At 45.7% G+C, this 288,358-nt stretch overlaps 8 protein-coding genes across 11 annotated transcripts; 4 read left to right on the forward strand and 4 right to left on the reverse strand.

Moving 5' to 3' along the window:
- Nucleotides 1-5,897: 5,897 nt before the first annotated feature.
- lic (dual specificity mitogen-activated protein kinase kinase lic) lies at nt 5,898-49,349 on the reverse strand. Its single transcript, XM_084603653.1, has 9 exons — nt 48,265-49,349; nt 45,148-45,211; nt 42,508-42,673; nt 38,800-38,919; nt 37,101-37,217; nt 24,953-25,132; nt 23,099-23,176; nt 10,778-10,917; nt 5,898-7,907 (listed from the first exon to the last, which is right to left on the reverse strand). Exons 1-9 carry the CDS (start codon nt 48,278-48,280, stop codon nt 7,748-7,750), a joined length of 1,041 nt encoding a protein of 346 aa, XP_084459779.1. The 5' UTR covers nt 48,281-49,349; the 3' UTR covers nt 5,898-7,747.
- Nucleotides 49,350-49,617: 268 nt separating this feature from the next.
- On the forward strand, nt 49,618-76,909 carry LOC146188128 (rac GTPase-activating protein 1-like). Of its 3 annotated transcripts, none has more exons than XM_084603654.1 (15): nt 49,618-49,680; nt 49,747-49,822; nt 50,033-50,139; nt 50,911-51,055; nt 52,712-52,772; nt 52,861-52,985; nt 54,238-54,406; nt 63,859-64,060; nt 66,146-66,384; nt 69,124-69,275; nt 70,349-70,421; nt 72,122-72,230; nt 74,364-74,657; nt 75,343-75,441; nt 75,940-76,909. In XM_084603654.1, exons 3-15 carry the CDS (start codon nt 50,040-50,042, stop codon nt 75,960-75,962), a joined length of 1,791 nt encoding a protein of 596 aa, XP_084459780.1. In that variant the 5' UTR covers nt 49,618-49,680; nt 49,747-49,822; nt 50,033-50,039; the 3' UTR covers nt 75,963-76,909. The 3 variants fall into 3 exon arrangements, with proteins under 3 accessions (XP_084459780.1, XP_084459782.1, XP_084459781.1); XM_084603656.1 differs by adding an exon at nt 50,219-50,337 and having other exon boundaries at nt 49,632-49,822; XM_084603655.1 differs by having other exon boundaries at nt 49,634-49,822; nt 74,364-74,602.
- Nucleotides 76,910-79,883: 2,974 nt separating this feature from the next.
- LOC146188129 (target of rapamycin complex subunit lst8-like) lies at nt 79,884-92,199 on the reverse strand. The gene is made up of 8 exons (XM_084603658.1): nt 91,938-92,199; nt 91,608-91,659; nt 89,758-89,920; nt 88,036-88,186; nt 87,261-87,338; nt 85,410-85,534; nt 82,540-82,781; nt 79,884-80,181 (listed from the first exon to the last, which is right to left on the reverse strand). Exons 1-8 carry the CDS (start codon nt 92,064-92,066, stop codon nt 80,069-80,071), a joined length of 1,053 nt encoding a protein of 350 aa, XP_084459784.1. The 5' UTR covers nt 92,067-92,199; the 3' UTR covers nt 79,884-80,068.
- A 41-nt stretch (nt 92,200-92,240) lies between these two features.
- Nucleotides 92,241-133,998, forward strand: LOC146188130 (cytosolic Fe-S cluster assembly factor narfl). Its single transcript, XM_084603657.1, has 11 exons — nt 92,241-92,360; nt 92,545-92,637; nt 92,720-92,869; nt 97,074-97,200; nt 100,649-100,783; nt 102,128-102,264; nt 104,356-104,467; nt 105,040-105,112; nt 112,679-112,816; nt 119,162-119,319; nt 133,161-133,998. The coding sequence occupies exons 1-11, from the start codon at nt 92,295-92,297 to the stop codon at nt 133,412-133,414; spliced, it is 1,443 nt and encodes a 480-aa protein (XP_084459783.1). The 5' UTR covers nt 92,241-92,294; the 3' UTR covers nt 133,415-133,998.
- A 33,181-nt stretch (nt 133,999-167,179) lies between these two features.
- LOC146188131 (UPF0739 protein C1orf74 homolog) lies at nt 167,180-170,806 on the forward strand. Its single transcript, XM_084603659.1, has one exon. The coding sequence runs from the start codon at nt 167,396-167,398 to the stop codon at nt 168,116-168,118; it is 723 nt and encodes a 240-aa protein (XP_084459785.1). The 5' UTR covers nt 167,180-167,395; the 3' UTR covers nt 168,119-170,806.
- Nucleotides 170,807-177,075: 6,269 nt separating this feature from the next.
- LOC146188132 (ankyrin repeat domain-containing protein 40-like) lies at nt 177,076-196,141 on the reverse strand. Its single transcript, XM_084603662.1, has 5 exons — nt 195,800-196,141; nt 193,949-194,097; nt 192,082-192,279; nt 188,778-188,920; nt 177,076-183,030 (listed from the first exon to the last, which is right to left on the reverse strand). The coding sequence occupies exons 1-5, from the start codon at nt 195,928-195,930 to the stop codon at nt 182,707-182,709; spliced, it is 945 nt and encodes a 314-aa protein (XP_084459788.1). The 5' UTR covers nt 195,931-196,141; the 3' UTR covers nt 177,076-182,706.
- A 109-nt stretch (nt 196,142-196,250) lies between these two features.
- Nucleotides 196,251-218,294, forward strand: Nprl3 (GATOR complex protein Nprl3). Of its 2 annotated transcripts, XM_084603660.1 has the most exons (14): nt 196,251-196,496; nt 196,609-196,666; nt 196,774-196,815; nt 197,245-197,413; nt 198,569-198,722; nt 199,593-199,668; nt 200,393-200,501; nt 202,097-202,131; nt 202,422-202,578; nt 203,251-203,357; nt 208,202-208,331; nt 212,421-212,604; nt 215,535-215,718; nt 216,878-218,294. In XM_084603660.1, the coding sequence occupies exons 1-14, from the start codon at nt 196,382-196,384 to the stop codon at nt 217,032-217,034; spliced, it is 1,677 nt and encodes a 558-aa protein (XP_084459786.1). In that variant the 5' UTR covers nt 196,251-196,381; the 3' UTR covers nt 217,035-218,294. The 2 variants fall into 2 exon arrangements, with proteins under 2 accessions (XP_084459786.1, XP_084459787.1); XM_084603661.1 differs by lacking the exon at nt 196,774-196,815.
- A 13,850-nt stretch (nt 218,295-232,144) lies between these two features.
- On the reverse strand, nt 232,145-260,863 carry LOC146188134 (alpha-crystallin A chain-like). The gene is made up of 4 exons (XM_084603663.1): nt 260,507-260,863; nt 252,983-253,180; nt 251,304-251,429; nt 232,145-232,468 (listed from the first exon to the last, which is right to left on the reverse strand). Exons 2-4 carry the CDS (start codon nt 253,169-253,171, stop codon nt 232,211-232,213), a joined length of 573 nt encoding a protein of 190 aa, XP_084459789.1. The 5' UTR covers nt 253,172-253,180; nt 260,507-260,863; the 3' UTR covers nt 232,145-232,210.
- Between the last annotated feature and the right edge of the window lie 27,495 nt (nt 260,864-288,358).

The following is a 288,358-nucleotide window of genomic DNA, read 5'->3' on the forward strand; positions in this document are numbered from 1 at the left end:
TGTCGTCCGACTCACGCTACCGGCGCGTCCATCAACGTCTCTGAGGTCAGCAGCTTCCGTGGAGCTCCCATCTTGTCACAGCACCTTTCCGCCACCGTTTTCTCCCAATACAGACACAGAACTCAGCCTAAATTTATCGGGTCGGCAGCGTCGATTCGATGTTTTATCTTCGCACCGCTAGAAACCGCCACTGCCGCCACCAGTGGTTGCCAGCAGAGATAAGATTCTTGCGCTAAATTGAAAAGAACGCTATCCTCCACGTTGGCTCAACGCGCTTTTAGATTGGCAGAACGTAGCTTTTGACTGTGGTGTTGCCGCTGCGGATGCTGCTCATCCGTATAATTCATCACAACCAAGATCATTTCACCGCTCATACATATCAAAGATCTGCCTTCCACAACCATTTCTTACGCGTCAAAAGTGAAGCGCTTTTACTGATTTTACCTTCCACTGCTTCTATTACGTTCTCTTGGGTTTCAGCAACAATTGATCTGACGATTCACTTAATTTAACCTCTCGGGGTCTGGAATGAGAACTTGAAATAACAATTTCTTCTTGACGATATACTGCATATCAGTTTGCATATGCGCTAGATGTTACGCCACACGTGCACATGTTGATCGATGAGCACGTGAGCGCGTGGCTGTATCGCTCTTTGAAGCGAGCGCATCCAGTGATCGAAGTAAGCGCCAAGCCTATATCACTCGCAGTTTCTTCAATGCGAGCCATGCAGGGACGCTGCGCCTGCAATTGATCACCATATACAGGGTCTTGAAAATTTGGGGGCGGGGATTTAAAAAATTCCTATGCAAAATCTGCTACCCCATTCGAGCCGAAATAACGTTCACAAAGTAGCGAAATATAGTCTACGTTATCTGATAAGTGATTCAACACCGGTACTTGCCTAGATTTTTCGAAATCGAGGAAAAACTGCTCTCGGCGGCGTGCACAATTTTCGCAGAAAAGAGTCGAAAATTGCTTTGACATGGTGCGTCATCTATCGAGCAGTGAGGCAGTTATAAAAAAAGAAAACTGTAAAAACTGCAGTTTTTATATATAACCTCCTTGGTGCGGTGGGCGACTCAGTTGCTCTTGTGCGTCCGTATGTTGGAAGCCAGAAGATCACTCAGTCCAAGGACACAGCTCATTACAAGCGGCTGGTTTAAAGATCCGTGGCTGATGCAGACGAACCCGCGCTTCTCCTGTATATACTGCTGACTCCTTGAAGATGAAATTTCGCATAGAAATGACATTTTGATTTTTATACATAACTTGTTTGGGATGCTTGCCTGATTCGATCAGACGAAGTCGGATATTGCATCGTCGGCAACGAAGCAAAAGCTGCTGCTGCTGGCCACAGCAATGGCACCGGTGTCGCCACCTTGTTGTATTGCCATACAGTTCGTTGTTGCGGGCTCGAAATTTTTTTTTTTTTTTCTTTCGCGATGCACAAACAAAACCACGGTGAACAAAACTTCAAATTTAGTGTAGTTCTGGCCAAACTAAGTTTCGCTTGTTATAATAGTGATAAAGACGTTTATAGAGCTCTTCAAACATTCCGCAAAACAACAATGCCCGTCTACGCTTCTTCACAGAATCATGTGCGTTCTTGTTCCTATAAAGAACAAGAGATGACGCCACAGATGCCATCGCTGAGACAGCGGCCTGCTTTGCTTCGCAGCCGACACAGACGATGCAAATATTCGACATCGTTTGATCGAATGGGGCAAGTACCCCAAACAAATTTTGGGCATGAAAAAGTTTTGTCTCCCAGCTGCCATTTCTTCGCGAAATTTGAGCTGAAAGAAGCACAACACGCGTTACAAGGTTCTAAAACTTTAACGTACCCCTTTTGAAAAATTCTCCCGCCTCAACCGGAAGCTCAATTGCGCTGAAACTGCGCACAAAGCTTGCGTGTTGTTGTCCCCTTCTATACGAGGTAAGTTTGACCATGGTGCTTACTTGGTTTGGTCGTGCATGATGAGAAAACAGCCGTCTGCGACGAGAGACTGAGGAGCAAAAATAATAATAATTGGGGCACAGGAATTAGGAAAGGCGCAGTATCTGTCACACTTGTTTCGGTGGACACCTGAACCGCGCCGTAAGGGAATTGGGATGAAGGTGGGAGTTAAAGAGGAAAGGCAGAAAGAGGAGCCGTAGTGGAGGGCTACGGAGTAATTTCGACCACCTGGGGATCTTTAACGTGCGCTGACATCGCACAGCACATAGACGCCTCTTCGTTCCGCCTCCATCGAAACGCAACCGCCGCGGTCGGGTTCGAACCCGGGTACTCCGTGCGTCTTACCACTGCACCACCCCGGAGGAGCAGAAGAGCGAGGAAGGGCGGCTGATCCTAGCCCTGATGTGGCTGGGACAGGCTAGGTCACCGTCGCTTGCGGCGGGGGCTAGCAGCTGCCACTGAATTTTATATGTTGTAGGCTGTCATATTGCACCCGCCACCGCTTCGGTGGTGAACGCGTCGGCCGTCGCGAAGCGCATCTTTCTCTCCCTCTTCTTTTTCTTCCCTATTTTCTCTTCTGTCCGCACGAGGCAGCGGAGGTGGCTCGGCCCGCCGGGTTGGTGCAGTGGTAAGACGCCCGACTAGTGTGCCGGAGTACCCGGATTAGAACCCGACCTCGGGGTTTGCTTTTCGATGGAGGCGAAACGAAGAGGCGTCCGCGTGCTGTGCGATGTCAGCGCACGTTAAAGATCCCCAGGTGGTCGAAATTACTCCGTAGCCCTCCACTACGGCTCCTCTTTCTCTCCCACCTTTCTTTACGGCGCGGTTGAGGTGTCCACAGAAAACAAGTGAGACAGTTACCGCGCCTTCCCTTCCTTTCAATCAATCAATCAGCGGAGGTGGCTCAGCTACAGAGCCAGTAGCAGGCCCATGCATGTTCTTTTCCTTCTTCCTACAGCCACAAAAAACGCCAGCGCAGTTTTCAACAAAAGGCAGCTGTGGTGTCATCTGGCGTCGCTGGAGGAATGCACTGCTAATAGTGTACACTCTAGCGCTGCGCGGTTCAAAAGCGCCGACGCAAGCATAACACTTTATATGGTGCTGTTGTTGTAGTTGTGGCTGTAGGAAGAAGGAAAAGAAAATGCACGGCCTGCTATTGGGTCTGTAGCTGAGCCACCTCCGCTGCCTAGTGCGGACAGAAGAGAAAATAAAGAAAAGGAAAAAGAAGAGGGAGAGAAAGACTGCGCCGCAACAACAGCCGTCATCCACCACCGAAGCAGTGGCAGGTGCAGTGACGGCCTACAGCAGCTGTGGCGTCATCTGGCGTCGTTGGAGGAATGCGCTGCTAACAGTGTACATTCTAGTCACTGGAAAATTTTTCAGAGTACCACAAAGGTGCCCGCGGGCGCCATTTCCCTTCCAGACCGCCTGGCCCGGCCGCTGTCTGAACGGCGAGTGACCGCATCCGTAGGCTTGGAACGTGTTTTTAAGCTCAGCAAAACGGGAAGGCTCTGGCACGTTTATTCAGACAGTGCCAACACTGATTGTGCGGTCGCTAACTTTAATACCGTAGTCAGCAATCGAGGGAAAAAAATAAATGTGTGGGTGGACCGGCAAAAACTGCAGGTCGCCTGCTATTGCGAATCCCTCTAGCGCTGCGTGGTTCAAAAGCGCCGACGCAAGCATGGCACGTTATATGGTGCTGCAGATGACGCAATCGCTGCCCTTCGGCAGAAAATTGGCGCTTGCGTCTTTTGCTCCTCAGTCTCGTCGCAGAGGGTTCTGTTGTCTCATCATGCGTGGCCAAACCAACTAAGCACCATGGTCAAACTTTCCTCGTATAGAAAGGGACAACAACGCGCAAGCTTTCTGCGCAGTTTCAGCTCAAATGAGCCTCCGGCCGAGGCGGGAGAATTTTTCAAAACGGGTACGATAGAGTTGCAGAACACTGTATATTCTTATGGGGCGGCAAGCTGCCCAATATATATCAGGTGTAACAATATATATGGATCAGTGAAAAGCACTGCTAGTTAACGTTACTGCACATGCAAGTCAATCACCCTCATTGTTTGTCGAGCCCTCCTTTCAAAGATTCCGTTGCCGCAAAACACGACGCAAACTGCACATGTGCATAGCTGGAAACGATGAAGCATATTGTCAAGTACGTTGCCCAGAAAGAGGCCTCACAAAATACTGTTGTTTAAATAGATCATAGCGCAAAAGAGAAGTGGATGTATGGAACGCCCCGCATACGCAGAAAATGACTATTCGGACCTTTGGCAGTAAACATATGACGTTTAGGCTCGCAGCAATTTGGAGCAGGATTTTACGGAGAAATTTTAGCCACCTGGGGGCCTTAACATGCACTGACGCTGCATAACACAGGGCTGCCTCTTTTTGGGAAAGTAAGGTGAGGTATACCTTCGGGTGCACACTGCGGAATCATGGACACCCCCCGCTTAATTAGGTCAAGGTCACTGAAGGTTAAATTTAATGCCAGGTGAAGACGAGCTCTATCTGGAATAGTGAAGCTTTTGCTTCAATTGTAAATTCGTTTATAAAAAAGGAAAGGCACAGTATCTGCCAAGTTCACTTGAAAGTCAAATTATCAGACTCGAAGCACGGCTCTACCTAGCATAGTGAAGGTTTCACTTCAAAATGGATGACATCAAGCAGCCATGACTACAGAGTTCTAAGGAAATAACGCACGCGCGAATATTCGAGGCTTTGTGTATACATAAGATCGGCGACGAATGTGTCAGCACGTCTATCAGGCTGCACAAGAACGAACTCATCTACCTCGTCGACCATTTTAATCTGCAATTTCTCGGTTTCCATTCCTTTCGTCACATTTGATGCCCACTGCTATGTGCCAGTTTTTTCAAATAAGGAATTGCTGTTTTGTATGCATATCACACATGCTTATTCTGTGTTAAGGAGTCCCATTCTTACTTTTTATCAGACTGATAGCAGCTTAAATCGTTCTGTTTGATTTTTGAGGCTATAAATCTCTTCTGTTTGTCAATAAACATCAGTTGCTAGTCAGCACCTGTAATTGTGTTGTCACATCCTTGTTTTTGTGCTGTTTCTATCCCCATTCTTCCTGCACCAACTAGCCCGCCAAAATGCTCTCTTGAATCTCATTACTTTTCATTTGTCTATACATACCACTGACCAACCGCCATATGGCACTAGTTTTCCAGACTTGTGTATCAAAATTATGATGTAATGGTTTGTTGCACAGCATTCCAGATTGTCATAAGATTTCTCGTTGCATGTAGCACACATAAAAAAGAGAGAGAGAAATTTGGTTTGTAGGGTTTAACGTCCCAAAGTGACTCAGGCTATAAAAGATGCCGTAGTGGAGGACTCTGTAAATTGCAACCACCAGGGGTTCTGTAACGTGTACTGATATCGCACAGTACACATGCGCCTTTCTTTTCGCCTCTAGTGAGAAGTGGCCGCAACAGCTGGGATTCGATCCCACATCCTTGGGTTGAGTAGCTAAGCACCCTAACCACTGAATGACCACAATGGTGCCGAAGCGATGGCTGTCACTAATAACCAGCTACAAATTTTTTATTGCAGCAACACATTCAACTTAATAGTAAAAAGGTTTTATTTGGAATTAGTTAGGCAACATTCTAATATTAAATTAGCCAGTTTTTCACCATTTCTGAAGAAAAAGGTGGTAGACGTGAGACAAATTTATTGCCCACTAACCTGCTCCTAAACCTGAAAAGCATCGAAATCTATTTGGTTCAAAAAATTGTCGGCCACGTGGAAAGCAGGCTTGGCAAGCCTTACTTGTGGCACTGGAAAAAATGCGGCAGAGCTTTTGACTGTCAATACACCAACACGCTGGTCCTTTTTGACAAGTGCTGTCACTTTCATGTTTTATTGCTGCAAAGCAAGTCAATGGCAGAAGTCACTAGAGATAGTTTCTAATAAAAAAACGTCGAAAAAAAAAAAAAGAAAAGTAAATTTACAGGCACTTTTCACGGAGGCTGCGAGTAAGCATCTAGCGTGGTATATGCAAATGGCAAGCTCCCAGAAGACATGCACGGTAAAACTTCTCGCTTAAAAAGCGCGAGTAAATTTTCCATATTCCGTTTGTCAAGATCATGCCACAGGTGTAAGAATAGCTGTCACACATTGTCAACCACTCCCCAGCAGCCAAGTGTGAAACATGCAAGGGACCTAGCGCTGAGACGCCTGTGTCTCGCTGATATTCGCTCTGTCCTGCCAATCAAACGTGCTAGCACCATTAGGAAAAGCGCTTAGTAATGGTATTAGCTGTGCTAGGCAGGTAACTTTTCCATTTCCAACAAAGCTAGCAAGACACCTCTCCTGTGTCTCAACACCCGCACACGAATTACGAATACCAACTCCTCGAGAAGGGAAGAAACTGGGAGCTGCTAACACCCACACTGTCTTTATCTGCATCCTTCTGCGATGCCACAGAAAGGCGTCCCAATTGCTTGGCCTGTTCAGTTATTTCAATGCTATAACAAAGGCCAAAAATAAAAGTTGTAGGGCCAGCCAGCATGGAGTACACCATCAACAATGCACAAAAAGTAAAGCACCTGCAATCAGTTCTGCTAACCTCATTAGCTCTTGTATGTCCGAAAAGATCACTCCGAAATGTAAGGTAACTATTTTCCCTGACCACGAAAACAAGTGACAAGTTCTCAACCAACTATGCCAACTACACCTGCTGCTCCACACAGCTTAGGGTGCTAGAAACAGTCTGCACGTCTTGGTGAATCTGCAGCAGCAATGTAATGCCCCCTCCCCCCCCCATCAGATCTATCCTTACATGGCACAGTTCTTGGCTGGGTAGGGCAAAGTTCGGACAGTATTGTTCCAACAACAAGGAGGGCTTGAAAAAGAGGCCTGCAGCAGGTAGGCATGATGGTGCGCTCAAGTATGTCACATTTGAACTATGTTGGGCCAGTAGCGGCTGAACATTGGCAGCTTGGCATACAAAGAAGGTGCAGAGAGAGAGACTAGTCTCAAAAGCTTGGTGCCTTGATTTGCTTGAGTGCTTCTTCATCGAGGATGCTCTCCATTTCGCCTTGTTCATGCAGTTTGAAGGCTCCACAGTAAGCCAACCAGCATGGTGACACAAGATCGCTGTTAGCACCGTTCCCAGCGCCACTTTCCAACGAAACAAAGCTTACAGTGCCGTCGGACAACTCGCTACTGGGCAGCCCAAGCCATCACAATGAAGATCCGCTTATAGATGGCATTCATGTCAGAACGCTTTTTCTTTCTGCTATATTTTCATGCTGGTCAGGCATTGAGCTGAGGTCACAGACACACCTTCAGTGTTCTAGAGACAGTATGAAGGCAGTGAACAATGCACACCTACTGACATGAACTGATTCAAATCAGTTGGAAACTGCAAGACACTTCCAAGCATGAGCGAGATATACCACAGTGTCACACAGCCTGATTCCTTCTCAAGCTCCGTGCAGACTGTTCTGCAATCGTGACTATGCCTTTGTAGTGACCTCTATAAAGCGTTCTTGGCCGGAAGGATGGCCATCCACATCAGATTGCAGAGGCTGCCAGACTGTGCACCAATGCACAGTGCCACACACGCAGTTCTGTAATGCGGTCGGCCAAATCGGAGGACTGCCTTTGAGTCGCTCTGTCACAGTGGGATCATGGCGCGTCAAGTTGCATGTGGCGGTGCGATATGTCAGGGAAGTCCCTGTGCAACCGGGATCCCTGGCGCACAGTCACTGAGTGTCTCTCTCCAGTCTACCCGAGAGGCTGCTGCTATATGGCGGGCGAGGACTCCTTCTTGGGGCTGTCCGTACCGTCCAGAATCTCGGCAATGAACTCGGACATCTCCACCGAGTCATCAGAGTGGCGCTGGAGGAATGGCGTGTTGAGTAGCTGCGGGTAGGTGAGCCTTTTTGCCGGCTGCTTTTGAAGGCTGGAAGCAAGAAAAGACAAAAGAAAAGTCAGTAGAGCATTCACATAGTCCGAAAACCAAGACTGAAAGTGTCTCAGTAACCAACGTTTGGAAGTCAACGATCATGGAGCTTGGGTGCAGGCTTTCCCTCTCGACTTCACCATAGCTTGCTCACAAAAATGGCTGGTCCTGGTGGCATCCACATTTTGTTTAAATTTTATTAGCTTCTAATAGCCAACTGCCAGTTTCCCCTTAGAACATCTCTTCAAGAGGCAAACCATGTAACGGGTTGGAGGGCTCATAACCAATGACCTTTTCTTTAACTGGCAGTCATGTGACCTATCGGCATGTAAGTGGTGAACATGGGTCATGTGACCTCCTCATGTGGTGGTGTCACCTCATGGAGACGACAGTCACGTGGCATTGCTAAATGTGCAACTCATTACACAGGTGTTTTCTTTCTCTTAAATCTGGGGTACTCCCAAATGCGATGAAAAAGTCCTGTGTGTCAGCTGCATACAAAGGTGGGAATAAAAATTTACAAAAAAAAAAAAAAAAAAACACTGTCCAACTTGTAATACCTATGTTTGTCAAAGGATTTGAAAAGATATTATATGACCATTTTAAGAAATCCTTCGAAAAATTCCACCTGATTTCTAATGCACAGTTCTGATTCAGAAAAAAGCACTCCACTGCATTAGCATTATTATAACTGAAAGAATACATACTGCAAAGTTTTGAATGTAAACAAATAGCTCTTAGCCTATTCATAGATTTCAGTAAAGCTTTTGATTTCATATTTTAACACATAAGATTCCAGTTTATGGCATCTAGGGTAAGCCCTTATCCTTATTATCATATTTAGCTGGTAGCCAGCAATGTGTATATCTTGCCAACCATCAATCGTCATCATTACCAGTCCTCCGAGATATACCGCAGGGAAGCGTTCTGGGATCCTTATTATTCAATGTGTACATAAATAGTACTGTAAACTAGAGCTGTGCACTCCGGGCCAAAATATATTTGTCTTGGGCGGGTCGGGCCGGACAAATACAACTATTGAGAAATTGCAAATACGGCCACAGTGTGATAAGCAGAATGCACAGCATTTTCCCGCGTTCTCCCCACACGAGAGCTTCCAAGTTCTTCCCCGGCATTGACCCGCCTTTCGTCCTCGCCGAGAATGTATCCTTGATAGCAGTCGGAGACCGAGTTGAGGGAGCACCGCAAATGCCTCAGTTCAAAATGCATAACTTGTTTTTACACAACCAGTTAATTCTATGTATGAGCTCTTCCTCTATATATTCAGCAAATTTTTCATTTCAGAATGTGAGAACTCAACATTTCAAGATCCTGGATAAAATCATCATCCTGAAGTTATTTCCTTCTGTATCATCGCTTCAACTGCAAATATGGCATGACGGGCTAGCCGGGCCCGGGCCTTAAATCTGAGCGCCGGGCCGGGCTCAGGCCCTTTCAGAGTCGGGTCAGGCCGAGCTCAGGTCTATAGCGTGGGGCCCGGGCTGGGCTTGGGCTCAAAATTTTGGCCCGTGCACACCGCTATTGCAAACATAGATAAGGCAGTAAAATTCACTATACTATATGCAGGTGACTGTACAATACTACTCTGTGATATGGACTAGTGATCAAATGTAATGAATTACTTGTTGCCTTTCATCAATGGTGTAGTACCACTATATTAAAATCAATCCTACAAAATCAAAAGTTACGGCAATTCGACCAAAAAGCAAGGCTATCGAGTTGGAAGATGCTATTACATGTGCTGGTGAAGATATTTAAGTTGTTCATGAACGCACCATTTTCGAGGTAACATTTTCCTCTAACCTTACCTGAGATTCACATGTTCAGAAGTTAACTAGTAATCTCTCATCAGTGACAGGTGCAATTTCTTGCTGCCGTACTTCTCTTCCTTTTAAAACACGGTTTAAGATATATTATAACACATCATTCACCACACATATCAATCACTGTTCTTTTGTTTGGCTGATAACATCTAAAATAAACATAGAAAAAATTTCTCTTCTTCAAAAGAAAGCTGTTGGTCATATTGCAAATCTTGGTTACTTAGACCATACTTGAAAAGTTCTCCACAAGTGCAATGTAGTAAGGATTCAAAATACTATATATGAATTTCGGGTTCTGTTGTCATATGATTTCCCTTCCAGATTCAGATCAGTGGTAGAAGATACTATGCTGCTGAAAGAAAATTGATATCTAATGGACACGCATAACACAGACAAGTGGCTAGCACCATTTTTTTGCATGGACTATAAGCTGTAGACATTATAGTATAGTATATTCTTCCCACAATTTTAAACAAATACAAAATACAAAGATCTAGATAAATCAGCTAAAGCTGCACTGCGTCAGTATTTTTGTAATTACGTAACCTGGTGTTACTTTTCACAGTTACTATTATTTTATTGCGACCTGTGTCATAATTTTCTCAAATAAAGTATGCTGAAGTATGCTGTTATTTTTCAGTTGATTGTATGCACATATTTCCTAGCAGTGTGTTCACTTGCTGAATTGATATTTTGATGTTGTCGTGGTACAACTACATTTGCTTTGCATTACTTCAATTAGTGACTCTGCTCTGTTGTGTTGCAAAAATATATTTGCTTCTTCGTGTGTGTGAATATTCTTTTATTGCATGCTGTCCTGTCTTGTAACGGCTGCCTAGGCCTCTTCAAGCTGTTTATGCACAGTGTTTAGCCCAGGCAGCACACCATACCATGTTCGCATGTTGAGGTCAGGCTCTATCAATGATGATGCATGATGTAATGGGAAGAACATCTCAGCAAAACAGGCCAATGGTTTCAGTTCACAGGCTGCAAAAAGGACTCCAACATGGTTTCATCACCACTCACCAGGCATTAATGAAGTCTTCATATTCCGGTGAGAACTGTCCCATGGGAAGTCTAGGAGGGTCGTCTTCGACCACGTGCTTGAGCTGCTCGAATGGAGTTCGGAAGTTGGGGTATGGGAACCTCCCTATTGACAATTCGATCTGTGAAGGCAGAACAAAGAATAGCTCTGCATTATGCAAGTAGTGCAAGCCACTAAAACCTGGAGAGCTACAGAACCTCGCACGATTCATTATCAACATCCCAACTGTACTGACTGTAAGGCAAAACCTTGCTGTCTACAGTGGTCAATTCTACTATAATTTTGTTAAACACCGCAGAAAAATTTTACCAGAAAAAATTTTCTATCAGCGCATGCGCCTGTTTTTATGTAGGACAATGCTTAAAGCATTAAGCAGCGACCATGATGACATTTGGGTGTCAGCAAAAGTGATGCAACGAAAACTATTATAAATCTCACCCACCAGGCAGCAATGATACATTTTTAGTTTAAAGCAGCCGCATTCAAGGCTGTTATGGCCTCGGAATGCATGCCCTGCTGATTGAAGTTTTAGGGGATACCGCCTCATCCAAGAAATTCCGAACACTATGGCCCCTGTTAGTGAAAAACGCTAAATATACATCACTGGCGACATGAAAGGAGCATTGCTACTTATTGAAGAGCGCAAAATACATTAAGGCATGATGAGCTACCCTGAAAGAAAAATTACCGATGTCCACTTTAAAAATATTAGTGATATTTTTCCAACATGCGGTCACATGGTGTAACACAGTGATAACGACAGTGTTTCGCCACAAGATGTCACTTCATAGTTTGTTTTATGCAATCTTGCCAAATTAAAGTAATAAATTCTTTAACCCACCTTTTAATTACCACAATGAGTTTTGGTCAGTTCAATGTACTATTTACTTGATTCTGGGATGCCCACGATTGCAAGGCACACCAGTTTCTCCCAGCCAGAAGGAAGAAAAAAAAAAAAAAAAAAAAAAAAAAAAAAAAAAAAGAGGGGAGGAGGGCCATGCCTTTGATTGTAACGTACAGAAGATTTTCATGCTTCAACAAAAAATTGATCTTCTTCCTTGGAATGAACCTTTATTGCAATCGCTCTAATGTGATGGTTGATCTAATGTGATCATGATTGTGAGGCTTCCCGTATCCCTACCAGATCTGTGACAATGGTGGATGGGATTAGAGTTACTGATGCACCAAAGCTTCCAGGCTGGCATTTTCTGATGCCAAAGAAAACTTGGTGTTGCTGGCATTGTTTTCTTTCATATTTGATTCTAACACATACGTCTTTTTTTAGGTGTCTCCTTTTTTTTTTCCTTCAGGAGAAAGGCGCGCATTACAAATAAGTCACAGGTCAATGCGTTTGTTCATGAGTGCACTTATTCCACCTCATCCATAGTCACGAGTACTCATGTTCATGTCTGTCAGTGTGTGAATGAGCGGTTGTCAGTGGTAGTGGGCGATTGTAAATGGCTGCGAGTAGATGATTTGTGTGGTGGGTGCATGTGTTAGAGTGAACAGTGTGAACAGATAAAAATAAACAAAAATAAAAGTGCCCAGCATGCACCGCCAAGTGGCACAATGAGATGTGACGATGAAGTCTGCTCAGTGCATTTAATGACGACACTATCTGTTTAGACTTGGGGCTCTTATCAAAGTGGCAGCAGCTGATAGTGCTTTGGGAAAAGCAAACGCAAATCATAAAAACTTGCAGGTGGCTTCGCCTTTTCATTCTCTTCCTCTCTTGTAAGCCACTGGAGTACCCATACACATACCACTGTCACACACGCCGCAACGCACTCTCTAGGCTCTCTAACATGCTTGGACCAACGAGCTTTCGTGTATAGCATGCTCGTTTGGCACGCGAAAGTTCAGGAAATTGCGCCATTTTACTTTGTTCAATTAGTTATTCCCTGAAGTGCCCCTCTACAGGAACCTCATCGCAAAGTTTCATGTCCCTTGGTCCCTCCCCCGATTTGCTGGTTTCATTTTCAGTCTTGAATGTTATTTCCGACGGACGCTGCCAGGTTTCGAGTGACAGGGACTTAATGCTCTGTGTTAAAAGGTCCAATGATGTTCCTGTTACCCTATGGATACACTGCCATCTCAATTAAAATGAGGGCACAGATGTTCTGTATTGCCCACTAAATCCTTGCAGCGGCCAAGTGAGAGCCACTGCAAGGATTTAGAGCATGACAGCTGTGCTGCGCTTAAAGCAAGCACACAGACCGACAGAAGTTTTTCAAGTGGACCCAACGTTCACCTCATTAAGCAGTTTTACAGCAGTGGTGCTGCCATGCAAACATGGTTTGATTTGGTTAATGTGGGTTAACGTCCCAAAGCGATTCAGGCTATGAGAGACGCCGTAGCGGAAGACTCCGGAAATTTCCACCACCCGCCAGCCCATGTAGGCATGCCCGGAAACAAGCGGACCCAACGTTCACCTCAGTAAGCAGTTTTACAGTAGTGGCGCTGCCATGTAAACATGGTTTGATTTGGTTTATGTGGGTTAACGTCCCAAAGCGACTCAGGCTATGAGAGACGCCGTAGCGGAAGACTCCGGAAATTTCCACCACCCGCCAAACCATGCAGGCGTGCCCGAAAACGAGGCAGCACACAAACTAGCCCGAGATCTCACACACTGGGCTGGAGGAGTGCCACCGGACCAAGGTAAACAAGAGGACCTGATTAACTACAGCGAAATAACAACGCACTACAGACTGAGCACGAGAGTCCTACCACCACCGGACTCCACGTTAGGCAAAGAGGAAGCAGTAGCATGGAGAAAGCTACAGACAAATGCATACCCGAACCCAGTTCTAATAGCTGTAAATACGATCAGACCTATGCTCATTATGTAAGGAAAGGGGATCACTAGATCACATAATGGGAATGTGCGAAGTCACCAGGCAGGGCTAAAAATATAACTAAAGACACCTGGGAGGCCCTTCTGTGAAGCTGAGACCCAAGAGCCCAAAGAGATATTGTTCGACTGGCCAAAGATGCCGCTGGAGTCCAAGAACTACTGGCCTCCAACTAAGGCGACTGTCCCACCTTCCAGGTCTAACCCCTGAAGAGCGGAATAGTCACTCTGTTGGACAACTAAAAGTTCTCTCTCTCTCTTTAACGTGCACTGATATCGCACAGCATACGGACTACGGACGCCTTCATGCACACGTGGTGACTGCAGAATCACTAATGGTGTGCTTGCGGGGCACGGCACGTAGTTCGATACAGTGAAACCTTGTTAATATGTACCCGCTTACCAAGTAGTTGCGGTTAAAACGTAGTTGTGAAGATTCCCCGGCTGAGCCGCGATTGAAACCCATGTATTGGTTGACTGCTTAAAGCGTAGTGGATCGTGAAGTGCCTACCTGTTAATACGCACTTCTCGTTGCAGCTCGGCTCACGCCGTGCTGCGACGCAAAACGTTTTCACCTTTCCAAAAAGCGTTATAAACATGCGGACTGCCGGTTATACAATTATAGTGTACTAGAAAGTATTCTAGAGAAAGTACGCAGTTTTTTTTACCATGTTCCAACGAACGCTGTTCCTGGCTGTTCGCCGCGGTGACGTCCATGTCAATAGGCCGCCCGGGAATCGTTGGCAGCCCTATCGCAGTAACCATCACAGTCACCCTAACCCGCCCATGTGGCCGCGTTACGCGTGCAGTTGCGACGTAGCGGACGTAGCCTATCTTCCTTTCTTTGCTTTGTGGATGTGGTGCGCAACCGCCGATTGCATCGTCTGTATTGAGCTCTGGTGCTTTGCGAAGCGGTTGTTGCGTGAGTGTGTGTGTGAACGAGCAGCACTATGCCCCGCCCCAGAGCGATGAGGATATCGAGAATGAGGACAGCGGCGATGACTTGGAAAGAGAAGATTCAGGCCCTACTGTGATGGAAACTGCTTAGACATTAACTGTTATGAGAGCGTTCGCTAAGAAGATGGGCCTTATGGAGAAGCTTGCTCGCGGTTTCGCTAATCTTGAGACAGCTGTTGTCGCCGCGAGACCACCACGGCGGCAGCTGAAAATGACCGACTTCTGGTCGGCAAGACGGGAATAAAGTGCACGTATGTGTATTCACAGGAAGTTTACAGTGCCTGGTTTTTATTGCGAAAGCAATACTACTTTCACTTTCAAGCCTTTGTGGTGCGACGGCGGTGCACATGAAATGACCTTTCGCGTGACCTCTGTGTGACGTCACGCCTCAAAGCTGGGCGACCAACTCGTGCCGTCCGTGAGAGACGGCGGTGCGCATGAACGGCGGCCTAAACTCCCGCTCTCTCCGCCAGGAGCGCCACAGGTGTTATGACCCAACTCGCTCCGTCGGCTCGCGAGGCGGTAGCTACCAGCCGTGGTCTAACTCCCGCTCCCTCCGTGAGGGAGCGCTACAGCCGGATTGACGTCATCCCTGAGACTGTTGTGAGACCGTTTAGAACGACATTTGGGGCGCCAGTTCAGGTACGCCCTTACACACCGAGAGTTAAGCCCAACGTTGATCTACGGCCGGGCGGAGCTGCATTCGTGCCATATGCTCCTAAAGCTAAGGAGAATTATGGGGCTGCAGCCGCAGCTACCGCCGGGGGTGCAACGTTGGATACTATAGGAGGTGGCCAAGCGGCAGGTGGAAGTAGAACCGATAGAGGGCATAGGAAGGGATTGGCGCGCAATTTGAAAGTACCAAAGGCTAAAATGAGCCAACAAGAAGGAAATTAAGCTACTAGAAGCAACCAGAAGCAACCAACAGCAGCATCCGTCTTTCACATTACTCCAATGTAAATTCTGCATTGCTGTTTAATTTTTTTTTTTCACATTTAGAGAGTGAGGAGTGGCAAATGTGTTGTAATCGGTTTTAAGGTGTACTGCCAGATAGTACGTACTTTTGCCGCGTCCCCTACAACTACATATTAACGGGGTTTTACTGTATATTGAATCTTCCACTGAATGGAAGTTTGATAAATGCAAACAGTTTTGACATACTTTTGCATGGAATTTCCAAGGGAACATTCTGAGTTTGATATAGGCAAAATTTAATACACCTGGGTACAGCTCCATTTTAGTCCGATTTAGAATGCTCGTTTCATAGCAATGTTGTTCAAGTGTTGCAACAGTTTTCAGCAGTGTATTTCAAGAAGCGGCAATTAAATTGGCCCTTATCAATAAGTTTGAACCTAGTTACATACTACAGTCGAGCCCGCTTATAACGAACCTGAGCGTCACGCGGCGTCCGTTCGTTATATCCCGAAGTTCATAGTAACTGGACCACAAACTAAAAAAGAGAGAAAAAAAAAAAAGTTGGCGGTCAAAACACGAAATTTATTTCTTAGCAAAAAAGTCTGTGATGCTCATCTGTTTCTGCAGTGCAGATGCGATGAGGGCGGTCTCCAGTTTATTTAAAGCACTAGCGTGCTCTTCGCCGAGTCCCTTGGCATAGACAAGTTGTCTAAGGCCCTCTATATAGCCCATTGCTACAGATGTGCTTACGGGTATTGGCTCAGACGTTTCATCTTCATCTGATTCTTCCGCGTCGCTCTCGGCCCGCACTTCAGAAACGATGCCTTCGTCCGTGCACGGTTCCGCAATATCCGCGTCTTCATCCGCAGAAATAAAATCCTGCCAACCAATGCCAGGGCCTCCCATGTCGGAGTCGACGACGCGCTGCCACAAATCGCCACCGGAATCATCATCATCGGAGGCATCAGGCCAGACGTCCGGTACTGCGTCGACGAAGCCGGCCTTGCGGAAACAGTTTCACATGCAAGCGGTCGTCACCTCCGCCCAGGCCGCCTTCACCATCTCAAGGGCTGAATACAATGAAACTCGGAGCGGCAAGTTAACGGCCGGACGGTCAACGGCGATGAGCAAGCGCTGCACAATGCGGCGCCTATACGATGCCTTAAAGGAGCGTATTATGCTCAAATCAAGAGGCTGCACTTTAGAAGTGGTATTGGGCGGCAGGAAAAGTACAGTCACTGCCGTCAGAGACGTTTGCACGTGGTGCGCTGAGCAATTGTCGAGCAACAGCAGCACGCGCCTGCTTTGCCTCTGCATGCCGCGGTCAAACTCGCCCAGCCACTCTGCGAATAAATCCCGTGTCATCCAGGACTTAGTATTGTGCCTGTAGCGCACGGGTACATGGTTCCGAAAGCAACGTGGCTTCTTGGATTTTCCTATTACAAACGGCATGCGCCGGTCGCTGCCATTCATATTAGTGCACAGAAGAACTGTAACGCGCACTTTACTGTGTTTACCGCCAGCGCATGACTCCCCTTTCATGGAGTGCGTCTTGTCTGGAAGCATCTGATAAAATAATGCAGTTTCATCTGCGTTATACACATCCTGCTTCGCGTAGCTTGCAATAATGGCTCGGTTTGTTGCAAGCCAATTGGCAACGTCCTGGTCACTTACCGAACGCGCCTCACCGACAATCGATCTAAAAACAATCCCATGCCGCACTTTGAACCGATGTAGCCAGCCATTGCCTGGGCAGAAGTCGGGAAAATCTAGTAGGAATGCGAAGTCTTTGGCTTTGCCCAGCATCATTGGTCCACTTATCGGAATGTTGCGAGCCCATGCGTCGACGAACCACTTCAGCAGCGCATCCTCTACGTCTGCATAGGTGGCCTTCCGCAGGCGCTTTCTGTCCGCTGTGTTGACGTCGGAGCTGGCGATCTTTTCCTTATTCTTCAGAATTGTCGAGATGGTTGATTTCGACACGTTGTACTTCTTCACCAGCTCGCAATTTTTAGCACCTTGAGACAGTTCCGTCACAATTGCTCGCTTCGTTGCCATGTCCAGCGCTTTCCGTTTCGTGACCGCTGGAGGCAGGCAATTCCCGTCCGCCATCCCGAATTATACGACTCAGGCCCGACAGACGAAGCGCTCACACCACACACACGAAAATGACAACAAAGCGCCGCAACTGACGGAGCACCTGCGCACGTGCGACAATCACGCGAGGCAAGCGAGGAAGTGCCTAAGCAATGGAACGGAACGGACACACAGCGGGGCATGGTATGCAGCGGGGAGACCAATGAGAGGCATCCCTGAGCGTCAGTGCTGCCACCTGTTGGCTCCTACCGTAGTTGCTTTCAACCGCCCATGGCCTCAGAGATTACCTCTGCAAATCTCGGAGGCCACGAACCGTCACCGCCGTACTGAATGCAGCGGCGCCGCTGCGCATTCAGTGCGCCCGTGCAAACAGTACAACCGCTAGCGTATGGAGCGGCCTGCCTCCTGGCGCCCCGCGCCCCTGGCACGGCCGCTCAATGGAACAGCCAGGAAACGAAACGACGAAACTTCGAAGACTATGCTGGCGGCCGGCGCCGTGGAGACAGGCGAAGACGAGGGAATGGCGAGAGGAGAGGGGAGCGGAGTTGCGAGGAGGGGCGGCAGCGTGGCCTTGGAGGCCACACCACGCGCCGACACTTGTAGGCAGCGCGCGTTGGCGAGCAAAGGGTAGCTCGCTTGCGAGGGGGATTGCAAAAACAGACCAAAAGGGATGGGAGCCCATCGCTATCTCGTATCGGGGGCGCCGGGTTTACGCCGTCCGTTCGCTGTAACCGATCGGCAGCGCTCATGGACGTTCGTTATACGTGCAATCTTGTGCCATTGAAGTAATGTATACTTTGGTGGTCGCTCCGGTCTCGTTCGTTATAAGCGAAAGTTCGTCTTAAGGGCGGACATGGGTCTTGAGCAAAATTTTCTTAATATTTGTCCTGTCAGTATGAAATTTGCAGGGTTTATGTAAATTCTTGTGCTGGTTTCAAATATGTTGTTAGTTTTCTTCTACATAAATTTGCTGAGTAGTTACAGCAACTTTGCTGTTCCAGACTTGCGGGAAGCTTGTAAAAATATCTACTGAAGGGAAATTGCTAAAATGCACATGGATCTGTTCCTGAATGTCTAAGGAACACAATAAAACAAGTTTTGTGCTCCTGCCTTACTACAAGCCAAAGTTATGGAAGTTTTAAGTTTCAGCTTCACAAGTGCAACCACCCCCTTTCTACATCTTCTTATGTTTAAAAATTTTTCATGCAGTTGAGACCTTGTATAATAGCTTTATTGTGTTCCTTTAACATTCACGAGCCAGTAAAAAAAAAAAATCATCACAATCTAACGAGTAGGAGAGCCACAATGCCACCCGCAAAATAGAAGGGTAGGCAAAATTTTCATTTTGAGAAAAATGGAAGAAAGGAATTGCAATGTCAAACACTAATTTAATCAAACAAAAACTGTAGAAATGCAGGCCACTGTGGCTTAGAAGGCTCCTGGACAGTAATCTGCATTGGGTTTGCCCTTCTGCTTTCGTTTTGCTGCAGTCTGAAAAGCTGCAGAGGAAACATGCTTCCTCTCTGCTCTCAGACATTCACTGGTGCAATGCACACGTTTACAATTTAAAATGGCTATAAACCTCCAGGAATGTAGTCTCTTTGCTTTCCAACGTCCAAGTGTCGCCTCTTTCATTTTGATTTGCAGTTGCAGCACATTCAGTTGTCACTTTTTTTTTTTTTTTTTACGTACGTCGTTTTGCTACGTCCTCGCATCAAGACCGCGGTGAGGAACGTTTATTGCGGAAAAGAAATGTAATTTGGAGCTGTTTGCTGCTTCCCAGCGCTCTGCATTGCACTGGAAGCAAGTGAATTCCCTAAGGACTATGAAGAGGTCCGATCGACGCAAACGCGCGGCGAGCTCTACGAAGACTACGTGTCCCGCAGTTTACGCATTGGAGAATAAGTTTGACGGCGATTCCTTATCCCCGTTCACTTTTTTAAATGCCAATATCGCCGCCGTATGTTTTACGCTTCGCCAATCTCTGCAAACTGTTTAGATCTGACGATCGTGAACTCCGCATCGCCAAGCGGACTGTCCGCCGCGCTGCCGTCATCGTTACGAACACAATCCGTCTACCGCTTCGTTGCTGGAGTTGGCGCGAGTTCAAGCTTTTCCTGTTTTGAGCTCATCTTTCTGCTCATCTGCGGCCTGCGTTATCACTGTCGCGGCGGGTGCGACCGCTGGCAGTAGCAGTCCTCCGTGCTGGGGAACACGCTAGGCCTACTTCAGGCTCGTACACACGATCGTTCGGCGCACGATTTCCGTCGGCCTGAGCGCGCACAGCCGGGGCAGGGCATCACTTGAGATGATTATTCAACTATTTTTTTCACTTTTTTCACAAATTCTTGCCATGAACGCACCTCGCGGTTCGGAACCAAGCACGGCCGGCGTCACGTCTCCGCTGTCTCCCCGCGGCTCGGGCGCGCCGAGCAGACGCCGTCAGCCAGCTCCACCAATGCGGGGACGCCTTATCGTCACGTACACCCCGAAAGCCAATGGGATTGCAAATGCCACGTTTTCTTTTTTGCTATTTTTTATGTGACCGATGGGCGAATGTAAACAGCAGAGGCGGCAATTTGAAGACGAAAGGCGGCTCTTTCGAATGAGACCAAGATGGCTACGGTGCCGCGCACAAAATGGGAGCTACGCCTCGCGGAAAATGGTTGTTTCGGGGGTCGTTTTCGGCCCAAATTTGGGCGACATCGATTATATAAATTGGCATTGTAACTAAAATACCGACCCTAGAGATGAAAAACTTAGCAGATAGGTAGATAAAGAGCTACTGATTTCGCAAATCACATTTTCTAAAAAGTGATTTTTTCGCGATTTTTTGGTCCTCAAGACCCGTGTCCCCCCTTAAGTGGGGCCGTTATAAGTGGGCTCGACTGTACAGTCGAACCCGGATATATCGAACTCGAAGGGGATCACAAAATAGTTTGATATATCGATAATTCGATATACAAAAATCGGCTTGTGACGGCACTTACGATGCGAAAAAACAATACCATATTTGTCGCGTAATCAACCCACTCCCATAATGAACCCACCCTCTACTTTTGCACCCGACAATTTGAAAAAAAAAAAGAAAAAAAAAAGTTAAGTGCAGCTCGCTAACATGCAAGCGATTGAGCGATCTCAGCGACGAGCGGCACTGACAGAGCGAAAAGTTTCCAACTTGATGGAACTGCGTCCCTCTCGCCGCTCGAGCCACCGCGGCAGCTCAAAACAAGGTTTCTGTGTCGCCGCGGCAGAAATCGCGAGCGTTTTCGCTTGCATCTCGATGGCGTGCGCCACTCCGTTTCGGTCGTCTCATCCACAGCTCATTTCTTGGCAGCGTGCCAAGATGCTGCGCAGCGATAACGTCACGACACATTTATCTTTTGATAGCTCCTGCGGTGGCCGGGAGCGAACTTGGCAGAGTGCCTGTGACGGTTTGATTGCACAAGCCTGCTTCTATTTATCACGCCGCGCTTGGGGTGGGCGTAGTCCACTGCCACAAAATCATTGGAAAGCGTGATAGCTAAATGCTGTTTGAAGCGAAAAATGCTAAAAGCCAGTGTCATGGTCGCAGCTAACTGCGTGCTTTCGTTGATTCATACATGCAAGAATAAACGACTCCCGGAAAAAAAAAAAAAAAAGAAAAAAAAAAAACACACTGCCGTTTCTTAACGTCCGCAGCCGATATTTTACGCTACGCCGCGCGTACAGCACAATGATCAGAATGGACGACTCTCGCAAAGAAAAGAAAAGAGAGAGAGGGAGATCTGCCGCTTCTTAACGTCCGCAGGCGCCATAGTCACGTCAGCCACCGTGTGCAGAGGGTTCTCAACACACGCTGGAGAAAGCGTCCGATGTTCTGTCTGAAAACGAGCCGAGCTGGCTTGAGCATGCGTAGCGCGTGCTACTGCGAACGAAGGCCGGGAGAGAGGTAAGAGAGAGATAGCTCGGCAAAAAAATGGGCACACCCTTGCGCTTTGCTCTATCGCGTTTTCTCCTCTCGTCTCCACCGGTTCTCTCTGGTTCATTCATGCACATGGCTTGCAAACGTCACATGCTGGCGAGCGGGAAACGATAACCGCAGATGCGCGCGCCTTTGGGGAATGGGCGCGGCGCTGCCCTAGACCAGCCATCGCCGAACTGTCCCCTCTCATTCCTTCCGCATGTGGCTTGAAAACGTCACGTGGCAAACGGCCGAGGGTGATGCGATCGCCTTTGGGGAAGGCACACTTTCCAGTGCGTGGTGCGGAGTTCGATATATCGAACGACCGGTGAAATTGAGTTCTTGTAATTGAGTTCTTGTAACCTAGCTGGCCTCGTTGTGTGCACGCGCTACCAGGCGGCGATAGCGTGCTCGGGTATATCATCATGTTATACTTTTTTTTTTTACCTCCATGATGCTCATAGTCGCTATTTTGTGAGGTGTCTTCGTGTCTCGTTGTCATTGTTCCTTCGTTCCGTCCATGTTACTTGGTTTGTTCCACCGTCTACCGTGTTCTTGGTGCCGCATCGCGGTGGGGCGGTACGCAAGTGATACAGCTGCTTTTAAGCTGAAAGCTTCCGAGTACGGGCTACAGCATAGCAACCGTGCTGCTAGCTGGCACTTCAGCGTCAACGAGTTCTGCGTAGTATGCTACTGGAGACAGCGATTGCAGTGTCGATATGAACTCGGATCAAGTCTCTGATCGAGTAGAACTGTATGGTCTGCTGGGAGCATTATACCATGGAACGCGGGGAGTGATGATGAGGCTGCATGCGGTAAATAAATTGCTTTAGCAATTTGCACTTTTGGTGACCCTGTACTTTAATAACAAGGGTAAGTTCTGTTTGAAAGTAATGTTTTGGTTATATTTACAATAGCTGACCTAAGAATCCCGATTCGCACCTATTTAAATTTGCTTTTAGCGCTCCCAAACATTTGCTCGAAATTTTCCCCGCATAATTATTGCACCCCCCAACTTCGCATCAATTTTGCGTGAAAAGAAGTGCGATCATTATGCGAGTAAATACGGTAATATCCAAGCGTCCATCCGCATTTGGCAGCTCAACAGTTACTTTGTAGGATCGCAAAGTGATGTAAACAAACAAAAAAAAAAAAAAAAAAAAAAAAAGAAAACTGACTGGAAAACAAAGTTTAATCTGATTTCTTGCAAATGTGGCAGCAAGACCTCAGTCTAATGACACCCTGTACATCCTACAAAGACAAGTTTGCAGCAACTGTAGACAGCAGCAACACAGGAAAGCAAAGTGGGAAAAACCTCAATGTCATATTGCGAAAGTTAAGAACACACGAGAGACAATGAGAAGCACGGAGGCCCCAGAAGGTGACAATTCTCACATGGAAGCACGTCAACGAGAAAGCTTCCAGAAAGCCATTCCTGCAGCCATTCTTACCAAGCTCGTTGTGCTTTTGGTAGTGCGAGCTACACAACATCATTTTCATTCCTTTTCAATTGCCAACACTAACTTCAGCCTTTCTTACCATGGTAATGCCCAAGCTCCACACATCGGACCTGACATCGTAGCCCACGTCCGAGCTCTCAGGGTTGATCCGTTCAGGCTGCAAAGGTTGGAAAAAGCACAGATACAGGCATGAGGCACTGCCTCTTGCCACTGCACAAAGAAGGGACAAAAAAAGAACTGCACCACACGTATGTTCCTAAATTTACAGGATGCTGCAGGTAGGTCCACCAACTCTTTCATTCATAGATTCCTGCAACCTATTCAATCTAACCTCACCAACCTCAACTCTGCTGCTGTGTCCATAAATAAGATGGTGTGTGCCTCTGCAAACCTTACAAACACTATGCCACTGCTAGGCTGTTTAGTACACTGTTTTTGCAAGCAAACAGAACGAAGCACAGTCCTCTGAGCACCATCTAAGACAGCGGTTCTCAAAATAACTCCATGGCAACCTTGGGTTTCTTGAAGTGCTTTCTCGATTACTGACCACCGCAGTCCACATGTTAGGACTGACTTTACAGTAACTGTTGGTAGCAGATTGCTTAACTTTCACGGGCAGTCATTCTTTAAGCTTACGTGTGTCTGTGTGATCTTTCTTGCATGCACGTAAAGCAAGAAGAGACAGAATCCAAGATCCATGAGTTTCCGCAGCCTTTTTTTTTTTTTAAACACGCTAGGGTTCTCCAATGCTAATAGATGCAAGGACCCCTCATCCAGGGAGAATACTACTTTTTCAATCTGGTTCCACTCCCCACTGTCCTGAGGATAAAAATCACACAAATAAGAGTTAAAACAAGAAGATACGCAGTGTCAAAATGTGGATTATTTGTGCATCCCTTTCCTCAGTGGTAGAAATACACGAGTAATTAAGCACTCTTTCTTTCGATGTCCTTATCATCTTTAGTAACTCCAGCAGCAACACAAAACACAACACAGTACTAGCAGAGGACTGACTGCATGACCAAGAAAAGGCTGTTGAGGTCAGCATTTCTGAACACTCAGAGTACTAGGAATAACTTTGTCCTCTGCACAACTGCTGGAATATTCAAGCTATTGTGGAAGGAATACAACAGGGGTCCTACTGCATTTGTTGCCCCTCCTACCTCTATGACCTATACATCAAGACTACTCCCAACAATGGTGAGAACTGCCGGATATACAGACTGGCATGACCACTTGTTATAATATTAAAATACTTCCTCTACTTCGTTTCGTTATGAGGCTCTCTGTGCTATAGCTACATCTATAGCACAAAGAATATGCAGCCTCATTAGTTCCCTCTGTGTGCGCACATTGCATTGCAGGCCCTTATTACAGGCCTGTAATAAAGTCAAAGTTTTTCTGCAGCTCTCAGAGTCAGCATATTTTCAAAACCAGGAGCACATCTTTGCGAAATTGACTTTCAACTTCAAAGAATTTCAAAGCACACCAAGAGAGCACCCCAAACCCCTGACAACAACTGTTCATGTTTAGAGGTCATATGAAAGAGTCCTTGTATGTGAACTTTTCATGCACACTTACACATAGGTGTCCTTTGCATCTGGCTGCATTTCAAGAAAGATGAAACGTGCTGTGTGACGCCAGTGCCAGCAATGCTCAAAATTATTCAGCAGCCCTCGGTAATAGTGCCTTCTCTACTTTCTCCTGCGTCCATCCCCTCACGGGACATTTGAGGTTACAAGAGACAGTGACAGACAGCTACGCACTTTTCTCGTTACCATAACCAGCTGCAGCCAACAACATTGTTTTGCGAAAGACCTCCTCATAGCCAAGCCCTGTCCCAATGACAAGCGTTTTCACACATAGGCCTCATGTGACGAGTTGATGTCACAAGTAGCCACCAATCACATCCTTGCCTACCACAGCCACTCACCGCCATGTATGGCTTGCAGCCGGCGTTGACTGTCTTGGCCACCGAGTCGACCAGGTATCCCGATATGCCAAAGTCACACATCTTGACCTCTCCCCGCCGATTGAGCAGGATGTTGGATGGCTTCACGTCCCGGTGGATCACGTGCAGCTGGCTCTGGAGGTAGTGCAGGGCACTCACCACCTGAACAGAGCAACAAGGAGGCCCGTAAGTGACTAAAAGAAACAGTGCACATGCAGACACAGTCTCACTAAGCAAAGTTAGTTAGAGGGACACTGAGGAGAAAATGAGGTTGGCCTGCATTGACAGGATGCCAGCTCCAAATCACGGGAAAAGACTCTTCTTAGTGAAAGCAGAACTTTCGTAAGGAAGAAAAGAGCGAGAATTAAAATGCAGGCACTGCATTCATTGCCCATTAATGCAAGTACAAGCGCTACAATTTTCAAGGAATCTCGGGGCTTGCGATGCACACATTACGGTTGCACGTCTGAATTGTGAAGTAGGTTTTATTTTTAAACTGCAAGTACACCTTTATCGTGCCAAGCAGGCAGAAAAAACAAAAACAAATTAAGTAGCAATTTAGCTTGGCTAAGCACAGATGTACATGCAGGAGCATTATTTAGCACTTGCTTAGCCAAGTTTTGCCTTGTCCATCTTTGCTCAGCCACGTCTTATCATATTTATGGGGTGTCTAGCAAACCACTATTTTCCAAAATCCGACGTTTCCAGGTTTTCCCTGATTATTTCATTTCAGATTCTCTGACCAGTAAAGAGGATCAAAAACGTAGCTGCAGATGACAATGACAAAAGAAAAAAGCATATTCAGCAATTTTCAAAAGTGAAAAGGCTGTCATTAGTGTTAATGGCCGTTAAAAATGTCAAAAGTTTACTGAAAATTAAAAGCGCGCTGATGGTAGTCTTAGAGCACACGCAAGGGCATGCGCACCCTGCAAACATCTAAGCCAATCCAATCCAATATGGCTGCGCACACGCACTTGGCATTTTTCGGTACCACAGCAGCACAGCTCGCCGATCGCTTTCAAGTTGGCCGCTGCCGGCATGGTTATTCCTGCTTTTTGTCGCATACTACTCTAAGCAGTGCTTCCGCATCTCAAGGACGCATTAGTTCTTCTATAGAGGCTTTACAAAAGTTAGTGCCATCTAGTGAAAGAAACCCAAACTGTGTGCGGCAGCCATGTTTTGATCCGTCCGCCCGCGCCTCCCACAGAGTGCTGCTAACGTGCGCCTTCGTGGAAGCCGTGCATGTACCGCAAGCTGTGTTGGAATGCTCACAAGCGAATGTTTCATTTTTTAACATCTCAGTATAGTCGATGCTAGCACCAAGCTCTATTCGGAATGCCAGCATGCTGCTGCGTGCCGTCCCTTAAGCATTACTGCATGTCCGTCTGACTGGGAGTAGCTCACAAAACTCAATAATCACCTAAATCAGCAAGGTTGTTTTGTGTGCTATGGTGCCTTGTGAACTTGAAAGATTACACCACAGCTGCTCGATGGAAGCGCACTGGGTGCGGCCTGCTGCGTCGCGCCGCCGTCAATGGGCAAGTGCGTCCTTGGGGAGTTTACAGTTGCGCCCGCTATTTCTGCTGAGGGCGCCACTGTTCGGGGACACGTCGCCGCCGGGGTCGCCGAGGTCGCCGGCTCTGAGCGCGCGGTTTGCTTCCTTTCTGGGCGCGTTCGCCTCGCGTCTGCGTGGTAAATGCAAACGTTTTTGTGTGCGCGTGTGCAAGCACGTTAACGCTGAGACGGGATGCGTTTGTTTTTTAAGGCGAAAGCCGTTCTAGGCTCATGGAGCGAAAATCTGTGCGCAAAAGCTGTGCCTGTAATCTGTGCGTCGCCTCTATGCACTGGTGTGTCAGTCGCAAAAGCGACGTGCAAGGAGGGAGATTAAGAATGAAAATGATTGATGGTGATAAGTAATCAATAAAAGTTATAAATAGATATTGATATAGAGGTAATAACTAATAATGGTTAATAATGACTAAAATGATTTGTAATGACCAGTATATCAAACTTGACATGTAATGACCGCAATTGGTTAGAAATGAGTAAAAGTGCTTAGCGATGTGTGGTAATGAGTATAATAGCTAGACATGACTCATCAATACTGTTAATGACTACGAAATGACCAATATCTTGATGAAGCACACGTTCCAGATGACTGGAAAATTGCCTACGTAGTTCCCGTGTATAAGACAGGTCATAGGAATAATAAAACTAATTATAGGCCCATATCTCTTACATCTATAGCATGCAAATTACTTGAGCATATTCTATCTTCCCAAATGATAAATTTTCTCATCAGTGAGGACATACGTTTTGCTAACCAGCATGGTTTTCAGCGTGGGCGGTCGTGTGAAACCAAGCTCTTTGAGCTAACCACAGACATCCACTACAGTGTGCACAATTTAGAACAGATAGATGCCATATTTATTGATTTCAAAAAAGCCTTTGATCGCGTAGCACATAAACGATTATTACCTAAAATGAGGCACATTAAAATTAATAACACAGTGGTTAATTGGGTTGAGGAATATTTAAGCAACAGACGACAGGCCGTTAAAGTAGAAGATACCCTATCTTCATTTCAGGTAATAAAATCCGGTGGACCCCAGGGTGCCGTCTTGGGGCCCACATTATTCCTGATCTACATAAATGATATCTCTCTTAACATTACTTCTTCGCTCAGATTGTTTGCAGATGATTGCGTTATTTATCGCTCTGTGACTAACCTCACCGAATGTTTACAACTAGAAAATGACCTAAAACGCCTAACCAAATGGTGCTCTGAATGGCAGATGACTATTAATATTTAAAAAACTAAACTTGTTCGTTTAACAACACGTAATCAAGCAATTTACTACACATATACGACTGATAATCTAGCCATTGAGAATACACCCAGTCACAAGTACTTAGGAGTATACCTGTCAGCCAACCTGTCTTGGAACACGCACATTGACTACATATTAGGGAACTCTTACAAAACCCTGGGTTTCATGCGACGGTCATTACGTCATTGCAACAAAGACACTAAACTTCTTGTTTATAACACAATCATGCGGCCGAAACTCGAATATGCCTCGATTACCTGGAACCCTCATCAATCATACCTAATAGCTAAACTTGAATCTCTGCAAAACAAAGCTGCGCGTTTTATTGCATGCAATTATTCCTCGTATTCTAGCATTTCTTTAATCAAGCGAGAGTTAGGTCTCCGGCTTTTAGAGATTAGGCGAAAAATTAATCGCCTAATATTTTTTCCACAAGCTTTACTATAACCCTTCTAATTACAGCACCAAGAAATAAAACCGGCTACTCAAATCTTTCCTCGCCGCGACCATGATCACAAAGTGGAACCTTCTTTTGCGTGAACAAATTTGTTACAGTTTTCATTCCTTCATCTCTCAATTAGTGAATGGAACGATCTAAATAAAAATATTGTTTGCCTCACGAACCCTGAAAAATTTAGAAAAGCCTTGGAAACGATGCTCCCTGCTTAGTCGAAAATGCTTAATAAACTGAGAAGTGTGCCTGTTTTAAGTTTTTACTCTCGTTTACTTTTTTTTTCTCTGATTTGTGCTCGTGTTGCCATTAATCTACGTATATAATATTGTTTGTAATTGTTTGTTAGCTCTGTATATCACTTTTTTCTCATTTTTTCCTTGTTAACATGTGATGCAACTATATAACGTTTTAACAAAGTATTTATGACTTCTCCCCCCCATGTAATGCCCACTTGGGCCTTTAGGGTAATAAAATATAATGAAATGAAATGAAATAAGCGTACTCGGCTCCTCGCTGAATCTCGGCTGCAGTTGCGCTCTGAAGCGTGAACATTCTTGTGATCGCAGCTAAGAGTTTCACAACAGGAATATTCGATGCGCGTTCTTCTATTGAAAATTACGAACCAGAAAAAATGTATGGGTTTGCGAGCAGCCAATAAAATAGTAATAAAAACTTTCGGCGCATATACGTAGCACCTTGAGGCAGACCGGCTCTATCAAGCGCGCTTACTTTGTCCGGTCATGCAAAATGCGGGAAGCCATGACGGATAGCGTTCTGGCGTACAAAGTTTAAGGTCTCCAACTGAGTCGAAGATCCCAGGTTATCATCTAGATTTAACCTAATAAACATCTTCATATTTCCACCGTAGCATTTGTCAGAATGAGATAGAAAGGTTGGTTACATGTCGCATTTTCACAGAGGCTGCTCATAGTAGGACATTTTTTTATTGGATAGCACTGGCAGCTTAGAACAGGTTGACATCAATTTGTGTATAAAAGCTGTATGCAGGAATGAGTAAATGGTATGAAAATGACACACGGAATTCGCGACATAGTTAATTAGGTGGTTATGCGTTAGGCTACCATGGCAGCTGAACAACTTCGAATTGTTCACAGCCGGGTCACAGTTTCATGTGACAAACAACTGGATCCGAATGCAACATCACGTTAATGTGAGCTCTCCAATCGAGTGGCCTTGAACCACCGTCACTATAAGTGTTTCGGGGTACACTCCAATATACATCCTTGCCGAGCAAGCGCTAAGTGCTGACATGGTCCCACTAGACATGACAGTATATACTAATTCGTGTTGCCAAATTGTGTGAAGCGGAGCTCTTATATTCTTAAAATAAAAGGCTTCTACCACGCCGACGCCTCCCTCAAAGCGCAGCCAGGCGCAGCTCTCCGCGTGCGGCTGTCCCCGAACGGTGGCGCCGCGGCGGTGGCGACTGGAAGTAGGAGCCTCCCGCCGGTTTCGGGCGACGTAGCAGGCCGCACCTAGTGCGCTTCCATCGAGCGGCCGTGGATAAACTTATGCTGTGATGGAGGACACGGGAGAAGGAGCAATGCTTCTATAACGAATGTATAGTGCAAATAGGTTCGTTTTAAACCTTTTGTACGTAGTTTGCATTCGCCATTCTGTATTTGACTTATGACAAGGGCATGATTACCGAAGCTACTTTTCACCATCGTATGAAATGGTAGTGCTTGGTGCAGAGATAAAAACGGTTGTCTAGGGTGCCCGAGCTGCGTATTACACGCTGCAAAACCCGCCGCATCTTGTAAAGCAGGAAAAGATGACATCTCACTAGTGTGCTGTAATATGCTCATTTCCAGCCCGTTTCGAAAAGTGTTATCACCTGATGATGCGTGCGAAATCCGGTATGCGTCCAGAGCGTGCAGCTCAGGTTTGTATTCTGTGCCTATAAATACTTGCCAGCGAGGCCGATAAAATAATGAAGCTTGAGTTTCTCTTTTGTGTCTTTTATCGAGTCGCCCAATGGTTCTCTAATTGACAGCCACCTGAAATTCAGTAGATTTTGTAAATATGCCGATTTCTTATTAATTTCTTCTGTCAGATAGTAGACATCTGAAGCCTTAACCTCATATGCAAGCACTGACATGGGAAGATTCGGTAAAGAGGAGCTCGGCTGAAACGAAAAAAAATTATTTTTTATTTCATTTAATATTTTACATTTTTATACACCAATACTCAACATCAGCAAACATTGCCTTTCCATTCTGAGCCATTTAACACCTTTGAACGCCTTCTTCAATTATTTCAATTAATCAATTACACAGAAGGCAACTTCAGTTCATCAGAGTTTAGCACGGACAGTCAAAGAGCGCCAAATCGACCCGGAAAGCCAGCAGGCATCCACTGATAAGTTTCGCTTTCTTCCCCAAAGCGACGGTGATGCGCAAACCAAGCAAACAGACTTACGATCATCTCTCATAGGCTTCCAAGTAAATAGCAAATGCAAAAAAAAAAATAAAAAAAGAAAGCTCTCCACATTATAAAACTTTGGATACTGTATCTGGATAGGAATGACGCTACGCGGATCAACGAGGGGTTGTTACGACTCGCAGAGCAGTTTGTAACTGCACTCAGCAGCCCGTCCGGTGGACCCCGCCGCGCCTCAGCTGTCAAAATACGCGTCTAGGCGTCGCTGACAGAAACTGCCAGGGACAGAGGAGAGGTACCTTGACCAGGTAGTGTCTTCTCTTGACATCGAAAGGTCTGTCCAAGCACAGCACGCTAGGTTAAAACGTGACAAACGCGGAGAGAACGGCGGGCACTGACGGACAGACACGGAGCTGACGGATGAAGCGTTCAAAATACGGCCGCCAGCGTGGGATCAGCGTGCCGCTCACAGTTGCCAGACTTACTTTTGTAAACCCTCTATTATGGCAGCTCAGCCAAGCACTGGCATCAAAGTAATATATCGCGCCTCGCTTTGCAGCACGGCGGCCGCGTGATGGCGAGACAGCACAAAAGAAAAAAATTTGCACGAATAACATACTTGCTGTGCACCAGCTTAAAATGAAAATGCACTTCAGAATACATCGTGCAATTTTTCCTGACTTGGTGAAACTTTTGATGGTTTCCCTGACATTTCCCTGATCTTTCCTGGTGCATAAAATTTTCCTGACAATTCCCGGTTTTCCTGGTTGCTAGACACCCTGATTTAGTTAAGTATTTAATGGATGCTTATGCTTTATTAGATCGAGGGAGGCCAAACAATAGAGACTTTTAGTACAGCGTACACAGACACACGCAAAGGAATAGCGCACGCCAAAAATATCGTGACAGGCACTGCGCATGCGCTATACGATAGCCGAGACCGAACTCTTTCGTACGATAGGCCAGCGTACGCTGAAACTTGAGTTTATCGTACGCAGCCCTCACGTACGATGGGAGATCAGCGTTGACAAGATGGCGGCGTCCAGGCCGCCCACTTCAGAGTGAATTTGTCTTCGTTACCACGTTTTTGTGCGCGCTGGCGCCTATAAATGGCACACGGGGTTTTCGCTTTGCCTCGTGTAGCATTTAGCACAAATAATTAGCGAATAATTACCTCTATTTTTTATTTTGCACTGCGGCAGCGCAGTCCTTAAGCCTGACGAGTAGCGTTGCTTTGTTGGTATGGCAACGCCATGAAGTGAATCGTCTTGGCTTGACTGCTTACACGCGTGTATCCGTAAAAATATGCTTGGCAGTACGGGGCTGAAAGGAGGCCGTTATGCACCATGATGGCAATACAAGGTAAAAGTCGTCAGCGCAGGAATACCAGCGTTAGGGAGTACAACAAAACTGCCACAGCAAAGAAACTGGCTCCGGTGCGACTTGGCTAGGTTTGGCTTGCGAGTAAAAAAAAAAAGCCCGAATATGTTTTTTTATTCTAAACCTAGATGTCGCCACTGTAGTTTGCGTTCGCGCTTTCGTACGGCCAACTAAAAGCGCCGATGCCACACACGGAATAGCGTCCCATAATTTTCTAGCGTTTATCGTACGAAAGCATCCATACGCTATACTAAAAGTCTCTAATGTCTTTAGAGCACCTTTGTCAGGGTATACGAAGACGACAACATCCGAAGCACAGCACAGCTAATATTTTTGCCTTGGCCTGGATTTGAAACCCACTGATGGTGAATTTTCTTCCTGTTTCTTTTTAGCAGTTACTCAAAAAAAAGCTCCACAGCCACCCCGGCGAAACCCAAGGACACAGGTATTGATGCTTGTGCATTAAAAGAAAACCTAAATGCTGGAAATCAAAGAAAAGCTATAACTGGCAGTACCACAGGTAGCCAGTTATGTTTCGGTCTCACTGTTAGCGGCTAAGAGCTTTGCATGTCCACGCTATCAGAGACTCAGTTATATGTTTATCATATAAGAACGATCTACATAAATCGAGTGGAGCTGCCATACAGGCATGTTCCTGGCTGTTGGGAAAGAAAAAGAAGGTTGGAAAAAGTCAAATTCTGTCAAACATCATGGCTGACAGAAAAAAAAGCATGGCATCTGCCACGAAATCGGGGCACATTTTTATCAAGCCGGTGCGGCCTGAGGCGGCACTGCATCGAAGGATCTACAAGTTCGAGAAAAGTGTCCTGCCCCACGCGTGAGAGCGCGTAGCTTTGTATGCGTCAGCGTCACCCTCTTTCTCCTCACCCAGCGAGGACGGTGATTCATCACTCCGGAAGATGTCAGCTGTCTCTAGAACGTTCGAGGGCATCTGACCAATGATGACGCGCGGTTCAACAGGAGGAAAAGGGAACGCTTCAACAAGTGAAGCTAAGTGTGTGTGCGCGCTAGCCTTGGCGTGTCTTAGCAGACAGACGTGGCAAGCTCTATTTCAGGAGGGCGCAGCGCTTTTGTAAGTCAGTCAGTCAGTGATTGCGGCGTGTTCACAAGTGCTACAGCTAGATTCCCGGGAATCACCCGCTGCTGGCAAGCCATAGACCTGCGAGAAAGCAGTGCTCGTCTTGCATGGTGGCCACATCGTGATTCTCGAGGCGTTGGACTGCAACAGTGCCCGGTAAACAATTTGGTGTTTGTTTATTTGACTCACTCGTGTATTGTTCTGTATTGCAAGTCTCTGTGTTATTGAATACGTCTTTATTGCATGCTTAGCGTTGTTTTGCTGTGAACCTCTCGTCTGTACATTTTAAGTTATCGTGTGTATTCCTCTGTATCGTCTCTTGCTGTGTATAAAGTGTGTTTTGTTCGTTACTTCTGATACTGACCCTTACTCAGGCTTGAACCGGCGAAAGCTGGGCACCAAACGGCCGCCCCCTTCTGCCTCTACAAGGTAGTTGCATTCCAGCTGAGCTTGCCACGCAAGTCGAGGGCATCTCCTTTGCAACCGGAACGGCTACCCCCACTCACTCTAACGGTGTCTGGGTGTGTGCGCACCGTTAAGGCCGCATCGTTAACAATCCTTCTATTATTAACGGGTGACAGCATCTCACAGTATTCAAACCATGGAAATACAGAGCATCGCCCAATTGCTTAAAAGTTCCATGTCATGCCAAACTCTAGCACTGCTTGCATTATTTTTACCTGTGTTACGCAGCTGCCCCTTTTCACAGTTCAATATTTTTTCAAATGTTGAGAATGTGGACACTGCCTGTGAGCGCGCTCAATCTTTTCCTCACCATTAGGACATCTTTCATCGATATCCTGCATCTTTAATAATTATCAGAGTTTGCAGAGAAACCTCAAAATATCCCAAATTTCCAATCTTCACTGTTCAGCGACCCATCTCAGAATGCACTCAATTCTTGCTGCACACACAGCTACCTTGCACATCAATTTGTGGCACAGTGAGAAAGAGGGAAAAACTTTATTTTCGCCAGTTTAATAACATTCTTAAGCTGCTGCTCCTTGGCTACATATGGCGGACAGGAAGAGTCCCCAACCTTTGGTGACACCTCCAAAGTTCAGATAATGATGTGCAGCTGTACCACGGAGTCTGAGCTGGACACCACAACTTCCCAGTTCCCAAAAAGCTGTTTAGGTGTTCAATTTAGCTTCAAGTGTGCCCAGAGAACAGCAACTCCAAGAATTCACTTTTGAGTAAGCCTTTTACAGGCGCTAACGCTCAAGGAGACTTTGAGCAAACATCAACTCTGTTGACAACTACAACTGCCAAGGAAACGGAAGAAACTGCCCATAACAAACCCCATACTATTAGTATTTTTTTCAGCCAAACTGAACTGTTTCACCCTTTGCAGGCTTTGAAAATGCCTGTACTAAGCAGTTTCTACTCATCAATTGTGACGGTGGCTCATCAGTTGCTGCTCCGGTAACTTCACACACTGCCAACACTCTGCCTTATAGCAATACTATACCAAGATGCTTATTGGCGTCAGTAAAAGTTCTTGTTGGGCTAGTTGGCTTGAATCTTGTAATGTCATGGCAGGTTATGTGCAAAAGAGGACGATACAAAGACTGAAGACACGACAGGACGAGTGCTCCTGTCGTCGTGCCATCCTTCTTTTGTGCATAACCTGTCATGGCATGCTTACTGGCGCTTGAACATTGTTGCTATTCTGCCATCCCAGTTGCCTCAGCCCTCAAAAGCATTGCGCGCTCCCCTGTGCTGTGGTTTTATTGCAATAGCAATACTGCGCCAGGTTTCGAGCCGTCGCGTATCCCCAGCGGACACCCGAGCCGAGCAATCGCTTCTGCCGAGCTCCGCCAGGCGGCACCGTCGGCGCGCCACGTTAAAGCCCCGCTGCTGCCTCGAACAGATCGTTCGCCGTTGCTTCGGCCTCCCCATGACTGCTTTGCTATGCAGGCTGCTAAAGAGAGGTGTTGACGACAAGCTGCGGCAAGGAAGCGACAACGTGCACAAGAGATAGTGGAAGAACGTGAAGGATGTCGTGCTAAGCGTCGTGCACAAGATGAAGCTCGGCGACTACATTCTAGTTCTCCGAGTGCTTCCACCTCGTCGGCTACTGATGAACACATGACTGCTCAGGAACGCCGCAATGCCACCAAGCGAAGACAGCGGGCTGAAGAATCGCCGGAAGAACAGTCGTAACCATTGTGTGTCATGTGTTACTCTATAGCCAAACTATCGAACCACACATGCTACGCCCCAAGCGAACACACAAGCGTAGCCATACGGCAACTGCCAACGCAATTCACCAGGCTTAACCAGAGCTAAGCCACGGCCAATTTCTTTTTTTAGGTGCAGGCCAGCGTTAACCATGCAAACTATGCTATCAAGCTCGGGAAAGGCACCTATGGCTGGTGGAAACAAAACGATGATGCGGCCAGCAGTAGCTTCAATTTCAGCTGCCATCAGAAGTCACTGTTCACTGTTTGAGAGCAATCACGGAGCCTGCGCTTATGTCATTGCTTGTGGCATTTTTCACTCATGGCATCATGGCGAGAATCTGAATTGCAGTAACGGGTAAAAAAAAACCTCTTCAACTTCGAATCAAATTACCTCAGCAATAAATGGGTTTTTTTCTGCCAACAAGCTGCAACAATGGCACGAATGGGTTGCTACCAAATTTTGCTGCAATAAAAATTTAGATACAGCTGTCCTCAGTGCCCCTTTAAGTGGCGAAAAACTGAGAGATGTTCAAAACATATGGGTGACTACCAGTGGTGCTTTAGACCACAAGTACAACGTATTCAAACAACAAAAACGCCTGTAGCCATTCATAAAGGCAGGCATCTCAATGACCATGGATGAAAACATCTAGGGTCACTGACCGCTTGTCAAAAATAGTCAGTTGCCGTTTCGGAACCCCTACGGGTTCCTTGTTCACAAACAATGTCCGATACGTCAACTGTTTTTGACAAGTGGTCAGTGACCCTAGATTTTTTTTCAACCATTCTACTACCTGACCAGACGGCGTTCTGTCAAACCTTGGATTGCATCTCAAAGACCAGTTCAGAGTGGAGATGTCTCTAACCTATGACAATGTGTCCAAGCCACCATTGACTGGTCCGCTGCCAATATGTTGCAGCAGACCTAGGGCCAAATTTTAGAAGTCTCCTTACCTCAGAGAGGAGCAGCTTCCTAAGGTCCATTTTAAATATGCCCAAATGAAGTGGCGCTCTGTGAGGCACATTTAAAAGTTCACCGAAGGACGGATTACCGCTCTGAAGGCACCCTCATTTGAGGTAAGGAGCCTTCTAAAATTTGGCCCTTATATCTTACAATGAGCCAATATTCTCCCTTCGGAAAACAAGGAGCTCCAAAACCATCTTTGTAGTGTTTGCCCAGTTAGTTTTATTTTTGTTCTCTTCTTAAGAAGTTCCCTTTGTTATCAGCAGTTCTCTTAGAATGTTCGCATGAATTGCTCACTAGATTATCAGCAGTTCTCTTAGAATGTTCACATGAACTGCTCACTAGCTTGAACCCATGCACTGCAATGGCATGGCCACCCTTGATGAATGACGCTGAGATTCTGACATACAGTAAGAGCTAGCTAGTTCAAACAGCATAGGGGCAATGGCGCAGTTCAAATTAGCTAATGAACTATGGTAACTAATGAAAGAGAACAGAAGAGGCAGTACACTTTGTGCCTAGGCTATGCGCCCAGGCCACCAAGGTACAATAGTAAATTGTTCGAATTATCAATGGTGAAACCCAACTCCGTTTGGATTGACGAGCTGCTCTATATACTTGTGATTCAGTGCAGCATCAACAGCCCAATGTTGCAGGGTTTGAACAGCCTGAAAATTCAATTTAAGCAAGTTCAAATTACACAGCCTCTAACGCATTCCAGAATACTTGTGCACGCCAATTCAGGACTTTAAAACTAGCGCCAGGGGAAAAAGAAAAGGGGCAGGAGAAAAAGAGGGAGCAATGAGTGCTCACCGAGAAGGCGATCTTTCCCAGGATGCTCTCAGGGATGGTCTTTCCCAGGCTGAACACCTTGTGGTAGAACTTGTCCAGGGAAGTGTCCATCACCTCCATGCAGATCCACACATCACCCTGCATATGTGACGGACATGTTTCGTCTTCTCACTGCAAGGGCCACGGGGGTGCATAGCTGTTCACTTCTCAGAACAGTGCCACATCCACTGGTGTGCATGGAGACACTGAGGTCCATCAATGCTCTATGTCTCATGCTGCAAAATTACATTTACTGTTCACGCCGTGTGTTTTAATGCAGCAGAGTTCTTCACTTGGTGAACAGCTCGTCAGGAGGTCACAAGAATGACAATGCACTTGAAGTCATAGTTAGACCTAACAGAAATTACAATGCTACACCTGGTCATAACATCTAATCACAGTGTCCTAGCCAAGTATGGCAGATGAAAACTGCCTTGCCCGCTATTAACGAACATGTGTTGTATAACATATGTTAAGAAATTCCAATGTATTTGTAATATTACTACCATTTTGCAAACATACCATGCTCTTTTCAGGGAGATCCTCTCCCTCTTTATTTCTACAACAATATTAAGACCTGCACAAAATCCAGCGAGCCTTTTCACTTGTTCTCCCTTTGACCGGCACAAAGTAACAAACAGCACTCGCTTCTACTTAAAGCATGCAGTCCAGTCACTGTGCATTACAGAGAACTGAGAAAATGCCAACAAGTGGCCATGAATCTTATACAGTCAAGCCCACATATAACAACACCAGTTAGAACATTGTGCCTGATATAACAGCTAGAGCGACACCACCAGCTTAACCGTGTTTTCTACGGTAAAATAAACAGGCTTTAACAGTGAATTATAGGCGTGGTTTAGCAACTGTGATTTAAGCGTCCATGCTTTTTGTTTACTTTAGAATTGGATCTCATTGACCATGTTTAACTGTTTTAACAGGTTATGCGCTGTACCAATTGAAGCGCACATATGTGGAGCTGGCAGAGCCAACCGATGGCTCAAGCCAGTGTCGCAAACATGAAAATACCCTATGACCATGTACACGTAGAAATGTCCGAGGAGACAGGGATGTTTACTTGCTGTGGCATCACAGAAGAGGAGATGGAAATTTTCTAGCTTTCCCTTGTGTAAAAGCAGAGCAGAAAGATAGAGGAAGTCTCTTTTGCTGGAACAGAGCACTATTAAAGTTTCTAAGGGTGGGTTGCATGTACAGAGTGTTGATGCATCGCTGCGCAGGGCACGTCCATCAGTCAGTGATGTGTGCGCACTTTGTGAGCATGTTTTTCTTTTTTTCCCCTTCTCTGCCGTCTCTGATCCTTCTGTCCTGTAAACTCATCAGATCATCAAGAACTGCTTCTTAAAAGCGGACTTTGTTTGGGATGCAAGTGACAGGAACGTACATAAACCTCCCGCCGATGTAATGACAGCAGTGCCCTGGTCAACGGTGAACGGTTATGAAGACAATGTATTGGGACTCGAAATTTATGCGTGTTCTTGCAAGCTGCCTTCCTGTCATTAAATTCTCTGAAGTTAGTCATGTTCTTTTTTTTTTTTTGCATAACCCTATTACAGCAATTACACTTCCGTGGTACTTCAATATTGTTATAAGAGAGTTTGACTGCATTTCATGGCATCTCTTCTTACTGGAGAGGCCAACAGAAGGGACCAGGAATGCGTACCTCTCGGAACAGCGCCCCATAGAACTGCACCGTGTTGGGGTAGTCACTGGTGCGCATGGAGACGTCAAGGTCCATCAACAGGCGTTTCTGCTCCTGGTTGCACTCGGTGAAGGTGATCCTCTGCGCAAAGGCAATGAAAGGAATAAAAAGGAAGGAAGTGTGACTCACTGCTCACAAGCACATATTCACACAGACACGCAGCCATTGTGAAGCAGCACTCGAGCCTTGGTATTTCCCACGGTAGATGCCGAGGCTCTCTGACCCTCCTTACACTCCCTATAGTACACTCCCTATAAAAATCCAGAAGCAGATGCACACCGATCACAATGTGTTTGTTGAAGCACACCACTCACCCAGCGTGACTCCTTGAAAAGCAGGCACCTGCAGATCATGCACTCACACTACGTCAAACTTCATTCTGGTATAGTGTTACAAAGTATAACCCCTCTATATACAGAAGTTGCCGAGATGAGCATAAATCTGTACTGCGTCTGCCGACAGTGATAGCATGGCTGCTTGCTTAGCACGTGAACTTTAATTTGGAAAGGAAAAGCATAAAATACCCTCTTTTCCTAGCTTTAATTATCCCAATTTGTACTAATGGTTTATTTCCAGCTACCACATTTTAGATTTCATCTGGGTCTTCTAGAGTCCAGTAACTGCACGAATGTAATGAGAGGCAAAAACGCATTTGAAAATGCAAGCTTTGTGTGAATATGCCGTCTTCCACAGGCTCATTGTGATTTACAAAACAAGTGCGACATAACTGAGCATAGCAAAGCTTCATGTTGTGACAATTTGCCCTTTTCCCCGCCTTCCGTACAATTCTCTCCCCTTTTGCTGCCTTCCCTTCCTCAGTGGCCCATGCTGCCTTCTTTCCGCCTTCATGGCCGTCTTTTCTTTGCCCCCATCACGTATGCACACCATACCTTTCCTTAAAACGTTTAGGCTCCAAAGGCTTTGAGAAGTTAGTTACTTCACCATAAATGGTCTGTTGCACATACGTGAGTGCCACGATGTCAGCATTCTATGGGGAAGTACATATACTGTCTTTGCCACACAATTTTTATTATAGCCATCGCTTGAACACTTGACACTCAGTTTCAAGTGGGCCTTCAGATGGACAACACATTGGACAACACATTGGCCTTTAAGAAATGAAACAATCAATCCTTCACTGGTTTCCACCGAATCAGCGTGGCAGGACACTGTGAGCTTTCGGTCAGCTTGCAATACACATGTAGTTGTCTCTTGTAGAGAAAAGAAAAAAATGAAAGTAGACAGAGCTTCACAAATTAACAGGAACTAAAGTGAAACGCAACTATGCACAAAGCCCTACCAGTAATAGCCTCCAGCAAAGCAAGTTAAATGACTACCAGTTCAGTTCCACAGTACAGTGATTTCAGCCAGCATGCTCACAAATTTAGGATAACTGCTTAGAAAAAGGCCTATACCAATAACTGATTTGATCAGCTTTTTACAAGTGCTTAGTTGAGCGGAAAAAAGAGATAAAGGCTGTCCTTCTCACTGTAACATTAAAACAGGATTCGAAGATACTTTAGCAAGTCAAATAAGCAGTTCCGACAACTATATGACATCATAGCCAAGGATAGTTGTTTTATGTTCACTACACCCAAAATGTTTATTCACAATATTGGAGCAGGGCTCAAAACAAAGCCTGGTGAGCCTTGTGCCTAAGTTTGCACTTACCAGTTTACAAATTAAAAAAAAAAAAAAACAATAAACATAGATACTGTCAAATTCTCATTATTTGAACTCAAAGGAGATTAATACCTATATGATCAAATTATGTGTAGTTAAATTAGGAGAGATTTCTATAGCACTAGATGCTGAAAAGAGCAAATTACCAGTTTAAAGAAACTGGCAGCTTGAATTACCTTAGTCAAAGAAATTTGAATCTACTACATAAAACTTGACCTTTGGAACGCACTCGATCAAAAAAAGAAAACAGAAGGCACAAAAATATAAATACAGGATTCTGACCTCACAATCCTAGCTGCAGATGGTTGCAGGCTAGTTTTCACATCTTATAACTAATACAGTGCAAGCACACTTATAATGGCTGCAGTTATACTAAAAACTCCCTTATTATGAATGAGTGTGGTGCTATCATCAAAATATGTATTACAGTTATGGCACTGCGTCTTAGATAAAATGAACAACAGTGGCTGCACCACTCAGTTATGATGAATTGGGTGGACCCGTAGACTCACCACCACAGTCGAAAGACACGTGCTTGCTTGCCACCAATGTGGGAACCAAAGAGCACTTCCGAACTCCCGTACCCCCCCTCCCCCCACCCCCTTTCCAAACAAAGTGCCGACCCTCACGTACTAGCTACAAGGTTAATAAAGCGCATAGTCAGGAAGCAAAAAGAGTGGTAAGCATAAGAAAGGGGCAGCATTGAAAGGGGAAGAGGGTCGCACAGCAGGTTACCAGTCAGTACCACTCACCTGAGTCTGAATACTAGTCATGAGGTATGCATAGAAAGCAGACAAGTAGGCAGTGCACTCTGAACACAGGTGGGCTGTGGTAGCTTTGCCACTGCTTCGTGACCGAAAACCTGAAGCGGCGGATGGCGACCTACCATCACATACTGCGAATGCCTCAATTGTTGTTGCTATTATTGTGCTCGTAAATCGGCTGATCCCCAGAAAGTGTCCCGGGCATATGATATTACTGGAGAGCTTAGAAAGAGGCTTGGCAGTGTCTGCCTTGAAGTAACAGACGTCCATATGCAACTTTTCAAAGCAATAAATGTCACTTCTGTCGAACTTATAACTGTTTTTTTTTTTGGCTGAAGTAGGACCAGTTCACTTACTACGAACCAACGAATGGAATTCATGCTATCGTCAATTTCATTATAAGTAGGCTCTACTGTATTTATCTTATATTCGTAAATAAAAGACAAAGATGACCTTATCTGCAGGGCCTTTAGAACTATTGGTTCGGTTCCCAATTCCTCTTCCAAACTCTAAGGAGCTGTCCCATTGGCAGCTCCTGCCAGCTCGCCCATGTCACGTGGTGTCACACAACCCACCAACCAATCAGTGCATCGCCGTGTCAAGTGCCAACTACAACTGCCCGTGATCTTTTGCTCACAGCACCAACAACGCTGGCGCTGGAATTTTTGCTGAATGGGAGCATTACTACCTCTGTAATGCTAAAAGAGCCCTGCCAGAAAGCTGAGCTATCAGTATAAATTCTGCTGTGAGGCAATATCTGGCACATAACAAGCCTGAGAAATAGTTGTTGAGCATCCAATGGCAAAAGGTTACAACCACAAGTTCTCGTTTTCTACAACCAAGGTCAGCTTAGGAGCAGAACCGACCTTCACCTGACATGTTTGCTGCAAGTGGCCAGGGTAGCCAGAATTCACACCACTGCAGCATTCCTAAAACTGCTGAAAGCAGCTATGCTCATTACTAAATCTCTAATTGCAACCTGAATTTCAGCTGCAATAGCTAAAAAGCTATTAGAAATTAACCAGGAAACTAATTACATCAATCTTGCTTTCTGACATCTGCCATTACAATATTAAGTGCAATGACATCTTTACACTGCAGCAACCCATTTAAAAAAAAATTACTGGAGGGCTCACCTGAAACACCCAGCACATTTCTCTTTCCGATTGAACGAAGCGTCTAAGGCAGGACGGGAATTTCATCGCTGCCCGACGATTCTCACCTTGACAGCCATGATGGTGTTGCTCGGTATATGGAGCATCTTCTCAACAACACCGTATGCGCCACGCCCCAGTTCTTGGATGACCTGGAGGTCATCTGTGGACACCTCAATCTCCTGACCTTCAACAACGAGCTTGGCATGGGAATCCAGGTTGCGTGGAGGGGTCCTGCGCACAATGTAAAGGCGTCACACGAGGCACACGTGTCCCAACGGAAGACTCCGATTTAAAAACGATTACAGTCCGATACAACTGCGCTTGCGAGAGTGCCTGCTCTGACAGACGGCCTTGGAGTAGGTGCTACTCTTAGGCGTAATGAAGTGAACGGCAGCACAAAGATAATAGGTCTGCGCAACTGGCTAGAGGGATTCCCTTGAGGAATATCTGCTGCTCCATTCTGCAGCTGTTTCCAACTATAGCTTTTGCAGTTGACACACGATCTAGTGCCTGAATGCTGGGCAAGGCATTCAGTATTAGCACGTGACGTGACATCCAAAGCAGTGCCTCACTGCTGCATAAGGCATCTGATGACATTGCTGCATCACTGCCGGTTCTATACCAAATGCAAAAAGTAGAGTGTGTTTTACAATACTTCATGTCATGGCAGTGAGTGTTGTTACTATCATTTTCAACTGCAGTAACGATAGTATCTGTCCTGTCAAAATATTGTTAGAAGCTTCATCTTTCCTGCCTGTGGGTCCTTGCCACCCAATGTATATCAAAGGTCAGCAATAATTTGAGAAACTGAATTGAAAGTACTCTGTGATGTTTTACACATTTTACACATTTGCTTCATAGTAACCTGAAGAACAGTTCACAATATTATCAAGTAAGCAAATAACATAGAGGGGCCAACAAGAGAGGGCAGAGTAGGAAGGTAGCTATGAGAAATTTGTGGCAGCATATCCATTTCTGCACTCAGAACACTGACCATGACAGGGGCTTTTGCACAGATTTTTCCAACTGTGCCCAACTTCATCTCTTCAGCCAACCAATCACTGCTGAAGGTAGCGTGCTTGGTTATGATCATCTCAAAATTTCTTCTAGAACTGTACTTGAATGGGCTTATTTTTCCCAATGAAAGTTTTAGTCAGGCTAGCATGATACTAGTTAGTTCATCATAGTGAACACAGTAAAACAGTGCAAAACAAGTGAACAGGTGAAGAAAGCGCTTAAAACAAGGTGGCCTGCATTTTTTAATGCAGAGGCATGATGAACCACATTCTTAAATTTCGCCGGGATGGCCGTGAAACCTCATTCCTGCAAATGCTCAGAAGAAACCTACCACTAATGGGTTTCAAACCCCGGCCAAGGCAAAGAGATCAACTTCATTGGACACTGTGTTCGACCACTTCACCACCTTGGTAACCAGTTTCTTCATTTTTTCATGTGTAAAGCAGCCAATGTTTCATGCTGCACTTCAAATGTGGTCTGCATCTCCTCTAACAATGTTCTTCCGTGCTGCACTTAAGATGTTATCATCTTCGTCTCCTCGGACAAAGTCGCCCTAAAGGCTTCCTACAGCCTAATAAAAGCGTAACGCATCCGTTAAATACTTGCCTATACATGGCAAGATGTTACAAAACAAAGCCAAACAAGGAAAATATTAGCTAAAGAAGTGCAAAAATTTTGCCTTGAGACACGTATCCATGCTTATCCAAGCTAAATCAGCCCTTAACATATATTTTTCTCTCTTTTTTTTTTTTTGCATTTTCTTCCCTTGCTTGTCTCTGGCCCCACTTTAATGCCTTATGGGGAAAAGAAAGGCACCCGTGTGCTGTGCGATGTCAGTGCACGTTAAAGAACTCGAGGTGGTCGAAATTTCCGGAGTCCTCCACTACGGCGCCTCTCATAGCCTGAGTTGCTTTGGGACGTTAAACCCTACAAACCAACCAACCAATTTTAATGCCTTAATCCTCCTCACCGAAGTGGCACCAAGCTGGAAACACATGTACGCTTTTTGTTGCAGCAGAAGCACAGAACCCTTTTAATAAGCAAACAGTTCCAGTTCAAGCAGCATGTTTTTGTTGTTGTAGTCTCACGCTTGTGTTGCACAAAGTTATGCAAGTTAATACGGCACCCAAGGGAGGGGGGTCACCGTGGAGAAGGGAGTAAGTTGCGGGGAGCAGACATCTGAGGGGTCGACAGTCTAAGAAAATGAGGTCACAAAGTTTTGCAAGGACAGGGTGAGCTGAGCCTGTTGCAGGAGAGGACTAAGTGGAGGGGAAAGGGAGAGGCCTCCGTCATGCAGAGGGCCTGGCTGGGCTGATGATAAACGTGCAATAGTGCTGCCTGAAGCAAGAGAAAGTGCAAGGCTTAAAGGTGTCTTTGCAGGCAAACTAACTGGATGACAATTGGCAAACAGCACTACTAGCTACCCTGATATGCCCTGCACTACCCTGATAATGCATGCAGTCACAAGCAAAGCTGCACCCTGGCCTTGAACCTTGGAACCATGTGCAGCAGTGATGTAGAAAAGAGGAGGACGACATGAAGAATGGCCATACTGTTCGAGCTATACTCGAGCCCAAGGCGTAGGATGACATGCTGGCACACTGATTCATACCGTTATGATTCGTGACTAGCTATGAAAAAAAGAACACCGTGCACAAAAGTCAGAAAGGTAAAGCATTCCACCTCACCCTCTGTTCTGATGATTTTGGTTGGGTTCAGGCATGATGATCTTCCCCAATGTCTTCTTTCCAGCTGGAAGACAGACAGAAAAAAATGAGAAACAGCACTTCAATAATACACGCTTACATTAAGCATATCTGCACTCGTCCCCAAACAAATTTAGAGCAAAAAGAAAGGCTGCAGCGGCTCACATGCATGATAGGTGTACAGATGGCTAGGAGACCTTAAAAGTCTCGTCAATGCAAACAACCAATGCATTTTCCGAACAAAAGCAAACACAAATGGCCCACCTCTGTGGTCATTCCCTCCGACAACCTGCCCATGTGCACCGAATAAAACGCACACCTCAATCAAGCAAAGCACAATGTTATCTGTGTCTGACAAATGCAGTAAAACGCAACAGCTTTTCACACTAGCCGAGAACTTCGTAGTTGTCATGCGGCAGTCGAGTGATATGACGCCTCAACCCAGGCTTCGAACCGATGCCAATTAAGGCTGTTATTCTGCCTCATTATCCAAAGCAAACAGACGCAGAGCAAACATATGTGCACCCACAGCCAACAGAAGATGTGCTAACAGGTGACACAAGGGGATCAAAAAAAGAAAGCAAACAAATGTCAACCCAGATAACGATATCAGCCACAAGGGAACCTCTGGCTCCACTATCTATGGGTGAGCCAACAGCCAAACATTCTTGTCGCACCTTTACAGCCTCCTAAAGACCCCCTCTGGACAATAAAACACCCCACAGCATGAGCTTATAAAACTAAAGTGATTGTTGCTAAGTTCAAATGATACGCAAGGAGAGTGTTAAAAAAAAACTTGTAAACCTGCAAACTGGGAAAAAAAAAACTTTCTCACAATGCAGAACCAAACAGAAACTGTTGACAAGATTGTCTGTGTAGAGCCTCTGAATTCCAGGCAGGGTGCTTTCCTCAAGAATATTTCACCAAGTTTATAGATGCTGCAAGACCCTATGGACTGTTTAGAGAAACTTCTGGAAGGGCTAGGCCATAGAAGTACCGATTACATCTGCAGTTCATGGGGTCTTTAATTTTTGTCAACAGGAAAGTACAAAAACCCACTTCCTCGCCTCAGTAAAGAACAGTGAACTAGCTCAAGACCTAAGACTCAAGATATCATAGCAGCTAGTTTGAGATTATACGTGGTGCTTCACAGTTACAGCAAGATGCCAAGTTATGCACTTTTGAATGCCTGGGAGCCAGACACCTCAATGAAATAAGAGAACGCTAAGCTGGTCATGAGCCTTCATGGCAAATTCATGTTTCAGAAAGCCCCTGCTAACAGCAACCACCTAGAAAAACAAGCAGAAAACCAAATACTTACTAGAAGTTTTACACAGACAGGTTCTTGTCACCATGTTACAAGAAACGCCATGTTCTAGTTAGATGCACGCACAGTCCAATAATAAATCAGCCAGTGTAGCTAAACAACCTCATGGGAGTCTGCTTCTTTTTAATTCCTTTAACCAGTGTGTGTCTCAGCATGGTATTTTTTTCATCCTTTTAAACAGTAAAAAAAAAAGCCCCCCTCACACTTACTTCCGCATGTTTTGTGTGAAATAACTGTCAATGAGGCCGAGAAAATTGTCACTGAATGAACTAATTCCTGTTTCGTGCTATAATGGTGGAATATGCACTGCGAGGCATCACATCATAAAATAAGTCACCAGAAGTGAGCCACACTGCAGCCTTGACTCGGCTATTTCGACACTTCTCATATTTATCGTACTGCTACTCACTGGCCACTCTAAGAATATTTAGGATGCCAAGTATGCATGTTACCCAAAGACAATAAACAAGGTGCAGTCCATGAGCTCGCTTGTCCCAAAATTGCCAACTGTCATATTGCAAAAAAGAAAACTGTGATCTTGCTGAACAGACTGTTCTAGGAGAAATCTACACATACAGTACATTTATATTCTCCGTATCAGGTATGCATTCTGTATATATATGGTACTTAATATGTATGGCAGCAGGCAAAGAACTCCAGAGCCCCAGCACTTTCCTTAACCACTATCATAGCCAGAAAGCTCAGCCTTCAAAGAGTGGGATAGCTGCTCTTGCACAATTGCAAATGAGACAAAGCGGCATCTGTAATCGCTCTGCAGCTCACTATCAACACCACTTAAACATGTTGTCAAAGCTACTTATGAATCATACAAAATTAGCAATGAAACATGTGCAGCTGATGCTATTCTAGGCTCCAGAGGCAGTTACAAAATGGCACAGAGTGGAAATCTGAATGGAGGAAGACCATGGTGGCACTGCACACCCCAACAATGCATCATGTGTTACAAATGGTACAAAGTTTAGAGAAGAATTAAAAAAGATTCTGGTTAAGTGCCCGTGTGGCTGCAAGCATTTCAGCATGATTCGTGTCTATTGTAAGTGCACTTATTGACAAGGCACTTTTCATCCGTTAAGTGGATTTGCTAACAGGATTTGGCTGTTTGTGTTGCTTAACGTTTAGTGACTGCCAGGAAAGAACCCCGTCGGGGATGAAATAAGCATTTCATGTGTACATGTCACCTGCAACTTTAGAGCATTATACAAGACTTTCCATAAACATAAAATAAACCCCAATCACTCACTTCTGTTCCTTTGTGCCCTCACGGCATGGCAGTGTGATAGATGACGGAGAATGTGCTGAGCAATACGCGTCACAAAAGAAAAGGCGAATGGCATTCGCCCACGGAGGGTTCATTGTAAGTGACAAATGAGCTGCTGCAAGATTTTAACAAGGCACTCTCCCGACACACCCCTTATGTGGCTTGAGAACTTCACTGACTCGTCTCACTTTTGTTGCTAATTATGATTTGGCGCTTGACAAAGAAGCGATGGTTACTTTTTTTTTTTTTTCTTTTTCAGCGCAGAATTGTTTATGCATTGAGTAGAGTCTAATCAACTTGAGCCTACCAGCAATAGCGACAATGGATAAGTGAACGCTTGTATTAAAGGTGAGCGATCTCAGATACCCTTTTCGCGGCTCAGGGCAGCGACTTCAAACAGTCGCCGCAGTACAAGCCGCGCAAGTCTCGGCTTGCGTTCAGATATCGTGATTACGGTACGGCCGCCCTCGCGCAGCACTATCGAGAGACCCACCTAATCTCTTCGACATAGTGTTGAATTTTCGGCGGGGAACGCGAGAAAGGCGTTCCTTGCAGATACCGATGATGGGGAGGTGAGGATACCGCAGTTCCCCTTCTACGACGACGTCCCAGGAAGGAGAACGAATGGACACTGCACACGACGTTGGACGAGAAGCACACGTCGTCACAGCGTTAATACTATTCAGGGCACGTAAGGAAGCGCTCTCGCACTCACGGGCGGCTCGTTTCAGAACGGACGAGGCGCGCACAAGGAATGCGCGACGGCTCACACGCTACCGCTAGCACGGCACACGCGCGCGTTTTGGAGTCCACGATCGACACGTTTTTGTATTTGTTCTCTCTCCCTCTCTCCACCAGTTTACGGTGGGAACGATCCGCACCAACGACCTCCACAACTTCTTTCGTACTCCCACCGACGAAATACGTACGACGAGATGGAGCACCAGGCCACAGCGCCAAAAGCTCGCCGACTGAAATCACACGCAGAATCGAAGCCGATCTACCTCTCTAATTAGGCTTAAAAATCCGGTGCACCACCTCCACTTCTTCCACCACTCGTGCCGAAAACTGCCCGCTGCAGCGGCGGCGCCGTCAGCTATGCGACAAGCCCGGTTCCGTCAGTGCTTCGTGGTCAGCTGTCCCGTCGAGTATTCCGCGGCGCGAAGAGAGTCGGCGACCGAGTTACGACCAGCGATCCTCCGATGGCCATTTCTTCTTTCGGGGAGCGTCGGGAGAGCGAGCGCTACGGCGCAGCACTCTGGCTCTCCATTCCCACCACTGCCGTCACCACAGGCTGCAGCGCTACTACGCTAGGGCACACACACACACGCACACCGTCGTAGTTGCGAAGGGCGCGACGTTGGGTTGAGTTGTGAAGTGCCGGCACGTCTCGGGATCACGGACAGTTGCCGCTCGCCGCCTCCGGCTGCCTACTCGTTTTGAGCTTTTCCTCGTTCTTATCCGATGCTCTGCGCCGGCGCTTCAGCGGTTAGTCAGTCAGCATGATTCACGCACGGACCACAGCAGCCGGCGAAACGCGACCGCAAAACCGTGACGGAAAGAGAAGATCCGACGACGCATTTGGCCCTCACACGAGGGCAGCACGTGTTCAAAATTGGTCCTTTGTTTCGGTAGTTTCGTTTTCGAAAAATTGATGAGTTATTTTATATTCCTGTAAATTACGCCCGATTACTCGCTTGAATTGTAGAAATTGCTTAAACTAAACCCAATATTTGCAGCAAAACACTCAAAACAACTTTATCAAAATATGTCAGTTGCAAAAAAATAAAAAGAAATTAAGTTTGGTCCTGCCGCGCCGCGGCAAAAATGCCCAGTATTGGCCAATGAGGGCTCTCGGCGCTGTCGGTTGCGGCGGGCCGTACAAAACCTACGAAGCTCGAGCGCGCGGGTATGGTGGCGCAGTTTTGATCGCGCTCCGACATCGGAATCTTCTGTAATCCTTTTGTAATTGTAGGATATTGCAAGATATTCCGCTTTTCAAACTCCTTCCTTTGCTACAAGACGTTCTCATACGCGACCGAGTAAGTTCGGTGAGTGTCAATCGCTTCGCCGCAATCTCGTTCTTGTGTTTACTGGCTTTCGGCACGCATGATTGGGGAAAAGTAGTTCTGTAGGTAGCAGGGGTGGCACTGTCAGAAGATTCACCACCAGTTAAACAGGGCCAAGCTAGTTTTTCTTTGTAACGCTTGGCTACACACGTTCATGGGTGTCTCATTTCTTACCTCCATGCCTCTTTTCAGAGTCGTCATGGCGCCAGACGAACCAAAGGGCCCGAAACTTTCTTTGGTCGCCCAAATCGACGATATCTGCCGACGCCTGTTGACGAACACAGGCACGGCAGACGAAGGTGAGAGCTAATTTTCGAATTTGTGCCCAAAATTGTTCACATTGGACCCTGACTCATAGGACAATGCGCCTTTTTCCAGTATCGCACCCCTCTTGCGGCCGCCTGGCGAACGGAGTTTGACTGGACGGGCTGCCGAAAAATGTTTATTTTCAAAGCAGTAGTTGAGTGCAGTGTCTCGCCTATCCTGGGCAGAGACGCGTAAGTCATCTGTGGACACACCGTGACACTCCCCTCTCTGCCCCCTTTTAACCAAAGACAACAGGACGCTGGCGAACCTGGCCCTGTCTTCTCGCTTGAGGCGAGCTAGGGGAGGCGGGGACAATTCAGCGCGTGCATTCCTAAGACCTAGAAAATGCTGCTACTGCACGCGATTATTGTGCAGCAGTTAGTCGCATCGATGAAGCGAGGGATGTTTCCTGGAAAAGCACGTGCAGCGAACTCCTCCCCCTATTTTCGGGCAGCATCCCGGAAAAATGACGGCGGAGGAGGCTTCGCGCATGCGCAGCAAAGCTACTTGAAAAAGATCCGATCTGTGTGCTAGCTGTCACATGCATATTCATTTTCGTTTGGGGCGGCTTAAGAAAAGTAGCGCATAGTTTCGAGAACTATCATGTGATTTTTTTTTCTTTTTTTTTAATTGCGGCAAAATTATGTGTCGGGTCATGAATCTCTCTGATCTGTAGTAGTAGTAGTAATTTTGTCATGATATGCGGTGACTGAATCATTCAACTGCTATGGAGCTCTAAAGGTCATTTTGTGTGCATTTTTCAGAACTACTTGTGGAGTTTGTGCGCAATCAGGAAGAATGTCGCAGGCGTTGGCATGCCACTGTCATTGAGAAAGTGAAGTTGGAAGAGTTGGTCTCATCTCTGACTGCAGCCAACACTGAGCTGGAGCGGAAGCTGGCTGACACCAAGTAAGTTCTGCTATGGTCTAGCTATTCTTGGTGAGTCTGTCTTCAGTTGCTCTAGCTGCAGGCCCAGTGAAAGCTGTCGTGTACTCCAGTCGATTCTACGACTATTCTTGTAGTTCATCAGAAACACTGATCTTGATGACTTAATTAGTACCTGATATGTTGCTGGTAATTTTGGAAAGCAGTCTTGATCTGGGTTACACCAACTGTGTTTCAGAAAAAGGGCTGCATATATAGCTACCTTAAAGTCTAGATATGACTATATGTGATTATAATGAGTACGCTCTGTATTTATATATATATATGTCCCATTGGTTTAGATTATGCGTATTATGCTCGGTCAACTCATGGCAACTTGGTATAGACTTCTAGTTGAGTTCCAAAAAACACAACATACACACAAGCGAAGAAAACGGGCCCATGTGTGTGTGTGTGCGGTTTTTGGCGCCTTTAAGTTTACCAAATAGCAATGAGAAGTTTTCTTACTGAGTAATATGGGAGTTCAGGCAAGTTGATGTCACGGCTTCAATACATTTTTTGGTGTAGGTTAGTCTCTGTATCTTTACCCTGAATTGTGCTGTACATGATTTCAAACCCTAGAATTAGGTTTGAGACAAAGCCTTCATTGATTTGCAGGTCTTGTTTTCTTGCATTCTGAAGTTGTCACTTGCCCGCCCAGTATGCTTATTTGAAGCCATGCCTTTTTCCTTTGGTTGCATATCCTATAGCGCAAATTTTTCTTGGAGCCGATTAGATGCGTGCATCAAGAATTGAGGCTGCCACACCAAAGCAACCATCAGTTGTTTGAATTGTCAGCGGAAAGAGTGGGACAGATGTAAGACACACCACACTGGACAGTGCCTACAAGTTGACTGATGGAGGCTGGAACTTTCAATACATACTGCAGAAAATATCCAGGGGAAAAAAAATCCATTGCTATCACTGATTTGTTTTTATTGGTCTTATCGTTCGTCGCTGTGTGCCGTGTCCGTGGTCCCTCGTAAAAAAAAAATCTGCCTGCCATGACGTTTGAATTCATGTTACCCCTATGCCACGGGCAGGAGCTGCCAACTCTGGTCGCTCTTTTCATACGGGAGGGTAATATCAGAATCAGCCTGCCTGAACTGTTTGCATTTTCTTTACCCCTACGACACGCAGGCACATAGGGGAATAATGTAGCAGGCAAAAGAAGCTACTGCCGTTGCTTTCGCAATTGAACTAGGGTTGACCAGAGCTCAACCACAACTAATTTTTTCATTGTGCTGCGGAGGAGCAGATTTGGTTTTTTAAAGGTATAAAAACCACAGCACGCCATGAATAGAAGTGCAATATAACTGATGCATAGCTCTAGTTTTTATTTCAGGAAACAAGGAGACTCATACACCATGATAACTTCCAAAATTTTTTTTTGCACCACAAACTACAGCAAATGAGCATTGTACCTAAAACCCACCCAACACTGTCGTATACAGTTCGCCTAGTAGCATCCAGAGTGTGCTGTGTACTGGACTTCTGTGCCTTAAAGCCACAAAGCTAGCCCTACATCATGCTAGTAATTTCATCACTTGCCCCTTTCAGATATCAAACTGCTTGTACTATATTTTTTAAGGGCTCATCTGCGTGCGAAGCCTTCTAATCGTGCCTGCATTCCCTCTCCAGGGAGATTTTGCGGAGAGAGATACACCGCCGAGAAACCTGTGAAGAAGAGGCACGAAAGCAGGTAAAAAATTCTTGCTTTCTTGCATTTGCACGAGTGTGTGTGCACATTTGTCTGCATTCTTACTGAATTCTCCACTCTTCCCTTTCAGCGACTGCACATGCGGCAGATTCGAGACTTCCTTACAAACACGGCGGAACTGCCAAATGAGACAGCCGAGAAACTTTCGATCCTTGTGCCTGCCGATAAAGGGAAGCGGCAAAGCCATGACAACAGGTTGGCTACAAAATTGTTCACACATGCTGTTTTTAAGGGCCTTAACTACTATTTGTTTTCTCGACCTGATGAGAGGCATTTTTTTATAGTTTCACTTACTCTTGTGAGCATGACTTGGTTGTACATGCTGTTTCCAAGAGCAACAGCCTCTGTTTCTGCACACAGCACAAGGGTGAAAGACCTGGAGGCAACATTCTGCATATATATATATATTTTTTTTACTATTGCAGATAAAGCGCGTGCGCACACACTCTAGTCCATACTCCTCAGAGGTTCTTGTGATGTCACCATTACCAATATACATTAGCAGCATACAGAGTGGCAAATAGATGTGTTGTGCAGTTCAGGTTTTAAAGGAATGCACCTGTGGGAAATTCAGTTTGAACATACCAGTCACCGGTTTCATGCTGAGTCCTTATTGAGTGATTGATTGATGCTATATAGTTGCCGACTGCAAGCTTTATTGCTCTGCTTGATGTATTTCTTTAATAGTACATTATTTATATTGTAGAAGGTCTAATTTATGCTGTCGAGATCGAACAGCAGGGCAATCTAGACCAGAGAGGCTCTGCACGATAGCAATGCGACAGACTGTCTTCTTCGTCAGCATCCAGCAAAGGGTTCATCTTCTTCAAAATATATTTATCCTGCAGCTTAGACCCCTGGTGCAGCAAGAATGCAAGCACAATGCGTGAAATATCAGGTGGTGTTAAAGAGCACAAGGAAACATACTGTGCTGTATTGAATGCCCTGTCTAGAAGCAAATATACTATGTTGGTAGAGATTTGCAGTAGGAGACAGATTGGAATAGGAGGCAGCAAAGCTTGGGGTTAAGGAAATGTATTGTACTGTATCGAATTTCCCGTCTAGAAGCAAATACTATGTAGTTACAGATTTGCAGAAGTAGAAGGTAATAGGAGACGACAAAGGGTGACCTCAGACATAATAAATTTTAAACTTATTATTAGTCCTTGTGAAATCTATCCAACATAGAATGCCATTTCTAATTTTTACTGGTTCCAGCATGCGGCATTTTCAGCAGAGGCTTTTATGGCCCCTTGGATAAGTGTCTGGTCTGAAAGATTTAGTAGTGGTTGGCGGATAGGGATTAGTGGTCACAGTTGTGCCTCCGATGACTCTATCACACTGCAATAAGTTATGTGTTTCCAGCACCTGCAGTGAATGTTGTATTGACCAGCTTGTGAAGCTGGTCAGTGCACGGCTGGGTTTTTATATAGCTCGTGCATTTTAGGCTGCGCACCATTGACGAATCCGTGGGCTCGGTGCTGTCGCCTTCTGGAGACAGCTTGGACTGCAGCGATGATGGCGACTCTGACGCCAACAGTCCCTTCAGCTTGCCGGGAAAGCGTCGGTACAGCAATGTCTTGAAGGGCACGTCACCAGAAGCCAAAAAACCTAAGGCGAGTTTTTCTTTTTCAAGCATCTCAAATGCTGGCTCATCAATAGGACTTTGTTGGGCTTATATATCTGCAGTTCCTTATATTAGCAGCAAACTTACACTCTGCTGTATGTACATTTTTTTCTTGTGCACTTTCTTGTGCAGTCGTTTTTGCAGCTATGGCTATGTTGTGCAAGAGGGGAGCTTTCCAAAGTTTGCAGTGCAGTAGTAGTAGTTGTATAGTAGGGCTGGGCTAAAGGATGTAGGATGTAGTGTGTTGGTTAGTAAAGTCGGTAGTATGCAAGCACTCCCAGAGAGCATGGCCCCCTTCTGACCTGCTCATTTTCTGGATAATCAACCTGTTCCTTCTGTGTTAATATGTAATGTTTGCCATATTAACGCAGAATGATTACCGTTGGAACTGAGCTGAAGGAGAAAGGGTGCATTAATGTGATGCTGCTTGATTTTACCTCGAGAGGCTCCACTGTCAGTCGAATACATCGCAAGAGCAAAGCGGCAGGTGCGACCTCTCAAAGGAAGCCCCTCACAAAGCCAGTGGAGTTGACCGACTGTGGTGACATCACGGTTACTGCCCTTGTGGGCGATTCCTCTGCCCGAGGGATGCGCACGACAAACACACAGTGGGCCGTATAACAAGCATCTTTTATCTCACAGGGATCGTCGAAGTCGGTGCTAGGTCGTCGTCCGGGTGGCTGCGGGTCGTTTCCGTGGAGAGCGCCAGGAGCGAAGCAGGAACGAGGAGCCAGGGACCAAGCGCGGATGACGGCGGCGCGAGGCTTCCTTTATAGCCCCCTCGCGCGGGACCGGTTATCCCCGAACGAGCGGGGAGAGGGAAGGAGGCACCGCGCAGGGGACATTGGGATAGTGGCGCGGCCTTCGAATGTGCGGCGCGCACGGGCCTTACGGATACGTGGTGTAGGGCCCCACATCTTCCTCCCCCCTCAGCGTCCGACCCGGGCTACGCCAACAGCCGGGCCATGTCCATGTCCGAGCCCGGGTCGGCGTAAAATAGGGAGGCTTGTCGCCTGGCTCTGGCGGGATGCCCTCTCAGCTGGTTCGTGTGACGGGAGAAGCAGCAGGCATGGCGGGACCGTTCCGACTGGTCCCTCTCCGGCAGCGGCCACATCCTCGGGGTCACAGCGCAGCTGGGCTCGGCCACGGATACGCCTGGCAGCGGCCCTGAGCTACTGCTCTACATCGTTGACCCCTTTCCACGTGGCGCCGTGCTGGATGCACATTGCAGCAGGCGTTTCCGCCCCGGGCACACCTGGCTTCCTGAGGCCCGTACTCCAGGCCTGGGCAGCGGGCTCCAATCAAGACTCGTTGATGACAGCCAGCATGGCCGCGCTGGTCACAATGATGGGCCACAAACCACTACAAACTAGGGGGGTACCCCCTGTTTATGTGGCCCCTCCTGGAACCATGTGCTGGGTGCGGTTTCCCGCCCCAGCGACGGTGGTTCATCTGACTGCTGCAAAATCTTATCAGAATGCATTCTGAAAGAAGCAAAGACGTTAGACAAAGTAGTTCACTACCTTGGCCTTAGGTTATAGCGTCGGTTGCGAACCGGGTTGCTACCTGTACGCCTTACTTTTGGGGAGATCGCTGCATCGCTTTGAGCTTCCCCCGCTTCGCAGTTATCGTCCTTGCGAAGGTGGTAAGCTTTCAAGTCTGCGACGTGCACCGGACCAGCGGTTTCACCGCTCTCCAACAACCGCAGCTGGTAGGTGAGTGGCGTAGTCCGTGCCGTAAGTTCGAACGGTCCAACCCACTTGTGTGCTAGCGACGCGGCGAAACCACGTGCTGAGTTACTAAGCGGGTGCGTTCTTTTCAGTACCAAGTCGCCCGTGTTGAAAACGACGTGACGACGACCTTTGTTGTACTGATCCGCCTGCTCCATGCGCGCGACATCGAGGTTTTCACGAGCCGCGCGCTGCGCTGCCTCAAGGCGCTCGCGGAGCTTTGCCGCGTACTGTGTAAGCGGAGGGGGCGCGGGCCCCACCGCGTCAAGTAGGGCGTTCTCTAGCGGAAAAGCGATCTTTCCCAAAATTCAAGTAAGCAGGTGTCATACCCACCGACCTGTTCATGGTTGTTCTAGTGGCGAAAGCCAGTTCGGACAGCCGTGCGTCCCAATCTCTGTGCTGCTCGGTCGTCGCGACCAGCATACTCTTAACATTCCAATTCACTCTCTCGGTAATGTTGCTCTGAGCGTGGTAGGGACTCGTTTTCCTGTGGCGGATTTGAATCGCCCGACAGGAATCAACAAAGACTTTGCTTGTGAAATACGAGGCATTGTCTGTAATCAGGTCGGAAGGGAAACCGAAACGAGTGAATGTCTCCAACAGTTTCTCCCAAATCCGTTCTGACACAAGCTTCCTAAGGGGGAAAACCTCAACCCACTTGTAATAGTGGTCCGTTATTACCAGGATATATTGGTGCCCGCGCGCGGAGCGAGGGAGGGGTCCCATGATATCGCACGCGACCACTTGCCACAGATAGTTGCTAACTACCGGCTTCATCATGCCAGCGGGTTTCCCCGCCCGAGGCTTGGCTACCTGGCAAACAGGACATGTACGGGCGTAACCCAGCACATCCTTTCTCATACCTGGCCAGGTCGCGACACGGCATAACTTATTGTAAGTCTTACTGCCGCTGCCATGGCCTGCCAGCGCTGAGTCATGGAAGTACTGGAGGAATCGTTTCCGCAACTTCCTCGGGACCACGACTCGGAAGGGGGATGCAATCGCCTCTTCCTCATCAAGTTGGGGGATGTAGCGGAGCAGTAAGCCGTCATCGCCCAGCAGATACGCGTCGTACTTGCCCTCAGCGTTCCCGGTGCAAGCTGCACTACTCGCAAGCTCTGTCAGCACCCGCTGGCATAGACCGTCTGCTTTCTGGGCCTTAATTAGCTCTTCCCTACTGACCGCTACTCCCCATGACAGATTTCTCTCTGCCTCGCTTCTTGGCAGGCGAGTAGTCGCCGCCACCAGCTGCTGCGCCTTCTCTCTCTCGCAGCACCGCGCGGCAACTTTGTCCGCCTCCTTTCTCTCCTTAACTACGCAGGGCGCGACACTCGCGTCCGCCCTCTCCTCCTCTCCACTAGCGGCGACGCCGCTTTCAGCAAAGCTGGTCTGCGCCTCTTCTGCGCTTCTGCCAGCCTTCAACGGTGCGCGCGATAACGCATCGGCCACCTTATTCATGCTGCCCCGGCGGTACTCAATGGCGTACGCGTAACGTTGCAACGTCAGCGCCCATCTCGCGAGTCTGCCTGCGGGGTTTTTCAGCCTCTTTAACCACGAAAGTGCCTGGTGATCTGTCTGCACGGTGAAAACCGCTCCGTCTAGGTACATGTCGAACTTTGATAATGCAAACATTATCGCCAGGCATTCCTTTTCGGTCACGGAGTAATTCCGCTCCGCCGATGTGAGCGTGCGGCTAGCGAACGCGACAGGGCGCAGCTTGCCCTCGTGTTCCTGCAACAAAACAGCTCCTACACTGGCATCACTAGCATCTGTCTGCAAGACAAACGGCTTGTTCAGGTCGGGGAGGCGCAAACTAGCGGTGTTCGCTATCGCACGAGCCAAGGCAACAAAAGCGTCGTTCTGTTCCTTGCCCCAGACCCACTTCGAGCCTTTCCGCAACAGCTGGTTCAATGGCCTAGCGAGCTCTGAACAACTAGGGATGAATTGTCTGTAGAAGGCAACCATTCCCAAAAGCCTCTGCAAGCTTTTCACGTCCGTCGGGCAGGGGTAGTTCAGAATTGCCTGCAGTTTGTCATCGTTCGGTCTGAAAGTGCCATCATCATCCACAAATCCCAAGAGGTTCACTCTCTTCGATGCCAACTGCACTTTCTTTGGGTTGAGCGTTATACCTGCACGTCTCATTCTTTCAAGAACGGAATTCAAGTGAATGAGATGCTCTTCGAACGACTGTGAGAATATCACGACGTCGTCGAGGTACGCCATCGCATAGTTGAACCTTGCATCACCCAGCACGATGTCCATCAATCGCATGAACGTGCTCGGTGCATTAGACAAACCAAACGGGAGTCGAGTAAATTCGAAGAGCCCGCGGTGACAGGTGAATGCGGTTTTCTGAATGTCACCTTCCGCCACCTCAATCTGCAGGTACCCTCTGCTTGCATCCAGGACTGTGAAGAACCTTGCGTTCCCTAACGCGTACATTACAGCCTCGATCGGCTGGAAAGGGTACGCAACCGTAGGCGTCAGTGAGTTGAGCTTTCGATGATCAACACACAGCCTGACCGAACCATCTTTTTTTGGCGCTAGAACCACTGGGGACGCCCAGGGACTTTGTGAGGGTCTCACCGCGCCGGTATCTATCATCTCGTCAAGGGCGCTGTCGAGAAGCTGTCTCTTATGCGCGCTTAACGACCGCGGGTTACATCTGAAAGGGCGCGCATCACCCGTTTCGATCTCGTGCTGAAGCAAGTCGGTTCTGCCTGGTTTCTCTGTGAAGCAATCCGAAAACGGGAGTAAAGTTTCCACGAGCCTTCGGCGCTGACTACCGGTTCCTGAGAAGGACGCGATAATTGCTTCTAATGGGCTACCATTCAGTGTCGCAGGGGGAGCTGTCTGCCACAAAAGCATGAACGCTCGCTCGCTGAGCGACGCATTCCTGTTTGGGCGCGCTAACAAAGGGAATGAGGGGGGTGAAGGGGCTGTAGCGATAGCCGTTCTCCCCCATGTCAAGCACAATGCCTTCGCTCGAAAGAAAATCTCTTCCCAGAATAACTGGTATGACTAAGCCGGGCAGATAGACGAAGCGATGCCTCCGCTTCCTGCCGTCAAAACGCAGGACCAGACGTACCGCTCCCTCCGCTTTGGTCTTCCCTGCTGCTAAGCTCAAAGGGGTTTCGGCTGGCCTGACACGGATGTTACATCTACGGCAGGCCTCGAAAACATCATCACCGACCAATGACAGAGTTGAGCCCGTGTCAACGAGTGCCGAGTAACTTTGACCAACTAACCGCACTAGCATAAAAGGGCTCGAGCGCGACAACATTCCTTGCGCTCTACAGGCGAGGGGGACAAAAGCCTCTGCGCCCCCGGGGCGGTCGCCCGGTGACGCGGCGTGGGAGTACATTTCCCATTTTTCGCCGTGGCTACCACAAAATTCTCCCGCCGACGGCGACAGGCTGGTGTTACCAATTATGGCCGCCGGCGGTCCGCGTTTCCCTGCATACGCCTTGCTTGACACTCTCGTGCCACGTGGCCCGGCTGGTTGCAATTCCAGCAAAGCCGATCGTTCACCTGCCGCGCGGTCGGGGGATGCCGCGTTCCACGAAGCGGCTGGGGACGTCTTTCGCCTCTCTCCGCGCCTGTGCGGACGTCGCTGGCGAGCCCACCTCGACGCCGCTGCTCGAACGCGTACGGGTCAAGAGCGCGAGGAATCGCGGAGCCTTCTGCTGGCCTTTCCTGCCCTACCGTCATTACGTCTGTGCCTCTGGCGCGCCGCACGGAGTCTTGGCCTCCGGCCCAGGCGCATCGCGGCTCTAGCGATTCGGCTGGCCTGGGGGGTGGCTGGTAGCGCAATTCAGCGAGTAAATCCGCCTGTACTACCTTCGCTTCCTGTGCTAGGGCCTCAAGGTTTGCAAAACCACGTCCCCGCAAATACGGCTTGAAGCGCGGATGGCATTGCCTCATCACGCGCGTGACCTGTTCTAGATCGGTTGCCGTGGGATCTGCTCTCTTGTAGAGCTCCTGCATAGCGCGTACGTACTCGAGGAGGCTCTCCTCTGGGTGCTGTGTGCGCAACGCTAGCTCCTCAAGCATCCGGCGTTCGTAATCGGGCGGCAAGAACTCGGCGCGGAAGCGATCTGTGAAGTCTGCCATCGACTGGAAGGCCGGCTGGCAGCGTCTCCACCGCGCCGCGCTCTCAACAAGTGCCACGGGGATTACCTGCGCTAGCACCACATCGTCTGGGGAACCCAGTGCCGTCTGATAATCCTCGAGCTCTTGCAAGAACTCGTGAATTGACTTCACGTCCGTATAGCCGGAAATGGAGGGAACCTCTACATTTATCCGCGGACGCAAGACTGTCGCCGCAGCTGTGGCTTGGTTGGCGCTAGCCACCGAACCGAGCTGACGGGTGAACACCGATAACACTTCGTTCATCTGCCTCATCAGGGCGGCCGCATCTGTAACCTGCGCAGACTCTACCGCGTCCTTTACCTCACTTCCGGACGCACTGGCATCCGAAGCGGCGGCCCTATCTGGCACGTCTTTTCTCGGAGGCATTGCACTCAACAACTAAGGCCGCCCGGGAGCCTACGCGCACAAGACTACCACCTAGCCTGCATCAAGAGGCTAGTCACAAAGGCTAAACACTTCATAAAACTAACATATGCACAAAAAAAATTAAAACACAGACCGCCCGACACTAAAAAACACACACATAACCCAAAACAAAATTAAAACACTGTACAAACACTACTATATTACACTCCGCGTCATCTGCACACACGATAGCCCTAAACTCAAAATGGAGTCGCGCCTAACATACAAAGGACCGGCCCGTCGTGTTGCCATGCGCTGCCACGTTGGCAGAGAAATCGTCCACATGGGTGCTAATTCAGCCCCACGTTGGGCGCCTGTTGTGGGCGATTCCTCTGCCCGAGGGATGCGCACGACAAGCACACAGTGGGCCGTATAACAAACATCTTTTATCTCACAGGGATCGTCGAAGTCGGTGCTAGGTCGTCGTCCGGGTGGCTGCGGGTCGTTTCCGGGGAGAGCGCCAGGAGCGAAGCAGGAACGAGGAGCCAGGGACCAAGCGCGGGCGACGGCGGCGCGAGGCTTCCTTTATAGCCCCCTCGCGCGGGACCGGTTATCCCCGAACGAGCAGGGAGAGGGAAAGAGGCACCGCGCAGGGGGCATTGGGATAGTGGCGCGGCCTTCGAATGTGCGGCGCGCACGGGCCTTACGAATACGTGGTGTAGGGCCCCACACCCTTCACCTGTGATTTCACACTATCATCACTGCATAAGAAGTAGTTGTCGTGACAGCCTGGAAAGTCTCCTTTGAGGGGTATTCACAGCTCCATTCTTGAGTTCTGCCCGAGTACAAGACACAAGTTTGCCAAGAGAGAAATATTTAGGGGCGACCAATCAGATTAACGCGGAGGAAATGCAGTGGCATCCTTCTATTGCTCTCCAGTGCAGAGCATGTACTGCACCACCACGACCACTGGCTCTACTTGTGGCTTCACTTAGCCACCATCACTGCTATCCCCTCTCACTGAACTGTCATTGCCAAGTTCCTACAGCTGGCATTTTAAGATTGCCTCGCAGCTTTACACAGGTGCCAATGCCAGAAAGTTTTTGCTGCTCTTAATGCTCTTGCATTAGAGCAGGCTGCAAGCCGGACTAGTTAGCAGCAGTCTAGTACAAAAAATTTAGCAGCACACATCCAGTGCCACTACGCTCCAGTAAATTAAGCAACCACAGAAGAAAGTTCCTCGGTTTGGTTCATGGGGTCAGCATCCCAAAGGGACTTGGCTAGGACTACGAAGGATGCTGTAGTAGAGGGCTGCGGGCAATTTCAACAACCTGGGGTTCTGTAAGGCGCACTTACATTGCATAGTACAGATCCGATCATGGCCATGTTCGAACCCAGCTCATCGGTAAAGGACCCTAACCACTGAGCCAGTGTAGCGAGGGTTGGAAAACAGTTTTTCAAGAGGAAAGTTTCAAGCCCTGAGGGCATCACACCACAGCATTCATTTATTGATTTAGACATGTTAAAGAGTGGTTGTGGTTGTTACATAAAGGTTTTGCATGCAGTAATAGCTGGTCATACGATGGCAGTGAATATAAAAAAAAATTGTGGGCTTACCAGACATCTGGTTCAACAATTCTGCGAAAGCGATTACTTACCCTACACGATTACTTCATTCTTTTAGTCTTAACTAGATGCTTCACGCATGTGACATAGTTTTACTGAAGGCGAAGGTGGCCAGATTTAGATCATGGATTGCGAGCGGGTGTGTAGCCCCCTAGCTAGGGGTTGGCATGGGGAGGTGGCTGGAAGGGTGAAGGACCACTGGCTTTCTTTTTGAGCTTTGAATTCAATATCTCTTTTTCGTTCATGGGATGTAATTGTGTAGTAAGTGGAGGCCTTGTAAAGGTAGATGGGTGGTACAGTACACCACCTCTGGAGGGTGGAGTTGATGGGGTGGGTACTTTAGGGCACCTCTGTGGAGTAGTGCTAGGTGGTGGTTGGGGAAAGGAATGCAAGTTTAGATTGAAGTCTCATCGCTTCAGCTGGTGACCCTGCCTCAACAGACACTAGATTCTCAGAGGAAGTGAAAGGGGGGGGGGGGGACAAAAGGCAGTGCTTTTACAGTAAAAGTTAACTTCTGAATACCTGTTATGCCTTTGTATTGACAATCAGTTGGTTTAATTCTGCTGGATTATTTAACTGGAATTTGTGCCTACAAAAATTTCTTTTCCAGCTGAAATCTCTTCCACTTCCATCCCACTCATGTTCGACGCCGTAACTGAAAATTCCCCAAGTCCTATAATATCCAATTTCAGGCCCCCTTTTTTTTTCCTGCAGTAGCTTGAAAACCTCATCATTAAAAAAAAAAAAAAAAGTTGAGGGTTTCGAAGTTTCCCCGAATCTCTTTAAATTTATTATTTTTTTGTTGTTGCTGATTCTACTCTTTAAATGTTCGGAGAAAGGGAGATTGCCCCAATGTTACATTGTTGTTCCGGCATGCAGCCACTTCAAATGGAAACTTTTCCTACTGCAGTTATTGCTTTTGTTTTTGGGCGTTCTAGCTGTCTGCGAGCCAAAATGCCTGCCTTTGAAAATTTATACTGCTTCATTATTAGTTTGATATGCATAGCAGAATTTGCTCTCCTTTCACCTGATGCAACAATATTATCACTTGCTGTAAGCATGGCAGCTCAGGAAACTAACGCAACATTTTAGAAATCTCTTACTAGCATGAACCCCTGAATTTCTTCAGATTCTGCACTTTAATTGTATTCCATAGTTGTCTTGATTTCAAATGTAACCATAGATGCAAGAGTTTTGTGCTGTGCAGTTCTTATCCTACGTGAAATGAAATATCTGTTTAGCTTTACTGCAATAATAATAATAATAATAATTATTATTATTATTATTATTAATTGGTTCACAGGAAAGGAACTGCGCAGTATCTATCACACTTGTTCTGGGACACCTGAACCATGCCGTAGGGGAAGGAAGGTGGGAGTGAAAATGGAAATAGAGAAAGGTGCCATAGTGGAGGGCTGCTGAGTATATTCCACCACCTGGGGATCTTTAACGTGCACTGATATCTCACACACAGACGCCTTTTCGGTTCGCCTCCATCGAAACGCAGCTTCTTTTTTTTTTCTTTGTTAAGCTATTTACAATCTAAAGTCTCAAGTGAAGCGGGACATTGCATGCATCCTCTGTGCAGGCCCAAGATCAAGATGAAGCGCAGCCAAGTGGTGCAGGTGCAATTCACACCACCGTGCAGATTTCGAACGGAAAAGAATTTGTAGCAACTACCCGAGTGGTCAAGCAGCCGGAGATGTCAACCGCACCACCCCCGCCGGCAGTGGCGACGACTCCAGCTCCGCAACCGCCATGTGTGCCCACGGCACCCAAGTTCACAAGTGGTTAGGGAGGGTTCACAAGTGGTTAGGGAGTGGGGTTTAGAAAATTACATACACAAATAGCAAGTGACAAAACAAACTTAATTAACATGTAAATGCACATGTTTACATCTTAATTAACTGCATAATCCTTTTAATGGCATAAGGATTAGGATATGTACTCAATGAAAATCACACATGCCTACAGTGCCTCAATGCTGGTCTCATGCATTATTGATGTTCATTGCTGCCTTCCTGGCTCCATATAGGTTTTTGAGGTATGAGAAGGAAAGCATGATCTGGTTATTGTGCATGCTTGTTAAGCCCTAGGCATTTGAAGCATTATGCTAGTGCTCTCCGCAATGCACTTGAATAGTGCATTGGGGAGTGTGGATGTCAAATCAAATCTGTTTATGCACCACAATAGCAAAAAACATGCATTCAAGTTATCTCTGCCCTTTGCCTTGGCTAGACATGGGCTCATGCAGGAAGTTCAAAAAGCAATAGCAGGACAGCACTAAATTGTACATTAGTTTCATGCACCATGAAAATGTATAATAATTACAAAAATGAAAAATGAAACTTTCAAGGAATTGTACTATAGTTACAGAGATGATACTAGTAACTGTAGGCAAGCCCAATAATAATTATTAATCGAGTCTCATAATGTTCAGACTTTTTTTTTATTTTGGCTATCGAAAAATGACCTGTCTAGGTTCGCAGGCATTTTGTTCCAAATTATGGCAGCAGCATACACAATAGTTTTTTCACCATTATTATTGGAAGGTTAAATAGACAGCTGTAAAAATTTTATTCTACAAAGTAGATGGACAAAGCCAGATGAAGGTAGTGGGGTGTTTATATTACCACACAAGCCAGTTTGTCATCCTTCATAGCAATAAAAGAAAAAAAAAATGGTGCAATATTTAGATCACGAAACAGTGGGGCGGTTCTGTGATTTGCTCTGTGTGATTATATGAAGACCATTTTTTCTAATACTCTATTCAGATATATATCATGTTAGTTCCCAAGACTCTATAAAATCACATGGCTGTAGAAAATGCAACAGAGTGTAGAAAATGCAACTGCATACATTATAGTATTGTCATAATCCAGAGCATGTGGGAGATCATTTATCTGCAAGGAAAACAGCAGCGGTCCCAATACTGAGCCCTTGGTGCACCATACAGGGCAGAATGAACACCAAATACAGATTTTTTGATTTAGCGTATTGTTTAGAGCAAGAAGGATAACTGGAGAGAAATTGCTTAGATGGACCTCCAAATCTTTATGGGTCAAGTTTTGAAAGCTCTATATCATGGCTCACAGTGTCAAACGCTTTATTAATGGCAATAAAATATGCCAACTACATACTCTTTGTTATTTAAGACTTCGTTAAATTCAGTTTAACCTTGTACAGCTGGGGAAGCTGATCTATGTTTGCGAAACCCATGATGGTTACCTAATACGACATTGCAGTTACCTATCTAGAAAGCGAGTGAATCGCTTAACCACTAATTTCTTAAATATTGTATTAAGGGCACTAATTATTGATGTTGGGTGTTAGCTTTAGATGTCATCTTTACCACCTGATTTGTATATAGAAGTGACTTAAGCTATTTTGAAGGCGTCTGGATAAGTTGATGCGTAGAAGGATGTATTAAATAATTTTGAATAGTGCTCTCTGAGCTCCTCTGCTAATTAATGACGAAAAGGGGGATGTTATCTCTACCCGGTGATCTTCCTCCATCCATTGTTTTGACAGTGGAAATTATTTTGTCACGAGTAATGTTGTTATAAACGAGTGAGTGAGGGATGGGATCTGGGTGCTCAGGGACTAATGTCTGTATAGCCTCTGCTGAAAGTGAGGAGCCCTAAAGCGCATAATGAGGTTCCTACAATGTCTCTAGAAGTCCCGAATTTTGAGAGTGGACATAGTTGATCTTATCTTCACAAGATCTGCAATGCTGGCATTGTGTAACAAGCCATGCAGCATGTGTCAAGAAGCAAAACCCCATGTCATACTCTAAACTTTGAAAACAGTTGTACCTTGTAGAGAATGAATGCTGGAATTGTCTCCTCCATCAATAAAAAACTGTGCCAAACCAGGATCAGCGCCCAGCACTCCGGTGGCCCAGCGGCGGGCGCATGTGGCCGTGGGTGCCGCCATGTTCAAGCGCAGCAACTCTGCCGAGAGGCTAGCAACGCGGCAGCATACCTTTGTCACCAAGACGGCGATCATGAGGGATGCCACCTGTGGCCAGTGCAGCAAGCGCATTGGCTTCTACAAGACCATGTTCAAGTGCAGTCGCTGTCATTCGGTGTGCCACCCGCAGTGCAAGGACCAGGTGGGTGCACATGGCTCAATGGGGGCCACCCTGGTGCTGCACCAGGGGAGCTTGCGTCAGCTGGGTCTTTGTTAAGCTTGCTTAATATTTTTACAATTTCCCTTCACTAATTCTTCTTTTCCTGTCTTTTTCCCTCCTCTGCATGTGTAGGTAGCCAACTGGTTAGCCTGGTTAACATCCTTATTTTGCACAGCTCTCCTCCTTGTGCTACAAAAAATATTTAATTGTTCGCATTGATTTATCTGCGACATTCTAGTAGAAATTAAGAAGAAGAAATGGACATGGGCAGGACATGTAGTGCGAAGAGAGGATAACCGATGGTCGCTGAGGGTAACAAACTGGATTCCAAGGGAAGGAAAGCGTAGCAGGGGGTGGCAGAAAGTTAGGTGGGCGGATGAGATTAAGAAGTTCGCAAGGGTCAAGTGGATGCAGCTAGCACAGAACCGGGGAGAAATATGGGAGAGGCCTTCGCCCTGCAGTGGGTATAATCAGGCTGATGATGATGATGATTGATGTGCACAACATGGTTATGAGAGGAATGCATGCTATGTCCTGCCAAGTTACGATCGGTGCCACACCGTCACAAATGAGCTGTTTTTGCAGTCTTCGTACAGGTTGCCTTTTGCTTGATCATGTTACAGGGCCACGAGTGCAAGTGCCTTTTGATGCATGGGAACTTTAAAGTGCATGCGCTTGCTTTCTATTTATTGGTTTCTACAATTTGCACGATTGGAGAGTGCGTGGCACAGTTAAGGTTTTTGGCTCATCGTCTGGGGCTGTTTTATGTATACCTATATAGCCGGTGCATTTTCCGTGCACAGTTGTCATGAAGCATAGTGGTCAGACTGCTCACATCTCATTGCTACATGACATCATAAAGATGCACCCGGGCATTCCTTTGATGCCCAGGTACTGATGTACTGCTACGTGTGATGCACCTGTTTGTCTCATCTCGCATTTTTGTGCAGTGTACTACAGTTAAATCACTTTACAAGAGACACTCGGTTATAAGAGACACTTGAAAATGGTTTGGTTGGTTTTCCTATGTCTGCCACGTTAACAACATTGCATACAAGAGACATGGCTACAAGAGACACTCGGTTACTAAGGACAACTTTTTCATGTCCCTGGAGTAAACTCTTCACTATTTAGAAGAGACATAACCCAAGTGTGCTCATGCAATGCAGCTGATGTGTACCGACTCGTACATGATGCACTTCAGATTCCCTTAGCTAAATTCTGTTCCATGTTAACATCCTTTTTGTTGTATATGTCAGGAACTGAGAAGGAGTGCTTCCTCATGATTGGAAAGTCAAAACGACCCTGTTATTTCAGCCACTGGCATCGCATTAGTGCCACTTACGAAGCAAATCGAAATGCATGAATGACATCCAGCATTTTTAACTCCTCGCTGTTAAAATTTGATCATAAGATGAAAGCTCAGAATCCTGATGTTTTTCTCTTTGTGGACAATGCTTCTTGCAGCACTAAAGTTCTCGTGCTCAAAGCCACTTAAGTTATTTTTTCCCTCTAAACTCCACACCCTACCTTCAACCAATAGACAAAGGGATTATGCACTCTGTCAAGTTGCTGTACAAAACAAGGTTCGTAGAATGCCTGTTGCTCGACAGGCAGCAAGACTGAACAATAGTAATTGATGCAAAGTTTGCTGTTCAGGTGATTTTAGGTGTCTGGAATGGTCTGAGAAGTGAAGCTGTAAAAAACTGTTTCAGACAAGCAGGATGCAGTGGCATGATGTAAGAGGGCCCACATATGGATACTGCGGAAAGCTTCCTTGAAGATGAAGCTTGGGCAAGCATCCAAGAGACTGCTGAGGTAGCAGAATCTCTTGAGGAATTCGTATCTGCTCATGCAAATCTTGTGTGCTCCCAAAGAGCTTACAGACTGTACAATTCTCGTGCAAGTAAATGGCACACGTGTCATAGAGGATGACTACGAGGACATTTCAGAGAAAACGTGTCAGCACCTGAGGGTGACGAGCATGTAAGAGTGCTTCAAAGGTATTAGAGCAACAGGAAGGCTTGCAAAGTGAAGTGCTTCACCTGCAGAATTTGGGGGAAGGAATACACTCTGCACTCACAAAAATACATTCTAGTATGAATAACTTCTTTAAGCTTTCCTGAACAATTTCCTGTTAATGCATGTGAATGCATTTATATGCTGATGTGCGGTAAACTGATCAACACAGTGCTTTTAGAATTTTTGGTTACAAGAGACCTTGCTTAGAAGAGACATCTTTTTCGGGTTCCTTGAGTGTCTCTTGTAACGAGATTTTAAGTCTTCACACTTAAACCTTCTCTTCTCCCAGGTTTTCTATAATTGTTCATTTTAAATTAAGACGGTGCATATTAGTATACTAAATTAATTCACTGCTGTAAGTCTCAGCGCTGCTGTTTCATGAGGGGTTCTTAAACTGGGTTTCGTGGAATGCTTTGGCTTCTTGGAAGCCTTTTCAGTCATTATTGCTGCATCTGACCATTGACATAAGTCAAGAAATGCAAAGCGTCTGAGCACCTTTAGCAAAGTCTATGCTGCCCTGATGCCAGTTTGTGACTGGCTCAGCTGCATGTTCTTACTTGATTGATTTATTTTCCTTTTCTGCTGTGCTTAAGTACAAGTGAGATTGGCAGGAAAACAAATCTGTTTGCATGGTTTGCCATGAGTTGTGCATGTTTATTTGTCAACATGTGTGTGTGTTGGGCAACCCACTTGAACCAGGTACCATTGCCCTGCATTCCACCGTGTGACACGCCCAAGCGCCACCTCATCTCTGACTATGCACCCCGCGATTCGCCCATGGTGCCTGCTCTGGTGATCCACTGCATCCAGGAGGTGGAGCGCAGGGGTTTGAACTCTGTGGGCCTCTACCGGTGGGTGTTCACCAACGCACTTGTATGCTTGGCAGTAATGCCTGCTTTCAGTTAAGAGCTGTGATTCGCGTAGAGCTTGAGAACGCATTGCCAAAAGCCCCTTGGAGGAGGTTCTTTAACAAAGCACATTAACCTGTGGCGACGACTAGGCATTCACTTGCCCTTCATCTGATGGCCATCTGCAGTGAATCACTATAAGTGCAAGGAAGTAGACGTGAACATTGTGACAATGCCAGGTAGACAGTATTTGGTTGGGTGGCCTTCCCTGGGGGCCATTTGCCATGCTATTCTGAAGCAGTACACACCTGTGGGGATTTTGCGAACTGCAAGAGTTTCAGTTCTTAGTTGTTGCTTTTTCTGAAGGCTCCCATGTTCACACATAGACACCCTATTTGCTCATAAGTAGCATGAGATATCAAGGGCTTCAAAGAACATAAGGAAATTTTTTTCATTTGCACTTTTTTTTAGATCTGTGCCAAGATTAGCGTTGATTAGAATACAGTCCATGCTGAGGCTAACGGTGATAATCCCTCTCCTGATATTTATATATTTTCACCTGCTACTCTTGTACAAAGCAGACCTCTGACAAGTATTAAGAATCTTGGCGAGTCCCGGATCGAATTGATTTGCTATACTACTTTTGTATTGCGGTAACTATACTATCGCGAACCATTCACGTTAGTAATTGCCATTTCTAAGCTACTGCAGCACTGTTCAAGGTATGTTTGAGATGTGGGCCGTTGTCTGTTGAAATTGTGTTGAAAGGCTGCATGGGCTACGGCATCAAAGTTTTGTTCTTTGTACAAATTGTGTTCGCTTTTTTTTTTTTTTTTTTTTTTTTTCCAGGTGTAAAGACTAAGTGAAGAAATGGCATTTTATTTTTTTCTGCCACCCAGCTTCTACTTTTTTTCAGATTTGACAATTGCTTTTGAGAATGAATGCAGTACAGCCTAGCCTCGAGGACCTGCATATAATTAAAAAACCTTGATGCCATCACTACCATGTGTTGCTGATTACTGATCAGAGTGAAGGCTAATTACTAATGATCAAGCATGCCTTCTTCTGACACCCAGGGTGCCTGGTGCAGAGAGAGAAGTTCGTGAGATAAGGGAAAAGTTCCACTCGGGCAAAGGGCTTCCGAATTTGGTAAGTGTAATGCTTGCCGAATAGAAATGGAGCAGCTGGTTGCCGTATAATTATCTGCATTTAAACTGTTTTCTTTAAGGGTTTTAACCACGAAAGGCAACTTTTAAAAGGAGTGTGAAGTTTGCAAACATCTTCCTTTGCAGTTACCACTGTTGCCTCAGATAAAAAAAGAATAACTCTGAGAGTTCTGCAGAGTGTTCTTGTTTCTGTCTCTGTCGGCATCTCGAATACCTACATTGCTCTTTTTTCTTTAGTTTGCCTTGGTTTCCACCTCTGTCGATATTAGAGTCCTAATATGGGCGTGTAACCCTTAACAGGTGTGTCTTGCCTTCTGGAACTTGGTACGAATTTGGTTGCTCCTTCTTTTTAATGATGGGAAATGTAAATCGTTGCATTCAAGTAACCAGTGGCAAAGACTTAGACTTGCACTCATGGTCACGTGCAGAATTTAAAAAATATGGCAGACGCTTAAGCTCTTATGCTTAAATATGACGCTTAACAGGTGTGTCTTGCCTTCTGGAACTTGGTACGAATTTGGTTGCTCCTTCTTTTTAATGATGGAAAATGTAAATCGTTGCATTCAAGTAACCAGTGGCAAAGACTTAGACTCGCACTCATGGTCACGTGCAGAATTTAAAAAATATGGCAGACGCTTAAGCTCTTAAGCTTAAGGATATGACGCGATAGCGTTATTGACTCCCATCTCTGGCTCCCCTTTGCAGTTCTTTGTTCCCGTATGTATGGTAGTTCCTTTAATCTCTTCATACTAATACCTTAATCTGTGCCTCTGATATATCACATATAGCATACAGTTCTAAGCTAGCACATTTTCCAGCTCTTAAGTAGATATACTAGCCTGTCTGCATGACCCAGGAGCAGCGTGGCATCGAGGAGTCGTGGAAGGTTGATTCCTATCCTATCTCAAATGAGCAGCGTCAACTTTGTGACATCATGTGGTCTCATTGCATCATACAACTTATCAACTAACTATGTTAACTACCACCTGCCCGAGCAATGCACGATTCTTCACTCACAACAATGCCGGATCTTCTGCAGAACAATGTCGCATTAAAACTACTATATTAAAGAATTTTGCGCTCGCTTATCGCCATTCACCTCTTTAGCAGGCTGATGTACAAAATTGGAGTGAAATAAGTTAAGCAGTAGTTTATATCTCATTTTGCATTTGTGAGTGTACCACAGGGGACATGCAATTCAGTTTGGTGTTGCTTACCATTTGACTGCTGAAACAAAGATTGTGTGAGGGAAAGAATTGGATTATAAGTTACTTGGGAAGGTGAACTACACGTGGTGATACATGTATACTGGTGTCTTGTACACTATTCCAAAAGGAAAAAGCCCCACCACGGTGGCACGTTGGTTAGGGCACTCGACTCTGAACCTGAGGTCACGGTATCGAATCCTGGCCGCAGTGGTCGCTTTTCAATGGAGGCAAAAAGCAAGTTGCCTGCTTACTGTGCGATGTCACATTAAAAAAAAAACCAGGTGATTTAAATTATACGAGCCCTCCACTACGGTATCTCTTGTAGCCTGAATCGCTTTGGGACGTTAACCCACATAAACCGAACTAAACTATTCTCGCTGACATCTGCCCTTCTTGAAATGCAGAACTAGCATCACTCCAGTTTGCACTGTGTGCCTAGGGATACATGGACTACTGTCATTGTTATTTTTTCCAGTCGAAGGCTGACATCTATGCTGTGTGCGGCGTCATCAAGGACTTCCTGCATTCCCTGAGTGAGACTCTCATCACCAAGTCCCTTTGGAAGACCTTCGTTGAGGCAACAAGTAAGATAATGCTTTGTTGCATTGTTAGGTTTGGTTCTTGAATTTGCTGAATAAGCCACGAAATTTCTAATTGTGCAGATAAATTTTTTCTCTCGATCGAGTTTCTGTGACAGCTTAATCACTTTCCTTTGTAGCCATGGGTTGTGCACGGGCAGGCTGTGTATTGTAGCTGTGAAATGCTTACTGCATTTTGAAAAACATCAGGTATCGCTCGAATCAATGCCAACTGGCTACTTATGGTCTTTGAGTTTTTTTTGTTGCATCAGACTTAAAACTGTGTTTGGAAAGTTTAATAGTCCCGCATAAATAGCCTTCTGGCAGCCGTGATCGTGAGGGGGTATGTAAAGGTGTATACACTGCCACCATGGCAATTTCACACAGGCATGACCAGTTAGTGGCAACTGGAACCTAGAGTAAAGTTTGACTGGTTACAGTGGATATGAGAACTTATCGCACTCCTACCACTGTGTTACGCTTCTTCAAATCATTCAGATTATGGGACAGTTTGACTCTAACACAGTCAAACATCAGTGGCGAGTATGGGCATGGCTGTTTGGTCACAGCAGATACCAACCTCTCCACTAACCCTGCATTTCCATTGTCTTTTGTGCTCGGCTATACTAACTGCTACAAACTAGTCAATATTTGCACATGCTTCCCTTAGTTTGATTTTTTTCTGCATATGTAACTGAATTTCTGAAAGATTGGGTGCCTCAAAGAGCTCAGTTTGCTTTTACACAATGTAAACCTGATGTCGGCTTCATTGTGAATCCTTTACACACACACTAAAGGCTTTCTACCTCCACAAGATGGCCAGAACTATTGGTAGCACCCATACAAGTTGGGGAAGCATGTGTAGAGTTGCTGAATGGTCCTCCATAATTGTGGAGTGCAGTACTGCTTGCATGAGTATACGATCTACAGGGAGTTTATTTAGGACGCAGAAGTATTGGAATGCTTCTACAAAGGACAAGGCCATGTGGACAGTGGTTATATATAGTACACAAGTAAAGCAGCAGAATGCAACTGGACTTTGAAGTGCACTCTTTTCCAGCACCTCCTCGGCACAGCCCATAGCTGCTACACCGCTGCGAAAAAAGAGCTGTATTACTTGCACTTTTGGTGTGCTTTAGCAGATGGCTTATGAATTTAAAATTTAATTACAATTTCAACTTAAACTTAAAAGAAATAGGATTGAACAGGTAGATGCGTATGGTAACGAAAAGCGTTCAAATTAAGTTGAGGACAACACAGCGAGGTATGAAATGCAAAATGATAGGTATAACATTAAGAGAGAGGAAGCGTGTAGAGTGGGTCAGAGAAGTAACTCAAGCTACTGACATTCTGATGGAAATCAAGAAGAAATGGGCGGGACATATAGCGCGAAGAGAGGATAACCGATGGTCGCTTAGGGTAACAATTGCGAGTCCAAGGGAAGGAAAGCGTAGCAGGGGCCAGCAGAAAGTTAGGTGGGTGGATGAGGTCAAGAAGTTTGCAGTGGTCAAGTGGATGCAGCTAGCATAGGACCAGGTTAGTTGGAGGAATATGGAAGAAGCCTTTGCCCTGCAGTGGATATAATCTGGCTGATAACGACAATGACTTAGATTTGAATCAAGTCTAAATTTTTATGCTTATATTTGCCAAAGCCCTGCCCACTGTTATGGATTATGGATCCTGCTTTATCGGTGGTGGATGATGGTGTTGCATATTCACGCATGCGTCTACAAGCAAAACAGCCAGGGGTTAAAAGACTACTATTAGAGACTGCCTGGTGCCTGCTGTCCTTCTGTAGATGGCTCTTTCTGCTAGATGTACATGGAGAAGGAAGTGGTGGTGGGGGGAGGTGGTATGTTAGATCCCCCACTCCATCAGAGTACTTGGGGGGGGGGGGGAGGGGGGGGGGGCTTCTTTGGCCCTCCAAAGACCCTCATTTTGCCTGGCTTTAGCATTCAGGCAAGCTCTGCAATGGATGGTCCCTTGGGGTAATGAAATGGATTTCCCAAGAAGGAAGCATACCAGAGGGCGGCATAGTTAGGTGGGCGGACAAGATTAAAAAGTTTGCAAGGGTAGGCTGGCCGTAACTGGCATAGGAAGGGCCGTTTGTCCAGTCACAGGTGCAGCTGGGCCATGCAGGGCTGGAGGGCGAGGACCGGATTTGGTCCACCTGGCAAGCGGTGAGCCAGCTTCCACAGGCCAACCGGGACACCCTGGCCGCGCTCGTGCTGCACCTGCAGACGGTGGCCGCCCACCCCGAGACCAAGATGCCTATTGCCAACCTGGCACGCATCTTTGCCCCCACTGTGGTGGGCTTCTCTTTGGGCAAGGGCGCCCCAGCACCCAGCATGCTTGGCGATGTGGAGCACCAGAACCGGGTGAGGAGGGCAGCAATTTTCGAAGCCAGCATGTGGTCCAGAGTAGCAGTGAGAGGTGTGTGTTAAAAACTTGGAGTAAGGTGTGTTGGTTTTGGTTGCATAGTTCACTGTAATGCAGCAAGTTATGAAGTTAAAGATCGGTTTTTACTATATAACTATACTTGGCGTGGCAACTTGTAAGGCAGGGTAGTGAGGAAACATTGAGCCAATACTGTTATGCCAACAGATAAAGTTGTAGCCGCTTGTGCCTCGCCTGGTGAAAACTGCACAAGGAAAAGGCGCTGTTGGCTGGGGGCATTGAAACTTCCCTAGAAGTCCTGCGGAAATCCATACGAGTTTTGAATGCCCACTGGATGCAGTCACATGCAAATTCCAGGACGTGACAATGTTTTGTCAATGGAATGCATGAAATAAGTTTGAACACTGAAGTGCGCTCTGCATTAATATTTCGACAACACCTGTATGTTTTACCGCAACTGCCATTAGTCGCAGACCTCGTTCAGTTCTGTTAGACTAGGTGAGGAAATGACATATAGCTTTCAGAATTGCCTTCCTTCTATCAGTCTGAAAATAGTCTTATAAACAGAATTATAAACAATGGCGATTACCTATGCTCTGCTGTTAAAAGTATGCATATATAGTGCTGCAAATAACGAGAATCAATTGCTATTCACTTTGTTTTCTCTGCTTTGGAGTGTGCGTGATTAAGACATCTCCAAATTGGTCTTGTTCATTTTCAGGTGATGGAGACACTGCTGTCCATGCCAACAGAGTACTGGACCAGTGTGGTGGATTCATGAAGCAGTGGATGCTTCAACACTGCTTAGGAGGCATGCCCGGTTAGTTCTATCTAGCAGACTCTGGGTAAAAGTACCATCACATTTTTCTCCCAGGTCAGATCTCCATGGTACTGCTATGCATCACCTAGGCTCTTCTGTGGTGTTTGAACGTGATCGCCATGTGCTGACTTACTTTCACCAAGAGTGTTGCAGAGAGACTAGCAGCTGTTGAACTCAGTGGAAAAATGGTTGCTTGCATACTGGTATTTCTTTTCCCCGGATCATTGGTCCTATTGTGCGGTATACTGTGTTACGCATACATAGTATGAGAGACAAGAGTTTGTTGAGATGTTTTTTGCATTTACTTTTTGTAACATTGGCAGTTCTCAGTGCCACTGATGTTGTTTGCAAGTTTTTCTTGCAGTGGTATTTGCTTCTTCTGTTTCATAATGACCCACCTGAACAGAATTGCTTTTAGAAAACCCTCTACAACAAGTTTGAGTGTGAAGTGCCACTTTTGAATGCTCACTACTAGTTGTTTGCTTCTGCAACTTGCAGGTGCTGTCCTGGCCTGCAGATGACCTGCTTTGGCTTTTATTTTATTTTATTATTTTAAAAAGAAAATATTTTTTTACGGCGCATTTTTTATCCTTGACACCTTGTGTGTATGCAGTGCAAGATTTTAACCTCTGTGCGTAGCACAATGTTCTGATGATCTAGTCCAAAGACCTCTCTGTGTTGCTCACTTAACAGCCACAAAAGATGATGCATCTGTTCTTTGCCTCACTGTGAGCATCTGTGAGCACATGATGCACCTGTTGCCCCGATTAGTCACGGCTCTCGACTGCTGAACTCAAGGATATGGGGTCACATCCCTTTTTTAATAGAAGAGAAAAGCAAGATGTCCATGTACTCTTCAGTGTCAGTGCGTATTCAAGAGCCCCAGGTTGCCAAAATATCCGGAGCCCTCCACTAAGACATCCTTCACAGCCCGAGTCACTGTATGGTAAAAGGTTTTAGCAAACTAGTCAGAACCTCTGTATATTGGCGCGAACTACTCCAACCTTTATTTCTTTCTACTAACAGCTGTCAGCGTGCGGCTTTCTCACTCTGCTGGTAATGTGCATGACGACCTAGGTAATGCCACAAAGATTCTGTGCTCTTTGTTCACAGTGTCACTTGGACATGACATTGTCACATTGTAATGCAAAATGCACCAGGATTTATCTAGAAGGATCGCAGCCACACGCAACTGCCTCCACATTGTTCCGGGCTGTTCTAGTTGCCTTAGGTGGCTTTATCTCTGCATTTCCTTGGCGACGTTGAATTCAGCACTGCCAGGAGCAGCAGCCGTTCTTTAGTTTGTTGATTGGTGAGCACGTTTGCTGATATCACCACTATGTTGCTTAGTTCCTTGTGGGTGCAAGTCAACCTAATAAAGAGTCCATTTCAGTGCTGCACCAGTCTGTTAATTTTTTGCCTAATACCACGTGACAGTGTAGTGAAAATTTTAATAAACTAGTCTGAATACTGCACTGTTCACTCACTGACTGCCAAGAATGATACATCTGTTCTTGGCAGCAATTCTTTCCCTTCTGCTGTGTGTTTTTACTGCAATTTCTTTACTGCTTTCAGTGCAATTCTGTAAGCAACACCCTTATCCTTTTCTGGGATGTGTGATACTAAGAGTTTTCGATTCAGGTGAATTTAGCAATCTTTTTGTTCAATTTGTTATGCCATATAGTGAACTCAAAAATATTAGCTTTACATTTTTTACTTGGCAAGTCCTGCATGTTGATGTTGCTGTTTTAATCAGTTTCCACACTACACAAATGTTTTTTAATGCCTGTCACAGATGACCCCCAATATTTAGTGCTAAAATACAATTTTTTCTTCAGTCTTAGATGGAAAACTGTTTTTGGTGCAGAAAAATGCTGCTTGAAAGAGTAGATTGAAAAGCAGGCTAAAGAAACTGCCCTTCTGTAATAGAGGAAGTTGCAGTGGCACTTGTTGCCAGCCAATCCCACTGTGTGCAAATCCTCGACCGCAGCTGGCTCATCACCATGTCGGCCATGACTGGTCAGCTGGTGCACGTGGCAGCGTTTTTTGTAGAAAAGAAACATCTTACCATGGTGATTTGTGGTTCTGGTGATGATTGATAGGTGAGGATGAGTTAATAAAATTGTAATTTGTTAATTACTGAATTAAAGAAATGAAAAAAATTGGCAAAGAGGTTTCAAAGGTGTCAGAATCCTCAGAATGAAAAGTCAATGCCTGATGATGCTAATTGCAGATATCAACGGCGGAAGCTTCTTTTGCCTGCTACATTATTCCCCTATCACGCCCTATCAGTGTAAGGTGCTACATTATTGGAGACACTTAAGCTCATCCTTTAGGGTATGACGTGAGAGCGTAAGCTACCAGCCCACATATAAAGTCATGCTTTAACCAAGCCGTATGGACGTGCCTGTGTGTGCTAGTTGTAACATAAATGCAAAGGGTTCTGGCAGGCTGATATCACCCTCCCATATGAAAAGAGCGACCAGAGTTGGCAGCTCCTGCCCGTGGCGTAGGGGTAACGTGGATTCAAATGTTATGGCAGGCTGATTCCACCAAGACAAAGCGCACTTATATCCGTGAAGCGTCACCTCCTCTCCTCTGCCCGCAGAGGACACATCCCCACCGCCGCGGGGGCTGGTGGTTGCTCCTGGCCCTATGAGGCTGGGACTGGTAGGTCACTGTCGCTTGCGGCGGGGGCTAGCCTGCCACCATATCTTTATCTGTTGTAGGCCGTCATTGCACCCGCCACCGCTTCGGTGGTGGACGATGGCTGTTGCGACGCGCATCTTTCTCTCCTTTTTCTTCTTTTTTCTTTTCTATTTGCTCTTCTGTCCGCACAAGGTAGCGAAGGTGGCTCAGCTACAGAGCCAGTAGCAGGCCCGTGCATTTTCTTTTCATTCTTCCTTCAGTTGCAACAACAACAACCGCCGCGGAGCGAGCGCAAGGGCGAGAGAGGAGAGCGAGCGAACATCGCGTTGTTATGGCAACGGCATTGCGATGGCGAAGGCACACCATCTGTTAAGCGCGGTGGTGGCTCAAGGTCAAATAGCGCAACGGGCCACGGGCTACCGTGAAGAACGGTTCTACCTAACATAGTATTGCTTTCACAATGAAACAGATTTCTACATCTAATGCTTGATAATCGGTCACTGCCTCCGCGCAAACTCATTTCTTCTTTGACTCTGGGGTCAAACTTAGTACCATCTGCACATAAGTTAGATGTCCTACCACTTGACCATCTCTGGCTACATACAGTAAAATCTCATTGGTTCCGAAATTCACTAGAAGTGCAATCCCAGCCATCGCCCCATGCAAGTCCACAATGTCTAATTAATTTAGACTAGGACTGGCTCACACCGTTCAATTTAAATGGGAGGGTCCGGTCGAGTTACGACCAGTGCAGCCAGCGATTGCTGAAATAGTGGTCCTGAAACTAGTCTTACATGGAACAGTGCCGCCACGCACTATGGCAACTGAAATGATGTTTGAAAGTGCCCCATTTCTGAAATGTAGCTGTCTCACAGTTTCAAGTCACTTCCCTTAACTTTCACACCATCCCATGGCTGTGATTAGGCATGTGCATCCACCAGATGAACTGTTCTGGACACTGGGATGTCAGTGGTCTCTTAACCTGGGATGGCACTGCGCTTTTCTTACACGTATGTGTATTTCCCTCACTTGCATCCAATCCACATATGCTTCTTCCAGTACGCCGAATCCGCACACTGGTCAAGCACTGTTCAAAATTAGTGCTGCAAAGCATCCTCAAAATGAGATGAGCCCATTATCCGTAAAGAGACTCCATTCCTAGTATGTTGCACTGCGGAAAGGGTGGCGGAGGCCTCTGCGATTTTGCAGCAATTAATTTCCGACAGTGTGCACAAAGCAGGGCACTTGAAGAAACCAGCAAGAACAGTTGTTTTCTATTGGCTTTCATCTAAAATGCCGACAACCATCGTGCAGGTGCTCATTAAATAAAATTACCGTGATGCAAATGGTTTTCAGCAGTGGTTTTAGAGCCACCCAACTGGCACACCTTGCAGGAACTTGTGGTGGTGGACACAAAAGGTTGAACATACATTAAAAAATGTGCCTGCTGAAAAACTGCCAGTCAGAAACCATCTGAAACCTTCCAAATTCCAGCTGTGTTGAGAAGTTCAAATTGGTCTTTTTAAGGATTGCTGTGTTTCGCATTCAGCTTTTTAAAGTTGCTAAGAGTACCCAAGCAGTCTGAAATGAAACTTAAGTAATATGCAATATCCAGTTATATTAACGTTACGAAAAACATACGGTCACGGCAAGTAACTCGCAAGAATACCTACTTATAAAATTTGCAATTTTTACATAGTGGTGTACATCTATACACCGCATTTTTCCTGGCAATACTTCGCAATGTTCAATTAGGCTCGTACTTCCGACATAAGAGTGCTGGCAGTCCTCAATATAATATAGAACATTTTTTTTTATTTGCTTAATTCTCAATGAATACAAAACATTTGCAAAATTCTGCTGGGCCAACAGCCGAAGCTAGGTTTTTAATATGAAACCAGGCAGCTAATGTGAGTCTCGTTTATTGTTACTCTCACTGACTCCTGTTAGTCCAGGCAGCGTTCCATGCAGGTGCTTGTCAAGCACTGTCTCTGAATGCCAGTGCCGTCAGTGCCTTTTGGTGGCCGCTGTACTCCCTCTTCACTTCCACAGGGGAGACGCCCCACAGCCTCGCCACAGTGTCCGAAGAGGCTGCACACACACACATTGCAGACATATGAACAGAGCATTGGACTCAAGCCTGGGCAGGACGGGAAAGATGACAAAGAAGCGATTAGAATGTTCCCGTTCAGTACAGTATTCTGCACAGCTACAAGGGAAAGCTTTTACATAAGTTTCGTAATTGAGTAAAAAATTCAGCAGTGGCTTAGCTCAGCTAGGCCAGAATATAAGTAGTGTAATGAGCTTTATTGTAGGGTGAGCTCATTAACTAGGGCTAGGCTACAGAACCACTAGCAGGTCCAGGCGCGTTCGCGTCTCGTGCCGGTGCGCTGGCATCAGGTCACCTTCTTTACAGTAGCAAAAGCTCGGCGCGACATCTCTTTTACTCCGCATTTCGACGCCACCGCTTGTTGAGATGTTATTCCTGTGTCTCGGACGCACGGTTAACCTTTGATGTTTAATTTGTACGCTGTCGGGCGTCCTCACGCCAAGCATTGATTACCGGATCGTCCGACGCAGCTTTACGTGCGCTCACTGTCCACTTCTTCACACAGGGTGCATCTGACTAGCTAGCACACACGCTCAGGCTTAAATGTTCAGCTGCACGGTTAGTCACGTGATGACATGGAGTCAAACGCGACGAATGAGACCAGCAAACTGTTTGCGCACGTGCAGTGAGGCTGCATAACCAGGCATGTGATGACACAAGTCAGTGGAACACCCGTGGAACAGCGCAGCTGGTTGCCATGGTTACGGTGCCTGCACAGTCGTAGCCTATTACAGGCACAGCGCAACTCGCTTCTACTAGCTTAATGTAGCTTTCACTACAAAACCTTAACTGCTCACCAATTTGCAACTGGGCCCAATTGCCTGCCCGAGGCAGTTGCTCAACCAGCTGCGAAGCTTCTGTGAAAAGCGTGTAGCTTCCTCCATAGCTGTATGGCTGTAGTTGGGTGGATGCTCAGTAAGTGGCCCCTTATTACAAATCTACACCACCCTGGGGGATTCCCTTAAACAGTGCATCAGTACAGCAATGCCTAAATGTGCTATCACGCTCATCATCATCATCCTCTGCCTGACTATATTCACTGCAGGGTGAAGGCCTCTCCCTTACTCCTACAATTAACCCGGTTTTGTGCGAGCTGCATCCACTTCAACCCTGCGAACTTCGATGACCCCTGCGATATTTCGATGTTCCGGCATCCGTAAATGTTAATTTTGACAGTCTTGGGCTGCGCTGCGGTGTTATGGTATTGAAAATCTGACTGCTGCGCGTTTCCCGGCATGCCGACCCCCCCCCCCCCTTTTCCAGAACAAAATTCACTTGTACTACCTCAAATTATATTATCATCAACAGAAGCCATAACTGATGCATCTCTTACACAATCTGACGACGGGAAAGTGAGTCTTGAGTCTATCGATGAGACCGCATAAAAATAACCTTGCTGCACATGAATGCCCAACAAAATACATAAAACTTTCAAAAACCACATAAAAAAACTATTGTATACATCAATTAAAAGCTTGAGGTGCTTAAAACAAAGCATGGAATTATTGCTCCAAATTAAGAAATACTACCACGGCCCTTTTCGCAGTACGATGCAGTAGCAGTGGTGCCTCGTTACAAATGGCCCCTTTTCATTAAAAGGATGCTTCCCTGCACGAATCGTGACCAGTGCGCTGAAGCATCCTCAAACCGCAACGATTCAGCCTACCCAGAGTGGAGGAAGCACGTGAATGCTAAGGAGGAAAATATAAGTAGGGGTTAGAACGGCGTGACGCCATCTCAAAATAAAAATAAAAGGCCAGTGACGCGCACTGGAGGATCTGAAGCGTCGCGACTGATCCAGAAAGTTGTCCTTGAGCATGGCAAACTTTTGCGGTTGTTCGGCACACTTTGGCGCAAATTCAAGAAATTTTGCACTTGTGGCGCAGAAATATGCCGCTGTATCAAAATGGTGCAATTGGCGCAGCTGTTGCACCCCTGTAGATGGTGCCACCGCTGCCCTTTGCCGAAAAATTGGCATTCGCGTCTTTTGTTTTTGGTTTCTCGTCATACGAGGCCAAAACGGGTAAGCACCATTGTAAGACTTATACACAACAAAAGGGTCAACAACGCGGAAGCTTTTTGCACGGTTTCATCGCAAATGTGCCTCCGGATGGGCTGGGAGAATTTTCCAACATGGTTCTGATAAGGTTGTGGAACATTGGATATTATATTGCCTTACCATTCATGAAAGAAAAATAGGGTGCTTTAGTACAAAGAATGAGATGTGGGAGTTTTACAAGGGTCTAACCATCTTTTTTTACGTCAAAACACCTGCAAGTTCTTTTGCATCTCTGAATGATAGGACACTGCTAGGAGGCAGGCCTTCCTTGGGTGCTCACCCGTGATGAGGAACTGTGCATCGTAGCTGAAGGCAATGTCCCAGACCCAGCGCTGGTTGGTATTGGTCATCTTGGACATGGGCAGGATGTCGGCCACATTCCAGGCCCGGGTGCTTGTCGATGACTGCGAAGAACTCCGCCGGACCACACGCTCAGGGGGCCCGCTGTCCTCGCCAGAGGCCAGCAGATCCGACACCTTCCAGACGCACGCCGTGGTGTCGGCCGACGAAGTTGCCAGCAGCCTGCCGTCAACAAAGTTATTTGCTTTCACTCTTCACAGATGGCCCTAAATATGAAGTCATATGGCACCGGAAAATGCAACAAACACTAAATATGTACTAAAGCCATAAAGAAACATGATGGCCTTGACATACTATCAACTTGGAGAACAACGAGGTGGTTCCTTGGCAATATGCAATATGATGAAGCTTTAGCAGAAAATTTACGAGCTGCCGAGTCTACTTCTGGGAAGTTGAGGTGAACAATGACCATTTGACGTTAGGTGCCACCCAGCAGGAAGCTTTTGTTGTGTTGTGTTGAGTTTTATGGCACATAGGCGACTCAGGCCATCATGCGCCAAGAGCAAGGTTTGAAATTAAACAGTTAGAGATTTTACAGTTGGTTTAAAAGCTTTGGTTTTTTAAGGAATGAAAAAACGTGGAAAATATCAATGAATGACTTTTCTCCTATTAGTAAGCTTGGGTGCAGTGGGATGTGTTTTTTATAAATTTGTGGGAAGTGTTTCTGCCTTAGTTGTTCAAGTTCTGTACATGTTATTAAAATGCAGTAAGTGGTGACAACTTCTCCACAGAGTTCGCATGTAGGTACATCTCGTTTTGTGAGTATGAAATTGTGTGTTAAATGAATGTGACCGATTCAGAGGGGACATAAAACTACTTTGATGCAACGCTCTTGGTGAGTACATGATTTCCATTCCTTTATCTCTGGCTTCACTAAGTGTAATTATTTGCTTACTTCCTTGTCCCATGAATCCTGTCATTTGTCTTTCAGTTTTCGTTGTATAAATTTTAGAACATCTTTATGCGGTATGCTTACTTTTCCTATGTTAGCGTTCCGAGCGACTGAGCTCTGTGCCCCGTGCATCTTTGACAAAAGCTGAACGTTGCTCACAGAACCACCACCCCTGCATTTCCAGTCCATTAATGCCAGCGAACAAACAAAGAAAATGAATACAAATTAACAGATACAAATCAGGTACCGCACATTTTGCACAACTGCACCTGACCACTGCTCTCTGTAATAAAGATTTGTTTTCTGGTGCCTATTTGAAAAAGGCATTTGTCGCCGAGAAAATTTAATTTAAAAAAATTTCACTCCGCTAATTCTTAAATGTCCAAAAAAGACTGGTTGTCACAATCCTGCAGTGAACAGCAATGAAGCATAACCTCCAGGACCTGCATCAAAATATCAGTATTGACACTCATATTTCATTTTCCAGTCTCTTCTACCTCACAAAAGCTCCATTTTCAGTGAAGGTGCTCTCTTTGTGGTTAGAGTGTACTGCACCATAGATACAGGCAGGCTTCAGTTTATCCTTGACATCCCCTTAACCTGCCCAGTTGCACTTGTACGTAACACAAGAAGTTTCCAAACAATACATAAAGCTAATTAAGTTCCACATTAAACCACTTTATTCACTGTGCCCATATGTCTACTTGTTCTCAGCTCATATTACTTCACAGATTATATAAGCTTCCATATCAAAACAAAGTAAGTAAACTTAGCCATAAAATGAACAACAGCAGAAAGTAAGTCCCACCAAAGACTAGCATCAGCTGCAATCATGAACAGTTGATACTAGGTTTCTGAAAGCACTACAATCCCAAAATCCTCACACTGCTAATAAAAAAATGCTCTCTACCATGATCACACAAAAAGAACTGCGTCATACAACATCCACCTCAGTTCGGTTCATCCAACTACATGATGTAAAATTATATTAAAATGTGCAAGAAATGACTGTGATTAACACAGCTTTATATGTACACTCAGCGCCAAAAGCTTTTTAATATAACTTTGGTGAACTCTGACTAGATTGTATCAAGAGCTCATTGTTTAGGACTCATTGCTCATTGCTGCAATGTGCAAGCTGCATTGCCAGATGCAGGCTGCACGTATATCTATTACACATTGTATGCACCGGTGGCATTAACACTGATTGTTACCTCTAACTACATTCCAAGGACCTTGATTAAGGGCAGACACAGCTGTGGCGACTTCCTGTCACATGGAGCAGGCTGCATTAGTATATTGCTCTATAGTTTTTCTAGTATAAACTCAAAGCAGAAAAATTAATAATTTCCCCGACAGTCCAGAAAATTTCCAATTAGCTTGCTCACAGCCCGGGTCAGCATAATATAGCATTCTTTCCCAAATCGACTCTGTGCTTGAAGTTCTTGCCCTTCTCCGTTTGCTGAACTGGTGCCATGCCCTAGGCTTCAGACAATAACAAAGAGCACGTGCAGGGCAAAACAGCACTCCAGCCAATGACAAAGAGTTGGAAATTCAAATGTGGTATAAGTTGGTTGAGGAACTATCGAATCATACCACCCAAGGTCTCTTACGGCAGTACTTTGTGCTCACATCTGTAAAGTAACGCGCATTTCAGCAAAGCCATTGATTCACTTTGAAGTTTTGAGATAACATCAAACAAGTCACAACAGAAAACCTCAATCTCTGCAGATGGCACAACTGTCAGTTGTAACACGCGCCTCACCGATAGCTCCCCCTAGCCCTTTTTTTTCCCAAACACACGGATGTCCCCGTCTGTAAACTCCAATTAACCTTGAAATATTTGGCACAGCATCTCGTTGACTGCCGGTGCGGTGCCCTGTTGGGGCACAACTCACTCAGAGTCGTAGCTGAAGCGGCACTTGAGGCCATAGCGCTTGTGTGCCGCAAACTTGAGCAGCCGCTCAGGGCTTGACATCTGGGTGTCACTGCCACTGCCCAGCAGGAACAGGTAGCACATGCCCTGGTGCAGAGAAATGGGAAGCAGGAAAAGCGTGGTGTGAACAGTTGTGACGTCTCAAAATTAAATGTGATATAAAACACAATACACTGCCAGTCAAGGAAGCAGATAAATCTGGCTCTTAATTATTAAAAGCACTGACTGTCATTTGTGCTAATGGAATGCATAACCACTGTGCCTTTCAATGAAATGCACCGCATTTTCTAGTGTATAAGACGCGGTTCCTTTAGAAAATTTTCGGTAGTGCGTACTATACAACGGTGCGTCTTATGTGCATTTTTTTTTCTGTTTCACACAAGCGAACTTTATCGTGAAACGATAATCGTATCGATGCCTGCGATTAGAATATTTACAGTCGTTATAGTGTTCTAGAATTGTACAGCTGTCTGACTGGCAGAATGCCAAAAGGTGGCTACGTCTATGCTCCTCGCCTTTTCCACGCTGCCTAGACAAGACAGACTGAGCTGACTCTCTTTTCCATTTACGATTTACAATACTGTTCCTGCATGTGCTTTGCCGCGTGTGTCAGAGCGCCCGTGTGCAGCGACAATCAGCGCCGTTATTATGAGCGCAAAGAGGACACCTGAGCGTTGTCACGGGAAATTGACGACCATGTACCAAGGTGAAGCCTTTCAAGGCTTTAAATAATAATATAAAGTGTTTTTGCTCTTACTGAGCAAGAGTCATTTCATGTATAAGTGTTGCTTCTTTTTTTTTTTTTCTATCATTTGCAGACTCACATGACAAATTTTCTTTCAGGCACATAACACGCGATGGTCCTATTGCCTTAACCTGAATAAATTGAGGTGCGTCTGATACTAGGAAGCGTCTTACATGCACATTTTTTTTGTTGAAAGCATAAGGTGTGTGTATCTTATACAAAGGTGCGTCTTGTAAACTGAAAAATATGGTATTCATTTACCTTCAGGGCCATAGTGCATTACATAGGGGGAGTGGGCACACACGTTTTGATTTACTGCAAAGGGGTAGGCTCACTGTGGATATCGAAAGCATACTTAGAATTCAGCAAAATCAAAACAGTATTTAATTTTTATTATTATAAGCAGCTGTTGTCAAACGGTAGCCCCAAGTGGCAAGAAGCTGAAAGAGCTGTCTCGAACTGCACCTGTATGCTATAAGATGGCAGTGTTTTCACCTTTGGTGTGAGACACTTGTCAATAAAGCAAGTCAGATTAGCATGCATATTTTAATACGAAGAATTTGACATCCACTTCACAACAAAAATAGACACAACATTGCTTTCTGTGTTCGGCACACACATTTGGACCTAAACAGCATCTATAGCCAGATAAATTTAGGTCTGCATTAACTGGCAGACACAATTCCTCTGTGACAGAAAGTAGTCCGTTGTTAGCGCTTTTATGGTTATCCAAATAAAAAGCTAACAGTCAGACCAAATTAAAATAAAAGAATTCCAATGCCTCTGGCTTGTTTGGCATAGTCAAGAACCAAAAATACATTCTGTTTATTGTTTAGTGAAGTAATACACAAGCTGCGTACCACTGCCCATAGTTAGAAACTGCTGTTCATATATCCTGCTATAGCATGTCTCATGCACAACTTCTCCTATAAATGATTGCCCCGTAGATGTGGTATATGTTTTTGCTCCACTGTAACTGCAAACACTGTACACATCAACATGGTATTCCCTGAGCTCGTTTACACTGACACTGGAAAAGCTAATAAAGAGGAACAAAGGGGAGCCTACCTTGTTATCGATGGCAGCCATGTACTGTCCACTGGAGTCAACGTCCAAGTGCTGCACCGACACATCCAGGTCCAGCGTCTGTTTGGATGTGAAGAAGAAAGAAAAAACAATGCAATCTTGTAAAAACCACTCAGATTCATGGTGCATGATCTGTTGTGAGACATAATGCATGAAAGTTCACATGCCTGCCCTGGAAAGGGGGGCACATGACTGCATGTGGCTAATACTGAATGCTGCACGAGGTGCAACAGAATGAACAACAGACCAGTATAAGGGCTCCAAAGTCCTGCCTGCTCTCGCTAGAAAAGAAACAAACACTTCTTCTCCCTAAGCTGGTGCCTAGTTTGGTGTTTGCATCTTATTTAGTGGTGCACTGTTGTATGCAATGCTGAGCTAGCTGGCAATAACACCCTGCCAAAATACCTGGTGAGGATTGCAGTATTGACAAACAATTTTTTAAAATATTCAGCCGATTAGTTTGCAGAGACAAGCAGCACACACCATCACATGCGACATTTAACAAAACTGCTTTATGAAACAAATCACTTCTTGGTGCAGAAGTTAGGCATGTGCAAGATCGCAGTTTCTGTGAAAGCAGCATGTGTACCATGTCACCGGTGATGCTGGCAGCACTCTGAAAGTGATAATTTCCACTAAGAGATGCTTTCACAGGAGAAGCCACTTAGCATAGCAGCTATCTTTAAAAATGGCAACTCCCTACCAGTTGACAAGCATGCCTCCACATGAAACCAGCCCAAGAATGACTGCAACATACCAGCTGCTCATTGTGGTTAGTCCTCAGGTCCCAGACATATATGCTGCCGCTCTGGTCACCGATAAACAGCTCACACTGGTTGGGGTGGAGGCAGGCGCAGTTGACGGGCGCATTGGTCTCGAACACACGTTGGCATGTCTGCGCCCTCGCCCTAATGTGAAGAACACACAATGTTGCCTTCAGAACTGATGACACCCTGGCCTAGACTTCTAACTGTGCTGTGCCAGTACAGGCTAAGCTCTTATTCTGATTGTACTATAGTTTTCTTTTTTTATATTTCATCATTGGCTCAAGTGACACTTCGCCTCCGCTATCAGCGAATTTTGGCCACTGACCAGGAAAAGTGAACATACAATGGAATCGTAACAAAATATTCATCTTATGCTGGGCTTGGGAAGTGTACAGTGGCTCAATGTCCAAGCCGCTGCCTCCTTGCTATTTGCATAGAAATTATGTTAGGCCCTTTCTATTTTCAAAGAACGCACGGTGGCCAAGTGGTTTGAGCATCCACCTCACATGCAGGAGGTGTAGTGGTGTTCGATCCTTAGTGTTAATAATGGGTAGCTAACGGTTTCCAAAGCTTTCCTCTGGACAGGCATTCTGCTTCTGTGGGGTCACGTGTGCTTGAAAAATGGATCTTGAGACCCCATCTAGACCTTGGTTCCAATTACGATGTTTTTAAAGCGCTTTCATTGCCAGATTCTGATGAGCTTCTGTTGAAAACTGCCATCCTTAAATATTTCTGGAATAATAAATACAAGACCCTGTATCTTCCGACGTGGCCCCTTCGACCTAAGCAAAGATTTCTTTAACAGGTTAATATCTAGCATTTTTCGGGCTAAAACAAAATATAAACTGAAAAAGATGTTCAAATACGCGATTGAATAATATGTTAATGGCTTTTGTACAATTTTAAGAGTTTTCCACATAACATCTTAGCGATTCATGTCATACAGTGATACGAATGCGAAGAAATGCATTCGCAGCACCAGTTGATATGTTACAGAGGTTTTGATATGTTGGAAGATATGTTTCATGAGTACCACTTCATGTTTCATTTATATGCATGTATTACGATCTGTGATTTTCTTGCGCGCATTAGTATGTAAAAAGCACTTGCTCAAGAATGTAGTTTTCTACAATTTGTGTATCTCTTTGTTTTGCTTATACATATTTTACCCTTTTATTTAATCATGCCTTGCTTATAAGTGTGTGTTTCCACTGCCTGTCAGGTACTGCCGCTCAATCCCTAAGAGGCTTTGACAGGCCAATTATCTGCACTCACTCAATGTTGATGAAGTAAATTATTATTATTACTATAATTATTATCTTGTGTCAGCAAAAGCACCTCAAAAACACCACAGCACTCTTTGGCAAAAACAATCCTAATGTCAATAAAACATCATCACCACCACCTCTTTCTGATCAATCACTAAGCTATGACATTTACTAGCTCCATATCATTTGCCCACCTTTACAAACCCTCATTGAACATTCCGCCATACACCTTGTCAGCCATCACATTGCCATTGTTATGATTGTACTTATCAAGAATGCATCCCTCTATGAGCTGGTGCAGACAAGAGAAAGCAAGCTTCCAATGCATTCCCACAAGGCTGCATACAGCAAACAGGAGCAGTAGCAGCCATTTCAGGATTCTGGCACACGTGCTGCTGCTCGACTTCACAAAAAAATTCTAGATTTGTTCAACTGCTGCCTTACCTTGAGTCCCAAATTCGGGCTGAAAAGTCTTCCCCGCCAGAGTACATCCACAGGCCATCCTCGTGGAAGCCCAGGGCAGTCACATTCTTGCCCAGCCCTTCGTAGTTGATCACTGGATTTGTGTTTGTTGAGTTGATGTCATAGGTGCGAATGTGCTGGTAGCCTGGAAAAACCACAAAACACAAGAAAGGATGTCTTTACTGGCGCATTTTATATTTTGTGGGGACTAAACTGATGACCGTGTATTATTATAGCCCAATGCACCTTAATGTTGACATTACTCTTAACATGTCTAGTCTCTTCCAGAATACACATTTTCAAGTTTATGAGTTATCAGGCGCACTAGAGTCTGCACTGTGTGACCAGTATGTAAACATCATCAATGTTGGAATAGAAAAGGCCACAAACAGAGCCGTCGTGGCCGGGATTGGACCCATAGCCTGAGTTGCTTTGGGATGTTAAACCCCACAAACCAACAAACCACACAAAGAAAATTTTGCCTGCTATCATCACTAGCTGTTAAGTACTGCACATAGGGTCTTTATGGTAATAAGTGATATGATGTGGTGTGATGTATCATATCTCCTTCAAATGAATACAAGGCATTAACCAGTTACAGTCCTTTCTTTTTTTTCCTGTATTCAAGCACAGAAGCTGGTTTGTCATGATATGGAGACAAAAAAAGCACTTGGAGATTGATTATAAAATTAGCTCACAAAGTACTTCATACGCGAAATAAATGTTAAATTGAGCAGATGGGAAGCTTTCTAAAAATAAATAGTTAAGACGGCATGAATATAATATGAAATGAATATTCAAAAGCAGGGCACTCCGACTTTCACTGATACAAAGATCGCATCTGCTTTTCAGGAGCAAAATCCGGACGACACGACAAATCATATAAGCAAGGAAAATAATATGTGACAGCAAAAGATCTGTAAGAGTTTTTTCAATAATGCACTAATGAAAAATAACATTCTCTCAGTTCAGGGGTGCTTGACAAAAACAACTTCCCATTACTCTTTTCCCACTACTCGAGTATCCCCGTGTATGCACACACACAGAAATAGCAGGAGTATAAATATGGCACTGCATGACAAGCAAACAGCTCCAAAATGATCACACTCAACATCTGTTTTAGTCTTTATTTAGTGCTTTCAGAGTTTCCTCTGAAGGGAGAGTTAAACAAGCTTTTAGCTAGGAAGCATAATGGCAATGGCCAATAAAGTTATGTGACTAAAAATGTGCAGCTAGATCTAGACGATCGATTTAAGACAGCAAAGTTCCACAAATTCATCCTACATTCCATAAATTACTGCCAGAAGATAAATGTCATCATACGTAGAGAAGCGAGAAGTGGGTTTTGTGATTCCCGATTATGCCTGATCTGCACTGTTTGAGCACACACAACTGCGAAATTAAATGATGGATTCAAGATCCTTCAGTACTCCCATCAGGGTTAGTGAAGGACTAGTCAAGCAGTTGTAAAGCAAAGATGACACACTGCAGTCTGCAGAGACCCTAAACTAAGGTTCCCAATTTACTAAATGCGATCTCTTAGTTTCCTGACCTAACACCACAGGCTAAAGTATCAGCAAAACAACTTTAATTGCAGTCTGCTTACGGACAAGCTGTGGAAAAAAGTTCAGAGGAGGGCAGTGAACGTGCCACCCGACAAGAAACAAAGAAGCATCAATTTGAACTCAAAACACAAGTGGAATCAAATGGAACTGCGCCGATTTCAAATGGTTTGCACTGGCTCCACTAGCGTTTGTGGAAGTTTAAAACTGTAATTTTTGACTGTGCTAACCCACCAAAATTTATACAGAAGTCATGTTTGGTAAACCTACCTCCAGCAGCTATATGCTGGCGATCAGGCGTTATTTCAAGCACGTTGACTTGCTGAGAATGAAAAATGATTCAAGGACGACACAGAGCAACAATATGGAGCAAAACAAAACGTTAACACACGTGCGCACTCGTACGCAAGGAGCCTAAATTTGTCACTATGCATACGAGTATCGTGCTTTGAGTAAGCAGATCTATCATTTATCATTCATACACATATAGATCCAAATTCGAAGCTGGCGGTCAATGACCGCTGAATGGTACAGCATACAAAAGATAGCTGAAAAGGACGACATAAAAGAAACAAAATGCGTTACAAAACATGAGGATACAGAGTCAGCGTGTTGAAGCGTCCGCTGGCACAAGCCACTGTGCGCTTGCCACAGGCGAATACTGTGGTCATAGCCACCCGTCGCCAGGATAACCTGGTCGCTGGTGGCGTCCGCAAGCACATCCTTCATCTTCGCAAATTGGCTACAACATATTCACGGTCATAAAGAAATAAACTCAAGCTTCTGGGCTGCCTAAGCTAAAAAAGTACTCAAGTTTCGTCTGCCTCCCGAGGGCTACTAGACTCGCAATGAATGCAGTACGAATTTCTGATTGGTTGATTTGAGTGTGATGCCGCAACGAACTATTTTCTTTTTTGCGATTGGCCGAGCTCGGTTGTTTTTCTCGATCCGGCAAGAATGGCAGATGGCTTCAGTGGCGTGCTAAGGATCACAGACCTTAATGATTTCATAGGGCCCTCTCAAGTAAGTGTGGTTGCGTACAGAAAGCGATCTGCAGTTTAAGATGTTAGGACAACAAAGCTGCAGGTTAATCGCGTGATGACACTGCGTACAAGCGTCAGTTCTTGGGCATCAACCGTGGCTTCTAGCCGCCTTGCCATACAATGCGATCGCACCGCAACTAATAAGTTCTCGCTGCTCTTTCCAGGAGTGCATCAAGCCAGTGGTGGTAGAGAAACGTGTCGGAAAACTAGGTTCGATCAAAATAGGGGATGATGGCTCCTACCTGCAAGTTGACGAGGTGAGAACTACTCAACGTTGTGCGTCTGGTTACGTGCAGTGGTACTATTTCGAAAGTAACCTGTGTCGCCGTTCTGTTGCAGTTGGGTCAGACTTCTAAGCTGGAGAAGGCGCAGATAACGCTTACTGACTGCCTGGCATGCAGCGGCTGCGTCACATCAGCTGAAACTGTGCTGATCACTGAACAGAGCTCCGAGCAGCTCTACAATGTGCTCGCGGACAACGCTAAACTGGTAAACTTCGCTTTCATATTTCATTTACTTTTGAGCGCTCAGTGGCGAAGCATAGCGCATGTGTAGACGAAAAAAAAAAAAAAAAAATACAGCATCATTCATGCTTTGTGCAGTCTGCGTCATTAGTAAACACGGTCATTATATGTTGCGCCTCTATATGAGAAGGAAACTCCACTTTGTTGGCGGTTTTTAGTGTTGCAACGCATTTATCGCAGCACCGCTTTTCGTCAATGTGGGATAATTGTGCTCTAGAATTAAAAATGTGAACGTCAACTCGGCTGACGTTCACATTTCCAGCTTCTCCATGCCGCGTGCTCACACAGTGCGATGATTTTATCTTCACAGTGGCTGTGCTATGAAGATCATTCTGTATGTATGGTAGTTTAATAACGCAATTTATGCATAGCTGATGTGCGAATCACACAAATTGTGTGCATGGTATGAAACAATTATTTATGTGCTTCTCGCACATTTTCCACAACAGTTTGCTAACTTTGGATCGATTGTCATTACCCTGGTCAATGATTTAGGGGAAATCCCCAAGGTGGAGTAGATTTCTAAAAAGGGAGTAATTACTCACTGACATCCACCCAAGCGCAGCCATACGGCTACAAAGGAAAGCTATACAGCTTTCTCAGAAACTTCAGGACAAATTTTTCTTTAACTACGAAGTTTCTGAGAAAGCTGCCAGCTTTCCTTTATAGCCGTATGGCTGCGCTTGGGTGGATGTCAATGAGTAATTACTCCCTTCTTAGTCATTACCCTGATTCCACGGCCTCAGCAGTGCGTCCAGTTCGCAATACTGCCCTTAAAGACTCCTGTTCAAGGGCATTACTTGAAAAGTGCAGTTACATATAGTTTATTTTAAAATAATTTGTGCTACTTTTCACGAAAATCTTGATAGGCAGGGGGTGGTTGTCACTTGATGGAGAAAGCTATTCTATTGAAGTGCCATTTGGAATAAGAAATGAGGCTGAGAATGTGGTTGTATGGATGCAGGGAGGGAAAACGAAGTCAATTATTGACAGGTTGAGATGTGTGTGTGTGTGTGTAAAAGACAGAGAGAGATACACAGTGTAAAGCACTTGGTGCAGTGTGCCATTGAAAAGTTTTGGGGAAACTTAAGCTTTGCCTTTAAAGGTATGACATGATATGACAGTGGCAGTGGCTACCGTCTGCAGGTCCTCTTGCTGATCCTTGTTTGCGTACATGCATTCGTGATACTGGAAACCATGAAGGCAACATAAAACTATGCAGGGGACAAGACACAGAAAAGAAGTAGACAGGATGAGCGTAGACTAGCAACTGGTTTATTGGAAGGATGACTCTTTCCTTCAAGAGCCTAATGCATGCACAACAGTAATATACAACAATAATAATATTGTTACATGGTAGCATGACAAGCGATGGAACACGGCGGCCAATAGAAACAGAACGACGTGATGACATGACGATGAAATATGCTTTAATGGCCAGCGGGCCTAGCGCGAGCACTCCGCCTCGCGCCACTGCCCGCTTCGTCATCTTCGTAGCACTACCCGGGGCCACCGAGCGATCGTCCCAATCGGTTGCTAGAAATCCAATCCATGAAGTGACGATGAACACAGACAAAGGATTAGGACATGAAATGCTGGACACCTGAATGAATGCGAAAATGTAATGAATGCTTGCCCTGGAGCATCAGGTCGAATCTTCACCGTTTGCCGAAGGCCAAGGCTCATGGAGACGCCGAATGGCTTGGGTGGGGGTGCTGTCTTCGCTCAAGTGGTCGTGAGGTCGCTTCATCATGGGGTCGGTCGGGTCGGCTTTGGGCTCTTCGTGGTCGTCGTGTGTTGTGGTCAGGGCTGGGGACGGGGCTGGGGAGAGCAGCTGGTCAGATCTGAGCAAAAAGGGCTGGAACAGAGCTGGGCGGCCATCTCCACGGGCTCTCGGCCGATGGACCCGGCGTAGGGTTGTCTTCGACGGTGCAAGGCGATGATGGGGATGAACCGCACCTCCAACCAAATGTTACATGGTGGCATGACAAGCGATGGAACACGGCGGCATAATAGAAACAGAACGACCGACGTGATGACATGACGAAATATGCTTTAATGGCCAGCGGGCCTAGCGCGAGCACTCCGCCCCGTGCCACTGCCCGCTTCGTCATCTTCGTAGCAATATATTTGTATGCTTGAAAAGCAGAAATTATAGGCCACATAAAGAACAGGAAGCCGTATGATATCATTGAAGCCTTGCACATTGCAAAATGTGGGCTTGAAAAGTGTGTTAGTGAGGCATCAATTCACTTGTACAAGAAAGAACTTGCCTTCTTGGGTCGATAAGATGAGATCGTTGGATGTACTGCTATGAGTGTTGTTGTGCATGCGTTAGGCTCTTGAAGGAATGAGGCATTGTTCCAATAAATCAGTTTCTAGTCTACGCTCGTCCTGTCTACTTCTTCTCTGTGTCTTGTCCTCTGCGTAGCTTTATGCTTTCGAAATCATGTCTTACCAACTAGCCCCTCATTGCTCACTCCATGAGCTTCAACTGGGATGGTGATTGGACGTCAACAAAAATGATGTGCTGAAACATAATATAAAGCTTGCCTACCTGACAGTAATTAGACATTTTTAGTGTAGAGTAGTAAAGTAGCATCCATCTTAGTTGATACACTCTATGCTTTTATGGCACAGGAACATACATTTTGCCAACAAAAGATTTAGTGGACTGTAATCACCTCTCAACCCATGAAATTCATAACACTGTGGTGCCACCTGGTGTCACATGCTTAAAGCATATTACAGCTGCAAAGAGGAGAGTTTTCTTTTTCTTTTTGAAGGGCACACTGGAGGGAGCGCAAAATGTAATTAAACATGACGAGCACTCATGAATGAAAAAAGAAACACAGTGCACTTAAGAAAATCGATGACATTTTCCAGAGGTGTGGTCCCGAGGGGTACTACATTGATAACGACAGCGTTTAACCGCAAGAGGTCCCTTCAGTTTGTTTTATTCGATTTTAAATATGAAATTAAAATTATACAACCTCGTTTCTTGGATATTGGAGTGCTCATTTTTTACATTATTAGGCAAGACCTTTTCATTACTACTATAAGCTCATGACACATTTCAGCCCCTTTAATCATTAATTCCTTAATTTAGCCTTTGTTATCTCACACTTATTCATTAACATCTCATCGTAAGCTATCACATTATATGAAACACCACTTGACATAGATAGTATCAAGCCCCACTTTTTAACCAAGCTTTACAAATGTTCCTATTGTGGCCTAAGGGTAGCGTGTCTGGCTAGTGACTCTAGGGTACTGGGCTTGATTCTCATCTCATCCTCCCACCTTACAGGTGCTAGTACCAAAGTCTAGGGTAGTGCCTACCAACTAAGCCATGTCATAAGGTCTAGTAACATCGCACAACCCGCCAACCAATTAGTGAGCCATGTCACTTGGCAGAAGCGTGCTAGTGATTTTTTGCTTATGATTTATTGCTTTTGTGTCAAAACTTGTTAAGCAGACAGAGGCTAGCAATGTGGTGGCAATGAGAAGAAAAAAGAGAATTTAATTTGTTCTTTCATGGCGGCTTACTAATATCATACAGGCTTGCAGCATGATTTTGAAGACATTTGTGGTTAGCCTTCACATAGCCTTTTTGACAAGGATTTGTTTGTGATACATATTCGAGTTGAATTCTGAGGAGTAACTTCTATGCAAGTAACCATCTTTCGGTGTATGACAGATGTGGTGTCTGAGGAATCCCAGCCTTTTTTTTTAGCGGACTGCCTCTCAATTTTCAGTTAAGCAGATACACCTGGCCACAAATAAGCAAACTTCTATAGAATAGGCACGAGTGCAGTTAAGAGCACTGGTTCCTGTCAGGTCTGAGGCACAGCAGATCTGTACTGTTTTTTAGACACCAAAGACAGCAGTTCGAATCTTCTTGTTCACCAAAGCTTGCTTCTCTTCTTTCTTCAGTGCCAGGAGTTACCAGCATGCACCTCATTTACCGTCTCCTGTGAGCTACCCTTACCTTGTGGGTTGCATTTTGAGATGCTTTTAAATCGAAAATGCTCTCAGGCTAGTTGGTAGGGAAGTCTCATAATTGCGGCATTGCAGCTTTTAAAGTATGAATTACATTCCGGGTGAGGCAATGGAGTGACTTATGTCATCTGGCAAACTTGTGTCTTAATTTAGTGCCTCTGTTGCAGCCAGAGGAAAAGCGAAAGCTGGTCGTTGTCACCGTAGCTCCACAAGTGCCCGCTTCATTCGCTGGCAAGTACGGCGTCAGCTATGAGCAATCCTTGGCAAGGCTGTCTGGCTTCTTCAATGCACTTGGTATGTCATTGGTGCCTCTCTTTTTTTTCCCCTTTTGCGGCTTGGATTGTGCTTACCTGTTGTCACATTGAGAAGACAAATATAGCAAAATCAGTGCACTGATACGATAGCAGTACTTGACAGAAAGTGTGCGATCATTTTGGGGGGGCATTTTGATAAGCAGCTTTTGGTTTATGGATACAAAATACATTGTCCTAAAGAATGTAGTGCAGAAGTGACGAAGACAGAAAGATTATTCCTTGAGATGAATACCATCATTTTTTCCGCATATAATGGTGCATTACTGAGAAAACAGGAAGCAAAAGTCCTGGAACCCTGCATAAGTCATTTCTGGGACGCATTTTCAGTGGAGCTTCCCGACAGTTGGAGGCACCTCTTTGAAATACAGGAAATGCAGCCAGAAAATGAAAACTGAAAGCCAGAAAATCGGTTGTCATGGCAGCCAGGGGAAAATGCAGGTCATTTCAGCCACCTCAGCCTCCATCTCCACCCCATATAGCTGTGTCTTATTGCAACGCATGCATTCTGTAGAAATAGATTCCATGGGTGTGAAAGAAACTACTGAGAGCTATCGAGGGCAGCTGCAGACTGTTTGCCATGGTTACACACCTATATATTGGCTCCGCGAGCTTGTGCCTTTTGGTGCATTGGGAGCTGTATTGAAGTGCTTCGAAGGGTCCTCAAAAGCGTGCAAGCTGCAGTTGCCCTCTGACATATTTCATTCAGCGCCTCTTTGAATTGAGAATCGCATGTGCATTTCTGATCAGAAGTCATGCTGTGCTGCCGATTATCATAGATTTGTTGTCTAACTGTGCAGTATGATCCCAAGTGACCCTTATGATTGGCTTTGCTGTAGTGTTTGTGGATTACTTCACGAGGGTCACAGGCAAAAATATATTTGAGTTACGCTGGTTTTGGAATGCGCGCATATCTTGACGAGCACACATCAGCTGGCTGAATTTCTTTCTCACAGAAGCACATGTATCAGGAATACTAGTTTAGCTGCGTGTCACAGCATTGCTGTAGAGAAGGAGCGCTGAAATGAAAGGTGCTAAAATCTGGCTTTACATACCGTTGCTCCAAGTACTGTACGTGTGATGTCGCACGCTGGGGAACTTTCTTAAAGCCTGATGAGGGGCGTGAGCAGGAAGTGATGGCAAAAATATCACATGATCTCGTATCAAAATTGTTATGCAATCGTTTTTTGTGCAGTGTTCATGATGGTGCCATACAATATTGCTTCCCAATTAGCATCCATCTGCTAACAAAGCTGGGGACTAGTTTGCAAACTGATAACATACCGTATTTGCAGGATTCTAATGCGCCCCTGATTGTAACGTGCATTAATATTTAAGGCCCGGAAACCACAAAAATAACTTGGCACCGATTCTACCGCGCACACTGAATGATGCAGTTAGCAAGCGTTTGAAAGTTGCCTAAAACATTTAATCGAACTCAAGAACACAAATCGGAACACACGAACACAACCACGTGATGGGAACATCATAGTCTACTCGCCGTCAAGGTCGAAAGACAGCTCTTTTTCACTGTCCACCGACCACAAATGGTCATCGCAAACGCATGTCTCCGGGACATCTAATGCACGGGACACTGCCCGGTTCCCGTTTTTTTCTGCTAACAGGATTACTTTCCGCTTAAATGACGCCTCGTAATGAAAGCGTCGTTGCCTTTCCATTTGTCACTGTGCTGTGGGTAAATGCACAAATCCAACGCAGCTTCTGGGTACACCAGTGAAACAGAATGTTTGTGAAAAATGGCGATCGAAATGCTGAATCCGCTCATGGATAGATTCAGCTCAAAACGGCTTGCTGATACCGATGGCAATGCGACTGGCTATCGTTCATTGAGCTGCTTCGTTTCGGTTTTTGAGATGTTGGTTTCGGTTTGGAGTTTTTTTTGCGTTTTGAATCCGATTGCATGTATTTTTTAATGCTTATTTTCGGAAAAAAAGGTGCACATTAGAATCGTGCAAATACGGTATGTAGTACTTCCATTTGTGAGCCGTTAATTGTAAGAGATGTCCACTGAGAAGTGAGACAGACAATGGGCCGTTCCTTTCTTCAAGATCAACAGATATTTTCATTTGGGGCAGGCACACCTTTCCAAAATTTGTGCCACTCTCTCAATGCTTAAACCACCAAGCAAATTAAATCAGTCCGAACAGTGCTTTCACACATCTCAATCGGTTTAACCAGAGTTAAACAGCCATTAATTTTTTTAATTTTTCGATGCAAATGAAAGGGGACGGTGAAGGCGTGCATTAGTCGTCAGGTAATTTTCAGTATGAAGGCATGTCCACCTTTCCACTGTCCAGGAATTATGGAAGACTATGTGCTTGCATCAGGCTTCACTTTTTTACGACATGCGTCCATGAACTCGTCTGCATTAGTGCTTACTTGAAGAATGGAAAAGAAATAGACGTTGCAATTTCAGAACACCCAAAGCCTGCGCAAAGTAAGTGATTTGGTGGCTGAAGTGAGGGTGAAACTGCTTCACTGACCGCCTAGCAAGCCCAACAGAGTGTGTATGTGCTTAAAGCTTGCAGTTCTGAGCTTACTGTGTGCAATGGTTGCACCAGGAGTGGGCGCACAGAATGTGAAGTAGAAGGTAGAGCGTTTGTGTTTGTATCTAACCTTTCTCTCCATCTACTGTTTTGCACCATTTTATTTATGAGACTTAAATTATTGGTTATGCTCGCCGTGCAGCTTTCCTTGCATTTCAGCTATAGTTGCCAATTGACGGGGAAGCAGCATTCTTTGAGAAGGCTCACCAACCGCTGTTGCATAAAGCCGCAAATGATAGTGCCATGCAATCTTTCATGCAATCTTCTGGCTTATGGCAAAAATTGTGTATTTACTATTGCACGACGCTAATTTACCAGCCCAGCTTGACTATCTGCCTTTGAAGTCCCTTTTGGACAAAACAAGAACCTGGTTTTCTTCATTCAATGAATAGGCTGCCTCTTGATTCAGGTATTGTTCAGTCATCATCCACTAGTCTCAATTGGCTTCTTAAAGAACTGCAAAAGGGTCAAAAACTGGGAGAGTGGGGCTTGTTCTGTCTGTCTTCATCTCGGTCCTCGTTCTTGTGGTGCCACAACAAAATGGGTTTTTAAAAAACATTGTGCAATCTTAAGGTGCGCTGATTTCCCTGCCCATTACCCGTGGTCCTCCTTCTATAATGTGACCTTTGACGGGATGTAAAAGCACTTCTCTTATGTCTCACACTGAAAACTGAGCTAACCCGAGATTACAGAGCCAATACAGCTGTGGTTTTGCTTCGGACAAGAAAAACTGAAAGCTGTCATGGTACACATGAGGGAAATCATGCACCTCATAATGCCAAGTGTTGTGCTACTGTTACAGCTACAAATTGGATGTCTCACCACTGAATGTCACGCATTAAGGCAGCTTCTTTGGCATTCCAGGTGCCCACTACGTTCTGGACGCAACATTTGGCCGAGAGTTCGCGCTTGTCGAGACACTGCGGGACTTCCTTGAGCGGTGGGCACGCAGGGGCAGTGACCCAGCTGCCCTCCCCCTGTTGGCATCATCGTGTCCAGGTATGGGCCTAATTACTCTCTTGCTTATATGCACTGAGGCGTACTAAACCAAGCTTGGCTCCACCAGTTTGAGCAGTTTAAACCTGCCAAAAGGAAATGTTACTGCACAAAGCCTGTTGGACAGCCCCTCCTTGTGCAGGGGTCAGAAGTGCACCAGGAGTGACACCAGTTGATCGCTACCACCATCTCTCGGTCTGGTGGTCCTGGTGACTTGGTATTGACTGCTGTACGTTTGCCACACAGCTTCCAGGTGTCCCGTGCACAGCACAACTTTTCGTTTGCCTTTTCGGCAGTGTTTGATGCAGTAGTAGGTATGAGATTCAACTCTCTGCTTAAGGCCAAAAACACTCTAACTTAGCAGAAAGCCTGGTGGGGCATTGCACCCAGCAGTACCCGAAAAACGGCATGTGATTGTAACTCATTTCATTAAACAGGTCACTGATCTAGAGGCTACTTGAATGGGCGCGATTCCCTGCAGCATATTGTAACATAGTAGATAGTTGAGCAAGTTTTAATACTTAAATATCACACTGCTGTAGGAACAGAAACCGTCAATTACAAGTGAGTGAATAGGACAAGCTGCACTTACGGCATGGGGGTTATTCTCGTAAAAATGTGCCACGAAGGTCGCCTTCTAGCCCTGACGTGCAGCCCTAACAGATTGAGCTGTGACCCCCAACTTGCGGTGCGAGAAGTCGCTACTGCGGTGGGTTCGAGCCAGAGGGGACAGACACCAAGTTACGTAATCGAACAGTTTATTATGTTTGAGGAACGGCAAGAAAAATGCACTCAAGAACAACCACCGTGTAGCGAGCAAACGCCGCGTACGGGGGTGAAATCAAACCACCTAAAGGGGGAAGCACGCGCAAGGAGTGAGAGGTAGTCTGCTCACCTGGCGTGGCTTCGTGCTCACGGCCCGCGGCGGTAAGTGCTGCACCGGGAGCAGAGGATGAAGGCGGCAGTCTCCCAGATCCCAGACGGAAAATGCTGAACCGTGCGGGTGCACGCTCAACCGCCGAAAGACCCCGAGAGAGTTGTGACAGACGCACTTCTCACCTCTGGTCGGGGAGAGGAGGTTTCCTGGGTAGGCCGGGAGGAGAGAAGGAAATCCGCGCGCTGTCGCTGCAGGAGGTTGGGAGGTGTGGCCAGTATGCCCTCTCCTCACGGTCCTTCCTACCACCACATGTAATCACGCTTGTTAATTATGCGCGGCCCTTTATAATAGGGCAGGGGATTATGAATCCCCACAACAGATGCTTGTTGACATCTTTCTTATAATTGGTAGGATTGGTAAAGTGTCAAGATAGAGTGCCGCTGCGTATGCCTGCATCTGTTTTCTCCCAGGATTCGTATGCTATGCTGAGAAGACACATGGCAACGTGCTTCTGCCACACATCAGCCGAGCTCGCTCACCACAGCAGGTCATGGGCTCGCTGGTCAAAAAGTTTCTGGCTGGAAAGCTGGGCAAAAAACCTGACCAGGTGAGTGAGAGACTTTGATGCTGATCTTTAGAAACCTTTGCCCCTGAACCCAGGTAGAGAGCCTTGGTTAAAGGGACTCTGGGAACAAATTGAAGTTAGCCTGTTTCAACAGATAAGGGATCTAATTTTCTGCAGTGGAAGATTTGAAATTCCCCACACTAAGAATGAAGAAATGGCTCCTCTCTTGTTGTTGCATGCAGCCCTTTGCGCAGCAGCGACTAACATGCCGCTGCTTCTTTCCTGGCTGCTTCACGTGTTGTGCTGCATACTTCGATTCCCATTTTGCCTTTTTTCCCCTCTCTGCTCTTTACAGCTCATCAACTACCTTGCCTTCTTTAACAGTGGCATGATGTGGCATTTGTTCCACACCTGTAGCCACTCTTTCTCACTTATGTTTACTGCATGGTTAGCCGTAGTGGCCAGGGTCTTTAAAATGTGAGCCTAATGTTCTGATTCATGAGCCTAGTAGGTGACGTCACTGTGGGCATCATTAAGAACAGCAGAAAACAAAAATGGCACTGTATTCATTGCTTTGGTCCTAGATATAATGCAAGGTACTTTCTGAGGTGGTTTGTTCAAGGAAAATAACTAGTAGTTTTATATTATTGCAAATGTGATAGTATATTGCTTTTGACAGGTGCAACCATTCAGGCCAATTCCACAGAAGCGTGCAGGCATGCTGTTTCCAGAGCCACAACATTTGACACACTAGTAGAACTTTATTCATTACCGGATTCTATGTTTCAAGAGAATCTAGATGATAAATGATAATATCTCATTCTGATTCTTCTAGTATTACCATTCTAATCAATGAATGCATAGTTCCACATAGAAAAAAGATTTCTAAAATCGGTAATGTTTCAAGTATGTACTCGTAGGGCTTTAGGCACTGCCTGTGGGCCTTATCAATAGACATATCCTAATGACAGGGATGCTAACTTTTAGTGAAAGTGGAGGTCATGGTGATGTTATAACTAGGGGCCAAATTGTGTGCTTTATATTTCTTTTAAGTTCATCCTGGTTTGATAGTCTATTCTATATTGCTTTTGTCCCGTGCCTCTCATAAGCATGCTTTACAGTGGAACCCTGCCTGTTACATTCCCCCAGCTGCTATGTTTTATCATGCCAGTTTCTCTTCAGCAGCTCTCATTCTTGAAGGCCAGGATATACAGTCTCGGCTGTTGCGTCGCATTTCTGGTAGCATTGCTATATGGTGCCTTGCAGGTATTGTCACCTCACAACAGTGGTTTATACCCCGTGCTGGCGTGTTGACAGCTTGTATTTAGTAGTACTTGCAGAGAGGCAATGACACAGCTTGTCAAAACGGAGCTTAAAGAACTGCAACAGCACTTGCCTGTTGCTGGGTTCAGCAGCTTCCCATGCTTTGTGCCAACTCCACACACACTTTCTGTACAAGCCAACGGTAGGTTGTGTGGCGGTTCATTAGTTATCGGTAGTCTAAGTGCACCATGCATAGTGCCGTTTGCTTTAATTGAGGAGTCACTTCTTTGTAGACAGAACCTGCTGCTGCTTCTCTTGGAAATCTAGAGTATATTTTCACAAACTGATATTTTTGAGGCCTTCGAGGCCACCATTGCCATGCAGTATCCTGCTGTGGAAAATGAGGAAGACTGTGCAGATGTCACTATTTTAACACGAAAGTGCTAAAAGCCTCATTACCCAAGAAGTCTGGCACTCGCATTATCGGCACTGGCGTTGCGAGTGAAGAGTCACTGGCATGGCACTGGCAGGTGGTAGCTGGCAACTGATATGACTGAGCACTGATTCTGTCATGGTTTGTATGACTTAACATGATATCAGAAAGTTGGAAGGAGTTGATTGAGATTGCTTACTTGAGATAAGAAGGTGAAATAAGCCTTCGTCTTTCAGTACTTTTGGATGCCAAGTCACGCACGGTGTTCCTAAGCTGTACAGGCACATTTATACGGCTTGGCTAAAGCAGGGATTTACATTTTGACTACTTGCTTGCGCCATCATGTCATTTAAAGGCGGAGCTTACAAGTCCCTGAAGATTTTTTGGGGCTGGTTGAGTGCCTCACAGTGTAAGTTCATTCCTTGCCCTGTCTCCAGATATACCACGTCAGCGTCATGCCCTGCTATGACAAGAAACTCGAAGCATCACGAGCTGACTTCTACGATGAGATATACAGCACTAGAGACGTGGACTGCGTCATCACATCCGGTACAGCATTCAACTTTCATGCATTCTCTTGCTGTTTTTCTTTAGTTCGGTGACTGGTTCATGGTGTGTGAAACAAACAAGAAGCGAGTTTATCCCTGTAAAAGTTTATGCTGTCAGATATTCCAGTGCCTGCATAGGTGCAGCAATTGTGCTTCATTTTAATTGTCGCCACTTTGTTGTGGGCAGTAGACCACGGGCTGTAAACTGCATTGCATCTCAGTAGACAAGAAGCGTTGCAGTGCGCTTCGTGAAGTTTTTTGCCTCTTTTTGTCAACGTCTACGCATTGGGGTGGGAATCGTTTAAATTGTTAACAGTTGTCCTTTTGACTGTTATTGTGGGCGCTTATGTTACAAGCGCCCTCCCCCCATTTTTAAATCAACTTTCTAATTTTTTGGGCAGCATTCATCATACAAGGTGTAGTGTATGTTAGCAAAAAATGTTCTGCTTTGGCAACCACAATAGCAGCTGTATTCATTGTGCAAGTAAGCATGGAAGGTTCTTCACACGCTGCAAATATTAGAGGCAGTGTCCCTATGGTTTCAAAGTCTTCTGTGCTTCTGTTCCCTTTCAGTCGAAGTGGAAAGTATGTTAACAAAAGAAGGCAAAGCATTTGGCGAGCTCCCCTCCACTGCATCGGATTCCCCGTGAGTAGGAACTCACTGCTTCTAAATAGCCAAACTCTGCCATTTGTTGCCTTCAGATTTGGATTGACTTGTATTGTATTATGGACAGATTCTTATGTAGTTTGATTCCCTGATGGATTCTTTTTTTTTTTTTTTACTTGTCAAGGATGGGCATGCTTCTGAGAGACGTTGTAGTGGAAGGCTCTGAGTCAGTTCCAGCCCTGTAAGGTCACCTAACCAGCAGCAGAATTTCAGTACAGGAGTGTTTTTGCATTTTGCTTTCATTGCAATGTGGATGTGATGAGTCACAGGTTCATACCTCGACTGTGTACTCAGCGTCTGCCAAAGCCTAGTGCCATATGCCAAAGCCACTGTAGCACACAAGGTTCTTGCATTGTACAGTAGAACCTCAATGATACGAATCTTACGGGGTCGGAAAAAAATTCCTATCATCCAAACACTTGTATCAGCAAAACGAACGAAAATAAGTATGCAGAAGCATAGGAAAAGCAGTCGCGCTTATCTGTTTACGTCTGAGAAGTTTTATTATGGTCGTGCGGTCACAGCTCGCCACTCGCGGCGCACACAGCGTGACAGTTGATTGCGACGGCGGCGGCGCGCGGGCCGTGTGCCTCCGCGAACTTCTTGCGACTCGTACAGCACAAGAGACGCCGACATGCCAGCCGCGCGGCGCTGCAGAATGCTCGCGATGTGTACAGTGCGACTAGCGGTCGCGAAGTTTACGATGTGCGGCCCGTGTGCGCCGCCGACTACTACTCACGGCTGCGCGCCGCTGTAAACATTTCGCGCCGTGGAAAACAATCGCGGTGATGGCGATGTGCGGCCCGCCCACCTCTGCGTACTTCTCGCAGCGCGTACAGAATGAATGGGAATGGCGATGTGCGGGCCGTGAGGAGGCGCGAACTGCTCGCGGATCGCGATCGCAGAGCCAGCGATCTCCGGTCCGTGCGCACCCTCCTTGTACACCGCCGCTAGCTAAGGCGGTTGCAACGTCTGTGATTTCTGGGCCATGCGCTGCTGAAAGCTTTTCGCAGCGAAAAGAAAATCGCGACGTCTGCGGGGTGCAGGCCATGCGTCACCGCGAACTGCTCGTGAAGGGTACATACAGCGCGGCTGGCAATCGCGGAGTCAACGATGTGCGGGCGATGCGTAATGCTCAAGGTTGTGATCGCAGTCCGTGCGTTCGTATGATCCGTTGTGGCGTGGAAGAGTGTTAGGACCATTCGAAATTTTTCACATTGTACATAATTTCGCCAATTCGTATCATCCCGAAATTTGTATCAACCGGATTCATATCACCGAGATTTTACTGTACAAAGCAGTCGAGGGCCTTGTAAGGTTCTGAAAGCATACGCTGTTCTTTCAGTTACTGCTTGTATTTTATTTGAGCATTTTTAAATAGCGCTACCTGCAATCTGCTACCATGATCCACTGCTGTGGGGCATCATTGCGCACATGCACCCAGAGGGCAGCAGATGGCGCTTCACCCTGATTGTCAGCGCACGGACCGCGTTTCGAAAAGAGCAAGCTGACCTTGATCACCCAGATACCACTGATTACGCTTCCTGGGCATCGGACCTTAGGCACCTGTCCTCCAAGTACACCCGAACCCTGAAAACATCTTTAAGACCGCCCTGCTATAGACTCCCATCTCCTGCACCTGTGGGACGCCCGCAGAGGCCTGGTGAAACGTTGGCTCCACCAGCGCCACAACAGAACGCTCAAACGCTGCATCGCAACCCTAACGCAAGCTGCAGAGGACTATGCATGAAACCTTGCTCAATCAAATTGGCTGACAAGATGTGATTCCCTGAGTGGTAACCTTAGCTCGAAAGAAACTTGGAGCTTACTCAGATGCCTCATTGACCCCAACAACTCCAAAAGCGACCAACGCAAGAACCTTGCTAGGGCTCTACATGGTTACCGCGGCTCCAATAGAGATCTCGTACAAACCATCAAACAAAAGTACTTCTGCACCACAGTTGACACGGACCCCCTCCCTCCCTATAATGGGCAGCCAAACGAGAAACTAGATGCGGAATTCATCAAAGAAATACAGGCCGCCATCCTAGCCATGCGCGAGGCACAGCTCCTGGGAAAAACAAGATCACGGTGGGACTCCTCGCCAATCTCCACGACGCAGCCCTCACGCAGCTCGCGAATTACATTAACAACTGTTGGCGCATGGGCCGGCTGCCAAACGAGTGGAAGACAGCGGAGGTGCACTTCATCCCCAAACCGGGCAAACCCATAAATATTAACAATCTACGGCCCATCTCTCTCACCTCCTGCGTAGGGAAAGTTATGGAGAAGGCAGTACACATCAGGCTCACCCGATATCTTGAAGAAAACGACTTGTACCCACACACCATGTTCGGATTCCGGCCTGGCCTATCCACCCAAGATATACTCCTCCAGCTTAAGGAAGAAGTCATAAACCCCCCTAACAAGCCTTTCTTCAGGACAATTCTCGCTCTTGACCTCAAGGGGGCGTTTGATAACGTAAAGCACCACTCTATTTTGGAAAATATGAGCCACATCAATTGCGGTGCAAGGACCTATGCATATGTTAAAGATTTCCTTCACGGTCGTACCGTCTACGCCGACCTCGGTCTGGCAGAACCCAGCCAAATACAGCTAGGCACACGCGGCACGCCCCAGGGAGCTGTTCTATCACCCTTACTTTTCAATATTGCTTTAATCAAACTCCCAGCCCAGCTAAATCAGGTATCGCATCTACGGTACGCCTTCTACGCGGATGACATCACTATTTGGACCACGGCCTATTCTACCGCGGAAATCGAAGACCGCCATCAAGAGGCCGTAACCATCGTGCAAGCCTACGCCGCTAACTGCGGCCTTACTTGCTCCCCCGAAAAGTCTGAGTTGCTGGTACTACACAGCTCCCACCAATGCAGACCCACTGTTGAAGTCAACCTCAATGGAAACCCAATACCACAGAAGGACACCATCAGGGTTCTAGGGCTTTACATCAACGATAAGGGCAGAAATGTGTACGCCCTCACTCGGCTCAAAAACACCAGTCTGCAGGTTGCGCGTATGATAGCCAGGGTCACTACCAACGACAGGGGTATGCTCGAACAAGACACCCTGCGCCTGGTTCAAGCATTCATCATTAATAGAATTGTGTATTCGACACCGTATCTGCACCTCAAAACGGGAGACTACAAGCAAATCGACTTCATTATACGAAACGCAGTTAAAAAGGCGCTGGGCCTGCCCCAAAGCACTTCCACAGAACGTCTTTTGCAATTAGGGGTGCACAATACAGCCGAAGAACTCCTTGCCGCCCAACGCGCCACCCAGATAAATCGACTAGCAGCAACCCGCACGGACCAGACCGTTCTTATGGACCTTAACCTGACTAGCCCGCAAGGTCTCGTACAAAAACAGGCTATACCGCCCGGGTGGTCAGACTCGTTCATAGCCAATCCCCTACCCCGCAATATGCATCCTCTGTTCCACCAAGGGCGCCAGAAGGCGCGGGCCAAATAGATCCAGGAAAAGTACGGGACGGACACTGAATCCTACTACGTAGACGCAGCAAAGTCAGAAGCGGGGTACACGGTAGCAGTTGTGATTCACCAACAACAACTGGTTGATGCCCTCACCATCTGCGATGACAATATAGAAATGGCGGAGGAGGTGGCCATTGCTTTAGCCGCCACGCATACCACCTGCGCCTATATAATAACAGACTCTATGGCTGCCTACCGCAACTACATCAAAGGGCGAATATGTCCCCAGGCTGCCAGAATATTGAAAAATTATGGACACCCCGAACAAGACAAATGCCTCGTCTGGACACCGGGACATCAAGGCGTGGAAGGGAACGAGTGCGCCCATGCCGCTGCCCGAGCTCTCCTCCCCCGGGACTCGACCCCTCCATCCTCCACACCGCCCTATCCCGGCCCTCTGGCGACGTATGCGGAGAGGTTACAGCACTGCAGACTCTCTCGCAGAAAATATCCACCCCCAGCCAAGGGGCTCTCCAAAGCGGAGGAAGTTAGATGGCGACGCCTACAGACAGGTACATATAACACACCAGCCCGTTTAAACACAATACACCCCGGGTTCTGCGACCCCAAATGCAAATATTGCGGGGAAAAGGCAGGCCTGCACCACATGGTGTGGACCTGCCCACACAATCCTCCAGATGATCCGAATGCAGTGCCAACAATTGAGGGGTGGGAGGCTGCCCTATCCGGCTCTGGACTAGAGGCCCAACGGGCCCTCGTGACACGTGCACGGGTAGCAGCGGCAGCCGCTGGAGTCCCGGACTAGGGACCCCACCTGCACATCCCCCTCCCTTAAATATACTTAATAAAGTTTTTCACTCACTCACTCACTCACTCACTCACTCACTCACTCACGTTTGCCGAGTTTGGACCAGTCAGCATGGGCACACCGGCAATGCATGGTAGTGGATTATGGTACTAGAGGGTCGTAGTTGTGCTATGCTATAAGTCTCTGTTAGGGGACAACAGCGGCTAGATTTTAGTGCTAGATTTTTGTGACCTGTCTGCTAGAAATGAAACAGATGATTATTTGCAGTCTATGCCAACACAATTCAGTTAGCTTAGTGGGTTTGCAGTGGTGGAGCAGGTGGCAGTACCAGATAAAGCTTTAGATTCTGGTGCTGACTCTTCTCAACCAAAAACTTATAGCACCTTGCCTCGTTAATGATGTAGTAGCCAAAATGCAGGAGCCATGAAATGTTTTGCCTGCATCGTGTCCGCCTGCTCAGAAGCTTTTTCTTGGCTCTTTCCTTACTGTGAGAAAAAGTGATTTTTTGAGAGTTATGGAGGCAGAATATTTTACGGTGAATGAGATTTAAGGTGAATTAATCCGCGCCACGCCTAGATTATTCCACTGCAGGCATGCATGCTGGCCCATGTTCTGTTCATCATTATCATCGTCATTTATTATTCCCTTAAGAATCCCTATCAGGGACATTACAAAAGGGGGGGGGGGGAGACAACGGTGAGAAAGGGTCATACATTAGCATAAAAACAAAGGAAAAGAATACAAAAATGCACAACATTGACAAATTGGGAAAAAAAACGTTAAGGAAAGAAGAAAAGTCAGGCAATCGATACAGTGCACACAAAATACGGATAACCATGTAGCAAAGCATAACAAAAAACGATATGTAGTAAAATCAACCATATAGTGAACAAAAGTGGCAAAAGGATGAAATACAGAAAAATAGACGTTGACACAACAGTGCACGCAAATTAGATTGCTAATAATGGAGTGCAAGGAAAAGTGTCTATGGCAGGTCAAAATAATCAGTTAGTAGCTGCCTAAATTTGGAGGGACTACACTCGGTAACTACGCTTTCGGGAAGTATGTTCCATTCGTCTATGGCGTAAACAAAGTGTAGATTGTGAGTCGTGCAGGGCAGCGAGTAGCGGCATGTGATAACTGAGGTCACACATGATCAGTTCATGCCGGTTACATTGACGTGTTGTGCAAAGATGTAGTCAATACAAGATCCACTTCTTGTAGGGGCTTGAAGTGGGCTATTAACAATAACCGTTGCTCATAGCGTTTTTAGCAACATAAGGGGCAGTTGATGAGTGGGATATGCAAAAGGAAAAAATGGTTGTTCAAGCATAAGGACTTAATTAGTGGTGTAAACAGCTACTTTTTTTGGACAAGTAGTGCTATCTGGTGCCATTAACACTATTCAAACAAAACTTGGTGCACAATGGCTGCACCAGATGGCACCACTAGTCCAATATGTAGCAATTTTTGGCACAGGGCTAGATTTCCCAGGCTAACAACCTTGTACCTTCACAGTATAATTATTAAAAAGAACATTCACAGTTAATGCTCCTTCACCTGACATCATTTTAAAGTAAAACTTACTTACAACAAACGTGATCCATGACATGAGAGTGTAGCTCAAAAGGACAAAAGACACAGAAAGGGTACACAACACAGGCGCCTGTGTTGTGTACCCTTTCTGTGTCTTTGCGCCTGTGTTGTGTACCCTTTCTGTGTCTTTCGTCCTTTTGCGCTACACTCTCCAGTCATGGATCACCGTTACCGACTAGCCCAAGTTTCCACTCTTGTGAAACACGCTTGAATTGCTGAAAATCCTCTGATAGTAACCGTGCCTCGTCGTGACGTTCGTCTGCCTGTGACGAACAATAGGAGCTGGAAGTGTAGCCATTAAATGCATTCCTGCATTAAAAACTCAAAAATACATAAAAATGATCGAGATAGATTGTGAGATTTAAGGACATTTATTTCAGCGCAATTACTTGGCATAAATATTGCAGAACTAATCTCCAAACACACACAAAAAAAGTTGAAGATTAGAAAATGTTGATATTGACAAGATATCATACTTGCCAAGAAACTACTGAAAGGATTCTGGTACATACAGAAGGCTAAAATTTTTTCGAAAACAAGCCATTAAATATTTGAATCTAGCTAAAAAACTTTTAGAGGCATAAATTATTATACCTCTATACCTAGTTTATTATATCTAGGCTTGACTGTGTTTTCCATAACATTTATGATACATTACTTGCATGGAAACTTTAAAACTGTGATAAAATATTTTTAAACGCTGCAAAATACTCTGATTTTACACCATCCTGTCAAAATATATGTGCAAGAGCTTTTTGAAAGAGAAAAACTAGTTCACTTTTTTTTCGACATGCTCTGGGCTTTTATAGATTGTCAAGCCTAGGTTCATGCCCCAATTTCTACTGGTCTGAAACTTGATCCATCTTTTGGCTTGTAGAAAGAAATCTTTCTGATATGATATTATATTCAGACACTACCAATAACAGAAATATAATTCATGACGTCAGTGTGTTAAGTGACTGGAAAACGAGGCTTGTGGGTGGACAGCTGCCATTGTTCTGTTCTGAGGTTGCACAGTTTCATGTCCGAATCAAAATCCCATATTGCAGCATCATTGTCAGAGTTACTGCTGCTTAAGGTGCTGAGAAATTCGGCAGCAGAGTCTCGTTAAACAGCCTTCCCCGAGGCTGATGCCATTCCTGGAGCGTACTTTGCCGGAACTTCACCTTCACGGGAATTTTAAAAATTGCTTTTTTGCTGGAAAATAAAAAATGTGCAGGAAACAAATATAATGTGTAGCTAAAGAGATCACTAGATGACGTATACCAATAGAGCAGAGTGGAGAGCTGGGTCAGTTGATACGTAGGGTGCATACACTGAGAGGTGCACAGGACAATGCTGGACTAACAATGAGTTTATTTCTAAGGGGTTCACACTCATATATACTCTCCAGCTAAGAAGCAACACATGCGCACATGCCATGAAAAAAATAACGAGGAAAATGAAATGCCTGTATACCACATATACCAAAACGTATAGACGTGTAGCAAGTTCGTGGCAGCCTCTGTGTCACTGAAACTGTGCTCAGAATTCATCAAAGACCAGTGATCGATGCAGATTGGCATGACAAGGAAAGAGTTGAAAAAAAAAGAACAATGTGAAACACGGGTGAAGGTTTTTGGTTGGCCTTGTTATCATCTTAATTTGGGCGTGCCTTTCTAGGTTTCGCTGTGAAGTGGATGGTGCCCCCTACAGGCACCAGGGTTCTGGATCTGGTGGCTACTGCGAGTACGTCTTCACGGAGGCGGCAAGGCTACTGTTTGGCCAGAGGCCGGAGGAAGTTGCCTTCAGGACCCTCAGGTGACAAAATTTGGATGCACTGGAATTTTGCGCATGGCTGGTTTGCCTTTCTTAGTGAATAACCAAGATGGGTGCACCTTCCCAGCGCTCAAGACCCGCCTGCTTGCATTTGCGGGCTTTCTCAGGTTGACTTTAAATCCGTACTTGCTGGTTGATTTTGTATCGCAAAGGAGTCTTGCCACAAAGGTGTTCCTAACTGAGACAGTTGTTTAGTATTTTGATTACCATTTTCTCTGCCACCATCGTCATCATCAGCCAGGTGTTATAAATACCCATACCCATGCAGTGGTTGCTGCCACCATATCATACTTTGCACAATTCTAATGCGCATCCCCCCCCCCCCCCCCCCCCCCCGAAAATAAGCGTTTAGAAATTGTGCGCATTACAGTCTGACTCAAAACTGAAAAATGTCAAAACCGAAACCGAAAATCTCAAAACCCGACATGAAGCAGGTCAATAAACGATAGCCAGCAATACTGCCATTGGCATCAGCTAGCCGGTGACCTTCCTGTCTTCCGGTGAGCTGCCTGTGTTTTTTGGTTGAGTGCACGATGGAAGAAAGAGAGGTACTCCGACGTCGCGACCGCTCTGCGGCGAGAGAGCTACTGCTTAGTGTGACCGGACGAGAGGGCAGCCACCAGGGGCAGCACATGTTCTGAGGGTCATCCTGTCCCTCAATTCTGCTGGCGTGCCTATGGAGCAGCGGCGCTCACGCTGATAATTTTCCACTTTAACCAGCGCTAAAAGATCATGACCTCGAGGCATTTTTGTTCTTGTTTTTATATATCAATTTCTGAGCAGGCATAAGATTTCTTACCGCTTACTGATCAAATAACTCAACTTTCAAGAGAGGAGAGAAAAGCTCCTTGCGCTTGAACGTGCTTCTAACGGATTGCTGCTTCGTATGGCCAAAAAAGAGCAGCGTCATGCCATCATGCCACCGATAGCAATGCCTCACAGGTGATGGGCAGCTCAGCTGACGTGTGTACAACGATGTACGAGACTATTTCGCAGTCTTTAGATTGCGACTGCAGAGACGCATGCGCTCTGACCCGATGTCTACCTTTCGAGCATTTCGCTACCGGAAGCTGCTCTTGTTCACCTCAAGCGAGAAGGCCAGCTGCTCGACCTGACTGCTCATATTTTTCAAATGCTAGTGAGGGTAGAAACACTTTTTATAAAATAGGCTGTAAATTAATGCTTACAGATACAAAGTAAAGCTGCACGAATGAAACAGGGTTTGAGAGGAAGGAGCAAATAACGGCAGTACAGGCACAGACTTCCAACTGGTAAATAATTTTTTAACCTGTTTTTACCTTTTATCACATCCTATATGTATGATAGCAGTGGTTGCGCGCCTCGGTTCCTCACGTATACTATGGCATGTTTGTTTATGATTAAACAGTTGGAAGTATGCACCCATGTTGCCGTTATTTGTACCTTCCTCTCTTGTCCTGTTTCATTTGTGCAGTTTTACCTTCTATCTACAATGAACCAACTAGCCCGCAAAAACATTCTACTTACTGCTTACCTTACTATCGACGAATCGCATTGCATTTGCATGCACTGAGCATAAAGTAAATATGACAGCGCATCCCTTAAATTACTATGTTGCAGTGAGATTGTGACAGTTCAGCAGACAAAGACAGTAGAAAAAAAAACAAGTTGCGCAATTTGAAAAACGCCTTTAAGCAACTACATATTTGCTTTTGTGGTAGCTGAAAAAAAACGAGCTGTTGCAAACAACTAGCTGGCTATAGAACAAACGAATGACGGCATATGTACCATTGTTACTGCGAGGTTTTATATGTCCAGCGGTGCTCGGTAACGCAAAGCCAAACAGCTGCGGAGTAACTTTGAGCTGATGGAGTGTGCTCTCCAATATTTGATACGCCCAGAGCGGTAGGCGCCACATGCGTCTGCCGGTGCTGGTTGTGCTTCTTTGTTTTGATACTAGTTTTTATGCACTTTAAATTTTGTTTCAGCATTCAAGTAAAATGGTGCCAGTTGCCTTAAACGATATCAGCTACCTCCTATATGCCTCTCATGTCTTTTCTTGTAAATAAAAAAATAAGAAAAAAGAACTGTGAACTACGAAGCTTTCTCCGGTTACACATCCCATATATACAAGTAAAACAATCTACTGTAGCATCCAAGCTTGAAGTTGTGCCACAATGTTTTACTACGTAATAAAAAAATGTTGTGCGAACACTTCGGCACACCTACCGGCTCTGCTGTTTTGATATCTTGCCGTTATGTTTATGTCTGGGTGGCAGCAAAAAAACCACTAGAATCGTTCATATTAACTGACATGGTTAGCATTTTACTCAAACAGCGTGCTTTGCTATTCGAATTTCTTCTCATCGTGCTTCTATCAGTGTGGTAGAAGTGCGATCAGGAGAAATCCAAATAGCGAAGCATCTAGGCACTCCACGGTGTCCGCATTCCTTTTCTCTCCCTATAGCATCGAACAGCTTGTGCTCGTTGACATCTGTGGAAGCTAATCTAGTTCTTTTACAGAGCAGTCACTCGAGTGCTTTTAGCAAATATTACAATACCGATATCTATATCAGCGTGATGTCCTGTCTGCAAATCAGAAAATATTGAGGCAGATATTCGCCACTTGTTGTGGGTTTGCCCGGCACTGAAGCCGACGAGAATTCATTACCTGACGGCAGAGGGCCTTTTAACCAACAACCCATCTTCAGACATTGCTTGGACGCAAGGGCCTTATCATCGGTCTCTCTTGAACTTTATTGGAACAGCCAACCTTTTTTCTTTCATTTAATACCCCCTTTAATTTTCTTTTGCATATTCCTTTATGCCCTGAGGCAATAAACAATGTTACTAAAAATATATATATATATATATTACTATACCCGACTATTGCATACACCTCAAGGTTGCATATCAGTTGAGAAATTATTCATGCTGCCCAGAGTCGAATTATAACCCAGAAAATGGGCACAAATATAAATGTACAAACCTCCGAACAAAAAAAAAATTGTTTCGAGCAGGTGAACGTCTGTATGTGTCAAAATAAAATGCCTGTCCCAGGCATGCGCATAGAGCCACGAGCGAAAGGAGTGGCGAGACAGGCCTCTAGTAACGGTGTTGCCCCCGGTGGCTGCGTCATGCATAACAGTGACACTAAGCGGCCGCTTCTTGCGGCACCGTCGGATCACCTTTCTTCCACCATGGTTGAGCGTTTGTCCAGCCACTCGATGTTTGCTTAAATATAAGCCCGTAAAGGATCGTGTACACGCCGTGCACGCAGCATGCAGCGACTGGCTCTGTGAGCAGGCCTTCACACAGTCCCAAGAAACCAACACTCGGGGACATTGTGAGGCTCTGTGAGCAGGCCTTCACACAGTCCCAAGAAAGCAACACTCGGGGACATTTTGAGATGGATTCACGATGCGTGGAAAGCCCTCCCACTGGTAATGGTCACGCATGCGCTTAAAAAATGTCACCTCCTTAGATGGCACTGAAGATGACCTTTTGTGATCGGTGGATAGCGAGAAAGAGGTGTCGTCCGACTCGGCGAGTAGCCTATGACATCCACATCTCGTGATTGTGTGTGCCGATTTTATTCCACTAAACGTTTTAAACAATTTTTTGACGCTTGTCCGCTGCATTATTTCTTGTGCACGGTAAAATCGGCGCCAAGTTATTTTCATGGTTCCCAAGCCTTAAAGGCCCACTGTCCAGGGAATGACCTTTTAAACAAAGGAGCCCAGAACTTGGATCAGGTACCGGAGATAGTCTGTGCAAAATGCTACAGCAATGTGTGTGCCGCAAAGCAGCAAAAATACAAATCAAAGCTCCCTCATCCTCCCCGTCGGGAAACCAGCTTCCCCGTTCTCTACAAGCCACAAGGATGACGTCGTAGTCGCAAACGACATCCATTGGTCCGTCTCGTTGACTGACGGGCGAAGGATGGGCGTACACCACTAATTGTGTCCACCGCTTTCTGCGCGCTTTTCCCTCGCCACGGTCAGACTGAATGCAGCGGGGTGCGCTCTCGCACCCATTTTTATTTTTTATTTTTTTCGCGCACGCAGAGACCACGCCCTACCTCCCGCCAAACTCTGAGAAGGAAGGCGAATTCGGCTTGCAGAGGCTAGACGACCGGGTAGGAGAGTAAAAAAACCTTTGCGAGGGAACGGGAGGAGAGAAACACGACAGAATTGGGTGATTGCGGTGGCTTTAACTGCATTATTAATTACTCTTTTCAAAAACATTTTGCGGCCTTGCCTCTTGGCGGCGAAGTCTCATAATCACCGGGGAAGAAAATATTTTCGACCGGAGGATGGACAGTGGGCCTATTACTGCGCGTTGCAATCGGGAGCGCATTAGAATCATGCAAGTACGGTATCTCCACATCATTCCTAATGCCTTGCATCAACCTTGGTTTTAGTTGGCCTCAACTATAGTCACCTTCTCTCGGAATAGATCCGCTGTCCCTAGTGGACATTAGTTATCTGCTGTTTAGATCAGTGTTTCTCAAACGGGGTCCACGGACCGCAGGGAATCTATGAAGCGATTTTTGGGGTCTGCGACCGACGCATATAAAAAAGAAAGAGCTGTGGTCTGGCTAGACACAGTATTGCATGGTTAAAACCACTGAGGTTCAAAGCTGACTTTAGTTTTTTAAAGCAAAAGAAATGCGGGAGAAGTGTGGAAATGGAGAGCTTTCACAAAAGGAAAGAGTCTGTGGAGTTTGTTGATGCTGGCATCGGTCTCTGGCTGCACTGCTGGATGGAGCAATGCAAAGCAACTCAAGTGTCCGTCATGTTTGCGACGCGGTGTTGGGTCACAATATAACTCGTGCTATGGTCTTTCCAGTTGTGATGTATGGATGCGAGAGTTGGACTGTGAAGAAGGCTGACCGCCGAAGAATTGACGCATTTGAATTGTGGTGCTGGTGGAGACTCTTCAGAGTTCCTTGGACTGCCAGAAGATCAAATCAGTCGATATTGTTGGCCATAAACCTTGACTGCTCATTGGAGGGTCAAATTCTAAAGTTAAAGCTCAGCTACTTTGGTCATCTGATGAGAAGAGAGGAGTTGCTGGAGAAGAATTTGATGTTGGGAAAGGTTGAGGGTCGCCGGAGAAGGGGTAGGCAGCGAACACGATGGTTAGATGGCATCCTCGAGGCGCTGCAGATGAAGTTATGTGATGTTAGGAAGATAGTGAGAGACCGGAAAGCGTGGCGTGACAGGGTCCATAGGGTCACGAAGAGTTGGACACGACTGAACGACTGAACTGTTGGGTAGATTTAGAGCTCTTCTAGCGGCATAAGGCCATGGCACGGTGGCTTATCAAGAGGCCAGTTTAGCCTCCTTGCCTCGGTCCTAATTCCGTGATATACTTCCGGAACTGTGGCAGTAGTCCGCACAAGTTCTCTCCCCTACCACTGGTCTCAGTGGATCCCCCACCACTTCCAAGGGGTCCCAGACATATCCATGACTGAGAACCACTGGTTTAACTACAGTGTTGAATAAAAGCTAGACTGGTGAGGTGGCACTATGTCATGTTTCTCGAAGTACTGTGAGAGCTCGTTAATTAGACTTTTTGGATAATCCAAACTGCACCACTTAGTCTGGCCAAGCTGCTAGGAGTCTATGTGTAAAAAACAAATAATTTGAACATTTATTGGTTCTGCCACGGGTAATTATAAGTGCGCTCAGCCACATCTGGGATGTTTGGCACCCGGCACATGACCAAAGAAACACCCCCATGATGGGTTGGCATAGTCATAAGTCTGCGCACCTCCAAAACGGAGAAAGACAATAAAACACAGGGGAACCCATGGAAGAATATGTAAAGCTAAAAAGGCACTATGACTGTCAGACCTGCGGTAGTGCCAGAAAGTAGGGGTGGGCGGCCATAGCAGTGTAGTTTAGCAAACACGCTACATGCCGAGACAGAGATGGGTTTGCATCATTTGGTTGTGGCAGAACCATATATATCACAGGAAGGCCCACAGAAATTTTCTTAAGCATGAAACTGCAAACCGAAGTTTGTGCTCTGCACTTCCCTGCAAGGCCGTTCCAGTGCACTCCTCTATGCCGCATAGCACGGGGCACAGCCTTGTCATGGTTTCAGTGTTCCTAAGATTTTTGTGGTCGCCCCTGCTTCTCTATGCAAGAGAATGTCATGCACGCTGGCTTGAAGCGCAGCAAAAAGAGAGACTAAAGAAAAAGACAAGTGCTCGTGAAGGTGCCAATGGATGTTTATTCTCCTTATTTTACTTTGTTCGTTTTACTGGGGTGGCACTGCTTCCTTGTGAGAGTAAATCCATCTGTTTGCTCGTGAGGTGACTGGGTTGTTTCTCTGCAGGAACCAGGATTTCCGGGAGGTGACGTTAGAGGTCGGTGGAGAGCCGGTGTTACGCTTTGCCATTGCCAATGGCTTCCGTAACATCCAGAACGTGGTGCAGAAGATGAAGCGAGCAAAGTGCCCGTACCACTTCATTGAGATTATGGCTTGCCCAGCAGGTGAGACTAGGCCCAAGAGTTGGCCCAGTTGAAACAGATGTCACGCTCATCTTGAAGCAGCCAGTGGATGTAGACATGCGAGCAACATTTTTCAGATAACAAATGTTTCATAAATTCAGAAAGTGGAGGAGATTCCCCTGAAACTTTATGCACGCGGGAATGGCACAGTGCTTGCCTTGGTGGTGAGAGAATTACCCACTCATCCAGCGTCTGTTGCATGGAGGATTTCACATGCAAGCGCGCACGCAGAACTTCAGTCAGGAAGTTGCCAGGTTTCAGGAAGAGCTTTTGAACAGCGTAATTTTGAAGTGGTGGCTTTGTATCAGTGATACTGTTTCTGTTTCATCTCTGTAAATGAGGTCTAGGAAACCCACTGAGATGAGGTGTGATATGATAGTGAGTGTAACTGTGCAAAACTTGAATGCACTGAGGCAATAGCTAGCAGGTGTTCTGTGCCACCAAAGGTACAGTAGTGCCTTTGCCACTTGTGTACGGGTATGCTTCTAGTGCAGCTTGTTTTTACCACATTTCTTTGTGGTGTAGATAGAAAAAAAAAAAAATTATTAGGAGATTATTAGTGAAAGGCAACTGACCTAGGGAGACTCTCTTGATGCCTTGAAACTTTCTAATTGAAGCCTTCTCTGTGCTGTCGGTTGTTAAAAGTCTAAAAAGTGTAGAAGCCAAAGACAGTTCCATTTGCAGAAATTGGTGTACAGCAGTTCTGTGGTTTCTTCATTCCAGCACGGTGGTGAACTTTTTCGTTAGAGCTTTTGTGCAACCTTACGAGATGCCGTCTATACGCCTGATTTTTTAGTATATAGACCAGGCATAACTCTGAAGCCAGGGTAAAGAGCTGAGTGATGGAAGGGAAGTAAGGAAATTTAGTTGAAGGAAAGTCAGAACGTCGGACATGCTTGCCGATATTTCAGACACACAGAGTCGTCACCATCCAGTCAGGGCCGCCTTATTGTCATTGACTGGTCGTACTCACATATGGACATTTCGAAGGCCTTTCAAATCAGCTTGATTTGTTAGCCTGTTGATGTAACACAACCTCAAAGCACACCACCCTGTAAGCTACAGAAAGTGCTTTGGAAATTTTATAGCACCTTACAGGCAATGTTGTTCTAAAAGAATTTTTTTTTTTTTTTTCCTTTTTTTTACCGACTTGCAATCTCTGTGTGACTTGCATGGTTCATAGCAGTTCCAGTTGTCCATGGCAGCGCCAATTCCACCACTGTGTTGAATAATGGCGAGGGCTAACATCGGCGCTGAGCTTGCGACACGTGTGGCATTTATTACGTCGCCATGGCCTGATAGAAATGTAAGCAAGGAAGGAAATCTTAGCTTCACATGTCACTTGGGAAAGAGCAGTTTGGCTAAAATGCTGCTCCCATGTGCACCTGCTCAGCAATTGTGAAAACTCGCCTTGCTCAAGGGCTCCTTCAGTGACTTGTTTTCTCATTCCCACTGCATGACAAAGTTCTCACGTACTGATACGCAATTAGCTCTTAGTTGCCTATAGACATCTAACTTGCAAATGCTGTGTGATGTCGGTACACGTTAAAGAACCCCGGGTGGTTGAAATTTCCATAGCCCTCCACTACGGCATCTCTCATAGCCTGAGTTTCTTTGAGACATTGAACCCGACAGACCGAACCAGAACCTGAAATAGAGATCACTTGGACATGTTTCTAGACCGGGCTGGCTGGTCCATGCTTCTCTTCGCTGTGTCATATCTGTTCATCATGTTTTCGGCGCTTCTCATTCGCTGGTCATCACATATCGTTCGCTGCTCAAGATGGGGAAAAAAACAAATCGAAGTTTTGAAGGGCCTTGCTTTGGGAGCACCAAGTATGGTTGAGTTGAGTTCGCATGGCCACACACATACTGAAAAACACCAAAAATTAGTATAATGGGAGTAATTAACTCAAAAGGGAAAGCAACTCATTGCGCAAAGACAGTAGCGTAATTGTAAAAACAGGTTTTGTGATTTACCAGAGCTATACAGAAAGCCACAGCTGGGCACACACATCACATACAATTACAGCTTGAAAAGAAAGAAGTTTGGGGGAAGCAGCTATTAATTTTATGACATGAAAGTATTTTTCACAGTTTATCTTTTCAATGCAACATTATCAGTGACAGTGGTGCCATGGCCAGCTCCCTGCTTGATTTAATACTTTGTGATAAGGTCTTGCTTGTTTGTCAGTCGTGGCAACTTTTGTGACTCAATCATTCATTGCTCGAGGATCTAAAATGATTAAGGGGAGACACTGGTCTTAAAGCCATTTTCTTTATTTTTTGAACTAAAGTGATGAAACTTGACACACTTGTGCAGTTCTTGGTGCTGATTCCAAAAATGTAATTATTTTTTCTGTGAACCAATTAGGTGATAAGATAATTAAGAACAATGCTGCATTGGCTGTGAGAACAATAGGGAAAATCCACTTCACAAAAACTTCTTATTAGCATATTACTAGTATATACAAGAATGAATAAGGAACACATTGTTGCAAGCAGAGTTTTGATTGACGGATTATTTGTCATTTTATTGCATATTGAAGTTCAGTATAGTCATAATATGGAAACGCAGTGGTCACAGAAAGTGCCATTTAAAAAATTTCAAACCAATGTATTAAGAAATCTGCTTGCAACATTGTGTGCTCCACATATTTGACTTAATGCTGAAAAAAGAAATCATTGCTGTATCTACAATAAGTGTTGAGATATCGCATTCACTAACTTGACAGGAGACCAAAATTCACATCTTGAGAAAATGAGAAAAACAAACGGAAGTCATTTTTATTCACTAAAAGTAAAAAATAATGTACATGTTCACTACCAGCCATTGTTAATATGCCCCAGGGGCATAGTCATTTTGAGCACTACCTTTGTGGCGCTTTTTCAGAGCATGCTGCACATTTTCTGCCCGTGCGCGCTTGCTTGTAGATGTAACCGAGCGACGCTTGTCCTTTTCTGCCATACGCCGCATGCTTCTCTGGCCAGGATTCAAGCTCAGCTCATACAAAATTCCTGCCGAGGTCCTTTGGTAGCCTATATTAAACTTCAGGACTGCTTCCGCTACTGCAGCCTCGACACTGAAGAGGGATGCGTGCCTTTCTTTTGGTGCCAGTGCCCATATGAGAGAGTGCATGCTCTCATTATTTTGGGCATTATTTCCTCCTTGCACATCGCTCTAGGAGTTTCTTGTCAGAGAGGCGCTCATGAATTGGTAGCAACGCCTTGCATACAGGACCAGGAAGGCTGTAGCGGTGCATTGGGGCTGGCTCTCCTTTGGCACTCGCAGCATTTTGCTGGCACCAGGAACATAAACCTGTTAGGCAAAGGCTGTGGTCTGACTCCTGATCATTTAATGTCACATGATAATAGGTAGCCATCACAGCTTTTGCCATTTCCTCTATGTTGCCACTGTGGGACTTGAGTGCCCAGCCCTAGTATGAACTCAGCTTGTTGACCAGATCACCGGTTAGTCTTCCTTTACCACCAAGCGGTTGTGAGCCTGACCCTTTTTGTTTTGACAGCAGATTGCGGAGAGCTATCTCCATTCGCTTTTGCACATGGTTGATGCAATCTTCTTTGGTGGCCTCAATGTAGCCATACACTTGGTCATCTTTTAGGGCGAGAAAGGACCGGCTGTCGCAGTCTGACAGCACCGTTGTGTATCTGAGGTTGTGGTTCTGGAGTGATCATCTGAATAGGATTAGGGCTGCTTCTACTTCCATCTCACCAGCCTTTTTATCAGTATTTTTCTGGCAGACATGGCTTGCTCTCTATTCTTGGTACATGGAGTCGTCCACTTTCGGTCCCCGCTCACAACCTGCACAAAAATTACTCAGCACAACATAGTCTAGGACAAGCCCCGTAAAAAGCTCAATGACAGTGCCGACTCCAATGTGGGAAGAATACCCACGAGTCATCCAAGTCCCAGTAGGACACGGCTACGTTGCCAGGATTGTCAACGCTGAGTTATCGTACAGCTGCCAGACTGACTCCGCGCAATCAACGGTCTGCTTTTCTTTTACATAGCTCTGCCACGTTTTCGTGTGCAGTCCAGATGGGAAATATTCATCACGGCAAAGATGTCGTTGAATGCAGTCCGCCGGTTGCCAGTACTTTGCATCGCGCACACAGCCAGAATGTTCACAGCAAAAGGATTTACCGTTTGTTTTCCGTCCACATGCGGCGAACTCCACGCCACTGAGATGCTGTCGCACCGTCAGGAATGACCTCGTAGTCCGGTTGTCCTACTTGGTAAAGCACCTTGTATGGGCCGAAGTGTCGGCGTAAAAGCTTTTCATCGAGTTCACGGCGACGAATCAGCGTCCAAATCAGACCTGATTTCCCGGCTTGTACTCAGCATCGCGTCAGAAGTTGTGACATCGGGCATTGGTTCATCGTTCATCTTTAATGCGTATTCGGGCGAGTCTTCGGGCTTTCTCTGCACATTGAAGGTAGGCGGCGATGTCGATGTTTTCCTTGTCTGTGATGTGCGGTAGCATAGCATCAAGTGTTGTTGTGGTCTCCCTGCCATGCACAAGGCTGAACGGAGTCGCCCTGGTCATTTCCTGGGCAGCGGTGTTATATGCGAAAATTACGTAAGGCAGGATGGAGTCCCATGTTTTATGTTAGGCATCGACCTACATGGCAATCATGTCTGCAGTCGTTTTGTTGAGATGCTCCGTAAGCCCATTTGTCTGAGGATGGTATACAGTTGTTCGTTGGTGGCTTCTATGGCTGTATTCCAGAAAGGCATGTGTCAGCTCCGCCATAAATGCTGTTCCCTTCTCCATGATGAGCACTTCTGGGGCACATGTCGCACGAAAATTTGTTCGACAAAAAACTTGGTGACTTCTGCCGCGGTACCATTGGGCAGTGCTTTTGCTTCGGCATAGCGGGTAAGGCAGTTGGTGACCACGGTAATCCACTTGTTACCCATATATGAAGTCAGAAAGGGGCTGAGCGGATCCATCCGAATTTGTTGAAAGGGTTTGGTTGAGGGCAGTACAGGAGGTGTAGTAGCCCATCTGGTCTGATCGGGGGTGTCTTACGTCGCTGGCACACACGACACGTTTTCACGTAATGGCTACGTCGGCAGATAACCATGGCCAGTAATGCCTCTCTTAGATCCGATGCAGGGTTTGCGCCATCCTGAGATCCCCCGCTGTTGGCTCATCGTGAAAAGCCTGCAAAATTTCCTTTCAGAGTTTCTTAGGCACGACGAGAAGGTATGGGTCCGGTTTCGCATGAAGTTCTTCACGAGGATGCCATTGCACGACGTGAAGGACTATTACTGATGTCTGAACACAGCAGGAGGGGAAGCGGTCTTTCCTTCTAAGTAGTCCACTAGGTCTTTCAAATCAAGGTCTAAGTGCTGTTGTTGAGCGAAAGAGCTGGCGTTTACTGGTCCCAAGAAGGCGGCGTCGTCTTGTGGGGATGCATCCATAGGAATCCGGGATAAGCAGTCTGATTCGAAATGCTTGCGACCAGGCTTGTAGACCACTGTAGTATTGAATTCTTGGAGACATAAGCTCCATCGAGCAAGGCGGCTGGAAGGATCGTTCAGGTTAACGAGCCAGCAGAGCGCATGATCACTTACTGCCTTGAATGGTTGACCGTATAGGTATGGACGGAACTTCGACGTGGCCCAAATGATTCCGAAGCACTCCTCAGTCGTAGAGTAATTGGCTTCGGCTTTTGAGAGTGAATGACTAGCATATGTAATAACGTTTCCTGTCCGACAATTCTCTGAACGAGAACTGCACCTAGGCCAACGCTGTTTGCATCAGTATGAATTTCTGCATTTTCGTAGAAGTGCCCAAGGACAGGAGGGGACTGTAACTGACATTTGAGTTCCTCGAAGGCTTCCGCTTGCAGTGCCTTCCACTCAGATGGCATGTCTGCCTTTGTAAGCAGCGTCAAAGGTTCGGCGAGGCGTGAAAAGTTTTTTACGAATTGTTAGTAATATGTGCACAGTCCGAGGAATCGGTGCACAGCTTTCTTGTCACCTGCCTGTGGAAACTGTCTGATCGCAGCTAGCTGTTTTGTTTGGGTCTGGTCAAACACCGTTCTTGCTTACAATGTGGCCCAGGAACAACAGCTCCTCGTAAGCAAAGTGGCTCTTCTCTGCTTTCAGCGTTAGCCCCTGACAGCTTGATTGCAACGAGCATTGTGCGAAGCCTTTGTAGTTGGTCTTTAAGAGAAGACAACAGCGTCGTCTAAGTACACCAGACAAATATGCCACTTCAAATCAGCCGGCTCAGTATCCATTACTCACTGTAACGTCGCGAGTGTGGAGCAGAGGCTGAATTGCATTACCTTAAATTCGAAGAGGCCGTCTGGTGTGATGAATGTGGTCTTCTCACGATCTCTTTCGTTGACCTCAGTTTGTCAGTAGCCGCTCTTTAAGAGCCGGTCCAGTGTGTCGTCAATGCGAGGGAGAGGGTAAACATCCTTGTGCGGTTCAAGCAGCGATAATCGATGCAGAAACGAAATGTCCCGTCTTCTTTACCAGAACGACTGGTGCCTCCCAGAGGCTCTTTGGTGTTGGATGACGTCACGAAGCATTTCATTTACTCACTTGCGGATGGCTTGTCGTTCTCGCAGCGATATGCGGTAGGGGCTTTGGCGCAGAGGTCGGGCGTGTTCATCCGTGATAGTGCGATGCTTTGCCAATGGAGGTTGCACCTTCGACGCTGATGAAAAGCACTCGCTGTAGCTTTCAAGAAGAGTGCGAATCTGGTCTTGTCTTCTCTGGGGTTGTGCTGGGTTTATGTCGAACATGAGCTGACCTCGGGTGTTTGAATCGTCTTTAGGCTGGTCGGAGAGGGCGAAGACTTCTCGTATATCCGCTAATTCATTGAGAAAAGCGATCGTCATACCCTTGTTAAGATGCCAGTATTCTTCTGTGAAGTTGTTACCAGCACCTCAGCTTGTCCTCTCCAGAAATTGCCGATGCCTCTTGCAATGCCAAGGTCTCACTCTAAGAGCAACTGGGTGCTTCCTTCAACGACGCCTTCGGCTGTTTCAGTGTCTGCTCTACCCACGCATACTACAACACTTAATTGGGGGCGGCACGGTCAATTTTTCGTCGAGGACGTTTAGAGCTGCATGTTGCGTCGAAGTCATTGTAGTAGGCATGGCATTGTCTGTCCAAAGCTTAAGGAGATTTGATCGAAGGTTGATGATTGCCTTATGTTCGTCTAGAAAATCCATGCCCAAAATCACATCTCACGAGCAGTTCTGTAAGACCATGAAGCAGGTAGGTTAAGTGCAGCCACTTACTGTCTCTCTTGCAGTGCATCGCCCGGATGGAGCAATGGGAGTAATGAGGTTCCACCAGCGATGTGGATTAGCGGGCCATCCCAAGTGGTCGTCACTTCCTTGAACTGAGCGGTGAACAGTCCGCTGATGACAGAATAGTCAGCTTCGGTGTCCACTAACGCGGTAACCATCCTGCTGTCGATAGCCACTTCCAGGTCACTTGTTCGTGTCCTTGTATTATGTGTTTGCCTCGGTGTTCGATCTCGGCTCCGTCGTGTACTGTGGTATCGGCCTGGGCACACTGTTGACACTTGGCTGGGCGGTGGTGTCAGCTCGGAGTCTGGCTGCATCATCATCGATGCTGTCGTCGTGCGTAGCGGGGATGTAAATTCTACACCGTCGTCACCTGTCGGCGGAGGATGATCGTTTTTTCGCAATTAAGCAACCTCACCTCTAAAGGTTGCTATCTTCAGTTTCGCCTACGGGGACTGGGGGACCTTCCTTGCACAGTGTCATCGTAGTTGCAGCCCGGCAACACAGAGCGGACGCTGTACGACAATGGGGACCTGAACTGACTTCGTAATGGCCCAAACTTTCCACTTTGCAGATAGTTCTCGTTGCCATTCACCAGGGCAGGGTAGTAGGGCGTCGATTGCAAATCCGCGGAAGCCGATTCATCGGTGTGGGCAGTGCCGAAGGACGTGTGCAGCCTCACCACCGTGGAAGCATATTGGGAGGTTGTTCGATGTCCTCCTGGGGCTGGAGGGTCTCATAAGCTTTGCAGACGAAGGCCAAGGGGCGGCGTTCAGGAGCAGCCTGCTCGTCTGGAGGGGGGCTTGGAGGGTCTCGTTGGAAAGCAGGTTGTCGCCACATAGCAGCATAGTTCATTGCTGTTGGTTCTTGCGTTGGAGCTGTCAGAGCCGTCGTACGCCGTTATTAACATTTCAAGAGTTTCTGTTCCATTTTTTCCGAGCAGAAAGCAGAATTTCACCGTCGCACGCTGTTCGAGAAAATCAGCTATTGCAAGAACTACACTCACAGAAAACAGTTGTCGCTGTAAACTCTGCCAAAGCTAGTACGTCTGACCTTCAGCAACACCGCTTGGCTGACAGAGTCTGGAATGTTCACTCTATGCGCTCCTGGCGGGAAAACATGGTACTATGAAAGTGCTGCCCAACAAAAAATTAGTGCGGTTTCTTTTGGGTACCCCCTCGTACATCTCTACGTATCTTGCACAACAAAGAAAATTATAAGGCTGCATCTCGCGACAAAGAGCATGAACAAAGAATACAGAATCGACTCGTGTGCTGGAATCACAGTGATAAGGCCGCACGCCGGTGGCTGTCGAAAAAGAACATACAGTCGAACCCGGTTATATCGAACCCGGATATATCGAATTTTGGTTATATCGAACTCACGGAATATCCCCTCGAAAATCCCATGTAAAAGTGTAGGAAAGCCGCGTCATATATCGAACTCAATTTCACCGGTCGTTCGATATATCGAACTCCGCACCACGCACTGGAAAGTGTGCCTTCCCCAAAGACAATCGCATCACCCTTGGCCGTTTGCCGCGTGACGTTTTCAAGCCACGCGCGGAGGGAATGAGAGGGGACAGTTCTGGACAGCGCCGTGCCCATTCCCCAAAGGCGCTCGCATCTGCAGTTATCGTTTCCCGCGCGCCAACACATGACGTTTGCAAGCCATGTGCGTGGGTCTGTCCATTCTTTTGCCGAGCTATCTCTCTCCTTCAGCATGCGCTACGCATGCGCCAAGCCAGTTCAGCCTGTTTTCAAATAGACGTCGGACGCTTTCTCCAGCGTGTGTTGCGAACCCTCTGCCCGCGGCGGCTGACGTGGCTATGGCGCCTGCGAACGTTAAGAAGCGGCAGCTCTCTCTGTATTTTTTTTTTTTTTTTTTTTTTTGCGAGAGTCTTCTTTTCTTATCGTTGTGCTGTACGCGCGACGTAGCGTAAGATATGGTGGCTGCGGACGTTAAGAAGCGGCAGGCTTTTTTTTATTATTATTTTTGGCGGGAACCGTTTATCTTTGCAAGTATGAATCAACGGAAGCACGCGGTCTGCTGCTGCGATCATGACGCCCGCTCCAAACGCGGCGTGATAAATTGAACCAGGCTTGTGCAATCAAGCCATCACGGGCACTCTGAAAGAACAACAAGGTTTCGAGTTTGAAATGTTTTGCCGTATCGAGGCCGGTTCTGGCGAAATTCGCTTACTTGCCTGTGAGCTAGACGTTGCTGACTTGCTGCATTGGAAGAGGAAGCACTTATTATTTCTCTTGTGAACGAACAGTAGATCAATGTGCGCAACAGATGTGAGATGACATGGTATAAGTGATCAAAGTTTTGAAGATCAATATTATAGTGGCTGCACAGCAACCATAGTTCTGCATAAAGAAAGTAACAAAATTCCCATAAAGAAAGGTGTTAGGCAAGGAGACACGATCTCCCCAATACTATTCACAGCTTGCTTAGAGGAAGTATTCAGAGACTTGGAATGGGAGCAGTTAGGGATAAGGGTAGATGGAGAATACCTCAGTAATCTGCGATTTGCTGGTGACATTGCCTTGCTAAGCAACTCAGGGGATGAATTGCAAAGAATGACTGTTGACCTAGACAGGAAAAGTACAAAGGTAGGCTTGAAAATTAATATGCAGAAGACTAAGGTAATGTTCAATAGCCTAGGGAAGGAACAGCAGTTTACATTAGGTAGCAAAATACTGGAAATAGTAGGCGAATATGTCTACTTAGGACAGGTAGTAACCGCAGATCCGGACCATGAAAAGGAAATAACAAGAAGAATAAGATTGAGATGAAGCGCATTTGACAAGCACTCGCAGATTATGACTAGCAGCTTACCGACATCGCTCAAGAGGAAAGTATACAACAGTTGCATCTTACCTGTGCTCACCTATGGGGCTGAAACGTGGAGGCTAACCAAGAAAGTTCTACTTAAGTTGAGGACAACTCAGAGGGCTATGGAACGCAAAATGGTAGGGGTAACATTAAGGGATAGGAAGCGTGCGGAGTGGGTCAGAGAAAGTTACTGACATTCTAGTGGAAATTAAGAAGAAATGGGCATGGGCAGGACATGTAGTGCGAAGAGAGGATAACCGATGGTCGCTTAGGGTAACAAACTTTATTCCAAGGGAAGAAAAGCATAGCAGGGGTTGGCAGAAAGTTAGGTGGGCAGATGAGGTAAAGAAGTTCACAGGGATCAAGTGGATGCAGCTAGCACACAACCGGGTTAATTGGAGAAATATGGGAGAGGCCTTCGCCCTGCAGTGGGTATAGTCCGGCTGATGATGATGATTATTATTATCAGAAACGACAGATGAAATTCTTACCACTCGGTCAGCGCTGCTTTGTGCATGATGTCAAGCTAGAAATTTCGCAGAGTTGTTATTAAACATTTTCTCTACTTTTTTCTCATTCTCTATTTTTGCCGAACATGATTGATTGTGACAATATAAAAGGGCAAAAGGAAGGTGTTACTCACAAATAGGATCTTGCAAGTCGGGTTTCTGAGGTGCGCTGGAGCTGTCACGACGTGACAAATGTGGCTTTTGCTCCTGCAGACTACGAACTTCATATATGCTGAGTTGAATTATGCAACCATGAACCTTGCTGGAAGATGCACTGATGACATGAGAACGTGCTCGTTAGCACAAAGAAAACTAACTTTTGAATTACAAAAGCGGCGGTTGGTCAGAGACACGACATGGACGTCTTCTTTCTGTCTAAAACCTAACTGTTCGAGGAACCGAGGAGGGCCTCTGCATTTTGGCGCACAAATCCATTTCCGTTTCTCTCTAGCCCTGCAGGCAGCGACAAACAAGCCCAATCTCGGGTCAACAGCAGGAGCAGAGGCATAGGTCCTGACACCCCGTTCAGTTTCCCAGCGGCCTCTCAAGTTGTGCACACATGCCAAGGAAACCTGTCGACACGAGGGGAGGAGAGATGGGGGGGGGGCAAACAGACAACGAACACACTGCGTGCTGTAAGCACCATGCTGACCCAAAATTCACAAAGCCATTATCTTCCCCCACCCCCATCTCGCTGGAATGAAAAAAAAAAAGCATACGCAACATAAACGGAGGAGGGTGAATGCGCGCGGAGCGGTGCGCAGTTGGGCGAGAGAGAAAGAAAGGTTTCAGTATGTAAACTCACAAAAGTAACATTGTGCCTCTGAAGGTTGAAGCTGGAACTCTTCTGAGCAAGGAGACCGGCAGAAAGATGGGGGAAGAAATGGGATTGTTCCATCAGATGCACCTCGTACGCAGTGGACACCTTTCCCCCACCCTCCTGCCAGTGCCGGCATCTTCACGGCGGCGAGAAAACTCGGATACTGCGCTTTTGGGGCCTACTTGCACTGATGAGTGGTACATTAAAATTGCGGGGGGGGTCGCGCTTATGTACAGACATTGTTATTATTAATTTTACCCAGGCTATGGCTTGCACTGACCCCCTATTATTCCTCTCTTATTTTCTCTTCCTGTCCTTGCGCTCACTCTTTCTGTCAGCTGCGGATCTCGTGCTTGAGGCAGCATCTCGCACAAATCTTTTCCTTCTTCTTTGTCTTATTTTTAATTATATAACCTCTTGCTGCAACTACTTTGCAGCGAAAAACGTGCAGCTCAGCCACCTTTTTCTCCAAAACAGCTCCAAATACTCGCTTAATATATGCAGCTGTGGTTCATGGTGCAGTTGGTTCATGGTGGAATAAAAAGACTACTCAGAGATAACTTATTGAAAAGGACTAAAATAATAACTCAGATGTAAGCTTTCTGATAAACTAGGATGTCGCACAGTAAAAATACTGTCGTCAAGCTATTCACTTTCTTGCAGGTCGAAGAAATTCTACCCTTTTTTATGCAAAAATTTTGGCAGGTCGTCCAAACTGCGGACGACCATTGGCGATCTAGGCTAGCTAGAAATAAATACAAGCATTGCTTCTAAACGTGCTGCAACATCACGCAAGAATAAGCCAAAACAAACGAAAATGATCAGAATTATAACTGATGACTTTTTCACATTCTTTATTCAACAAATACCATGTTTACAAAAAAGAATAAAAATTCCGCAAGGAAGCAATGATTTACACAGAAAACAAGATTTACTACATCATCGTCGGCAGGGAAGGAAGGAAATACCTCATCAAGGAATGCAGGAATATGCATTATTACATACTGTGTAGTCTTGAATTTTTTCACTTCACTGATCCGACGCACCATTCTCTATGCCTGTACGCATATTGCATGAATGTCGGCAGTAAATATAACTCCCTCTGTGGCTTGAGAAAAGTAGAATTCTAAATTAAGTAGCTATCAACCGACAGACTGCTCATGTCATGTATGGTGTCCGCAGTGTGCATTGTTCCATACGTCAACTCATTTATCGATCATACGTCATTAGGATATAGACCACTAGGAGCGCCAAATTACAGTCCCATATGTATTTCAGTTCAGTTTAATAGTCTTGTAGATCAGAAATTGTAATATAAATTTTGCTGGCCACCAGTGTGCAAACAACACACCTTAATTATAGCATGTTTTAAAATTATATTTTTGCTATTTGGTATACGGATGACTTCACACTTTGTTCAGGAACCAAAGTGTAATATATTAAGGAAGCATGTGAATACCAGCTGTACAGCAAATTAGCAGATGGCAGAAATGAAGCGCAGCGGCTACAGCAATGCTGTGAAGGCATTTGTATGCCATTCACCTCCAATACCATTTGTCACAAATGTTGTGAAATGACTTTTAGGTGCATGTTTACATGGTACCCTGTTTTGATTTGAATGGTCATTGCACGATATTAATTTGGTAATCACCCATAGCAAGGTTTTTAACGTGGTACTTACAATATCGGGAGACAACTTGGTCCATCGTTTGATGTTTTTTAATACAGCATAGCTGGTATCAGAACATGAGATGAACTGTTTCAATTAGCCCATTTTAGAAACGGCACAGCCAATAGTGGGAAGGCGGTAAACTGATTGAATGAAGCACATTGTCAGAAACAACATGGCCAATATTGGGATAACACGAGATTAGTTGGTCCAATATCGCCAGTTTCTAAATGCAGCTCTTCTCACATCGGGAGAACAAGGCAAACTGGTATGGTGTTGTCAGTTTCTAAATCTTGCTTCTCCAGTATTGGGAGGGCACAGGTCAAACTGGTCGAATGGTGCCAGTTTCCAAATACGGCATTTAGGACAAAAAAATTGGTCCGCTGTTGCCCGTATTTTAGAATGGCAGTGCCACCATTGGAAGAACATCTGAAGCTTGGCCCATCATTGGATGTACTCTGGCAGAACCTATAGTGTGAACCAGTCTGATCCTGGACCAATGCCCGACCACCATTGTCAATGTATTTCCAGTATTGGACCATTGTCTTGTGTTGACTGGGAATGGTCTTATATGTGCCCTAATGGTAGCTGTCAAAAATTGCCTACTCAGGGCGACTTTCCTTGGCATTCCATCTGTAGACGTGGAGGAGCCAAGAGAAATTCATGTACTCAAACTGACATGCAGGCTGCCTGAATGGTGGAGCACAGCTGCGAGCAGACGATGGCGACTCCAAGGCCCTGCTGAAGCGTGTCGAGGAAGCCTACAGTGCCATCAAGTCTCAGATGCCTACAGCCAGTCCAGCTGTGCTGGATGTTTACCGAGATTGGCTGGGTGCCGAGGATCCTCTCGCTGAGGTTGGCAATGCCGACCGAGCACCATTGTGGACCACCTACCGTGCCCTAGAGAAGACTACAAATGCTCTGAACATTCGGTGGTGACGACACTCACTAGTATATTTTTTCTTATCTAGTTTCTTTCATACACTCAAAAGTTTCTTTTTTTGTTAGTACCCTATTCATTTTTATTTGAATTGGCTTTATCCTCCCGGTATACTTGATGGCATGGGCTGTGGAACTTTTTTGTTTTTGTTTAACAGTCCCCACAACATTGTTCCACATTCCATTGTTGAGAACGCAGCTGCGGCACTGTTGTGCCACTTTCTGTGAATGGACATGAGTGACAAGCTGTGTTTTCGAGACATTCATTCTCGGACATCTTGAAAGCACAGCAGTTATCGAACGGATCAAAACTTATAAGAATGTCTGTGGACAGAGACTGCACAGCAGCCATTCCACGCCGTTCTTCAGCTCGGCACCTGTTTCCCAATAAGGTGAGTGCTCTAGTGTGAGACCAGAGTTCTGGTCAGTCCATCTCATACATTGTTATCAGCTCCATGCAAATCTGGTAAATGTAGGTATATTACGTAATTAAACAGTGGCTTTCACAGTGTGTCAAAGTTGCAGGTGATAGCTTATAGCTATTCTGCCTAGAAAGATAAAAATAAATGCCTCTTAAAAATGGATCCCTTGGCTTTCCTTTATTGTGATGTTATCTTAGAGATGAGATTCTTTTGGCAGGCATGTGTGTATGCATGCAGATGGCTTCCAGAAGTCTAGAAGACAGCTTCCTTGTGAGACAAGAGCCCTTTACCATGGCAGTGGGCCTCTTCCAGTGGGCAGAAGTTTGGTACATGCTAAAGATTTCTATGGCAAGCAGCAGCTTGGCACAGGTGCACTTCATTCCGCCTTGTGGTTTTATGCACAGCAGGTGTGTTGCACCTACTGAGCAAGGGCTTGGGAGAGCACCGACCACAGCACAATGCAGAAGAAGGCAGAACTGCTGATCTCTCCAGCGCCGCACCTAATTTCTTCCCCAAGATCCAGTCTGGAAGCCATGGTGTAGGGGTTTTCGTGCTCAGAGAAGCAGACTTGAGGATTTCTCTAACCTGTCTGTGATGAACAAATAGAGCGTTGGACATCTGTCTTAGACTCCACTCGCAACTCAGCCCTCCTAGTGTCTCCTATGAGCTGCATCCACTCTATTGAGGGTCACACGCTCGCATATGTGCCACTTCCCGAGCTTTGGAACCAGTAAATAACAAAAAGAAAAGAATTATGAAACAAGCAAGTGCATTTTTCATGGACAAATTTTCTTGCTCGGCACTCTCCCTGGGTACCTGCGTGTTGCTTTCATCGTCTTCTAGCCTGCACTTTTGGCAGCCCTGTGAAGCAGGTTAAAAATGCCACTTTGTGCGAGGGCTGCATTGTAGAAATATTGTGATAAAAGAAAGTGCGGCCTTTTGTCCCGTTAATGCAGGGCCCACATACACACCGAGCTAAATGTAATCAAGGTTTCAAAAAAGGTGATGTGTCCTATCCCATTTAAACCAACTGAGGGCCATTGTGAGTCACGGGTTCTAGTCTGCAATATTTTTTTGTTCTGCAAACTTCAATAATTAGTAAACACTCATTGGCTAACTTTACAGGTATCAGCTTCAGGAACGAAGTTTCAATACTAAAATTGTTGATTGTCTTGAAAAGCAGCTGGCTGAAGTGTCTGCATCAAGTTTTAATTTATACAAAGTAGGTTTTTTACTGGTCTTAAATGCTAAATTATGCAATAAATGAAGCTTTTGCATGACAGCAGTCCCATTACAGCATCCAGTCTCATACCAGAGAACAAATTCCACTTTTCTCTGGAGCGTTCTTCTCCAGTACTGCTTTGTGCACTAAGACAGAGTCAACACCTGCTAACATGATAGCTTTCTCCGGAAAGCAGTAAATAAGGCTGCATAAGTCCTACCTTGATGTAAAAATCGCAGCTAGCTGTTTTTTTAGATGATCTACAACTTTTTAATTGATGCTTTGTTCCTGAAGTCAGTACGTAAAAGTTAGCTCATTAGTCTTCACTAATTAATTATTGTGGATGAAAAAAGATACTGCAGGCTAGGCCAGGCAACTGTCAACAGTTTTCAAGTGCTTTCACTGGGAGGCTGTGCCCTGTGTTCTTTAAAAACCTGGTTACGTTTCGATGGAACACTTCGAGTGTGTAAAATATGTACAGGGTGTCCAAGCTAATTTGTGCCAAGGGTTAAAAGGTAAAATATTTTAGCTAGACCAGGGAAATCAGTTGCGTACAGCTGCAGCCATCTTGCTTCCCATAGGCAAATTTTTATTTCAAAAATAACTAGTTAATTAGTTAAATTTTTCTATTTTCCTAAATATTGACTTTAGACAATAAATGTGATTAAAAATGTTGGAGAGCACCTTCAGAAATCCCCATTCTATGATTTTTGATAAAGAAATCCATACTTGTATTCTTTTTTCAAAGCTGAAAGAAAGCCCAAGAAATACAAAACAAAACAAAAAAGTCACGTGACTAGCGCATTCACGCGCTGCTACTGTGCTGTCTCAACTGCGGGCCGTGTGAAAAAGTCAGCTGTTAAAGTGGCGCAGCGGTCCCATTTCTCTGGCAGGCTGGTATGTAGATGGTGGTTGCGACACCCACATGCATTCCGCCGCAAATTGCAGCTAGCACACTGAGCATTCTGAGCACGATAAAAATGCCAAAGGTGGCAAAACACAAATACGGCAAGTTTTATTCGCCACTGAGAAGCAGAACTAGATAAGCAACATACATCATTCTGTTAGTGGAGGTGCAGGCGGCACCGTTGTTTTTCTAGGAGAATTCACTGCCAATGATAGATTAATAGTGGTCCAAATGGCTGCGGAGAGTTGCACTTTTTTCCCAACATGCACTTTCAGAGCACGTGCTCGAACAGGTCACCTTTTGCTGCGATGCAGTACTGGCATCTTCTCAGAAGACTTCTTGTCACTCACTGCCTTGAGCACAATCGTGAAATGCTGAGGAAAATTTCAGTTATGTTCCTCTGTAAGGCCTCTGGAATTGACATTTGCATTGTGTATATGCGATTCTTAATACGTCTCCACAGAAAAGGACAGGAGGGTTAAGGTCTGGTGACCTTGCCGGCCAGTTGGGCCCATTCCTCCCTATCCACTACTATGGGAAGGCAATACCAAGCCATTCTCGTGCTTCACGACAGCTATGGCTGGAGCGCCATCATGCTGAAACCACATTGTGCCAACCTGTGCCAGTGGCATGTCGCGAAACTTTTCCACCGGCCCCTTGAGGATCTCACTCGCATACAGGAAAAAGCAGACATGATCTAGCCCTAGGAGCTGCAGGTGAACAGAGACGCCAGGCTGCAAGAATATTTCAAAGCTGGCGCCCTGGAAAGCGACCTAGCCCATAACAATAATTCATCACTATGAGACGTTGAAACAAACCAGCAGCTTCACAAGAAGAAGACAAAGGTTCAGCCACAAGCGATGAGGTACGCTCAGACGTTTTGTCCTTCATGGCAGCTAATCCACACGCTAGCGTGCATGACGTGAGTTCAGAGACCGGAGTGCCAAAATCAACTCTCTAGGATATTGTGGAAACGGCTGGACAGCATCCCTATCATCTGCAGTTGCATCAGTGCCTTGAGTCTAGAGATCTTCAAAACAGACTCAATTTCATAAACTGGATTTTGATTCAGGAGGAGCAGGATTGTTACTTTCTTGGCAAGGTACTGTGGTCTGACGAGGCAAACTTCCTGAAATTGCCAAGTAAATGTCCATAATGCACACTACTGGAAAGAGCAAAACCTGCACTGGCTAGGAAGATCCCGCCTACCAGTATCAATGATCCTTTAATGTTTGGTGTGGAATGTACGGGAGTGCCATCATTGGCCCACTATTTTTTAACAACACTCTGACCGGCAAGAAGTATGTGAGATCCTCAAGGGGCCGGTTGAAGACTTCTGCAACAATATGCCGCTGGCACAGGTTGGCACGATGTGGTGTCAGCATGATGGCGCTCCAGCCACAGCTGTTGTGAAGCACGACAAGGGCTTGGTATTGCCTTCCCATAGTAGTGGATAGGGAGGAATGGGCCCAACTGACCGGCAAGGTCATCCGACCTTAACCCTCTCGACCTTTTCTGTGGAGCCGTATTAAGGATCGCGTATACACAATGCAAATGACAACTCCAGAGCCTTACAGGAGAAGATAACTGAAATCTGCTGCAGCATTTCACCGACGGTGCTCAAGACAGCGACAGGAAGTCTTCTGACTAGATACCAGTACTGCATCGCAGCAGAAGGTGACCTGTTCGGGCACGTGCTCTGAAAGTGCATGTTGGGAAAAAAGCGCAACTCTCCGCTGCCATTTGGGCCACTATTAATCTATCACTGGCAGTGCATTCTCCTAGCAAAACAATGGCGCTGCCTGCTCCTCCACTAACTGAGTGATTTATTTTACTTATCTTGTTTTACTTCTCAGTGGTGAATAAAACATGTCGTATATGGGGTTTGCCACCTTTGGCATTCTTATCGCGCTCAGAATGCCAAGTGTGCTCGCTGCAACTTTCACTGTCATGCATGTGGCATTGCAACCACCATCTGCATATCGGCCTGCTGGAGCAATGGGGCCGTTGCGCCACTTTAACAGCTGACTTTGTTCATAGGGCCTCTTTGCAGCTCTGAAAAAAGGATACATGTAAAGCTTTCATTGTCGGAAATCATGGAATGGGAATTTCTGAATGTGCTATCCAACATTTTAAATCACATTTATTGTCTAAAGTCAATATTTAGGAAAACAGAAAAATTCGCCTAATTAACTAGTTAATTATTTTCAAAACAATAAATTGCCTATGGTGTGCAAGACGGCATGCAGCTGCATATAAATGGTTCCCCTGGTCTAGCTCAAATATTTCATTTTTATAACACTTTGCTAAAGTTAGCTTGGACACCCTGCATACAGGGTGTTTCAGGGAAGTCTTTGGGTAGTTTTAAAGATATTGAGCCCAAAATGGAAAAAAAAATTATTGAAAGACAAACTCTCTGCCGCAGAGGGCACAATATGCTGCAGAACTACTCTAATACAGCTGATTATTAACTGAAACACTAATTAACCTCTTAATTATAACAACTAGGTGGTTAGTCTTAATGGGGAATTCGAAGTCATGATCAAGACGATGCTATATCAGTTTCTGAAACAAAGAAAAACTCATTTTCTAAAGCCCTGCAGCAAAAGGAAATCGGACACTTTGTTCGTGAAACTGGCTAAAAGATGTGCAAGAAACTCGGTATAGAAGCAACGTCCAGTGATGACGTGAGCAGCATCAGTGGCGCCAAATTCAAACTGCCTCCTCTACTGTGACGTGTCGGGTATTTCATTTGGCTTCATCATTCTTAAAAATAATGACCACACTATTGGAAATGACTGGCCTTTTCTTTGGACCCAAGCTGCGAGGGAAAAACATGTACGTGATGTGGTGCAATACCCTTTGCAGTTCTAAATGAGCACCGTTGCCACTGTTCACATCATCTCCTGACGTCACATCTGTACCAAGCTTCCTGCACACCCCTCGCAGTCAGTTTCAGTTTCTTATGAAAAAATTGTCAGATTTCCTCGTGCTGCAGGGCTTTCAAAAATGGTTTTATTTGTTTCAAAGACTGATATGGCATCGTTTTGTTCAAACTCCACATTGGAACTAACCGCTCAGTAGACCACTTTTAATGATTCATTAAGTTGCCTTTCCCACATTGCGTGCTGCTAAAATTGCATGTTACTGCTCCACATATACATGTAGTGCTGCTATGGGAACTATGTGAACATGTGCTGCGTAAATCACATGAATAATGGCTATAATGTGAAGTTCCAAAAAAGTCACTGTTAGTGGGGAATGTGGAATAGACATGAAGCTGACTTAACATTTATGAAATTAGTCTTGCAATAATTAAGTGTTAATTAGTGGCATTAATTAATTAGCTCTATAATTTGAGTAGTTTTTGCAGCATATTGTGTCTGCCATGGCAGAGACTGTGTCCCTTTAAATATTTTTTTTTTCTATTGGATCTTTCTTTTTTAAAAATTGCTTCCTTGAAACACCCTGAATGTAGACTATTTCACGAACCTCAGAGAAACCGGTTTGATTGAGCTGTTAAGGGGGGGCAGTCATCAACTCTTCCTTGTGCTATGAGAGCGGCCCAGCGCCCTTCATCCCTTTGTAGAATCCTGTATATTTAGTTGTCCTACCTCATGCATGCTTCCAAATGCATGTAAATATAGACCTTTTGCAGCCAACAGTTTGTGTACAGTAGGTGACACTACTAGGACTACCACTGGTTGCAGCTGCTGATCAATAAACCGCCACTCCGCAGTTGTATCTAAAGTGTGATATGCACAATCTGTTGTTAATGGCGAGGTATTTGGTAATCTTATCGTTCTTTGGAATGTGGCATGGCTTTGGCATATTTAATAACAGAAAAATAATTGTGTCTGGGCTAGTGTACATCACAGGCTTGCGGCCATGGCATTGAAAAAAGAAGAAATGGTGTCTCTTTAGGGTTGCAGTTGTGTGTGCCAGAAAAAAAAGACAAACAAAACAAACTTCACTCGGTACATGTTGGTGTTTCATGCTCTTCCTGTGTTTCAGAAAAGCTCGCTGTTCAGTTATATTTGAAAGATAAATTCTGGCATATCTGGTGCGGCCTTTGGGCTGTCAATGAGTTCAGAGGATTCTCAGTAATGCTGTGATGAGTGCAACCGAAAACATAATCGGTGACTTTGTCATGGGCTCGGGGAGTGTGTTCATAAAGCCAGCAAAGCACAATGGAGACAGGGCCTTTATCCTATCAGGGAAACTGAGACAAAACAGAAGCACTGACAGGACCTTCATTTTCTTGTTTGAAACTGGAGCTTCTCGAGAAAGACGTGAGACTCACAATGGCTCCCGTGAATGTGCTTCAGTGTCAGGTCAATAACAAACCCTAAGACCATTTGTGACTAACTTGGTTTGTGAAAGACTGGTTGTTTCTATATCGCTGGTAGGATGTATATCATAATTATCATCATGGATAACTATAACAGCCAGCACTGAAACACCTAGTCAAGTTTGGTAGCCTGTGAAATTTCGACTGTTGCATCTGTTCATATGCAAACTCCTTTTCTTAACCCACTCACTTCTATGCCGTTCCTTCAACAACACATCACCTGGGTTGCTGGAAAAAGTAAGTGATAAATTGCGCTTAAAACATTGAATGAAATTTTTAAAATTTTATTCAGCTCTCAAGAAAGTCGGAAATCGAGCAACTATTTTTATTTTTTTGTGTGTGTGTGAATAATCTTGAAGCAATCAAGTGTGAGAAGTGCAAAGTGGCACCTCTCACATCCTCGACAACTTTCACTGTTTTTTCTTGCACTTTACACACTAAACTCTTGTGTAATGCATTCTGTTATATCATCAATAGGAGGTATTTGCTTATGAAAATGATGCCATTAACAACCCGCTAGATGCATTTCGGAAAAAAGTGCAGCAGCACCAACTGCTGTTGTTTCAGAGCAACATATTTGCAGTTTGTTAAAAGTTTGAAGCTCAGAAGGTTTGCTTTCGAGCCGTACCATGTGGTTCATAATGCATCCCCGGTTTTGGAAACCTCCGAAAGGTGAGAAGTTTTTTTTATCTTGCCCCCTGCAGTGGGTAAGATTTCCACGAATGGAAGAGAACTCCACTACATGGCTTAGAAGAAAACCTCCTGGGTTCCAAACTTTCAATAAAGGCTGCACGTACTGCTAAGTGAACAATCTATTCAAAGAGATAACCTTTTCAATTTGGTGTAGCGCAGTTTAATACATCACACTGACAGATTTTCCTTGTAATCTTTTGTATTCCAAACCCAAGCCTCGAGCTGTGCATGAAATGTCAGTTTCAGAGTCCCAGTCCTTAACCTACATGACGCAAGTCAAGTCGAATGCACTGCTTTCAATATAATCTAAATGTTTAGGGTATTTTTAGCCTTCAGCAGCCTCAATGGAAAAATGCAGCACTTAAATTTGATCCCCCTTGAAACTTCACAAAATCATGGTAGCATTGAAAAGAAGCAGGGCAGAAATAATTTTTCTTGCACTGTATATTTAAAACTAGCGAGCCGTAACTTCATGTGGTATAAAAACTAGTGTCTGAAAACTAGCAGTTAAGTATTTGGTGCCATTTGTTGTATGCATATTGATATTGAAAGCTAGTACAGTTAATTTTTGTGTGGGAAAACAAATGGGTTAAAGCAGGCCCTGTAAAGCAGACAACACTGTTGCTGGGGTTGAATTGTTGGAAAGTAAACGGGGCTGTTGTCTTCTTTCTGGTGATTATAGTTTTATGAGGGCAGTATGCCCAAGTTCCTGTACTAAGCGGAAAAAAAAATATTATAGAAATAACATAAAACTCACTAATCCGCTTGATCCTGCAATGGCAATAGGTGCTAGGACAAGCTAGCAATCTTCAAAGCAATGAAATATTGCCACCTATTCTGCGCCGATGGTGAACTATTACAAAAAGTCTCGTTCCAAGAAGCGATCCAACAGTCTCTATAATAATATGGTCATGTGTATCAGGCATGTCATAGTGTATGCCTTTAACTGAGTTTGGTGGTGCCCTTTCGAGGGCATTGTTTGATGGAATAATCATTGAGCTTAGAACAACACTTAAAGTCCCACTGTCCAGGGAATGACCTTTAAGCAAAGGAGCCCAGTGCTTCAATCGGGTACCAGAGATAGTCTGTGCAAAATGCTGCAGCTATATGCGTTCCGCAAAGCAGCAAAAATACATATCGAAGCTCTCTTATCCCCCCATCGGGAAACCAGCTTCCCCGTTCTCTACGAGCCACAAAGCTAGCGTCGGAGTGGCAAACGACATCCATTGGTCCGTCTCGTTGATTGACTGGTGAGGGATGGGCGTACACCGCTAATTTTGTTCACCGTTCGCTGCGCGCTTTTCCCTTGCCACGGTTGGACTGAATGCAGCGGCGCGCTTTCACGCCCTTTTTTTTTTTTTTCGTGCACGCAGAGTACCACGCCCAACCTCCCGCTAAATGCGGAGAAGGAAGGGGAATTTGGCTTGCGGAAGCTAGACAACCAGGTAGGAAAGTGAAAAAACTTTGCGAGGGAATGGGAGGAGAGAAACACGACAGAACCGGGCGATTGCGGTGGCTGTAACTGCGTTATTTATTACTCTTTTCAAAAACATTTTGCGGCCTTGCGTTCTGGGGCGAAGTCTCACACTCACCGGGAAGAAAATATTTTTGACCTTTAAGCAAGAAAAAAATTTTGATAAGGATAGGCGAAACATCAGACCAAGAAATTAACATACTTGATTTTTTTGGCTCCCGTACGGAAGCCTTGTTTACAATGAGACCGATGCATCGGTTCGGTCTCGTCATAAGCATTTGATTTCGGCTTCCATGCAGGAGCCGAAATGTTAGGTACTTTCATTTCTTGGTCGGCGTTTTGTCTATCCTTCATCTACATCCCCTCGACTTCAAAAAAATGGTTTCGCATGACAGGATTTTGTATATAACTTGAAAACCACTATGACACAAAGAAAACAACACAAGAAAGAGAGGGACACCACATGTGAAGGACACGTGTTGTCCTTCTCTGTCCTTCTCTTTCTTGTGTTGCTTTCTTTGTTCCATAATGGTTTCCAAGTCATGAACCTACTTGCCCCACAGGCAGTTATTCTAAAGGATTTTGTATACTTCAAGTTGTAACAGCTGACTACGTCTCCAGCACCTGTACTCTAGCGCAGCTTTGTGCAGAGCTCACACAAATGCCGCAGAGCAGGAGCGCCAGCTTTCCAGCAACTTCCATTTATTTTTGCTATCCAGGCTGTGAAGGGCAATAAGGGTATATGGGCAGCAAATGGTTGGTCACACATGTGTGCATGCCAGGTTGTAAATTTAGTACAGTGCTACATGGAGGAAAGATCCAAAGTGCGCTCAGTTTTCTTCTGCCCAAAAGCACCGAACACTGGAGAGAAAGCCCTCACACTAAAGTGCGCTTGCTGCTTACAAAGCTTGAAAATAATTATTCTTTCTATCGTGGGCACCAGGTGCAAAACTGAAAAAGAAAGAAAATTCTGCAGTAGGCTGTTTGGCTTGTTTCCACTTGAGTGATTATGGTGGTCGGATGGAGATGAGCAAATAAGGTGCTTAATTAAACCAGTCATTCAAGACTAGCACTCTATTCATTAGAGCAATGATTTTTGTGTTCGAACTGGAACTGTGCCTTGCCACATGGTGCAAGCATATGATTGATGGATCACATGTCCAAATATGGTGGCACACATACTGTCGTGCTACAATGTGTCTTCTCTTGCATACTTGCCTGAAGTATTTAATTACACTCAATAAGTGCTTCGGTGAATTTCCTGTAGTAGAAAAGGGGCAATATTTGTGAAGCCATGCAAGAATTCCATAGATCTACCTGGTCTATAACAGATTAATTCACGTACAAAAGGCTTCAAATGATTGATTGGGAAAGATGGGATCAGAGCATCGGGGCTAGCCTATACGTACGGGATACAATTGGGGTTGCATTTTTTTTTGTTCTTTTTTGGAAAGAATTCGGGTGACTTGTTTTAGTGTTTATTCCAGAATGCGACTTTTGGTTCTTTTCGTGAATAATATTTTCTAAATATACTAATCTTCATGAAATAAAAATGTTAAGATATTTAAGCTAAATGTTTGGGTAATGAGACAGATGTGGAAGTTAAGTTTTAAAAACTTGGTTATCGCACCCTGGTTGCACTAGATGCTGAATGAGAAGACCACAGCTCATTTCTGCATACTGATGGCAGCGATGGTTCCCACTGAATGTCACAAAAGCCAGATTAGGACTGTTTTGCGCTGTTCATAGTTTCACATTCGTGGTTCCCTTTCACGGTTCCAAACGTCGTCGTGGTGTTTGTATGCAGCGCAAAACCCTACTTAACAAATCGACGGTCCAAAGGCGGTGCAAGTCTGTGCAAACGGCCAACCGCACTTGGCTACCATCCTGATCTGCAGCCGCATCTCCTGAGCTCACACGTCAATGCCCCAAAGCTGAAAACCATGGTAGTACTAAATTCCAAAGATTTGATTGCCTCATCACATTCTTAGTTCCAGCATTTGCTTAGATTTTTTTCCTGTGACCTACTATAACTGGTACTAAGTGGGCATCTAAATGTGACATATGCAGGAAATACTGACCTCTGTTGATTAGAGCAAGCCTGTATAGTGAACTAGTTGGAATAATAAGCCATATAAGACGTACACACAAAGAAGAACAACACAGGACAAGGGTTGGATGTCTGTGCATCCTTGTGTGTGCGTCTTATTTGACTGGTGAAATAACCCTTCAGCTTTTGGTAAGAAGTAAATTTCATGAATTCAGCATGCTTCTATCATCTCTATTATTACTTTTTTTTGTTTCAACCGAAATATCCACTCTCCGGATATTATATAGCATTGGGGTAGGGATATAGAGGCTAGTATGAGGAATGGGGATGTAGTAAATGGTTTGTGGTTGTACTATATGATAAATGGCAGGGGCCACAAACTCCCCTTGCGATGTGCATTGCATTGGCAAACTTATTTTCCATGGATGAGTAACTGGAAAGACAAGGAGGAAATGGAGAAAGGTCAGCGCAACTTTCGTGCCACTTGCATTTAATTTTCCAGCACCTTGGACACAGGCATAGTCAAAAATTTCTGCAGAAAGTACTATGTCAAGCAATTCACTAGTATCCCTCAAGAAAAAAGTACCTAACAGCTATATCTTAATATTACTCACCTGTGAGGTAGAAACACGGAGGCTAACGAAAAGGGTTCAAATTAAATGGCGGACATCGCAGCGAGTTTGGAAAGAGAAATAATGAGTGTAACGTTAAGAGACAGGAAGTGAGCAGAGTAGGCCAGAGAGCGAACACGAATGAATGCATTCTAGTCAAAATTGAGAAGAAATGGGCGTGGTCAGATCATGCATTGCGAAGGAAAGATAACCAACGTTCACTAAGAGTAGCAAATTGGATTCCAAGGAAAGGCAAGCCTAGAAGGAGGCATCAGAAAATTAGGTGGGTTAATGAGAAAGTGGGTGTAGACAGGTTATTTATTTATTTATTTATTTATTTATTTATTTATTTATTTATTTATTTATTTATTTCAACAAACTGTCAACCCCAGTGGTGTTATTAAAGGAGTGGGCAGTACATTGGATTGGAATACATAGAAAAAAAACGTACACTGAACATTAGACTTGGACATTGTCAGAAATAAGAAAAACAAGGGATTGCAAGTGCAACAAAATTGTCAAGCGATGACTGTGCAGTAACATATAGATGCAATTCGCTCCATCCTCGTGAATAAATGGTGCTAATGAGGTTTAGTCGTTTGCTTTCAGTTAAGCAACCAGCTGGTGTCATTCTCAAATTGGATGAAGAGTTTCAGCATGAAGGGGAAGGAGACCAGGAAGTCGGTCATATGGCGCACTGCAAGCAAGGTTGGAACCTTCAGTACTGCTGGACAGAGATTTGCAATATATGGAATATAATATACAAGTATAGGATAAAAGTGAATGATATCATGGTGTAAAATATGGAGTCGGGGGGGGGGGGGGGGGGGGGGGCAGGGGGGTGTTAAATATTGTTTACTCTAGACTTTAAAGGGCCACTGTCCACCCTCCAGTTGAAAATATTTTCTTCCCTGGTAACTGTGAAGCTTTGCCCCCAGAACGCAAGGCCACAGAAAGTTTTTGAAAAGAGTAAACGCAGTTACAGCCACTGCAATAAAACGATTTTGTATTTCCCTCTCCTTCCATTCCCTCTCAGAGGTTTTTCACTCTCCTGCCCAGTCATCTAGCCATTCCATTCCTCCTCCGAATTTGGCGGGGCGTGGTACTTTTTGTGCAAAAACAAAACGGGTGAGAGAGCGCGCGCCGCTGCATTCAGTCCAACCGTGACGAGGGAAAAGCGTGCAGCGAGTGGCGGACACAATTAGTTGTGGACGCCCATCCTCCACCCGCCAGTCAGCGAGATGGACCAATAGATGTCATTGCTATTCTGACGTCAGGCTCGCAGCTTTACGGGCAGCATAGAGAACGGGGAAGCTGGTTTCCCGAAGGAGAGGATCAGAGAGCTTTGATTTGTATTTTTGCTGCTTTGCTGTAACATTTTGCACAGACTATCTCCGGTACCTGATCGCAGCATTGGCCTCCTTTGCAGCCACAGGTGGCACAATGAAGGGTTAACGATTCGGATATGGGTGCAGTGGATGTAGGGATGGTGATGATGACGACGACTTTACCTTTCATGAACTGCTATGTGAGGGATCGTTATGGTGTGCTGCATCATTTTCCACTATTCATCGTCACTGTAAATAGTCAGCATCGAAAACTGTTGCAATGTATTGAATGAAGTGTGGTGTGGGCCATTTTGGATTCAAAATGTGCACATCATTGGGAAAGGGCTACAGTGCAGTCTCTTGTTTGCGCCAGTCGGGGCTAAAAGTTGCATTGGTTCTCCCTTTTAGCTACACATGATTTTTTCTTTTTTGTGCACTTTTGGCTTCTTGGAAGCTAAAGAAGTGTCCACTACCCAGATTGCTTCTCAGTTGGTGTGCATCGACAAACTTTGGCATATCCCAATAGCAAAGAGACCAGACTCACTGAAAATGGATCATTTCTAAGCCAGGAAAGAAAGAAATCTAAATACAGCTAATTTCAGATAATTTCAGCAATCAGATAATTTTGCAAGTAAACTGCATGCATCAACACTGACATTTAAGAATTCCAGTGGCTGGAAGACTGGCAAGGCATGTTCAGTGAATGGCAGTAGACGTTACGATGCTGCCCATCTGGTCTTCTGAGTGTGTACGTCACAAATTTGAATCAAATGGCTGGAAAAACTTTTTACATTTCATTTTCTCAGTCATAAACAGCATTTGCTACTGGACAGTGTTAATGTACCAGGAAAATATGGCAAATGAATGTGTACCAATGACAATAATCGGATGCTGTTGTCTTCAGAGCTACTTCTCTTTTTTTTTTTTTTTTTTCTCGGGGTTTGTTTGTTTTTGTTTTGTTTTTTCAAGAAAGTGGTGAAGCCAAGGCAAAAGGCCTTGGTTGGCTCCAAAATGGTAGGCTCCCAATGCAAGCAGTTTCACACACCTCTAGTGTATAGACAACACAAAGCAAGCACAAATTAATTACATAGTATAATATCTGTACAAGTCTACGTGGAATATTTAAGAAAAAGAGCAGCAATAGATGTACACTTGTTTGCACATAGAATTAAAACATGTATGCATAAATAATGTGGCATTCATTCTACATTCTCTACAGGGACAAAGAGGCAAATACAGAAAGATGTGAACTGCAGTGAGCATGATCAATGAGACTGTGGAGGGTATTCATTCCATTTTTTTAACACTCTTGCTGGTGTTACGAATTGCATGCCTGTAGTTAGATACAACTCAAGCACAAAGCGCCAAACACCTCTCAGTAGAAGCTCACAAATGGTGTCAACCTGTTCTCACGACATCATGGATAATCACCTATGCGGAAGTGCTTGCATAGTTGACGTGAAGATAGTGTAGCGGAATTCCATGCTTATCTTCATAGCCTTATCTGCATGTAAGCACTTGAGGGTCTTTTGAATAGAAAGGGGCGTATAAAACCTTCACACGATAATGGGAGTAGCAATGGTCACACTTTCAACGGCTGCCTTCCTATGAAGGTGCTGCACGACAAGGCCAACTTAAATTTCATCTGTTTGCAAAAGTTTACCCAACTTTCAGTACACTGTACATCTCGTTCCTAGCGTTACATCTGTGCACTTTTTTTCCTGTTTCGCTGTTACAGATGTGAACTTTTTGTTACAATCATGGTCACGTTTCAATCAATGTGCTAGATACGTTGTTACACGTGTAATTGCCAGGTGTAACACATGTAACAAGCCAAAGCTGCAGCAGTGCACTGCAGCTTTGGCTTTCAGGTCTGCGTCAAATTGGAGTTAGGGCATTCAGCTGGCCATCAGAATGATCGATCAGTCAACTAATCACTCAATCTTATATTAAAAATTACCAGTGAAAGCATGTTTACACAAATATGCGCAAAAAAAGTAACAAAACTAGATAAGTCAAACAGTGCATAGATGGTTAACAAAACTGAATGTGAAAAGAACTTTATTAAAGGTAAATTAGAGATACGATCCAGTTTATCATTTTGGAGATGGAAGCAAAATTAATTTTTAAGCCAATTATGAACAACTGAAGGTTCATTTGACTTTTGTTGTTGAGGCTATTTCACTAGACTGTACTTGCACAAAAGCATGAATTTGACATGCTTGGCCATCTAGAAACAAGGGCATGGATGTTATGTGCAGTATATAAAAATGAATTTATGGCCTTTAATGATGCTTTTTTGTTTGCTATGAAATTACAATACTACTTGCAACAGGCTTCTGGCAATTCTGTAGAGCCTCGCAGTAATGCATACAAGGCAAAAGCTTATGAAGTATTGAATAACTTTTTATCAATTATTCAGATGCCCTGATTGTATGTGTTTGACATACAATCGTATGTTAAGCTTGACATCTTAGCTGAGCTCACATGCAGCCATTATTTGCTTTAGAATGTGAAAGTTATCTCATTCGCACATTGACAATTAATTCAAAAACAAGAACCCAGTATCAAAGTCTGGCATTGGAAAGTTTCTTAGATTTAATAATGTCAAGGGATGCAAAAATTTCCCATGTGGACAGTAGTCTGGTTGGTAGAGCAGACATTGCTTTGCACTGATTTAGAATGCAGCTGTGTTCGTAGGTTGTGTGGTGTTGGCCTTGGTGGGTGGTATAACTGGCGGAATCGGCAAGGAGCATAGCAGAGGATGAAAGTATGGCAGTGCAAAGAGAGCGTGTGGCACAGTGATAGCATGAAAATAAAAGCGGAAGAAGGTAATATGAAAGGGGTAGGTGAGAGACAGTGTGAAAGGAGGAAGAGAGTGAGCGAGGGTGGCATGTTCTGTGTATTCTCTGCGGCGGCGTCTGCTGACGCTCCACCCAAACAGAGGCGCGCCATGCCACCATTTGGCACTGTGTTCCATATGCGATCAGCTATAGTTCAAAATACCCTCAAAAACTGTGCTGATATTTGCCATTGCTGATAGAGCATTGAATTCAGGCATCTTTTTTTTTGTTCATAATGCAAAGGAAGACAAAATCTTAACTGGTTTAAAGAACAAACTTCCAGTTCATCCCAGTTGGATAACAATGGATCCCCAAATGAAATTCAACTATAATAACGAGACCTATAGTAGGCATCACCATGCCATCAGGTATGACGATGAGGTCCAAATCTTTTCATAGGAACCTCCACAAAAAAGAAATCACATATTACAAGTGCCTTAACTTCATTACATTTAAGATCTAGTCCACAATTTCACAGAGATGTTATGATCTAGCAGAGAAGTGGTACAACTACCGTTCTTTTAATTCTCCTGATGTAGCTATTGACCTTTTGCTCACTACACTGACAGTGCGTCCATATATGCAAGGCTCAGGAAACCTTTCCTGTTCAGTCTGTTTGCATAACAAGCATGTGTAAAAGTGTCTTTATTTCTTCCATAACACGTTAACCAGGATCGATTCAGATAAAATACTACACAGTTGACATGTCTCGGTAGTGACTCGTAAGGCACATTTCTTTGAGCAAGTGATAATGGGCACGAGCAATGGCAACAAGCAACACCGTGACGATGCGGTTGATGAGGCATTGAACCGGAAACACTTCAACAATCAGAAACTAACAGTTCCGGATACACTACGATGCAGTTCTTGCGCTCCTTAGCCTTTAAAAGCGCGTCGTTCGCCTTTTTATTAACATCATCGACAGCTTTCGCCACTAATATGTCATAGTTCCCGTCTCGTACTTCGCCGAACCGACATGTCGCTATACCAACGGACGCTTTACAGCCGCCGAATAAGCGAAATTTATCTGCCGACTGTTTATGAGTGAAATCGGGTTTTATGTTCGCCAAACGGTCCAAAATGACCTGCATAACGCCCTCCGCGTAATGCGCGTCACTATCGAACGTAAACATAAACTCGTCCCCTCCGAAGCGCCCAGCCGAAACTCTACTATTGCCTTCGATTGAGTTTTTAATGAGGCCTCCGACGCTGGCGACGACCCTGTCGGCATCGTGGTAGCCGAGTACGGAGTTTAACTGCTTGAAATTGTCCAAGTCCATATAGGCCACCGACGTGGCCGAGCGCCGAGTGCATGCCAAGAGCAGACGGCGTCGAGTCTCTGCTTGGTAGGCGCCCTTAGTCAGCAGTCGAGTAAGTACGTCGCTAACGGCGCCCACGGCCATGTGTTCGAGTTCCAGCTGACGGAGCCTGACTGCGAACTCCAGCAAGGCCGGTGTGAAATCGACCGGCAGTGGATGGGGCATCTTCACTGATGTGACCACTATAACCACAGCATGACCGCCGATCCTAAAGAAACGTACGGTACCTACGCCGCCCCTCTCTTCTTCTTTCACCTGCACTGATGGGGTGGGTTTCGGCTCATTCAGAATCGCGTCCGCTGTTGGGCTCTCGGCGAGAACACGACACATTTCGTCGATGTCGGATTCGTCGGGTTGCCAGCGCAAGGCGTCGCCTTCGCGCTCGGCTAAGCGCGGCTCCAATCGGTTGTTGAGAGTGAGGACACCGAAGTATAACAGCCACTGTCCGATGATGTTCTCCATGTAGCCAGCAAATATGTCCCAGCACTCTTTGTTAGTCCGTGCATGTCGAAGTCGACTCGCGCATTCATTCACCATGTCCGTGGTGTGTGTGCACTTGCCCCAACTCAGCCTAGCCTTCCGCTAAAACCCAACAGGCGATGAAAAGTGACGAAATGATAACAGCACGGATCATTTTAAACCTTCGGTAGCCTTGATAACCATGTTGATGCGTCTGTCTAGTTTAGAGCATGTAATGTAGTTCTTGCAGCGGAAGCAGGGCCTTTTTCACTGGACAGAATTATTCTTGCTTCCTCTGGTATTAATGTATCATTATGTAAAAATATATATTAGCGTGAGAATTGCGATGTGCAAACACTTCTGGTTTCGTTTCTTCGTGCGCGGAAGTTTCGATCGTTACGAGCAATATCGCGCCAATCCCACCGTGAGAGATCCATTCATCTTCGATTTCCATGTCTCGAAATGCCGAAGTCCGTGATGTAATCGGTTGCTGTAGCGATCTAGAAAGGCCCGACAGTAGCAGGAGTTTCTGTCATTAGACAAGCTGTGCGAAAAAGCTTCAATTGAAAAAAAAAATAATAATTGTGGTTTAACTCTGGTTAATCCTAGTTGAATTGCGATAGCAACGGCGGAAGCTTCTTTTGCCCACTTTCTGTGCGGCTTCCTCGTCTTTCTTTTTTTTTCTTTTTCTTTCCGTATGGCGTAGGCCACCTAGCGCGTGCAGGGACGTCGGAATATAAAGCCTCTCAAAATATTACCTTATGACTTACTGACTACATTATTTTATGGCGACTCAACTACAATATGCGTTCGTTTTAATACCGCCTCTACAATTAGCCACGAACGATGTTTTCAGAACGGAATGACGTCGTGCCCATTATTTTGCGTTTTATTCAATTCAGTTTACAAAATTAACTGTGTCGATGGAATCGTTACTCGGCTCATGCGCCTCGCCAGCACTTGGAATGTTGTGGTGTGTTTTTTTTTTTTTTGTTTTTTTTTCTTTGCTTCCTCCATGCAACATGGTGTCGGTGCGTGGCACAAGACGTTCACAAAAAAAGAATAATAAACGCCGCTTGGGCGACTCGCCTCCTAGACCAGGGCTTCATCTGGAAAAGCGCGCACGTATTTATTGATAAATATGCTTTACAGAGCTCATGTCAGACGCGAAATGTTGTTGCATACGTATATTCATGGTCCTGAAAGAATGCACCAGCTCTTAACAAACGACTGCTTTCGCCTTCTTCTTTGAGTCAGCTTAATTCTTTGAGAGCCACTTTTTACATATATTTTGTATGGGCCGCGCTACCGCTATGCATTTCTAACTCAGATTCTTGACGAGGGGTTTTAAAAGTAGATTGCCTCCACAATGACGCAGCATACTTTGTCACACACTTCTTCAAAGCGCTGGCCAAAGTTTAACGAGCGCGAAACGAGAAACGTGTTGCGGTAAGTTGTGTTTACATGTGTTCCTATGAGTCGCTCTCCCATTTCGCACCCCATACGTTTCGCGGTGATTTATAGATACTTCGCCTCGGTAAGGAGATTTCATACTTCAAAGATAATATGTCGCGCCTCGCCTAGCGGCTCGGCCGCGGGGAGGGCCACGCGCTCACCACACACACACACACACACACACACACACACACACACACACACACACACACACACACACACACACACACACACACACACACACACACACACACACACACACACACACACACACACACACACACACACACACGCACACACACACACACACACACACACACACACACACACACACACACACACACACACACACACACACACACACACAAATTTGCATGAATAACATACTTGCGGTCCACCAGCTTAAAGGCTTTGCATACTTGCGGTCCACCAGCTTTTTTTGGCAAGGCCGCAAAATGTTCTTGAAAAGAGTAATAACGCAGTTACAGCCACCGCAATCACCCGATTCTGTCGTGTTTCTCTCCTTCGGTTCCCTCGCAAAGGTTTTTCACTCTCCTGCAAGGTCGTCTAGTCTCCGCAAGACAAATTCCTCTTACTCCTCCGCGTTTGGCGGGAGTTGGGGTGTGGCACTCTGCGTGCGCGAAAAAAAAAAAATACGGGCGAGGGAGCGCGCGCCGCTGGATTCAGTCCGGCCGTGGCGAGGGAAAAGCGCGCAGCGAGCGGTAGACACCCGTCCTTTACCCTCAGACAACGATACGGACCAATGGACGTCGTCTTTGACTAAGACGTCATAGCTGCGGCTCGATGGGCCAGCGCAGGGAACGGGGAAGCTGGCTTCTCGAAGGAGAGCATGAGAGAGCTTTGATTTGTATTTTCGTTGCTTTGCGGCGCGCGTGTCACTGTAGCATTTTGCACAGACTATCGCCGGTACCTGATCGAAACACTGGGCTCCTTTGCATAAAAGGTCTTTCCCTGGACAGTGGCCCTTTAAAATGAAAACGCACTGCAGAATATATCGTGCCGTATTCTCTGATTTGGCGCATTTTTTGATGGTTTCACTGATATCTTCCTGGTTTTTCCCGGTGCATGAAATTTCCTAGACAATTTCCGGTTGCTAGACACCCTGTACACAGAGAGATAAGTCGCAACTGCAAACCTAAATAGACATAAAAAAAATGCACAAAAGTAAAATCGAAAATGGCGAAAAAGGTAAAGGCAACACTGAGGAGGGTCACAGCACGAGAACAACACCCATAGGGGCAAAGTGTGGTGCATGTTTTCTTATGGTCGTATAGTTTTCGCGGTGTAACCTGCTTCAGTATGTTTAAACCGACTCGCTCGGACTGAAAATGTTATTAAGGGCCACGATTTGCAGCCTAATTGCTGGTGTCCCAGCTGATATCTATGTGCTTTCCATGGCCACGATGGGTTGTCGTTGATGATTCTGGCACAAATAAGCGTAAATTTTACTTATATAGCGTAACAAAGACCTGACGTTGTAATACATAATTTCGTCGATTTAATGTAGCAACATGCAGACGCTCAGAGATGGAAGTGCAGGGTAGGAGGAAATCTCGCTCTAGTAGCAATGACATGTAAATGGCACAATGCCTTTCTGGATTGCGTCACCCTCCTAAGCTCACATTGGTTATCATCATCAGCATCTCCTTACTCCCACTGTTGGACAAACGGCTCCCCCACAGTACTGTTACTACATTTCAATTTGTGCTGTGTATGTTGAGTCATCATTATAACTGCAAATTCTCTAATATCAATCACCTGCCTGCATATCGCTGGTCATCTGCTAGACTTAAGCTAAGAGTCCACCTAGTTTCCCCTACTATGCATCGATTATCTTGAATTCGCATAACAGTCCAGCTTGTGCCCACATTTCCTTCTATTTGGGCAAGATAAAATTAACAGGCGTTTTTTCTCCCGATTCTGGTCGCTTCCTGTTTCTTCTTTCCTGTCTTTTTTTTTCTTCGCAAAGTTTGCTGCGTTACCTGAAAGCAGTTCAAACTTAATTTTTAAAATATACTTTTCCAGTCCCATAAATGAGTACCAGCAGCGTATATATCAATGAATAAGCATTGAGGACTCTAAACGCTACAGAAGTCATGTACTCATACCTTGAAGGCGACTGGTAGTCTCCAATCATCTCTTCATAGTACTGGCATAGTGAATTCGCCCTCATTCTCTTCGTGCAATATTTCATTCATATTCTCTCAATCTGCAGTCAATATCTACCTGAAACGAATGTTTGCCCTTCCCACTTCCAATGCATGGTGGCCTATTGTAACGTTTTGTCTCGTTCCGAGAACGCTGAACAATACTTTCGTTTTTTTTTTGCTATATTAGCTTTCAAACCAGCTATCTAACTTTACTTGGTTAGTCTCATCGAGCTTTTCAAGTCATCTTTTCTCCGTAGCAGCGCAATATTAGCTAGGATGTTATAACGTTGGAAAAGCGACTGATCATGTTGCAAGCGAATAATAAACGAAGATGACGAAGCGGGCAGTGGCGCGGGGCGGAGCGCTCGCGCCAGGCCCGCTGGCCATTAAAGCATATTTCATCGTAATGTCATCACGTCGTTCTGTTTTTGTTGTGTCGCCGTGTTCCATCCATGCCACCCCGTAACAATATTATAAAGGCTGTAGAATTTTCCTTCCATTGGTAGCATTCTTTCACTGATAAAGTTGATCTACTTTAACCATCATGACAAGGCAACAAAATGGGCATTTATTGCATGTCAAGCAAAATTAGGTAAATTGAGAAGAATAAAAAAATCTGTTCACTGCCTCCCGCTGTACGCTAAACATCCGAGTATATTTAGGCCCCTAAAATAGGTTTGAAAAAGTAGCATATTATCGGGCATGTTCAAGCGAATGACGTAGCTTCGTACAATGTTTCAGCAGAATTATTTAACGGCAGTAATAGCCTTTTACGCCTATTTATTTGACACCAAGAGCAATAGGGATGCAAAAAGCGTATTACCGCCACTGTCACACTAACTTACCCAACATCGTCGCATGACTCAGCGAAATAGCTTTGCTTCAATAATAGTTTCGCTACACTCAGTGGATGATTCTGGCAAACATCATGATAACATTGAAAATGTGGTGCATTACCGCATATCTAAAAACAAACCGTGTAGCTCTGCCACATGACTAAGAAAAAGGGTTTTACTGAAATATTTGACTTGGCGTGCTATAAAAGGTTATTCATTTGATACTGGTGCTGATAGGGTTGAAAAAAGTGCTTAATTAATCGAATGTCGCCCATGTCAAGTAGCAATGTCACATAAGTCAGCAAGAGAGAGAGAGAAAAAAACTTTATTTGTCAGCAATTGGTATTTGCCTTGGGCTGCATTCAGCTGCTCCAGGTGGCCGGCAGTCCAAGTCTGTCAGCGACCTCTCGCAAATTTCTTTATTCTAGTACTAATCATTCTACGCTCAAAGCACCGACTCATTTGATAACCGCGATTGTACGCTTCAAAATTAGGGAAACTATCGCGGATGTCACACCAAATCACGCTAAATGGCCACGTAACTTAGGAAAGTTATTTTACTGAAACTTTCGCCTTGTTACGCTCAAAAAGCTGAATCATTTGAAACACAAGATTATAGGGTCAAAAGCTAAAAATAGCACGTATCACACCAAATCACATTACACTGTTATGTGACTCATCAAAATCGCTTCACAATAATATTCATCTTATTACGCTCAGAAAGCCCAATCATTTAATATCCATGATTATAGGGTTGATGAAAAAGCAAATTATTGCACATGTCAAGAGAAATCATGTTACACTGTCATGTGACTCAGCAAAATCGCTTTACAACAATATTCATCTTATTACGCTCAGAAAGCCCAATCATTTGATACCCATGATTATAGGGTTGATGAAAAAGCTAATTATTGCTCATGTCAAGGGAAATCATGTTACACTGTCATGTGACTAAGCAAAATCGCTTTACAACAATATTCATCTTATTACGCTCAGAAAGCACAAGCATTTGATACCCATGATTATAGGGTTGATGAAAAAGCAAATTATTGCTCATGTCAAAGGAAATCATGTTACACTGTCATGTGACTAAGCAAAATCGCTTTAAAACAATATTCATTTTATTACGCTCAGAAAGCCCAATCATTTGATACCCATGATTATAGGGTTGATAAATAAGCAAATTATTGCTCATGTCAAGGGAAATCATGTTACACTGTCATGTGACTCAGCAAAATCGCTTTACAACAATGTTCATCTTATTACGCTCAGAAAACCCAATCATTTCATACCCATGACTATAGGGTTGAAGAGAAAGCAAATTATCGCGCATGTCAAGAGAAGTCATGTTACACTGTCATGTGATTCAGAAATATCGTTTTACTGCAATATTCGACTTATTAAGCTCAAAAAGCCCTTTCGTTTGATACCCGTGGTATGATGCGGTTGAAAAAGTGGCGCATTATCGCGCATGTCACACCAAATCACGTTTCACTGTTGCATGACTCGAAAAAATCGCTTTAGAACTTTTTTCATCTTATTATGCTCAGAAAGCCCTATCATATTTGGTACCCATAACTCTGGGGTTGAAGAAAAAAATTCAATGCTCTTGGCTTTTCAGGAACTGGTGGACTGCGATCAGATTAAAATTAGTGGCGGCTGGATTAAATGTTTTGGCGCTTGGATTATTTTCTGTGGCGTCTAGATTAAATTCTATGGCGCTAAGATTAAATAGTCTGGCGTTTGGATTAAATTGAGCGGGAAATACTAGTTCGCCAAGTCGAGAAATCGATGGCGTTTTCGTCAATATGCTCCACAAAGAAGAAAGTGCCTTAACAATGAGCTTTGTAAGCTCGTTTGAACGCAAATTTCAGGGGCGCTGAAACTCACGTACTACTCAGCTGCCATGGCTTATTCGCATAAAGGTAGTACGATGCGAGCATGGATGGGAAAGCTCCATGGGCGCGGTTGATTGCTTCCCTTGTTCTCCCGGAGCCTCAAAGGCCATTGAGCAACTAGGGTTTGTTTTGTGTAAAGGCGGTAATGCCCAAATTAGTAAATGTGCAAATATAGTAGTTGACAAAACGGGCGAACACACCACAGCTATGAAACACGCAGCGAACAGCACAACAGCAATAACGGTACAGTACAGTGTTACGTGTGACGTGTAACAACGGTTTTCGCGGTATGAACAAGGCCCATCGCATGGTCACGAAACGTTCCAATCACCATGGAGGAAGAAAAAAACTAGGAGGGAGCGCGCGTAGCCTCCGCAGGCCAACCTCCTCTGACGCCGCTGCCTTCTCTCTCTCGGTGCTCCTTCGCGCAGGGAATCATGGGAATTTAGCCAACATAGTTGCCAGACTCAAAGCCAGCTGGGCGCGCGGTAGTTTTTAGTGACTCGGGACATTTCTGCGAGAAGCCTACCGCAGTGGTCTGCTGAAAGTTTCGCGTCTTGTTCTAACACCTCAGTTGCTCAGTTTTCCAATGGCGCATTGTGCTCGGTGTTTGTAAGCACACTGGAGAGAGAAATGCAGGTAACGTTTTCATCTACGGGTTCGCCATGCAGGCAGCGCATTCGAACTACAATAGTGTTGAATGCCTGGGAAACTGGCTTGAGGTCTGCATTTCCTATAACATGCGATACATAAGAAATGGTAATCATAGGTGTCCGGTATTGTGGTGCCGACGTGAACAGAGGCGTTTTCTTGCTATTAGTGAAAGTATAAATCTAGATACCGGCTCTGAAATAACTCCAAGGCGAGTGGCCGCGACGTTGTCGCTGAAACGGTGGTTCATAAATAAAACTGAAATCTCACCATGTTATTACGCACATATGAAGTTTTTTTACACTTTTTTTTTGCGCACGCATCGTGTAAACGGAACCCTAAAGAATAGACAAAGAGAACCTCTAGCTAAAAAGGCGATTCCTCACGATGCGTGTTTAACGAGCGCTTCGTCGCGCCGCTGAAAACACCGCGTCTCTCGGGCAGACAGAGCAGCTTGGAAATAGGCGTGTTGATGAAATGCGAGGAGGCCCTGCGCAGGGGCCGGCCTAAAGAGAGACTCTCGAGAGGGGCGACGCGCGCGGGCCAAAGTCCGGTCTGGCCGAGAAACGCGCGATTTTCAGCGGCGCTCCGTCGCGCAGCTGAAAACCCCGCGTTTCTCGGGCAGACCGCACTTTGGCCCGCGTGCTTCGCCCCTCTCGGAAGTCGGTGGCTTTAGGCTGGCCCCTGCGCAGGGCTTCCTCGCATTTATTCGAAGCGCCTATTTCCAAGCTGCTCTGGGTTAATGTGCTTCAGGCAAGCTCCATTGCTTGAGAAGTAACTTGCTGTCCTTTTCCGAACACATCCACTGATACCGCTCAGTAGAAATAATGAAGCTTTCGTTTTCGCCAGCGCGACATGGACAAACTAACACCAGCTTGCTGCTTGTGTTAAGCAGTATCAATCAGCGAATGACACAAACAACCAATGGACAGATTTACAGGAACAATATTTATCCAGAGAAAGCATGTAATCACAAATGAGCGGGTGCATTATAGTAACAGAACTGAAAAACAGCATAAAGTATTCACAAAGTGTGGAAAGACCAGGGATAGCATAAAAATTTGCATATACACCATCAGGTTATCATGGTTACAGATTGTTGACACAATAGTCATCTCATATGCAAGGTGCAGCAATACAATCACTGGCCAAGACCTTCGTGTGTAAATGCTTATGTAGACAGTCGGGCCATCACGCATCACAAAATGAGCTTCATTCAGACATATATCTTTGAACAAGCACTTGGAACATAGGCACAAGAAAATTTTGCTGTAGCTCAAAATACATTTCTCGTTATGGCAGTTGACATGTTGTGACTGAATAATTCTTACCTCTGTGTACAACATTTTTGGACTAGCCCCATTCATGGCATACAACTGACGAACCTTACTGATCAAATAAATACTAGCAAGCCGCATTCCTCTGCCTTTTTTGCATCTATTTTCTAGACTATTAAGCCATTTTCACTCAAACACGCATAAACAGGCTGCAGTATTGCTTAAATGAAACTTCCAGAGTCATGGCTTCCTTAAAAAGACTGTCCTCAATGTGTACTTGCAATTTTGGAAGCTCTACATGCCCTGGCATGTCTTGGTGAGCACACCCCTCCTACATTAAACAGTGACAAAGGTTCTTACCAGTGGCCACAGCACTTGATGGTCCTGATGACATGATAGGCATTTTTGTGTTTCTCGAGGGCATTGTGTGTGCACTAGGCTATGACTTTGCTGGCTGCAAAGTATGCTTCCCTTTAGGTATGCTCCTTTGTATGCTTCAACATTAACTTGGCTTTATTCTTTAAGGGGTGGCAAACCAATATCTTTTGGTTAACCTTCCCATCTTTCCTTCCTGCCTTGTCTCTCTTTGAAGCCCTACATGCCTTATAATAAGCCATTACTTATACCATACTTCGACATACCAGCCTTTACTTAATGCTGCCTTTGCCACTGACATGGGCCTCACCCCTCTTCATACAGATACCTTGTGTCATTTTTTCCATGTTACCTTTTGTGTTCAGTGAGAACAGTCACTTTAGGCAATGCTTTCTTTTTTTCTGGTAAGAAGTAATTAAATCATAAAAGACAATAGCATCCACAGACAAAAGTCATCATCAAAGCATAAAAACCGCCGCTAGACCACAAAAGAAGCACAAGCTGTACAGTCAATAACAGCATGCTCTTGTTTTGTTCCATTTCCATTCTCCCTTGCACAATTTTTTCTCCAATTTCTGATCCAATTATATTTATTAGCCTTGGGTTTATCAATATATTTAATGCTGGAGACCCAAAGGAATTATTTTTGTCTTGTATGCACTTCCTGCTTGGGCTCAGGCCTGCAGTACCGAGTAAATAAAAATAATAAAATATCTGCAAGTCCTAAGGAACCCTCTGTCCAATCTAAAGCAGTGGTTGTAATTGTGCTAGTTCGAGCATGCTAGGGGAAAACATGTGCACTGTTTCGGTCTACAAAGACAGGGATAAAAGACGATGCAAATCTTTAAGCGCTTGCATGACCCAAATGCAGAAACGAGCGCAGAATTACACAGCCCGTCAAATGATGCCCCAGTGAAATGAGTGCCTCTATAGTGAAAGAGCATGTTGCAATCGTTTACGGCATAATTCAGTCCCAAAATAAAATGGGTAAAAAAAAGATGAGGCTTGAAACAACAAGGAAGTAGCACTTAAAGCAAATGGAAGAAAATTTGCCTTTCTTGTAAGAGGTCAGAGTGTTATACCCGACACAACAACTTGCTACTGGCCCCTGAACTGAGTTATTTCGTATGTTTTTGACGAACCTTTTCCTCGTGAAGCTTCTGTGTTATTGGCTTTGCAAGGTGATGCATTCTTACATCCAGATATTTGTCTACTACTGCTCTCATCAAATGAGAAGAGTGGCTCTCCAGGGCAGAATTGTCGAGCATATGCTCATCTAGACCTTTGAACAGACCTCTGCCAATGAAGGTGGTCATGGTGGCCAAGGCAACTTCTGCTGCAAGTCTTTGCGATGGTAGTGAGCAGTGCACTAGTGCCCTACGCAGCTGTTTCTCTACTTCTCTGCAAATTATCAGTACATCACTTGAAGGATAATTTAGTCCACCGAATGATTTCCTTTGGATTAGAGAGTGTGCAGTGTACACAGGGCCTGACGCAGTCAATGCAGATGTGCACTCTGAGCACTTGATGCGGGCCTGCAAATGGCGAACAACAAAACCAGCGATTTATGCAATGATTGAATCGCCAAGTTCTGAAATTTTGTCTGGATCAGCGCAGTAAGCGTGATCTTCAGAAAGAATCTCTGTTCTTGGAGATGTTTCACTGTCAGCAAGACTTCTTCTGGAGGTACTCAGCTTAATCACATCCATCGATGAAGGCTTTGCTGTCGAACTCGCATACAAAATTTGTATGTGTTCTAATGGAAGACAATTCCCGGCAGCAACATCCTTCACCTCGTTTTGAACTATTAAACGTTTGTATGCTGCAGCAAACTGTCTTGCAGTGGGGTTATCATTGCATCGACCAAATGAGCGAATGGCAGCAAAGAATAATTCCAGGTGGTCTTGGCTTAGTTTTACTGTAGGGAGGTATGCCAATAGCTGATTGTCACGTATTAAGTGGTTATACAAAGAGATAACACTTTCGATGCAAATAATAAAGCCAATAAATCCAGTTTTTCTGTTCGTTTCGATCATCAGCTTTCCACCTACAGATTCCCTCAATGATGAAAAGTAGGACTTTAGTTTCTGCAGGTATGCAATGACACTAGCCGAGTTCTCAACTGTCAGTGGCTTTTTCCACCCATGCTGCTTTAAATTTCGGGAGTTAAGGATATCAAATGTATCATTCACATACCTCAAAAATGTTTCTGTTGCAGAAGAATGACGCAGCCTTGAAACATTCTGAGATCTGCATTGTGCTAAAGCATCGGCTACAGACTTGCTGAGCACCTGTGCTGCAAGGGACACTTTCATGGGTTGGCTTTTCCAGTTAACATGTGATTGCCTCAACTTATTAGCCAAATGGAGCCCTTCAGCATAGTGAATTTCATGGAGGTCCTCAATATGTTTCCAATTAATTACTCCTCCATCTTCATCAACAATAATTTTTTTATCACAGAGTGTATTCCGCAGTAGTTTCAGCATGTGGCATGCATCGAGCATAGCAAAGACAGGTTTTCTGGTTACTGGATGTGGGAAGGATGCATCCAGTTTAGCTAGTTCAAGCTTGCAGCCTAGACTGCGCAACATAGATAGGTTTGCTGCAGCGCCATCACAGGTCACATTCACAACATGTGCTCCTTTTTCGTGAGCGAGAGAGAGAGCCTGTAGAACTAGGCTGCTTCTTTGCCCCCCTGCAAGTCCATCAACTAAAAAATAGCCAATTGGAAGTTTTCATCGTCCAATAATTGCTACCAGCATTAGGACAAATGCGTTTTTGGCAATTGGGAAACAGTCATCATTTACTTTTGTTCCCATATCTACATATCCATGAAATTGTTTGCCGTCCCACTCTACATGCCTTCGAATCGCCATTTCGTCGATGACCAAATTACAAAGTGTCGGATAGCCTTCATTTGAATTTTGGCAGGCTTTCATCTCTAGTGCAACCAGGGCTTCTTTTGTGAATCCAGCAGCACCATCAATGCTTTGATACCACTTCGACAATGTTTTTGGGTGTGGCAAACAGGTATCAAATACAGCTCGTACGTAGTTATATGCCTTTGGGGAATAAAAATGTAAAGTGAGAGCAAAGGCCCTAAGTTCAGGTGAATAAACGGATGGCATTGCTGCCCCTGTCTTACGTGCCATTTGACGCATCAGAAGGTCCTTGTTAGAACCAGCGAGGCTTTCCAGTGTGGAAATGTTCTGGTCAAGAAGGATACGATTTTTTTTAAGTCCTTGATGACATCTTTGAGGTGAGCAACTTTGCGTACAAGCCGGCGTCGAGACTGCTGCAAAGTTTTTATCCGCTTTTTGCTTGCAGTTTGGAGATTTGAATATCGTTTCACCTCACTCCGCAGAAAAGCTTTTTCAGGTGTGTCTTCTACAACCTGTAGCTGAAATGAAGTTTACACTAAACATTATCTTATAGCAAATTCTAAAAAACACATAAATAGCTAAATACAACAGATCATTTCACTTCCAAATTTTTTCATTTTTGCAGATTTAGCAAATTTTTAACAAAATTTGCAAAAGCAAAAGTTCATATCTACACGTTGAGTTCAAGTTTTGGCTTGCGCATAATGTAATTTTACTTACTAAGTCAAGTCAAGCAATCCTATGGCAGTGCTCTACAAATACAGATATACTGCTCTAAATTATTAATGCTAGAATATTATTACAAAGTTGTACTGTACAATTTCCTATTTTGGTTTTGACAAGAGCTTCAACAATAAAAACATGCACACACGCACACATAATACTCGGGTATGAAAGGTACTGCAAAAGATATGTCTCGTTAATTGATAGATGGTTTTTATTTACATGCCTTCAGAATTCACCGAGACAAAAGAAAGCATCTATTAATTAAGACTTTAATATGCTTCCAAGATAATGTTGCCTTTTTTTCTTTTTTTCTTCAAGCAGGGGTGTGCAGCCTATATGAAGGAGCAAGCCCAGTGGCTCTAACTAATGACATATGCAATGCTTACAAAAGCCCTCCTTCTTTGTGGACTATCACTAAACACATAAAAATGAGTATTTCCAATAACACGCCTTCCTGAAGTTTTCTAACCAGTTCGCATCGTGAAGTTGATGGTCTTTCTAAAGTGTGGCTTTCTTGCAAGTGCGGTGATTAAGAGGCCTCCATGTTTGCATCAGGCTGACTTGAACTGCCTGGCTATAAAAAGCATAACCACAGTGCATGCAAATAGAGTAATTGGTCTTGTTGCAGTAATCAACTTGAAGTCCTTATTACAACTAGTGCAAGAGCAGAATAAATTACATAAGCAGATCAATTAAAAATATCAATCATAAAAAAATCACATTTTTTTTTTCAATAAATTGAGTTGAATATCATTTTTTGGTGCTCATAAAACTTGAACCTAGCTTTGTTTCTTCGTGCTTACTATCACTTTTGGCACGTCCCAAAATACTGATGGCTACACATATATGGGTACAGCAAAATACACAGCGTGTTTTTCTTTCCGAATAAAAAAAAAATGACCCTCATAGAGATAGATTTTGGGGCTAGTAGCTTTTAATAAGGGCCATAATTCCATTTGTCAGCCTGGATATATTTAATTGCTGGAGTAAACCATCCATTCACTGATTATTGCGTATTTATGTTTTTCAAAATACCATTTTGCAACATTGGGGCAAGAATAAAATTTACAGTTAAACATACTTTAAAGGCCATCTTTGTGAACTTCTCCTTAGAAAATGCAGCCTCAAGTAAGCTATGGTATGATAACAATTTTCAACACTTGCTGTTTTGCAGGCTTTCCAAAGTACATCTCCAGACTCACCTAGCAACAGTATATTCTCTGTTGATGCGCCCCTCTTAACTATGCAGGCAGACAAAGTGAGAAATTACACAATATGCATAGTAGTAATACTGGTAAGGCTATGTCAAGGCAATATTATAACCATTCTTAAGCTCTGGGCTTGGAGCCTGTCACTTGGGCTGGATCTGAGAATATGTTTTGGTCCTAAGTACAAATTGGTCTTAAATATGTGCTGGTTTAGCAAACTTGCCAGGATAGTTTTGCAAGCAAACATACCAACATTTCTTGACTAGCTGTTTGTTCAGCAGTGGTGTCTGTGACTAATGGAAATGAAGCAAGCAAAACTTCTACTTCCGGGGAGGCCAGCTGCATCAGGTAAAAAAGTAACTAATTTCACAAATTTGCCATCTTCTGACAGTAAGAAATGTGCATGCACTTCTGGGAAAATTGGTAACAAGCACTGCTCTTTCTTTGCTCATTAAATATTCACAGAGATTGTTTGACTTGCCAAGACATCTTGTGATGCTGACAAGTCAGTCAAAGTGTCCACAGTAATAAGGATTGGCTCATCTGAAATGTCCATGGGCTCTGACGCCTCCTGAGAAGCTACCTGTAAAGAGACAAACGACACACCATGTCCAGTACAGCTGCATATTTTCATTGTTCTTTTCTTTTTATAAGAAAAATTTGAAATGTTCCACCTACAGGCTCATCTTTGGACGTTAGCACCGCTTCGTGGGGGGTAGGTTCTGCTCTGCTGGTGCTCAGCAGCACAGCACTTTCCCTCACTGAAGAACTCTGGAAAAAAATAAGCCAGGATGCTTCCATAAATTAAGATACTGATTTTTTAAGGGATAACTGTAATTAAGGAGCAAGAAAGCCATACTTTGCTTCCTGCTTCGACCATACCATATGGTAGAAGCAGGAAATGGTTGAATGTAGCTCGTCTTCCGAAGATTAACCATTATCATCCGTAGACTAGCTGTCATGCAATTCTGCGAACCCGGAAATTTATACTCATATGAATATAGCTCGTCTTCCGAAGATTAACCATTATCATCCGTAGACTAGCTGTCATGCAATGCCGTGAACCCGGAAATTTATGCTCGATTCCTGAGCGTCAATCAATAACCAACCAACCGAAGAAAGCACAATATGGGACATTTCTTTTTTACTTCTAAGTGATGCCGAACCCAATTACTGTCCCCAATTTTTTTCTCCTTTTTTGTTTTACGGTCTGTACAAATTTGTTAAATAATATATTCGGCAATAAAAAATTATCACCCGTTAATTGGCGATAAAGTACAACAGTTTCTGGAAAAGAACTTGTATTGCTTATATGCAGCATTTTGTCGCATAGTGCCGCAATCAAAAAGGCGCATATTGTTAACTTGGCTAAATAGTTTCATTCTCGGGCAGCTCAGTGTGTTATTTTCACATATATTCCAAACTCCGCAAAAAAAAAGAGAGAGAAAAAAAAACAAACGAACGCAGCATAGTAACGGATCGAAGTGCTCGCGGGCGCTATCTCGCACAGTTAACAAACCAGGCACGGGCAGCTAAAACTGCGCGCTTTTTTTTTGTTACCTCGTAAACCATCGTCATAATAGTTCAACACGTCTCTCGCGGCGTCGGGGCGCTACTTCTCTATTTTTCAGAAATAAAATCGGACATAAGGAATACGAATGGGATAAATAGCTGGGTCTACAAACCTCGGTATGTGAAAGTGACGGTACAGCTCTTGGTTTCAGCCGACGTGAACCACCCATAAAATCATCAGATTTGAAGTGCACGGAGCAGATACTGCTATATTTCGATGGCATCCAAGTTTTATCGCGTTTTAACGCTTTTATCCAAAGAGTTTTCACTTCAGGGTCTTTTGGAAACCTGTTGCAAAAAGGGCGAAAAAGAAAGCAGCATTCGCCAGCCATATCATCATTTATTTTCCAGAAGAAAATAAAACAATTTCATTCTCAAACAATACATGCACATGCCCTGATCGTCAAAAGTTTTGTTTCTCGTGGAGCGCATAGCAACATGTACTCACCGATGGAACGAGAGTCCAGGGCGGTATTCTTCCGTGCAGTTCCTGCACCCCGGCACGCAGCATTTCATGGCGAAGTATAGCAGACTGAACCACGCTTTGCGAAATACACGGGCGGAATGCGGCCGTGGCCCTCGCGCATCGGCCCATCCAAAGGTCCAAATTCCAAAGTTCCATCGTCTGCTCGGCGCTCCCTCTCCGCATCTCGGGTTTCGAGCGCGGGCAGGGAAGCGCAGGCATCGCGTAGCGGAGCATGCGAAACCGGAACCGAAACTGGACAAGCGCTAGCGCCTACCGCTTGCTGTGTCACGTGACGGCTAATTTCCCATGATGCTTTCCATTATATTTTTTATGACTAGGCTTCACTTTTCCTCAGCGGCGCTCTCTCCTAGTTTTTTTCTTTCTCCATGCCAATCACAGCAGGTCGTGGATTCAATACCCCCCAGTAGATGCCTACTGCTACGCGGGCAGCCGCCATCTTGGGACGCGTTCGGCCGTGTTGCTATGGTGTTGCTATGGAATAAGCTAGAGTCACGTGAAAAGCGGAGGCCCCGCCCCTAGACCGATTTGGTGTGAATGTAGCATCACCCGGCCGCTGGGCTGCGTTCAGGGCCAAGCCAAGCTAAACATGGCCACGCACACAGCCACATATGTCAACAATCGGTCAACATAGTCACAAATCTTCTTGAATTATGCGTTTTCTGTAAGCTTAATTTATTTACATCTCTTAAGATTAGCTCTTATTGCTTCCCCGCTGCCAATGCACGAACGCATTGGAAGCAAGTGCACTGAAATCGCCTCGCCAAATGCGAGAAAAGGGACGATCCTGTGCCGGCGCGTTGCCGCCGCCCGCCGCCTTGTCCAGCGCGTTGTGGACGGCGCGCGGCTGTAAGCCGGGCTTTCTGTGGGACGTGAGCGAACCGACAGATCGTGCCGTCGCTGACTGCCTGAAACTCTGCAACACGAGCGGGGACGTCAGGGCGCTGCGACTTGGACGCGACGTCGTGCTTTGCAATATTCCTGAGGCCCTGCGGAGGCTGGCAGACGGACACCTGCCGCCCAAATTCGTCGATGTCTCAGCGAAGTTGCGTTCTCCTCGCGTCCTGGTGATGCTACCGCCTGGGGTCGCCGACATGCTGTCGTCGTTGAGGCGACGGCTGGTTGAAGCCGCGTCTTCACCGACGTTCCGCGACTCAGTGTTCGCGGACATCGTTCCTGCTGACGGGGGATGGAACCTGTGCACCGCGTTCGGCGTTCTCCTGGGCTACCCGGTCGTGTACTGGTTCAACGGTGGCGCCGACGCCGGCAACTGCCTCGCCATGGAGGAGCTGAATGTCGTGAGGGTGCGTGGTGCGGGGCGAACGCCTACAGAGTGGGACGACGTCTACTCGTTCAGCTTCCCGCTCACCCTCGGCGTCGAGTTAAAGCCGCACGTGGATGCCTGGTGGGAGCAGCTCAGGGCCCGGACCCGGAGCTTTGAACTGACGCGGGTAGACGAAGTGAAGTGCTATCCCGTAGTGGCGCTCTGACAGCATTTTCTTGTTTGATGTATGCAGACGATATTGTGCTGCTAGCTGAGAGTCTGGAAGAATTGCAAACTTTAGTTAAAGTATTAGTTAAAGTATTGCGGAGACGAAGGGGACGCTCTCGGCCTCAGTTCTAGCGCATTTAAGTCTGGTCTGGGTGTTAGTTAAAGTATTGCGGAGACGAAGGGGACGCTCTAGGCCTCAGTTCTAGCGCATTTAAGTCTGGTCTGATGATTTTGAACGGTTCAACTGATCAGGGTCTTAAAATACAAGGCCATGAAATACCAAGAGTAGCAGAATATAAATATCTCGGGGTATGGGTAAACGAAGGATTGGCGTACATTGGAAAGCATGAGCAATCACTTAAGGCCAAAGGGCTAAGAAATGTTGGGATAATGAAGCATAGGGCATTGTGTGGATACAATAGGTATGAGGTTTTGAGGGGTATTTGGAAAGGAATTATGGTGCCTGGACTTACTTTCGGGAATGCGGTTTTGTGCCTAAAATCAGAGGTGCAGTCGACATTAGAAATAAATCGGAGAGCCGTCGGACGATCAGCACTAGGTGCCCACGGCAAAACCACAAATGAGGCGGTACAGGGAGATATGGGCTGGGCATCTTTCGAAGTACGGGAAGCTCAGAGTAAAATATTATATGAGGAATGCTTGAGGAAATTGGACAGTAGCAGATGGGCAGCTAAAGTATTTAAATACCTATACCTAAAAAGCGTTGGCTCACAATGGAGGAAAAGAACTAGGAAACTAACCAGTAAGTATGCTGGTCACAAGGACGAAGGAATAAAGAGAAGGAATAAGGAATAAAGGAAAACACAGAAGGTAAAAATTGGATAAATTCGATGGAAAAGAAACAGAGTGTGGAATTATACCGAAAGTGGAAAAGGCAGATCAGGAAGGAAGCTTTCTTTGATAACTCAAGAGGCAGTGCCCTACTTTTTGGAGCTAGATCAGGGTGTCTTTAGAACACGCAGTTACAAAAAGAAATTTAACAATGAAGATGACGCATGTGCTGTATGTGGTAACTCCAGTGGAACAATTGACCATATTATACTCGAATGTAATGGTATCCACCCGGAAGTCGATGCAGGCGCAGTCACTGTTCCTGAAGCTCTGGAGTTTAGAGATACCAGTGGCCGGGTGAATAAACCGGCGGTGGAAGCTAGCAAAAAAACGACTGGAAGATTGGGGGCTTAAAAGCAGAAAAGTAACATAATGTTAGTAATGTAGAAACAAAAATTTATTAAATAGAACAATGGTATAGTTAACCAATCTAAAGCAATAATTAGAATAAAGGAAAAAAAATGAGCATAATAGCTACTGCTACCACCCCGTTTCAAAGGGGACGCCCCTATATTCCATCCATTCCATCCTTATGCATCCCATTAGTCAAAGAAAGAAAAAATTAGAGGTGTGGAGTGCAGAGTCCAAACCAATTTTGTTATACCTGTTCTGTTCTCAACCATTTCTAGTTGTTACTGATGGTTTTAAACCACTTTTTCTATTGCGGGGATAATATTACTATCATTTTTATTGATATGGATGAGCACTGTTGAGGAGTGGCAGCTGCCTTGCAAATGGCAAGCAAGCTCAGCAGTGGATATGCACTACAAAGCTGCACAGCTTCTGTCACACTTGTGTATTTAACATACATTTGGCACACTCTGGAACCAAGAATGTGAAACCTGACCATGGCCGATTGATTTCGGGCACATTTCAGTTGCTAGTGTAGTTGTGTAGACCTATGAGCCACACAAGATTAAGTGTTGTGCTTCACTCAGCAGCTGCTCCCCAATCTCACTTCCTGTACTCTGAAGTTGACTGTTCACAATGTCTTAAATAGCTTGTCAGTGTCTGCACAAATAGGAATATGAAAATCAACCCGATGAAGGGACCAAATGTCATAAAAATTCGACATTTGAAGTTGATGCTGAGATAAATTGTGGGAGAAAGGAAAGTACTTGATTTGAAGTGAGAACGGTCATGTTTGGCGTAAGAAACTGTAGATGCTATTTTCAGTAAGGGCACTCAGCCCTGGGTACCAGGGTTCAATACCAACCGCAGCGGTCGTGCTTTGATGGAGGCAAAATGCATTAGGCACCTGCACTCTCTGCAGTGTCAGTAAACGTGGCTGGTCTCAATTAATCCAGAGCCCTCAACTATGGCACCGCCCATAGCCTATGCATTACTTCGGGTCGTTGAAGGGACCAAATGCTAGATTTTAGGCGTAGTTTTCTTGGCGTAGCGGAACGCTTGCCGTACAAGGTGGTTGATTCCACAGCAGTTATGAAATTTTTGCGCAAAGTTTTCGATCAGTCCATGCACCTGTTATTATGTAGTCAAATGTCTGATATGCAAAAAACTAATATAAATTTCAATTGCCAGACAGTAATTAGACATTCTTAGGGTAGACCAGCACCCATTTTAAGTTTCACGCTCACACTGTTACGGCACAGGGATGTGCGCCTTCTTGACAAAAGATTTAGGGGACCGTGGCTGCCGCTTCATCATAGAAATTCAATATTCAATACACTGTGGCGCCATCTGGTGACAAATGCTAAAAGCATAATGTAGGCAATGGGAAGGTAGTGTTATTCTTAATTGAAGGGAGCACTGGAGAGAGTGCAAAATATAGTAAATGTGACAAGCACCTCTAAATAAAAAAAAAAAAAGAAACGCTATGCATGTAAGAAAATCAGCTATATTTCGCTGAGATGTGGTCATGTGGTGGACTACACCAATAATGGCAGCATTTATTTAGTATTATTTATTTATACAATACTGCAGGCCTTCGTGCGGCCCAGGCAGGAGGGGCATACAAAATACTGCATAATTACCTTAGCAGACGGAATAAAAAAGGATAAATAATTGATGCACAAGATGCGACTTCAGTTTGTTTTATTCAATTTTCAATGCTACATTTTTATAAATCGTCGTTTCTTTGGTATTGGAGTAATCAGTCCAAAGTATCTTAATGTGAGTTTAGTTGAGTTGCTGTTCCCTCCCCTGCTGAAGGCATTGCAATCTGAGCTTCCTTTCTTAAAGTGCAAAGCTCCCTAAATATGACCAAAACTGAGAAACCAGTGTTTTTTGAGAGCTTGACGTGGCCTTGAAGCTTTAATGAGAGCTCTGGCTTACGGAGTGTTCTGTGGTATGGTCGGAAAAAATTCAAGAAAAAGAGTGGTTTTTTGCTCCTTAAAGGATCTCCCTGCCGCCAATGGCGTCGACCAGGTCTCACGAAGTTATAGATAATCCCCCTAGACCTGCTAGCATGACAACGCAGGGTGTAGCAGATGAAAGGGGGGATCGCTACGGCAGAAACTGGTTAATCACAGCATAAAAATGTGGCTGGCGCCGTTGGCTCAGTAGCCTCTTTTTATGATATTCTGCCACATTTTCTATGATTTGTGTTCAGCTGTAGTAATTGTGGTAGCCAAGTGAACTGACTAATGCAGGCAATCTGTGACCAAAGGTAACAGCTGCTGGTGTATTGAGAAATAATGGGAGTAACTTTGGCCATTGCTTTTGGAAAGAATGCAGGTCTGGAGGTGAGAGAGCATTATATGTGCCTAGAAATCTGGTCATTGTTAATTTACAGCCGTTTCCCTTGTTTGGTTCCTGTTGCTGTTTGAAGTGCCTGTGCATCAGTTCATGTGGAGTTAGTAAGGCAGATTACTTTAATGTTACAAGGTTGCAGCACCTGCAGATGTATCTTCCTTGTCTGTGCTGTGCTTCATCACTGCCTATTAGAGGGAACCAACAGTTGGTTTCCTGCTTATCTGTGTTAATGAATGGTTGCAAACAAGGCACTGATTGGCAGACCTGTTAGTAGCATTTATGCTTGTGACAGCAGATGATGCTGGCTCATCTGCATTGTGCCGGTTGGCAGTGCCAGACTGCTGCCAGCTTCTGTTATATTGTAGTGGAAGCTCATGGGAGTTCATTGTGGAGCTGTCTTCCAGTGAATGCTTTCAGTTTGCTTTTGCTCGATTATTACTACCTTGGCTTATGTAGTGTTTCTGTCTTCCATCTTCACATGGCTCCTGAGGCTGCTATCCTCGAGTGCGGAGGGAATGTTCCTGCTGATAGTGTACTTGTAAAGCATATTGATGCAAACTACTATAGAGAAACATTTCTTTGATTAAGGGTAGCCACCTTACTGTGATTTAATATTCAAGGAAGAAGCTTAATGCATAAGGAAAATAAAACCGCAGCAGACACAGGACGGAGGCTGGAGACAACACAGGGTCCAGCCTCCGTCCTGTGTCTGCTGCGGTTTTATTTTCCTTATGTCTCACCAACTGGCCTACACATCTACCCTGCTAAGCTTAATGCACCATGTTCCATAAGGGCCAGAAACCCTGTTGGAGACATCAGAGTTAGAAAAAGCAACTCTATCATGTGGCTGGTGCAGATATTTTTTGGCTGCTTTCCTGTATAATGTCTGTGGTGATGTATCGCACTGCATCTTCCATAATTGGGTGTACACCTGGAAAGGAAAGGTTGCTATATTATTATGCTTGTGATAACAAGACCTTACAGCGGTGAAATTCTAAAATATGCTTTTGTGTAGCCTCTTGCATTTTGGGAAGTCATACGTTTCTAATTTAGTGCGAGTTTGAACAAAGCATACCTTAGCCTTTTTTGATATGCTGAAAATGGAGATTCTAAATATAGGAAGGACCACAAGAAATGCAGGTTTCTTTCCATTGCTGGCTGGTTTCGAAGGTAAAGTACAGTACATCAGCATTTGTTTTTTTTCGTGTGGGTCCCAGAGGCTGGGCTTCGCTGCCGCTCACATCACAATGGTGATCAGGGGGCCCTTTTTGTCATGGATGTCACAATTTGAATCTGGTAGGGGGAAAAGTTTGAAAACAAATTTTCTCAGGAATGGATGCATCTTTTGCTGCTAGAGGGGCATAAACTTAGCCAGAAAAAGCCGCAAGTCCCATTGTTACCAAGAGCAAAAGTCTAATGCTGTCATCGTGTGCTTCGAGGCTAAGCAGGTTGGATCTAGAATTTCAAATGAAATGGTGCCCAACAAGCCGATCACATTAGAGCAAGGTTCAAGCCAGTTACTTAATCATCTGTCATATCTCAAGCTTTCGGATTTTGTTTATCTTGGCTGGCCGCAACAGACAAGCCTCCGCTGGTGTTGCTGCAGTCCATTTCTAGTAGCAATGAATGATGTGCGGTACTTGCACAGGTCATGCATGCTTTCAGTTGGCATAGCGCACATTTCGTCAGCGCACGATTATGGATGTTCTCACATACGGGGAACTAATACAATACTTCAAATTAGGAAAAAAAACAATACGCAGAACCACAAAAAGACCTCAGCAGAGAGGAGGCAGTAGCCTGGAGGAACATATAGGCTAGGACATTCCCAAACCTAGCAAAGTGCCTCAACATCTGGCACATCTGGCACAAAAAATTCAAAAATAACACATGCACTGCATGCGGTGAAGTCTCGGACATCCTGCACATGTCATGATATGGAACTGCAAAGAGCAATTAGAGAAATATAAAGCTCGAGCACTCAGCCAAACGGAGTGGGAGGCAGAGCTGGCCAGCCAGCACGGGTCTCTCTGAGCAGCGCAGCCTGCTTACCAGGGCCCGGCAGGCAGCCCAAGCCAATGGCATCCTGGACTGAGGAAATCACCCATGCGATTCCGTTAACCAATTAAAGTTTACTCTCTCTCTTGCAGAAAAAAAAAATGCCGTAAGGAAACACTCATATAGTATCAGCTTCAGAAGAGGAACTGCTCTTGCTTACATATGTTAATATTGCATGGCTCTGTGCATGCATTATGTGATAAAATGGGAGGGGCTCAGTGATGCCAACGCGACTCCTCTTAATGGCTGCCACAGCCTGATTCATAAAAATCAGGACAGGCTTGGAAACGAAGGTGTGCAGTTACAAGTGGTGCTTTTTTATGTTGGTAAATTGCACTGGTGAGCATGCGTCTGTGCTTGCTGTTTACATTGCCTGTCCAGTTTTTTTTTTCCTAAATATACAAGAAATTGATGCTTGTGACTCGTATGAATTAGGCAAGTTGTCGTATCCGAAACCGTTTATTCACCCACATCCTATGAAGTAAATTTACATTTCTGAGCCTCTACATGCAGCTAACAAGCTGTGGCTTGTTTGTGCTTGATCACTTGACCTTAAATACTGTGAGTGTCTTCCATTGGTAGCGGCCTTGGATGCAGAATATTAAGGCTGAATTATGTCAGTATTTAACCTGCCAGCATAGAGGAACTCTGGTCTTGACGGTTTTTAAATTTAATAGAGAAAATTGCAAATGTGCACAAGAAATACCAGATTTTTAACTAGTTTAGCAGCAAACTATTGAATGTCAGGTTTAACTGTGGTAAAGATTAGTTAAGGCATGCCTGATCTTCTTGTTCATTTAAGTAGAGAAGAAAAGCAGATTCTGCCAGACTTCGCTTGCCATTAGGTGACTTTTATAAAAAGAATGTATATGGCCAGAGCAGTGTTGAGGCAACACCTCCAGTTTTGAGATGGCTCATACATGAACAGTAGCTGTTTATTTGTCAATTTTTTGTAGAGGTATTTATCACAAAACAAATGGAAGAGTTTGAGTTATTTGTATCAGAACAGCAAGGATGTCGCTATCACAATTTCCATCGCATTGGCGTTAGAGCCCAGTTCAGAAATGCCCAGCATTGCCGTTGGCTCTTGACAGCCTCGCAGGTGCTGTGATGGCGTTATAGCGGTGAGACCTTCCGACAGGGATGCATTGGCAGGTGGTAGCTGGAAGCCAGACTTCGGAAAAAATTGTCCGGTGTCGGCATTGGTACTCCGGCTGAAGCCTCACAGCATCTATGGTGAAGAAATGCAGCTGCCAGAGGAAACAAGGGTTGAGAGTAAAGAGGAGAGAGGATGCGAGAGCGGCACATAGCGCCCTGTTCGACACTACACTGACACAGTGCTTTCTCAGCAGTTTTGATCCAGGTTTACATGCCACTTTTGCCATTTCTTTACTCGGACGATAACATACTTGTGTAGTGTGCTGAAGAAAACTAATGTTTGCTAACGAAACGCACATGTGCTATATGAAGCTCATTGATCAGCTGAGCATTTTTTTTGCAGAAATACATTCTACAGCTTGAAAGGATGTTCGCTCACCTTTGTCTTGTCGTTTGAATTTGCCTTTTGCTTTTTGTTATTAAGTGCAGTTATCTATGGTCATGGTTAGCTGAATTCAGCCATGGTTAAGATTGTCTGCACAGGAGTTATTTCACTGCCATTGTTGTTCACATTTTAATTTCATACGCATATGAATGTGTGCAATATATGTGCCTTCACTGTATACAACACTAGCTGGAAACGCAATTTGCTAGTCTGAAAATTACCGAGTGTATCTATAGTGCAAGGAAATTTCTGAAGCCCATTTTAAGCATGTGCATTCGAGTATCTTCCCAAGTTCCTTTAATTTTCTATGCCTCGTCATTTGTAAGATTACATTGCTGTTGTTTATTGATACTGTTTAGTGCACTGTGCTTGATGCTTCCATGACAAGCGACCACTGTTGTGGACTGTACATGTTGCTTTCAATCACTGCATTAATTCTAATCTTAGCACCAGATCTGGCTATACAGTGTTGAGGTGCAAAGGTTGCATCAGTGTTTTCGATATGTTGTCATGGAAGTAAAAATGTGGGGAATCACGGAATCTCCAGCTATGAATCTTGTAAGGCGCTGGCAAAAATGTTTTATTGCCAAAGCCACCTACAGGAATGAGGACCATTACAGGCATTACATAACACTCGCATTCATTTTTCCAGCATCTTACTGCCATGGCTGTTGGGAGACTAGTAGTCTTTAATGATGCTCTGCCAAAAAATATGGAAAATTGGAGACAGTAGATCAGGCAAAAATCTCAAATTGGCTGCATTACTTTGGCAGTTTTGTTGTATTGCTTCCTCTTGAATAAGACTGGCTGCAATAAACTCTGATTTTGCAATGGCAGCCGACTGGGGGCAAACACATTGGTCTCCCAATTCTCCGCATCATTTCATCATTGCTTTAACAAGACTGCATAGAAAACAACTTACTTGTATGACTGGAAGTTGAAATAATAAATGTGGGTGAAGAAGTGTCGCAATGATCATTCATTTTTTTAATTGATTTCCGAAAAACAAAACACGACACTGTTATCTGCAGATGTTAACATCCACCGACACTAGCACATCAGAGAGACTAGAAATCACACTTTATCACAAGAAAGCATAAAAACGTACTCAGCACGAACAAGCGTTCTACAGGCTTTCGAAATAAGTAGTTACATTGTGTTGTGGGAAGAATTACTTAGGATACACGAAGCATTATCACTTGCTCACCCGTTACTATGCTGGACTCGCCAGCCGAAAACACCTGCCATACCTTTGGTCTACAGTTGTATAACACTGTTCAAGAAGACATGTGCTAGTATCGCTTGCAGACGTTGTAATCCCAAGCTTTGGTCCCAGTGGCAAAAGCAAAGCTAATGTTTTTACGGCCGCTGAGCAAGCGTGCTATGTCTCTCTGTCAGGTTGAATATGCAGTTACACTGGCAAGAGTAGTTGCATGCGTTGTTTATACTGGAACGTGCAAAGGGACTGCCTTGCTCTATTCTTGCCTCTGCTTTCAATTAGCATACAAGTAAGCACGTCGACTGCCCTATGAACACAAGGCAATCGAAAAACGATACCAAGTCTGCACAGTGCTACTCAGTTACGTCTACAGCTATTGGCTACACAAATGTTAAGAACTTTCAAGAATGGTCCATTTGCGCTTCTCATGTCGGGGCACAAGATGATGCCCTTCTCCTTTTGTCAAGATACTATTTTGAAAGATGTTTGGCATATTCGAAGAGCAATAAATAATACAGGAGATCATACAGCCATTTGAGGTTCAGAAAAACTGATTATATGCTTGAGGAAAAAAAAAAAAAGATCAATATATTGCAACTAGGTTTTGACCATGCCAGTTATGAAGTTCTCAAATAGGCTTCATGTCCCAAAATGAGCCGTTCTGATGAATGTCAACTTCAAAATTTCAGCATTCTGTCTCATCTATGTCAATAAAATAAATGGATCCTTGATGTTGGTACTAGTCGCCCATGTTATCTGCCGTTTGCTTTTCACAGATATTGCGCACCCATTAGATTACCAAAATTTACCACACAAGATAGTCAGAAAATAAGAAGTTTAGTCAGCGAATAAGAAGGTTTAGTTCCCACTTTACCCTCATTTGCATTCCAGACCCTCCTCCAGATTTGCAGAAAGAAAAGGAACATAACTAGTTCACGTTGTTGGTAGGCGCCTCAGCTGCACCTTAACAAAAAAATAAATAACATGAATGCTAATAAAGCTTCACTTGCCATCTGACATTTGTGTTGCTTTTATAGCGCAAGCTCAGTGTATGTTAAAGATCCCCAGGTGGTCGAAATTACTCCGTAGCCCTCCACTACAGCTCCTCTTTCTCTCTTTCCACTTTCACTCCCACCTTCCTCCCTTCCCTTACAGCGCGGTTGAGGTGTCCACATAAAACCAAGTGAGACAGTTACCGCGCCTTTCCCTTCCTACAAATAAATCAACCAGTCAGTCCTGAGTGATGATTCCCTGCATGCTTTCTCATCTGTTGCACATGAGCAATAAGCAAAACATACAACAGCAGACATGGGATTCAGAGGGAAAGAGATTGCACAAGAAACTGAAAAAGTGGGATCCAAACCCACAAAAGTATGTGTGGGCAAATATTCAAAATTTTGAATACGAATCAAACATGTTTATTATTGAATCCGTATTCCAAAGACTGTTATTCACAATTTTTTTGAATATGTCAAAAATACCGAACACGGCGAAAATTTTCAATTCGCCGCAGTTTTGCTTCATTCCAATGCCTACCAAGTGACTATGCAGTGAAGCATCCTCAAGATATGAAGGGGCCGTTTTGCGAAGAGGGACCTTCCCTTTTGTGAAGAGGGCCTTCTCAACGATGTGCGCAAATTGAAGTACTGCAAGAAACCAGGAAAAAATGTCGTTCTCGCTTGGGTTCCATGTCAAATGAAGACAACCATCGTGCAGGTGTTCATCAGATAGTATTACTGCGATGCAAACAATTTTTGGCAGTTTTTCAGGCCCATTAAATATTTCCGGACATCTTTTTTCCCTGTATCTAAAAGCGGAATTAACGAGAGTTTTCTGTATTCAATAACAATATGATAGCTTCACTCAGTTTCATGCAGGTCCTCCCTGTAAAAAAAATCAGTATACAGAATCCTGTATAAAATTTATACTGGATTTTTCAGTAGTTTATATACTTCTGTGCAGTTCTAGTTAAATTTGGTTTGCAAATACCATGTGAATTCTGAAATGAGCTAGGCAAATAAAGTTTGGTATTTTTTTAACTTTACTTTTTTTTTCTTCATTGACCAATGTAGGTATTCAATATTTGAAGGCATTTTTTTTTTTCCATATTCAATTCGTATTGTAAAATTTCAGTATTCACACACTCCTACACAAAACACTTCCCGCGCTCTTGGATGGACAATGAGTATCCTACTTTGGAAGCGATCAACACCATTGAGCTGAGAGTGGGAGACATGCTCCCAATGTACTGTCTGTGAAAGTGAACAATACACGCAGCCTGAATCCCATACGGGTGCTCTCCCATACAAGAGGGCTTAGAAAAAAGGCATTTGCAGCCTCTCCAGATCATATCAGTTCATAGCTGTTCTTCTACCATCTTCAACTCCCATTCATTGGCCCTCGCAGAATTCAGATGTGCCAAAAAGAAGTAGTCCAGAGCATGCATTTTGCTAAAACACTTCTTGAATCATAGTACTGTGACTATTAAAATTAGAAATGAATGAGTGTTATTGAAGATGAATCAATGGCACTGAAGCATGATTATGTCTTCATAACTAGTGCTCAATATTCACGTTACCAGGCATGCAACCACCACAGTCTTTTTTTTTAAGTGCGTTTCACACGTCTATCAACCAAGTGAGTCAGTCATGTGCCTTTCTTTTCCTCCGTATCCAGCGGAAGGTCTTAACAGTTTATAAAGCTGGACTGAGGACTAGACCGTTTTATTTGTATCGAGCAACTGAGCTCAGGCCTTGTAAAAGGAGTTTAACGACTAATGCAACTGGCGAAAATTGTGTAGCAAGGCAATTTGAAATGCAAGCTTTCAAGAACCGGCTGACTCTTGAATTTGCTGGAATTTTTACTTTTTAAGCCTCGAATGGTTGCTTTGTGCTACTGTATTTCTTAAGCACTGCCCAGGAATTTGAAGCACAGGACCATCCTTGAAAGATAGTGTTCCGCTAGCAGCAATTTTAAGAATATCAATAGGCACGACACAAAACGCATTACTTGTCATACACACTGACAGCCTCGAAGCAATGATGGAAATACAAAAACTGAAACTGGAAAAATCGACACGTCAAGAAAGGCACTTTTCTTTTTTCTTTGCACACATTTAAAACAACATGCAATGCTTGCAGGACAGTCAAACCCAGCAAGGCTCAGTTAATGAGATCACAAGAGCACAACTCATTTCTCACTGTGACAAAAGTGAAAATGCGCGAGCACATGCAGTCAGTTAAAAAAAAGGCCACAGATGAAAACTCGTTCTCACTGAAAGTGTTTCAGTGCGTCTGTAAAAAAAATCATTGACCCAGACCTAGATGGCCTGTTTATGTCGTAAATATGTAAGTGTGTAATGAGGCTGATATTTCTGGTGACTAGCGAAACTGAGTTGACACGAAAAGTAAGAGATGTAACTGACTGAGCAAGTGCATAGCAGCTGTGATGCGAGAGTATGATGGTTTGTGTTTTCTGTATATGTTAGCTGCTGTTCATCTGCAGCATTTCTTGGGCGCTCAACGAGTACTCTATGCCCGTTTATACAAATGCCACCAGAAACATACCTGTTGCATCCCGTTGCAATACAACAAACTGTGCAGAATTAGTGCAAAGCTTAACACTTCCAACTGAGCTGCGCTAGTAGGTAGCTCACAGAAATGCTGATTCAGTTTTGCATCACTTCAATTATAGTATTGAAACAAAAGGGAAAATTTAGGCTTGTCAGGTAGCTGCCAAAGATACAAACTTGATGTAACTGCACAATTTCAGCATCACAGCATGTGCACGCAACCACAAGCAACTGCATGCCTGAAATAACTAATTTATTGCCTATTGTTGGAAAACCAACGTCTGTGAGGGTGGTAAGTCAGATGGCCACGCCCACGGTTGTAAGTAGCATGTGCGTATTGTCACAGTGTATCCACGTAAGTTGAAACGCCGCAAATAATCTGAATCAGAACACTGCATGGACCTCCTACTTGCCTCACCGGCACCTGCTGGCCAGTTGTTTTAAAATTAAGCCAGTTCAAGTGATGACAGGTTGGTATGTAGTAATAGTTTTCACTCCCCTAACAGCTCAGTGGTGATCAGAGCACAGCAAGCTGTGTAAGTGCTTGTGCAGCGAAAACTGCAACAGTTAAGCACAGCACCTGCTTGCCCCAAAAAATCTGCCTACCGGAGGAAGACGCGTAGCTACATAACCAGTCATCGGAAGTGTCTTGACAACCACATGTATATCATCCTCCACATGACTGGAATGTCATCACATGAGGTGCACATGAGCCTCTGCGACAGGCCATGTGTGCACGTGACAACCTCGTGATAAAGGTGTTAACCAACCGCCACCGCACTACTCCACCCGTGGATGTATGCCATTTTTTTTTCAAATGGATCATAGTGATCAGTTCTTCGACAGAATGCGCCTGGACTGTTCTAGTTCAAAGGAGTATAAGAGCCAGTTCCAATTCAAGCAGAAGCTGCCAGGCAGGCCACTGTACAGCTTAGAGAGACCCAACCAAATCCAAGCATGTGCGTAATATGAGCCGGACATGGGCTTTGTACAGTCCCAGGCCCATGCAGTGTTCGAATCTGGACACCATCAAAACACTTTCTCAAGGCAACGAGTAACACAGCTTGAACACAAAACACTTTCCCCTGCATCGCTGTGTTGCTTATATCAAGACGCTCACAATGGTACAGGGTTGTTTTACAATGTTTAGCAAAAAAAGCACGCGGTAAAACGTTAGAACAGAAGTCGACATTGCACGAGCTGCCTCTCCGAGACGTTATGTACAAAATGAAACCACCAGTGCCACTATGTACAAACAAAACCAGCAGCACGGCAGAAGATATGCCTCAGGTTTTGCATTGGGATCACAACCTATCACACGAGAGCAATAGACGCGTGGTGGCGACCACCACATGGTCATATTATGCCGTGCTAACCCAACTGACTGCCACTTGCAGCAGGTTCTTGTCTCACTTAAACTGAGAAGAAATGTACAGGTAGCCAATATGTATACAACATGCTTACACGTCTGCAAGTATAGATCATTCACATTTGCTGCGAAGGTGAACACTGCCTCTTGTTTTCTTGCTCAAATTCTAAGACAAGGCTCAGAACTTTCATCGCATTGCCTTGAGCTTTTGTGGGCTTTCAAGGGATGGTTGGTATGGTTACGAAAAAAATGTTGGTATGGTATCAAAATAAGAGCTGAATAGAGATCAAGCAGAAACTTCAGTACTACCACACAATATACAGAAGGAATACTTTGGTTCAGACTAGAGAGCAGGCTAGCCTTCTGGCTGAAAAGTAAAGGCAAACGTGCAACATATGCCTAACTTTCTCTGTCTGCCAATACAATACAATTTAAAGCCCTTGACAGAAGGAATTCGTGATCTGAGCAGGCTTAGAGAAATGAAAACAAAAATATATATATGCTTGTGATGCGTCACAAACAGGCCCTAATCTCCTTTGATGCCAGAAAATAGTGCGAAGGAATATTAGCATTTTGTCAGAGATGATGACAACGCATGAAAAGAGGCAAGTTCTATGCATTTTCTTTTCCTGAAATAGTATCACCTACAGTCGAAATAAGGCATTCAACATGCCCCGCGTGTCTCTCATAGCCTTAGTCGCTTTGGGACGTTAAACCTCATAAACCAAATCACCATGCCTTTGCTTCCACCTCCAATCTTTCTTCTTGTCAAATTTTAATTTAGAAATCTTACACAAATATACTCCAATCTCATGTGTCAGGAAAGAAGTGACTGGAAGCTTCTTCGCTAGAATACTTATCCTTCCACCTTCTATCTATCCTTCCTTTCTATATATCCTTTGCCATGTCGATCATATCATGGACATATTTTAAAATAAGCATGCTACCAACCAGTCCACCAGTCCATCACATCAGCACCTCCCAAATGATCTAATCGTATGTTCTTAGATTTCTTTGTTTGTAGTAACAATTAACGTGTTAAGACCACGGAAAAAAAATAAAAAATTGCCGAGAGAAGCTGCTGTAATGGAATGACGCACATTAAAGCATGCAGACTGAGTTTTCACTTTCTTGCATTGCAAAAGTGCTACAGTTACAAAAAGGCTATTCATCTTAGAACACTTAGAGTTTTTCGCTGATTCTCAGACCTAGCACTGAGTGACTTGCAATGGGCTTTTCCACTCAAGGCCCTTGATGGCTCAGTAGAGAATAGTTCCGTTCATGCAGTAAGCTGACTTTGGGAAAGCGTTTTGTGCTGGTGTAGCTGTTCCGTTGCCGTTGGGCAGGTAACCGGGCGGTGAGTTGTAGTTGGCTCCCGACAGGAGGCCGGCAAGGTGGACTACGGGGTTCAGGGCTGCGCTCGCACTACCTCCAGAAACAGTGGGCAGGCTTGGATTGGAGCTTTGCTGCGGCTTTGGCTGGATGTTGTCCAAGACCAGTTCGAGCTCCTGGTAGTCTGAAAGCCTCTGTACCTCTTTGTCCTTGCGGAGAATTGTGTTCGGCAGCTTGCGAAGTTTGCGAACCTGCATGTTGTCCAACGTTCGCTGTGAAAGCCAGTTCTAAGGCCCCGTGTTCAACGCTTTTCAAGCATCATATACAGTCGAACCCGGATATATCAAACTCGAAGGGAATCGCGAAATAGTTCGATAGATCGATAACTTGATATACAGAAATCGGCTTGAGACGCCACTTGCGATCGTGAAAAATGATACTGTGTTTGTCGCGTAATCAACCCAGTCGCATAATGAACCCCCCCCCCCCCCCCCTTTTGCCCCAGGGAGTTTGAAAAAAAAAAAAAAAGCGATCGGAGGCGTGTCCCTCCGTTTCGACCATTGAATCCACAGCTCATTTATTGGCAGCACGGCAAGATGCTACGCAGCGATAACATCACTGCATGTTTATCTTTTGACTATACTTCTATAGACCCTGTGGTGGCAGGGAGTGAACTTGGCAGAGTGCCCATGATGGCTTGATTGCACAAGCCTGGTTCGATTTATCACGCCACGCTTGGGGCAGGTGTAGTCCACTGCCACAAAATCATTGGAAGTGTGATAGCTGCAAATGCCGTTTGAAGCGAACAATGCTAAAAGTCGGTGTCATGATAGCAGCTGACCACATTTTTTTGTTGATTCGAAGATGTAAGAATGGATGACTCTCACAAAAAAAATATAATTACGAGGGACTTTAAATGGATGACTCTCACAAAAAAAATATAATTACGAGGGACTTTAGCGACTAAAGTAGTGAAAGGCGAAGGCCTGAGTGCCGCATTCTGCTATGCAACTGGTACTGATTAGTGATTAATTAGCTATTAATTAGTTCAATAATACATTACTACAAATACAATAATACAAATATTACATTAATTAATAATTCATGTCATTTATTAGTAATTGATCATTAATTGACACATGGCCATATGACACGCATTCGTGCACACTGTGGTGGTGCTCTGTGATTGGTCGAGACCTCTATGATGTCATCCTGCCTCCGCCAATCAGAGCCACCGCAAAAACGGGCCACATTTTGTTCACGACTGCATGAGCCATTAAAAGCTTTCGCATTAAAAGCCTGCTGCTTCTTAACGTCCACTGCCGCCAGGGCTTACGCTGCGTCGCACGTTCAGCACGACAAGTAAGGACGACTCTCGCAAAAGAAAAAAAAAAAGATTCCAGCTTCTTAACATCCGCAGCCATCCTAGCATACACTACACCGCACGTTCAGCACGACATCAAAGATGAACGACTCCCTTAAAAAAAAAAACGCCGCTTCTTAGCGTTCCTAGCTGCCGTAGCTTATGCACGTGCAGCACGACGACACGAGATGTGAATCGCACGTCAACCGCTGCGCGCAGAGCATTCACAACACACACTGGAGAAAGCGTTTGCCTGCCACGGGCTGAGCCAATGCGTCCGCTGAGCTGGCTTGTCCGTGCATGCGTAGTGCGTGCTGCTGCGAACGGAGACCGGGAAGGTGAGAGATAAAGAGTGGGCACACCCTTGCGCTATCTTCTATCACGTTTTCCCCCTCTCCCACACACCAACGCTGCATCGGTTCCCTCTCATTCCTTCATGCACATGGCTTGCAAACGTCTCGTGCTGGCGCGCGGCAGCGATCACTGCAGATGCGGCTGCCTTTGGGAAAAGGGCGCAGCACTGCCCTAAACCAGCCGTCGCCGAACTGTGCCCTCTCATTCCTGCCGCGCGTGGCTTGAAAACTTCACGCGGCAAACGGCCGAGGGTTGTCCAAAGCAATGCGTGATGCGGAGTTCGATATATCGAACGACCGGTGAAATTGAGTGCAATATACGACGCAGCTTTCCTATACTTTTACATGGGGTTTTCAAGGGGCTATTCTGCGAGCTCGATATAACCAAAATTCGAATTATCCGGGTTCGACTGCATTTACATACATCTGACATTCTCCATGAAGGAAGGGGAAAAAAAAAGCGTGAGAAAAAGATGGGATGTCGTCAAATATAAACCAATGAAATGATGAATTGCATGTCTGTGAGCCAACGCAATTTTATTCAGCTGTTTTTGACATCAATGATCAGGAGGGTAGATTGCTAAGGATTTACACATTTCTGCCAATTTTAAACTTATCATTGAGAAATTTATTAAGTGTGAACAATACAAGGCTGTGGAAATGCTACCAAAATGTTCCTGTGCATGTGAAAAGCTGGTCAGAAGTACACAACCAATGGATCTACAATGGCACAGATATTCATTCAAGCCCGGCAGTCAGTAGTTCCTGTCACAAATTAGCCTCTGGAACTGCGGGCTGTTCACCATACAGGTGGGGAAAAAAGAAAAAAAAAATCTACTCCGTGTATTATAGTGTGCTGTGAAAAGGCCTGCACCCAGGATTTTCCTAAATCTGTCTGCTAAGTGCAGACTTGATTCTGCAAGGATTTGAAATTTTAGTAAGATGAATGTGAATCGCAATTTGATGTAAACGAGCAAGGCAACATCTCAACCCTTTCAGCTGTGTAGTTATGTTCTTGCAGTGGAGCAAACATACAATGAGACGAAAAACTAATAGGATGAGTGTAGCTGTCTTGTCACCCTGTCACGTGTCACCGATACCAGCAGATGAAGCTAGCATGCATGTCACCTCACGCTTGCAAGAATTTAGGTGGCTGGCTTTAGTTATGGCGTTGAAGAAAATATTCCCTTCACACATGCATCTTAAAGTGGTTGTTGGTTTTTTTTTTTTGGGGGGGGGGGGTTTAACATCTCAAAGCAACTCAGGCTATGAGATACACTTAAAGTGGTTGTAAGGTGGCTCCTACCTTTTCTCCAAGATATTTTGGAAACATCTCGTAAAGAAGGTGGGGCGTAAACATTTGGCACCCAAAATGTGTAACTGGACAGCATCAGACATTAAATAGCAACACTGGGGGCTTTTTGATCATTCTGATATAGTACAGCAAAGTCTTGTTAATGCAACTCTCCTTATTTTATTTTAAATAATTTGAACTAAAAGCGCAGCCTCTGCCGATGCCCGTGTAAGGCAACATGCCGGATGTTCATTGAAAGGAGATGGGCAGGCTTGCACTGTTACATCTTTTGGGCGTCACTGTTCGTTTAGCTTTATTCTGGGACGGTGCCATTTTGTTTGCGCGCCCATGCAAATTTCTCTCATCTTGCACGCGTTTCCTCTGTTCTTCGAGTGTGCTGAACTGTTGCATTGCACTACAGCTACTGCATCAGACTGCGAAAAGGGCTGTGGAGGCACTTACAGTTTTGGAACAATTCTTCGAAGTTCCCTGTGTGCAATAAACAAAGCATGTGACGAAACTGAAAAATGGTTGTTGCTTTCTTTTAATTTCACATTTACGGACGATCATATTTCAGGTGTTCGTGTGATGTAAACATTTTTCGGCACTTTTTCAGGGCCGCTGGATAATTCGAACATTTTTCTTCTCCCTTGAACACCACATCTGCGAGATTTTACTGTAATCACATCACACTCTATAGACTCATCTCCGGCATAAAAAAATCGATTCTTAAGATAGCAAATGGAGCTATTTGAAAATGACGAAACAGCACAGTGGAACCAAAACTCTGTTCATGAATGTTTGCATCTCTTGATGCCCCACTTGACACAGCGATGATGTCACAAACATTACTGGAAAAATGACGGAATTCGCTTCTGTGCTGAATGGCCGATATATAGTGCCTAGAAGCAATGACTACGTTAATAAATGCCCGAGATATCCTAATACAATACCTGAAACTCATTTAGCAAGCAGGAAGTGGGCATCAATATACGAGTAATGCTTGGACATCACAAGCGTGTTGTTTCCTGCAGAAACTGACTAAACTGAGGCCACTTAAATGGCAAGCTACAAAACCGATTGTGCAGCAATGGAACACTACGCTGTTGCAAAACTCGGCAGGAAAAATCAGAACACTAGTGAAACTGGTTAAGAAACAAGTTCCCATTCGACTCCAGCAAAAGGCTTTTTCCTTAGTCTGGTTTGAATATTTTCACCTGGGAAAAGTAGATATAGTGGAACCCGGATATATCGAACTCGAAGGGAATCGCGAAATAGTTCGATATACAAAAATCGGCTTGTGACGGCACTTACGATGCAAAAAAACGATACCGTATTTGTCGCGTAATTAACCCACTCGCATAATGAACCCGCCCTCCACTTTTGCACCCGAGAATTTGAAAAACAAAAATGCGTTAAAGCCAGCTCGCTCACATGCAAGCGACTGAGCGATCTCAGCAATCTCAGCGACGAGTGGCAGCGACAGAGCGAAAATTTTCAAACTTGTTGGAACTGCGTCTCTCTCGCCGCTCGAGCCACCGCAGCAGCTCAAAACAAGGTTTCTGTGTCGCCGCGGCGGCAGAAATCGCGAGCATTTTCGCTTGCATGTCGATGGCGCGCGTCAGTCCGTTTCGGTCGTCTCATCCACAGCTCATTGGTAGTGTGCCAAGATGCTGCGCAGCGATAACGTCACACGGCGTGTTTATCTTTTGATAGCTCCTGCGGCGGCGGGGAGCGAACTTGGCAGAGTGCCCGTGATGGCTTGATTGCACAAGCCTCGTTCGATTTATCACGCCGCGCGCGCTTGGGGCGGGCGTCATGATCGCAGCAGCTGACCGCGTGCTTTCGCTGATTCATACATGCAAGGATAAACGATAAAAAAAAAAAAAAATCCCGCCGCTTCTTACCGTCAGCAGCCGCCATATCTTACGCTACCCCGCGCGTACAGCACAACGATAAGGAAAGATGACTCTCGAAAAAAAAAAAAAAACACAGAGACAGCTGCCGCTTCTTAACATCCGCAGGCGCCATAGCCAGGTCAGCCGCCGCGCCGCCGCACGCAGAGGGTTCGCAACACACGCTGGAGAAAGCGTCCGACGTCTGGCTGAAAACGGGCTGAGCTGGCTTGGCGCATGCGTTGCGCGTGCTGAAGGTGAGCTCGGCAAAAGAATGGGCACACCCACGCACATGGCTTGCAAACGTCATGTGTTGGCACGCGGGAAACAACTGCAGATGCGCGCGCCTTTGGGCAATGGGCGCGGCGCTGCCCAGACCAGTCGTTGCCGAACTGTCCCCTCTCATTCCTTCCGCGCGTGGCTTGAAAACGTCACGCGGCAAACGGCCAAGGGTGATGCGATCGTTTTTGGGGAAGGCACACTTTCCAGTGCGTGGTGCGGAATTCGATATATCTAACGACCGATGAAATTGAGTTCGATATATGACGCGGCCTTCCTATACTTTTACATAGGATTTTCAAGGGGATATTTCGTGAGTTCGATATAATCAAAATTCGATATATCCGGGTTCGATATAACCGGGTTCGACTGTATACACGAACCTCGTAGATGCCTGGAGTTGCCTTTAAGACCTTGTGCAGCTGCTCTTATGCCAGAGTGAGCTGAGAGGAAAACCTTATTTCCATAATGTATATTTTGAAACTTTTTTGATAAAAAAGAATGGTACTGGCACGGCTTTCAAAAGATTTATGTGCTGGTTCCCCCTTTTGCAGCCCCATCAATCCCATACAAGAATTAACCAAACATGCAGCCTAAATTCCAATGTGTTCTGACCATATAAAACAGGCATGTAAATTGGCCTGTTGATATACAAGTGATGAGAAGAGATGACAAACAAGTCACAAGAGAAAGATTATCCCTGCACTGGTAGAAAGAGCAAAACCGACTTGAAATTCTGCATGTTAAATCTTAAGATGGCAACTGGTATCTAACACTGAGCCTCCGGCATCTAAGAAAGCCAATAGGCCCTCACCCGTTTGAAGTCGGCACCCAGTTCGTCGCAACACGTCCTCAGGAGGTTGGCAAACGTGAGCTCTGTCCTTGGCAGCTCCACTTCAATGAAGTCAGGGTCGTCGAGGTATGCAATCCTCACTTTAAGCACCAGGTCTGTCTCTTCTGTCGGAAAGAAAGAAAATCCCAAATCAGTATACCCACTATGCTGCAGTACTGTAGCAACCTGCATGGCTGGCTGTAACATAAGGGAAATGAAATTGAAAATTACTTTTGAGGAAAAGAAAGACACAGTAATTGTCTAACTTCTGGGTTGACATTTCAATCTCACTGTGAGGAAAGGAAGGTTGGAGTGAGTGAAAGATGAAAGAGATAAAGTAAAGCCAGAGTGCAGGGCTCTGGAATAGACGAGACTGAGACTAGGCACATGTTGGGCTCAGTCACATCCTCTTGAGGGACACACTGGAGTTATGATAATGTGGTGGTTTGTGGTTTCTGAGGTTTGACGTCCCAAAGTGGCTCAGGCTATGAGAGACGCCATAGTGGAGGACTCCAGAAATTTAGGCCACCTGGGGTTCTTTAACGTGCACTGACATCGCACAGCACATGGGCGCCTAGCTTAATGACACTGTGTTATATATGAGGCTGGAGAAGGAATTTTTACAATGGTATTGAGCTTTTATTTCGCTCTATGGCACTCATTCTTAATCTATATTTTTGATGAACTTACCCACACAACACGAAATGGTTTGCACCGATCATTAACATTGCTCTGGGTGTTGTTCGGCCGTAGTTGGCCTTGCATCATAAAAAATCAATTGCATTGTTATCACTCCCTTTGAGTAATTTCCGCATAGACTACACGCAGTTTTCCACGTGGCTTCCAATGGAGAAGCTAATATTTTCAATACTTTAGATCCAGCATGTGCTACTGGTATCAGCTGACCTGATAAAAAGGTATGCTACTTCTGAAAAAAAAAAAAAAAAAAAAAAAAAAGAAAGAAAGAATAAATTTCTGTATGTGAACACACATTTCCTTTAGATGCAAATTAAGATCTGGAGCGGGAGAAGATGAAATCAAAAATTTCAAATTTTTGTATAAAGCATGCCAAAATTACACAACAAATTCTAACCTTCCCCACTAATTAATTATGTCAATTTTGTCAGGCCCACATTACTCTAAAGGTTCCAATTATATGTCTTTTGACTCATTCTTGCCACAATAACACGTTATTTAAAGAAATATACACAGTCTAGGAAATTTGAAGCATTTATTCTAACGAAATAAAAAAAAGCAAATTAAATCTGACACTTACTAGAACTGCACCAAAACTACCATAAAACGTGGCACCACCCGTTAAAACAGATTCCCACATTCATTTCACATGCCGTCTTGATATTAAGGTTTATTTACAGAGTGATTCTGCACCTTAGACTGGTGCGCTAACCAACAGGTTAGCGCACCAGGCTTTGAAAGTAACTGCAAACCTGCCTCTTTTTCAGCTTCCTCTTCCTCAACCTCTATTCTGGAGAGCCTCTTTTTCACTCTTCCTTGTCCTCTTCTGTGCGCATGCCTGACAATATCTTTCTATACAAGGCTTTCAGATCATCATCATCATCCGGACTATACCCATTTCAGGGCGAAGGCCTCTCCCATATTCCTCCAATTAACCCGGTCCTGTGTTAGCTGCATCTACTTGACCCCTGCGAACTTTTTAACCCCATCCGGCCACCTAACCTTCTGCCGCCCCCTGCTACGCTTTCCTTCCTTCAGAATCCAATTCGTTACCCTTCACAAGCATCAGTTATCGTCTCTTCGCACTACATACCCTGCCCATGCATTTTAATATATCAATACATTATTTGCGTCCACATTTGTAGAAACTGCATCCTGCATACATGAGATTTGACAGTATTCACCTTGTGTCGACAGTTCAAGCATGTGTGTTGTCGGGCTAGCGGTTAGTGGTTTTGCATATCGCTGATGAAGTTAGCGCAAAAACTTTGACGAAGACATGGGGGATACACATGCAAAGAAAGACAGGCACCCACTGTTTATTGAGGTGTGACTGAGGGAATATAAAGGCAACTATTAGCGTGCGCAAAGATGCCGGGCACTGCAAGCAAACACATCACGCAACCGCTATATGATTATGATAAAAACGAGTCTCTTCTTTCTTCATCAAAGTTTTGGGCTAACTTTACCTGCATTATACATTGTGTCTATAGGTGTGGACGCTGTGCTAGAAGCGGATATTCAGTAAAAACAGGAATGTACTACTAAATGTTTGCAGTTACTTTCAAAGGACCTGACCTGTAGAAGTCAAAAAGGAAGGCTTCATTGCTGTGTCTGGTTTAAGCAAGCCCACAATCTCAAAGTGTGATCAAATTCAACTTCTAGCTACTTTAGTACCTTACTCAAAAAGCAAACAATTACTGTAATTTTCAGACCATACTTTACACCCAGAGTGTAGAGGTTCAATTCTGGCTGAAAAAAAAAATGTTTTTATTATATTGTCTGCACCCAGTAGAGAGACTGCAGGTGCCTATTAGCAACTAGATAGAAAGGTGTTTGCATATGTTTGGTGATGACAAAGTGCCATGAATGCATTCTTTTCAAAAGCATCATGGCTCCATCTACTACAATGACCTCACCTATCTTCTTTCTATGGGACAAAATACTCTCCAGCCAACTGCACAACTCTGAAAGCAAACATACCCAGGGAATGGTCCACATATGTAGATGGTCTGTAGATCCTGAAATGTGCACATTTAAACACTTACATTGTACAGAACGTACTCTGAAAAAATAACTGGGCAGTTCAGCTTGGGGCTAAGCATGAATTATCATGTGCTAGCATGGTTAGCTCTAGTTCTGCATAGTTTGCCTTGAATTTCTGTGGCTTGGTTTGACTCGAACTGGTCCACCTCGAGTGACATCTCACATGACGTATGCAACCCGAGTTGGCACGGGATTTACGAACATGCCTGCACGGCCTAGGAGTAGCGTGTCTCTGGGGTTCTTGGTGGGTTCAATTCCCATCTCATTCCTGCTAATTTAGCCATGACATGTGGCCTCGGGATGTCACACAACCCGCTGAACAATCCGTGCCAGGCCAAATGGATGGATGAATGGAGACGTCTTTTCGGCAGAGTGGAAGTGTTAGTGCACTAAATCATGATATCTGCTGCAGGCTGCTGAATTCAGAGTGATGATGATTATGGTGAGCCCGATGATGCTCAGCTTGTTCAGCAATTAGGACCTATACCCTAACTTAGGGGTTCCTCACAAGACATTTCATGCAGTCCCAGTTATGGTGCCATACCCTGGTGACCGCTGGAGTAGTCCGACTGCCCATTGTCGTGAGGCAAGCCATGCTTCCCTGGAAGGTCGGCATCCACATTTCTCGTGCTTCTGGACAACTCTGAAAGGTCCACCTTGTAGTCCATGGTGGGGTGGCTCAGAAAGTGAGGTGTGATTGGCAGAGATGGTGTGGTGGTGGATGCATCACCCTGTCCTGCTTCTGCAGGGTGACAAAGAAAGAGAGACAGGCATTATGCTCACTGTGAAGCTTGTGCTTGTTATGACTATAGCTGACCACATATTCCCCAGGAATGGTTAACTGACTAACTAATTAAAACTGAAAGAAATATTACTGTGACCAACACAGCTATAAGAAAAAGGTGAAGCTTCACAGTGCTATGGTTGCGACCACAAAGCACTTAAATCTTTGCAAAGCCAGTTGTTGTGCTCATCTACTCATACTCTCACTGACATCGTCATTGTCCTTCACATAGTGATTGTGAAGAAGAGCCATTTCCTTCTCCCTCTGATGGACATTACACACTCTATCAGCAGTTTGAGCTTGCCAGCATGAATTCATCAGCACTTGTCGATACTGATAGGCTCACAAGTATGCCATTCTCTCAAAGGTGACAGTTCAATTACGAGTTAAACACATGTTGACTGTTTACTGACTTCGTGTAATAAATACTGGTTCTTTAACTACACTTGCAACTTCCCTGCCAAAGCAGCTAAGATGGGGGTGTAAGCCAGCAGCAGTGAACTGCTTGACCTGTTCTTTGAAGTGGAACGGTATGAAATAAATGCAGGAAAGTATTAAGGAAGCACAGTTTACAATGCCTCTTCTGATGAATTTCAAATGAGTAGAGTGATAGAAAACAACAGGTTTTGCCTCTTTTGGTTTGGAGGTTCAGCAGACATAAGATGAAAAATAACAGCATTATTTAGAGAGGTTTCATGGAGTGGCAGACAGGAAATTTCATGAAACATGTCAGAGGGAGAAATGCCTCCTTGAAAAGCTTCTAGTATTTCGGAGACTGAGAAGCCTATTATTGCTAGAGACTCAGATTGACAAGGTAGCCATCTACATACCTGAATGTTTTAGTGACTGTTGGGAAGAGTTTCCTAAAACTGATAGATATAGAAGGTGATTGTGAAACGTAGGTTTTGCCAGCTTCCTGTATCAAAATGTTTCATTTCCTTCTTTCTCTTTTTTGCTTACAATAGTCTCATGAATTTATTTAAGTTTCCATACATTGTGCTCTCTTCAGTGAATGCCGAGGTGCTCGCAGTATGTTGACCCCCTCTACATGGTACTGGTTGGTGCTCATGCATACTATCGTAGACGTAGTAACATGTTTCACCAATATTGACTCAACTACAGGTTAATTAAAAATTATGGAATAACCAACTGCATCGTGTGCCATCAGATGTACTCTATATTGTGCCTGTTGCAAGCACTTTTCTCCTGTCGGGCGAATTGGGAGCAGAAAATACGGAGGACACACTGGCCTCAGTACTGTGTAGCTCAATATTTTTTCAGGTGGAGAGGAAAATTATGAATGCATGGGATTTCAGTACGTTTTCGATTTCCCTTTTCAGAAGAATGGCCTGCAGTGCATCTTGGAACATAATAACTGCCGCCTGCTTGCCTGATGAGACAATTAAAAGCGATCCAACGTTCCAGTTGCTTTGCTGCTAGTTCAAGCATCAGCTGTTACATATCATACTGCAGCAATCCATGTGTGGCCCCAGAATGTCACTAATACAAAAAACGAAGAAAGAATTCAGCCAGGGGGAAGGGGAGGGGGGTCACGCATTGCGGCTGGAGTTACTCTTGTACAGAGATTATGCAGACAGAGCTTATACGGAGCCTATGCCAGGCTTACCCCCAAGCAGAGCTTTGATGTCCTCGTTGTCTGTAAGTGCAGCGGGTGTTTCACCTTTGAAGGTCGCTATGCTGGGGTCGGCACCCTGACTGAGCAGGTACCGCACGATGGCAATGTGACCTCTTTTACACGCCCAGTGCAGTGGTGTCCTGCAGCGAATGCAGAAGATGAATGCCGCTGAAATACTTGCTCCCCTGCTGGTGACAGCGTGGTGGCCATAGTAGTGCGTCAGCTCATGGAATGGACGATACACTTAAGAAGAAGTGCATCGGCCATTTCATATGAGCCATAGGCCCACCATGTTTCCTGTTAGCGGCTTCCTGTCTGAGCACAAAAATTTCTCTAGTCCCAGGTGGGCACAGATGATGAAAAGAGGACATTCAGCGGCTTCCTGTCTGAGCACAAAATTTTTCTAGTCCCAGGTGGGCACAGATGATGAAAAGAGGGCATTCAGTGGCTTCCTGTCTGAGCACAAAATTTTTCTAGTCCCAGGTGGGCACAGATGATGAAAAGAGGTCATTCAGCGGCTTTCTGTCTGAGCACAAAATTTTTCTAGTCCCAGGTGGGCACAGATGATGAAAAGAGGATATTCAGCGGCTTCCTGTCTGGGCAAAAAAATTTTTCTAGTCCCAGGTGGGCACAGATGATGAAAAGAGGACATTCAGCGGCTTCCTGTCTGAGCACAAAATTTTTCTAGTCCCAGGTGGGCACAGATGAAAAGTGGACATACAAATAGCAAGCAAAGAAAAATGAGTTGGCTTTGATGGGCTTTCATGAAAGGTCTCACTAATGCATGCATGCATATGAAATCAGTACACATATATGGTCCAGTAAATTTTGATGTGCCTCTGTAAATAACTGCAAACTTGTGTAGTTCCCATTACCTTGCTGATTCTCTATATAAATATTTCCAGCAAATGACAAAATGCAAGCTCTTTTGTGTACGATGCATGCAGATACATATACCAATCGCATGTTTGGACTGATGAGAATGCTTCTGCAAGCAAGAAACTCGGTTATGGTCTCCTCTCCATGGTAGGCAATGTGATGCATAAAGTTTGTACAACTGTGCTTGGATCTTCCTGAAAAAATACCGGCCACAATGAAACCAGCTTGCATATATGATATATATGCGTCAGCATGCATATTAGGAAACTAAAAAAAAAATAATAACAAACACCACAGAACCATATCAATGTATTCCCGCAAGGGGTGGCTGAAAACAAGCATCTCAGAGTTCCAAGGCGATGGCAAGATGGCAAAGTAACTTTCCCACATTTAACACTTGTTTTCAAAGAACGCGTTATTTCTTGTCGTACTGTAACTCCCGTACATCAACTAACTTTCCCATTCTCAATAACTACGCAGATTCCTTGCGATATGTAAATACAAAAAAAAAAAAGAACACACGAAAATTTGATTTCCCACTTTTCTCTTTCCTTCGCCTTTGAGCTTCCTAACCAAGCAGGTAAGCAACGTGGCAGAGATCCAGTTTAAATACAGTCGTACAAAAGAATAAAAAAAGCAGTCCAGTGTTATTCAGTAATTTAGGAAAATTTAGGCAGTACTACAAATTTCACAATAAGAACCGCATTAAGCTTTTTAATCAGCGCGAAATGCCCAGGATGCGACGTTAGTTAGTTTCGAAAGTTTGGTCGACGCCCCTGCAAAGCACGCGGTCGGCTTCGTGGCATAGCATACTACAAGTGCGACAGAAACGCACCTCCAGGAGGCCGGAGGATGATCATGCATGCAGCGGCATCACTTTGGCTACGATAAGATTCCGACCGCAATGATAAAGATCGGACAACCCTGCGCGAATCTCAGTGCTGCGCTTTCGCAAACACTCACCATCCGTTGATATCGTGCTGAGAGTTGACGCGTACATTCCGTTCGACAAGCGTGATCACGGCTTCCTCGTCGCCGTAACACGCAGCTTCTCGAAGTTTCTCTTCGAGAATTTTTGCTTTGTTTAACTCCATTCGTTGGATGCAGGCCGTCAAGGAATCCGTCGCGGCGTTGAGATTAGCGAAGCGCCAGCCAGAAATTGTACGCTCAGCCGAGATTGATGGCTCACTGCGATACGAGTGGATACATGTTTTCGACTATGCCAGGCTTCTGAGCTTCTGACATCCGCGTGCACTAAATAGTTCCACACTATTTGCAAATAAAAAAAAATGATATAAAAATTGGCACTATAACTGGATACGTAATCAGAAATAGTTTGTAAATTTGTGGTTTCACAGAACTAAAATCTCCGGAGTGTGACCAGTGTGACCACGCTGAACAGCAACAAACATTGTATTCATACCCCGCTGTCACGTGGAACTACTTTTATAAACTGTGGCGACAGTTTCGGTGTCGTGAGGCACGTTCGAAAGATACATTAAAAGCAACGATGTTACGAGCTAAGCGAAGCGTCACGACCTGACGATGGATGAGGCCAGTCCATTGGGTGTTTATCTGGTGAAGTCAGGCAGTAAAGGCGATCGCCTTCTCTTCCGCTATCCGTACGCTGTCGACACTGAAAGCGACTCCCATGCAAACAGTGAGTTAAATGACCTTTATGCCGGCGGCAGCTGGTTTTCTCCTGTTGGTAAAATGTGAAACCGAGTCCGCCCACGTGTGGTGATGGGGCATCTGTGTTTCCACACTTTCAGAAAGACGTACCAATCCGTACGCAACGATTGTGCACGAGGACACGCTGAATACAACCAGGTAACGATCGAGCGTAACGATCATTTATGAACGATTTAAAACTGCTCATTGGGTACTGCGATTGTCTGCTGTCCCTAAAATTTTGCGTTTAAAACTTCAAATTTCAGAGCCAGAACCTGTTCAGAGGTTTCTGACAGAAACTTAGTGCTGTAAGTAAGATGCTTTCCTGTGATTTGCTTTGCGAACACTTCAGTTTGATTGCCTCAAGATTGCTCGATTACGCTCAACTACTTTTTGGGATGTAACAGAGCACACATTCAAAAGACAACCTCAGTACTGGCGACGACAGAATAATTGTGTTTGCCTTCTGCCGTCATCTTGTTTCCGCTGCTTTCTTTCGCTCAGTAAACTATACACCGATAAAGATGCACAATATACAAGCACATAGTATTTCTTATGTACCCGCTGGAGCATGGTCCGATTGATCGATAGTGTGTTGGTGGACGGCGGGACATTGTCAGTGTTGGTGTTCTACAATTCTTTGATGAAGTGAGGGATCTTTTAATGATAGGAAAATTTTTTGGCACACTGATACATATAAAGAAGACATTCCTTAATTATTAATCACTTTTGGACAGCATATCCGACAAGGCCCTGTCAAACCTCTTCGCCACCAAGAGTGAACTTTGTAACAGAAAGTTTGAACTCAAGGTGAACGATGTTCGATTCGTGGGACACCCCGTCCAACTGTGCTCGAAGCGAGAAACTTCCACATTTCTCATGTTCAACGTTGTCTTCGCCCTCAAGGTATGTAGCTGCGATTCCTATGCGAGCTTTGTACTTGATTGCTCGTATGCCAGTGATACAGTGTGTAATTGTGCATACACATGAGGTGCTCAGCCACACGGTGCTCGTTATCTGCATAAGTGCCTACTGTCTTAACTGCACATTGCTACAGTATTATTCTTTTCAGAGTCTCGAAGTCACTAGATTTAACTGCGGGCAACATGCAATGTGGCTTGTTTTTTACTGCCATTGCTCAGTCTCTCAAAAGAGAAAAAATGTTCTCATTCCAAGAGTGCCCGACAAGATACAGGATTCTCTGTGCAGCAAATTCGCTGGCATACAAGCTTTGGAATGGCTGTTAATTGGAACCGTTAAAAATTTCTTAGGTTATTTTGCAAACATAGAACTTGTGGTTGTAATAGTGTACTATCATGAGCAAAAGTAATACCTCTGTCACACGAACACTTTCGATCTTCATTGAACTCGATCTGCATTGAGGTTTTCAAGAAGAATTGAAGCGTACGGCGCCACATGGCCGTTTTGAATGACCATTGAAAAGTTTCGTTTGTGTGCGTTAGGTGACGTCGAGGGTGGCGACGTCCACTTTCGAATGTGCTTGAAAACTCGGAAGTGCTTGAGGAAGCGGCTTCGAGCAAAGCAGGTTCAGGCTCGATTGCACTTGAAAACTGCTGTGTGACAACCTTGATCTGCATTGAGTTGAATGCAGATTGAATTCAATGAGGATCGAAAGTGTCCGTGTGACAGAGGCACAAGAGACTCCTGCAAGCGCTTGTGAGTTGAATGCAGATTGAATTCAATGAGGATTGAAAGTATGCGTGTGGCAGAGGTACAAGAGACCCCTGCAAGCGCTTGTGGGAATCGTGCTGAACTGCATGCGGGCGCTGTCTGATGAAGCACTCCTGGTGTTGAGGCCGGCGCACTGCGCCAAAGTGCATTGTCAGATGACGCTCACATGTAGTTTAGCTTGTTTCCAGCAAGTGCTCGCAGATGTCCCTTACATTTGCTCACGATAAGGCTCCCAAAATGCAATCCTTTTTTTTTTTTTAGCATATCTTATCTGATCATAATATCCGATGAAACAGTTTCAAACCCTTCCCTGATGTTTGTACATCTCATTCCTTTCTTTTTTTTTGGCTCCACTCCACACCCACACAGGCCAATGCCAGCCACGACATTGTCAACTTCTACCACGACTTCACGCACAAGATTGCGATAGCCCTCTCCTCGGAGGAGATGCGCTGCAACTACTTGAGCAACGAGCTGAAAGGCATGCTGCGGGCTCACGACGACACTGTAGCTATGCCTGAAGGTGTGCACTGTGAACCTTGTGAACTTTACAATGCTAAAGGCTTTGCTTGGTATTCAGATTCCAAGCAGTGTGCATATATATAGTGGGCTTATGGACTTGATTTTACAAAAGTCACATTTGTCATCGGTGCTGGCCTTCATTACTTTGAAAAGTAGAATTCCAACCTTGAGCATTCCACATATCAGGGCCAACACGATAGATGTTTGATTTGTTTTTATTTATGCATAATCCCACAGCGCTGTTAGGCATTACAGTACAAGAGGGGGGGGGGGGGGGGGATATATCCAAGCAAAATACAATCCTACATGCAGGAAATTTCACAATTCCTCTTGGCAATATTTGACAAAGCTCACACTTTTCACCTCAATATCGTGGCACACAGGACAGCTAAGCTTTAAGACACTGCTCTAAAATACATAACAAGAAAGGGGACTAGAAAGGAAATAAAACCTTAAGCGTTCAGCGCTAAAAAGAAATCGTCATTACATAGTATAGGAGCCACAGAAACTGGCAAATTATTCCACTCCTCCACCGTTCTTGGAAAGGGAGAATGTTTAAAATAATTAGTCTTGCTTTGAAATGGTCTAATCTTTTTCGGGTGGTCTCTTCTTTGTGATACATAGCTTGGGGGCTTAAAGTAATTTAATTTTCTGATACTAGTGCAATTGTGAAATATATTATGTAATAACTTGAGGTGGAGACATTTTCTCTTATGACTCAGCTCTTCCCATCTCAAGCTTTGCTTTTTTTTTTTTTTTTTTTTTCGGGTATGGTGGGATGCTTGCTACTGAGAACGAGCTGTGTGTGGTTGCATATCTGAAAATGTATTTGAGCTGCCTGGTCATGTCTTCGTCATATTTGTTCCCCCAGACAGTGGAGAGTCACCATATTACCTGATCCTAACACGGAGTCAGCTGGCACGTGACTTGCAGCGGGCATACAACGAGTGAGTTTGGTTCGTCTTGCTTTTTCTATTGCTAAGTGGAATTAAGGGAAGGAGGGTGAATACAGTAATTGTATGTATTGACTTTTGATCCAAAGTTGCCCATGTTGGCAACAAAATCAAGATGATAGATATGACTTTTGTAACATTCATTCAGCCCATTTATACCAAAGATGACCTTCTTATTTTATCTTGTGCTCCGTATTAATTGCATTAGGCTGGGAGGAAGGAGCTAGCTGCATCATGAGTACTTCAAGTGCATTATAATTTTAGTTTAAAAAGCTTTGTCAGCGACTCTTTATTTCTTTTTATTTTCTGTCTGTCTTGGACACCACCTGGTAATATTTGCAAGGACCTTTCTATTGCAAGAGGCATGCCTTGTGTGTCTATCACGTCCGAGTGCTTTGTGGAACTCACACAGATGTGTGCTTACACTACTTTCTTCGAAGAAGTTGAATACAGACTGCATGCTTTTGTTCTCCTCTCAGGCAGCTTTGCTTCATCTCTCAGCCTTTTGACTATGCAGCGAAAGATGTGGATGTAGGGCAACAGCTTGACGCCTTGCTTAGGCACTGATGAGCCATTCACGCAGGTCTGAAAGTTGTTGCTGTGTGCTTGTAGCATCCTGTCCACTGTGAACAACTTGTGGGAGAGAGCACGCTTTTTGACCTCCACACCAAAACACTTGCTTCTCTTAATCCTTGTGGTAACAGTACTTCCCTTCCAGATTGCATAGCAGTGGCTCAGTGCAGCTGCACATCAACCGTTGGATCAACGTCTCCTTCTGCCTCCCACACAAGGTTCACCGACTATCCCTGGCACGCAACTGCGTCAAGGTGAGGTGCTTCTTGGTGCAAAGGCACAGAGTGCCCACTCTGTTTAGATCAAATGGTAGTATTGAACAAGTACTATTGCATAGAAGGGGACTGACTGTATAGATGCAAGCATGAAGCACACTGTTGAACGTGCACACATTGACTATTGCAAATTGCAGTAACTGAAAAGACCTTATGTGAGAGATGTTGTGAACACATTGAAATCAGCGTGCTGCGTGGACAGATTTATGTAGTTTGTAAACAGAGCACGCCTGCAAGGGCACAAAACTTTAGTCGCCAGGCTGTCGCAAAAGTCATGTGCAAATAAGTCTTCCTAACCGATTTTGTTTTTGGAGCATCATTTTACAGGATGTGATGGGAGTCATGACTAGTTATAGGAATAGATTCCTTGTCCTGCATGTCTACACGATCAATGTCTTGCGATCTTTTCTTTTAAAGATTTGTATTTATTCTTGAAAACTGTGTCACATTATTTGATTAGTGGTCTTTGAAAGTTGTCCTTAAATGTGTTCGCTCCTTGATTCAGTGCAATCATTTATTTTGCTAGTGGTCCTAATGTTTCATTACTGGAAGCAACTGGTTGGAAAGGACAGCAACAATTTTCACTGTTTTCTGACATGTAACCTGGTGGTCTGTTTTGAATTATGCGCTCTAGCCACACATAAGAAATGTGCAGGGGTGGCTTGGAATCATGTTTATTATGGTCCAACGGCTCCTCCATCTTCTGTTCTTTTCCCCACAAGCTGAATTCACTGTGCCACTCAGCACTTGGCTCTTTTGCACGCAGATCGACAGAAGTACTCATTTGTTCATTTTCAGAGTTTATAGGCTGAAAGTATAGAAGCTTTAGTGGAAATGGTGTCATTCAGTTTGTGTCTTGAGATTGGTGATTGGCTGCATTTCAAAAGTGTCAGGGGATTGTGCCATCAAAAGGACAGAATATGCATCAACAATCACTGTCAATATGCTACTGCATGCACAGCATCGTCATTCTTAGCCTTCACATATTTCTGTTGGGATGTATTATTGCTGCATTTCCATATTAAGATTGCTTATTCAAATAACAGAATGATTTTCTAGTATGTGTATTTACAGAAGCACTGCTTTGTATTGAGCCTTTTAACTTCAAAATATAATGGAAAGATACATATTTTGCTGGAAATATTTGCAGAATCTGCAAAACTGTGGGACCCCTGCTGTAAGGGCAATGAGTAATACTGTTTGAACATTATGCCCTGAGTAAGTCTTGCTTATCTGGATAGTTTCTTATTGTTCTTCTGGTGTGGACGATGCAAACCATTCTATACATGTGGTATTTGTCAGAGCAGTGTCATGGGTTTCTATGGGAGATTCTGTTATAATAGATGCAGTTTGTATGCTCTTACGTTTCAGTGGGGGCAAAACGGAGTGGTGTCCGTGTGCTGCGTGATGTCAGTGCACGTTTGTCAGTGCAAGAACCCCAGGTGGTTGAAATTTTCGTAGCCCTCCACTACGGCATCTCTCGTAGCCTGAGTCGCTTTGGTGCGCTAAACCCTACAGACCAAATGAAACATTTGTGCTCAGGTAACTTTTTTCTCCCTTTTGCATTTTAACAGGCTGAAGCCATCCAGAAGTGCCTGACACAACTCAGGTAAGACACTTGTGCATTTTATTTTGTTTCTGCACTGCGGCTATCTGAAATTGCAGTTAACCTTTCTTTAAGAGTTATATATGGTGTTAAGTGGCAAAATGAAGTCATTAAGAATTATGTATTGTGTTAAGTGACAAAATGAAGTTTCTTCTGTGTAGTTCATTTCTGTCAAGAAACTTCATGCAGACGTGCAGCTGAGTGACTGACTGGCCTTTTCAAATGCAGAGGGAAATGTTGAATCTAGATGGTGAAAATATTAGTGCCTGCTATTTGCCGCTCTTGTGATCCAGGCCGTATCACGCCTTGCTGCTTCTGGTCGATCCGAGGGAACTAGTTGAGTCGCTGCCCAATGATGCGTCGTCTGCGCTCGTTCGGCTCATCCACACGGCTAGTCCAATGCGCAGCCTCGTACAGCTGGCTGCGGATACGGATCTCACTCTGAGACAGGCAGGTGGCTTACCTGGTGTTATTGCTCCTCACATTGACGGGGTGTTTCTATTGCTTTCAATGCTGTACTCTAATGCACCCTAGCCAGCATGTTTGTGCCCCGTGCATTGTTCTGGTGCACTTGTTTTGTATCTTGCTGTCAGTGACTTCTATCCTTGTCCCTCATAGCCTGAGTCACTTTGTGACACTAAGCGCTATAAACCAAACCTTTAGCCTTGACGGGTTTTAGCTAGCAGAGGGACTGTGCCTGCTAGTCTTAAGTTTAGACACTTGGTGGAAGCACACAAGACATGGACCGTTTTGTGGACTTCTTTTTTTTTTAAGCCTGAGCTAAAAACACAGGGCAGCACCACTTTATGAGCAATTTATTTTTGTAGTGATCTTATATGCACAGCTTAGGATACAAAAGCAATACATGCCCGTCTTGCCATTGCAAGTCGAGTCATCATTATTGTCAGCCCTATTATGCATGCTTTCTGAGGTTCACCAGTATGATGCGGTGACGTTTCTTAAAGCTGTTTCTGGCATATACAAGCATTAAGTAGAAAATTATGGTTTTCATAGATTTAACTTGTGGGACGGCACTGGCTGGAGAATACTGTGGGCTTTCAGTGCAAGAGTTTATGTTTTGAACAATTAGAGACATATCAGTTGATTCACCTTTTATGATAGGTGTTCCAACTGTCAGCACACCTGGTCTATTGGGCCAAGGCCACCATCATCTACCCCCTGTGCGAGAGCAACTGCTACGTGCTCGCTCCCAATGCACCGACCAGCGTGTGAGTGTGTTTCATGGTACATCTCTGTGGAAAGTCAGGAGCATGGTTTCGATCCCCTCCCCCCCCCCCCCCCCCCCTTTCTTTTTCTTTTTTTATACACAGATGATCACTGAGTTTCGTGTTGCATATATGTATATGGCACATGCGAGGGCTAGTTTTCTGTAGCAGTGGTTCTCAGCCATGGATGTGTTGAGTACCCTTTGTGGAGCAGTGGAAGTGGTGAAAGACTCCTTGAGAGGTGATCTTGTGCAGACTGCTGCGTCGATAGCAGGTCGCGAAATTACAATTGAGTCAATGATTAACTGGCCTCTAAATAATGCGCACTTGATATGCTATCACCACGTCTCGCAGAGAACATGGGTAGAGGTGATGCATCGTTGCCTGTAAACCTGGGCCAGGGGGCGCTGCGCTGCTCTGTGTCACCCTGTGCATCAGTGTTCTCCGTGGAGACTTCGGCAAAACCTACGTGCAGCGCGGCCGCGTTGTCTGCTCCGCGCTGCATTGAAACGCATGTTGTCATCTACTCCGTGCTGCTTACGAGCGCATGTTTATGTGCACGCGCACAGTTGATCTCCTCCTCTTGCCACATTCTGGCCACCGTTTGTTCCAAGAAAACGGGCAATAAAAAAGTAGAATGATAAAATTACGGTGCGCTTTTTCATAAACTTTTGTGGTGAGCGGTAACGAGGTGGTTGTCGATCCTTTTTTGTTAAAGTATCATACCGATTGTATCTCGCACCGCTTTTTGTCCCTGGTGGTGCCCAGCCATCACGGAACTGAGTCGGCCTCAAATAATAGATATTTCGATCGTTCTATTCTCATACGCGATCCTGCTTCAGGAGCTCAAAACTGCGCACTTGTTCGAAGAGATAACTGAACTAGTAATTGCATAGAGTAGCTGTAGAACTAAGAAGCCAATGATTTCCGTGGAGAGATGTCTCCGTCTGCATGAAAAAGTTGTCAGGGATTTCCTCGCTCTTCATTTCGTGGAGAGAGAAAACGGCTTCAGGAATGGCATGCCTCAGCTTCTGGTGAATGACCCAAGTCGTTAGGAACCAATGATTGTTAAAGGTAGATAGGTCATTTATGTCGGACAGCAGTGCCACAGCAGCGAACTTCTCCTGGCCCCTATTGGGAAAAACCAAAGTGTAAGGTGGTGTGTTTTGTGCCATTGTAAGGAAGACGTCAAAAACTATCTAAAGACAGGCACTGTGGCACCGGTAGCATCCTATGTAGCCATCATCGTGCTGAAGCGAATGGGTCATATTGGGTGGCGACGTTTATTTCCATTGACTTTGTCGGAGGGTTGACTAAAATGTCTGTCCCCAAAGAGTTGAATGGGCCCCTTTCAAGTAAGCAGTTACAAAAGGAAGGGAAGCTCCCCAACTGGTGGCCACAGCACTCGTCGCTGTGTAAACACATATCAATGATTCTTCATGAGAAGGCTGGACCCTTTATTCGCTGAACAGCATGGACAGAGACATCAGGGCTTCCGCATTATTCTTTACTCTCCCACACCTGGAACAACATGAGAAGTGCCACCTTGCGAGAAGTCCCTCAAAATACCTGTCGCTTGCCTCTCGCCTTCGAGTAGCAAATCCGCATTCATGTTTTCTTTTTTTTTTTTTTTTGTCTCAGAATGTGCTAACAAACGCTCTTTGAAAACAATGTTCGCGGCGATTGTTTTTCAGGACTTGAAACGGCATGCAGTGATGACATTTATCAGTTAATCATGATTTCTCGCTTTTGAAACCACCGATAAAAAACACTTTTCCAACCAACGTCTTTGTCAGCTGAGGAATCAAAAAAAGCAAAAAATGGGAAATCCCACTGGTGAAGAGCGCTGGCTTTGCGCGCATCTGTACGTGACTGTTCCTCCTCCTCCTCATTCTTCTTCTCCTGCTCCGTGTGCACTCGTAGCAGCACCTGGCACGCGCTCCCTCGCAGACTCCACAGATACCCATGTACTGCGTTGCTGCTTGTATGTTTTGTAGTTCTTCTCCGCTCCGCCAGAAACCAAGTGCTGGTGTCGTGGAGCAAACTCCAGCTTGGATTCCCCATGCATGCCACTAGAAGAGACTTCGACTCTTTCCAACACCATGCCGTTCATTAGTTTAACACCTAAGATGCTTTGCATTGCAGCCCCGTCCAGCAGTGGAGCCAGAGATAGCATTTCACCAATACTGGCACGAACAAACGCCTCAGACGTTCTCGCTCCATTTCTGCACTCGTCTCGTGTTTCTTTCAGTTTGAGAAAGTAAAGTTAGTTTTAAACCTCCGTCCTCTTAGCCTTGCAAAATTGTGTCTAGCCAGGACAAAGCTGTTGAGCCCCCCCCCCCCCCCCTTTTCTTTTTGTTCTGTGTGTGTGTGTGTGGATTTCGCAGACCACCATTAGAGAAGCACTGTTGTACAGCATGCTGCATCATTACTTTATCGCCTATGTAAAGGAATGAAAGAGAAATTATTGCTCATTTTGGAGTCATTATTTAAATGTGCTGTGATTGTTTATCTTCAGAAAACAACCATTGCACTTTGGCTAATCATTGCCCAGCCGTATCACCTTCCAATTACCACCTATCGGCTCATGATTTTTCAAGGCTGTGAGGCTTCAGAGAGTCGCTGCCCTACCGACAGACAATTATTTTTTGACATGGGGTACTATAACGCGTTTATGTTTTAAAAGGAATGTAAAGAAATAAGGAGGAAGTTAAAACTATAACAAGAGGCTAAATGCAGGCATGTAACCCTGGTTGTGTGCAAATATAATAAGCACGTAGCTTGCACATTCTTTGTTCCTGTTTGGGTGCTGTTTCAAACGCTTTGCACACGTTTCGAGAGCTGTCTCTCAACTGAACAAAGGCAGTTGCATTCCTCCGCCTTGTGGAAGCACTCTTGCTTTAATTTCTCTTCTTCTTTTTTAGTGGCATACTCTTTTTGTTGTGTGAACCATACTCTCCAGAAATTGTGGCTGTTACAGTTGTGATTAGCGTAGCCAGTTTCTTAGTTAGAAAAGCAGGTTTTTGTTTCTTTTTGTGCACACACATGTGAACTCCGAAGTTTTCCTCCATTTACTTGAAGAAAGTTTTATCAGATGTGAGGCAGGCAAACAAGAGTATATGTTTAAAAATGCATGTATGGTTAAAAAAAAAAAAAGAAAACTTTGCTCGAGAAAAAAAACTTTGCAGAGCATTTACCCTTGGCTGAAATGCTGGGAAGAGCCTTCTCTGCCAGTTTAGTCCATTTGAATGTGCTATCTTCAGTTTTCTTAGGATCTGACCGCTTAGCATCTTTTTGGCCAAGGTATGGCTCTTAGTGGGCCCTTCATTCTAGTACCCAGCCCATACATACATGATCTCTGTTTGATGTAGTTCCTAGATGTCTGTCTGTTTGCAGTAAAGCCCGCTGACACATTTTAAAAACTAAATATGTGGGAAAAAAAACTTATTATTAAGGAAAATGTATGATCGAAACTGAAGGATTTTGAAATATGTAACAGTTGAATTAGGTACTAAGGGATTTATTGACACTTCTACTTCATAAAAATGTAGATTAGTATTTCCTTGCTTAAGATGTGAAGAGCCCCTGTTTTATATCTTGCAGAATTGTGTTCACAGGTTGTCCTTTGTGTGGAAGAAATGTAAGTACACACATTGCTCTAACTGCTCTAATGGCTGTGGTGGGCTAGAACCCCTTCCTTGCTGTTTCCGGATGCTTCACTGCCTTACACCAATCCATAGTGGAGAAGTCGTTGCAGTAGCTGGCTATCACCACTTTTTAACGTTATTGCGCTAAAGGCCTCGTTCACCAGAAGATGCGGCGTCAGCATTGTAAGCGAAAAATCACGATAGTGGTGCTGGCAGATGGCCCTAGCTGACAGCTGGCATGGCCGGGCAATGATTTTTTGATGGTTTGCGCGACTTGCGCAATACCAGAAAGTTGAGAGCAGCTGCCAACACGAGCTGCTCATTTGAGGTAGAAAGGTGGAATACGAATAACTCTTCCCGTGTTCTTGGATGTCGAGTCAGGCATGCTACTCCCTAGGCTATGCAGGCACATTTATATGGCTTGGTTAGAGCTTCATATGTCGGGTGGTTGCCTACGCTATTGCATAAGGCCTTTAAAGGCAGTGCTTAAGTGTTGCCCTTAATGTTTTGCTCTTCACGCTGTGTTCCAGATCTGGCCAGCTCATATGTAAATGCAATGTTGGTCCCAAATGCTTCACCCATTGCCCCTAAGGCATTGATTCTCTCTTTCCACGTCTTGTCTCCACGGGAACGGCCCTCTCACGTTAGCTTTGCCTCCTTGCAACAGGGCGCTGCGGTGAAGTCATCATGCTGGGTGAGCGCTATTGCTCCCGAGCTATTTGTGCCGCACACTCCCGGGCTTGGCCCGTCCGTATACTGGAACACGCGCAGTTCATGGCTGAACGTATTGAACGACCACAATTTGGGAGCACTTTGAACGTAGTATCCAGGAAATTGTGTTATCTGGGAACATATTGACAGGGTTCCACTGCATTTGCCCATTGCTCGTTGTGCTCTGCGTTCATTTATTTGTTTTTGGCACAGTACTCAAAGTTGGGGCTTTGGCTCAAGCGGGAGTATTCATATAACATATAAATATATGGAGAAAAGCTATAACAGTAAGTAAAGTAAGTGAACAGCAAATGAGTAAAACCGACTGCGAGTTGTAGCTTGCAGCCTGTGTGCTCTGCAGGCCTGGAGAATGTATTGAAAATTGTTAATCTGGATGTGTTCTTTCATCCACTTTTGCTCATAGCACTTGGCTCTTGTAATTTTTGCGAGTACTAACTCGGTTGTGATGAAGATTTGAACGCCTTGCAGGAAATCTCCCGTGCACGAGAGGTTTGCCGAGATGTTCCCCGGTGTCTCTCTGCCAGCCATCATGTCCAAATTCTCTATGCCCACATCACTCTCCCAGCTGAATGATCCCATGGACCTCAAGAATGAGCGGGTATGGCTTTGTGTGTGCAGCATTTCTTGTGCCACCTTTGCGGTACCTGTAATATATGCTCTAATTGGAGAGGGGCGTGCAATAAGGCAGCTGTTGCCATGTTGAAACTACCCTTCATATAGCATACAGTATAAGGTGCCATGGTGCTAAGAAGATGAATGGTGATGGGCGTTGCCTCCGAATGATCCGCAGTATCGATATGGATATAATTATATGAGTGTGCACTCGTGTGTATGTGCATACTCGCATGCATACTATAGATTGGGGTTATACAAACATGTATAACACATGGGTTATACATATTTAAAAGTTAACGGTTTGGGTTTTAAAGATTAAACGGCAATTTTTATTTTTTTATGATTCTGTGTACTTGGAGTGGATGATAAGCCTGGTACAGACAGTCTACTAAAGAAATACTTTTTGTGCCAAAATTAAGCTTTGTATGTTCGGTGTGGACTGTATACTGGAAATTACAGTATGCATATCCTCGTCAACATCTTGTGCACACATATTACTGCACAAATCTGTATTTTGCACTTTTTTAATGAATAATACGCATCTCTGTTCTGCTGCCTAAGTGCAAATGAAATTTAAAGATTAGTACTTGCTCTGAGCTTAGGAAGTTTGCGGGGATAGAAAGGATGCAGCTGCCACAGGACCGGGTATCCGGGTGGAGGGGTGGAGGAATGTGGGAGAGGCCTCTGCCCTGCACTGGGCATAGTCAGGCTTGTGGGCATGAAGATGGTGACTTGCTTCACACCACCTATTCAAGAAATTCGTAACCATAGCCGGTGCTCTGGGTAGCATTCAAAGCTTTCACATCCAAGTTGGTATGGCGTCAGCTGTGTTGCATGAGTGTAGCCTGATTTCTACCTTCTAAATACAGTCGAACCCGGATAATTCGGATTTTGGTTATAGTATTGAACTCACGGAATGTCCCCTTGAAAATTCTATGTAAAAGTATAGGAAAGCTGCGTCGTATATCGAACTCCGATTTCACCTCTCGTTCGATGCATCGAACTCCGCACCACACACTGGAAGGTGAACCTTCACCAAAGATGATCGCATCACCCTCGTCTGTTTGCCGCGTGACGTTTTCAAGCCACGTGCGGAATAAGAGAACCGTTCAGGGACGGCTGGTCTAGAGCGGCGTCTCGCCCTTTCCCCAAAGGAGCGCGCATCTGTGTTGATCGTTTTCCACGTGCCAGCACATGGCGTTTGCAGCCATGTGCGTGAAGGAACGAGAGGGAACCAGTTTGGCAACAGCTGGTATGGAGCAGACGCAGCCAATGCAGCCATGGTATTTGGAGAGGGGAAACAATGCGATAGAGCAAAGCGCAAGGGTGTGCTTATTCTTCTGCCGAGCTTTCTTTCTCTCTTTCCTCTCTCTTTCCCGGTCTTCGTTCGCAGCAGCACGCACTACGCATGTGCCGACAAGCCAGCTCAGTCTGTGGTAGGCAGAACTGACAGAAACGTCTGATGCTTTCTCCAGTGTGTGTTGTGAACCCTCTGTGCGCGGCGGGTGATGTGCAATGCGCGTCTTGTGTCGTCGTGCTGAATGTGTGGTGTAGCGTAAGCTATGGCGGCTGCGGATGTTAAGAAGCGGCAGATTTTTTTTTTTAGAGTCATCTAGCCTTGTTGTCGTTCTGAAAGTGCGGCGTAGCATAATCTTTGGCGGCTGCATATGTTAAGAAGCAGCAGATTTTTTTTTTTTTGCGAGAGTCGTTCAAGTCTTGCATCTTTGAATCTACGAGAGCATGTGGTCAGATGTGATCATGACATCGGCTTTTAGCACTGTTCGCTTCAAACGGCATTTGCAGCTGTCACGCTTTCCAATGACTTTGTGGCGGTAGACTCTGCCTGCCCCAAACTCGGCGTGATAAATTGAACCAGGCTTGTGCAATAAAGCCATCACGGCACTCTGTCAAGATCACTCCTCGCCACCGCAGGAGCTAACATCAAAGGTATAGTCGAAAGATAAACACGCCGTGACGTTATCGCTGCGTAGAATCTTGGTGCGCTGCCAGTAAATGAGCTGTGGATGCGACGGCCGAAATTGAGGGACACGCCACTGACTAACACATTTTTTTTTTTTAAGATTCTCGGTGGCAGAAGTGGAGGGTGGGTTCATTATGTAAGTGGGCTGATTACGCAACAATTGCAGTATCATTTTCCCGATTGCAAGCAGCGTCTCGAGCCGATTTTTGTATATCGAATATCAATATATCGAACTATTTCGCAATCCCCTTCGAGCTCGATATATCCGGGTTCGACTGTAGTAAAGAATTTACTCTAGAGACGTAAAGAATTTTCTTAATGGAGCAGCGTGCAGAGTCGACAGACAAGAAGAGGACAGCCACCAAGATGCTTACTATCAGCTGTATGATATGAACCAATGAATATGATGTAAATCATTATCAGCTAGTACAATTAGTCGCTTAAAAAAAAAAAAATTGTCCCTATTGTCGAGTATTTGTTGTAGCTATGTCTTTTGTATGCTATGTCTTTTGTACATAAGTAAACAAGCCAAACTATTTTCAAATGTCTCTTGTAACAAGATCTCGCTGTACCACAAAGCCTTAAATGTTCACAGTGGGGGTTTGAGAAGTTCCATGGCATATTCAAGCTGATTCGCTAAGGTAGTAGAGCCCTGAACAACTCGCCAGTTGCCGGTGCAGAACAAGTCGCACAGCCTCCACTGCATGTCAGTGTGAGCTTTGCTTTTAAAGAATGAGTCGTGTGACTGCCACCACTCCTAAAATGCTAAAGGGCATTATATAAGTCTTACAGTCTGGTTTGACGCGGCAGCTGTGGAGTTATCTCCTGTGTACTTTAGAAAGAAGCAATTAAGTGGGCCATGGTTTAAGTTGAGCCTTGCACTTGAGCCATTATACTCATATGCAATGAGCCGTATTCATGGTTTACTGTATGTAATTTGAAGTAGCATTTACCAGAGGTAAGCCTCATCTAGGGCATACTGTTTGATGCATGATGCGCTGCTAGTGCTGGCAGGAAGGCATTGTTGTTGTGAGCACTGCTGGATCTTTTGTGCTGATATTACCTTGGGCAGTAGTCTTCGTCGACCTCCTGTGGCAGTCTGCTGGTATGCTCAGGAGTTGCAAATAAGCTGCAGCTGTGCTTGTGGGTGCAATATTTGTGCACCCAAGCTGGCCTTGAAAGACGCTGTGGAATTATGAAAGACCTCAGTCTTTTACTGCACTGCAATAGTGTTTATTTTCTGTGTTGCCTTTATAAGCTGCCCATGCTTCCAGCCTGAAGGAGTTCTAAGGAAATCGGACAAGGGTTGAGGGGGAGACTCAGTACGCTAGCCACTGTGTTAACTGGTGGACTTCTCTTCTTGTGGGTGTAACCTAAATGAGTAACTTTTATTTTTCGTTAGCATTTCAAGAGAGGAAAAGAGGTAGAAATCTTTAATGTTGGGAAGGGTAGCGAGGTCTCTACAAATAGTATGCCTTTGGTTTGCTGCTCTGTACGCCACCGCTGCGCTGTCGTAGTGGTAGAACATCCGCCTCGCATGCAAGAGGACCGGGGTTCAAATCCCGGTGCCGTGCAATTCTCCACCGGATAAAAAAAAAAAAAAAAAAAAGAAAGAAAATCCGCGTGTCGATGGAATTGCATAAACAGGTTTGGGGTGCGACCTGATGCCGGTGAACACCTCCGGCAACGCACTCCCTCACCAGAACAGGAGTTGGCCACCCTGGTGCAGTAATTGGCCGCAACCTCTCATGATAAGCTCCACAACCGGGTTAAGTGGAGAAATGTGGGAGAGGCCTTCGCCCTGCAGTGGGTATAGTCAGGCTGATGATGATGATGACTATGCAAGAGGAAAAAGGTGGCAGAAAGTGGAGGTGAAAGCTGGCGATGGCAGAATACGGTTTGCTGTACATGCAATGCTGCAATAGGTACACAGCCTTCACACATGCACCTAGCTTCAAAGATGGGCTTCCATGTCTTTGTTTTATGAGAGCTGCAGCACCACTATGCACCAAATCGGCAGTGTGAGGCTGTGGTTTAACTTGACTGTATGAAGCTTTGGCTGCATGGCTGTGTTTCCTTTTCTGTTTGCAGAAGCAGCTGCTGCAGATCTTAGTGTGGATGCTGCAGGAGAAGATCCTGATGCAGCTACACACATACGTCTACCTCGTGCCAACAGAGCAGCCGAACAATGGCTACCTCGGGTCACGGCCCTACCTCTCGGAGCCTCACCTGAGCCACCGGCCGGCCACCAGCCAGTCGGACTTCAGTGGCTCAGGTCAGGCTTTGATGTCCAAGTGGTCTGCTAGGAGAGGAGCTGATGCCCTCCTCTTTCAGCAGAACTGTTAATCTGGGCTAAGACTAAAGTTCAAACATCTTGGCTGTTATAGTCATTGTGGTGTACCTCCTTTCCTGTGGTGAGGAAAATGCACCTCAGCATTTCCTTCGATGAGGGCTCCTTGAGAAATCTTCCTCCACCATGCCTTTACTCTTTGCAACTTTGATTTTTGCAGAGTAAAGATGGTGAAAAACAGAAGTGAAAACCGTTTGGAGACGCTGTCATATTTGGCAATGATCACCGCCGGTGATGTAGTGTACACATGGGGCATGACACAGGCTGTTGGGGGAATGGTGTGAAATCTTTATGTGGGATTGTTATGAAATGTCTCACGCTAATGAGAGCAAGCAGTGAAAACATGTTTTCCTACGCAGCCCGTTGCAGTGCATGTATGAGAAGTAACAAACCGTACTTTCCAGAAGCAAATGCTGCTCTACTCTAAAGGCGCATTATGTGTCCTGAGACGACAGGCAAGCCAGTGGTGTGTGCAGCACAGATGTTTGCTCTGTTCTTCTACACTTTCCCAGCTTTCTATGTATGCATTATGCTGTTACCCCCAAGTGTGGTGCCCGCTGTGGTTGCTACGGGGCAGAGCTAGCTTGCATTTAGCTGTTAGATGCAGTTTGCGACTCAGCACACAGTAGGTTTTCAATGTGCCTGTTCCATGGAAGCGTGGTGTGATGCTCAGCTGCAGCACTGCAGTCAGCGGCCGAACTCGGTTGTGTGTGATTGGCGTTCATTGGCAGGGACAATCAGCAGGCGGGGTACAATTGTACGTGTAAAATGATAACATGTCAGAAATTTTGGGTTGAATGCTGTCACTCAGAATAAACTTTGGTGCACATCTGCATTTGTCTTGTACACACTTTTATGGAAATCTTGGTCTGTGGGTGAAAGTCTGCACAGGGAGTGAACAATGAAACTATGTTTACGTGCAAAGTGGCAGTCGAGGAGTCCTCAAGGCAGTGTTGTTGCTACCTCAAGGCTTTCAAAGAAACCCATAAGTTTTTTCTCCACCTGAGCTGCAATTTGAGTGGAGATTAATTTCTGGAGTGTGGAACAGGCCTCTGGAGCCACTTGGAGTAGCAGTTTGAATCGATGCGTGTGTGTGATTTCGTCAGTAAGGGCTGCCAATATGGGGCCAGATGACTAATTTTGATATGAGAAAGGCAGAATTATTCGTACACTAGAATTTTAGTTGTAGCCACTTCACATGCAGTAAATTCTTTTCCACTACAAATACAAACTCTGGTTCTTAAAGGATTCATATTCTTCCGAGGCAAACATGATGTGACATCGTAAGCAGTCAGACGTGAAGGACTTATCTTAGTGAATGTAGATGGACCTGAGTGTGGCCATTTAAACCATAAGGGAACCTCCTCATGACATCTTCCATGCCTAATTGCAGGCTATGGGCATTAACCATTAATGTACCACAATACGGTGATGACCTTTTGAAGAATAGTTTGCTGACATATCTTTTCAGTCCACACCTGTATTGTTCGCTTGCCCCTCTTCTTCGGCATGTATTGTTCGCATGCGCATAGTGCAGAGAGAGACGACCAACACGATCGGTGTCTGAGCTGAAGCCTTTGAACCGGCTTGACTGTTCGACCGCTTCGAGTCTTGTACAACTGTTGGGGTGATGCACACAACTTGTTGGAAGTGTCTCCCCCTGTTGACTCGCTTTCCCTGTACTGTGATAGTTTCAGTCCAATCTGTGTTTGTTCGGGACTTAAGAGACTTGCGACTTTCTTCTTCCACGTCAGGCAGTGGAGCCAGATGAAGTCTGTTTCTTCTTCTTGGTCCCTCTCGGTTTGCATGATATAGGACTTCGGAAACGCAGCGGGCGACACGACAGAGCCAGTCTTGTTTTGATCTCTTATCCACACGGTTTCGCCTGGTTTTAAATCTCGAGGCGGGCGAGCTCCTTGTCTGCTGTCGGGATTTTTCTTTTGATCAGCTGCTCTCTTTCCTTCCCACTTTTGCGGTATGCCAACAGCATAACACCCTTCTAGTTTTTGTGGATACTCTGATACCGTTTATTGTGACCAACAGTGTGTATCAGTGATTATGTCTGCCAGTGAAGGGCTTAATTTTCTGACCTTTTGAGGCTATAGATTTATAAGAGCGAGTTGGCGGCCTAGTTGGTTTTGCATGGTGAAAGAACAGCGCAAGGGACGGGACACTACTAGGCTATAGAGCTTATTCAAGGGACTTCAGTTATTCAGTGCGCCTATGCAGGCAACCACATGCATTGTGTGACGGCAGTAGAAGTGGGAGAGCTCGGGTGTCTGGAAACTGTGGTAATGATTCCCACTGCGTAAGTGAAATGTGAAGGACAACATTGTTAGTGCCTTTTGGTTCATGCCTTTTGGGAAACAGGTTATTGGATGAGATCAAATCTCTCGAATCCCTCTGCATGCCTATTAAGAAGGCCTGAGTTGAGGAAGGTTGGGGGCGCTCCTTTCTTTCCACCTCTCTTTGGACTGTGAGCAGTCCTTGGTGTGAGCTTTCAGCGCGCTGTCTGGGTGCAGGGTTGCCATGAAGGAGCTTCCTGCCACCTTCATGTCAGGGGATTTTAACGAGCATTAATTGCACAAAGAAATAGGAGCTTCCCGCTTGGCAGTGAAGGGACAGTCAGTTCAGTAACGGAGTGAATTTCAAGTAGAACAGAGGGTGGCAAAGCTGGGCAGGTGACGTTTGGAAAGTTGTTGGGTTAGGGTGTCTGCAACTGGTGCAAAAAAGCGGGGCTGGATGTGAGACCAGTGGGAGGAGGGATCCTTGTTTCGCACTGGATGCAGCTGGGCATCTGCTACTGCTGATGATGACCTACGCCTCTGCTCTTACTGTTCGCTCCATTTTTGTAGTGCCCAGCGAGGACTCCATGATAGGGAGCCCAAGTCAGTCCAGCCAGTCGTCAAAGTGCGGCTCGGACGAAGACCTGTCTCCGGCTGAATCTGACGGACGCTTTGCACTCTCGTGGGACGAGAAGGAGGCTGTGGCAAGAGTGCCTGCCTACAGGAACCTTGAGGACCGCAAGCTCTTTCTCAGGTGGTGGCTCGAAAGTGTTTCTCACTTATCTCGTTATGGTCTCCGTATGGTGGCATGGCATTGTAAAGGTGTGCTCTGCATTGCTGATCTCAGTTGCCTTTTGGGATTTTTTTGCGTCCCTCACTTTTACTGGTCACTTGTTTTATGAGGGTGAGTTTAGTTGTCCGGGTGCAAAAGCAGCCACCGGGAACTATGTTCCTTGCACCTGAATAAGACTGCACTTGCTCTGTTCATGTCCTTCCAATAATTGAATTGTGAGCATTCAGTTAATGATTGCTCTATAGTTGTGTGTAATGAGCAGTTTTTCTTGCGTTTTAGCCAGTTTTCCTGTTCACGTATAATATCTGAAACTCATTTTCAACTTTAGGAGAGAAATAACCAATATGGGTCCTTTTATGCAAACTGGCTGTTTGCTGTCACGTTGGAGGGATTTTATATGGGTTGGCAATGCATGCGGGGGAGGACAGGCAAATTCAACAAGGTTGACGACTGGGCAAGTTGGTAAAGGTTCATACCTTTCGTCTCGTCCTTTGACTGGTTAAATAAGGACAGGCAAAGTCTTGGAAGCAAAGAAATCACTATGGATGAAAATATTTTTGTGGAGAGATAGCAAACAAAAAGGAAATGTTCAACTTGAGACATCATCATTTAAGCAGTAAGCAAATGCTCTGTAAAACTTATAGACTTTGCAGTACTTTTCTGTTTGGTTTGGTTTGCGAGTTTTTGCGCCCAAAAGTGACTCAGACTAGAGAGATGCCGTAGTGGAGGGCTCTGGAAATTTGAACCACCTGGGGTTCTTTGACATGCACTGATGTCGCACAGGACATGAATGCCTTGCTTTCTGCTTCCATTGAGAAGCGGTCGCTGTGGCCGGAATTCGATCCCATATCCTTGGGCACAATAGTTGAGTGCCTTAACCTTAAGCTGTCATTGAGCGAATGCCGCATTTCTTCTTGTTCATGTGCCAGTTTACAAAGGCTCACAAATTGTACACATTCAGTGAAGATTTCTCTGGATCCTATGAATACCTTGGGCAGATTTCTTAGGGCGTGCGCTTTTGGGGCAGTAGAACACGCTGTAGACCATAATAGCTCCACATTGTAGCCAGTAGAGCGGTTAGCAGTGGGGGATTGGTAAACGACAATGTGTCTCGTTCCAGGTTGTGTCCGCACTTCAAGGGCAAGGACCACCTCGAGGAGATCATGTACTACGAAAACGTCCGCCGTTCCCACCTGCTCGCCCTATTGGACAAGTTCCGCGAGGTGCTTTTCACTGTGCAGCACGAAGACCCCACAGTTGCCGTCTTCTATAGCTGACAGCACAGAAACTAGGCTTAGTGGAATTTGCTTGCCCGTATGCTGCATCGGAAGGTCAGGGCCGACGTATACTTGCTAGTCTGATGATTTGAGCACTGAAATCTGCAATGGATAATAGAGATGAAAGTGGCCGATGCCCCTGTTACATAGGCAGCTTCTAGTGCCATTCGGGTCAGTGGCAGTTCAGCTTTTCGACAGCCACTGGAATGTTCGGCTATTCCGTCAAACCCACTTATAGCAAACTTAACGATAACATAGATTATTCTTTTTCTTGTATCCAACATTCGTAGTAAGTGGACATACCCTATTCTAGCCAAAAAAAAATGTAACTTTGACAAAAGTGGTGGCTATTTAAAGGATTGCTTGTGGACGTCTGTTTCCTCAAAGAGGACAGTATCAAGCCACTTTCTAATCTCTCCAGTATCATCATCATATGTCCCATGGCCAGGTCACTCTTTGGGGAGTAGCCACTTTACGAAGATGACAATAACTATAGTGATTGAGGCATTCATGGCAACTGGTGGTAGGCCATCATCTACCTATTCAATTCTAAGCCTGTAAGTGGTGGCAAAGCAAACACAGTGCTTATGCGTGCTGCCTAAATGTGGCAGTAGCGCAGAAGGCAGATATCTGACTGTGCAGGCGACACATGCCGCCGAGTGCTCAGGCCAGTAAGGCTTACTTCATGATAGTATTCAAACCTCGAAATCGGTAATACCGGTTTTATCACCAGGCATGCGCAGGCTTACCACTTTTTGGCTTCCACATCAAAAGGATTTTAAAACGGGGTACAACATGCATGCACCATTTCAACTTGTAGCCTATCGAGGCACGCGTGTCCAGCAGTTAACTGCAGTTCCAGTTGTAACATTTAGCATTTTTTTATCGAGAGGGATGGTCACTTCATTTAGGGGGCTGCAAAGGACCTGAAAAATGCTTTTCGGCCTTCACATTAGCAGGAATCGCGCATCTTTTGACAGTTCCTCCAATTTGTTATAACTGGGTGGTGCAGCATTGTTTGTTCATTGTATCTGAAGCATAGCGTGATAGCCGTGATAGACGTTTTGATGATAGCGCCACCCTTGTACACAATAGGTAAGCGTTTATTATAACTGCTGCTGTTATAACTAGGCTCGACTGTATTACTAGGCTGTGTTTTCGAAATTCAGTTCAGCTTCTCGATTATGTGGTAATGCCTTATGCCTTTCATGAATTAAATAAAGACTTTACTATTACTTTTGGTATGACCTTTGTGTATTAAAGACTGTGCTATTATTGGTATTTCGTTTTAAGCACAAGCTTTACTTAATTTTATGAATTAGCATTGGTGCAATCTTCATGCAATCGTTTTATTTCACTTGAGCTGCAACTGAGCATAATACAGAGTTGGGGCAACCATTCTGAGCTTTAGTGTTCTGTCATGGTTTTTTCTGGTAATGCCTAGTGTCCTTGCTTATGCAGTAGAAGCTCGCTAATTCGAGCTTCATGGGACGAAGAAAAAGGTTCGAATTATCCGACGTTCGAATTATTAAATAAACTCGAAAAAACTGACAAGGACCATTTGCGTTACAGTAAATTATTATTTAGAGAAAAATTAGGCAATGGTCACCTGCCTTTGAAACGAGAACAGCGCGTCAGTGACTGTTTTTCGCATTGCAATCAGTTTTATTTCATGTACACTGCAGGGGTCGTCAGAGCAGAAGTGCTCAATGTTAAGCGCCTCCCCGGCCTCTTTCGTGGTGTGACGCAGTAGCGACAGTGCTCTTTCACAAGCAACTTGCATCGCGCGTGCGGCTTCACAACCCGACGCGCAGAACGCCACCTGTCGAGTGCAAATTTTGGAAGCAGTGGAAGAATCACGGTGGAAGCGCATAAAAGAACCCACTACCGCCACCCAAAATGCCACACAACTGCGATCTGTAAGCTGGCTGACGTGCAGCCAATGATCGATGTTGTCGCGGGCTGGCATAGGGCTCATAAAAGCGAAACCGAAACTAATGGTGTCTTCGGCTGATGGCACTCGTGGAGTTTTCTGTGCACTCCTGCATAGCCTCCGAGACCCTTATCTGTTTCGGAGGCCATCCTACGTTCCTACAAATGGTATGTAGAGCTAGTGCTAACTTGAGACGCCGGCGCATGCTGTGAAATGTTGCGATTGTGGCGATTGTGGTGGTGTTGGTTTTGTCGGGCACTACAATAGTGCTCCACGAGTGTCGTCAGCCGAAGACACTATAAGTAAAGTAGGCAGCCTATATCGAAGATGGAGCTGTTTGTGTTTCGTCACCCTAAATGTGCATACATATTAGAGGAACGCGGTCAGCTGCGCAACATGTAGTTGAGGTTTGAGCTTTGCTATTCTGACCATCGCTTATGGTGCTGTGTAGTCGTACCCGGACATGGCCTAAACATTGCGAGAACTGTAGCGCCCGTCCGACATCATAGTCTTACATGAGCGTCAGCTGGGGCCAAGCTGCCAGAAGTATTTATCAGTATTTCCTAATTAACGGGTGTCATCTTAACAAGCATATAGTTGCAAGTCTGTGAGGTCGCACTGAACAAACTGCAAGCAGCAGTCACCGTTGGCCGGTCACGGCGCCAGTTAGGCTCTACCCACTCTTCCATGGCTTTACCTGGTTTTATGCCCCTGTTTTGGATAGGCTCAGCTTCGTAACTATGCCGCCCTATCTTAAGGGCGTTTCTTTGGCCATATATGTTGGACGCCAGACCGCCCAGAAGCGGTGAAAAGTTTGGATTGTCCATAGTGGAACTGACTGGCGACTGTGATTAATGGGCTTTTTTGAGCACAGACTTTTATTGACCTTGGCCGGACAAAGTAGTGCAGTTTGAATTATTCAAAAATTTGAATGATCTAGGTTCGAATTGACGAGCTTTCACTGAAGACATTTTTTAGTGAATGCTATAGGGTTCTGTCCGTAATGATTAGGATGACAAGCTTTCAAGCAATTAGGGAACTAATGGCTGCTAGAAGTAGCACTGTGTTGCCTTATTCAGTAGAACTGCCAATGGCTCTATTTTCAGTTGGCCCATTCAGCTAAGAAAGTGATCTCAGTTGGAGGACTACGGTACCATATGACACCACCCAGGCGTGGTTGACACAAACTGTCGTCTGAATGGGAGTTGAAATCATTCATGTAACAGGGGTAGTTGCCTGCTCAGTGACAGCATGATGGCATCCACTGGGCTGTACATTTCATATCCGTTTTACTTGTAATGGTGCCAAATATTTCCTACTATTTTGGGCCATATTGAGAACCTGACTGGGAAGCTAAGTCACTGCAAGTGAACTCTGAGGGGGGGGAGCAGTGCAATGATGTAACTTGTTCCAGCATGCATGTAGAGCTAGTTAAGGTGTAGTCTTTAATGATGAAGGTGAAGGTGTGCATAAATGCCGCTTGAACATGCTTACCTGATGCCTCGTAGTGCAGTTTAATTAATGCTGCTCTATGTTTCGCCAGTGTTGTCACAGGTTCTGGAGACACATTGTGCACAGTGTTCTGCACTGTGGCAGCAAAGCTGAACAAGCTCATGTTTGTTTCACGCTTGCAAAGACAGATTAGTACTACTATACGAATTTTTAGGCAGCACAAACTTTGTGGAAGACTGCTCTCGTAGTGTTTACTATGCAGAAGTTGTTCTTCATTTTCTGCATTGAAAGTTTAATACTGCAAACATTCAGCTTTGTTGGCTGAGGCTCGAAATGTGAAATCTTATTACGAATTTGATACTTTTTATGCAGGATTGAAATTTGTGGAGTTTCAAATGTGTTATCTCCTGCTAAAGTTTGCTTGAAGCTATGTGCAAATATGTGGAATATAAAACTGATAATGAATAGAAAATCAAAGTGAATATTGGTCGATATTGTAGTAGAATGATGCAAGTGTTTTATTTTGCAAATAGCTTGCTTTTTATTTTGTGTTCTGTAAGACAAAACCACTTTTTTCTTTTTTTTTTCTCCGGCTCCTCTTGTATCAGGTTTTCACACCTAGACCGGCCGAAGCTCACAGCTAGCTCGTCAAACTTTGTCAACCTCTTCATTCACCCTCTTCATGAACCACGGTAGCTCGTCATGTTCTCACGATAACAATCAACTGCAGCGGCAAACGCATTAATATACTATACCACTTACTGCATTCGGTGGCCCATAGACCATTAAGCAAACACACCACTAATCAGTGCCGCGTAGCCTCCAGACAAGGGCTGCTCCAAATAATTGATGCCAAACTGAATTCTATCACCCCATGAAACAATTGTTCATTGTTTGCAGCATGCAAAAAGTCACTGAATGCTGAAGAACAGCACCTTGCATTGTGTCCGTCGCCAGTACACTCCTCAGCGTTTTCCTTTTGGAAAACATGAACAGCACTGTGTTTTTCCAAATATCCATTTCAGATTGATGAAAAACATACAGCTATACATAGCTTGCATTCCGACTTTGTACCTAGTGATTATTTAAAAAAAGGGGAACAAACTAAAAAAAAAAACAAAACACACCTACGCTGAGGGTTGAACCTTGGGCCTTCGTAAAACGAGCAAAGAGATCTACGCTTTGTAAAACTGAGCCACGACGCGAAGCGGAGTGATACATTTTGTTTGTTTTTGGGTAGCTAACTACCTATGTACTTCATTGAGTGCTATGCATTAAACGGGGTGTAGTAGTCTTTCAGTATGGTACCTCTCTTTCTGCTTTCACTCCAATCTACCTCTTTTCCCTTATGGTATGGTTCAGGTGTCTGCGGGGAAAGAGTGATAGTTACTGTGTCTTTTCTTTACTATAAGCCAATTCATTATTCAATGCATAACAGCATTGAGATGATGAGGCCCCGCGTGCTGCGTGTAGTTAGGCGCAGCGCTGTTTTGCAGAGTGAAGTTTTTATAGCAATAGCTGTTATGCTTACATTTACTGACACCCAGCTGAGAAACTAAGGGGTCAGTTATTACTTGGCTTCAGCAATTTTTCTAACTGTAAAGCTTAGCTTGGCAGCCATAGTGTGCGGCCAGTGGGGCGGAGCCTAATGCTTTGCCACAGCTGGCCAATTGCAGTGCAAGGGGTTTATAGAAAGCTCGCTAGTCATTCTCCTGTGTACTGGTGTGCCAAGTGCATTGCTGTTTGCCAGCAGTGGTGTTCACTGAGTGGCATTTAGTCGCTTTTTTGCTATTGTGCCGAGTGCTGTGCTGAAGCAGGTCAGCCTGACTGCTCGGGTAACTGCCTAGTTGGGTGTCTGACCAGTGGCTTCCCCGTTGGCCGTCTCATGTTCCTGTTCGAGCATCTCATAGGCAGCTGCCCAGTTGGGTGTCTCACACTTGGCTTCCTTGTTGGCTGTATCAAGTTCCCGTTCAAGCATCTCGGGCAACTACGTAGCCAGTTTGGTGGCTCACAGGTGGTTTCCCCATTGGCCATGTCACATTCTGTTCAAGCATCTCACTGGAAACTGCCCAGTTGGGTGTCTCACAGGTGGCTTTCATGTTGGCTGTATCAAGTTCCTATTCAGGCATCTCACAGGCAACTAGCCTGTTGGATGTCTCACACATAGTTTTCCCGTTGGCCCTCTCACTTTCCTATTCCAAGGAGCCACAGTTGCAGCATCCAATAACGTCATGTCATGCCCTTAAAGGTGGAGGTTGTCTCCCCCAATTTTTTTTTTTGCAGTAGTAGTTTGATTTTGGTTAAATTGACATGGGGGTGCTGTGCGGTATTCTTGAAAAATTTGTAAAAAAAGAAAATCTTTGCTTTTGAAGCCTATCAAATGCAATCCATGCAATCCAACCCAGTATGTTTTATATCAGATTAGAACTGCGTGCATATCCCGTGAAAATCACCTGCAAAAGTATAGCAGTGTTTGCTGTTATTGAACTATCCTTAACGGAACATTCGATATATTGAACTACGCGCTGTGCCTCTGCAAGGAGCGTTTCTCCTAATGGCGCTGCCATGGTAACTGCGCACGTGGAGGGTGGGCTGGGCGACCTTAGCCACTTGCTGGCAGTGCTAGTGCTGCAAGACCGTGCTACGTGGTGAATTTGAGTCCGCAGGGAAAGTGGCCTTCAGTCTGGCCTATTATTTTTGTTTTTTCGAGTCTTGCGAGGAAGTCTGCATTCAATTTCCCAGTCATTGTGCAGTGAAGACAGCACAGCTGACCGAAGGTTTGTGGCGGCACTCAAGTGGCCTGCTCAGCTGCTGAAGACAACACAGAAATGAAGTGTACCCAATTTGAGTAATTTTGTATATTTAATGTAGCAGTACCTAACAAAATTTGACCTTACGATCAGCGATGGCTTTTCCCAAAGCACCGCCCGCTGAGTTTTTCTTTGCAAATTTGCAACAGGGCAAACATATTAATTTGTGTAAAGAATTTTCTTTCAAGAACAGTAGAAGGCACCTGCTCTTCTTGTTGGTCAGTCACTTAGACGCTACAGTTGCCTTCTAGCCCCGGCGTACCAGCCCTAACAGACAGAGCTATGATCACCAACCCGCGGTGCGAGAAGTTGCCACTGCAGCGGGTTCGGGCCAGAGGGGGCAAACACCGAGCTACATACTGGAACAGGATTTATTGTGCTCGAGCACATGGCAAAGAAACACTCAAATACAACTGCCGTAGTGAGCGAATGCCTCGCTTGTGTACAGGGTGAAATAAAACCACCAAAAAGGGTACTGCACGCAAGCAGGTGAGAGGAGTGTTCTGCTCACCTGGTGTGACTTCGTGCTCACGGCCTGTTGCGGTAGGTGCGTACGAGGACCGGGCATTTCTCAATGACGGCAGTGGTCTCCCTGGTGGAAATCGGGAACCGTGCGCATGCGTGCTCAACCGCCAAAGAACCCCGAGCGAGTTGCGACAGACGCGCTCCGGCTCAGACCGGAGAGAGGTCCCTGGTTTACGCCGGGAGAAAAGAGGGAAGCTCGTGCAGCGTCGCTGCTGGAGACAGTGGGGGGTGGCCAGTGTGCCCCCTCCTCCGCCAACCTCCTTAACAGTGCGCATAACTCGCATTATAATTACGCGCTGCCATTAAATGGGAGCAGGGGATTGTGAATCTCCACGAGGCACATTTTACAGTCATCATCAGCAGCCAGACTATATACCCACTGGGTTATGAAGCCCTCTTCCATTTTCCTCCTATTAACCCGGTCCTGTGCTAGCTGCATCCACGAGACTCCAGCGAATTTCTCAATCTCATCCACTCACCTAATTTTCTGCCGCTCCCTGCTACGCTTACCTTCAAGTGGTTACCCTCAGACACGATCGGTTATCCTCTCATTGAACTTACATGCCCTGCCCATGCCCATTTCTTAATTTTGACTAAAATGTCAGTAATTTGAGTTATTTCTCCGACCCACTCTTCATGCTTCCTCTCTTAACGTTGCACCTACCGTTTTCCTACCACCTACCATTTATCATTAGTTGCAGTAATTCCCCTGAGTTACTTAATAAGGCAATGTCATCAGCAAATCGCAGATTACTGGGATATTCTCCATTGACCCTGATGCCTAGCTGCTCCCATTCCATGCCTTTGAATACACTCTCTAAGAAATTGCTGTAAATAGCACTGGGGAGATCAATCTCCTTGCCTAACACCTTTCTTAATTGGAATTTTACCATTTTTCTTATGCAGAACAATGGTTGCTGTGCAGCCACTATAGGTATCTTCCAGTACCTTCACATATGGCTCACCTACACCCTGATCTCGCCATGCTTGCATGACCACTGAGGTTTCGATCAAGTCAAATGTTTTCTTGTCAATCAGTGCTATGTATAGGGGCTGGTTATATTCTGAGCTCTTTTCTATCACCTGGTTTATAGTGTGGATATGATCGTTTGTAGTGTACCCTTTCCGGAAATCCTTCTTGATCCTTTGGTTGATTAAAGTCTAAAGTTGTCCTGATCCTATTAGCGATTACCTTGGTAAATACCTTGTACGTGACTGATAGTAAGCTGCATGATTGGTCAAATTTTTCTAGTCCATAGCGTCCCCTTTTTAATTAAGATAATGTAAGCGTTCTTCCATGATTCCTGTACTTTTGATGCCATCAGGCATTGTGTTTACAGGGTGGCCAGTTTTTCTAGAACGATATCCCCTTGTCTTTAACAAATCTGTAGTTACCTGAACCTCCCCAGTTGCTTTCCCCCTTTTCATAGCTTCTACGGCTATCTTAATATCATGCTTCGTTACTAGTAAAACTTCTGATTGCTGTTCATTACAGCCAATTTCATTCTTGTCCCGACTAATATGGCTACTGCAGAAGTCTGTATAGAACTCTTCGGCTACTTTGATTATCCTGTCCATGCTAGTAATGACACTGCCCGCCTTGTCCCTCAGTGTATACATCTGATTTCTGCCTATGCCTAATTTCCTCTTTACCGCTTTCAGGCTATGACCGTTGTTTAGAGCATGCTCAATTTTCCCCATGTTATACTTCCTTATGTCGGCCATCTTGCACCTATTTATTAGCCATGATATCTCTGCCAGTTCTATCCGTTCTGTTGGGTTGGAGGCTTTCATGCTTTGGCGTTTCTTAATCAAATCTGTCGTCTCCTTAGACAGTTTGCCGGTATCCTCTCTAATAATTCTACCGCCTACTTTCGCCGCACACTCAGTAATGATATCTCTGAAATTATTGTTCATTGCTTCCAAGCTACGGTTGACCTTCGGTTAGTACTGAGTATCTATTCTGCAGCGAGAGCTTGAATTCTACTTTTCTCCTTACCGCTAATTGGTTCATGGACTTCTTCCACTAATCTGTTCCGCTCCCTCTTCAAATCCAGATTAATTCGAGATCTTACCACTCTGTGGTCACTGCATCGGACCTTTCCGATTGCCTCTACATCTTGCATAATGCTGGGGTTAAAACACAGTATGAAATCAATTTCATTTTTAGCCTCTTTGTAAGGGCTTTTCCATGTCCATTTCTGGTTCTTCCATTTGCTGAAGAAGGTATTCATGATTCGTAAGTTATTGCTTTTAGCAAACTCAACTATTAACTCCCCTACTGCCATTTCTTAATCCAATGCCATAGTTGCCCACTGCGTGGTTTCCATCTTGCTTTCTACCTACCTTAACATTGAAGTCGCCATCAGTACAGTATAAGGTGTTTTTACGTTTCCCATTGCCAATTCTACATCTTCAAAGAAGCTTTCTATTGCCTGGTCACCATGACTACATGTAGGTGCGTACACTTATACAACATTCAGCTTATACCGCTTAATTACGATGCCAGCTACCCGCTCATTAATGCTATAAAATAATCTATATTACCAGCTATATCCTTGTTGATAAGGAAACCTAGGCCTAGTTCTCATCTCTCCGGTAAACTTCGATAACACTACATGCTCGCCCTTCAGTAAGCCCTGATATCCCATTGCACATACCCTCTAGTTCCTCTAACAGCACTGCTAAACTGATCTCATGAACTAGGGTTCTAGCATTAAACGTTGCCAGGGTCACTTTTCCAATGGTGTCCTGTCCTTGGAGCCAGAAATTCTTAGCACCACCCGCTGCGTCACAGGTCTGACCGCCGCCGCGGTCAATTGCTCCGCAATTGCTGAGGGCCGTGGATTTGTAAGACTAATCTTGGAAGGTTGTGGCCAATTACTGTACCAGTGTGGTCAACTCCTGTTCTGGTGAGGGAGAGCGTTGCCGGAGGTGTTTACCGGGATCAGGTCGCACCGCAAACCTGTTATGCAATTCCAATTGACACGCTTTTTTATTTTTTTTAATCCGGTGGATAATTGCGCGGCACCGGAATGCTCTACCTCTACGCCACCGCTGCACCACTGCTTATTTAGCTTAAAATGCTACTGCTGGTGTAGCGGAGGCATTTTACACTAGAACCTTGTTGATACGTTTCCGGTTCATACGATTCCCCCTTTCATGTGCTGAAACTCGCGGGCGGTAAAATGTCTCCCATAGACTTTTTCTCCCGGTCGATGCATTCCCGGTTAACACGATTTCCCAGTTTCTACATTCAAAATTTTGACAAATTGTGGTCGTATAATACGTTTTGCAACTAACCGGCCATGCGCTAACGAATGCTCGCGACATGAAAAAAAATTACGGCCGATTTGCATAGTTAATCAAATGCAAAGTAGCTGCCTAGCACTGCTTATTAGGCACGGAGGTAAGCACCATCTGCTTCACAACGCGGTGAGCGGCTCGGAGCCGAGGTCCAGAGAGCACCGCGCGTAGATTGTAGATATTGATTTATAGGAAGGGAAAGGCGCGGTAACTGTCATTTGTTTTCTGTGGACACCTCAACCACGCCGTAAGGGAAGGGAGGAAGGTGGGAGTGAAGGTGGAAAGAGAAAGAGGAGCCGTAGTGGAGGGCTGCGTTGTAATTTCGACCACCTGGGGATCTTTAACGTGCGCTGACATCGCACAGCACACGGACGCCTCTTCGTTTCGCCTCCATCGAAACACAGCCGCCGAGGTCGGGTTCGAATCCGGGTACTCCGGCACAGTAGTCGGGCGTCTTACCACTGCACCACCCCGGCGGGGCACCGCGCGTGCAAGTCTGCTGTCCGTGAAGGCTGAGGAGTGACTGATGCGAGGGAGAGATGCCAAAGCTGACGCTCGAGCGACACAGGACTGCTCACTCCAGAGTAGCGCACGCTTGTGCAACGCTGCCTTGTGACGGCCGCCTCGTCCGCAACTGACGCCCCTCTCTCACTGGGTGCATCATGCGGCCGCTCCGCCCCTTCAGTGTTAAGTCGCGTGATGCGGGCGTCGCCACTTCCCCTTCCTCCTCTTCAAGCAGAGACTGATAGACAGAGAGAGAGTGGCTTGTGCTGCAGCTGTGCGGCCGCTCCGCCTCCTCAATACTGAGCCACATGACGCGCGCGTCGCCACTTTCTCCACTTCAAGTTCACAAAGAGAGAGAGAGTTAGCGGCTTCGGACAGACATCGGCGAAATCCGTGATTGCGGCTAGTATTGTTACACACTAAAACGGACCAGTGGCGCTCACCCGCTACGGGTGCTTTCCTGCAGTGCCTAGGTGTAAAAGGGCGAATCATCAAAGGAAGCCAACATACGAGGCGCCCGTTCCCGCAGAAACGTGACTAGGGCTGTGCAAGATACTTGAAATAAGTATCTTCGATATCGATACCCTGAAAAATTGTATTTTCGATGCCGATACAGATACTGAATCGAGTTTCGATACAGATACTTAGTACTGTATCGTCGAGACTTCGATACATCACTGAAATCACAACATAATAAAGGTGGTAATACGATTAGTAACATCAGAAAATTTTAGTGTTTTCTGGAATCTTTATAGTATTCCTATAGCGTAGTTTTTCTGAAAGGGCTTAAACAAATACGCCAGCACGGAGTTATTGAAGCTCCTATGTTTGGGCAGTTGTTCTTGTCAGAACTTCACATTAGATTGAAGCCAGGGTTGCAATGAAGCGATTGCTTCCACAAGCAGCCTAGCGAAATGGCTCATGCGAACCGAGTTGTGAACACTTGGCTATGCTTACAAATACATCTAATTTTAGAGCGCAGCTCTTTGGCGCTCGTTCCTGGGTTTCGCGTCGGCGTCGGCCTCGTAACCAGCGCCTCCCCACTTTCATCCCCCTAGTTCGAGCCGGCGCTTGGCAACCGAAGCCTCGCAGGAAGCGCGGAGCAGCCGGAGAACACAAGGAAAGGAAGGGGGTTTGGGGGGGGGGGGGAGGGGTCGCCGGAGGAAGCGCTAGCAGCGACTGTCTGATGCCGCTGCCGCCGCTAGCGAGTCAAGACAACGTGACCGCGTAGATAATAATTGGTTCACAGGAAGGGGAAGGCGCAGTATCTGTCACACGAGTTTGTGGACACCTGAACCGCGCCGTAAGGGAAGGGAGGAAGGTTGGAGTTAAAGTGTAAAGAGAGAAAGAGGAGCCGTAGTGGAGGGCTACGGAGTAATTTCGACCACTTGGGGATCTTTAACGTGCGCTGACATCGCACAGCACACGGACGCCTCTTCGTTTCGCCTCCATCGAAACGCAGCCGCCGAGGTCGGGTTCGAACCCGGGTACGCATTCCGGACAGTAGTCGGGCGTCTTACCACTGTAAAACCCCGGCGGGGCATGACCGCGTAGAAAAACTGATTTATTTTTTATAGGAAGGGAAAGGCGCGGTAACTGTCTCACTTGTTTTCTGTGGACACCGCAACCAAGCCGTAAGGGAAGGGAGGAAGGCGAGAGTGAAAGTGGAAAGAGAGAAAGAGGAGTCGTAGTGGAGGGCTACGGAGTAATTTCGACCACCTGGGGATCTTTAACGTGCGCTGACATCGCACAGCACACGGACGCCTCTTCGTATCCCGTTCCTCTCGCGTTCCTCTCGCTCGTAACGCGTCCCACGGCTGTGACAACCTCGCGAGGCACTTGTATAGATCTCGTCTTTGAGAATCAAGCATTGGTGTACCAAGTCGAACATATATCAGTCTATTTCTCCGACCACAAAGCTTCCTTCATGACTCTCAAGAACTGTTAGTGGAGTCTTTGTTAAAGGAATACGTGTGAAAAAAAAAAATTATGTGATAGCGCATACATGTGTTGCTCGATTTCTTTGCCTTAATCTATCGAAAAGGTGAAACAGCTTATTTGCTGCGCTCAAATTTCGCATTAGGAAGTAACGTAATCGTCGGTAATTTTTTTTCTTCTGTTTATTCTGTTGCTTTTCATTTCATACTATACCTTACTTAACCAGTGATCCCTGCGTAAATTTATTTGTGCTATTATGAAGGCGCAACCTGAGTGCGTTTGGAGAACTGAGCAGTTATATTGCCATTAGTGCGATAACAAACTGTTGAAGCTCTGCAGATTGTTGGAAGCTAGAAGGAAAAAAAAAAAAAAAAAATATCGCTGAACGTTATTTGGTCCTGAAAGAGCGCGATGCGGGCGTGCTAAAAGCGACGCAAATGAGAAAAGCCTCTCTACATACGCATACGAGCACACTGTTGTGTTGTATTATATGCAGATGCTTTTTACAGCGTATAAGAGTGAACCGTAGCCCCGTTGACTCAAGTATCCTGGAGGTAGTTAAGAACTCGAGGTGTCGCTGGAGAGCTACGGCTGGTTGTAGATAAAAGTTTAACAGTGTTGGCGAATATTTCAAAACGTTTTTTTTAAAGGTAAGTGCAACATAACATACACGTTATGTGGCACTTCGCATAATTACAATGAAAGACAGAAAAGTATCGGTGTCTGCGTGGAACCACTAAATGGGCCCATTCACGATGTTGCGTCATATCCTTGTCAAAAATTCCTCGGTATATCTACAATAACTTTTGCGACATTTTTTGTAGCTCAGAAAAGTGGGAGTATTAGATGACGAGTATGAAATTTTCAATTCGTGTAGATGCAACCAGTTTGAAAAGGCCTTCGTCGTCTTGTTAATACAAACATTCTATAACCGAATAGGAGTAAATCGGCAAACAAATTTAGGGAAACTGAAAGGCCTCGTATGAGATACAAAGACAGCCACAGACACGAAAGAAAGCGTAGATCGTTTATCAGCGTGAAATGATAATTTCATCGTGGAGATAGTCTATTAAAAAGCATACATGCCGCTACAGGCCGAGGGTGGAATCCGAGTCCATGAGCTCCGAAGAGCATTGGACACAAAATTCGCATGCTGTGGGTTTGAATCCCATTGGGGGGCATGTGGTTGCTTTTTCTTCTACTTTCTAGTGAATTATCTGCATGATTAAATTATCATTTCACATTGACCAACACACACATACACGAAAACTCCGTGTGCTTTTGTGTCAGTGGCTGCTAGCTCCCTTCATACGTCTAGGAGTAAGTTGTGCAGACGACTTGTTGATTCTCGCAAGCCGGTCTGTCCGGTAGACGGATTCAGTGCGCACCAACTCTCCTCAAATGATCGCTACCGTAGAATACTGTATTCTTTACGGTACAATGAGGTTATGCCGAGGTGGACACTTGAGCTTCCTTTACAATATTCACTTTGCGGGGATGAGTTCTACTTTGATGACTGCTTCTGCTCCATCCGATGAAGTAGGAGGCTGCTGAAACCGCCACTGCAATCGGTTAGCTTTTAAACTCTCCGTACACTGCACGACCGCATTATGCTGCGCCTACAGAGCGTACCTAGATCCATTCAGCTGGAAGGACCACATCATGCATTTAAAAATTTGCGTCCATCAGGATATAAATGCAAAAAAAAAGTATTCACAGAAACTTTACTCCTATAGGCGCGCAAAGACCAGCGACAGCTTAGGTGTCGAATATGCTGATGCCGCTCGGAGCGTTTATAGTATGTAAATATAAGTAGCGGTGTAAATCTGTATAATTATTTGTTTGGCTATGTGATGCTTTGGGTGCTCACACGGATAGGAATGCGTCACGCATGGTCGCTTATCCATACATATTAGGTGAGCGTCGAGCATGGCAATACCAATGAAGGTCACTGCCAAGGGGGAAAGTGGAGAGGAGAGGAAGTGCGGACGATATGATTTCACAGAGTGTGCCATAGCAGTAAAAATAATGTTTTGTGATAGCTTTCGTCTTCTGCTGCGAAATTGTTCCCAAGAATGAAGCTTTCCCTGGACTAGGAAAGGAGTTACTGGCGTGAAATTTTGTGCCAGGAACGGCACTTCGGTCGTACAAAGCTGTCCGCACACCACACGGAGGAAAGGCTGGAAGGTTAACTAGGCATAGTTCGGTGTTCACCAGCCGAATTTGGAATAGAGAAAGAAGGAAAGTGCAGTCATTCATGCCCATGCTGCATTCGAGCGTGGTCATGTGGGCCCGTCGGGGCCTATAGAAATAATTACATCCACAGCTCACCATGATATCGTGCAAGCTAACGTTTGGGCTGTGGGGCGAGCGTGCGGGAACTTGGTGCCTGAACCATGGTGTTGCCTGAACTCATTTCTATTCTACAACAGTGTGAAACTTGCACCACAGTCTAATGTAGAATATGGCGATGCCCTTCGGCGTTTTCGTGGGAGAGTCTCAAGGTGATTGTCTAGTTTGTGGCCTTCAAACATGTCTAAGGAGATATCCGGCGGCCTTCTAGTCCGACGGAATTTGAGGCCACAGTCCAGAGAGTCGTGACCTGGCCGCGAGGGGACGCGAGTCCATTTAGTGCACCGTTGCCGTGAGTGGCGTAACACACGCGGTATACGCCATGTCATGTACATATGTACAGCGTCGCAATTTATTCAGGCCTTGCCCTTGGCCGGCGAAAGGACGGCGATGGGCACCACCCGCTCCTTGAGTGCCGCCGGTTCGGGCGACTTCTTGGCGGCGCGGATGACGAGCACGCCCTCTTCGTCGGCCATGAACTCTGAGGTGACCTGCTCCGGGTCGGCGTCCGGGGGAAGCATATAACGTCGTGTGAACTCTCGCGACACGAAGCCGTGCTCGTCCTGCCGCTCCTCGTGCTTACCGTGCACCAGCACGCAGTCCGTGCCCACCACCTGCGACGAGGGAGAGGGGCAAAGTCGCACTCTGAATTTGACTCACACATATGCGTCGCCAAGTTGGTTAGCGGGCGAGTCGCGTGCGCATTCATCTCACAAGCGCTCTTTTGACGACTCCATGTCACAACTTTAACAAAGACTTCTATTAAGTTCTTTCGACGTACCAGTTCTACGTCTGCATTTATAAGTCGTGCAATTTCATGTGGCGATCGTTTCGAAATTTGAGCATGCATGTGCCCTATAAGGAAATAACGGTATCCGGCGTTACAAGAAAGGCCTCGCTATTCATGGATAGCACGTCACTGAAACGCAAACTTGGGAGCAGCTGGAGTACTTTCTGCTCTTTCAAGAAGTCGGCCTTTTTTTCCATTTTTGGACGCAGAGTGGTTAGGATAATGTTTGTCTGAGATGAAGAACCATAGTTTGTAGCTCCTATCATCTCTCGGACTGCGCCTGCGTATTCCCCACCACACGACACGTCGTCAAACACGTGAAACAACGTTACTGCGCCGCCTATGGCTTGGCGTTGCTATCGCAAACAAATACGCCTTCCTGATCTGGATGGCTGATAGCCCTGCTTGTGAACGATGTGGAGTTGATGAAACGATTGAGCACCTCCTTTGTGACTGCCCTGTTTTTGCAACTGAAGGACATACGCTGCGTACTGCATTGCATCGTCTGGCGGAAGGGAAGATCTTGGGACCATGGCCACAAAAGTCAGCTGCGCTCAAAGCTTACAAGGCACTTCGCTATTTAAAGGTCCACGGAAACGGCCCCCAAGAAGCCACTGATAAACGTATGCAGTGTGTAGAACACATCCTTTTGAGCATTAACGCAAAGTATAACTCCTTGGAACAAAACCAGCGATTTATTATTTTTAAAAACAGCGTTTTTTGAAATTCGCGGGCAGAGAGAATGTCGCTTGGCGGTGTCGCATGGAACTATTTCCTTGACCCGTGACGTCGCGGGTCAGTTGACTGGCAAGGCTTGCTAGAAGCTGCCATTCGCTGCGGTCACTGCAACCATGACGTCACGGACACACTTCCGGTGCTGCGAAAGTCGTCTGCTCGTGCGCTGCTCGAACTTTGTGCGGGCTGTTACACAGCTCGCCGCCCTTATCGGTCAGGTGGCCATTGCCCATTGAGTGCAACAACCGAAGCGACGCAGGGATCGGCAGAACGAAGCTGCATTTACAAATATCTTATTTATATAACGTGGTTTCAGGAGTATCGGAGTGTCGTCCGACGAGGCGTCAACAGCACGGTCAAGCACCGCACGATGGCAGCACCTCCTCGACCGCCGCTGTGGCCCCTCCTCCCGCATACCGTTCGCGAACGACACGGCGGATCGTTAGCACCGATGTCCGAAATAAAGCGTGCTAAAATTTGTTGGCGTCTGGAATACTGAGCCGAATATCAAGTATGAAGCCCTCGTGAGTATCGCTGACCAGCAGCAAATTGCTGGTAAGAGCGATAGCCGTGATACAAGCTAGTTTCTGCTCAAGCCAGCTGCCGCTGGTGCATTTCGGCTGATCCGATCTGCTCGTACTAGCTCTGCGATTAATGCATCGGCAGAGTTAATCCTATAATTATTTTACTATGGCAGGATAGGAATCACTATAAGGCAGTTTCATAAGTAGACGATTTACGACAGCGTTGATCATGTTCCAAAGCGTCGACCGCCGCGGCTTCGAAGCGAAACAATTTAGGCCTAGCGACGACTAGGGACGGTCACGCACGGCGCCATCGTTCGCCGCGCTCGCACGTTCCACCCCTGCGGTAATTGTGCAACGTACCTCAGCCTGCTCGCGGCATCCCGTGCTGCAAGCGTTGCAAACTCGTGTACGTTCATAGCTAAGGCCGCGCATTTTTTGACGTTCTGCTCAGCAACAAGCCGTTCAAACGATACTGTAGGCAAGACAAGGCTTCAGTACGCAGTCGCTGCGCTGTCGGCCGTAATCGAAGACGTCGGGCGGCACCATAATCTATAAATCGATCTTTAAACGTGATACAGTGGGTAAATGAATAACTTTGTGAAGCAGACCCGGTCGTACGTTTCGCGCACTCGGGCGCCGACGAGTAGCTTTCGTCAACAGACGCCGTCATAACCTCGGTTAACGACGCAAACCGAGGTCGTCAAGCTCGGTTTGCGGTAACCGCGGTTCGTGGTGCAACCATGGTTTGGTCCGCCGTGAAACATAAGATAACCACGGGTTCGCGGTTACACTAACCGTCGCTGCGCGAACTGGCGAACTCCTCAGGCGTGTGCGAGCGAGGACGGGTTGGCGCGAGTACGCCAGCGAGCGAGCGCGCGGCAACCGGAAGTTCGTCGAAGTGACGTATGTCTGGGCGGAGCTTTGAACTTGCTTGTATTCTTTGTTTTTTTTTTATGGCTCCCTTTGGCGTACGAGTTGAGAGGGAAAATTTGAAGGGCCATTTTTAATCGCCGATATCTCTGGTATTGCAGAAGCTAGATCGAAAATTTTTGCGGGAGAATGATGGGTGGTTCAATAACTATCAGTGTTATGGCGTTTTTTACCCTTCTTTGTGACCCCTTTCAGGGGACCTTTAAGAGAGACTAACCTGATTGACAGACTGTGACTTTCTCACCTCCCCTTTCTACCCTCACCTATCCTCCCCCTTTAATCCCCCATTCCCCTTCCCCAGTGCAGGGTATACCCAACTGGAATTATTTCTGGTTAACATCCCAGCCTTCCGCCCTCCTTTTCTCTTTCTCCTCCTCCTATCATCTCGATCATGTCATGTGGGCTCGTGACGTCAGACAGATTACCGACTAATTAGTGCCCTGCCATGTTGCCTGCCAGAGGCTTGGTCTTAAAATTTGAGCTCACAACGGCGCTACAACGCACACACTGGGCTTTCCGGGGGAGGGGGGGGGGGGGGGGAGGGGGGAGTACCTGACGCGGACGCGTTCAGTGGTACAAGCAGTGGTATATTTCCGCTATCATAAATACACGAGAATTTTTGCTGTGTCAGTGATGGTAAATAGCGGTGTTTAACATGTGACGCACGAACCATATGGCCGGTACACCTCAATAGAGCTCTCTGATGATTAATACACCACATCTAACGCGTTGCTGAAATCGCACGGCATATGGTCATATCTTACTACGTAAGCAGATGAGTGGCCTTAGGCGAAAATGCTTGATTGTCTCTCTGCTTAGCCGCGGAGTGTAGCTTCCGGTGTTTGCAGCTGAGCCACTTCGCGAAGAGATGGCAAGATTGAAAATTTCCAGATAAGCGGGTGTAGCCACGTCAAGGGCAGCGTGGAGAGAGAAAGCAGCTCAGAAAGCGAGCCGCGCTGAACCCACGCAGCGCGAAGGAGAGAAGTGCTATGCACCTAACGTAAAATACAGTAAAATAATTAGTGAGCCAAAAAGCGAGATCAAACTGTCCAACTCTGACGCATCGCAATGTGGCAAATGGGAAGATCGTCATACAGAAGCGGATTCTGCTTATATATTTCATTGGATCAGAGAAGGTATAAAATGATCCCGAGCCAGCGTGTCAGCTCGTTTTTGTGCATGGTGACGACGATTTCACATGAAGGGGTCTCAGCCACTGAACACATCTTCGTCTTGTTAATGTTCGGTATACATTGTGGTTTCTACGTGGCCATAGGCCACCAACCACCGCGGGTTCGAGCGTCGCGCGAGCCGAAGCACCGATCAGCCGTCACCACGCGCACACTGAAACACTGCAGCGCGCACTCAACCTCCAAAGGAAGGAGTGCACTGCGCTGCAAGGACACAAACCTCCAAGTTCACAAAGGAGACGTTTATTGAAACGCCATCCTCCAGCGGCACACACACACACACACACGCACACATATTTACAAACGCACATACGCACACACATAATCACAAACGCACATACACCCACGTACGCACACACATACACATATATACAAAACGCACATACACACACATACGCAGTCACCGTGTCAAGGGAGCGCGCGAGGAGCTAGGCTCCCCTGCGCGCACGAAGTGACACGGAGTGCGCGCCGCAAGCACGCAAGGGCGTGCTGTGATCTCTCTCTCGCAGTAACCAAAGGGTTCCTTTGAGAGAGATTGGGCAACCACCGCAAGGTACGCCTGTCGCGGATCGTTGGATCACGATCGACAGGCTCGAGCTTCGCTCTCAGGTACGACCCGGAGCAGACGAACTCGAGTACACACTGGTCTGCGCGGACAAAGGCCGGCAGACAAGAACAGTTGCGTACGCACCTTGCGATGTCTCGGAGGGGTCTCTTTCTGAGCTCCGCTCGGACAGTCGCGCGAGCGCGGCTGTCGAAGCGGTGCCGTGTTCCCGCCAAAAGGCGCCAATGGGAACAGCCACTGGGACGCCAGGGCGGAGCTGTGGCCCAAACGACAGTGACAAGTCGTTCGAGCCCCTCTCCGCAGCCTCAGGCGGGAGAAAGGGGACGGGGAGAACAACTGGGAAGCGGGCGGCGGCCGCGCAAAGGGCAGCCGCAGCAAGCCCGAATCCCACAACATTATGTCAGCAAATTTAGACAACCCTGCAGGGGCCACAGGATTGGAGGAGGTCAGTTTACATCCCCATTCCAAAGAAAGGCAGTGCCAAAGATTGTTCCAACTACCGCACGATCGCGCTTATTTCTCATGCTAGCAAGGGGATGTTGAAAACCCTCCAAGGTAGGCTGCAGCAGTATGTGGATCGGGAGCTTCCGGACGTGCAAGCTGGGTTTCGCAAGGGCAGAGGAACTAGAGATCAGATTGCCAACCTTCGCTGGATCATGGAAAAGCAAGAGAGTTCCAGAAACCCATCTACTTCTGCTTTATTGATAATGCGAGAGCGTTTGACTGCGTAGATCACAGCAGATTGTGGCAAGCTCTGCAAGAGATGGGAGTTCCAATTCACCTCACCTGTCTCCTCAGGAATCTGTATGAAGGGCAAGAGGCCACGGTCAGAACTGGGCATGGTCTTACTGATTGGTTTACGATTGAGAAAGGAGTGAGACAAGGCTGCATACCGTCGCCCTGCCTATTTAACCTATATGCTGAGTGCATTATGAGGAAGGCTGGTCTGGACGAGACTTCAGCTGGAGTGAAGATTGCTGGAAAACGTATCAACAACCTTAGATATGCGGATGATACCACTTTAATGGCACAAAGTGGAACTCAATAGCCTTCTGATGCGCGTACAAGAAGAGAGTGATAAGTTTGGGCTTAAACTGAACATTAAAAAGACAAAGATCACGGCGCCTTACCCTATCAAGTCCTGGAGCATCAAGGGACAAGAAGTGCAGAAGAAGTGGAAGCTGAGACAGATTTTCTCTTCTTGGGCTCCAAGATTACCCCGGAAGGAGACTGCAGCCATGAAATTAGGATACGCCTGCTTCTGGGAAAGAGAGCCATGGCTAGCCTTGACCGGCTAGTAAAGAGAGACATTAGACTGCCTACCAAGATCCGTATAACTCGTGCTATGGTCTTTCCAGTTGTGATGTATGGATGCGAGAGTTGGACTGTGAAGAAGGCTGACCGCCGAAGAATTGACGTGTTTGAATTGTGGTCCTGGCGGAGACTCTTGAGAGTTCCTTGGACCAATATTGTCGACCATAAACCCTGACTGCTCATTGCAGGGTCAATTTCTAAAGTTAAAGCTCAGCTACTTTTGTCATCTGATGAGAAGAGAGGAGTCGCTGGAGAAAGATTTGATGTTGGGAAAGGTTGAGTGTCACTGGAGAAGGGGTAGGCAGTGAACGCGATGGTTAGGTGGCATCCTCGAGGCGCTGCAGATGAAGTTATGCGATGTTAGGAAGATAGTGAGAGACCGGAAAGCGTGGCGTGATATGGTCCATAGGGTCACGAAGAGTCGGACACGACTGAACTGAACTGAACATGGAGGGTCACGTACAAGGCCAACAAACAGCCGCTACTTGACGCCTCGCATAAGGTGGCGCACTTTCTTTGCCTCCGACATGACCGGATCAGCCCGGTCGAAAAGCCGAGTCATTTCTTCGACAAACATGGCGACGCTCTCATTAGGCCGTTGTGCTCGGGACTGTAGAGCGAGTTCAGGCATCCCTTTTCTTGCATCGTTGCCAAATGTTCCGAGCAGCTGCTGCCGGAAATCCTGCCAGGTGGTAATGGTAGCCTCGTGGTTTTCGAACCACATCTTGGCGGCATCCTCTAGAGCGAAATAAACATTCCGAAACTTCCACTCCTTGTCGTATACGCATTAAACCCAGAGACCTGGTCGTAGCTGGTCAACCAGTCCTCAACGTCTTCAAACTTGTCGCCATAGAACGGCGTGGGCACACGCGGAGTATGGCAGACCAGCGGCTGGGCACTCACGGGAAGCTGAATGGTCTGGCTTGCCGCTGTAGTCATCATGGTTCGCGGTGGGGAAACAAGGGGGCCACACTCGGGAGCTAAGCCTCTCAAGCGGCGGCTCGCCTTGTGTACCGGTGTCGTGTCCACGGTGTGTAGATGGGCGTAGGGGGCCCCCAGATGATCTTCGTACATGGAATGCGCCCAGCACCTCTACCAGAAATGTCACAAAATCCAGTGAAACTGGGTAGGCAGGTTTACTTTCACCTAAGCAAAGGCACCGGCAAAAGAAGTCACGGAACCGACTGGCGGTTGAGCACCGAGAGCGAAGAAGACGAGCGCGTGCCAGTCTCTCGAGCTCGCCACATGGCGGCGCCAGTAAGATAACACTGCGGCAATATATAGCAGCACGGATACCAATATTTCGCACCTAATAGACGCTAGTTAAAAATATATACGCCTCGCCGCTAGCTCTGACCACATCCGTGGCAGGGAAAGGTCATAGCACCATCCGCAAGCTCCGGCGTCGCGGCGTCATCTCTCCCGGATGCAGATGTTGTCCGCCGAGATGAAAGGGGAGGGGTAAGCAGGGGCTGCCCGGCGCACAACTCCAGTGCTCTCATTTCCCGCCCTCTCCACCGCAGCTCCAGGGGAAGGAGACCAGGAGGGGAAAGATGAGGGGTCCCCGTGAAAGAGATAGAGAGGATGTTCGCCGCGTCGTGCGGACGAGGGGAATTTTGAATTCCCTCAATATATATATATATATATATATATATATATATATATATATATATATATATATATATATATATATATATATATATATATATATATATAGCTGCTCAATCACTGAGAAGATTTTTATGACATTTCGGAAAACAAAGTTTTATTGGCGTCGACTGCTTTTGCGTCTATGACTTTTTCGCTCTGCGTTCGCGCTTCGGGATGATGATTATGATCAGGTGGAGGAGACGTTCTAGTAACGTCACTCGGTGTTCCTGAAAAAAGAAACACGACTGAATTCCGCACCAATTACCACTGGCCTATTATGCTTAGCGCGCCCATGGTAGCTGAAGTGTAGCGCCCCAGCTTTCCCCCTGGGTAAGAGTTAGAAACGTGAAACGGCCGGGCGCTGATTGGCCGTCAAGTTGTGTGAAATCAGAGTCAACGATGTCATACATCGTTGAGATGACAGCAGCTGCCAACTCTTGAGATGGGAGGGTGATATGTCGAACCCAGGACCTTTGGATTCTGAGTCGGACGCGCTACACTTTGGCCAAGCAAGCTTTTTTTTTCTTTATTTGGCCAAGCAGGCTTGCACGTTCGAAGAACGGCTGATTGGGCGTGTTGGTGAACCATGATGGACAGTAATATACGTGCGCAAAAAGACGAGACAAAGAGGAGAAGTGGACAACGACGGCGCACCGTCTTTGTCCACTTCTCCTCTTTGTCTCGTCTTTTTGCGCACGTATATTATTGCACGTTCGTATGCTTGGTTAAAGTAGGGGGGCTGTATACCTAGGCCAGGTGTTCTTTAATCGTTTCAGGTGCCTTACAATGCGCTGCAGGTCATTCACTCTGTGGGGAGGGTTCGAGGGAGGCGTGTCATCATCATCATCATCACCAGCCTGACTATACTCACTGCAGGGCGAAGGCCTCTCCCATATTTCTCCACTTAACCCGGTTCTGTGCTAGCTGCATCCACTTGACTCCTGCGAACTTCTTAACCTCATCCGCCCACCCAACTTTCTGCCGCCCCCTGCTACGCTTTCCTTCCCTTTGAATCCAGTTTGTTACCCTAAGCGACCATCGGTTATCTTCTCTTCGCACTACATGTCCTGCCCATGCCCATTTCTTCTTCTTAATTTCCACTAGAATGTCAGTAACTTGAGTTATTTCTCACCCACTCTGCACGCGTCTTATCTCTTAATGTTACCCCTACCATTTTTCGTTACACTTTTGAGTTGTCCTCAACTTAAGTAGAACCTTTTTGGTTAGCCTCCACGTTTCAGCCCCATAGGTGAGTACAGGTAAGATGCAACTGTTGTATGCTTTCCTCTTTAGCGATACCGGTAAGCTGCTAGTCATAATCTGCGAGTGCTTGCCAAATGCGCTTCATCCCAATCTTATTCTTCTTATTTCCTTTTCATGGTCCGGATCTGCGGTTACTACCTGTCCTAAGTAGACATATTCGCCTACTACTTCCAGTACTTCGCTACCTAATCTAAACTGCCCTTCCTTCCCGAGGCTGTTGAACATTACCATAGTCTTCTGAATATTGATTTTCAAGCCTACCTTTCTACTTTTCCTAAGTCATCAATCATTAGGGCGTGTGTGCGTATCTATATATGAACAAGACCTGTACATGGGCGAGATGGCGCATAGCTACTGGAAAAGGAATAATAGCGCATGTTATGTCTGTTTCTGTTCTTGCCGGTTGCTGACTGTAGGCTGCCTCGCGGGCCTTATTCCAAGCATTGCATTTTAGGCGACGTGAAGTCATGACTGTTAAACGGCATGGTGAAATAGTCACATGCGTTACTTGGCAGTTTGTGGAAAACTACATGTGCGGGGGGCGTCCGTAACTGTTATTCTTTCGAATAGCTCAGCCATACACGGAACGCCCGCACTGTGGCGCATTGCTCTGGGGTACGTTCAAACCAGTACTGGGGCAGCTGGGGTCATTGAGGGAAGCATGTATTAACTAGATGCGGCTAGCAAATTTCTTAATGTGAACGCCTTTAATGCCTCGTTAGCAGAAGCTGTCGGCAGAAGGTGTCATGCTTTCCAGGGAGATAGTAAAAAATAAATAAATAAAGCTTGTCTCCACCGGGAATCGAATCTCCATCCCTATGATACTCAGCCGAGTGCTTTACCAATTGCGCCAAGCCCCGCTTTTTTTTCTTTATTGCCGTCTTGACAGCACAAACAGACACAAAATACATCGTGAGACGTTCATCATAATTCCCCTTGTCTACCGTGAGGGTAGCGTGATTCCGATAGTGGCTGATACTGCGCCTTTAATTTTCTGTGAACAAATTATAGAACGCTGGTGAACTTTGATGCGTTCAATGGAATGCTGATTGTGTTCGACAAGGGCGATGTACCGTCACGACAGGTGATGGCATCAGCAGGCGATTCATGCATATACGAAGCTGACCCCGCCAGGCGTCGGTGCGGCGTTCGAGGAAGCAGGAAATGAAAGCCGCCACACCACACAGCAAACAGAAGCAGGCCCAGATGTCTAGGAGGCGTTGTACAGCAGTCATCAGTGGCATTTCAAATTGATTTACAGGATAGAAAAGGGGCAGGATCTGTCACAATTGTCCGCGGACACATGTACTACGCCGTAAAGGAATTGAGGAAGGTGGGAGTGAAATAAGAGAGGGAGATAGGGGTGCCGTAGCGGAGGGCAACGATCAATCGCGCTTAATGGCTTTCGCTTCATCGCATTTGAGTGGTCGAAAGTGCCTTCTAGAATTTTTTAAATCTAGAAAACTATTTTTCCCTAGGAATTGTAGAAATAAAGTTTTTAGCCAATTGTGCTAAAAGTGCGCCTTAAAAAACGATAATTGACAATATACTACGTTTTAAAAATAGCTGCAAGGCCGCTAGCAGAACATTTTGTCGGGGTAGGGGGCGCCCACGGGTGGCTTTAGCGAATGAAAATGAAGGAAGAATGAAAATCCCAGAGATAAGGACACAGCTAACCGAAAGCAGGAGCCAACAGTTGGGAGAGGGAGAGAGAAGGCCCAGGTGCTTATCGCCGGAGATTCTAACATGAACAGGTGCAAGCGAGATATCTTGGAACGTGTAAAGGGTGATAAGAGAGTGTTGGTTGGAGCCTTGCCAGGGAGAACAATGAGGGCAGTGCTGAAAGAGAGTAAAAATAGGCTGTTGAAGAATTCCGCAGAGCGCAGTATGGTAATAGTAGCCGCGGGGCTAAACGATGTCCTAAATGGTGACGCTGCAGGAGTGGTGGAAAGTTTAGCTAAGGGAGTTGACGAGATCAGGGAGATAGCACAGCAGACGCAGATAGTTGTATGCACAGTACCAGAGGTGCTAGGATTGAACGGAAAGCTGGAAAAGGACGTGGTGACAGTTAATCAGGACATAAGAAAGTTAAGCCTGGAGAAACGTTTCGAAGTGGTTGAGGTAAACAGGGAGGTACATAAAGCAGGTATTGGTAGGGCTTTTCAGCGAGATTGCATTCATTTTAACAGACGGGTGGGAGCAGAGATCGGCTGGCGACTGGCAGGCAGAGCTGTAGCTTTTTTAGGGGGACCGCGAGGACTCCATGCACATAGGTAGTTAGAAGTGAAGCAGAAGAAAGTGTAATAATGGAGGCTGAGCCCCCAAAAATGGCAAAGAGGAGGTCGAGAAAGAAAAGTACAAAAAAGAAATTTAGCACTAGGATCAGCTACATAAACATGCAAGGAGGTAGAAAAAGAGTGATATGGCTAGAGATAGAACAGCAGTTGAAGGATGACAAAATTGGTGTGTACGCTCTTTGCGAGACTCATCTCAGGGATCTAGAAGATCCGCCTTTTATAGAAGGCTACGTCTAGGAAGGGTGCAACAGAACGAGAACGGAAAAAAAGGGTGGAGGGGTAGGTATGTTGATACACCAGGGAACAAATTGGCAAAGAATTAAATCATCTTGTAAAGAACATATCTGGGTTTCAGGAACAATTGCCGGCATAAGGACATGGCTAGGGGTAGTTTATTTAGGAACAGGACATCAATGCAGGCAAGAAAACAAGGATCTTGTTGAATGCCTCAGTAATGATATAAGCCAGTTTGGAAACGGGGCCAATATTATTCTACTGGGGGACATGAACGGCCACATCGACGATCTGGATGGATACACGGATTGTAACGGGAAGCTAATGCTAGATTTCTGTGAGCGACACGATCTGGTTATAGTAAATAGAGAAACAAAATGTGAAGGCGAAATCACGTGGGAATTCCGCTACAGGCAGACGACCATTGACTATTGTCTAATGTCGCAGGAAATTTATAGCAAGGTCACAAAAATGGAAATAGACGAAGAAGGGGAGTGTAGTCTGGGAAGTGATCATAAACTTATTAGTCTGCAGATGGGGCCCTTGATGAAAAGAGAAATGGAACTTAGACAAAACGTAAACGCAAAATTAAACGACGATCAAATAGCGCAGATAGCAGCAGACATAGAGGAAGCAATAGAGAAAAGCCCCATGGAAGACTGGGATTATGAACAGGTAGAACTACTCATAAGCAGTAAAATTCAGGAGGTTAAAGTAGCAAACCGCTGGAATGGAAAGAGGAAGCCACGGAGCTGGTGGAATAAGGAAATCAGGGAAGCTATTGAACAACGACGGGCTGCTTCAAGGGAACACCGAGTGGCAAAGGAAGCACAGGTATCTCAGGAGGAAATCGACCAAAAATGGGAATCATATCGACAAAAGAAACTTGAGGTACAGGCCTTCGTCCAAAGTAAAATAAAGCAGTCCACCGATCGCTGGATGGCTGACATACACGATGCCTCTAGAGGCGGAGCAAGAAAATTCTGTAGCCATATAAGCTGGCTAGGGAAGAAGAATCAAAGAAAGCAGGATCGGATTCAAGATAACGTGGGAAATTGTTTAAAGGGAGACAACACAGTGAACTACATTACATCAGTTATAGCCGAGTCATTTAAGAGCGACGATAGGGCAATCTCCTCAAATCAGAAAGCAACACAAGGGCAGAAAAAAATATTCCTAAAAACACATCTACAGGAATAGATGGAATTCCGATCAAGCTGATTAATGAACTCGGTCCAAAAAGTAAGGAAACGTAGTTAAAAGCTCTGGAAACAGTCATAACGAATAAGCAAATTCCGGACAGCTGGCGGCAGAGTAAAATAAATTTGATTTAGAAAGGGAAAGAAGACAGGATGCACATAAAATCCTACAGGCCGATTACCATAACATCTGTTATGTACAGGTTAGCCATGCAGGCGGTGAAATTAAAGGTGTAAGCATGTGTAGAAAGTAACGAGATACTCGGAGAACTTCAGAACGGCTTTAGAAATGGTAGGTGTTCAGATGATAGCCTCTTCGTGCTTACCCAATGCATCGAAATATCTAGAGTGGAAAATACACCTTTGTATTTGGCCTTCCTGGACATAAACGGGGCGTACGACAACGTAAGCAGGGAACTCCTGTGGAACATATTAAAAGAAGAAGGTATCGGTTATGAGATAATAGAGTTCCTACAGGAAATATACCGGGATAACAAAGTAGAAATTACGTGGGAAGGGATAAGAAGTACGGAGGATGTCAAAGTATGCAAAGGATTAAGACAAGGCTGCCCTCTATCACCGGTGCTGTTCATGCTTTATATGATAAACCTGGAACGGAGGATACAAGACAGTAACCTAGGTTTTAACCTGTCATATAGATTAGGTGGAAAGGCGGTAGAGCAGCGCCTCCCCGGTTTGATGTATGCAGACAATATTGTGCTGCTAGCTGAGAGTCTGGAAGAATTGCAAACTCTAGTTAAGTATTGCGGAGACGAAGGGGACGCTCTAGGCTTCAGTTTCAGCGCAGTTAAGTCGGGTCTGATGATTTTCAACGGCTCAAGTGATCAGGGTCTTAAAATACAAGGCCATGAAATACCTAGAGTAGCTGAATATAAATATCTGGGGGTATGGGTAAACGAAGGATTGGCATACATTGGAAAGCATGAGCAATCACTTAAGGCCAAAGGGAGAAGGAATGCCGGGATAATGAAGCATAAAGCATTGTGGGGATACAATAGGTATGAGGTTTTGAGGGGTACTTGGAAAGGAATTATGGTGCCCGGACTTACTTTCGGAAATGCGGTTTTGTGCCTAAAATCAGAGGTACAGTCGATATTAGAAATAAATCAGAGATCCGTTGGACGGTTAGCACTAGGTGCCCACGGCAAAGCTACAAATGAGGCGGTACAGGGAGATATGGGCTGGGCATCTTTCGAAGTACGGGAAGCTCAGAGTAAAGTATTATGTGAGGAACGCCTGAGGAAATTGGACAGTAACAGATGGGCAGCTAAAGTATTTAAATACCTGTACTTAAAAAGCGTTGACTCACAATGGAGGAAAAGAACTAGGAAACTAACTAGTAAGTATGCTAGTCACAAGGACGGAGAAATAAAGAGCATTAAGCAACAGGTGAAAAACACAGAAGGTAAAAATTGGATAAATTCGATGGAAAATAAACAGAGTGTGGAATTATACCGTAAGTGGAAAATGCAGATCAGGAAGGAAGATTTCTTTGATAACTCAAGAGGCAGTGCCCTACTTTTTGAAGCTAGATCAGGGTGCCTTAGAACACGCAGCTACAAAAAGAAATTTAACAATGGAGATGACGCATGTGCTATATGTGGAAACTCCAGTGAAACAATTGACCATATTATACTAGAATGTAATGGTATCCGTCCGGAAGTTGATGCAGATGCAATCATTGTTCCTGAAGCTCTGGGGTTTAGAGATACCAGTGGCCGGGTGAATAAACCGGCGGTGGAAACTAGCAAAAAACGACTGGAAGATTGGTGGCTTAAAAGCAGAGAAGTGACATAATGTTAGTAATGTAGGAACAAAAATTTCATAAATAGACTGATGGTTTAGTTAACCACTCTAAATCAATAATTAAGATATAGGGAGAAAAATGAGCATGATAGCTACTGCTACCACCCCATTTCAAAGGGGACGCTCTTATATTCCATCCATCCATCCATCCATCTATCCATCCAACCATCCATCCAGCGGGCGAAATTCAAATCCACCAACCCTCGCCCCCCCCCCCCCCTCCCCCTCCTTCAGGCAGAAAATTTACGCATAGAAAACCGCTCTGAACACTTTGTTCGATGAAGTAAAAAATAAAAATGCGTGGTTCAAAATATAGCCCCCCTCAAAAAAAAAAAATTAAAAAAAAAATAAAATAAAACTGCATCCAGCCGCCCCTTCTAGAGCGATCTATAAGTCCTCCCCTCGGCTTGTAGAGTGCCAGGGGGAACGGAAGGCAACCGCCAAACTGCACTATTTGTGGCATAAGTAGAAATCAAACCAGAATGTCGCGTTTGGTTTCTATTAATTCACTGAGACCAAAATAGCCATGTGATGATGCGTTGGTTTCGTTTAAACGGCTCCCATGGTGTCTCTTTCAGTGCAGTACAAATTTGCAAGCTACTTAAGCTTGTTAGCCATCGGAGCAAGTTAATAAATGCTCTCTTCACTTGCTGGAGGTGCATCCGATGTCCCCAGTACCGTTCTCGCCCTGGCACTTCGCAGTAGAACGCTGCCTCCAGCTCCGCCCGTAACCTGCACTGGTACCCTACGTCAACGGGACCCCGCTACCTTCATTGGTAGCAGCGACGACGACATCGACGATTGTTTGTCCACCTATGAAAGGGTGAGCCGTCATAACTGGGATGAAGATCGCGAGCTCAATAACGTCATCTTCTACTTGAGCAACGTAACCAATCTGTGGTTTCGAGAGCACGAGGTGGACTTCACCACTTGGCTTACCTTCAAGACCAATTTTTCGGAGGTCTTCAGCCGCCCCGCCTTTCGCAAACTCCACGCGGAACAGAGTCTTGGGTCTCGAGTGCAGCTGGTCAGTGAAACGTTCACGAGTTATATATACTGAGGACGCTGTTGACTTAATTGTGTCGCGACAGCTAGATGCCGATAAAATACGCAATGTCCTTAAGGGGACCGATGAAGGCGCCTCCAACATGCTCCTCGCCAAAGGTCCCACTACGGTCAAGTCCGTCTAAAACCTCTGCCAAAGCTTTGACGACTTGCACAAGGAGCGTGTTTTGGTTCGCAGCATACGCCTGACGCTTCGCTCGCTGGACTGGTAGTGGAGCGGTAGCCATCTGGCTTCTCCGCAGAAGTCAAGGATTTTGTGCGTGAGGACGTCGCTCGAACGCTGTCTATGTTGCCGTCTGTGGCGGAGTCACCAACTGGCTTGGTCCGGAGCTTCCCCGTGCAATCTAGCGACAAGTCTCCGGAGCCTTCCTAATTTAGGTCATCTACCAGCTTCGGTCGCAACTTCAGTCCAGTTCGCTGTGCCAACAATTCCATTTCCTCGTACTGCGCCACTGTGTTATGGTCGAGCATTCGCGCCGGCCCCTGCTCAGGCACTGCGTCGCACACATGCCGAAGTCTCTTTTCGTCCACCTCTTGCGCCGACATATGCATGCGGTTAGCCCTACCCCCCATGCATTCAGCACCCACAGCTTTTGATCTCTGCCTCAGACCTCATTTCTATGGCGCACTTTGAACAACGTGTCTATTTGCTATGTCTGCGCAATCCCTGGACACACTGCACGCTACTGCCGGCGTCGCATATACATGGCCGTGGCTGCACGCCCTGAGTTACCTTATTCTCCCCCCCAGTCCCACGGCGTATCCTCCCGGACTTCCGGAACATCCGAATTTCCTCCCTTGTCGCTCGGCTTCACGTCGCCGCTCCATTTCGCCCATGCGCCGACGACCCGCTGCAGAGCCAGAAAGCTAACCGCCGCTGTTCGCGAGGCACGAACTGCGTATTCGAATGAAATTCACAGTCATCGTCTTCCTCCCGTGAATATTATTACCGCCATCGTTGAAAGTGTGTATATACTCTTGCGCTCGTTGACGCCGCTGCCGCCGTATGTCATAAACCAAAGACTGCTGCTCTCTCTGAAAGGTAACTACGCCTCTCGCGGGCCTATCGCTTCGTACCGTACCCGCTCACAATATACAGCCGACAGCTATCTGCACTTCTCGCGTCGTCATGCTGTTGTCTTGTATCTTATCGAATTCGTCGTCCTCCCCACGTGTTTTATTGCGTTAGCAATACTATACTCCAGGTTTCGCCTCGTCGCGTAGCACCGGCCGTAGCCGCGGTTTATGCCGTTGCCTAGCAACCGCTTCAGCCGAGCTCCGCCAGAAGAAGAAGAAAAAGAACGCTCGGTCACTGGCAGCTAATGCTTTCGCTCCACATTCGGTTCAGCTGCATTGAACCCTTCTCATTTATATGTGGGCTGGTAGCTTACACTCTCGCGTCATACTCTTAAAGGATGAGCTTAAGTGTCCCCAATTGTAGAACCTTACACTGATAGGGTGTGATAGGGGAATAATGTAGCAATCAAAGGAGCTTCCGCCGTTGCTATCGTAATTAAACTGGGGTTAACCAGAGTTACACCACGACCAACACTAATTTATTAATTTAAACAGCGCGAACAAGAAGACACAGGACAAGATAAAAGGAAGCCACAGTCCAAGCGCACAGCGCAATCACAATTAATTTTTCATGATGTCATTCGCGGTTGGCCATGCTGTCATTGACTGCGCTGATTCTGAAGTAGAACTCTCTGAACCTAGTGGCGCACCGTCCGATGCCCTCTCCTTGTCGCTCATAATACAACCATTCCACCAATTAGCGCTGTTCTTGTTCCCCTCTCTGCCAGTTCCGCCACATTGCACTTTGTGCCCTCGAACGCTGTCTGTCGCTTCCGCCACTTACTGTTGCCGTTTCCTTTCTCCGACAGCACACTTCTAGTAGCCAATCCTCCTGCGTCTCCCGCCACGTTGGTTCAAGGGGGGTTCTTCGCCTCATTGAGCCATTGGACCTGCTGTTCGACTTGGATGAAGTCTCATTTCCTGCTTGCCAAATTGACGCTTTGACTTCAACTCGTGTGGCTTCCGATTCGCTGCTGCGGGACCTTTTTGATCGTTCTTGTTGACAGCGCTCTAGAGTCGCGTCGTCGCGAGCCTTTTTGATCTTTTACACCAATTCCGCTCATCGTTCGACAACTCACAACCTTCCTTGGGCCATACGACGACCGTTTCCCACCCCATCGACACTGGCGCTCACCCACCTCTCCACCAGCGGCCTATCGTGTGTCCCCGACTGAGCTCTGTGTTATTGCCGAAAAAGTCGATGACATGCTGCAACACTGTGTAATTCGAGAATCCTGTAGTGTATACAGTCGCCTGCTGTGGCCCCAGTTAAGAAGGATGGGCCAAAACACTTTTGTGTTTACTATCGCAGACTCAACAAAATACTCGTCGAGATGTGTACCGTCTCACATCCCACTAATCAACCATGCCTTAGACCGCTTGTAAGGCGCAGAATTATTTTCCTCTATTGATCTGCGCTCCGGGTATGGCAGGTGCCCATGGCTGCGGCTGATCGTGAGAAGTCCGCCTTTGTTACCTCTAAAGGACTGTACGAATTTAACGTTATATGCCATTTGTAAGAACGCCCCAGCCACATTCGAAATAATGGGGGACAGAGTATTGTGCGACCTGAAATGGAACATCTGTTTATGCTATCTTAGTTATATCGTCTTCTTTTGAGCCGACTTCCCCACTCATCTGACTCGTCTTCGCCGGGTCCTCACCCGCGCCGGTCTTTATCTGAACCTCAAAAAGTGCCGCTTCGGTGCCCATCAGCTGACTGTATTCACGTCGTGTGCAAAGATCGAGTCCCTACCTGATACTGACAAGCTGCGCGCCGTTGCTGACTTCCCGAAGTCGACTTTTCTGAAACAACTGTGAGGCTTCGTGGGCCACTGCTCGTATTTTCGTCGTTTTGGCCGGAATTTCGTATACACCATAGCCCCGTTACACAGCTCCAGAAATGCATCTATAACCTCTCCTCTTGGAAGCCATAGCGCCTCTCTCTCTCTCACACACACACACACACACACACACACACACACACACACACACACACACACACACACACACACACACACACACACACACACACACACACACACACACACACACACACACACACACACACACACACACACACACACACACACACACACACACACACACACACACACACACACACACACACACGCGGATGACGCGGCTAAGTGCAAGCCTTTTGCGGAATAGAATACCTGCACATAATGGCTTGGTTTTGTTTTGGAATTTGGTTTGGTTTGGTTTGTGGAGTGTAACCTCCCAAAGCAACTCAGGCTATAAGAGATGTCGTAGTGGAGGACTACGGAAATTTCGACCACCCGGGGTTCTTGAACGGGCACTGATATCGCACAGCACACGGGCGCCTTGCTTTTTGCCTCCATCGGAAAGCTGCCGCCGAGGCCGGGATTCGATCCCGCGACCTTGGAAACAGTAGTTGAGCGCCGTAACCACTGCGCCACCCCGGCGGGTATAGGTTTTGGGATTTAACGTCCCAAAGCGACTCGGGCTATGAGAGACGCCGTAGCTGAGGGCTCCAGAAATTTCTACCATCTAGGGTTCGTTAACACGCACTGACATCGCACAGCACACGGGCGCCTTACGGCTGCCGAGTCCAGGATTCGATCCCGCATCCTTGGGCACAGTAGTCGATCGCCCTAACCATTGCGACATCCCGACGGGGTGAACCTGCACATTATGCGGAACAGACATAGCATGCGGGATTTGCACGGCGAAAATAACGCCACTCCGCCGCCTAATTTCGATGGCCTATTTGCAGCGTGCACGAAGACGTGGCTGAGGCTCACCTTGACGGTGATGTCGCTGGGGTTGAAGAAGCTCACGTCGAGGCGCACTTCGAACTTGGATTCGTCGTTGACCACCTCCGAGACGCCCGTGGAGCGAGGCGCCACCTCGCATACGCCGCCGGCAACCTGCGCGTGCAACGTGACGACAGACGTATATCACGTGACCTGGTCTATGCTCGGTTCGATCCGCGTACACAGGGGCACGGTTACCACAGCAACTGGTTACCAGCAAGCAAAGATACAATAAATTTCTGGTTCTCAATGGACAACGGAATCGTGCCGTGAGGAGGAAGGGAGAAGGGTGTGAAGATAACAGCCTAAGTTGGGTTCGTTGGTGTAGCTCCGGATAGACTTCGATTTCCTGCAATTCATTAAAGGGGCGCCGTGGATAAATACATGTTGGCGTCTATCAATAAGGCTCTGCATTTCTAATCAGAAACAGTGGGAGGCCACTCTGCTATGCTCTGATCTAGAGAGCCAGCGTAGGCTGGTAACTCAGGCAAGAGCGGCAGCCCAGGCCACTGGGGTCTTGAAATTAAGACTCCACTCACTGCCCCCCCCCCCCCCTTTTTTTTTCTTTTTCTTTTTGAAATAAAGTTTTTTCTCTCTCTCTCTCTCTAATCAGAAAGAAACCACTGTCGCAAAAAATTGAACTTTTGATAGCACATATCAAGAAAGGAAATGCAGGTGTCGCCGCCACCGGCAAATTTCTCAAGTGGAATGCGTGCGTCGACAGAGGTTTTTACAGTAACCCGGAGTCAATGCTCCGTTAGAAGACAAATGGCTGCGCGTTGACTCGCGTGGACTGCGAGGTATTGATTTCACAACAAAAGCAACACTCTACAACCTATCTTTTCTGTTAAGGTCACGTGGCTGTGCCTCCCTAAGCTACCATCCAGATTCGTCTTTTTACAGAAACTTCCCGAATGTCACTCATGTGCAGTCTATTCGTCTTACGAAAACTTTCCGAGTGCCACTCATTACAGTCGATTCCAAATAACTCAAATTTGAACTGTTCCATTTTGAAATGTGAGGAATCAAAATTAAAGAAGGAGCAGTCCACATCCGGTAATTTCGTAAGAACCTCGAAAATTATTCCATGTTTTTCAGTTTGTTTTGTGATTATAAGTCATTTGTCATGGTTTTCTCCAAGTTTTTGAGTGCTTTTATGGAATTTTTGGTTTCAGGCAATCTGTTGTGTTTATCAGGCTGGAAGCTAGCTCTTGTGTATTGTGCCACTTCTGCTTGGGCTTGTCTTGCAGTATTTGTAAATAATTGAATAAAAATTACAAACGAGAAGATTGTCAATTAATATCTTCCAATTGATATTTACAGGATTACCAACGCACTTTTAAACAGCAATGATACATTTAACAGCAATCCATTAGTTAAGCTTGCCCAGGACACTTTTTCTTTTATAAATAAAACAATTCATTATCTTCAGCTCGCCAATCCGGTATATTACAAATACTAGGGGACCAAAGAATGACCCTTGCGGGATGCCTGACGCTTGCAAGGGAACCTGAATTTTTATTACGAACGTAAACACTGTAAACTCCTTAAAATGCAGCAGATCGGAATAGTAGTTTGACTTTAAAAAGTTTTAGCATCAACCAGTTGCATGAAACTAAGTAGCTCTGTTTAAGTGTTTAGCGATGTCCGGACAGTTTGCGTAGTACCTGTCCTCTGCGCGGCGAAGAGAGCGAGAGCATCGACAAGGGTCTCCTGGCGAAGGGTTCGCGGTCGAAGAGGTCCTCGTCTCTGAGCGCCACGCCAAACTTCTGGTCGAAGATGCGCGATGGGTAGTCCCACGCGTCCCACCAGTCCTTGTCCCGGTGGCGCCCGAACAGGCTCCGGTGGAAAGGCATGGCGGACACCTGCGAGGCATGTTTGACAAGTACATGCACAAAACCGTCAACCTTCACGGCTGTGACTAGGGGCGCCTTTAGCCGAAAAATCGCCTGCAGAGGCTCAGCATGAAGAGTTCGTGCCAATCGCCATTGGTTGGCAAAAGCAGGCCCTAGAGAATAGCACCTGCGTGCGTTGCAGTTGCTACAGCTTCAAGTGATGCTGTCGCCAGTTGTTTTTCCGCTCCGCCTGTCGTCTACAGTGTACATAAAGTGGATTTCATTTTCAGTGCGAGTCTGAGGGTCGCACTGTTAGTTTAGGGAGGATAAACATAAAATTAGGGGGCTGCTCAAGCTGCTCCTGAAGAGCTGGACGGGGCTTTTTGTTCCTGCCTTTTTATTTCGCGAATTTTTGTCTTGTTTAAATTGGTTTATGCAGGACTTTATTCGCGGTGCTCACCTACACTTATACAAACAACAGCATACAATTGAAGGCGCATATGTCATCTGTTTATCTATTGCAAACACGTCTCCTACTTGATGAACAGGTTGATGCTAAATGGGAAGCAGGATGATCTGACTTCACCCTGAACGGTGCACAAAGAACGATTGCGTCATGGTTTTCGCGCGACGTCAAGCGTGTATTTTTGCCGGAAAATTTGAAACGATGCCGAATATCCCCCCGACAATTCTGGGTAACGATGATGGCATTTTGGCACGACGGGACCAGTGTGCTCTCGCTTAATATACCCGAATAAGTATATGCACGCGTTACGATTCGCTACATGTTGGAGCATTGGTGCGAATTTCGAGAAGGTGTGTGAACGACTGAAATCCGGGGAGAAAATTCTTGTGCTTGCAGTCCTTCTCATTTGCACGCCCAACGGCATACGGATTTACTGGCCACGCGTTTCATCATCATCATCATCATCATCATCATCATCATCATCATCATCATCATCATCATCATCATCATCATCATCATCATCATCATCATCATCATCAGCCGGACTATGCTCACTGCAGGGCGAAGAACTCTACCATTTTCCTGCAATTAAACCGGTTCTTTGCTAGCTCATGCCACGCGTTCCATCTCTTGTGAAAAATCAAGGCCGTTGTCTTTATCTGGAAATTTCGAATGGCGTCTGAAGGCCGTCGTCTCGGAGAGATGCTGCTGTTTGTAACCACACATAAATACTTTGTTATTTAACAAAAAGACAAGAAACTTCAGTGCATTACCGTTCGTCAACAGCAGAAACCGTTCCTCATTGTTCCTACGGTAGGTATGCTTGGTCGTCTTAGCATGTGCGTGTCTTAGTTCTCAGGCGATTCGGGCCTCTGACGTAATGCTACAAGAAATACTGAATCAAAAATTACGATGTACTTTACGAGCTAAAGTATAGTCAAAGGCGAAAGCCTGAGTGGTGCATTCTGCTGCGGAATTTTTACGCATGGCGCGATGATTGTTGCTACGAGTAAAGCGAGCGACTACTGTTTCACATTCTGCTAGTGCATCATCCATCATGCCGTCACTGAGCTGTCAGTGGGTGACGAGTTTCGAGAATGTTCCGAACTCCGACTACAAACGGAAGAGTAATGTCTTATGATCCCTAATTAGTGATTAAGTGCAAATTAACTTTAGACTAATTAGGACTAGGTAAAAAGTAACCTCTGGCTAATTAGAGAATGTTTAGTAATTAAGTGCCTAGTAAATTTTATCCAATTAGTGACTAATTAGCGATTAACAACTAATGAACTCTTGGCTAATTAGTGATTGCGTTCTAATTAACTTGTTAATAATTAGTGATTAAATACTCCTTAACTTTTCACTAAATAGTGATTATCATTCACATTAGCTTTGGCTTGTTAATTGCCCATACAGCGATGGCACTCTGGTCGAGAGGTTTGTTTCGTCATCCCGCATCGACCAATGAGAGCCGCTAAAGCGGGACACATTTTGTTCACGACAACCATGAGCCATTAAAGGCTCTCGCTTTAATATACTTCGCGTTGCTTCACCGGCCACTTGGAGTGTCGCCGAAAGTCGGCGACAGACGGGCGTCGGAGCAGAAAGCGAACAAAGAACGCGGCGAAAGTTATCGTGTCGCTGCCAAGTCGCTGTCCGGTGGACCAAGACACGATGGCGACACAGGTGTCGCGGCTTTTCGGGACTGCGCCAAGGCTGTTACTCTATAGCCTGGGGAATGTCGAGTCCAGTGTAGACAGCTCGCATGAAAAGCACGGGAAAGCCAAGACGTGTAGAACAGGCCAGCACGTACTATCGGGGACAAAAGTCTATGGACCATGCAACCAAAACGCATAACTTCGTACCGGCCAGTAGTCTCGGACCACACTTGTCGATGTTATTGGACTTTTGTTCTTTCATGTGTGCTAGAGAAAAAAGGTGATAATTCATTTACGTCGTGCTTCTAGTCCAAAATCGCCAAATGTGCGGTCCAGAGACTTTTGTCCCCGATGGTAAAGTTAAAGGAGATGAGTCACCGATTTTTGTTCGCATACATGTTACTTGTAATGATTCGTAATGATTTGTGAAATGTATTTGTCACAAGTTTAAACCCATGAGGTTCGATTCTAAGCCGCATAGAGGGGCGCCATTGTCGGTCTCTTCCTCGTTGGCGATAGCAGGACCCTACATTGGAACATACACAGTGAGACTCAGAAGAAAGCTCCCTGGGTTCTAAACTTTCGACAGAGGGTGTCATTAGATCAAGCAGTGGTGTCGGCTTTCAAGAGTTTTATAATTAATCATAATGACATTTAAAAACACATATAATCCAGACTTCTTAATTCCTTGTAACCGCGAGTGTTGAAGCAGACTTGAAACACACAGGACAGATAGAATTTGGTCCGTGTCGATAGTTCAGCGCAGTGAGACCTCTCTAACGGGGAACAGAGCTTGTGTAAGCAGAAAAAAAATCATCAAAGTGATAAGCAGGTTTTCAGGAGCATGGTGACCGATTTCGCCACAAGGTTCAGCCATGTCACGTGACTAGCGCACCTGGCAACTCGGCCATGGCACATGGTCTCATGACGTCATGCACGACATTAACACGACAAAGCAGCTATTTTATTGAAGTTTTTTATACCTCGGTCGACCCGGAACTGTATTTCTAGTTTTGCTTAGGTCATTTTCAGAAGTGTCGTTTTCACCGTTCCTGCCTTCTTCTGATTGGTGAAGACGCCAGAACCAGAATTCGAACTGACATTTGGTTACAGAGTGTTTCCACCAACGAGGAGGCTCGAGGTCATGGAGAAAAAGACACCATTGAAAACGACGCAAGCTCGAAATACGGACCCTACACTGAACTTAGACGTCGCACAGTTCGGCTGTTGAAAAAAAAATAGCATAGAACAATAAATTCAATGATAAACTGTTCCGTGTAGAGGCAATGACAGTGACAATAATTATATGCACCACCCGGCCACTCATACGTCAGGGCATTCACCAGCCACGCCTATTCTGGCCACATGCCCCTAATAAGGGCATATTACTGCAAGCCTTTTTTCGCCAAGCTTTTGAAGGATGTTCTTCCTGGTAAGCACAAAAACATACCGAAGAAAAAAATGTCTTCATTTTGGTAGTAATGCGGGCACCATCGACCTCAGTTTCTTCTAGCGCGGCCCAGCCATCGAGGACACAAGAAGCCGTCACACTTGAGACACCGTAGTCACCACTTATAAGACTGCATCTATCCTAATGCAGGCAGTAATACCCGACATGTGGCAGTCCTGCATTTCCTCCAGGAAATACCCTTGCTGGTTCACTACTATGTTCTCGTCTTTTTATTTCCATGAACAGGACGCGGGTCAGAATTGCTTTTCCTCTAAGGCGCAAAATGGGACTGACTGCAGCAGGTAGCTCATGTAGACCACGCGAGACTTTTTAACAAGCACTGCACACAGACGCATTCTGCCTTTCGCCTCCACTTGCGCTGCCACCGTTGAGGCGGGCACTTAACTTGGAGTGCAAAGCGGTTTTGTTAGCAAAGTTGTTACTATGTTGTTATCAGGATAATGTTCATTCGTTGTGATGAAATTCTGTCCTTTTGAAATGGCGCAATGCCATTTCATCTTGTACCGCGTGGTCTCGCCCCATGTTCTTGCGTTAAAGAAACCAAAGTGCTACAAATTAATCCGTTGCCCTCCGCTATACGGCGCTCATCATAGGCTGAGCCCCTTTGGAAGGTTCAACCCCACACATCACATGCAACCACATCACTCCATTTAGTAATAATAATAATGCTTATTTGTATCAAGTAGATCACGCAAGATGCAGAGGCCTGCAGAAAAAGCTGTCAAAGACAGCTTGACGAGGCCGCCGGCCCCCTTATACACTGGCCATTTCACAGCGTCGCCAAAACAGAAGGCCACAGGAGAAATCTAAAGTCATATTAATAAGCACAGAAGCATGAATAACATGAAGCATGAAGCATAATAAATGAAGCATGAAAAAAAAACTTGCCAAACAGTGGTAAACTGCATAGCACATCAATCGATATAGAAAATTAAAGCCCCGCAACATTAATAACAAAAACACTACGCAAAACTACACAAGACCTGATATAAAAATGTAATCGACAAGAAAGAAAACGTTATGCACTGCCATCACTTGGCCACGAAGAAAACAGAAATCACTAAGAAAGTAAGTGCGAGCTAGATCATAAAACGTGCTTTTAAGTCTCTGAAAGAGATTTTTTCGAGGGAGATTTGGTCATGTTGCAATTCGTTCAGTGCCCTAGGTAGCTTGTTATGAAGTGTCTGCATTCAGTACACTGATCTGTATGTATTTACTTTCCATTCTTCGTTATGACGCAGGTTACGCGCTTTAAAATGTTTTTCTAAGTTTGATAGAGATCGCATAAAGGAAGTTTCCATTTTTAGTTCTAGTTTAAAGGTTCTACACAACCTGTAGTCATAAATCCTTTGTACTGGCAGTACATTTTATTTTTTAAATAGCTCGTGAGTGTGGTAACGACTGTGCACATTCTCCGTGGCTCGGAGGAACTTTTTCTGTAAGACATGCAGGTTTTGTAAATTTTCTTTTGTCGTAGATCCCCATACAAAATGGCAATAACTAAGTCGGGAATGGAAAAAAAGCATTGTAAATTAACATCATTACGAGTTAGCACATTGCGATGCCGGGATATTAAACTTACAACAGAGGATAGCTTTGCTGTCAAGTAATTAATATGTGCATCTCAAGAAAGATTCTCCTGGAAAATTACGCCCAGTGTCTTAAATAAGGGCACTATTTCAGCCGGGGTAGAATGTAAGGTTAATTCGCTATGTACTTTGATGGTTTTGCTTTTGCCTCGGAACAGAATGCACTTAGTCTTGGGTACGCTGATGCTTAGAAAGTTATTTTTGGTTCATTCTTCGAGCGCAGCCATTATTAAATTCACTGTGTCAAATAGGGTTTCAGAATTATTTTCTGTTAAAAAATACTTGTATGGTCTGAGTAAAAGATGAACTTTGCAGTGGGAGCAATGTTAGTATGTCATTGATATACATATTAAACAAAAAGGGTCCGAGAATGCTGCCTTGAGGAACGCCTTATCTCATCCGAATCCACCACCCTAGAAGGGCATTATCGATTCGGTGCTGTGCCGTATTATTTGTCGAGTAAGCTGCCAAATATTTCACCTAATCCTAATCGGTAACACCCCACGCAATCCAATTTCATGCTTCTGAACAGTTTCATTCGATCTCTTGTCTGCTTCGCTACAGATATTGGGCACAGTCTCGTGCAATAAAATCGCATTATAGGTCTTTTCGAAACACAGCCCTATAATTTTTTTATTTCATTTCATTCTACTGTATGACGTTAACACACCATTTTGTTCCCGCTTATATCTTATCACGTTCTGTGTAATACGATTTCGTTTTGGTCGTCTCAATCGATTAGATTCTATCCACTTCAGTATGATTGGATGCGCTCATATTAGATCTCACATAGCTTCTGGTACGATAAGATTATATAGGATTGCGCCTTATATTCATCCTGATTCCACATCGCCAACCTTTATGCATGCAGCGAGTTATGACAGTTGCTTTAAGCGTGCGTCAAGCCGGAGCTGATGCGGCTTTACGTTTAGCTGCATTTCATTTGTACTTGCAGAAATGAAAGTTGGGTGGGCCGGTGCACGAAGCTTGGCTTTAGGCCAGTTGGTGGGACATTGTAATATAAAGCCGCGGAAATGACAAGGACGGAGGCAAGAAGACAGCGACTGATTGGTTGCTATACGGACGCCCATGATTAGCACCATTACGAAGATATTTCCAAATAAAAGCTAAAGTATTCGGATCTGTTTGAATGAAATTAGCTTTTTTCATGTGCTAGAAGGGAACAGCAGAAACCTGATCCGGCGTTAGCGGCACGTTGCTTTTGGAGGCGAGTGTCTCTCTGCCACACCAGCCACTCCGCGCCACGTCGTTCACTGGCCCTGAAATATCTCTAGCGGCGCCCCACGCACCCCGAAGTCAACGAACTGGGGCTGATGTGTCGTGACTTGTGAGCCAACCAAAGGCCAATTAAATTCTGCTTATTCCATCCCAGGCAAAAAATGTCAGTCCAGTATTGAAGTAAATTATTTGCTTTTGGCTCGCTATTCTTAGATCCATGCAATACGTTTTCTCGGTTTTTCTTTATGTCTTAACCTAACTCAGGACAGCACTCCGCAAAAATAGACTATATCCTGTACAAAAATTGAATAGAGAGTCGATAGAAAGTCGATAGACTCTAGCTAAATACACTTTAGGGATTTTTTGTTCTGTATACTGTTGATTGCTGATAATACCGCTTTCTCAAAATGAACTGGCTACTTCAAGAAAACGAAGCTTGCCTGGTCCCCACCGGTCAGCCGGAAGAGTGGATGACAGCCGTGAAAGACATCATTTAAATATAGCTCTAGTAGAATGTAGGCAGTTACAAAGTCTTGAAGTTTAGTGTAGCGGCGACGCAGACACGATATAATTCATCTCGTACAACTTGTCAGTCTTGTCAATGCACTTGTTTGGGGGGAATTGAACATTTGTTGCAGATGCTCTATACCACCGAGCCGAATGTTTTCACACAATTATAAGGCGAAGGTTGTTTCTTTTCCATGGACCACTCGATCATAGCGATATTTCTCGTTACACGGACCAAGATATGACGAATAAACTGCATCGTGCTTCACAGGCGGGATCCGTTCGGCGCAGTTTTAACGCCCACAGTCAGAAAGCGAACGGGGGAATCGATGAGTGGAACTCTACACCGTGAGCCAGTCCAGCTTTGTCCAAAATCGGCGAGAGAAAACTAGAGAGCGATTGTCGCAGCTGTCCCTGGCACCTTACCTTTTTACTCTACGTCAGATGATTTTCGCACCTAGTACGTCCGTCGTCTGTCAACGACACTTGATGGTGAAGCTCCGCTAACCCTATTCGATGCACCGCCGTTCCACCGGTGAAAGCGTTGACTTCGAGTCGTCGTTCGAACGTTCCTTGAGACAGGAAGCACAAAAAGTAAGCGATTCTTGGTTTTGAGCTGCTGGCGAGGAGCTCCCGAAGACGAGCCTAGTGGTAGGCTGGCTCGGTTCGAAGGCACCGCCGTCTTCTCTCGGGCCGGGGGCGAGGGGGGCTCGCGGCGCCAGGAATAGGCGCCGCGGCGAGCGCAGCGCCTCGATTTTGGCGCGCGCTGCGGAGTTGTGCGCAGTGCTGTCTACGCCTGTTGTGTCTTGGAAAAGACCGCCTTAGAAGCGACCCGAAAATAGCGTCCGCGCTTCCACCCTTACTGCTTCGCATTTCGAAGCTGACACGAGTGTGCGAACGTTAATGAGCGTACAACGCATCCGTGCTGTCCGGACAGTAGCATTGTACTGACTGCGCAAAACTTTCTGTAGTTGCAGTTTGTAACGGTGATTTTTCTTCCAGAATGGGTGTGTATGAGCGTAGTGGACACGTACAAAGAGAAAGTTCCTGCTTGCTGACTCACGCCATATACTAGGGCGCTTAGCGAGCGACACAGTGAATTTTCCGCATTTAATATCCCTAGCAGGCAGATTCATATAACCCTCGTACCACTGGCATGGCGACGCACAGACCAGCTGACGGCTGAAGACTGAATAGTTGCGAGTTCTGTATTGCTGACAGTTCATTGAGCTCTCCCCAACATTCGATAAGTGCTATATGGCTTGCGTGCCAACATCAACTTACCCGACTTACACCAACGAGAGAGAACGGTTAGCTCGTTTTACGCATGCCCTGCAAGACACCATTTCGCGAAAGTTAAGGAAGTTCCACAACTAGACAGCCGCTTAGAAGCATATGGAGTCAGGAATCTCTATCCTTTTATTTTTGTTTTCAAGAGCTGTATCATGATATATCATTCAATAACAAAACTTGGCTCCTAGAGATTGCAATGCTCAAAGGAAAATCAGCGCAGAAGGATCAGTCGGAAGACTACGGCCTTTTTTCCGGCAGAATAGCAGAGAATGTATGCGCACTCTTCTTGTATGAGACATATTTGCCTAACACTCGCTACGGGAGCGGAAAGACCAGAAGACGGAAGGCATGTCATAAGCACTTGTGCTCCTCAGCTGGGTGTTCTGTCTGCCTCTTGTCTTCATTTTTATTTCTTATTTTTTCGTTCTTTCTTTCTCGATGGTCCTGAGAAAGTCCGTGAGGCGTCGTTGCGCTGCACAAAATCTTGGGCACCTGGCTGCGGGAGAAGGCGTTTCTTTTTGGGAGCTCCCCAAATTCCACCGCCGCGCTGCCCCGCGACGGTTGGGACTCTCGCCCGGCGGACGTGGGCGGTGCGTGACTCAGCCGGTGGTGCGAACGGGCTTTGACTCATTGCCGAAACGCGCGCTCTTGTTGTCTTGGGCCACCGCCTGCCGCCACCGGTGCCGACGACTGCCCCCGCGCGTCTCCAACAGAAAGGTCTCGCGCAAAAAAAGAAAGGAGCAAGAAAAAAACATGAGATGATGTTTAAATTTCTCCTGGGGAGAAAAGTGAGAGAAATTGGTTGATGGCGCCTCCTGCCAGAGCGTCCGCTTTCAAGCCCATCTCGCTGACATGATCAGCGAGGGAAGAGATGAAAAGTGTACGTTGCCGCTAAGTCACGTATATTGGGGCTTTTGAAGAATTTGTGTGAGCCGTGTACCTATAGGTGGAGTGAGGACTAATATCTCGAAATATCTAATGCCGGCGGGGATGCACGACGACCACCGTAAAAGTAAACTACTTCTATTTCGTACCTTTAAGAAAAGCTGTGGATTGTCGAGGGTGTATATATATGTCGTCCCAATTCACTTTGTGAGTAGCAGCGCAGAAGAACGGGACATGAAACAGACAAGATCCTGGCTAACTAAATGTAAAAGAGAGTTGAAGTATTGATGTAGAAAAGCTTCGACTAGGAGCTACCAACGTCGTGCCAACGCTAATGGCCTCGCATTCTACCAATGAAGTTCCCGCAGGGCTGTCTAAGCTTTCAGTTTATTTTGCTTGAGCCCCTCGTTGCGTTCCGAAACTCTTGTGCAATAACTTCAGTCGTTAGGAGCTCACTAGGGTTGCTTTACAGAAAGCACGGAAAACAGCTTCGTGACAAGACTTCGTAGATTCTCGGCCCCAGTTAAGGTTTCTGTGTCGAAATTAGGCAGAGAAACGAATGACCCTTGTCTCCTACGTCAATGGACACTGAGGACCACTCCATCAAATTTTTGTTATGAATATAGAATTGTCTCTATATGGCTCTTCTTGGGGGTACTGACGTTTGTCCGGCGTATTCCGGACAAACGTACCTCCGGTGTCCCTAAGTATATCCCTGAGTAAATCGACTTAAAGAATTTCTCGGGGCTCTATTCAAACAGGCCTCGTGATCATCGATTCTAAATGATTTATAATAATCTTTTATGAAGTGAATATCCGTCTAGTCTATGCTCAGATATCCGCAGTGTATATGCTTGTAATGCACGAAAGGAGAGGAAACTATTGCGTAGTATGTCAGTGGCCCCCATATATCTTTCTTGCGCCTAAGTGCAACCTTGCGACATCCACAGCGAAAATGACTCCATAATCATCATTTTGAAGTTAACGCTTGCGTGCCATAAGCCCTGAGATCTGCAATCTACATGCTTCCAATGCATGAATGAAAGGATAGGAAAGTTTTCCGATGGTTTGTTTGCGACAACCATGTGAGAAAAAAGCAATAACCGAATATACGCGATTGTCCCTTGAAGCTCTTCACGCCGTTCAGGATACCCTCTACATTCTCTCAGCTTTATTTGGCGCATGCTTGCCTCTACATGGCGGTGTAACTGTGAAATTTGCTCTTCGGGGCAGTTTCGTGAAATAACTGCATGTATAACGCCCCATTTACGTGATGCGAGCTTTGACAACTCTGGCGTTGGGCATACTGTAAACATTTAATTTCTTTGACTTCATCACTGCGGCTTTTGGTCGACTTGCAGCCTTATAGCTTTGACCGGAAGGTTTCCACGCATTTGTTTCGGGTCCTAACCATCGTCACTATCGCGAGTCCATGAATCCCTGACAGAGACAACAGTTGCTTGGGATGCAAGAAAAGGATCTAGAAGGAATTGCTTTACATTGACGCGGAAGAGGCTTTACAGAAGAAAAAAACAAAAAACAAACAAAACAAACCCGGACCGATACCAAGGAAATGCGATGGCATTTTCTGTTCACTCGCTAGTGTATTCCAGTACTGGTTATATTCTAATTCTGCTTTTAATCGACTTATGATTCGGTTCCAATTTCGATTCCATTCGAGTCCCGATTCCTTCCATTGCTATTCGTAACCGCTTCCGTTATGTATTTCTACTGCATAATTCTTGGTCATTGTCATCTCCATTGAATAAGTACGGTGCGTCAGTCTTCTCTATTATACGTAAAGTACCTCCTTCGTTTCAGCAGTACCCTGCCTACCGTGCATGACAACGGTGCAGACGCCGGCGACGCCGTACGGCTTTGCCTTCGTGGCACTCCTAATGCTATCTAATGCTATTGCGTAGAAATTAGGAAAGGAGGTGGCTGCAGCGGGCAGCTGGTCTGACAACTTCGCCAGACGCCCATGTATCGTTAATCAAATCAATAAACCGGTCTGAGCCAATCGCTAGGTCGCAGTCTCCGATGAGTAGCATGTGCATAATCCTCGTTCTGCGCGTCTGCTCTGCCCGAGCCAGGGGGGCAAAGCGCGGCGAGGAGTTGTGCTACACTCATGTAGTGCCATGATGGTACTTTACTCGCACAAAAGACTAAAAAGTAGGCCTATATATCATTAAAGATCATAAAAATGTTTTCACATTTTATTTCCCTACAGTTCTAAAATTTAAGTGAGATAAAAGCTGATAAAAGCGTACTTGCGATATTTTGGTATCGTTTCGCCAGCTGTATGCAGCTGTGCCCGTATGCGAGAAGTACTGTCATGGCTGCGAACGCGATTAGCAAAGGAGTGGAGTGAGTTTACGTGGGAGCGCCGCCGGCGCTTTCGCTCTAGTCTTGGTTGTATTAACCGGTACAACATGACGGCTGTAACGGTTAGAGGGGGGCAGGACCCGAACAAATACCGACACAGCTGAGTAGACAGAGAGCGCTGCAGCAGAGGTGATGGAGTTGCGCATTCAGAGGACACCGTAATACGCAGATGGGACCGATGCGCATAAATAAACTTCGGGCACACTTGACTTCATTACCTGCCGAGCATGTGTTTGCAATGAAATTTAAAGTCCGCTCGGCATGCCCCTGCTCCTCCGCTCTTGCTGCTCGCCGCATACGCCGAGCCTGGGCTGCCGCCGATAATCAATCTTCAGGAGCACTTCTGCAGTGGCCCTCTCCACTTGCGGGGATTTTTCACTGCGGTAGACACAACCAGCGCAGCGGCCTAAACACATCCACACCCAACCAAGCGCAGCTGGCAATTGACGCCGAGTCTGCCCCATCGCTCGAGTATGGCACGTGACCTACGAACCTGCCACTAAACCATGTCCGCAGTCTTAATTCGTCAATGCGCCACGATGTCGGGGAACGCCGGAGTTTTATTGCTTTAGCAATACTCCGTCAGGCTTCGAGCTGTCGCGTAGCTCACGGCCGGTCGCCGCAGTTGACCTTGAACAGCCGCGAAGAAGAAGAAGAGGAGGAGGAAGGAGACGAAGTAGAAGAAGGAGAGAGAGACAGAGAGAAAACTTTTAATGAGCCTAATAATCAGTAAGAATTCGCAGGAGCTGGGTGGTCGGTGCCCCTAGTCCAGGGCTCCGTTGGCAGCAGCTGACTTGGGGACTTGCTGGATAATCCAGGCTTGCTGGTCCAGGTTGTCGCTGGTCAGGGCCGCCTCCCACTGCTCCTGTGTCGGGCATGGCACTAGTAACGTTGGGTCAGGTTTGTCCTGGCATTACCAAGAGATGTGATAGAGTGTGGGGCTTGCACCGCACCAAGGACAGTAACTCGTGTATTTTGTTGGGCTTATCTCATTTAAAATGTGAAGATTAGGGAATGTGTTTGTATTTTTCTCCAGTCTATAGCGTCCGAGCAAGGAAGTTGTTTGTGTGGTGGTGAGAAAAGTCTTCTTTCTAACCGTAGGTGTTCCAGCCTGTCGCCGTAGGGTCCTAGGGGAGGGGTGGGGTAGGGATGGGGATCCGCCCGGTTTGTGAGAGCTCGGGCTAGATCATTCGCTACCCCATTTCCTTCTAGGCCTTCGTGTCCAGGTGTCCATGTAATTGTGTGCGTCTGGGAGATGGAACGTAATATTGCACATGCTCTTCTGTGAGGTTTTCCGGCCAGGTAGTCCCTGCAGGCTGGTTGGGAGTCCGGTCACTACGTGTGATGGCTTCTTTTGGTGGTCTTGTGTTTTTATGGTGACGGCTATTGCCAGTGATTCCGCTTCCGCAGGATCCTTGGCATAGATCGAAGCTTGAATAATTGGCCTCTTCTGGTGGTCATCTGCAGCTATTGTGAACTTGCCAGGCTCGCCGTAAGCCCCTATGTCCACGTAGACAACTTCCGCGTCTTTAGACAATTGTGGAGGAAAAGCCCCACAAACCTTTGTGAGGCTTGCGTTGAGATTGAAAATATTGATCACCTCCTTCTCGCTTGCCCAAGGTTTTCACATCAGAGGAGGGTGCATTTAGAAATTCCAATTGCACGCTTGGGATTTACGTTGTAGGTCCCGCTTGTACTCTCCTTCGGTGCGAGTACGAAATGATTTGCATTGCTGAAATTTGTCAGTACTTACATAGCTACATCACAGTTACGGATATATTCCCTTGCTAATTGTATTCTAAATTTACAAACTTCCAAATTATTGCTTCGAATTTTTCTTTTCAATCAATTTTGTGATCTTAAATCTTATGTTTTGTTTAGTTGACAATTACTTTAATGCACTGATTCAGTTTGTGTAGGACATTTGGCAGTCCACACTGAATCCTGGCCAATCCCTCTTCGTGGGTATGTGCCATATATCAAGGCAGAAGAAGAAGAAGAAGAAAGCTCGGTCACCGGCAGCTAATGCTTTCGCTCCACAGTCGGTTCAGCAGCATTGAACCCTTCTCATTTATATGTGGGCTGGTAGCTTACGCTCTCGCGTCGGCGTCATACTCTTAAAAGATGAGCTTAAGTGTCCCCAATAATCTAGCACCTTACACTGATAGGGCGTGATAGGGGAATAATGTAGCAGGCAAAAGAAGCTTCCGCCGTTGCTATCGCAATTCAACTGGGGTTAACCAGAGTTAAGCCACAACTAATTTTTGCTCCAACTCAGCCTTATGTCATCACACATTAAGTCACACGTCCTGATGAGTTCGTGACCCTAATCAAGCGGGAGAGGCAGGCGCTGAAAAACAAAGAGGCGGGGGGGGGGAGATGTCAAAACATAATGCGTATTTGAAAAGAAAGCTGCACTCCTACTCAACAGAAATGCGAAGGCAAGAACACAAAACAAGAACGGGGGCTGATCAGTGATCACTCGCATTACCACGACTGCAACTTTCCAAGTTTCCGTGGATTGAACTATTCGGCTTTTGAAGTGGGTAAAGCTTCTTAGGGCTTAGATATATATTTTTCTCCCTGCGGACGAAACAGTTAGTGTTGCTGGTTTGCTCGTAAAGCTTCACAAATTTCAATGACATTCCATTTCGCTTCTTTTCCCTTTTTTTGCGATGTTTATTGCCTGGGGGCATAAAAATTACAGGGTCTCTTAAATGTCCCTTAAGAGGAGATAAACGAAAGCCTTCCCTTCCTCTCCTGTCATTTGCCCCTCATTGCTTGCCTTTGTTCGTTGCAGTGCTACATATATAATTGGTTTACAGGAAAGGAAAGGTGCTGTATCTGACACACTTTCTCAACAAGTGTGCGTTCGGACGGTACACCATCGCTCCTGTCGCGTGGCGTTGGCGCGCGTTCAAGTGTGGGATTGCAGACGGCAGGAACGCTAAAGAGGAAGAGGAGGAAAACTTTATTAAAGAAGAGGTCGTAGGCGCGGGGTGGGTTGGCGTTCCCGTCCCCGCGGTGGGCTTCTCTTCTAGGCCGGACGCCAGGTGGCCGACCGACGATGTCGTTCGGCGACCTCTTCGGCTCGCTCCGTGACTCGGAGTTGAACCTCCGGGTCGGAGCTGAGCAGCGCGGCCCCCCACTGAGATTGGGTAGAGAGCTGCAGACTCTGTGATGGCTTGTCTTGATTACATGAGTATAGGATGTGTGGTGTGTCTGCCTTTTGATGTCCACAGAGAGAACAGACAGGGCTGAACTGCTCTGGGAACCATATGGAGTACATGTACGGATTAAAGAAAGTGTCTGTTTGAAGCTGCCGCCAGGTGACTTGTTGTGTTTTACTTAGAGATCGATGTGGTTCTGGGAAGATTTGTCTTTCTTCCTTGAAGTGGGTAGTAATTTCTTTGTAGGTTGTCATCCGCTCCCTAGCCGACCTGAGCTCAGGGCAGCGCACCTCCCGGTTAACTACGAATCCTCGGGCAAATTGGTGCGCTGCCTCGTTCCCAGGATGGTCCGAATGGGCAGGAACCCAGATCAATGTGATAAGGCGGGTATGAGAGATTTTTTGTAAGATTTTGATGGCTGCGGAGTGGGCCCTTCCTTTTGCAAAATTTCGAATTGCGGTTTTAGAGTCGCTAAGGATGTATTTGGCAGTGGTGGAGGTAATGGCTAAAGCTATGGCAGCCTCTTCGGCCTCCTCCGGAAATTTTGTTTTATTGATTGTCGCCGATGCGAGGGGAGAACCTCAATGATCGACAACTGCCAGGGAAAAGGCATCTCTGTCCGCATGTTCTGCCACGTCCACGTGCGCCGTGTCTTTCTGTACTGAAAATCTTTCGTGTAATTTTTGTGCTCTAGCCCTTCTTCTGTCCGTATCATATTCTGGATGCATGTTTTTAGGCAGAGGACGGACTATTAATTGCTCGCGCACGTGTCTTGGAATCGGCAAAGTGTGGGCCCGGGTCCCTTCATATTGTATTCCTGCTTTTTTTAGGATGAAACGTCCCGTTTCAGTGCTTGACAGTCGTTCGTACTGTGCGGTGAGGTGTGCTTCCACCATTTCCGCTAAGGTGTTATGAATTCCTAACTTTAGTAGTGTTTCATTTGGGGTATGACGAGGGAGGTTTAGCGCAGTTTTATAGGACTGCCTAATTAATGAATCCAGGTCGTCTCTTTCTCTAACTGTGAGGGTGACGTATGGTGTAGAGTGGATAACTCTGCTAAGAACGAAGGCTTCTACTAGTTTCCTGGTCTCAGCTTCTTTAACTCCTCCACGCCTATTCGCGATTCGTCTGAGGAGGAGGGAAATTTGGTTGACGGTGTTTTTCAGTTTCTTAATTAGTGTGTCGTTTTTATGGTTTGACTGTATGAGAATTCCCAAGATTCTTAGTGTTTCCACTTCTTGGATGGCTGCACCTTCCGCGTAGATTTTTATCGCTGGCGCTTTATTCTTTCTTTGACGCTTTGGGTGTAGAATGAGTAACTCAGATTTCTGGGGGGAACAAGCGAGTCCCGCGGCTGGCGCCTCCTCTACGACTACGTCTACCGCTTGTTGTAGCGTATCTTGTATCGTGCCAATACTCCCCTTGGTGGTCCAAAGGGTGATATCGTCCGCGTACAAAGAGTGTTCTAGGTCTGGGATTCTTGCGAGTTCGTGTGCCATTTTGATTAGGGTTATATTGAATAAAAAGGGGGAGAGGACCGATCCTTGCGGAGTTCCTCTATCTCCTAAAGTGAAGGTGTCGGATTTGATAGTGCCAATTTGAATTTTAGCCGTCCTATCGGAGAGAAAATCTTTGATGTAGTTAAACGTTCTTGCGCCTACATTCAGCAGTGAAAGAGATTCTAGGATTGCTTTGTGTTTAACGTTATCAAAGGCTTTGGTTAAATCTAGGGCTAGGATTGCTCTGGTACTCCTTTCTTGCTCATGAGATAGGACTTCATTTGCTAGTCTTAGCATCGTATCCTGTGTTGATAAATGTGGTCTAAAGCCGACCATAGTGTTTGGATATAAATTCTCTTTTTGCATGTGGGACTGGAGTCTGTCTAGTATGACGTGCTCTATCAGTTTTCCTATGCAAGAAGTAAGCGAAATAGGTCTGAGGTTTTCGAGCGCGAGCTTTTTACCAGGTTTTGGGATGAATTTAACGATGGCATGTTTCCAAGAAGCTGGGAGTTTTCCCTCCCTCCAACACTCGTTCGCAAAGTCCGCGAGGGATGTGATCGAAGCGTCGTCTAGATTTCTGAGTGTCTTATTGTTAATGCCGTCCTCTCCTGGGGCGGATGTTGTACGTACCTTAAAGAGGGCTGCTCTTATTTCCGCCATTGTTATGTCAGCATCCAGGATGGAGTTAGGCTCTCCTTTATAATTGGGCAGGGACTTCGTCTCACGGGTTGTGCAGAAGTATTTCTGCTGTAGCGTGTCTATAATATCTTGGTCCGTGCCTGGATCTATGTTTAAAATTTTGGTGATTTCCTTTTGAGTGGTAGCTTTGTTGGATTCCGGATCAAGGAGATGCCGCAGAAGATTCCACGTCTGCCTCGTGCCTAGATTGCCATTCACGTTTTCACAGATATGGCTCCACTGCTGTCTCGCTAGTTCTGCGGTGTGGTGTTGAATTTCTTTCGTGAGTGTGACGATCTTGTTTCTAAGCTTTTTGTTATATTTTTGCTTAAGCCATCTTTTTTCTAGGCTCTGCCTTGCCCCCCACATGTGCGTAAGTCGGCTGTCAACCGTATTTGCGCCTAAGTCATGTACTAGTTCCTTAGTGGCCTTTCCCACATCCGATAGGAGGGTCTGTGTCCAGTGTTCTAAGTCTATGATTGGTTCGTTGTTTTGGTCGCGGATAGTCCTAAGTTTGTCCCAGTCGGTGATTTTGTTTTTTCTGGGTTGGGGTTTGAGATTGGCAATGGTGATTTTAGACATTATGATATAATGGTCACTTCCCAGATTTTGTCTGGTGTTGCTCCAGCTTAAGTCTGGGAGATTTTTGCCTATCGTGAGGTCCGTGCACGTGTCCCTGGTCACGCTGTTTCCTATCCTAGTAGGTTGCATGGGGTCCGTGTATTGGGTGAGCCCTCTTTGCTGGATAAAATCCATTAGGGCCGTTCCTTTCCTGGACATGGTTGCGTGTCCCCATTGCACGTGTTGAGCGTTGAAGTCGCCCACAATTAGGGTTGGATTTTGGCCTGCGATTTGGAGGGTTTTGAGTATAGCGGCTTTCGCTGGTCCGGCCGGTGCCCCGGGGTGGCTGTATGCGTTTAGTACGAACAGAGAAGAGGAGTTTCTTCTGCTAGGCAGAATTTCAATTAATATACAATCGAGCTCTACGTTTTCAATCTCGTGGTTAACCACGGTAAGATTTCTATGTACCAACGTAGTGGTTAAAGGCTTTTCTTTGATGTGACGTGGCACAACCGCCCGGTACCCTGGCAGTTTTAGTCGAGACATTCTGGGTTCTTGAATCGCTATAACGTCAGGTTTTTCGGATTGCGATTGAATGTGTAACTGCAGATCTGTTTTTTGTTGCGCATAGACCTGCAGTTCCACTGCTAAATTGTTACGGTTTTAGGATTGGCCATTTTGCTGGGAAAGATCGATTGGCGCCCCTTGAGCTAAAGGGGGAAGCCGGTGTAAAATTTCCTGTAAAACGGTGTCAATTACTCCGAATTTGTGATTTACATCCTGTATGTATTGTTCGAGTCTTTGTGTTAAATTATCAACTCTTTGGGTTAGACTATCGAGTTTCTGGCTGTGCTCCTCCACTTTTTGTTCGAGGTTTGGGACTCTATCCTCCACTGAGGCATTTCTTACTTCGGCTGCTACTGCTCGTTTTTTGCGAGGTGTTTCTTCCTTGCTAACTACGCTTACTGAGGTTTCGACTGAGGCAGTCACAGTAGTTTCCATTTCTGTGACTTCCGGCAATGGGAGTGGTTTCGGAGGGGGGTCCTTAGATATGGCGGGCGCTTTTAGTTTACTATTTTCCTCCTCCAAGTGTTTGATTCGATCCGTGAGAATTTGAATGTGATGGAGTGCCTGATCTAGTTTAGACTGTAATGTCTACAGCTCCATCCCCTTCCCATGAGAGGCCACTCCTGCCCAGCTCACCTGTTTCGGCCCGGAGCTCTGAGTCCGGCTGCTAGTGCTGGCGCCTCCTCCATTGCTGCTGCTTCTGTTTCGTCCGCCGCTGCTGCTGCGTCCGCTGTCCAAGGACGGGAAGGAGCTCGAGCGGTCCTTCCTTTCGGTAGATGTTGGGTCGTCACATGTCCGTGATTTGGGTCTTGATTGGTGCTCCGACATTTTCGTTTGGTGTCGTTGAAATCGCTTCTTGCAGCTGTTATCGCCTGTGCGGTGCCCTCCTCCGCAGATAATGCAGACCGGGTCGCAGACTTCTTCTTTCAGGTGTTGGTTGCCGCAGTACGGGCACCGTTGTTGCGGTGGCTCCGGACATACGTCTCTTCTGTGGCCGACTCTTCTGCAGTTTGTGCACGCCTCTACTTTAGGAATGAAGGGGTAAACTGGGTACAGGACTCCGAAGTAGACGATGCTATCTGGGAGTTCGTCCGCGTCGAAGTGAAGCAGGAGGGACTTTGATGTTCTTCCCATGGTGCGTGCTTGAACGATGTCCGGGTTTATTTTTCGGAATTCGGTCATCATTTCTTGGTTTGTTTCGTCATCATAAGCCCTATAGATAATGCCCTGCAGGGCCCTGTCCGGAGGGGCGATGTACGACGTCATAACAATGTCTCTGCCTTCTATTTTGATTTGCTTGACTGCGACGTAGCGTAGTGCGTTTGCCTGCACCGGCGTCGATATGGTTGGTTGGTTGGTTCATAGGAAGGGAAAGGCGCAGTATCTGTCACACTTGCTCTGTGGACACCTGAACCGCGCCGTAAGGGAAGGGATGAAGGTGGGAGTGAAAGTGGATAGAGAGAAAGGGGGGCCGTAGTGGAGGGCTACGGAGTAATTTCGACCACCTGGGGATCTTTAACGTGCGCTGACATCGCACAGCACACGGACGCCACTTCGTTTCGCCTCCACCGAAACGCAGCCGCCGAGGCCGGGATTCGATCCCGGGAACTCCGGCACAGTAGTCGGGCGTCTTACCACTGCACCACCCCGGCGGGGCAACGCGTCGATATGGTGATCACAAGCGATCGCAACAGCGAGCGGCGTCACCGCGTCCGCGGCCGAAAACGACCAATCTAGAACCAACTCTGCGTCGATATGGTGATCACATTTTTTGCAGAGTTGGTTCTAGATTGGTCGTTTTCGGCCGCGGACGCGGTGACGCCGCTCGCTGTTGCGATCGCTTGTCTGATAGATTTCTCGGTGTAGCGCGTGATGTCTACGCCACCCGTTGGTCTGTAGATGATTTTATAGTCCTTCTCCGGGAGTCGGGGTAGCGGTTTCTTCGGATGTAGCGGAGGGAGAGGTTTCGCCTTCGGTTTCTCGGACTGCTCATTTTTCTTCTGAGGTGTTAATGACTCAGCTTTGGGGTTCTTGGTACGGTAAGAAACAATTGTCTTCCAGTCTGGTGTTTCGAATTCGGCTGGAGAAGCGTTCGTCCCAACTACGGCGTATTCCATGACTGCCGCCGTGGCGTTCGCGCCGCACTAGGCCTGGCGTTCGGGTAAGCAAGGGCGCCGGAGCGACGCTGGATTTAGACAGTCGGAGCTCGGTCTCCCGAGCTCCGATTTGCGTAAAAAAGGTCTTGAAATGTGCCTTGTACACTCGCGGTTCTTGTCCGTGTGTCGCTAAAGATGAGACTTCTGGTTGGTCGCTTCGAATTTGGCGGCTGGTGACGTCACTTCTCTGTTGACCAATCAGGTGCGCCGCTCGCGCGGACAGCTTTTGTAGACGACATTATGAGTCATATTAAAGGCTTTCGCCTTAAAAGGAATTTCGCCTTATGAAGGTTGAAGGGTGTGGTCAATAAATGAAGAAACGTTGGCTGATGTAATGAAGCCTAGCAGTGAACGATGATGCGGTCCCTGCGTCCAAGCGGCATATGACGACGGGTTATGGGGTAGAGACCAGCTGTCACTAGGTGCTGGATCTGCGTCGGCTTCAGCTCTGGACATTCCCACAGCAGGTGGTGGATACCAGCTTTTGTATCTCGGGGCATGCAGATGGGGCACCAAGGGTGGGGATAAAAACTCGAAACTGAGGCCACTTTCGAGTCACAGCAGGTGTTTGGGCCACCCCAACTCGAATCCTCCGAAGCGCCACTTCCTCTGCACGTGTCCTATACACGGAGATATGAGAGCACGGGTACGGCGTCGGAGGTGGTGCTTTGTCTCTAAATGGAGGGCAGCATTATCCAGTTTCAGGAGATTTGTTAACAGTGAGGCTGAGGTGGAAAAGTGAGTCGCAGGATTCGCATGGCTTTGAAAACTTAGAAGGTCACGTGGAATTGATTCAATACGAATTGGCTGCGGTATGCGTGCCGCTAGACAGTGTATATTTTGGCAGATTTATGTGTGCTATTGGCACGTCTAAGCAGCTTTGTCACCTGGAGGGCATCAGTGCGGGGAAGCATAGGAGGGGCGGTCATGGAGCAAAGCGCGCCTCTTGCACAGCAAGCAGCGCAGCACAGTGCAGACCTACAAGTTTACCTTGTTTAGTGCAGACCTACAAGGGCAGTAAACTGCAGTTGTCACTTCGCAGGTCTGGATGCTTGTGTCGACGTAAATTACGATGAAACCTTGTGGCAAGCGCCGGGCGTCTTGTTCCATAATTCGGTCGCGAAGTGACCATGCTGATTCCTGTGTTCGTGGTCGTCGTAAATCAATTGGCTTGTTATCGCTCAGCTGTATAAAACGCCAAGCAGGAAGAACTTGCAGTGGCGGCGGTAGAATGGAATGCAACGAAGCATAAGCCCCGAGAGCGCACGTTGCGTGACTGCGAGCATCATGTCGTTGCGGCATCAGTTCATCTATGTTCAGCTGTGCGTTTTCTTGGAGCGTCATGATTGGTGTGATGCTAGAAAGACAGGTGATGACCCTAATTGCCTCCCGATTTATATCTCGATGTATAGCTTCAAGGCCATCCCATTGTGCCCTTGTCAAATGCTGAAAATGGGCTTGATAAAAAAGACGCGATTGCACAACTGTCGTGCAATATCCGAGCAGGCACCGCCCGTTTTTGGAGCAATGAGTCTGGTGAGATCCAGAATCTGTAACGCCTGTCTTTTAGCACGAAACAGCCATGCAGTTTCAGTTCCAGACTAACGAATTGTTAAACCCAATATTTTTAGTGTTGTACTTCCCTGAAGTGGGGTTCCGGGCAGAATGTAGACGAATAGTGTTACAGATAGTTCACGGCCCCCGCAGCGGTTGGCGACTGACGTGAACGTGGTTGTAGTGGCGGAAAGTTCAAGCCTAATGGAATAAGCATATGTAGACGTAATGTCAAAAGCTGATTGCAGGGCAGCAGATTGAGTCAGTAGGTCGCTGTGTGCGCTCCACACCGTGATACCATCAGCGCATATTAATAATTTAACATCAAGAACTTCATGTGACCGCCATGCAAGAAAGATAAAGCATGCCTTTCAGCTCAAATGAACTAGATAGATAGATGATGAAGCCACACACCTTTTGTAACGGCAGGCTTTGTTGGGTAGCCGTTTTTTAGTAGATAATTAAAAAAAAGAATAGCAAAGAAAAATAAGAAAGAAAAAAAGTCAATTAATAACTGTTTTACAGAAAACTAAATAACTGGTTTAATAGTAAGGGGCAGTGTTAATAATGACTAACTGCCACCGAAGAACAGCGCCTCACGTGGCCATATGCGCGAGCTGTGCAGTCAGGAAGAAGCCATTGAGAGCTGTCGGCGTGCATATCTTGAAGATATATCGCATTAAAGCGCTGCTGAATCTAGCGTATTGGCTTCGACGTTCCCGAAACCTGTGCGATGAGTGGCCGTTCTGTGCCGGCGCAGGCTTCTGTCACCGGCTCGCATACCGCTGGGACACCTGTGCCCGTGTTGCAGCAGCAGAAACCACCAGCAGCGCAATCACCGAGGCCACAACGCAAATTGCCACCATTGTCTTCGCCAAAACCATCAGCGCAGTCATCACCCATACCATCTCCTCAGGCTTCGTCCCACTCGAAGTCAGCTCCACCCAAAGAGGTGCCGCAGCTTTCGTCCAAGTCACCACCACTCTGCGTCCCCAAACCGCCACCACAACGCCCTTCCAAATCTAAGTCTAAGTCTAGGTCTAAGTCGCCTCCGCTGTCGCTGTCAAATACACCACCTGGGCCGTCGCCCAAGTGCCCAGCTAGCAGCGGCAAGCCTTTAAGCCCTGGCGGCGATGGCACCGGCACCGGCGCCGCCAGAGCCGGTGCACCTGTCTCGCGATCACCGTCAGTGGTGCGCATGCTCGAATGGGTGAAAGGTCACCGGATGTTCATGTGCCGCTTCACCCTGTCCGGCTTCCTCGCCATGGTGGCCCTGGCCGTGTTGATCTTCGTCAACGTCCGCAAGGATGTCATCTACCCGAGTGAGCTGAGTGCGCTGCCATTTCTCTGCACACAAGCTGCGGAAGAAATACAGGCCAGCCTGAACTTCCACGTCGATCCTTGCAATGACTTCTACTCGTTCGTCTGCGGCGGGGTCCACCGAGGCAGTGGCGAAAGGCGAGTGTACTTGAACTTGTTGGCCTATTTGGAGTTTTTTCGAACGCATGTTTTGACGTACTAATCGACACTGATTCCCGCATGCAGGGCAGCTTGATGTGATTGCCTGATGCGTATATTTGCAATATGTTGTACGGACGTTGCGCCATGCAGGAACCGACAAAAGGGAGCGATTGGCAGTGACACGGCAACCATGTGGGCGAAGATTGAGCAGACTCTCATGGACATTCCTTGGGAGGAGGAGAGACGGGGCCCGGAGAACAAGGCGGCGCGCCTCTTCAGGTCGTGCCGACGTCTGGTCGCCGCCCCTACGGTCTACGTGAAAGATCATGCAGAGTCATTTTTCGAACTTGTCCCTGAGGTGTCCGTGAACATACTGTTAAAGGTGGACACTGCTACCAGTGTTCTGGATATAATGTCCACAGTTTCCCTCAAGTACGGCGTATCAGCGCTACTTTTCTTCACGGCGGGAATGAACGAGACGCTGATCCTTACGTCTGTTCGCCGTCCCTTGTCGACACACTTTGACGAAATTGACATGCTGCTAGTGTTAGCCAACGTAGCAGAGTTACTGCAGTTTGAATACGACGATATGAAGCGAGCCATAGAAAGACTTCAGCTAATCGACTGTGACCTATGGAGGGCTGCATCCTATGCAGTTCTGCAGCAGAAGGATGTTTTGCACGGTTCGTTTTTCAACACCGCTTGCGCTAGAACTGTTTTCCCTGAAAGAGGAAGTCAAACAGAGTATTCAGTCATTGGCGACTACGTCGGCGAATCTGGAGTTCGGGCTCAAAACCACCGTGGCAGCCAAACCAACAAGTCGACGTCTATTCGCAGTGAAGGCCAGCATAAGTCATTTGCTTCCTCTGTCGATGGAGATGTAATTCACACCTTCCTTCCACCTCCGAAGTACATAATTCACGTGAACGATTTAGACATCGTCCGCAGAGCCGTGCGTGCCATTTTTGTGGAGATGAGCTCGAAAGAGGCCGTCATATATCTTCTCGCCTACATGCTTCTGCCAGAGGAACTACTGTTCGCGTTTGCAAACAAAAAAGACAAGACCGTCTGCTACAGGCTACTCCGATCAGTGTTTAGAGAATTTTGGGGAGGCCTTGCGACACGTCTGTCCCTAGCGGTAAGACATACTGGAGACGCCTTGTTCATCACGGAAGTCATCCTGGCGACGATGAAAGACTCGCTCTCGCGTCTCGACACTGACTACCGTGCATCAGTATTTGCGGACAAAGTAACAAAGGCCCAGAAAAAATTGACAGAAAATCCCGATGTTTATGACACGGATGACTTGGATTCCCTGGGCAACATGAATGTTCTAAGCCTTTACAAAAACCTCATCGAGATGGGGATATTCCGAAGCGGGTATAAGAACAAGACTAGTAGCTCCCACATGAACAAGGTTAGCGGCGAAGCTTCGACGAGCTTACGGATTCCAAGGGAGAGCCTTGTGGCGCCTTTGTACTGTCAGGGGAGTTACAAGTTCCTGAATTACGCCACATATGGCGTGTCCGTCGCTCGTGAGGTATTCAAAATGCTGGGCGACCCTTTTTCAGGCAACGGACCACTGAGCGGTGATTCCCGAGGGAACGTTAGCTCGATCAGGTCCTGCTTCGCCGGGGCCATTGCGTCTCTCAGCTCTTATGGGCCGCGCCGCATGGCGGATGAAGTACTCCTGGACGAAGTGGTCTCGTGGGCCAGCGCCGTTCAGGTAGCGTTCGCCGCCAGCGAAACGGAGCGAGCCAGGAATTCGCAGGAAGTTGTGGTGCCAGCCATGCTACAGACTCTCTTCGCGCGTTACTGCTACCACTTGTGCGTGCTGGCCGATGACCCTTTAACTGCGGACGACGAGGCAAGATGGTCGGAGATTAAATGCAACGCCGCAGTAATGAACGTGCCGTCGTTCGCGGTGCTGTTTAACTGTAAGCAAGGTCAGCTTCTCTTCCCGACTCAGCATTGTTCGGTCTTATGAGCCTGTGCACTATTGCGAGTGGTTTTTCAGATTATTATTGTTATTGTGCGTGTCTCCTACACTGCAGAACTTTTTCTTGACTCTACCGCTGAAGCCTTTATGTTGTACCACCGGCTGCATTTTGCTTCGAACAATCGTGTAATTAGTTTGCGTGTTCGGCAATAGTTGGCTGCCTTCTGCAGGACACAGACCAATATTCGCCCAAAGGGTAGCAAACGTTGCTTCTAATAGCAAACTGCGCTAAATTTGTTTGATATGCTTTTCGAATATATTAAGTTATTGTACAACTCATCGAGTTCTCAAGGAGCGTGAAAGTTCACTTTATTTTGAGAATGAAAGCCAGGGTAACTTATATTCCGCTGTGTACTTCAGCGCGCTTTTTGGTGAGCCAGCGACACCTTTTCATTCGGTTGGTTTTATAGGGTTTAACGTCACGAAGCAACTCAGGTTATCAGAGACGCCGAAGTGGAGGGCTCCTCAAATATAGACCCCCTGGGGTGTTTCATTGCGCACTGAAGTCGTACAGTACACGTTTTGCTTTTCGTCTCCATCGAAAATCGGCCGCCGCAGCCGAGGTTCTGTACAGACACGCGTGTAAAATGCCTTCGCGACAGGTGGCCATTGGTGGTTTCTCGGTGGAACATTAACACCAACAGAGAGCGACACTAGATGTAAGACTTGCTTCTGCTCTCTCTGTTGTTCTTGTGCCATTGTCTGTCGGTGCTATTTTCTCACATCAAACCAATGCGCTCAACTCTGGGTTATAGAAGTCGCTTTCTTGGATCGATAGTCTTCATTATACGTCCATTGTTCAAAACTAGAACGAAGCCTTTTTTCTAGCTTTATATACAGCTTCTTATGAAACCTGTTCCCAGGTGAAGCCTATTCGTAGCAAATCCAAACTGAAAATAAAGGTTAGACTTCCATGGCTATTGATAAGATATCCCAATTTTCGATAATAGCCTTTACTGTTCAAGTACGCGCAAAAATTGTACCCAGGACTCCAGCTTGAGTATACTTTGCCAAGTAGTGCTACTAAGTTGAAAATTACACAGAATTAAACTACGCGGAAAAGGCACTTCTTTACGTGTTGAACAACACTTGCGGGTGATGTGGGATGTGGGTGCGCTGTATCCTTCTCAGTCCACCACTATCGTGAACGGCGCTAGCGTCGACCTAGGTTAGCAAAAGGAATCACGTGACTCCGTGTACTGCTGCTGCAGCAGGAGCCTGATTGAATTTGCGTTTTAAAAGCTTAAAATCGGGTTTTTTCTCAGTAGTTTTACTCGTTAGCGAATGTCAGCATTGCACATTTTGATCTTGCATTGTTGCTGGGGTTTCTACAGTTTGTTTAAACTGGTGCTTTGATCTGTTCATGCGATGAACCATAATGCCGGACGTACGCGAAAGAACTCGGCATAGGCCGCCATTTCTACGCGAACAATAAGCTGTCAGAAGCTTGCTTAAAGTCAATTTGCGAACGGGCAAAGAGGCCAGTGGTTATTCTCATAGGTGCAGAAGCTATTTCAGCGAGGAAAATTTTGTTTACGGATTTTGAAAAATCGGTTCGATGAGTAGCGGGCGAAGGATCGGCTGTGTGTTTACGTCCTTGCGTTTATTACTTGTAGAGCTAACGAAGACTGATTGCTTGTAGGATGAGAAGTATGCTGGCTTCTGTACGGAGCAGTTCCTTTCTAGAGCAAGCAGGGTTCGTCCGAAGGCCGGAATGTCTCAAATTTTGTATCAGTGAAGGCATTGATCGCGGTGGGCCTGATGAGTTGTCTCAGGTAGCTTCAGGAGTACTTTAGTAGTTTTGAATGATCGAGAAAACAATCGTGAGCAAGAACATGAAGGGTCGTGATTTGAGGAGTGTGTGATGAGGGGCTAGTTGGTAAGGAATTATACTAAAGACATAAAACTACGCAGGAAACAGGCCACAGAAAAAAGGCAAACAGGACAAGCGTAGACTAACAACTAATGTATTGGAAAGAAACATCCTTCAAGAGCAAAGCGCATGCGCACACAAACTTAACACCAAAAACAGAAGTATCCTATCTTATCAACCCAAAACGTCGAGTTCTTTCTCGAGTCGAGTACTTCTCGCTGCGGCAACGGTGAAAGCACTGGGAAAACAAAATGTGCGGGGAAAACAATCATCCGCTCGAAGACCAGGGGACAATGATCGGGGTCAGTGCACGAGATTTCGTCATGTGGAACACATACCCGCACAGTTGCAATAAATGTTCTCTCCTAGTCGTACTCAGTGCTTCTGCAGGCACTATCTTACTGTGGTCCGCATCTGTCAGGCACTTGGCTGCTTCGCTGTTATAATAGACCCCGGAACCGTACTTAGAGTCGAAAATCCCCGAAGTTGAGGCGGACACCAAGCGTCCGTGTCAACCTCCAAGGAGAAATAATACTTGCTAGGGGGGGGGGGGGGGGGCATTGTGATCGCTGCGCGTGTTGGACCTGACTGTGTTCGCTGTCGCTGTGTTCGCCGCTGATCTGCCCAGTCCTGCTGATCGAGTCCTGCTGATCTGCTGAATAAACCCCCCCATCTTACATTTGGTGGAGGTGCTGGGTGAGATCTATCCTCTCGCCCTGGAATGTTCCTCGTGCACTTCTTTCTCTTCACAGTTTGAAATTAATTTGAAAAAAAAAATGCAAAAGTCGAGAAGCTTTAGCAGTTCAATTTGGGCTGTGCTCTCTGAGATATTGTAAGTAGTACGCCAATAATATTTACCTTTTCGACAGTTTGAATATACGTATTGATGCTTAGCAGGAATGACTCCAATAAATTGTTTTCTTCTCGTTGGTAAATTGAACATGGTAACACTTGGATGTATTTGATGTCATGCCCAGCCTCAAGCAAAGTCAGCAACTTTCCCTAGGTCAGTCAGTATTACATTTAAATTATCAAGGCACGTGACAGGGGTATACAAAACACAATCGTCAACATATTGTCGGATAGTGAGTGTCAGGTCGACAGCGCTTACTTTTAAAATTGGGAGCAAGAAAAAGTATTGTTTAAGGCATTTGGTATCGAGAAGAAAACTGGGAATTACGGAGCATTCCTTTCCGTTGGCGTTCCCGATCCCAGAAGCGCCTCGACCAGATGGCATACATGAATAGAGTTTCTCAATCGAAATTTTCAGCAGGAGCTCCTGCAAATAAGCGAAGCGGCTACAGAAGAGAACAAATTATTGTTTCACGCAGCACTGTATGGCCGCAGAGGGAAGATCACCAGAATAGGATTATAGACATAAAATATAGCTTCGGCACTCAATGAAGTGTCGCGTGAATCAAACCTCTAGCATTCGTGATCGTCAGACTAATGCTCCAAGGGGCATGATATGCTAATATTAATTGAAGATGCATTGAGGCGACAAATTCTCTTATTATAGTGTGTTTACGTACCGAGCCGCCATAGTGCAATGCTTGGAAGTTGGAAGACTGGTCACCCAGATATGACTTCGGATAAGCATCTGCAATTAACTGAAATGCAGGCCCTTGTGTTCAGAAACACAATCGAAATGTATCAATTTCACATGTAGCGCAATCGGAAACTTGATATTTTGTAGTTGAGAAAGAGGAGCATGCGGAGAATGCGCCTGTAGTTCCTATCACTGGTAGAATCCCAGAAATAATTAACCGTGCTAGAAACTTAGGCAAATGAATAGGGTGCAATCTGGAAAAAGTGAAAAAAGTTGCAGAGGTTTAGCATAGTTAGACATAAGCCTAAGCCTGGCAAAGAAATCAAACGTCCTCTACGTGGATGTTTCCACGTACAGAGACAGAAAAGTGGTGGTCGTAGCCGTAGTTAACAACCAAGGAAAATAAATATCCAGCATGTCAATCAGGACCGGGGATGTAAACACGGCGGAGGAGGTGGCAATAGCTTTAGCCATCACGGAAGCAAACAGAAACAACAAAAGCTATACAATAGTAACAGACTCACAGGCCGCATGCAGAAGCTTCCTAAGGAGAAGGATAAGCAGGCAGGCCGGCACCCTCCTCAGGGAGGCGACAAAACTCAAAAACAAGCAGAATGTGGTATGGGCACCTAGGCACGGAGGGGTGGAGGGAAACCTTAAAGTGGACGCGATAATTCGAGGTTACACAAACTGAGCGAGCGACGAAAAGGGGAAACCAACACTACTCCGAACAGCTACGGAGAGCTCACCATGTTTTGGAAGTTAGGGCTTCCCCACAAGACACTCACAAGGCATCAAGCAACTACCTGGAGACGGCTACAAACAAACTCCTACTCAAGTCGCAACATACAGTAAGGTTTGGCTTACGCAATACACTCCAGAATGCGTGTGGTGCGGAGAGATAGCCACCCTCTACCACTGCTGTCGGGCGTGCCCGATAGACCCCAGAACTACAAACCCATCAGTTGAGCAGTGCGAGGGGCTTCTGTAGAGCTCCGATTCGCAAGATCAGCTAGCGCTGGTAGAGCGGGCCGAAGAGGCAGCAAGAACCAAGGGGATCCTGTACCTAGGAACGCCACCTGCAGCTCAAACCCCAACCCGTGAACCCCTCCCCATTTTGCGGCATAAAGTTTTATACTACTACTACTAGACATGATATTCAGAGAAAGTTGCACAGCATGGTTACGCTTGGTTGAACTATTTCGCAGCTCGATTTAACTGGCATTAGTATGATGCGCTAAGCGTGGTTTCATCGCCACTAGCGTCTATGGCTGACTGAGTCGAGGCGCGGTTGCTCCTCGTTCTTGTAGTTTTTTTTCGAAAAGTTTGCCACAAGCCATAAGTTGAGAAAGGGGGAGTGGGATGCAGGAGATAGAAAGCTAAAAGAAGGAGTGAAGTCCAGTTGCGCTTATGTATTCGAGAAGGTTGGCAGTGAGCGATTGTCCATTGTCCATTTCTCATAATCACAATCGCGATTCCACCGCAGGCCCACCTTCATGATTATCCGTTGCTTAATGTGAGTCGTTGATGGACACGTCCACAACAAGTGATTGATGCCATAAAAGTCTCCATGGCGCGATGGCTCGACTTGAAGACACCCATGTGATTACTCACGTGATCCACTCCTTCTACTTGCTCTTCAGTTCCAAGTTTGAAAGGTCAAAGGTCACATGGTCAAGGTAATGTCCTTGTGGTGAGCCACCAAAGTGGTCCTCAATGTTACACTTTAATAATAATAATAATAATAATAATAATAATAATAATAATAATAATAATAATAATAATAATAATAATAATAATAATAATAATAATAATAATAATAATAATAATAATAATAATAATAATAATAATAATTATAAAGAATAAAGAGTTCCAGAAACGGGTCTGTCAAAGCCAGCAATCGCTTGAGGGACTAGGCCCGGCAAAAAGTCAGCGAACGAGCGTGCAATAACCTATAATAACATACAGAAAGGTCACGCAGTAGTTTGGAAGAACTACAACAACAAGGACAAATTACAAAATAAGAATCAACATCAAACAACTTAGGAGTACATATTACAGACAGATACATTTTTCGTGTTATAAAGAGCCAAGCATTTTCTTTAATACAGTTTTGGATGTAGCCGAGAATATCTCATCCGAACAATCATTAAAAATCATAAAAAATATTAATTATTATTACTGGTTCACAGGAATGGAAAGGCGCCGTATCTGTCTAATTTCTTCTGTGGACACCTGACCCGCGCCTTAAAGGAAGGCAGGAAAGTGGGAGTGAGAGCGTAGAGGTGCGTAGTAGAGGGCTGCGGAGTAATTTCGAGTGACCACCTGGGGATCTTTAACGTGCAATAACTCCGCACAGCTCACGGATCCGTCTTCGTTTCGCCTCCATCGAAACGCAGCTTCCTGCGATCGGATTCGAACCCGGGTGCTCGCTATGGAGCCATCCTTGAACATCAAAGAGCTTTAAGGAGGATCTACCCACCTCCTCACAAAGACCTTAATAGAGAGCAGTCGGTTGCCTGGAGACAGCTACAGACTAACACATACCCCAATCTGAGTCTACTCAGTAAAATCCATCCCAAAACATATGAGAATAAATGCCCACTATGCGGGGAACCCCCCTACACTCTACCATGTTACATGGGCGTGTCAAAAACATGTAGCGCCAATAAACTCCACAGCAACACCGGAGTAGTGGGAGGCTGCGCTGTCCTGCTCGACGCCTAATCCCTAGCTCAAACTGATCGACAGAGCGCGCAAGACGGCAAAGGCCACTGGGGCCCATGGACTGAGGCTCCCACCCACGTCAGAAAAATTCCCTTTGGCTGAATAAAGTTTTTACTTCCTTCCTTCCGGAACAGTATTCGGGCATCTTAACCACTGCGCCACCGCGGCGGAGCGGTTGCACTTCAAGCGATCGACGAAAGGCTCAGTATATTTATAGCCACACTTTGTCTTGTCTCTCCTTGAAGGTCAATGGGTATCCCACGCTGACATTGTGTGTTGGTTTATGTAAATAATAATGATGAGGTGAGCCCTGAACAGTATATGTATGTTATATAAAAGAAGGCACAGTCTGCCACATTTTCTGTGGACACCTGAACGACTGAACCGCAGAGCAACAGTTCCACGCTGACATTGTTTCGGAGTAACCGGGTTCGATCCCTGCAGCAGCGTCGACGTTTCGATGGAGGCGAAACTAAGTGGCGTCCGTGTGCTGTGCCACCTCAGCGCAGTTTAAAGATCCCCAGGTGGTCGAAATTACTCCGTAGCCCTTCACTACGTATCTTCTTTCTCTGATTCCAGTTTCACTCCCACCTTCTTCTCTTACCTTACTGCGCGGTTTAGGTGTCCACAAAGGAAAGTGTGCCAGATGCTGCGCCTTTCCCTTTCTCTGAACCAATTATTATTATTATTATTATTATTGCTTTTAGGATAGGAGAGTCAGCATATCTGTCAAAGTTTTCTGTAGACACCTGAGCAACATAGCAAATTCGTCCTCCTGCTCCCTGAAAGTCAAATTGAAGTCCACGCGACAGCCTGCTCTACCTAGCATAGAGAAGTTTTCGCTTCAAAATAACACTCAAGCGCCTGGGAGGAAATGAGCACGTCTGCCCGTACAGAGCGAAACATCAGTAACTATTACATGTGAAAGATCATCAATGGCACAAGAACGTATTGTTTTAAGAAGGAAACGGTGTTAGTTTGGCGTAGCTTGTAAGTATAACATCATAGGCAATTTGAACAACTGTGGTAATTTGAACAACTGTGACCAACATAGCACGAAAAGATTTCCCAGGCTGACACGCAAAACGCAATAAAGAAATCTCGTTGGTACCTTTTTAAAGGTACGTCGTTTAACTGGGCCTTCGGGTTTCTCTTCTTCTCGAGTACTATCGAATGGAGTTTTAGGATCTGTTCGGGAACGCAAATCGCAAAGGAGACAGATGGTTTAAAGAAGCATGTGAGCCGAGCAAGAAAAGCAGGATCTTGAGATTTTTTTTGGTTTTTATAGTGTTTGTAATTTTCTTTCTCAGGCATGCAATATTTGAGGGTGACTTGCGCATGATCATCATTTTAATAGACACGTTCTCACGAGCCACTGGCTTCTGAAACACAGAAGATTCCGTTCTAGCGCGTAGATTTTCACGCCGTTGGGTAACGTCTTCAGCTGGCTGTCCTACCCTTGGACGACTGACATACCTAGACCAGCAAGAACTGTGGGCTTCCAGTTTTCTCGTCCTGTCTTCCCGGGAAGGCAAGATCTTTAGATCTCGGCTCCAGCCAACCTTGTATTCCTTACTTCCGCGCATCCTGATCTTTCAACAGGGTTTATACCAAAGGGCGCTCGGGGCCGCTGGATTTACACATGCTCATCCAGCACGTAAATTTCAGCTGCACCTAGATACAACGAGTTTGCTTCATTAACCGTGTGCCAGGGACGTTCCTTGCCTGCTGAGAGGAAGTATTCAAGCTGCAAGTGGAACAAGCGTATGTACCATGAGTGGGCGAGCGAATGATAGCGGGAAACGCAGCTTTCATCGTAAACCCAACGGTCGTCGTCAATCCGCCTCGGAGACGTCTGAAGAAACAGGCCAGTCTCTGGATGGAAACCTCCCAGGACAAAGTTTGAGGGCACAAGAGGCGGCGGCGACCAGCACGGACCTGCCGTTAGCCGTCAAGCAGCCGCCAATTGCAAAAAGAGCGTCCCAGACTAGCCTTTTACTCGGAAAAGGAATACTCAAGTCTGGCACCACATTTCCGACGAAAGAAGAATCCTCACATAGACCAGAGTCCTTTGCAGCAGCGGACCGCCGCCCTTTTGAAAGCGGACCCCTCTCGCAGGGAACAGGGATCAAACCGACCATGAGCGGTATGCAACAGCAATTTTTACTTTTATGGCAGGGATCCAGAGTCGCATGGCGTTGCGCTCAGTGCTGGTTGGAAAGCTCAAGCTTGCTTTCCTGTATGTGGGAACGGCTAATACATCGCTGCTGCAAATACAGTGGTTTAAGCCCTGCTCAGCTATTCAGTCACTCGAGTTGGCAGCTGTAGCGCAGCAGTAACCTATGAGGAACAGCGCAGTGCTAAGCGGTTACTGGCAGCCGTCATTTCTTAACTGAGTGCATCATTGACATGGGCATATTCAAGTAAATTAGTTTATTGCTCCCTTGCACACTGAATAATAACTAAGGAAAGCGGGGACTACATGCCTTTGCTCTGAAGCGCGGGCATATTTGACCACATATGATGATTAAGTATCATGGCATTCGCTGGTGACGCAGAAACGTTGCAGCCGCCCGGTAAGCCGAGAGTTGAGATGAAGGCGGTCAGTGCTGACTTATCAGAGAGAAAAAACGAGAGCTGAGCGTTTATTAAACTTATTTCAAGGTTCGGGTTAGTTAAAGGGTATGTAGCTAGCAGTTTATGTTGGAAGTAGGTGCGCCGGTAATTCCTCGTCGACCTGTTGCCGGGACGTCAGAGATGATGGGGGGTGTGTTGGCCTTATGTCATATCCAGTGTCTACGTAGACGTGTGGATAAGAACACTTATACAGTTCGTAACGAGGTCAATTGGGGTCTAATTGAGCGTTATGCACCGATAATTTTACTGGTGCCAAGTGTGCTTATAAATGGCACTGTCAGACGCATTTTAGTTGGCTGGTCTGCCTTTTGAACGATCAGCTACTGATCGTGGCCGAAGCCTTCTGATCGGAGAAGCCGATGCCTGCATGTAAGGTCATTTGAGAGTTTACCTGCTGCCATGTTATGGGAACGTTCCTAGATTTCTCTTTACTTCTTCCGGCTGCACAAATTCTTAACTCATACAGTCAGATACCTTGGATGTTTTGATGAAATCGAGCGGGACATGAGAATCAGAAAACGGCTAACCACCGGCCTTGAGGTAGCAGAGTCGACATCACGAGAAGAGAAGGTAGATGGAAGGGTAAGATAGCCTGATTATAAGGGGATATAGAAATTTACGGGGCGGTATGGGGCATCATGGCTGGTGCAAGTTAACACGGCTTTTCTTCTACAGGCGACCTTACTCACGAAGGTGACGTTTTCACATGGCGTCCATCGCAGCTAATGATTTAATTGAAGGTTGCACCGCCATATGCTCCGCATACATCAGTCCACGCTGCTGTTTTCAGAGCCCACAAGAAAGTCTTCCCTGCCTTCTTACATGCCAGTCCCACCGGCAAGGAGGCTCTCTTTTGCGGACGAGATCTCCGAGCAGCGGCCATACCGGGGGAACCTCGCGACTGTCCAGTCGTACTCCGTCGATGCTGTCCCGCTGACCTCCACAGGAAGCAAAGAGAAGGTAATGGCAGGCTTTTTTCTGAAATGGTAGGCCAGTGGGATTGCTGCAAGACTACACAGTGTGACTCTCTCTTTGGACTCTGGAAAGTCCTAGGTTCTGAACAGTTTAAAGGGGTGATTTCTCTAGTCATGACGAAATTTCGAAGAATGACGACACCAGTGGGCCACACTGCGTTGCCCTGCACGAATTCAGTGCTCTGCATGCGTTTGACACTTGTCGAACCCTTATTGAACTATAGTTAAAACCACCTCCCTCAAAGAATAATTTTCAGTTTTCAGTCAGTTGAAGGATAATTCGCTTTCAATACCTGCACGCAGCAAA

The sequence above is a fragment of the Amblyomma maculatum genome, chromosome 5 (assembly GCF_055883805.1).
Source record: "Amblyomma maculatum isolate TAMU_Amacu chromosome 5, ASM5588380v1, whole genome shotgun sequence".
In the NCBI taxonomy this organism is placed as follows: Eukaryota; Metazoa; Arthropoda; class Arachnida; order Ixodida; family Ixodidae; genus Amblyomma; species Amblyomma maculatum.

Coding starts and splice junctions, on each gene's coding strand:
- Nprl3 (XM_084603660.1), top strand. CDS start 196,382: ATGGATGAGGCCAGTCCATTGGGTGTTTATCTGGTGAAGTCAGGCAGT. Junction 197,414..198,568: donor ACGTTGTCTTCGCCCTCAAG/GTATGTAGCTGC, acceptor ACACCCACACAG/GCCAATGCCAGCCACGACAT. Junction 198,723..199,592: donor CACTGTAGCTATGCCTGAAG/GTGTGCACTGTG, acceptor TTGTTCCCCCAG/ACAGTGGAGAGTCACCATAT.
- LOC146188131 (XM_084603659.1), top strand. CDS start 167,396: ATGCGAGAAAAGGGACGATCCTGTGCCGGCGCGTTGCCGCCGCCCGCC.
- lic (XM_084603653.1), bottom strand. Junction 23,177..24,952: donor GCTGCAAGCCATACATGGCG/GTGAGTGGCTGT, acceptor CAACCTTTGCAG/CCTGAACGGATCAACCCTGA. Junction 7,908..10,777: donor GAAGACTTCATTAATGCCTG/GTGAGTGGTGAT, acceptor TCTTGCTTCCAG/CCTTCAAAAGCAGCCGGCAA.
- LOC146188134 (XM_084603663.1), bottom strand. CDS start 253,171: ATGCCTTTCCACCGGAGCCTGTTCGGGCGCCACCGGGACAAGGACTGG. Junction 251,430..252,982: donor CTTCGCCGCGCAGAGGACAG/GTACTACGCAAA, acceptor TTGCACGCGCAG/GTTGCCGGCGGCGTATGCGA. Junction 232,469..251,303: donor CCAGCGACATCACCGTCAAG/GTGAGCCTCAGC, acceptor CCCTCGTCGCAG/GTGGTGGGCACGGACTGCGT.
- LOC146188130 (XM_084603657.1), top strand. CDS start 92,295: ATGGCAGATGGCTTCAGTGGCGTGCTAAGGATCACAGACCTTAATGAT. Junction 102,265..104,355: donor TGGGCAAAAAACCTGACCAG/GTGAGTGAGAGA, acceptor CCCTGTCTCCAG/ATATACCACGTCAGCGTCAT. Junction 105,113..112,678: donor TCCACTGCATCGGATTCCCC/GTGAGTAGGAAC, acceptor GTGCCTTTCTAG/GTTTCGCTGTGAAGTGGATG.
- LOC146188132 (XM_084603662.1), bottom strand. CDS start 195,930: ATGGAGTTAAACAAAGCAAAAATTCTCGAAGAGAAACTTCGAGAAGCT. Junction 194,098..195,799: donor CAGCACGATATCAACGGATG/GTGAGTGTTTGC, acceptor CATTCGCTGCAG/GACACCACTGCACTGGGCGT. Junction 188,921..192,081: donor CTACTCCAGCGGTCACCAGG/GTATGGCACCAT, acceptor TCTTTCCGACAG/AAGAGACAGACCTGGTGCTT.
- LOC146188129 (XM_084603658.1), bottom strand. CDS start 92,066: ATGAAGGATGTGCTTGCGGACGCCACCAGCGACCAGGTTATCCTGGCG. Junction 85,535..87,260: donor TGGCTGCCATCGATAACAAG/GTAGGCTCCCCT, acceptor TCTCTGCACCAG/GGCATGTGCTACCTGTTCCT. Junction 80,182..82,539: donor TGCACAGTTCCTCATCACGG/GTGAGCACCCAA, acceptor GTGTGTGTGCAG/CCTCTTCGGACACTGTGGCG.
- LOC146188128 (XM_084603654.1), top strand. CDS start 50,040: ATGGCGCCAGACGAACCAAAGGGCCCGAAACTTTCTTTGGTCGCCCAA. Junction 64,061..66,145: donor GGCACCCAAGTTCACAAGTG/GTTAGGGAGGGT, acceptor GTGCCAAACCAG/GATCAGCGCCCAGCACTCCG. Junction 75,442..75,939: donor CTGCTTAGGAGGCATGCCCG/GTTAGTTCTATC, acceptor TGCAACTTGCAG/GTGCTGTCCTGGCCTGCAGA.